The 288,358-nt window shown below is 35.0% G+C and overlaps 18 protein-coding genes and 3 long non-coding RNA genes across 40 annotated transcripts; 11 read left to right on the top strand and 10 right to left on the bottom strand.

The window, feature by feature from the left end:
- Positions 1 to 45,555: 45,555 nt before the first annotated feature.
- On the top strand, positions 45,556 to 51,716 carry LOC118265092 (uncharacterized). Its single transcript, XM_050705709.1, has 17 exons — positions 45,556 to 45,684; positions 46,269 to 46,286; positions 46,400 to 46,420; positions 46,567 to 46,614; positions 46,702 to 46,746; positions 47,277 to 47,312; positions 48,122 to 48,139; positions 48,505 to 48,522; positions 48,746 to 48,763; positions 48,954 to 48,977; positions 49,398 to 49,424; positions 49,800 to 49,826; positions 50,164 to 50,334; positions 50,622 to 50,666; positions 51,024 to 51,086; positions 51,319 to 51,363; positions 51,583 to 51,716. Exons 1-16 carry the CDS (start codon positions 45,573 to 45,575, stop codon positions 51,321 to 51,323), a joined length of 696 nt encoding a protein of 231 aa, XP_050561666.1. The 5' UTR covers positions 45,556 to 45,572; the 3' UTR covers positions 51,324 to 51,363; positions 51,583 to 51,716.
- Positions 51,717 to 52,470: 754 nt separating this feature from the next.
- Positions 52,471 to 54,391, top strand: LOC118265360 (odorant receptor 85f-like). Its single transcript, XM_035578193.2, has 5 exons — positions 52,471 to 53,291; positions 53,562 to 53,658; positions 53,774 to 53,878; positions 54,099 to 54,254; positions 54,335 to 54,391. The coding sequence occupies exons 1-5, from the start codon at positions 52,471 to 52,473 to the stop codon at positions 54,389 to 54,391; spliced, it is 1,236 nt and encodes a 411-aa protein (XP_035434086.2).
- A 2,200-nt stretch (positions 54,392 to 56,591) lies between these two features.
- LOC118265093 (ribosome-binding protein 1) lies at positions 56,592 to 87,374 on the top strand. 6 transcript variants are annotated; one of them, XM_050705983.1, is made up of 61 exons: positions 56,592 to 56,667; positions 56,934 to 56,972; positions 57,351 to 57,407; positions 57,625 to 57,687; positions 58,147 to 58,200; positions 58,609 to 58,662; positions 59,101 to 59,145; positions 64,528 to 64,584; positions 65,017 to 65,070; positions 65,612 to 65,671; positions 65,773 to 65,826; positions 65,990 to 66,043; positions 66,229 to 66,288; positions 66,445 to 66,501; positions 66,587 to 66,643; positions 66,944 to 67,000; positions 67,088 to 67,144; positions 67,229 to 67,285; positions 67,559 to 67,615; positions 67,847 to 67,903; positions 67,979 to 68,035; positions 68,115 to 68,171; positions 68,257 to 68,313; positions 68,568 to 68,624; positions 68,710 to 68,766; positions 68,848 to 68,904; positions 68,991 to 69,047; positions 69,134 to 69,190; positions 69,420 to 69,476; positions 69,562 to 69,618; positions 69,704 to 69,760; positions 69,846 to 69,902; positions 69,985 to 70,041; positions 70,125 to 70,181; positions 70,264 to 70,320; positions 70,403 to 70,459; positions 70,545 to 70,601; positions 70,835 to 70,891; positions 70,978 to 71,034; positions 71,144 to 71,446; positions 71,510 to 71,824; positions 71,903 to 72,079; positions 72,143 to 72,193; positions 72,257 to 72,484; positions 72,536 to 72,778; positions 74,454 to 74,813; positions 74,904 to 75,029; positions 75,300 to 75,389; positions 75,597 to 75,923; positions 76,329 to 76,385; positions 82,718 to 82,774; positions 82,963 to 83,019; positions 83,132 to 83,347; positions 83,438 to 84,193; positions 84,257 to 84,526; positions 84,590 to 84,715; positions 84,779 to 85,072; positions 85,229 to 85,384; positions 85,463 to 85,960; positions 86,230 to 86,340; positions 87,127 to 87,374. In XM_050705983.1, the coding sequence occupies exons 1-61, from the start codon at positions 56,598 to 56,600 to the stop codon at positions 87,288 to 87,290; spliced, it is 7,185 nt and encodes a 2,394-aa protein (XP_050561940.1). In that variant the 5' UTR covers positions 56,592 to 56,597; the 3' UTR covers positions 87,291 to 87,374. The 6 variants fall into 6 exon arrangements, with proteins under 6 accessions (XP_050561940.1, XP_050561941.1, XP_050561942.1 ...); XM_050705984.1 differs by lacking the exons at positions 67,088 to 67,144; positions 67,229 to 67,285; positions 67,559 to 67,615; positions 67,847 to 67,903; positions 75,300 to 75,389 and adding an exon at positions 75,183 to 75,299; XM_050705985.1 differs by lacking the exons at positions 66,445 to 66,501; positions 67,088 to 67,144; positions 67,229 to 67,285; ... (1 more) ...; positions 67,847 to 67,903; positions 75,300 to 75,389 and adding an exon at positions 75,183 to 75,299.
- A 2,088-nt stretch (positions 87,375 to 89,462) lies between these two features.
- On the bottom strand, positions 89,463 to 135,447 carry LOC118265094 (uncharacterized). Its single transcript, XM_050705990.1, has 5 exons — positions 135,286 to 135,447; positions 135,004 to 135,150; positions 113,001 to 113,145; positions 99,490 to 99,591; positions 89,463 to 91,385 (listed from the first exon to the last, which is right to left on the bottom strand). The coding sequence occupies exons 2-5, from the start codon at positions 135,022 to 135,024 to the stop codon at positions 91,333 to 91,335; spliced, it is 321 nt and encodes a 106-aa protein (XP_050561947.1). The 5' UTR covers positions 135,025 to 135,150; positions 135,286 to 135,447; the 3' UTR covers positions 89,463 to 91,332.
- A 14,235-nt stretch (positions 135,448 to 149,682) lies between these two features.
- Positions 149,683 to 173,056, bottom strand: LOC118265413 (protein argonaute-2). 4 transcript variants are annotated; one of them, XM_050706083.1, is made up of 22 exons: positions 172,953 to 173,056; positions 171,593 to 171,635; positions 168,846 to 169,765; positions 168,512 to 168,688; positions 167,770 to 167,858; positions 167,437 to 167,536; positions 167,102 to 167,222; positions 166,691 to 166,824; positions 166,121 to 166,290; positions 165,468 to 165,561; positions 162,287 to 162,391; positions 161,576 to 161,703; positions 161,026 to 161,137; positions 160,296 to 160,460; positions 156,275 to 156,379; positions 155,266 to 155,385; positions 154,867 to 154,956; positions 154,215 to 154,346; positions 153,724 to 153,833; positions 153,318 to 153,414; positions 152,819 to 153,021; positions 149,683 to 152,304 (listed from the first exon to the last, which is right to left on the bottom strand). In XM_050706083.1, the coding sequence occupies exons 2-22, from the start codon at positions 171,603 to 171,605 to the stop codon at positions 152,208 to 152,210; spliced, it is 3,282 nt and encodes a 1,093-aa protein (XP_050562040.1). In that variant the 5' UTR covers positions 171,606 to 171,635; positions 172,953 to 173,056; the 3' UTR covers positions 149,683 to 152,207. The 4 variants fall into 4 exon arrangements, with proteins under 4 accessions (XP_050562040.1, XP_050562039.1, XP_050562038.1 ...); XM_050706082.1 differs by having other exon boundaries at positions 171,593 to 171,633; positions 172,874 to 173,024; XM_050706081.1 differs by lacking the exon at positions 172,953 to 173,056 and having other exon boundaries at positions 171,593 to 171,761.
- On the top strand, positions 157,734 to 159,259 carry LOC118269283 (uncharacterized). Its single transcript, XR_004783093.2, has 3 exons — positions 157,734 to 158,129; positions 158,385 to 158,607; positions 158,747 to 159,259. It is a non-coding gene; the product is annotated as an uncharacterized LOC118269283 (long non-coding RNA).
- A 415-nt stretch (positions 173,057 to 173,471) lies between the features above and the next one.
- LOC118265414 (polycomb protein Sfmbt) lies at positions 173,472 to 180,749 on the top strand. Of its 3 annotated transcripts, none has more exons than XM_035578259.2 (10): positions 173,472 to 174,039; positions 174,106 to 174,323; positions 174,577 to 174,807; positions 175,148 to 175,320; positions 175,687 to 175,825; positions 176,213 to 176,688; positions 177,145 to 177,346; positions 177,618 to 177,798; positions 178,113 to 178,354; positions 178,628 to 180,749. In XM_035578259.2, the coding sequence occupies exons 1-10, from the start codon at positions 173,925 to 173,927 to the stop codon at positions 179,063 to 179,065; spliced, it is 2,415 nt and encodes an 804-aa protein (XP_035434152.1). In that variant the 5' UTR covers positions 173,472 to 173,924; the 3' UTR covers positions 179,066 to 180,749. The 3 variants fall into 3 exon arrangements, with proteins under 3 accessions (XP_035434152.1, XP_035434154.1, XP_035434155.1); XM_035578261.2 differs by having other exon boundaries at positions 173,503 to 173,745; XM_035578262.2 differs by having other exon boundaries at positions 173,503 to 174,039; positions 174,182 to 174,323.
- Positions 180,750 to 180,820: 71 nt separating this feature from the next.
- LOC118265418 (protein fuzzy homolog) lies at positions 180,821 to 184,024 on the bottom strand. 2 transcript variants are annotated; one of them, XM_035578271.2, is made up of 8 exons: positions 183,767 to 184,018; positions 183,354 to 183,475; positions 182,784 to 183,057; positions 182,422 to 182,619; positions 181,954 to 182,153; positions 181,483 to 181,661; positions 181,154 to 181,286; positions 180,821 to 181,030 (listed from the first exon to the last, which is right to left on the bottom strand). In XM_035578271.2, the coding sequence occupies exons 1-8, from the start codon at positions 183,842 to 183,844 to the stop codon at positions 180,973 to 180,975; spliced, it is 1,242 nt and encodes a 413-aa protein (XP_035434164.2). In that variant the 5' UTR covers positions 183,845 to 184,018; the 3' UTR covers positions 180,821 to 180,972. The 2 variants fall into 2 exon arrangements, with proteins under 2 accessions (XP_035434164.2, XP_050562034.1); XM_050706077.1 differs by having other exon boundaries at positions 180,884 to 181,030; positions 181,154 to 181,292; positions 183,767 to 184,024.
- Positions 184,025 to 184,284: 260 nt separating this feature from the next.
- On the bottom strand, positions 184,285 to 191,427 carry LOC118265415 (sodium/hydrogen exchanger 9B2). 6 transcript variants are annotated; one of them, XM_035578263.2, is made up of 13 exons: positions 191,124 to 191,427; positions 188,223 to 188,276; positions 188,060 to 188,122; positions 187,548 to 187,581; positions 187,324 to 187,466; positions 186,575 to 186,806; positions 186,321 to 186,490; positions 186,033 to 186,247; positions 185,525 to 185,696; positions 185,276 to 185,430; positions 185,014 to 185,178; positions 184,755 to 184,941; positions 184,285 to 184,678 (listed from the first exon to the last, which is right to left on the bottom strand). In XM_035578263.2, exons 2-13 carry the CDS (start codon positions 188,245 to 188,247, stop codon positions 184,626 to 184,628), a joined length of 1,614 nt encoding a protein of 537 aa, XP_035434156.2. In that variant the 5' UTR covers positions 188,248 to 188,276; positions 191,124 to 191,427; the 3' UTR covers positions 184,285 to 184,625. The 6 variants fall into 6 exon arrangements, with proteins under 6 accessions (XP_035434156.2, XP_035434158.2, XP_035434160.2 ...); XM_035578265.2 differs by having other exon boundaries at positions 188,099 to 188,122; positions 191,124 to 191,425; XM_035578267.2 differs by lacking the exon at positions 188,060 to 188,122 and having other exon boundaries at positions 191,124 to 191,423.
- On the top strand, positions 190,137 to 215,084 carry LOC118265419 (lipase member H-A). 2 transcript variants are annotated; one of them, XM_035578275.2, is made up of 8 exons: positions 190,137 to 190,470; positions 202,377 to 202,491; positions 203,306 to 203,451; positions 203,823 to 203,916; positions 204,326 to 204,477; positions 213,679 to 213,870; positions 214,491 to 214,662; positions 214,879 to 215,084. In XM_035578275.2, the coding sequence occupies exons 1-8, from the start codon at positions 190,437 to 190,439 to the stop codon at positions 214,934 to 214,936; spliced, it is 963 nt and encodes a 320-aa protein (XP_035434168.2). In that variant the 5' UTR covers positions 190,137 to 190,436; the 3' UTR covers positions 214,937 to 215,084. The 2 variants fall into 2 exon arrangements, with proteins under 2 accessions (XP_035434168.2, XP_035434166.2); XM_035578273.2 differs by lacking the exon at positions 190,137 to 190,470 and adding an exon at positions 194,007 to 194,247.
- On the bottom strand, positions 205,393 to 238,788 carry LOC118265417 (aldehyde dehydrogenase X, mitochondrial-like). Of its 2 annotated transcripts, none has more exons than XM_050706076.1 (11): positions 238,641 to 238,788; positions 210,101 to 210,205; positions 209,672 to 209,939; positions 208,715 to 208,831; positions 208,078 to 208,265; positions 207,528 to 207,630; positions 207,250 to 207,431; positions 206,748 to 206,912; positions 206,383 to 206,540; positions 206,036 to 206,110; positions 205,393 to 205,797 (listed from the first exon to the last, which is right to left on the bottom strand). In XM_050706076.1, exons 1-11 carry the CDS (start codon positions 238,668 to 238,670, stop codon positions 205,722 to 205,724), a joined length of 1,467 nt encoding a protein of 488 aa, XP_050562033.1. In that variant the 5' UTR covers positions 238,671 to 238,788; the 3' UTR covers positions 205,393 to 205,721. The 2 variants fall into 2 exon arrangements, with proteins under 2 accessions (XP_050562033.1, XP_035434163.2); XM_035578270.2 differs by lacking the exon at positions 238,641 to 238,788 and adding an exon at positions 212,497 to 212,635.
- Positions 215,241 to 217,100, bottom strand: LOC118265492 (uncharacterized). Its single transcript, XM_035578392.2, has 4 exons — positions 216,712 to 217,100; positions 216,329 to 216,475; positions 215,803 to 215,934; positions 215,241 to 215,450 (listed from the first exon to the last, which is right to left on the bottom strand). Exons 1-4 carry the CDS (start codon positions 216,781 to 216,783, stop codon positions 215,286 to 215,288), a joined length of 516 nt encoding a protein of 171 aa, XP_035434285.2. The 5' UTR covers positions 216,784 to 217,100; the 3' UTR covers positions 215,241 to 215,285.
- Positions 217,699 to 219,449, bottom strand: LOC126912700 (uncharacterized). Its single transcript, XM_050706078.1, has 4 exons — positions 219,187 to 219,449; positions 218,794 to 218,937; positions 218,280 to 218,414; positions 217,699 to 217,918 (listed from the first exon to the last, which is right to left on the bottom strand). The coding sequence occupies exons 1-4, from the start codon at positions 219,253 to 219,255 to the stop codon at positions 217,745 to 217,747; spliced, it is 522 nt and encodes a 173-aa protein (XP_050562035.1). The 5' UTR covers positions 219,256 to 219,449; the 3' UTR covers positions 217,699 to 217,744.
- LOC118265214 (uncharacterized) lies at positions 222,867 to 225,009 on the bottom strand. Its single transcript, XM_035578010.2, has 4 exons — positions 224,923 to 225,009; positions 224,354 to 224,497; positions 223,752 to 223,883; positions 222,867 to 223,124 (listed from the first exon to the last, which is right to left on the bottom strand). Exons 1-4 carry the CDS (start codon positions 224,992 to 224,994, stop codon positions 222,948 to 222,950), a joined length of 525 nt encoding a protein of 174 aa, XP_035433903.2. The 5' UTR covers positions 224,995 to 225,009; the 3' UTR covers positions 222,867 to 222,947.
- Positions 225,720 to 238,788, bottom strand: LOC118265216 (aldehyde dehydrogenase 1A1). 2 transcript variants are annotated; one of them, XM_035578011.2, is made up of 11 exons: positions 238,641 to 238,788; positions 237,524 to 237,628; positions 236,829 to 237,096; positions 234,266 to 234,382; positions 233,688 to 233,875; positions 231,526 to 231,628; positions 229,668 to 229,849; positions 229,178 to 229,342; positions 228,621 to 228,778; positions 226,382 to 226,456; positions 225,720 to 225,925 (listed from the first exon to the last, which is right to left on the bottom strand). In XM_035578011.2, the coding sequence occupies exons 1-11, from the start codon at positions 238,668 to 238,670 to the stop codon at positions 225,850 to 225,852; spliced, it is 1,467 nt and encodes a 488-aa protein (XP_035433904.1). In that variant the 5' UTR covers positions 238,671 to 238,788; the 3' UTR covers positions 225,720 to 225,849. The 2 variants fall into 2 exon arrangements, with proteins under 2 accessions (XP_035433904.1, XP_035433905.2); XM_035578012.2 differs by lacking the exons at positions 225,720 to 225,925; positions 226,382 to 226,456 and adding exons at positions 226,591 to 226,804; positions 227,203 to 227,277.
- A 12,513-nt stretch (positions 238,789 to 251,301) lies between these two features.
- LOC118265218 (uncharacterized) lies at positions 251,302 to 254,017 on the bottom strand. The gene is made up of 4 exons (XM_035578016.2): positions 253,621 to 254,017; positions 253,238 to 253,381; positions 252,476 to 252,607; positions 251,302 to 251,506 (listed from the first exon to the last, which is right to left on the bottom strand). Exons 1-4 carry the CDS (start codon positions 253,693 to 253,695, stop codon positions 251,357 to 251,359), a joined length of 501 nt encoding a protein of 166 aa, XP_035433909.2. The 5' UTR covers positions 253,696 to 254,017; the 3' UTR covers positions 251,302 to 251,356.
- Positions 254,018 to 256,244: 2,227 nt separating this feature from the next.
- Positions 256,245 to 257,511, top strand: LOC126912649 (uncharacterized). The gene is made up of 3 exons (XM_050705708.1): positions 256,245 to 256,253; positions 256,726 to 256,857; positions 257,356 to 257,511. Exons 1-3 carry the CDS (start codon positions 256,245 to 256,247, stop codon positions 257,509 to 257,511), a joined length of 297 nt encoding a protein of 98 aa, XP_050561665.1.
- A 6,705-nt stretch (positions 257,512 to 264,216) lies between these two features.
- Positions 264,217 to 274,789, top strand: LOC118265217 (uncharacterized). Its single transcript, XM_050705936.1, has 3 exons — positions 264,217 to 264,357; positions 270,794 to 270,925; positions 274,594 to 274,789. The coding sequence occupies exons 1-3, from the start codon at positions 264,343 to 264,345 to the stop codon at positions 274,747 to 274,749; spliced, it is 303 nt and encodes a 100-aa protein (XP_050561893.1). The 5' UTR covers positions 264,217 to 264,342; the 3' UTR covers positions 274,750 to 274,789.
- A 1,412-nt stretch (positions 274,790 to 276,201) lies between these two features.
- Positions 276,202 to 277,520, top strand: LOC118265423 (uncharacterized). The gene is made up of 2 exons (XM_035578279.2): positions 276,202 to 276,615; positions 277,075 to 277,520. The coding sequence occupies exons 1-2, from the start codon at positions 276,346 to 276,348 to the stop codon at positions 277,297 to 277,299; spliced, it is 495 nt and encodes a 164-aa protein (XP_035434172.2). The 5' UTR covers positions 276,202 to 276,345; the 3' UTR covers positions 277,300 to 277,520.
- Positions 277,521 to 279,602: 2,082 nt separating this feature from the next.
- Positions 279,603 to 280,897, top strand: LOC118265485 (uncharacterized). The gene is made up of 2 exons (XR_004782753.2): positions 279,603 to 279,818; positions 280,627 to 280,897. It is a non-coding gene; the product is annotated as an uncharacterized LOC118265485 (long non-coding RNA).
- Positions 280,898 to 281,396: 499 nt separating this feature from the next.
- Positions 281,397 to 282,778, top strand: LOC118265430 (uncharacterized). The gene is made up of 2 exons (XR_007707317.1): positions 281,397 to 282,164; positions 282,671 to 282,778. It is a non-coding gene; the product is annotated as an uncharacterized LOC118265430 (long non-coding RNA).
- The last annotated feature ends 5,580 nt before the right edge of the window (positions 282,779 to 288,358 follow it).

Raw genomic sequence — 288,358 nt, 5'->3', positions numbered from 1 at the left:
TTCCAATCCACCACTCAGCTAGATTAAATTTGAATGTAGTTATAAAAGAAAGATGGCCGACAGATGAAAGTGACCGTTGCAAATTCCATAAACCACTATGGAGTGTAAAAATAGGAGTGGGTGTTTTTACTTTTTTACTAACTACTCTCTAGTTGGGCTTTTATAGTCTAGCCCAAATGGTTTATTGTGAATGTATTTTAGAAATAAAACGTGGTTTTAACCACAACTTTGTTGAGGGTCGTAAAACGGGAAAATGTTATGCAAAGCGTTGTAAATTATGCTATAAAAATTGTATCGGTACCATCTCCAAAATGATTTGCAAACTGTATAATGTAACTTACAATGTATTTTCTTGTACTGCTTAGCTAATGGTAATTTAGCGTTAGTCCAATAATTCAATAGAAAAACCATTGCAAGAATTGACATAAGTTTTAAAATAATATGACTAATATATTTCCCAGATTTATTTTTTACAGGGAAACAGTTTTTATAGTACTTAATTTTCTCATCGTAGAGTTTATAATGAACCAATTCGAAATATACATATAAAACTGACGTGAAACAACGCTTGCGTTGTGTTTCGTTGTATGAGTGAGGTTACCGGAGTGAGATTCCCCAACAACCCTTAAATTCCTAAAGGCCGGCAACAAAATTGTAACGCCGCTAGTGTTTCGGGTGTCCATGGGAGGTTGCGATTGCTTACTATCAGGTGATCCGCTCGTTTATACGATAAAAAAATATATAAATGTACATTCAATAATCCAGTCAAATGATAAACAACTCTGTTGTCTTAATATACGCCTCGGCTTTCTGCCATTAGTGTCTGCAAGGGACTAAGTGAAACTTGAATTATACGCGTTTGTCTAGACGATCCATTGTAAGAAAAACAAATTAATTTCCCTTTCTACTGCACGACCGTCGAAAAGTGCCGTACGAAAAATTTATATCTCTTATTGAATTATTGCTCTACGAAAAATGAAAGTAAAAATTAACTAACGCGTTCTTTTTGTTAAAAAATAATGTGTAGCGTAAAAGTTATTGGATTTTTAGCTATTAACGATCCTAGCTTTGTTAGGGCGGGCTGTTAAGCACTAAGTCTGGGTTTAATAGTTTCGGCTTTAAAAAGTTGTGGGGAATTTACGATAAATAGTGTAAGGTGGAGTTTATAGTTTAATGTGTTTTGTGGGTGGTAAAAACGGGTTGATGTAAATTAACGCAACATACAGATTAAGCTATAAGTATAAGGGTGCTTTTTCACCAGAGATGTGCTATGTTATGTTGCTGTGGATGCGTTTGACTTCCACCAATATTCATTGGTACACATAGCTTACCACTGGTGGAAACGGGCTCAGCTAAGCTATGTTTTTTATACGGAAAGATGCGTGCAATGGATGGCTACTATCGAGGCATCGAATACTCGAGCTGCGTACCTTTGTCGCACTGCTACATATGTAGCTTAGTACAGTGGAGACAGTCACATAGTTTCACAGTTTAGCTAGTATATCTGGTATAAAAACACCCTTACAGAGTTTTATATTAATTCGTGAGATATACTAAATTAATTCTATGTTTCGGCTTCCTCACCCCTCCGTCCTCGATGAGAAACTCGACTAATTTCAAGTCAACTAGTAAGTAGTCGAGTTCCTCGTCAAATAATTTCTTGAGTAAGCCGAAAAACATAATAACGAACTTAAGATAGTCTCTTAAAATATAATTTAAAAAATGCTCATAATAAACGTTTTTAGGAATGGATCAAAGCAAAATGTGAGGTACATTAAAACGAATGGTTCCAAAACTGCGTTGAAAGTAACCGTGACAAATAGGGCATCATTAGTTTCGTTCTACGTTCACCAGATTGTTACTAATTTGTTTTACAAGATTTTCGAGCATTTCTGAAATAAATGAGGATTTTTTAAGGTGTAGTTTTTGAACCAAGTAGATGTGGCTTTGGTGTCAGCAAAGAGACATTTGTGAATACTTCTATTCTTCCCGAGGGTATCATGATGATTAAGGGACCATACATTTGAGAGAGACAGGACAATAGCGCTCTTTGATAAACCTTAAGTAAAAATACTGAATGATTCAGTATTTTTACTCTTTATGCTGAGATCTCCAACCCACTTGCCACGCGTGGGTATTATGGAAAACCATTTTATGTAGAGAAGGCATGTTGTCCAGTAGATAGTGGATTGGATAAGTCTTGATAAATATTTTTATTAAACATGTCCCCACACTTGGATTTTCTTCTGCGTCTTGGATGCATTTACAAACGTACATGTTCAGATACACATCACATTCAGACCCGAAACAACATATTGTGGGACACACAAAGAAATGCTCCGTGCGAAAACCGAACCCACTACACTACCACGCCAACAGTGCAATCAATTCATCATCATTGACGTTGACATTGATATTAATCTTAAAAAAGATAAAATTATCAGTCTAAATATTGTTTTTCTTTATTCAAAGTTAAATATAAATCAGTATACATATAAAATGTGTTCGCTGACTATTACAAAGTCTGCACGGAGTTCTAATGTTTATCTGTAACGGTTCGTTGATTTTACTGCCAAAGTTAGGGACCTTTGTAGAGAGGGCGACAGAAAAACTATGTATCTTCTTAGTTTAAGATATAAACACTCTTCTGTTTGATCTCTCAAGTAGTGTAGCTAAAGAATGTTGGGATAAAATTTGTGAAGATTAAGTTGGTTTATCGTGCGATCTTTTTAAATACAGATGGATGGATCAGTTGTTTATTGTTGTAAATTAATTCTTGCTTTAGTAATTTCTAAAAAATTATAACGCACCTTTTCAACAAAAACATGCCTAATGCCATGCCACACCAAATACATACATGTCTCTTACAATGATAGGTACTGATAAGTCATTGATAGTATAGCTTCAATGTAGGAAATTCTGATATAGTATGACTGCACGGTTGGTGCGGTGGCTGGGCAACGGGTAGCGGGTTCGATTCCCGCACGGAGCAACTCTTTGTGTGATCCACAAATTGTTGTTTCGGGTCTGGGTGTCATGTGCATGTGAACTTGTATGTTTGTAAACGCACCCACGACACAGGAGAAAATCCTAATGTGGGGCAACGTTTTTTAACGGGACAAAAAAAAATAATAACTCGTAGTTAATATAATATTCATTCTAGGTGGTTGCAAATACCATAGATCCTCATGTTATCAAAATCAGTTTTTGGTTTTTTGGTTGCTATTTGTTATTTTTATTGTATTATTCTTTTGTGTAAATAATAAATAAAGTAAAAAAAGTTGATGATTCAATGAGGCACTTTTGAAACGTCATATTGAATTGTCCGTCAATCTGTCCGTCAGTGAAGCTGGGTCCTCGTTCCAAAGTATAGCTTCGAATGGAGAAGAACGATCAAGAAACTCAGGCACTATCCTTCAAACCCCTCTCATTACATTCACCCAAAAATTTCCATAACAATAAACTCATTTAATAATACCGAAAATATCTTGCGGCGCCTATAATAATTAATATTCGTCGTTAAAACTATACTTAACACCGCTTTTATATCTTATTAAAGGGTTGTAAAATTTTATGTTGCGTTACAACTTCAGCCATCTTTTAATTAAATACGTTTTCTGAATAATTAAGATGGATTTAATATTTTAATATGCTTTCGTCGCGACATTACTTGGTATTAAATGTCTTATAGATCTTTATTACGGTTTTTGGTCAGTGAAGGGGTGGGTAGAGATGGTGTACCTATACATCGCTTGATTATAAGTGCTATTCCAATAGAGATGTGCTATGCTACGTTACTGTGGATACATTTGTCTTCTACCAATCATACACTTTGGTACATATAGCTTGGTACTATGTAGTGGAAATGCTAAGCTATATTTTTGTATGGACAGATGCGTGCTATGGATGGCTTCCTTATTATCAATACGTCGCATACTCGAACTACACATCTTACTCGCACGGTTACATAATATGTATGTAGCTTAATATCAGTGGAAATGGTCACATAGTTTCACTGATTAGCTATTACATCTTCATAGCTTAGCATGTCTCGCAATGTTATATAATTATAGAATTAATATCCACTGATATACATGATGAACACCTCTATACTCTGTTTTTTTACTTAGAAATTTTAGATAAAGTGAAAAATTACAATATCATTTACTCGACTCGGAGCGTGACAGTGACACTCATGACCAATCGACCATCGAGATATGTAGTCGTAAAAGAAACCCCTCAACAACTAACAACAATATTCCTACATTTTATCGCGTGATTTTTTACATAATAACACAAAACTGAACTTTACATAAAGGGTTTAAGTGTCAATTTGCATGTTAACTCGCTATTATGTATGTGGTGGTATGTTTAGTGGCATTATGTAAACACAACACAACCGTATGTCGATGTTTCAATTATTCATCAACTAGAGTTAGATAGTGCATTGCTATTTGCATTATTTTGTATGCATTTCATACATTTTTAGCTGAAAAAAGAAAAGGGAATATTTTAACGTATGTTGTATGTTTCTTGATATTTTAATATGGAACGTGGGTTGTAACAGTGTGATCATATTTTACCGACAGGAATGATGTTTTATGTTACTTTTCTTTATAATGTGAATTTTTTGAAAGACGGAAAAGCCCGTTGGAACAGTCTCTTTATTTATTAAAATGTGTAATAACTCCACAACTACACACGACAATAAACCTTATTAAATATACTAATAACTGTATTAATCGTTTACATGTCGTATGTGTAAATCTTGCAAATCTTGTTTGGATGTTTGTCCGAAACTACTCAACGGATTTTAATAAATTTATGTATACAGACAAGATATGAGCTGACTTGGGTGATAGAATATTTTTTATCCCATGGGAACGCGGACCAAACCACTTGCAAAAGCTAATAGAGAATAAAATCAAAAATTTAGAAACAGCAAAATTCTAAATTAATAAAATATGAGTGCTAAAATCAAAGTTTCATTCAGAAACACACACAAGCACTTACATACTCATAACAAAACAATCGCCACTAAGAGCAACATTTGCGAAAGAAAAACGATACAAAGCCAAGAGTGACAGTATGACAGTAAGATGGTAAAAGTCACAGATTGCCATCCCCCACCATTTGGCGAATATTTATGATGATCGTCATATGTCCTGGGAATCACTTACCGTTATTCAAGATTACTTTCGTTGATCTCGTCACAACGTTTATATATAAGTTATATAATTGGCTTAGAAGTTTGGAGATTGGGGGGGAATCGGGGTTTTTATTTGGTATTTCTTTTTTCTTTCGTATTTGGTTTTATTTGTTGCTGTTTTTTTGTGAGATGTATGGTATTTATCTGCATTGTATAATGTAGATAATGTTATACTATACATATTAATATCATACGTCTTAATCGGCATAGTAAAAAAAGTAGTAAGCTTGCATTTTTTTTCAATCTTGCATCCAGGTATATTTTTTTTATTATTTTTAGTAATTGGCCTCCGGTAACGTCACTCACACAAGAAAATATAACGCAAGCGTTGTTTCACGTCGGTTTTCTGTGAGGCCGTTGAGCCGGTCCATTCGTGCCGAAGCATGGCTCTCCCACTCTAAAAATAATTAAATATCTAATATTATAATTACGTTAACCGTTGATTATATAAAGAACGTCATGCCCAGCAGTCAAACTTGCAATCTTTTACACAATAATATGTTATGTCAAGTAAATAAAAACCACAAGAAAACTCTTGAAGCATCAGTTTTAATTAAACTGTACAATACATAAGTACTAAGTATTTAGTTAAAGCAAAAAAGGTTTTTTTGAATCGCTTCTTAAGGTTTAAAATGGTAACAGCAGATCAAGCTAGCCTGATCTATCAAATAGACCTCCAACCTTACACTATTGTGATAAAGTTGAGAGTAGATTGGAAGATTGGTGTCTGGTACTTGTTCATTAAGAGCAAACAACTCGCGGCCTGATCACGTACAAAACAGATCTGTGCAGCTGTCACCGTTCAGCAAATTCCTCTAAGTGAAAAGTCTTAGCGAGTTCCCTTTGAAATAATTTACATAACAAGTATAATAATCTTTCAAATTGTCTTGCAAAGTTATATAGGTACGTAATTCATTATATGAATGTGGTTAGAATTTATTGCTATGTTATCAAAAAGCAACGTCACGCCTTTTATCCCCGAATGGGTAGGCAGACTTGCATATTACGGCACGCAATGCAGCTATACAATGTATACCCACTCTTCACTATTAGTGTCATAAGTCCAATGTAATAGGGGATGAGCCTATTGCCATATATTGGCTCAATTCCAGACTCTTTGCTACTTACTGAGAAATATTCGAAAATCGAAAATAGCCCAGTAATAATATTTTGCGCCCGACCCGGGAATCAAACCCGAGACCCCTTGTCCGGCAGTTGCACTTGCGACCATTCGACCAACGAGGCAATCTGTTATCAAAATATAAGGTTTTTTAAAAGTATAAGCTCTCTCTTAAGGCAATATTAAAAAACTTAGCACGTACTAACACGAGTTAAACCATTTCACACACCTACAAACATTTTGAGAGAACCATAAAAACTGGACAACATTTAATTTACTAAATTGCTTCGAAGTGCTACTTCAAAAAACGGCGCCGATTAAGCAAAAACACTTTGCACACATAAAACAAGCACTTCAGTAAAAAAATACCTTTTAAATTAAACTAAAATCCATTTGAAAGAGTACGAAAATGTTCGCTTACGACTTACGGCTCAACTACCGGACGCCGTCTATCTGAGTATCATTTTGATAGTCGTAAAAACGTCCCTTAATGGCCGTCCGATCTCAGCCCTTAACCCCGCCCACGCGATGCGCCAGCGCTTTGCACACATCAAGCTACACAAAACCACTTTATCATGAACTCACTTTATATGACCTCTCCGTACACTCAAAGACCAGCTTATACTGGTTATTATATCTTGATGTGCAGTGTTCGTCTTAACTTAACCCCAATAATAAAATGCGGGTTGTAAATAGATAATAAGGGTTGAAATACGCGTAGAAACCATTAAGGGTGCCATCACTGTACTTTAACTGTCGCTGTGATAGTACACTAATCGTCGGTTGTACTATTTTAATAAAGGCTTTATTGCTTGACATGTATCATTCTGTTTTGGTTTAATGGTCTATGGATGGAAACCACTTGTAAGTTACAAGGGATTGAAGTGACTGACTTTTCTTGAGAGGTTTCAGTGAGCATTGAATCTTTGGCTTCCATCTTGAAATTTTTGACGCTTGACTATTGGTATTTTTTCTTTAGGAAAACATTGAACGAGTTGTTATTTCTTCCTATAACCATTTGACTATTTTTTATAGGTACGTTGTCCCACGCTAGTATTTTCTTCTGTGACGTGGATGCGTTTACAAACATACAAGTTCATATACACATGACACCCAAACCCGAAACAATAATTTGTAGATCATACAAAGAGTTGCTCCGTGCGGAAATCGAACCCGCTGTTCGTTCCCTAACAGCCGGTTGCCCAGCCTCCGCGCCAACCGTGCAGTCAAATTAAAATATACATATTACAATAAAACTAGATACAAAATTAACGGAATATTTTTGTTGGGAGAAAAATAAAAATCCATTGATGTTATTTTACTATTTAATTAAATCATAGGAAGCTTAAAATAAAATCACAAACAATATTATGCCTTATTCAGAAACGATAAAGCTCACAATTGTATAAAACACCCTATGTTTTTTTTGACAGACGAGCACCGAATGTTTTCAACAATTTTTTGATGACTGTATCAACAAAAAATGCAGTGAATGGGTTATCGATTCCGACTGTTATTTGCTTTCATTTTATGATAAAACAATCGAGTAATTTTCTGTTTTTCCGAGTTCCCATTCGATTTGGACGTTATCGAAAGTTTTTTATTTTTACCTTTCGCTGTTTTTGCATGGTTACGAGCAATCTAAAGTGTTATTTATTACAATAGATCGTGACGTGATCGGTAACATCAATTTATTCGACTTCCCTTCTGATTGGAGAACCCGATGTTTGCTTGAATTCAATATTCTTTTTCGAATTGCTTCGTTTTCGATTTTTTATGCAAACCTGTGGTGCAATTTGAATGACGAAGATTCCCCTTGCATTTGTTTTGTGGTCGTTTTATTATTTCACAGACAGACAGACAAATAATTGAAACATTAATACCTGTACCCTTAGTATGAGTTTACTTTACGTTTACAGTAATTGAAACGAGAGCGCGTTCAGCGCTCTGATTGGCCGGCTCGAATAAACCAACCAATTAGAGAGTCGAACGCTTCGTTTTCGTTCAACGTAAAACAAGTTCGTACTAAGGTTACAGGTATTAATGTTTCAATTATTTTTCTGTTGTCTATAACTTAAATAAATAATTTTACGTGTCCATAAAGACACACTGAAGCGAACGTGATAATAGTCAAAAGCTTTACCTTTAAACAGAAGAAAATCTTCGGAATATACATTCTTAATTCAGTTGAGTACCAGCCTAATATACAATAATGTGGAAAAAATAGTGTCTGCGTGATTACAATGCAAGACTCGTATGTAGTAATCTAGTTAGTGCGGTCGCCCGGCGTTGCTCATTATGAACCGCGCGACCACGTACGTGTGACGTCGATATACGAATTATAGATGTGCCTGTGATACGGGATTTACACAATAATGAGATTTGAACACTGTTATGCTGTGCGGGATGTGTTGTTAATAGTTTTGGTGGTAATTTGTGTTCTATTATGGGTTTGATTAGGGTTTAAAATGGTTTGGTGATGTGATATTGATATATTTTAATGTTAAGAGTAATTTGGTTATGTGTATGAATATATAATAATAAATATAACCAAAAAATATGGAATTGTTATGCATAGGGATCTGTTTACAGATTGTTTTATAGTACACCAACTTCTGTCACCTGTTTCGCCCGCGTTTCCGCAGGATAAAAAGTATTATATCACCCAAGTCAGCTCTTACCCTGTCTGTATACCAAATTAGTAATTAGTAATTTCAGCGTGATTGATGGACAAACATCTAAACAACTAAACTTTCACCTCTGTAAATAGCTGGACGACATTTAAGCATTCCTTCTTTTTATATTTAATATGAACAATAGAATATGCTATGTAAGGCTTTATCAAACTGAAACGAGCTGGTTTACTTACTACCAAATTTTTACTTAGTTTTCAATGAAAATTGGTATCATTCACTTTTCTTAAGGAAATCTTACAGAAAAATTACACAATCGTAATCACATCCAGTACTTTACACCCAGGTAGTAATGTCTTGGCACCACGTCAGCAGTTTTGTCGAATGCAGGATAATTCCAATCGCCTTCAGAACGGTTCGCCCGTGTAAACTTGTTACCCACCATGATACGGATTCTGTCATTTAATTTTTCCAATTGAGGAACATTGTACCGAATTACATGTTCATTTTCGTCGCAAATATATTTAATTTTGGTGACAAATAAGATGGTAGGGAGATATTTGCTTAGTTGTCGCATTTGGAGGTGATTTTCTGTGAATATGTGTTGGTTGTATAGATATTTGTGTCGTGAATAATTTGAGTTAGCTTCTTGCGAAGTGGTAAAGGTATTTTTATATAATTAGCTCACTAGATACACTCCTATTTGGAAGCAGGGTTGACTTCTAATCTAATAAGTTCTTAGTGATAGGAACGTAATTGCTACATAGTTACTTTTCATTCAAGTAAATGTGTTTCTTTAGAAATGGGTATGGTAAAACAACTACAAACATTTTTCTCTCTAAGATTTTCAAACACAATAAAATAAAAAAGAAATCTTAGAACAAATAAAACAAAACAAATGAACAATAATAATTAATCCCTCTTGTTTTATTTATCCAAAAGATATATCGAAGATGTCAACACGATAATGCACAGATAATACATCCCACTACCATAGACAACTGACAGCTCAAATGACAAATTAGCCGCGCTGTCAAAATGCGTATCCATTATAATGGCATTCTGTGACTGTCGGAAACAAATAAATCTGCACAATAGCATTTAGTTGTCTATGGAATAAATGTAACGTCAATCCTTGGCCATTTGTCGTCGGTAAATCTATGGGTGATACCCACGGGTCGAGCGGGCGGGGAGCTACCGAAATGAGGTTAAAAGAACCGTCTTCAGAATTTTTTAAAGGAAAATAAGATGCGACATGGGTTTGAAGTACTTGGTGAATTTGTTATTTTGTTGTTTATTTGTGCAACTTTATCGAGTGTTTTTAAAGTTTGTACAGACATAGAAAGTATCCTAAGATTTTGTCTAAGTAAGCTGTTTCGAAATATAAAAAATCGTTTTTGAATTTTAAATTTTTAAACTATATTTAAATGCAATGTAAAACAATCAAGTTTGCCAAGGTACTAAATCCTTTGCTTAATAGTTAAATTACGATTAAATACGCGTAATTTTATGTTATTTTCACACATATTCAATATTTTTCTTTTGACATATATTTTACAGAGATGATTGTCAATCTTCCAAGCAGTATTCTTCCTGACATAAGCCTAACATCGAAGTGTAAGAAGGGGAAACAAAAACTTAATGACAAGTGGACAATGAAAGGAGATTCGAGACGGTTGTCGCCGCGAGATTGTCAGGAAGCGTCGAGGAACAAGACGGCAGGAGGGGCTGCAACAACTCTATATAATCCTTAATAGAAAACTTAACAAAGGAAAAATAAAAGGGAATTATTTTTTTATTGTTGCCGTTTGTTGGTTTTTGTCGGTGATAGTTGCTTTTTGTAAGCTTGGATACTTTTTTTGTTATAAATTCTTGATCTTTTTGTTTGTTATTAGTTATGTGTATGAACTTTACGTTTGCAAGAACAATTTTGTGGGTTTAAGTTGAGGAATAAATGGAATCCATGGATAACACGTCTAAGTAACACTTTTAATAATATTTTTTTTTGCAACGTCACGCCTTTTATCCCTGAAGGGGTAGGCAGAGGTGCACATTTTGGCACGTAATACCGCTATACAATGTACACCCACTTTCCACCATTTGTGTTATAAGTCCCATGTAACAGGGAGTGAGCCTATTGCCAAATACTTACTCCTCTATTGGGAGATTTTTACGACAAAAACATACAAAATGTAAACAAACCACTTTAAGATGGAACAAATCGAAACCCCGGACTTGTCCAAAGAGGATTATTTTAGACAATCTATTTGCCGAACAACCTTAGCGACGGCCCTCAAGAAAATCAAATCAGACAATCAAGTGGAAAAATCTATGTCCGATGAACAAACAATCAGCTTTAGTTACTCCGACCAGAGTGACGTAGGGTCCTCACCTCCCACTTATTTGATCTCCTCTTCTGGGAATACTCTATTTGTTCTAAAGCTTTATTGCTAAGTAATATGTACATAGGTCAACCCTCTAAAAATTCTTCCATCCTGACCATACTTATGATGAGAGGGGTCTAATTTGTTTAGTTTTAAAATTCAGTTTGTTCTGCTGTTGATGGTGATGGACTTGGACGTGGTGGACGGTTCACTTGGTTTTTAATTAAAGTAATTGTGTTGTAATGGATATTTGATTTGATATCTTCTGTGTTGGTGAACAGGGTAAGTAATATATGAGAGCCGAGATAGTAAATCGACAGCAAGAAAACGCTGAGAATATGGTACTCAAGTTCTGTGTGTGTGGATTATTATAGCTATATATTGTTTGACAAGTGTAGGTGATAAATAATAAAATATTTCTTCAATATACACTTCATGTACACCTACACATAAGTAAATTTAACATCAATTGGAAAATATCTCTCATATTACAAACACAAATTAATACCAAACAAATCATTGATATTATAATGAAACCAATAAATAAAACCATTAATATATTTCATTACTTTAACCACAGTAAATTAAACGCGGTCGTAAACGAAAAACCCCATTGTGTCCGGTAATTTATTCACCGTTGGCAACACAGAAAACTTGTCCATCCCGAGGGTAACCCCGGGAAAAAGGTGTCAATTTTTGAAAGATTGTACCCTGTCATGAATATTATATGAACGAATCGAGTTAAGGGGCATTTTGCGATAATGTTCGACGTTCGTGGATACTGTCAGCCTATGTCATTTCATACGGCTTTGCCCTTTGTTAAAAGTAACACGTAGTATGTCAAGGGGAGGCCTATCGTGTGTGAAATTTGCTGTTGAAAGCTCAGTTATGTTTACGTGATGTTCGGAGATTGGTTGCGATTTATATTCAGATTTATGCCTGATAAAGGTATCGAGAGATTTCGTGGTTTAGATTGAAGATTTTGCTACTGTTTCGTTCTTAGCTTAAATAAACATTGGAGGGCGTTGAGGGCGAGTATTCTAGAGGTCGAGTTTTGATACGGTCTTTTTTAGTTAAATAGAAAACTTTTGACGACAAAACAAACTGAAAACGAAATGATTTGCAATGGCATGACAAAAATTTTGGTTTCGGAAATATAAAATACTAAAAATAAAGTAAGAGACAGTTCATACATCCAGTATCCAATACAACACAAAGACTAGTAGCTAATCCTATCTATCCCCACAAAAGAGCATATTATTATGTTTTCAACAATGTAACAACAAAATATTTTCAACGCCAAAAATCATTCAAACGAAGAGCGATTCTTCTTTTATTCCCATTATTTACCGAAAACACATAAAACATTATTATTACAGTTCTATTCAGCAGTTTTGTTGAAAGAAAATTCTAACAACAAATGTAATAAATAATAAATTTTACGCATTTACAGTTCAATAGTTGATATAGTCGTCCGGACGGAAATCATAAAGTATCGTAAAATAAGTTTTTCTGCGTCGACGCGCGTTCGGTAGAAGATCTGTGTCTGACGTATTACCATAGACGTTTTCTCTTTATTTTTCTACCTGAATGCATCGTCTCGAAATAGCTAGGAATTCTTTGAAGATTTCTACTTGAAAATATTGCGTTGGTTTTAAAATGTATGTAATATTTTTAATGGTATCTTCGGTCCGTATGCTGTGTGTATGATGTTTATCAGAAAAGCGTAGGGTTCTTAGGATTGAAAATAGAAAAGTGTATGTAAGTTTTCTGTTACAGATTTTGTTTTATTTACTTTTGTTGTGATGTTATCTATTTGTTAGGTATAGTATGAATATGAGGTTTTAGTTTGGGGTGAGAGAAAAACGTTGTCGGTACAAGTGATTGATGTGAGTAAGGCTTATAGGTGTATCCTCTATTAATAAAAGGACAGAAGGTCTTATACAGTAGTGAGTCTATAGGTAGTGCTTTTAAATCTATTAATTCTTCTCAAAAGTTTTTTTTTGTTTTAAACAACGTTGCTCCCACACTAGGATTTTCTCCTGTGTTGTGGATGCGTTTACAAACATACAATTTCATATACACATGAAACAACAATTTCTGGATCACACAAAGTGTTGCTCTGTGCGGTAATCGAACACACTACACCCGCCACACGTTTGCACGGTAGCCAGTTGCCCAGACATAAACAGAACAGTTACAGTTAAGTATGTAGTATAATGAAAATCTATCCTCAAAAAGTCATGCTTATCTATAAATAAGCTTATTTTAAAGAAACATAAGTTAATTTAATTCTATAACTTTTAAAGAAAACGTGTTTGAGACAAAATTACATAAACAAATATCTTTTAAATGTAGCTTCTAATGAAACTAATCCAATTATGTCTTTAACGAAGTCATTCTTCTACTTCGATATTTTAATCTGAATGTTGAAAAAACAAAAATCGTGTAATTTTCTATTATAAAAAAAAACAAATAGGTTCATTCGTTAAAAATTCGTTGTTATCTTTAATCAAAAAATAGTCTGTCATTATAAATTATTAGAACATTTTTTTAAACAAGTTTTTTTTTAATTCAATGTTAAAATAAAATTTTGTTTGTTGGCAATATTTTAACACTAGCTTCTACCAGCGGCTTCGTTTGGGTTTCCGTGGGATATACATAAGTATCCTATTACCTAAAGTCAGCTCATACCACGTTTGTATACGAAATTTCCTCAAAATCTGTTCAGTAGTTTCATCATGATTGTCGGACAAACATCCCAAAATCGAAAGCAAACAATCTTTCTCTATAATATTTAATATGATAATAAGGATGTCGACATAAAGATACAAAAAAGAAATAAACAGTAAACAAATTATGAATTATAATCAAACAGTTATAAGTTAAAGCTAAGCAAGTAAGTAAGCTAAGCAAGTCAGCTTAAAAACGTACAAAATATTTTACAATTTCCCGTCGTCGACACTCGCAAACCGTTTCGTTTTACCAATTTTTATTAGCCATCACTCACAAGCAAGTCAATTTTAAGTTGTTTTCGTGCTGTATCCGAACGAATAATGTTTATGTCAAACACAATGTTGGCGCCAACAAAGATGGCGGATCGAAATGTCAAACTGCAACGATTACGTTTCGATTTTTATATTTATAAATTGTAAATTGTAATCTGTATTTTATATTGTTAGTGAATTGAATTTTCACCTTGTATTGTTATGATTGTTTGGCACGTGATTTGAGATTTTGAAAAGCCCATAATTGCGTTACAGAAATAAGTTTATTTTTAAGTCACTTTTCACAAATAACATTTCAAAATTTTATTTCATTATTCGATTTAATTTCATGAAATCTTAACGTTGCGACAGAAGGGCAAAAACCGCTTTTCTCGTCTTTGTATGAATAAAATAACACACCTACCTATTTATTATTCAATTTCAAATATCGACACGTTGACAAACCCCAAATGAATTCCCTTTCATGTCGTTAAAGCAACAGGAGAGAAATGGGAAATCATATTAGTCTAGCGGTCCCACTTGAAATTCATTAAAACCTGTTCTTAGTCAAATGTAATAATTTATTTAGGCAACAAAAATCCCCAAAAGTAATATCCATTCAAGCGTATTTAACGTTGAAGCGGAGATGTTGAATAGTGATGGAAATTTACGATGAAATTCCACGATAATTATTGATGAATTGTTGTAGGTATTTAATAGAAACTTGGAAAACTTACCGTATTTACAAAACTTACATTATTTGTGAGACACCGTTCAAATGCAATTTCGTATTTATTGCATATAAAATCAGCATCAGATCAGGAATCAGAAGAATATTGTTATACATTTTAGCTAACTACAACTGTTCAACTTTGACTGTGGCTTTTGGACCACAACAATTATAATTATAAACTTGATACACAACTTTAGTTCAGTACGAATAATACATCTAATTATTATTTTATCGACATATTTAAAAACCGAAACGAAATTAAACACTCAACAATTAATCGGAAAACCGTTTCCCCTCACTAAAAAGCCAAGGCGCACAGCAACGTATTATCATATAAATAATTCAGCATATCTTTCTACGCATTATGTCATTTACGGCGTTACCTTTTAGACGAGTATTTGCACAAAAGAAGAGAGAATCAAAAATGATAATTACATGCAAATCTGGGATCGTTTGAGGGGGCACTTTTCCAAAATGTCTGTCTCTATTTGATGTAAGGAAGAATCTTTTTTTAGATCCTCAAAACGGCTGAGTGGTGTAATGACAAGCTTCAATGAGCCTGCTTTAGGCGTTTAATATTTATGCCTGTTAATGCAGTGCAAATAATCCCTTGTCTATTCTTCATTGTTTTTGTTTTGGAGTTTCTTTGGGTAAACAGTTAGTTTTCTTTGTGAATTTAAGATATTTTTCTGGTGCTTAAAAACTCTTTGTTTGCTTATTGCGAGAATCGAACCCGATACACATTACCCAGCAGCCAGTTGGCCAGCCACCGCATCAACCGTACAGTCAAATATGATTATGATTATTAGTTATTGCATTACACGTGGATTGCTTGTACTAATACATATTTCTTTAACAAATTTAACAAAACACAAATGCAGTATTGTCAATGCAATTGTCGCTACATAATATACACATTTCTCTACATATTTACCAACAAAAAAAGTAAATAAACATCCCAAAAAAACTAGCAACATTATACATTCAAACACTGTTGTTCCAAGATTCGTTGAAGCGCGTCTTTTGGTCGAGAGAAAAAAAAACAAACTAGAAATGTTCGGTGACATCAAGTATTCCTCAAACGAACGGTCTTCGTTAGACCCAACCCATACCTGCACTGCATATGTTACTATGCACAAAGTTTACGAACTAAAATCCCATTCACATTGTTTATTCGCTACAGGTTGAAAATACAGGGACGACAAATCAAATTTCTCTTTGAAAACAACTTTGGTAAAGACAAAAGGACATGTTTAAAGTTGAAGATTAAACACGTACCTAGTTGTTTTATAGAATTACGATATTTTTTTGTACCTTATTTTTTCCATATTATCAAAACTGTTAAAAAGTGATTTAAAAGTAAGGTGACTTGTAAAAGTAACTTGTAACTTGATAGTAAGGTAATAAAATCAATATTACGTTAAAGAATGTGATCCATACTAATATTATAAATGAGAAAAAATGTGTTTGTTATCACGTCGCTTTTTTTCTTTTTGCCTTTTTCTAATCCTTTGGAATATACCGCAATTTACAAAATAGAAAGCAAAAAGAAGGTACGTGGACTATTTGTAACTTATAAAATATGCATACAATCCCTTAAAAAGTCGCGGATGGAAAGCTATTGTAGAAATACGAATTCATACGTTTAACAAACGTAGGTATATTATTTATTATAACTTACCAATAATTTACCCAAATAAGAAATCGCACATTCATACCTACATTAGCCAAATCCATTACCATAAGTACCATACACTGTATCACAATCCTCCTTGCTCCCAGACTCCGAAATTCAAGCTAACCTATCTATCTCCCAATAATCACTCCGTAACGTATCTATTAATCACCGAAATTAACATCACCAATCTGTGTTCGCCGAATAATGTCGAAAAAGGTCATAAATTAGTCGGAATGTCCCCATAAATACATATTAAGGAGAGATCAAGACATCCATAGCCAACCCTTCTCCTTAACTAATGTATTTCATTATAATAATTGCTCCCACCACAAGTGACCTCTTGGAGACCGAACTTCGTAGAAATTATAATTAATATTTCTATTAAAACCTGTGTAGACGAGGTACTTACTATCTAAGGAGTATTTCTTTGACAATTTAAACCCTTATTCGCTATATATTAAACTAGTTTTTAAACAATATTGCATACGCGCAGAGAAAATATTGAAGTATTTTTTGCTGTCGTGAAAATCATGGAAACATATTTTATTGATGACCCTTTAACTGCCAGTAGTTTCAGCTTTAGAAAACATACATTATGTTCCTTATAGTTTCTACAAACAACACAAAGATTGGTTTTAAACTGTAATTTCTGAGCGTAAAGAAATGAAACGGAATTTGGGAATAAGATTCAGTTTGATTCAAGTATGAATAGGAATGAAGTATGTTTATTATACTGATTAATTTGACTGTACGAAGTATTGTATTCGTATTTTTGTAATCTTTTATTTTAGGCTTTTATTTTTAGAACATGTTAGCCCTAGAAAGTCATTCTACATTATAATGCAGTTAATAAAAATCCTCAATGGATCTTTTTTACACATTCGTGAATAATTGTTATGGTGGGCAATTCTAATCGTCTCTCGTCTGCACAAGCCTTTATTAATATTACGTCTTAATAATTAAATCGTATTTCATTATTATCATTGAAAAGTAAATTTGTTTTGTACCAATTGATTGTTTTATTTCATTTGCGTTAATTTTCGCTTTACAATCTATTGTTGAACGTTTTTGTTGACATTTTAAAGTAAATGGTATGATACTCTTTGATGGGTTATTTAATTATTAAATACTAGCTTCTGCCAGCGGCTTTGCCTGCGGTCCTGTGAGATAAAAAGTATACTATGTGTTATTCCAGACTATAATCTACCCCTGTTCTAAATTTCATCTCGATCTCTACAGCCATTTTGACGTGATTGAGTAACAAACACATAAACTTGCAAACTTTCGCATAGTTGTTTAATAAATATGGTGTCTGTCAGTGTAGTTGAATTAAAAAATGTGATTATGTATAAGTTATAAATTAATTTCAACTGTTAATACGCTCTATACATCTATTTAAATAATAAATAATACTACCCTAAAAACTTCTATTCTATTTGTTTCACAGAAAACTCGCATTTTCTTCAATAACGCCAATAACACCACACGTAACGCCATCTATCGCCGCAACCGTGAATCAAAGCAATTGCGTCTCAAATCATAAAAATGCGAGATGCTTTATGTTCCTAGACAAATACGTTACTTAGCTATTACAATTATATTATACTACATAAATTTAGATATACGACATAATAACATTCATGTTAGAAGTTGAATTAAGTTAAGAAAAGTACTAGAAACAAACTGTTTTGATACAACTACCAACTAAGAATTTTATAGCGTTTTTGCATCAGTATAAATTGATGATTTAATGGCTCGACAAATGCTAAATGTGATACATAAAGCTATAGAACTAGACAAAATATTTCATTCTAGTTACTCTTAAAACATTTATAGAGCTATTTGTTTTTATAAATTACTACTTTAGGTCGTATTTCATAGGGTTGTAGGAATACTTTTCTGTGAATTCAGGGTCACTGTGACTCAAGTCAAAGGACAAAGTATTCCCATGGTCAATTACTTTTTCGTAACTTAGTATCTGTGTTGCGTTGCTTTTAATCTTTCCAAATAGAAATCGTATAAAAGTATTTCCAACTTTCTGAGCTTTAGACCTAACTTTAAACAACCATTTAAATAAAAATTCGAAACATTCTCGAGTCTATAAATTTTTAACAACAAACTTTTTTAGTAGCTAATTTAAAAAAGATTTTATTCGAACGATTAAAGTTTATGAAACTCACTCAAACATTAAAAGTTTAAAAACAAAATTTACCGAAACCAAACCAAATAATTGGTAATAGAAATCAAACAAAATGTATTAATGCTATGCAAACACAAACAAGACGAATACATTTGCTTGAAATCTATGAAGAATAAATTTTTAATAACCTGTCTAGACCGACATTTACCGAGAGCGGTTTTAGCTTTGCCAATCTTAAGTTTTCCACTTTAGCGGCAAACAAGCAGCATTGATCGGAATCCTGTTTTATTTGCGGTCTGTTCGATTCCGTTCACTCAGCATTCATTCACTCATTCCTCTTGTTTAGACTCAATCACATTGAACATAATAAAAAGGAAAATAAAAACTATAACGAAGCAAGTTCTGCTTGCAAATAATTTTCTAGAAGATATACCTCATCATTGACTGGTATTGCAAACTTCGCGAAACTTTTTCTTAGTATTCGATTTCGCTGTTACGGCTAATTTTTATGTTGCGATTTTATTCTTATTATTTGCATTTTTATTTTTATCACAAACATCGAAGGTTTTATAACTCTATTGTTGTAATGAATAATTTGGTCGTATGTAATAAAAATGGAATCCAGACAAAGGTCATTTTCAAGTAAGTACCGTACCAATTTGTATCAGAATGTATTCATTTGTATGAAAAATAAAACAACATACAAACAGAATACGCTTAATAATATATTTAGAGCTGAATCATAGAAATAAAAATACGCAACTTTACACCGACCAAAATAAGCATCTTTTTATCAAGAAATCTCTATTACCGCCAGATTGATCATTAGTCCTAAAGTAGCACGTCTTGTTGTATTTTTATCTATATTATGTAAAAATCTGCTGTTTGTTAGTCTCGTTTAAACTCGAGAACGGCTGGACCGATTTGGCATGTGGAAGTGCAGGGAAGGTTTAAAAGGTGAGAGAAAATTGTTTGAGGCGGTACGAAGTTTGCCGGGTCAACTAGTAATATTTATATATTTTTTAATATTAGGTAAACACTGCAACAGATTCCCAACTTGTACTTAATCATACTAAGACGTTTACTATTACTTATCGTCCGTTTAAAACATCCTATCCCCTTACCACCGTGCACGGTTCAAGGCACATGAGCAAACTTCTCAAACAACGTAATATTGACTTAAGTTCGTTGTCTTGTTGCCATCAATCTGGCCAAATGGCCACCATATTACAAAGTTCCCTCCCAAAGCCCAAGAGGTCACTTCCTCTTATTGTTAATTATAATAATTGGTAAAAGGGTCGTCCACGTGCGTCGTATTGAATAGCCACTTTGGTTGCTGAATTTATGTTTAAATTTTGTGTCGAATTTTGAGATACTTTTGATGATGCTTTTTGAACAATCTCTTCATCTAGCTATTTGAAATATTGATGTGTAAAAGTGTTATTTTATAACCTACTTACAGAAATAAATATCAATTATGTATTAAAATAATTTTGCCATTAGAGGAGACCTTTGTTTAGCAGTGGACGTCTTGTGACTGTTATGATGATGATGGTTTGGATACCATTTGAATTAAATTTTAATTTGATTTATCAAGACTGCGACTGCCTTGACCGCAATCCTGAATTCCAAATTCATTTAATTATTATTCTCATTTAATTTACAAAATATGTTTACCATAGATATTTTGTATTTATAATTATTTAAAAATTAACACGAATAAAACAAAACACCATTACAGTAAATCTTATAACATTTCCATTTCCTTGTTACAAATTACAATGAGGGGCTCAATTGACGCGTAAACTAATTACCTGTTCTAGATAGCATGAGACCCTTCATTTATGCCTCGTAACTTAATTACTCACACTGGCAGACGAGCACCACACTACACCAGCATCCAGCATCACTTGATCCCCGCAAATATACCCATAGGACCCCATTCCAAGGGATTAACAAAACATCACGTTCGCACACAGGTCTTTAAAACTGGTCGGCTTATGGAACCGAGGTATATTTGAGAATGTAGATTAGCTATCGCCTCTTATAATACAACAGAGAGGCAAGTCAATTACTTTAGCATAGTTCAAATATATTGTGTGTAAGTTGAAGAGCAATTGTGACGTTATGGAAACTAATAAATTCGCGAAATTGCCAATATGATAGCGTCTTTGACGAGAAATCGAATTTTCAAGGGTTTTAGAACGCTCGGAATTCGATAAAACGATGTTGATATTCGGGTAATGACACTTAAATTTGATTAAATATATGTAAATAGATAGTTAGGTGAAGTTTTATGTGTATATTTAATGTTAAAGTACATACTTTCGTGATGTAAAGCTAAGATAGAGAATATTATGCATGAAGAAAAGCAAAAATAAGGTTTTTATGGCCGGTTAAAGAGCAGACGGACCACCTGATGGTAAGCAATCGCCTCCGGTCATGGACACCCGTCACACCAGAGGCGTTACAAATGCGTTGCCGGCCTTTTAAGGGTTGTTGACGTTAAGGGTGTTTCACGTCGGATTTCTCTGTGGCCGCGGTTTTAATCCGGTCAAGTGGCCAGCACATAATAAAAAAAAATTTGAAAACGATTACAAGTAGTCCAAAACCTGAACAATACACTAAGGTATTTGAGAACAGCCCACACATTTGTAACAAACGACCAGAGCAAGTTGGAAATATCAGAAGTTATATTACATTCCCAGCCAGTCATTACTTACTCTTAACTTGGCCACAATAACAGTTACAAAACAAAACTTATGATATACAGCCAACAGTTTCATTTTAAAGTAAAAAAATAACTTTAAAATATCCCTTTCCTTCACTATGTTTATATTTTGCCGGGAAACTTTTAATGTATGCCCGTTTCGCGAGTGGCGGTAGGGGGGTGAAACTTGCTCCGTCGATTCCAGAACCTTGAAGAACTAATTTAACTGCGTCCTCTAACTGCCACTTCAATAAATTCTAAACTACTTAGATATATTTTTAACTTTAACTAAAATCTTTTAAAGTGTTCGACGACCTACGAAGAGTTTCGAACATTGATGTGTAATGTGCATATTAGTTGTCACAGTACACTTAACAGATGATCACCCCAATATTATTATGGTCATTAATTGATGGGATGTGGTGCAGGTAACAATGAATAGGAATTAGTAACGAAATGTTTGATTAAAAATTATACAAAGAAGCATTTTCTGACTTTTAACTGAGACTATGCTAAGAGGTTATTGTGGTATTTACAGTTGAATTAATAATCTAATAAATGAAATATTTCATTTATAAAAAATAACTATATAAAATCTTTCTACCTAGCCTACCACTAAAACCTAGTACGCATGACAAAGCCGTTCTTAACCCTACAATTACAAAGCAGCACCACATAAAGGGTGTCTATAATCATACCAGAATATTTAACCCGCAATGTTACAAATGACTAGACATAAACAGTTAAACACTCACTCAGAAAGGTAATATCTAGAAATTTTCATAGCCATTTCACAAAATGATATCTACGGTCCTTGTCAAAGTAGTTTTCCTAATTAGACGGCCGACTTCACGCCATGCATGTTAACGACTGACATTTGCATTTGAATCCTGTTTCACGACAAAGGGGGTGGTCTCGCTGTGCGAACGAAAGAATTGTTCGAAGAAAGTTTTCTTTTTTTTTTTATTTCGTGTTCTGTTTCTCAGTAAATCATTTTGGTGGCTAAGTAAAAAATATGGTTTTGAAGTTAGGGTGATGTTTTTATTTGGAAAAATAAGAGTAGGTAAAGATTATTGTAGATGTTTTTTTTAGTAAGAGAGTACAAACTATGTAATATTAGGTACTCATAATACAAGTATGACGTTTAGTATTATTTTCTTCGAAACAAACGCAAACGATCTTACAAATTATTGGATACTAGCTGTGCCCGCGACTTCGTCCGCGTGGAATAGTTATTTTAGACATTATATTTATTTTTGCAAACAACTTTCTCAGCTTCATAAATTATAGCTGTTACCCACGGTTAATTTGTGCAATGAAAATTCGTGATAGCACTGGATTATGATTATAAGGAACAATCCACACTCATTTCTATACTATATGTGTTTCCATTGTTTTCCGGATACCTGCGCCTATAGGTTGGGTAACCGCCACCTCGGTTTGTGTTTCAGAAATAAAATTCCTAGGGTACTTTAAAGATGGGCTCGCTACATACGCGTTATAGCAGTGATAAGTCCCCTCTTTGAAGAGTGGCTTAAGAGGCGTCACGGCGTCCTCACCTACCGCCTGACGCAGGTACTTATCGTACACGGAAGTTTCGGTTGGTACCTGTTTCGAATTCGGCGGGAGGAAACACCCGGGCGTTTCGTCTGGGTGTCGTCATTGCGAGGACCGCCCGGAAGATATGGTGGAGCATACAGTGGCGGTGTGCATTGCATGTACTGAGCATCGCCTTGTCCTTAGGGATGTGAATGGCGACGGTAACCTCTCACGTCCGGCTCTAGTTCAGGCCAAGGTGCGGAGCGAGGGGGAAAGGGACGCCGTCTCCCCCTTCTGCGAAGCAGTCATGCTAGTTAAGGAGGAAGCGGAGCGCGTGAGGGAACGATCCTCATCACGCCCCAGCCGCCGCAGAAGACACTCCGGGCGTCGAGGATCGCGTGACGATCCCCGGCCACCGTAAGCGCGGGTCTGCGGACGGCGAGTAAGAGTAGCTCGTCGCCCGATCAAAACCAGACCCGTGCGTACCGTGCGTCGCGTTCTGTGCGCGTCTCAAAGAGCCAGACTACTACAGATGGGACCCAATAGGGTTGATGCCCGATCCGGTGCTGCAGACAACGTAAAAGATTACCGGGGCCCCGGCTCAAATCAGAACGGGGTGATTTTTACACTCCTTCTCGCTTCACTGACAGACAGACTGACGGACAATTCAATTTGACGTTTCAAAAGTGCCTTATTTAGGATTAATTGAAATAAATGCTTTGACTTTGACTTTGACTTTGACTTCACCCAAGGCAGGAGTAGCCAACGGATGATTTTCCCCCCTCAAAAAAAAAGAGTACTTTCTAGAACAAATGTTTTCTTTCATACATGGTGACGCAAGGTTATGAAATCCTTAAGGACCATATTTTTATACCCTATCATATTTTTATGACAATAAATTGAAAAATTGGATTTTTTTGTTTGTCAAATGTTTCAGCCGATATTATTGCACTATACGTAGAATCTGGTTGTACTTTATTAGACAGCCACAATAAAATGTGGGCGTGTGGTAAACCGCTTTTTTGCCATTCTACGCTGTAAACAAACGCTTTCGATGGTCAATGATCAAAAAATGTTTTACTTCCTTAGTAAGACTATAATTTTTTTGAGTATAGTTACACCAGGCTCCGCGTCGTTCGCAAACAATGCCTCTCCTCCTGGCAGCGTCGTGTTTCGCACATCATGCGGCGCGGGTGAATTTTATACCGGAGTTATTTTAAAATTGTAATATCTTCTAAGATGTTTATTGAAGTTTAGTGATGTCAAAGACAATTTTGTTCACAATTAAATACTCTTAATGAACAACACATTTATTTCGATAAAGATTAATATTTTTTGTTAATACAACTCTTAACAAATAATGCATTAATTTCGACCCAGTTTGATTACCATAAAAACGATTCTAGTAAGTTAATCCTAAAAGATAGACATATACTGTCGCGGACTTTTTTTTAGATCATTTTAAGAGGAATAATTCTTTCATACATATAATTTTCGTATCTTGAACCATTTTCGCAGCGCACGCAAAAGAAGCCCTCAAGAATTAATAATTTCCCCCGTTTTGTCCACATTTTCCTTTATTTCTTCGCTCCTAATAGTTATAGCGTGATGTTTTATAGCCTATAACCTTCCTCGATAAATGGACTATCCAACACAAAAAGAATTATTCAAATCGGACCAGTAGTTCCGGAGATTAGCGCGTTCAAACAAACAAACAAACAAACAAACAATCAAACAATCAAACAAACTCTTCAGCTTTATAATATTAGTATAGATTAAGAAATCATCATGGTTCATGGATACCTACAATTATAAACCAAAGGTCTAATAAGTTGCTGTTGGCCTTTAAGAGATAAAACTAGATGTCAGGATATAATATGTTATAAAGCTTAAGGCCTGATAAAAACCACATAAACTAATATCTACAACCATTTTTAGAAAAACATTAACAAGCCGAACGTTCCCTTGAAACGTCACCGTAAAATGACAGCGGGTGAAGCCGGGGCAACTGTCAAAATCACCACGTGATCATTACACCCGGGGAATGAGTCGGAAAATGAGCGCTCACGGATAATTGGCGTCCCGGAATGAATTTGTGATTCTGTAATGTGATATTTTGATGAGGTGCGGATGACGTCGGCTGTATGGCTGTATGTTGTACAAATGTTGTATTGTTTTGGCTGTATGGCTGTATGTTGTACAAATGTTGTATTGTTTTGGCTCAGTGGTCGTGATGTGATAGCGTACATATCAGGTTCAGATTTACATTTGTTTGTTTGTCATGTGGTACCGTTAGAAGTTAATACGTTGGGTTGAAATGGAAGCATTATTTGGTTGAAACTAAGTTGGTATGCTATGAACCAGTAAACTTTTACTGGTGTTGAGAAGATAGATTCATCATAGTAGCCAGCATTCCTTGTCAGAATAGTCCGATAGGAAATGCTTCATCCTAGTCGTTTTAGAAATTGACGTGTAAAAGTGTTATCTTGTAACCTAATTGCAAAAATAAATAGCATATATAGTTTAGTATTTTAAATTACTTATATTGAAACCTAAAGACTTCCAAGAAAACTTTAACATAACTATTTCTCCCTCGAAATCAAAAGAACATTTCGTCGAAACCAAAATGAATGATAAAATATCAAATATACTGTACTTATAAATCAGATAACTTGTATATAAGTATAAAGCTAAAAGACATTCATGTTTATCTACCGTTTACCGGCTTGTGAACTATCAGAGCTCTAGCTAAATATATCCGAGCCGTTTGCGTTAGGATCAAATTGTTATGGCGCTATTTTCCGTGCGAAAGTGGTACCTGGAGATTGTATACCATATTTACGACCTTGGGTATTGTAAGATCTGACTATCGTAGACTAGGCAGTAGTACTGTCTGATTTAAGACTGCGGTCTACAACCCGGATGGTGGCTCCTCTTGTATAGAGGAAGTTCACAGTCTTGCAGTGTACGGTCACGGGCTTATACCACTTACAACTTGCGATAAAAATTATGTAAAAATATACTATACCTGAAAGGGTTTGAAATATCACTTTTAAAAATAGTATCTTTACCTTATGGTAAGGATTATCCCTTCCCTAAAATGCGCGTTAGGAAAAAACTGAAGATCAGAAGATATGATAGGTAAGTTCGCACCAAATTGTTTTAGACCAGAGCTGCGGACTACCTAGCGGGTTTACCAGGACTCCGGCTCGAAAAGCAGGAGTAGGAACGGAGTGGTTTTTAGTCAGTAAGAGTCTGAAACTCCCTCTCGCCTCACCCAAGGCGGGAGAAGTCATTGGATAATATTCCCCCCTTAATAAAGTAAGTTTTAGAAAATTGCTTATGATATAAATAAACTTATCATGTTTCATTATTCAAGTTTAGTCTAAATATAAATTTATCAAGTCAGTGTATCTGACGTAATTCCTACAACTCATTCTAAGTGAACCAAACTATTTATTACGCTCGTAATCCCCCCTTATTAGAGTCGTCTCCAGTTTATACTGTAAGCATTAAAACCAAGGTGAATGCACCAGTTATTAGCCATTCATATATTTTAGACTTTTTCTTAATTAAAAACCACTCAGCAGTAAATCAGTGTTTAGTTTCTTTAATGGAACAATTTAATTACTCTTGAGATGAAAATTCAATTGCTTTAACTTGATTGAGACGGTTTTAAAACAATAACTTTTTATTTTATGTTATTTTTTGTAGAGCCCGAGAGAAATATAGAGTGTGTGTTTTTAAATTTTTAATTAGATTATTCCAGGAGATATACTGAAATTTAGTTGAAGTATAGTATTTTTTTATCAGCTCCTTGTAATGGATTTGATCTATCTCCGCCTCGATAAGGACCCATAACGTAGCTGGCAAAAAGTAGGTGTTACATTTTATACGTGATGCTGCGTGATCCTCTATGTATGCTAACAGGGATTGTAAAGTACGATATTAGATATAGTGATATACATTTAAAAATAAACTAAAACATTTCTTTACTTTTACCTTACAACAACAACAGCAAAACACAACTTTAGAACGAGTATTTTTTTTCTAAAACACGAGTCTTCAATTGGTTTCATCGCCCTATCTGCTTGTAATACATTCGTATATAGTTTCTAGATGGCAGGGAAATTGCAGTCAGTTCCCTTGGGACATTACCGAGCTCTTCCTAGCCATGTAAAGTACTTCCCTGTTTATCGAAATATTGTGCACTATGATACTAATACCGTGTATTTATGTTTTGTTTACATTAGCTTTGGCTGGCTCGAGAAGCTAAGGATATTGGGATTTGAATTTTCTAGTGTTTGTGGTTTGGAAATGTTGTGGGTTGTGTTGGATTTTTCGCTGCTGTTGAATTTTAAAAGTTAATATAGGTAAGTGTTATATTTTTTGAAGCTATATACTTAACTTTATATAATAACCGGGTTTACCGGGGCTTCGGCTTGAAAAGCAGGAGTAGGAACGGAGTGGTTTTTAGTCAGTAAGAGTTTGACACTCCCTCTAACCTCGCCCTAGCGAGAGAAGTCAATGGAAGATTATCCCCACTCAAAAAAAATGCAGTAGCTAAGATAATTAAGTGTACTTTTTAGTAAACTTTTTCGGATCTAGATAACTTATTTTCTCATCACAAGTCTGACTTTTCAGCCACAACCTGACAAAAACACTCCATAAAACACAAAGCACTACCATGAAAATCTCCAACCAACCGAAATAACATAGAACCATGCATTTAAACAACCTAATAAACAAAACCGGCCCAAAATAATTACTCAGCACAGGTACGTATACTTTATTAAGAACAGCGGGAGGGGCAACCATATGCCTGCCGAAAGTATTATAAAAAGGCTTTTGTACACCCTTTTCAGCCTTCCAAAGGTACTATGAAAATGTTCTTTTATTCGTCAAGGGACGCAGGAATAATAGCGTCGGGAACACGCGGCCTCCCTGATAATATAGGTAGTCTTTTAAACAATACGATGTTTTTGTTAATAGATACGTACGGTGGTAGCTACTCTTGTGAGTTTGTTGATGAGGGTTTTTTGGAAAATGTTTAAATATATTTAGACTGGTGAATAAAAGTGAAATGTCTGTTTATACATATATTGGAATAACTGCTTTTTACTATATGCATAATATATATCAAAATTGTATTGAGTTATTACAATTTTTGTCAGTTTGTCTGTCTGTTTGTTTGGTCCGGCTTATCTCTGAAATGGCTGGACAGGTAGCTGATGTACTTTTATTTTATGATTGCTTACCATCAGGTGAACAGTCTGCTCACCAAACAATAGGCATATGTACATTATGAAGGAAAGTTATTAGCGCGTCGAAGAAAAATACTCCTAAAGTAATTTTCTTGAAAATAAATTGAGTTCAAATTATCCTCACGCGATGTTTCGCTTAACCTGACATGTGGTATAAACAACTAACTTTATTCTTTATCTTGTTTTCCTCGGAAAAGCTTAACGTATAATGTACATGTTCTTCAAAAGTGGTCGTTAATTACTATCAAGTGAGCACAATTTTATTCTCATGAAAAATACTATTAATAAAAGATGTGCTATTTAATTAATTCAATAAATATAGCGTTTTCTTAATTCTAATAAAACAAAAATATTTAATTTTCCTTTGAAATATGATTCGGGTGTCTAAATGAACCCAATGATTACCAAGAACTTGCTATTTTTGTATGACCCCATACCCTAAAATATTAACTTATTTATCTCATGAATAACTTTTGGAAAATGGCGTTAGAATTGTAGGTTAAATTCTTGGAAAATATCAAAAATCAACGAAACATTCTTAGAATCCAAAACTTTACCATAAATTCTCAACCAGGGATACTAAACATTTTCCTTACATTACATAAACAGAGATAAGGTCCAATTTCGATAGTTCGTTCATTATATCCACACAAAGTTACATCACCATAATAATAATCTTCAGAATGCAAACTCTTCATCCCTTTCAAAGTTCCAAGGTACCAATCAAAGAGGTTTATGATATTACAGTCGAATTTACATCGTAAACACTAACTGCTATCAAAATTCCCCAATAGTTTCCTCTTAAAGGATTACCTTTTGTAAACTAAAATGGGACGCAATCATCATCTTTGGACCAGGATTACATGAGGGCATAGGATTATTGTACAGGGTTGGTAGTTGGCTGCGAGTTTTATTTTATTTACGTTTCGTGTGTGAGAGAAGTGAATTTTCGGATGGGACTGTGATTGTACTTTTTGTTTATTTGGTAATAAATATGATCTAGCTTCGTTGATGTTTTTTTGAAAGTGATAATAATAGGCAGAATAATATCTTTTTTTCTAAACCTATATTATTATTAAAAACCTAATAAAATAAAACATTACTTCTTAAAAATGTATTGTATTTTTTACACTTAACAGTTTTACCACGTTTTACGAGCAAAGTTGTACTGTAGAAACTCATTGCATTATCATTTACGCTTCTAACTTCCAAATATGTGTACTGTAATATTAACTCTTTAGAAGGTAACCGGTGAGACAACCCTAAACCGAACTATGTCTTACTTATGCAATAGCCGTCTCGCCTGCGGCCAAACATCCCTTTGGTCCTGTACAAATATTCCATATAATCATTCGCTTTTAATTATTATTGGTAGTGGCCAAGTTTTGTTTGATGTATTGATTAAAATCGTGTTTGTTGCCAAGTGCCATCATGGTGGGTCGTGTCAATAGAGCTCCCGGGGGACCTCATGTCGCTCACGACCGACTATTGTGTGGGGTGAAATCGAAATCCAGTGACAAAGTTTTGAGAAGTAATTATTTTGTGGTTTTCATTTGAAGCGGACAGAACAATGCGATACTTGATATATGTAGATGTAGATAAATGTATGAGCGAATCATTTTAATTTCAAATGAGCTTAGCGATGGCTCTTAACAATCTGCCGCAAATGTCCAAATGCTGGTCGAATATTATTGTATTCTATTTTTAAAATGAATTTCTATTCGAGTCTTGACAGTCTAATACATCACTGGCCGGTCAATTTATTTCTCTTCCATTCCATTTTCAAACACATTCGATATCCCCTCTAAGAAATATCTCGAAGAAACCACGAAATGGATACATTCACACTACATAAAATATGAAGAAGATATAAGGAATGGAGAAACACATCGTTAAAGGACGTTATCTACGTTGTATCATGCCTCAGTAATAAATACTCGCTGAACGCTCATAACACTGAAAATTTCATATACAGAACGTAAACACATTGACAACACTGTCACAAACTAAACGACTGGAAACTTTACGAGGGCATAAACATAAAAAACTCATCGGAAAAAATATGAAAAATATACCTAATGTTCTGTACATGTGTTGGGATAAAAGTTTTTCCCATCTAGTGGGTACTGGGTACATCGCTTTGTATTTCCCTATAGAAGTCATAAACATGATGGTTAGCGGGCATCGTCTATAGCCCTCCCGCCCGCCTCCCCAGTCGCGCTTTAACGTCTAAAGTTCAATTTTATTTCAGTCTTTAGCACCGGTCTACACGAGAGAAAATGTTGCGCTTCCCTGTCCATTAACCGGTTTAAATTAAAAATTTAATTTTAAAATGAATTTATATTCTGAAAGAATCGGGCTTTGAGAAAAAATTAGGATTTGCGTAAAAGGTATGGCGGTGCTATTATTAGTAGTGCGTTTTGTTTATTGAATGAATGAGTTATTTTGGAAGATGTTCAAGAGATATAAAGCACCTTCATTGGATTGTTTACTTACCTACCAAATAGGCATAATGACGGGGTATGAAAATTAAAATTCTATTTAGCCCGTTAGTTCGGTAATGAAAATTAGACACGTATTTCTTTTTATTTTGTTATATGATATTACAATACTTGGATAAAACGAATCAAGAGTAATGGGAGTACCTAAATACGTAATTTCTACGTGAAAAACATACCTAATAAAAATGACGTCACGCGATATTTCAAATATCTTCGAAAGTATTTGTTTCCGTAAGAAAATAAAAAATACGTGTCTAACGTTTTAAAATAATACACTAGACGGACATTAAAATAAAAATTAGTCATCTACCCTATTGTATTTAGTTTATGTTTAAGCTCCTTTAAGTCTCAAGTTAGCTACATAAGCACATCTTACGGTACAAACAAACCATCGAACTTTCACAAATTCGCCCTAAATTAGAGTAATAGCACTTTAATTTAAATTAAATCAAAACAAGCATTACACGTAACATCAAAAACAAAAAAAAAACACAATAAAAACAGAATGCACGCGAACAATTTTCCACAAAATTAACTCCGCTTTGAAAAATGTATTCTAATAAAACGAAATACGGGCAATTTTTAATAATTACGTTATTACCGTTTTAGCAACAAACGTCTATCAGTTCCGTGCCTTTAAGGGTATCAAGAGGCTTCAGTGGAAGCCGCGGGAACAAATAAACTTATGCCCAGAACGTTCCGTAATGAGAGTTCATTGGATTATAGGGCTTATGTGAGCCCCAATAATAATAATAATAACCCAAAAATGCACGTGGTCTGTGCGGTATTAAATAACTGACTCAATAATGTCTAATTTCGTATGAACGGACCCGCGTGAATTCTTACCCTTACCCGGCTCGGCTTGTGGTCCTATGTTTACGGTTATTTTCATTACGCTAAACGCTCAGTCTCTCTTGTTTATTTTTAGCGTAATTCGTTTCGGGTTTACGAGAACAAGTGGGTGTCTAAGTTATGTGATGTGGGGATGGGGAAGCTCGATTAAGGAGGACTGTGGTTTGTTCCCGAAAAAAGTACGTTTTAGGGCCATCTGTGACTTATGTTAATGCAGTGTTTTTAATTCATGTCGTAATTTTGAATAAAAATGTGTTATTTAATACTGAGGGGTTATTGTGTCCTTTATAAAACACACAATAAAGTGAAGGGGGCCAAGTTAGAAATACGAAATTACTTCAATTGCCGCATTCAGAAACATTTAATGATTACTTTTTTGAACGATTTTGTATCGAAAACAGTTGCTAAGGACTAGGTTAAGTAATCATTAAATGTCATTGTTAAGGACTGAGTTAAGTAATCACTAAATATCTCTGAGTATGATAGTAAGTTATTTTTGTTGTTAACACAACTCTCCGTACTTTCTTAACGAAGTATTAAAAAACAAAACACTAGAACACTTGAGCCGAGACAAAATTTAATTTCCTTTACATTCCGAGTACCTACCGAAGGTTCAGCTTTCCGATGCAATTTATAGGAACATAGACAATGCAAGGGACTGGGAGATAATTTATTTATAAACCTATCGCTCGAGTAGTCTGGGATGTCGCTTAGACGGACACAGAACTTTGGTATTTAATATATTAACTAATATAAGAGATTCATTCCACTGTGTTTTGTTATGTATGTGTCGCAGTATGATAGATAAATAAAGTATGTATATTACTAAACATCGACCGTTCTATAACTATATTCTTAGTGAAATAGTAATGAATCGCTTTTGTATAATTATGTTCCGGTATATAATAATATCAATAGAGATATAACTACGGATTTATCTATCTTACTGCGACATCAAAGTTTAGGAGTGGAAGGAAATACGTCATTTCTACGTAAAAAAGTTCCGTTACCTAGAAGTGACGCGTTACCCGATATTTCAAATACGGTACCGTACTTCGAAAGTATTTGTTTCCGTGAAATAATAAAAAATACGTGTCTAATATTTTTAAAGAATCTACAAAACAAATATTAAAATTTGTTATCTACCCTATTGGTACTCGCGGCTGCCGAAGTAATCTTAAAATATTTATTTAGATGGATATAAAATGTTTACTCCATATACAAAAGCATTGCACGTAAAAGTTACTCAGTTTTCGTCAGTTATGTTATCAGTTTATGAGTCACACTTATTAGGGGCCGTACACCTGTCACAATTCCAGACTGCATGCTATTACTGAGAAATGTGAAACGCAAATTGTTACAAAATTATGAAAATAATGTTACAGTTTAATAATATTTCAACATTCTATTAGTATTTCAGCAGTAAGTAATTCATTTTGTATCTAAAATAGTTCTACTTAAAATGACTTTTTAAATGTTCGCAGTCAAACTAATGTTTTACGTTTTAATTCTATATTTTCATTTTAAACACTTTTCACATTTTCTGCAATTTTGATTCCAGAACGATATTTCATAGAAACAAAAAATGTTTCAATTTCAACATGTTTTACATCTTCGTTGATACATTTAGTGAGCAATATTCAAAGCCATCTTCCGTAGCACACACATCGAGCTATCCAAAACCAATTTATCATGGTCTCGCTATGTATGATCTTTCCCTACATTCGTAGGTCAGTTTATACTGGTAGTGTATAGCTTTAAGTGTAGTCGTGTGTACACTGTACAACACTAGTTCGCGCAGGTGTCGTATCGGAACAATTTCGAGTTGTTCATCCCGTTCTGTCGACGCTATAATGCACCTCTCTCCATTTGCAGTTACAGCAATTTGTTTTAGATTACACGTGCATTTTTATCGCATAGGTATCTCTTTCCACGCTAGAGCACTTTAAAAACGATTTGGCTGACTGTATTCTTTTTTCGTCCGCGCAAAATGGCCGACGCAGTTTTATTTTCAAATTAAGAACGAAAAGAATTTTTACGAAAAATATTATAAATGAAAGTTGTCATAGACTGAGTAAGGTGCGAGACTATTATTTCTTTTTTTGTATAAGAAAAAAGGTTCGTAATACCTTTTTGTGTTTATTCAATTACGTTTTTTTATTGGAGTGAAAATATGAAATTGTATTTGAAAGACCAAGGCTATTTAAGTTAAAAAACTATTGTGCTAGACAAATAGACTATTACTGAGAGCACTTAAGAGGTTTTTAGACCATAATATGTATCGAATTCAGAACAAAACAAATCGAAAACAAACCTTACGATATAGATCAAAACAGAACATTAAATATAGAAAAAGATTCAGAGCCACGTCGTCGCTATATCTTTTGTTTCCGTTTGTAAAATTTCACCCCATAACATTATGTTGATGGGGGTAATAAAGTTTGAAATATTTACGAATATCCTAACAAACGAGGCGGGCTGTGAAAAATCGTCTGTGCCGGATTGACCGTGACAGAATAAGGATTAGCTGGGAACCGCGAACATTTTTCACGCGACAACAATTCGTTGGAAACTCGTCCTTTTGCGTGAATTTGTTTTATGCTTCACTATCTTGCTGAAATAAAATGGAAAGGAGTTTTGTTAGTTGTTCTTAGTGCTTTCTTTTCTTGGTTTAAAGAGAAAACTTAAGCGTAGTTGCACATGTACTTAAGTCTTTGACTGCCAATAGAAAGCTGTTGAAGGTAAATCCTCCGCTAACGTCGGTCACCGGTGACTACCACGGCGTTCAATGTGTTAAGCTACTATTTTACAAACAAATTGCTGCTACTTTTTCGTGATGTTAATGTGGCAATTCAAGTACTCATCATATCATCAATAATTTACTTTAGATCCCGTGTAAATAATATACAATTGAAATCTAATGGAAAAGTCCTATTATCAAGTTTTATTTTCTAAGCTGACCACCAATTTGTGAACTGAGTTTTAAATAAATAGGTATGGTAAGTAGCGAATACCTAATTAACAATCTATCTTTTAACTTTAAATCCTAAAAAAAATAAAACTTACACTACAAAAAAAAGAATCGCTCATTCGGTCACTATTTTAGTCATGTCGTAATACACCATTTGGGGCCCCCACTTCATTAACAATGGATTTGACGGGCGTGGCGTCAGTCCCTCTCATCTCAGATTATATCGGCTTCGAATCCCTGCAGGAATAGCGCGGAGACCACTTGGACCGGCTCGCTGATGCTCGTTTTGCAATTTGTCTATGTGACACACTGGTTTTACGGTTTGATAGCCTGAAAATAAAGTAATATGTTTATTTTTTTAAAGCAGTGTTTTCATGTCGTAAAATTAGAGTAGGTATGTTTTAATAATATCCTGTCTTTAATAATAAAATTCAGAGCGTGTTCTTTAATTTTTGTAACAAAAACAAAATGCTAACTGAAATGAATCTACAATAAGAAAAATAGGATTACACATACATGTAGTTAGTTAGATTACCTACACATACACAGATAAATATTACGTAAACACGGATACTTTGTTAATATTTTTACACATTCTTTATTTTTTTTTTCTGAATACCAAAACAAATTACATATAATTTACAATTATTTCATTGCATTATAAATCTTGCCATACTTAACTTTCCTACAATGTTTTCCCTTACCTAGAAACAAAGAAAATTTTATATAATTACCAATATCAGCACAACATTTTAATCAAAAGCTGACTAATCTTTCCCCCCGTATGTACCATACGGTCAGTCACAATAAAGACAAGTCGATACCTGTCTCTAATTAGGTCGGACCCTGCCAACATACCCAATTAATACACACATTTTGTAGTTACACTAATTGGCGAATTCCTCTTTTGAATGCTTTGTTAAAATTATGAAGAGCCATCATATACGGACCGATAGTAATTCTGGATTTAGAAGGGGTCTTTACACCTGATGTATTTAATTGGGCACTGCATTTTGTAGCAAAGGTAGTAAGTCATATTGTACCTATAATTTGCTTTTTTTATTCTCTAAATTGGAAGCAAAATGCCTGGTTCCTCTCTGGCACGGATGTAGTGAGTTGAGTTTTCTATAATCAGTTCCAATAAGCTATTAATAGTTTCTAGCTAAAATACAGGAATTACTCTTATAAAACACACTAATAGTAGGAGAAGTGACACGTGACAGTCAACCAATCAGTTCGCGCGTAGCGTTTGGATACTGCTTACTATTATTATTTTACGAGTGAGTTCAGTAAGTTTATCAATTTATTTTGTAATAACAAAAGAAATAAAGTTGAAATCCAAGTATGTAACATGCACATTGTTAGTATGTAGCTTGCACAAGCAGTCAATGCAAGCGGCAAACGTCTATACTTAACTTAGCTCGTACGAAGCGATCACGAATATTGAAAGCCACTTGTCTAGACCCGCTCACATAATATTCACAAGCTTTGTCAGTTAACAAGTAAATCAAGATACTGAAGCTTATCTTAGTTAATTCATGCAAAGACACCGACGTCATTCCAACCCAATACAATTTCCCAATGGACCAACTCAACTAGATGAAGATACCTAATTACAAATTCGATGTATCCAATAAATATTCCAATCGAGAATTTGCATAAACCACCGTCGAATATAATTTGAAATGGTTTCTCATAAAATAACAGTTGTGTTGTGATAAATATACCCTGTAAAGTACTGTAATATTGATTAAAGATGGCTAGGTTTTATGAGAGACTGCATTTATCTATCCATTTGTTAAATCTGTACGTTAAAAAGGTAGGTACTTACTATAGTATTTCTGTCAACCTGTTTGTGTTTAGAGTCTACTATAAATAATTTCGTGGTAGCCCGAAGTTTTAAGACGTCGCTTCTCATGCATGAGGGTGCAAGTTCGAAACCTTTCAACAGCAAGTGCAAATGTGACGTTCTCCGAGTTATATTTACTTTCTAAGATTATTTAGACACCACTGACAAACGACGAAGGAAAACATCGTGAGAAAACGTAGGCTTATAATTTCTAACTATAAGTTTGAAATCGCCAACCCGCATTAAGCAAGCTTAAACCATCTTCATGCGAGAAGATATCTTTGGTCAGCAGTGGCCACTTACATGCTGTTGTAGTGATGTGTAAACAAAATTATGTAGCAAGTATTCTCTAGCAATGTGCGAAATGCAATCCGTACAGCCAACATGTTTATTATAGAATCTAATGTCATCATCGTTACTTGACTGTTACAAATTCAATTCATATTCTCCGATCACCCAAAAACCAACTCCAAAAATACTATTTACATCATCTGCTCTACCGAAAGACAACAACAAAACGAACATCAAAATAAAAACAAACCTTCCTTGACCGAACATAATGAAATCTATTATTGTAAGCCAAACAAAGCAGAAACAAATTCAAGTGGGTTTTATGCAGACGACATCAAAGACTACAAAAACTATATACAATTACAATTTTCAATTGATAGTTGCAAAAAGCCCTTATTAGGTGCACCACGAAATAAGGCAATTTTGTGGACAAAGGGAAGCCCGGACGGTCGCTGTCGGCGATTCAAAAGTTTCCAGATGACGGTGGGGCCACCCTAACTGTCCAAATTTATTGAATTTCATCCAAAGAAGGATGACCACACGTTATTGTTCTCTCGGAACATTGATTAGGGTGTAGTAGGTATGATGTGTATATGATTTAATGATGTCGAGGGACGGTCTTCATATTTTATCTAATTGTAACTTTGACGGACGTCGAGTAGAGGATATATTTTGTTATGTAAATTGTAATTGGGATATATTTTTGACCTTTTGATGGTCAGAGACCTTTTGATATGCGATACTGAACCTTGGGGTCTTAGAATTAGGTATAAATCTAGTTCGTTCACAATGCTGCTTAATTAGCAGTATAGAATAGAGTGTTAAAGAGTTTATCCAATCTCTATTATTGATAATTTCTGGTCATACAATAGATTATCTTAAAGTACCTTAGTTAGAAAAAGAACTTTGGTTAAAAAAAACTACATTATGGAACAATTTCACATCAACAATTTATCAAAACACAACTTTAAAGAAAACAAAATAAGACACCTTATCAAATATTAACTTTAAACAAAAAGCACTCTTAAATATTATACAACATTACTTACAGCATATTCTTACTCTCGTCACGTCTGAGTAAAACATTGAATCATCGTATTTTGTGCAACGAGAATGTACAAACAAACTACAAAGCAAGCGGTTTGTTGTATATACATGACAGTATCTTATAAGCCCTTCAGGTCTGCTGTTATGCTTTGAAATCAAAATCTATTTTGTAGCTATATTAGATAGTTATGTGTTGGAGAGAGTAGCTAATGTTAGCAAATATTAACGTTAGCATTACGTCTGATTTTGTTGTGATAAATGTGTAAGCGGTTTCGGTTATAAACTGGGTTTTGAAGTAGAAATTACATCATAATTATTTATTGTTGATATGGATTGCTATCATCATTCGTCGTATACGGAAATACCACTTTTTGGACTGGATTGACATGTTCGCTTTCTTATTAGCTGCTTATCCAACCGGCTAATCTGGAAGTCATTGGGGGAGGACGTTTATCAGTGGACGTCTTATGGCTGATATGATGATGATTAGATGCTTTATTTGTTTTCTTTTTTGTGGGAAAGCAGATATGATGGTAAGTAATCGACACTGTCCATAGATGCCCGCAACAACAGAGGAGTCACAAGTGCGTCCCTGGTCTTTTAGATTGGTTTGATACCATTTCTTAAATTATTTTCCTATAAAATCGTATATCTGTATACCATATCTATGATTTCAAGACTAAATCAATAACATTTCCAACATAATATTGCCTACATATGTTTACACATTAACAATCCCAACTTAAATAGTAAACACTGCAACTACTCGCATGTCGGTCGCTTCGCAACGGTGGGCAATTTGTCCCACAAGCCGAGGGGTGGCTTTTCAATAATAATTCCTCTATAAATTCTGACCGTGGCCATCCAGTGGACGTTACGTATTAATTATTATGTTACCTTTTCCTGCAACATTCTCCGAATATTCTCTTTATTGAGTCGCTATTGTCATTTAGTTGGCATTCTGTATTGTTTTGTTTGGGTATTCAATTGAATTCTGTGGGGAATCTGGTTTTATAGGGAATGTTGTTGTTTTAATGTATTATTCATGTTTTATATATATTTATAAACGGATCACCTGATGGTAAGTGATCAGCGCCGCCCATGGACATTCGCAATAGCAACAAAGGTAATGTAGAAAATACTATCCCAAGTTTCATTTTGCAATCTAGATTAAAACTATCTTCACCTACTAAAACCAGTACCTTACATTACGAAATTGTAGGGTTCTTATTAAGATTTTTTTTATTGGATAGGGGGCAAACAAACAGACACGTCACCTGATGGTAAGCGATCAGCGTCGCCCATGGACACCTGTAACACCATACAGACAGTGAGACAGAGGTGTGTTACCGTCATTTTGGAAAGGAATACGCTCTTTTCTTGAAGGTCGTACAACATTTTCATCTCCAATTTACTACCTTGGAGGTCCATGGAATGAAAGACAAACTTATCAATTGGCGCGTTTTAATGTCGCCTCATAATTATAACTTTGCCAGTCTTCTTCCCTTAAATCGATGCAGCAGATAACAGACCATTACTACGTAACTATCAACCCTTTACTCACATTAAACAGTTACAAGTATAGCGAACAGATTACCGTGTATTACCATAGTTTGGCAATATTACAAGTCCATTCACCTCCGTCCAGTCTGAAGCAATTCGTTACTGTAATGTGAGCAATCTGTCGTTCAGGGTACACTGGACCGCATATCAAGTTACCCCAATCTGTCTATTCCATTTTCGACTTTATTTATCAAAGTAATAAAGTTGAAAATGTAATATAGGTATTCGATGAAAGGTGTAGGTTGATATGCTTGGCAAGGTACAATATAACTCAAGTCATGTTCCCCGATATATAATGGATATTTTGTTAGCTTTTTTTATTGTTATTGTTACAGAAATAGATAATTTTAACGGTCATCAAGTAAGAAATGGATTGGTGTAATCAATTTGACGGATTTATATCACAGTGGATTTGATGAGTGGGAAATTGGGAGCGGAAAAAACAAGTTAAGGAAAGTCCCTTAACTTGTTTTTCCCTTGTGTGATTAGGATTCAATGAAAAATGTTAAACGTAAACAAAAAAACACAAATTTGCTAGGTATTTTTTGTTTTTGTAAAATGAACAAAATTGAAGTTCAAAATTAACTCATTTCCAATTATAAAACTTTCACATCTGTCTCGTTTTTTTTTCCGAACCATGCTTTGTGCTTAAGAAGGGTGCAACTCCCTTCAAAAGTTAACCCCAAAATATGTTTTAACCTTGACTTAGTTACAACAAAAACTTAAAGACCCCTCATATTAATAAAAAGTTTTGGGTTACCAAGAGTAAGTTTCGGTAACGCTCCGTAATGCACTATTACTTTACTCACTAATATTATAAATGCAAAAGTATGTTTGTTTGTCTTCCTTTCACGACACAACGAAGCATAATTATATACCAAGGTACGTTTTGTTTATTTGTTTGTTGATTACGCTATGAAACATGTCTTTTTTATTCTATTTATATTAATTCTCTACGGATTCTGGGCCCGTGCCGTGGTCGGACATTTTGATTATGTTGTTATATTAAATACATATTATGTTGAATTGTTGATAATCTTTACAATATTCTGTAGTTATAAAACTGCATTAAATGAGTTATTGAAATTGGAAACTCAAAGTTTTACTTTTAAACATATTTTTAAAGAAAGTTTGTTTCCTATTATGTAGCAAATAATTCTAACAAACATAGTCTCACGCCTGTCTTCCATGGGGGTACGCAGAGACAATTGAACGCCAATTGCTACGAAACTTACATACCTCTTTCATCACATTCATCAGTCTTTTTATGCATGCTTGTCATCATTTCTAACAGTTTCATATTATTTACACACAAACAACAACCACAGACTTCCAGACGCGATCGTTAACACAAATACATTAACACCAAACCAAACTGCATACGAAAACCATCCACCCGTTCACATCTACATACGTACATAGAAGCGAAACTCCTAAGTTCAAAACTGCTTAATTCGCGGCTCGTACTCCCGATATATCTGCGAAGCAAACTAAGGGAAAATTGTAAAATTGCGCTCGTTACTCATATAGTAGTGCAAAAGGACCTTATTAAAGTTTAAAGGTCTTGGCCATTATTCATGAGCAGGATACGGTCGCAGTTGATTCCCCACACGTAATAGTGGCTATAAATTTCGTGAACTTTATTGGCTATTAAAATAAGTAATGAAATTGTTCGTGTTTCGTACTTACTGTGTTGGGATGGTGGTGCGATTAAATTGTTGTTTGATTAGATATTGGGATAAGGTTTATAGTGTCTTGTCTTTTCTACATGGTTTGGAATTTAGGATCTGATAGCTTCTGCCAGCGCTTCAGTCGAATAAAAAGTATCCTATCATTCAAGTCAGCTCATACCAAAGAATATGATTGATAGAAGCCAAACGCATCCACAGTAACGTAGCATAGCACGTCTCTGGTGAAAAAGCATCCTAATGCCTTAACATTCACCGTGTGAGAAGAGGCCTTTGGTCAGCAGTAGCCACTTATAGGCTGATGATGATGTTGTTGAACAGTCATTTTCATCATTGCCAAAAACCTTTTGCAAAGTAAACAAGCAATAAAACACACCATATTCTAAGACTTTACTCAACTCTCAGATACTCTGTTTCCATTACAGCGACAAGATGAGACGGGTACAAATAAAGAGCTCATTAAATATGAAGAAGAATTCTTAGTCGACAAAAATATTCAAGTAGAAAAGGTACTTGAAATGTTAAGGATACAACCAATTTGCAACTTTATTTACTGTACATAGTATGTACTATTATGTATTACCTCCCTGTTCGTCTGTAGAGACTATTTTAATTAGCACAATGCGCGTACTTATCGTTCGTTGAAGCTTAAAATAAGTGCCTTACAGTACGAGCCACTTTCAAAAGAGCTCTTTGTTTACATTTTGTTCAACTGTAATTTTGTGCTCGTGAAAAATGTAAAGAACTACTCTTAGTATGTTGTTTGTGAAAGAACTAATTGCCGACTGAAAGAATTAATGTTTGCTGTAAAATAAAATGCTTTTGATAGTGATGTTGATGTTTTCGTTGTATCGTTGTGAAAGTTTGTAAATATTTGCTTCATTTTAATTGAAATGTGAAAAAGTTCTATAATGATCTTAGTTTTTTGCAATTAATACTATACCGTTTATCTACATCTCCAAAGAGGTATTGATTAAAAAGTCAAAATAGTATCTAGTAGCATTATAACGGGTCTGCGGACGACGAGCAACAGCAGCTCGCCGCCTGACCAGAACCAGATCTGTGCGTTCCGCGCGCGGTTCAATAAGCCATTAGACCACCACAGAGGGGGCCCAATAGGGCTAATGCCTGATCTGGAGCTGCGGACTACCTAGCGAGTTTACCGGGGCTCCGACTCGAAAAGCAAGAGTAATATCGGGGCAGTTTTTAGCCAGTAAGAGTCTAACACTCCCTCTCGCCTCCCCAAGGCGAGAAAAATCATAGGACACCTTTCCCCGCTTAAAAAATGGCATTATAATAACTATCCATACCGTAACAAAGATCACTATTCTACTATTCCATACTTCCAACTATTTCCAAAGCACTGTCACAAACCTCATTTAAAACACACCAGGACAACACATCTCACACAATCAAACAGGATTTACGTCTTAACACCGAACCTTAATCAAATGCGTCGTAATTAAATCAAACATGAACTCCACAAGTTTGGCTCACAATCCTTTGACTTCAAGGCATTCGCCTGTAAATTTCGGATTTCCATCAAATTAAACACCGTCTTCACAAAACTATTTATAAAGATTCCGTGGTAAGGGGGTCCCATTCAGGATGTGCAATTTGACGTATGAGACCTCTACCGGTTCAAATAAAGCGATGAGCACCTATTGTGTAGGGTTGAAAGGTGGGACATATCTATCTCATAACCATCGCGACGCCTTATTATTCCTTGTGATTTCTTCATTTTGGTGTAAAAAAGGATGTGTATGGAGTTGTTAATACCTTTTATTAGTTTTATATTTGAAATTTTGTAGTGTTTTCATATGAAATATGTGGTTTTTGAATGCGTTAAAGTAAAGAAAGTCTCATATAATTATATCTATTTTCACATGTGCCTCATCTAGTTATTTAAGAGATTGACGTGTAAAAGATTTACATTGTAACCTATTTGAAAAAATAAATATCATATAAGACATTTATCACATGGTTTACACATTTACGTAGGTGACCAATGTTTAGTTGAGTTCAATTGCTCTATGTATTAATTTGATAAAGTTTTAAATTACCAATGATTATTTGTTTATTTATTTTTACACAGATTCTCAACAAGGAATAAACACATGTAAGTTATATTATGACAAAGCCTCAAGTCATATGGTTAAAAACTACAATATAGTATAAGTATTTTTGGGTATAGGATAAACAACTCTATACAAATATTCATCTTAGATATGAAAACGTAGCCCATTGCGTGTGAATAAGAATACACGTAAAGGGCTCTATAAGACCCACGTGTTATACGCAACCAAAATCAAATGGCCCCCGCGAATTCAATCCAGAACCTTTTTTCTTTCCATTCTTTTATCAACGTTATAACAAGGAGGGCTCAAGATACACTGGTTCTGTTTGAAGACGATCGCAAGCCGTGTAAGTTCACATTTATAAAGATTCTGAACGCATTCCACAAATGAACACAATTTAAAGATGAATGCTTCTTTGGATTCTCAATTTGAATGAACATTCAGTTTGATTTGACCGTAATGACGTCATATTTTGTCGGTCCAATGTTTTGGGAAAATAGGGGGACCTGGGAGACGCGAAAAGTAAATCGTTTATGTAGATCGTATGAGTTGTACTTATTTATTTCTCGGTCTTTGTGCCTTGTCGCTTATCTATGTAAAGCGTGACGATAATCTCACGACGTATCCGTTTTATTAACTAACTAACGTCACATCTTTTATCCCCGAAGGGGTAGGCAGAGGTGCACATTATACTCGTAATGCCGCTATACAATGTACACCCACTTTTCACCATTTGTGTTATAAGTCCCATGTAATAGGGACCCTATTGCCATATACCGGACACAATTCCAGATTCTGTGCTACTACTAAGAAATTTTCTAAAACCGAAAAAAGCCAAGCAATACTTTGCCCGACCCGGGAATTGAACTCGAGACCCCTTGTTGACCAACAAGACAGTCGTGTATCTGTATTATTCTTTCATATAAATTACCCTTGCTTAGTGACAAAACGATGTAACGTTTATAGGCTACTATAATGCAGTAGCCTCTTAATGATAACTTTAAAACAAACAAAATTGGCATTATTTTCTACCTACACACAAACAGGCAATATCTGAGTGCCATCTACATCATTATTGTTCTCTAATACTCACTTACTATCTAACTATTACTTTAATTATAGCTTCTATTAAATATTCAAGAGCACAACGCATCCCCATTACGCATACTCACTCGCATAAGACCTACATATCACTTAAATGCCACTCCAGTCTTATTACAATGCAAATGAGTTCCACTAACAACAAATACCACTTCAGATTCCCATCAAATTGTAATATTTTGTTCGTCAAATAACCTGAGGGAATTGTAAATCCGTGGAAAGCCATACTCGTTCAGCATTAGCATGAAGTACTTATTAAGTGTATGACATACAGACGGATTAATCCCATATTAGGCATGCATCAAAGACTTGGGAACAGTGTAGGGGTAACAGTGATTCGAACAATGGGGAATTATGAGAAATTTGCTACGTCAGAGAGCTACTTGACCTAATATAAAGTTACTATGAAGTGATAAAGGAAATTGAATTTTGGAGTGGTGGATTTACGATTGAAAATAAGAATTTTGGATATGAGTTATTGGATTTGGTTAGCTTTAAGTGTAGTAGTCATTGTAGCTGTAATTTGAATTTCGGTTCATTCATAAAATTAGACTCTGAAGAGTCTCCGAGGCTCCGATTGAGTAATAATCGGTTTATCTAAAATTCTCGGTCGTCTCTTGGCTGCGAAGATGATTACCATAACAAGGTATTGGTATACCGCTCTGTAGAATGATAGAATAAAAGATTATTAGGTGAATATTACTCCTAAACATTAATTTTAAAAGTATGGGAGAGCCATGCTTTTAAAATCAATGTTTTATTGTGTGTTAAATTCCTAACCCGAAAAGGCCGCCATCGCATTTGTAACGCCTCTGGTATTTCGGGTACCCATGGACAGCCATGATTGTTTACCATCAGGTGATACGTCTGGTCGTTTACCGGCTTATACCTTAAAAAAAACAAGCATCTAACTCTATTAGTTTTGTTTGTATAAAAATATTGACATGCCGCTCTGTAGAAAGATATAGGTATAGAAAAATAAAACATTATTAAGAATCCTTAAGTCTTTACGATTCTGTTTAATATAATTTCCTTTTTAACATCAAAACCTGACAATGCCTCGATAAGCGATTATACACGTGTCACTAGGTAAGGTATCACTACAGTAATAAACCATTTTTTATCAAATACACGATTTCTATATAAAAAAATATTAAAATCAATAAAATTTTCTATAGTTTCACGTCGTAAATAAAGTGTAATTATCACTAATTTCTTGTATATAAAGGCTTGTATGTTTGAGACTGAACAGTATCGTTCAACACTCGAAATGAGAGCAGCACATACTATAGCCACTTGTTTCCTTTTCCTGGTACTATTAGTACCACGGAATGGGGTCCAGTCTAGTGAGTACACAGTTTTTTATTCATAACCTTTTTTTATATTTAATTTACTAATTATAAGAAAATATTAATTGCAAAGTTTTTCATTTATAACAATTGAAGTAGTGTTTGGTTAAAAGCTTATGTGCGCCGTACTCAGAGTCATTTAATAGTTACTTAACCCAGTCTTTAGCAATTGTTTTCAGAACAAAATCTTTACTAAGCGTAAGCGACAGTTTAAGCAATTATTAAATGCATTCAAGTATTCAAGTATTTATTGCATCCATAATGTACGTAGGTGTTAAAAAATACAGTATTTAGTCACAATTATGGACCCTGTCTCATAGTACGGCAGTTACAGTAATTTTCTATTTTTCATCAATAGTTATGTTTCATTATTCATTAAAGAATTTTCTACTTGACTGGGACTTCAAGAAAGTATTTATTTTTAATTGACTTCCCAAAAAGTCCCGAATCCTTCCGAATCCAAAGAACCTTCTCCGGTCCGGTAAAGTCGGAGGGTATGTTTTTTTTTTTTATTTCGAGCCTCGGTCTTGAGGCACTTGAAGAAATGTGAATTTATAATAATTTATGAATTTTATTTACAGATAATATTGACCTCCTCGGTGAGTACATGTTTTCTTTTTCAATAATAAATGTCAAATGAAAATTTTTCACTATTTTTATCTTGAGTTTGATATAAATAAGGATAACCAAATTAGTTTTTATTTGTTTTCAGGTCTCGGAAAAGCACTGGACAGTACGTAAACCAATAAATTAAATACTTACAAAGTATTTATTACATATTTTACCTAATAAGAAGATAATTTTAAATATGGTAGTGGTTAATATTGCATATTTTCCTATATTAATTCACGATTGTAAAATGTTTTAAACTGATTTCAGATTTGACTAAAAAGCAATTACAAGTGGTAGCCGGAATCAAAACCAAAAGTAAGATAATATGGCTCAATGTTTAATTCATAAGTACCTACTTAATTATTTTGGACAATATTCATATTTATGATTATTTCTTTACAGATGATACTGAACCCTCATACCAGCTTACTGAGACCAAGCCAGGAGGTATTAATATAAAATGGATCTACTTAATTAAGCTAAAACCTAATTTCCTTCACTATTTTTTATTATTATTTATTTTATTAAAAGGTACATGTTATGAACTTATAAACTAGTATGCAGTCCGACAAAACTATATATGTAGTTTGTCTGTCGGATCCAAGAGGTATATATTAGATAAATATTATGTATTAGTAGTAAATGTTTACACAGTAGTATAATGTATAGTAAATATATATAATATGTGTAGTATAATAAGTTTTATATAATCATATACATATTTATTTATATATATATATATATATATACATATATGACATAAATATTGATTGATAGAGATAGATAGCCTTTCTCTACATCACCAACAGCTCATAAACTGATACGGGCTGTTGGTGATGTGGAGGATGGCGAATAGCCATTAATTTAACAATAAGAGCAAGTGTTACAGGCTATCCAGAAGTGCCAGTACACTCCTGAACTCTGGGTTTGTCCTAAAGAAAAAGAAAAGAGAAATGACTGAATATAATATTTTTCAGGATCTTCAGGAGGCGGTGGTGGCTCACCAGGACAAGGTATATAATATCTATAAATATACTTATAATGAACTATGAACTTACATACAAAGCACTTAGTATAACACCCGTAGTGGCAGCCTTTTGTTTTACAAACAAAAATATTCATATTTTACTAGCTGACCCGGCAAACACCGTACCGCCTCAATAATTTTGTTCTCACCTTTTAAACCTTCTCTTGACTTTTTAAAAGACAAATAATGCAAGGCCAAAATTTGCCAAATCGGTCCAGACATTCTTGAGTTTTGAATAGCGAAATTAACGAACAGCTATTCGTTTTTATACACGAATATAAGATCATGAGGAGTATGTATGACGTAGGTACTATTAGTTTACATCCGACCTCCATATGATATAGGTAGACTACACGTTAGAACTTGTCACTTATCTAAAAATCGTACACAGGCGGTTCAGGTGGTAGCGGTTCGCAAACACCTTGTGATCAATCAGGTAAAGCTTTCATTCAATAGTTACTCAATTTTTAAGAGAATAATAGTAAGAAATAGTTTCTCTCTCTGGAGCGATAACCACCGCGCCGGTAGCTTGGGCCATGCTCTCGCTACTGGTCGACTCCCATTTTTATATTTTTAAATGTTATTTTATTTTGTCTTTTATTACTAGTATTTAAAAATGTAATTTATGAGCATTTTAAATACCTAGATATAATAACGGGTGATTTCAATATTTTTGTGGTTCCTTATGAATTTCGAATGTAAAATAATGAAAGGCTTTGGAATATGTGTAAAACGTTTGGAAGTATTTATATTACTCTTTTCAATTTTTGTCTGACCACCATGTTTCTTTTTCAGGCGGTGGTAGCCAGCCAGGTAAAAAATGCAATACATATGTATTATAACCAAAATACGGCAGATGTCACCTTCATCACCACACAAATTGAATTTCGTTTCATCTACATTATTTCTGATGATTGTTTTATGAATCACATATTTTTTTTATGGTCATGTTTTTTTAGGTGGTGGCAGTCCCAGCGGTGGTAAGCAAGGTAGATAATGCATCTTAATTATTATTAATTTAAAATCAAATATATAGAATAAAAAATTGTATAATAACAGGTTGTTTAGATACTCTTGTGGTTATGGAAATCGCATTTAAAATAATAAGAGGTTTTAGAACATGTGTAAACCCTTTTAAATTTTTGTCTGAACCTAATGTTTTTTCTTATGTTTTTCAGGCGGTGGTAGTCAACCAGGTATAAAATGCAATATATTGTGATCGTATTATGGCTAATGTCATCTTCATCACCAAAAATGCATCCTTATTATTATTTATTTATATAAACAAATATTTATAATCTTTGCATAATTTTATGTTTGGTAAGCTTATGTTGATTCCTTGTAACATTTTTCTTTTATGTGTAAAAATCTTATTTACTCTTTTGATTTTTTGTGTAACCCTAATGTTTTTTTTTTCAGGTGGTGGTAATAAACCAGGTAATAAATGCAGTATATTATGATCAGAATACGACTGATGTCGCCATCATCATAATTATTGTAGACATTGTATTCTATCTAACAGTGGTTTCACCTTCATCTCACTACTTCTTCTACTACTCATTAGTTTAATCTCTAAAATGTAGTACTATTTTACTTTAAATACTAAATAAATGATTATGGTTTTTAGGTGGTGGCAGTGGTGGTCAGCAAGGTAGATATATTATTGATTTATAAACTATTTAAATTATTTTGTCTCTATCTTCTTATGACGACAATTAGTTTCCAAATTACTAAGAAGTTTCTTTTCAGTACACTTTAATAGTCAGTCGTGAACATTTTATAAGTGTTTCTCACGTTTAATTTTTTTAGGTGGCAACAGTCCCAGTGGTCAACAAGGTGTATATTCTCATATTTTGTTTTCTGTTTTTTAACCTAAAGACCAATATTCTGATGCATTTTAAAAATTGCTCATTTAGAATTTTTTCTAAGCAATCCCATATATTAATCGCTTGCAATACAGTAGCTGACTTGATAAAATCAGTTTAGTACACTTTCATTGTAACTTATAATTAATTTTATGTATCATATTATATGCTTTTAAGTCCTTCTAACAATCATGTTTTGTTTCCAGGCGGTGGCATGCCCGGAGGTCAACAAGGTACATAGGATAGCAGTATCCTTACATGATAGATGATAGACAATTATCATAATAACTTGGCAGCTTATCCTATTTTTTCAACCTTACTGATGCATCGATAATCGTTTTCTTTTGATTACTCCAACTGTAAATAAGATTTGGGAAAAATATTATTTAGCTATCATTTTCAAAGTCAAAAGAACGGTTCGGGACACCGGGGTGGGTTTTCTTTAATAAGAGTCTGACAGTCCCTTTCGTCCTTGGGCGAGGCGAGAGGAAGTGTTAGACTCTGACTAAAAACCATCCCGTTCCTACTCCTGTTTTTCGAGCCGGAGCCCTGGTAGCCCGCTAGCGGCATATTTTATGAGTTAAAATCTTAATTTACGTCTTTTTCAGGTGGTAACAATCCCGGTGGACAGCAAGGTAACTGCATCATTACTGTTTGAAGAGACCTAGCTAGGCGACCTAATAAAAAAATAAACTTATTAGCTCACAATGTCTCCCTATACCTTTTTTGAGAAGGAGTGTCAGACTCTTACTGTCTAATAACCTCCCCGTTCCTACTCCTGGTTTTCGAGCCGGAGCCCCAGTGACCCGCTAGGCTTATAGGTTAAAATTCATTTTTAAAAAAGCTCTGATTATGATGGTATTAAGCATATATCTCTAGACGTAGGGTTTGAATTTTGTAATAATAAAATTATCTCTTTAAAGTCATTTCATCTTCAGTAGTGATTATTTCATGATTATTCTTTGATTTCAGGCGGTGGCAATTCCGGTGGAAAGCCCGGTGGCAATTCTGGTAGCAAGCCCGGTGGTAATTCTGGTAGCAAGCCCGGTGGCGGTTCAGGTGGCAAGCCCGGTAGCAAGCCCGGTGGCAATTCCGGTAGCAAGCCCGGTAGCAAGCCCGGTAGCAAGCCCGGCAATAAACCAGGTACATGAGGAGTCATCATCTGATCGATGACCATTCATATTAATTCTTCTTTTATTAATATAATCATTTATTTATTTATTTATTTTAGGCTTTGCAACAATAAGTACGCTATTACATTATAATTTGTACATTAATAACTTATGTCAAAGCGCCTCATCACTTAAAGAAAAGCACAGCATGCACTATCTTATACGCATATAATAAATGAAATCATTTAGAAAAAAAAATCCTAAGCTACCATAAACTCATAGATTTTAGCAAATTTTCTGACAATTATACTTTTTTAGGTAAAAGCCGTGGTAGTCCCAAGAATCCCTCATCTAGAAACCCAGGTACTATTTTTATAATATGAATATATAATAATTTATTTTCTCATCATCAATTTTACAGAGTCACATAAATATTAAACACATAGATAAAACGAAATATAGGGCCCAGCACTTTTTATTTGAGAAATATTTCTCAAAATAAAAGTTGACACATTTACACCGAAACTATGTCTTTAAAGGGACGTTATGTTTAAATATTGTTAATTATGTATATTGAAACTTTTAATTTATACTCGATTGAATTCCATAAGCTATAATTATAAGATACCATTTTCGGACAAACTATTTTTTTTTTTCGTTGCTAGCATTTTATAAAATTAGTATAGTATTATAGAAATGTATATATGTTCTCTGTTGTAGACAATGGTTCTGACGAGCAGAATGAGCAGTCGCAGTCTGTATACGTCACCCAATACCAGAAAGGTAAGAAAGAAAATTCATGTTAAAAAACCTGTATTTTTACTATTCTCAAACAAATGTCCGGAAGATTATAACCAATTTATGACTATGAAATATTTTATATATTACTAATTTAATTAATTTTAGGTAAGCCTGTTAAGACAGGCCAGTAGTTTAGTTTAGACAGCACGGTTGGCGCAGTGGCTGGGCATGAGCCATAATTTTTTTAATGAAATTCTACTACCTTTTGTTACAGGCTAATGATTACCTAGCAAACAAGATGTTCCCGATTCTAGAAATGGTAAATATAACCTCTTATATACTTACTACAATCTCTCTTATACATATACTATACTACAATCTAATCTAAATAAGTTTTAATTTATGAAAAGCTAACCTCTTATATACTACAGATTATATTCTAATTACAATTATTTACCTTCAAATGTACAACATTTTTTTTTCTTCTTTTTTATTGGCATGTAGATTTTAAATTAACCTCTGAAATTATTTGTTACAGGCAGCGGTATTCCAATTGATCAGCTATTTTAATCATTATAATATTATATGTCATACAAAACTTATTAGGCAAGAAATGTTCAATTGTTTTTATTCGAAAATTTTTATCTGGTTCAAATAAATAGATTTTGGCAATTTTTGTTTTTCATTTTTCGTAATAGTGTGTAGTACCTTATCTTAACATTATGAAAAGTTTTAATTATGTTATTAAGGCAGGATTTGTATCAAATATAATTATTTAAAAAAAGTAATCAACCTTCTTAATATGTAGTTAACCAATTGCTTGTTTCATAGTACTAGGAAAAGACTATTCCATTGAAAAACTTTGTTATTTGATCAAAACGTACTACTTTTCATTATTACAGAGCGTATTGGTCACTTAAATATGATCCCTTTTGATCCGAGGAAAGAACTAGTGATTTTAAACGTGATTGACACGGGATCATTTACACCAAACGATTTTGTCGCTTTATGTGTGGGAAAGCCATCCTTCAGCACAAATGCGCCGGCCGGAGTGATACCACGGCCTCACAGAAAATCGCCGTGAAACAACGCTTGCATTGTAAGAGTGAGGTTACCAGATGGCCAATTACTCCCCTTACCAATCACCGATTCCCCAAAAATCCTTAAATTCTTAACCCCCATAAGGCCGGCAACGCACTTTTAACTCCTCTGGTGATTGTTTACCATTAGATGATCCGTCAGCTCGTTTACCGGCTTATACCATAAAAAATTGCAGTTTCAAATTATTATTAACGTGGTCGTACCGTAGTCGAAAGGTATAAATGTATTAGCAACTATGTAAGTATGAAAGCCTTAGCCATTACTAGTAATAAGCTATCTATCAAGTTTTAATTCGCATTTGCTTAGAAAGGTCGTTTCTTTAACAATGGAGTACGAATACAAATCTTATGACGATTTAAAGCAAGACTTCTTGGCTGAAATGGACTTCATCGGTAAAATTGGTATCAAAATGTTCATTTATCCTTTCATTGGTCGATCCAGAATGATTACATACTGTTTCTATATCACCTACGGTCTCTTGTTCCTCACATCAGCTCAACTAATCGTCAGTCTCTGCATTATTTGTGTAAAGAACTTTGATTGGTTTGAGATCATCAACGTCGCCCCTAACATCGGAGTTTGCCTTATGATCCTAATCAAGTACAAGAAAATCAATGACAACAAAGAGATTTACGATGAAATCTTTAAACATTTCCGATTCGACTTATGGGAAGCAGTTTTTGATACCGAAAAACACAAGAAGATTCTGAATCGGTACACGCAGACTACAAGGTTGATCGTGCGATTTGAATTCTATTACACTATTGGTCTTGCTATAATAGTCGTTTTATTTCCAAGGATCATTATGATATACCAGAATGATATTCTTGGGAAGGAGAAACAGTACTTATATCCATTCGAGGGCTGGTATCCTTTTGACAAGATCGAATGGTACAACGCTGCGTACATATGGGAGAGTTTTATGACCACAGTTGTTATCTTCATTTACTTCTTTGTCAATATGCTTCATGTTTCTTTTACTCGATACATTTGCCTGGAATTGAAAATCCTTGGCAGTACCATGGAAGACCTTATTAATCATGATGATGTTGTCAAAATTAAGAAAGGCCGAGAACTTGCTAGAGTTCATAAGAATATTAGCAACAAATTAAAATTTATCATCAGTAAGCATCAGTTTTTGGCTAGGTAACCTAACATTTCTTTTATACTTTAAGGTCCGTACTCAAATACGGTATTACTTGATAGTTTTATTTGAAGTTGAGAAAAAATCAACTCGATAGATCATTATGAATGTGTGTACGCAAGCCAAGCCACTGTTGATGTGACTGAGCAGCTCATGCCATGGATTTTACTTGACAGTTTAGCTCTATCGGGTAATACCGTAAGTGAGTACTGACCTTCAGAAATGTCTTCATACAAAAGAGTATTGAATTAATGATAATGTTTGCTTTACAGAATTACGTCTGATTTAGATAAAGTACTGGGTGATGGAATGTTTCTAACATATATGTTTGGATCTGTATTCATCTGTTTAACGGCATTTACGGCTACAGTAACAACTTCTTTTTTAATTATTATGTTATCGGCTTACTCAACTTCTTTTTTATCAAACATTTTATCTATATTACTTTTGAATGTGTTATATCTTCTGTTAATTTCTTTTCCAGGTTGTAGATGACCTGTACAAATCTATGCGATACTTTTCTTTCTTCTGTTCTCTGCTTTTGGAAGTATTCTTCCAATGTATTATAGGACAACTTCTTATTGATCATGTATGTATTTTTTTTAATCTGTTCTAATTATCATCTACTGAAACGACAACTGGAGATTTCATCAAGTATTTAATTTTGAAAGCACACACTTAATACGTTATTTTTAATCATTTTTGTTTTTTGACGAGGCTTATGAGTGAGTGGGTGAGAGAGAGAGATGCTGCTTTTTAAAAAAATGGCATGGAAAAAATATATTAGGACATATCTTTGTATCTTTCAGAGTGACAAACTGGAGAAAGCAATATATTTTGCTGACTGGGTGTATGCTGATAATGCGACGAAGAAAATGTTGTTAATTTTCTTGATACGTTCTCAAAAACCTTTTGAATTCAGCGCCAAAGGGTACTTGACTATGAATCTGGATACTTTCAGTGGGGTTCGTTATGCTACAATTGAACCATTTACTTCGATTTTTACAGTGATATATAGTTGTCTATATTTTATTTTTATTTTCAGATCTGCAGCCTGTCCTACCAGTTTTTCAATTTACTACGCACTGCATATTCAGAATAATTGGACAAATAAATAATATTAATAAATACTTAAGTATAGTTAAACTAACATTAATAGTTTATAAATCGTGTGTTAGGTATGTAGTTACTTTCTACTTACTGCTTATGTAAATTCAATAAATGTTTATGCACTGACTCATAGATTTATTTTTTATTCCTAAATACCCTGCTAATTAATATTCAAAAGAAAATACCTTTTAAACGATCTCGACTTCCCCAGAACCACATATCATCATGCTGCTTACGATCTATTAATGAGTATTCCAATAACAAAAAAAAAAATTCTTCAACCTGAGGATTAAACCGTTAGACCTCATTAATTATTATGAGTTTACACACGTAACTGTTTGACGAGGAACTCGACTAGTTTCAAGCCATGCTAGAAGCTCATATTACGACGTAGCAGCGCGACAATCGTTTCACGAAAGTTATAATAAAATTACATGAGACCTATTGCTCATAAAGGCAAGCCAATTACTCAACACTAACCCAATTTACCCAAAACATACAAGCGAACTAAGTATATAATAATATAGTTATTACACAAAATACAATCCCATAAACACCTACATTACAAGAACTATACACGTAAAGGGGCTCAATGTGAGACCCTGTTATGAATATTTGTGAAGTGATTCTCGCGAAATAACGAGACTGAGTGAGCGAGGCTTGCCGTGCGGAATACGGCGCATATTGAAATCGACCCCATAAAGACAAGATGTGTACATTCATATCGAGAGAGTACGTGAAAAATAGGCGTATCGAGACCGTATACTGACTGCATAATATCATTTTCACTTTATAGAGAGAGAAATATTCAATTCTATTTCTGTTTTGTTAAAGTCAATTTTGGAAAGATGGAGGAAGTGAGTTCCATAATACGAATAGTAGGGTAGGTGATAATTCTAATGCAGTATTTTAGTGGCTACTGTTTACTCATCGTTTGCAACCAAAGTTTAATCTTTTCGATGTCATTAGTAACACTTATAATAAGTAATGGGCATGAGATATGTACCATTTCTTGAGATGGTGCTCAGCTGTGAGTTACCTAAGAGAATCGTAGGATAGGAGGACTTAGACATATGACTGCACGGTTGACGCGGTGGATAGGCAACTGGGTACTGATTTTTGCACGGAGCAACTCTTTGTGTGATCCTCAAATTGTTACTTCTCGGTTACGGTTACGGTCTGGGTGTGATGTGTATGTAAACTTGTAAACGCACCCACGACACAAGAGTAATTCCTATTGTGGGGCAACATTTATAAAAACGAATGAGGTATAAATTATATTACACCAAAATATATATAGGGGACGTGAAGTTCTTATCAAATAGTATCTATCACGATCGCTATAAAAATTGTTTACACTAAAATAATAGTAAAAAGATACACATGTCAATATTACACTAATAAAATACCCCAGTTTTGTTTGATGCGTCTGAAATCCTAAAATTAGTATGTTTCACATGTGTTTAAAACTGATAAATCATCATTGTCTGAATTAGGGATTGCAATCCAGCAGCATTTTCAATCCATCTGAATTTTTGCAAGATTAGCCCGAATCCAACTGGATCCTGTGCGGATCTAACAAATGCAGAATTAAGTTTATAACTATATTTGTTTATTTAATATTTTTGTTGCTCCTGGATTGCTGGATGCTGGCAATTACAATCCCTAGTCTAAAAAATATTCTTAAACATTTGTTATAGATTTTTTTAAAGGGGTAGGCCATCTGTAGACTACTTCCTTTCCTACTACCTTGGGTGAGGAATGAGAGAGCCAGGTTCTTACTGACTAAAAACCACCCCGTTCCTACTCCTGCTCGTCGAACCGGAGTCTCGGCAACCCATTAGGTCTTCCGCGGCTCCGTATCGTGCATCAGCCCTACTAGACCCCATCTGTGGTGGTCTGATAGTTCTATGAGGACGCGCAGTACGAGAGGCGGTATCCGCTATTTGTTATGGTCTATGAAACATTTTTATATGAAGAAATTTCAAAACGCCATGTCATACAGAAAAATAAAAAATCAAACTACGAATAATCGTTGCAGCAGTCCGTAAATTGATAAAACTTTAATAAAAAATAGAAACACATGTCAGATTTAATGAAGAAGAAAGTCACGATTTTATTTTTATAGCATTTTTATGTTTATTTTTACCTATATTAAGTGACCATTGCAAATTAGAATCAGTTCAGTCGGTAGAGAAATGGGTACGAGACACTGGACTTTAGTTATAGCACTCCTTCTGCCTTCCGGCTTATTGGGGAGTCCTACAGGTAAGTTCTTTACTATATTATTAAGTGTTTACAAAACTGAACCTTGCTTGAAAGTAAAAGTTTATATTTTTGATTAAATGTCTCCTTGGTCTATGAGATTTCGAAACCTAAAATGACGAAGTTGGGGGATTGGGATTCATTTTTCACTTGTTTTTGATTGTTTATTTGATCTTGCTATAATAATATGATGGATACTAAAAGTGTACGTTAAAATGTTCCTAAATGCGACCACATCATCTAAGTAAATAATAATTATATTCTTTTAGGCGATGATGCCACTGGTTCCGCTGCTCTGTCCACAACTGGTAATCTACCTTATACATACATACCCACATACATAATGTCTCCCCAAGAAAGACAGGCAAAGAAAGACAGACCTTATATTCTCTATGAATAAACTATTTACTTTTTTGTACCTATATGTAAGCGAAGCATAGAAATTTTTGTACGCGCAAATCTTCAGAATAGCTGCACCAATTCACATACTTTATAATTTATTTTGTCCACATCAGTTTTAATGTATTAAGAAGATCTAAAAATATAACTCCAACAAAAACGGAGCGGGTAGTTTACCTATACATTTTTTTTTTGCAATAGGCTTTGAAAATATTGAAGCAAATTGAATTAAAACCTTTTGTGATCACAAAAAAATATAGGAGATTATAAATTGACTTATTTTACAGTGGGACTTCGTGGTTTGGCTGAGTCAAATGCATATTCGACGTCTTTAACACATGGAGGTGAATAATTTGTTTTAATATTCATGTAATTCATTTTCATGATTTTATTTTGTTTTTATTACGAAGTAACACAGTAAGTTAAGTTACGCTTTTCCTAAACAAATAAATTGAATCTACAAATAATAAATAAGTTAGTTTTGAAAATGTTCTCCTGAAAACGTACTTTTTTTAATATCTACTTGGTAAATACTTGAGAAAATATTTTTAAACTGTACAGGGCGTGGAGGTGGCGGAGGTCTTGCTGAATCGGGCGCCTTTTCAAACATTTTAACACATGGAAGTAAGTAATGTTTGGAATAATGAAGTTAATAATGGATTAGATTTGAACTGTAGTTTTCTTTCTACATTTTTAATGGCAGATAAGAATACGATCTCGTGGTTGAGATTTTCAATAATGTTTTTAGTCCACGTAAACATTCTTACTGCCTCGTTAGTCGAGTGGTCGTAATTGCGACTGCCAGCCAAGGGGTCTCGGGTTCGAAACCCTTTCTTGACCCGGTGTACAAAGTATTACTGGGCTCTTTTCAGTTTTTCGAAAATTTCTCAGTAATAGAACGTAGTCTGCAATTGTCTCCGGTATATGGCAATAGGTTCACCCCCTAATACATGGAACTTAAGAATAACATAAATGGTAAAAAGTGGGTGTACATTGTATAGCGGCATTACGATAAAAGTCGTGACGTTGTGTAAAGACTTTAGTTATGTGAAGTTATAATTAATTATGTTTTTTTTTTCACAGGAGGTGGAGGGTTATCCACATCAGGTTCACGTTCAAGTTCTTTAACTCGCAGAGGTAAGTAGATTTATCGTTCTAAACCAATTAACATCTGAATAAAACAAAGAGACAATTCACTATTGAAAACCTAAGTTCTGTAAAGCAACATTGATACTTTTTATATCGAGATGTGATACCACGGTCTCATAGAAAAGAAGTATTAAACAATACTTGCATTGCCTACCGCTATATGAGGGAGGTTTTTGGAGGCCCAAATCTCACCCCAAAGTTACCAGGGCTCCGACTCAAAGCAGGAGAAGGAACGGAGAGGTTTATTCAGTAAGACTCTGACACTCCTTCTTGCTTCGCCCAACGCTGAAAAATTCATTGGATGATTTTGCCTTTATTCCCAATTCCTATTAGCAATGCTTTAGTTAATCCCACTATTTAAATCTAAAAGAGTTTCAAACATTTTACACTTTGCAGGTAAGAGCAAATCGCAATCAGATAGCTTCGCACATTCGTTACTGGACCCTAGACGTAAGTTCATTTAGAAATAATAATTGAGAAAAAAAATTTTTCCCAGTAAATAGCCATTTTCTTTGAGTAAAAGCAATGAGTTATAGGGATGTGGTATTTGTGAATGGAGTTTTAATTCGCCCTTGTCACAATTATAAAAACTTAAAACAAACGAGTACCTATACGTATGTATTTCTTAGTTATTTTTATCTAAGGACTGCCTCGGTGGTCGTGTAGTTTCCAAATTAAACAAGACTGTCGGGTAAGGGTTCAATTCCCGGGTCAGGCAAAGCATTTCTGGGCCATATCGGTTTTTCGAAAATTTCTCAGTAGTAGCGGAGTCTCAGGGATAAAAATGGGTTATGATACATGATAGATTATTTTTATCCACCTATCACAAGAACGGAAAAACATATACATATAAACTAGCTTTTCATATATTTTCTTCTTTATTTTTAGGAGGTGGAAACAATGGTGCTGAAGCGTTTTCGAGTGCTAACAGTAGTAAGTTACTTTAATGTCCTTTTTAATGCATTTTAATGAATAATACATAAATCCTTACACACTTCCCTCCGCGCGCGCGCACGGTGCAGTGGTGTTCCTATTGCTGCTAATTATTATTTTTTGTTTGCTGTTATCTACGTGATCTATTCCGGTTTGTGTTGTTTTTGTTGTGCGCCCTGTGTCTGAGTGTGGTATAAGTAAGTAGTTAGGTGAATTAATCCACGTAATTACGTTATATTCAGCACACTTTCGGTAAGTCCATTTATTTCTTTTATTGCGGGTGACAGGATATAAATTTGTGTGTAATTTATTACAGTTTTTTTTTCTTTATAGTCGTACTAAGCTGTGTTGTTTTTAAATTGTTACCGGGAATAATCGTACTCTTAGTATAATAAACGATGTCGTCGTCGCACAATGACCCGCCCGATCGCGATGGCTTTCGAAAAAGTCGATTAACTCCGCGATCGCCGCCGTGTAGCTCGAAGCGGCTATTCAGTGAGATTGAGTCTCCGACGTACGCGACTCCCGAGGATAGGTCGTCCAAGCGTGTACAAACCTGCGTTTCACCGAATTTGTCATCCCCGGCGAGTGAGAGTAATAAGGGCTACACAGACCTTATGACTGAGGCAACCCAACTATTGTCGAAAATTAATGAAGTCGTGCTCGATTCGCGTCTAGCCACAGGCAGCAAAACTACGATTGTTGAGCTGACCCAGCGAGTCACGGGTATTGTCGCGATTTTGGCGGTGAAATCGTCCTGCGTCGAGACAAAGTTGTCAAATGCGGAACGTGAGTTGGACAGGTGTAGGTCGTCGTCTTGCGTGATAGCTGAAAAAAACGGTCGATAATAAAATGTCATATGCCGAATCGTTAAAACTGCGTTTGCCCAGCAAGATCGCGCCCGCGATGGAATCCCGCGCCCCGCTTCCGTGTGTTGTCGCCTACCCGACAACCGAGCGGTCGGCTGATTTTGCGTCGTCATCGGCGACTAAACAGGCGCTCATGAAGGCGATCAAACCCTGCGACGACGGTTTTCAAATTGTAGGCGTGAAAAAAACCGCGAAGTCGGGTGTCGTATTGCGTGTTGCTAACGAGCAGCAGATAAAGAAACTTGAGTCCGTAGCAGCGATTCGTACCGCCGGTTTGCGTTTAGAAAAGCCAAAAGGTCGTAGGCCGCGTATCCTTGTCAAGGACGTCCCTGGTTCTATGGAGGACGCCGCGTTTTTGACCTCACTATATCGTCAAAATATTAGTGGGGAAATCGAAGTAAAGGAGCAAGATTTTATTAAATCTTGTAAAATTACCCGCCGGCGTACTTTACAAAACGGTCGCAAGTGGGTTGGCATTGAATTAGACGCGAATATACGTAAACATCTGGCTACAACAAAGGACAAACTTTTTATAGATTGGGCTACTTGTCGTTTCATCGATGATGTTGAGATTGTAAAGTGTCATTTGTGTCAGCATTTCGGTCATGTAAGAAAGCATTGTACTGTAAAAACACCCACCTGCGCTAACTGTGCCGAGTCGCATGAGACCAACAACTGCCCTCATACAAATGATAAAAATTTTGTACCGACATGCGTGGCGTGTAAACGCTTTAAAAAACCTCACGACCACCGTTGTGGTTCGCCCGAGTGTGGCACCTACAAAGCGAAACTTGAACAACTCATCTTAAATACAACTTATTAAATAACAACATGGATAGGTTGACTATAGGACAGTTGAATCTCCACAATGATAGGGTTGCGACGTCCGAGTTAGATAAACTAATAGTCGACTATCAACTTGACATAGTACTTGTTCAAGAACAATATCAAAATGCCCACTTAAGGCACAGGGTAGTGCAGCTGAACAGTAGGTCACGAGCTGGAATTTACGTCACGAGATCACCTAATTTCACAGTAACATCTATAACTAATTTAATGACGTCACACTGTGCCGTGGCGGAGATTGCTTCGGGAAACTATAAACTTTACGCTGTGAGCTGTTACTTTCAATATTCTGACTCAGTTACTCCTCACATTCATCACCTCCGTAACGTCTTGCAGTCACTATCCGGCTCCAAAATTATCATTGGCGCCGACGTTAATGCGTCTTCATCTTTATGGTATGGCAAGGTTAGGGCTACTGACATGGAACGGCGTTGTGCCGTTGAAGAATTCATTGCCGAAATGAATCTCTCCATACATAACACCCCTGATGCACCACCTACTTTTTGCAGCCAAATGGGCGAATCTTGTATTGACGTCACACTTTCTAGTTCGGACGTTAGCTTGGATAGGTGGCGTGTCTTACCGGATGCGTCATGTAGTGACCATCGCCTGATCGTGTACGAATTTGTTTCGGGATTACCCCAGGGTCCAACACTTTGCAGTAGTGGCTTTAGATATAAAACTAAGGGCGCGGACTGGAACTTCTTTAGCTTATTATTTGCATCTCAGGCCACAGACTTCACTCGCGGAGATCTTTCGGCCGAAGAAGGTGCTGAAATCATGTCGGATACTTTTACTTACTGTGCCGACATTGCGTTTGGTCGGGGATCCTTGACCAGTACGCGCAGATGTGACTGGTGGAATAATTATCTGGTTGAACAGCGTAAATGCTTCCGTAGAGCGCGTAAACACTTAAATAGATTAAAGAAACGTAAAGTCACAGGTTTTGCATTTGATGAAGCATTGATTGCGTTTAGAGTTGCCAGGTCACGCTATAGAGCTTCAGTGGAGAAAGCCAAGGGTAACCTGTTGCGGAGAGTAGTGCAGAGACTGGATAGCGAGGGTCCGTGGTCGCCTCTGTACCATGAGTTCAAAGCCAACAGATCCGTCGATCTGGCATTCGTACAGAACATAAAAGTCAACAATGTTCACACCATTGGTATTGAGGAGACAACGGAAGTTCTACTCGATGAACTCATCCCTGACGATGTATCCGAGACAGATAGCGATTATCATCAACAGATTAGGTCGTGGGCAGCTATACCGCCCGATTCACCGGTGTCTGATCTTCCTTCCATCAACGAGCTCGTAACTGTTGTTAAAACCTTGCCTTTGAATAAATCGTCTGGTGAGGATAAGGTTTCAAATAAAATGATAATAGAAGCGTGTAAATCTGCGGCAGATGCGATCCTGACCGTGTTTAATCGTTGTATAGCGGAGGGCGTCTTTCCTCGTATATGGCGACGTGGATTCATTCGCATAATACCTAAGAATGGAAATAAGCCACCCGATGACCCTAAGTCATACCGGCCTATTACGCTTTTACCATCATTAGGAAAACTCCTTGAGCGGCTTATCGTTCCTCGTTTAATGCCCGGTGGACCGAAATTTCACAATAATCAATTTGGCTTCACTGTAGGTAAATCTACTGTTGACGCGGCTCTCTCTGTCCGAACCACGGTGAATTCATCTGAGCACAAATATGTAGTAGGTATTTTTCTAGACATTTCCGGTGCCTTTGATAACGCGTGGTGGCCAATGTTACTCCTAAAACTTAAAGGGCGTGGCTGTTTCAGTAACATATACAAACTAATATACACGTATTTTCTTCACGGTTCTGTAAAACTGAAACTTGGTCATTATTCGCGGTCGAAGTCATTGTCAATGGGATGTCCTCAGGGCTCGGTTATTGGCCCGTATCTATGGAATCTAGGGTTTGATGATTTGCTCGCGATCCCCCTTCCTTCTGGTTGTACATTGACTGGATATGCGGATGATGGCCTTTTGTTAATACAGTCAAATACCCGCGCCGGACTGGAGAATCTAGCTAAAGACTGCCTCGGTGAGATCTCGCGTTGGGGTGAACGTAATCGATTAACTTTTGCACCACATAAAACTTACCAGCTATTGCTTAAAGGAAACTTGAAATCATGGCCGTCCATTAAATTCAAAAACGTTCCCGTAAAACGAAAGGAGTCGGTTTGCTATCTCGGTCTAGTCTTAGAAAAAAACTTTTCTTTTATTGAACATATTAAGGCTATTAGTGAGAAAGCCAAAAATAATTTCTATGCACTCACGCGAATTTCGAAGGCTACCTGGGGTCTCTCTTTTCTTACGCTCAAAACCATATATGGAGCAACCTACCTAGGATGCGTGTGCTACGGGGCACCAGTATGGGCTGATAGGGCCACAATAGGCGCGGTACGGCGGAAGCTTCTTCAAGGTCAGCGTCTAGCCTTGATCTTTCTGTGTAAGGCTTATAGGACGGTTAGCACAGAGGCCCTACCTGTGCTCGCGGGACTACTTCCAGTCGATCTTGAGGTGCAGCGACGTGCTGCTATGTATTACAATGCGAGACCTAACTTTTCCGCAAACTTTCTAGCACAACGTGATCGAAACAAAATTACTAGACTGCTTAAGCCATTAACGGACGTCTGGGATGAGCTTCTAATTGAATGGCAGTGCAGATGGGAATCTTCCACCAAGGGCCGTCACCTTTACCAGTTCTTTCCATCCGTGCATGAGCGACTGGAGAGGACATGGTTGGAGGTGGATCACTGTGTTGCCCAGTTTCTTACTGGCCATGGCAACTTTAAAAGCAAATTGTTCTCATTTAAACTCGTTGATTCACCATGGTGCCAATGTTCGACAGCGGAGTTGCAACATGAGCAATCCGCCCATCACATACTCTGGGAGTGTGGTCTCTGGCAATCTGAGCGTAACACTATGTTAGATAATTTAATTGTTTCATCAGGTGTAGTCTATTATACGGACCTTGTGGAGTCTAGAACGAATTTCCGTGCGTTTAGGCGTTTTTGCCATACCTATTATTGGAAGCAAGTATAACAGCTCACACATAGGACCCACTTAGTTTTAAGTCAAATTTCCGTGGTGCTTGGCGACTGGGCTTCTCCCAGTTGTGGAGTCTCTTTGTGCCTTAAGGCTTAAGTCATTCTGTCTCCTGCATTAAATTCACCGAGGGAAGTGGAAACTATCGTTTTCTTTTCTTCTCCTCTAATAATATCTTCTGATTTATTTCGTTGCGGGATCCAAGACAGTCATTCATGTCCCTGGGACGCGCAGGACTTCAATGTTCCGGTGTTTTCATGGTTGTATCTACTGTAGATCCTGGCTTACAGGAGTTGCAGCGGTGTGGGAGGTTGTGGCGGGCTTGTCCCATTAAAAATAAAAAAAAAAAAAAAAAATACATAAATCCTTCACATTTTCCAACAACCCTTAAATTCTTACCCTCAAAAGGCCGGCAACGCACTTGTAATGCGTCTAGTATTTCGAGGGTCCATGGGCGGCGGTGATTGCTTACCATCAGGTGATTCGTCTGCTCGTTTACCGGCTTATACCATAAAAAATAACTTAGTACTAAAAAGAGGTCCAGAAAATATATTGCTCAGTTGGTTGATATATTAGTTAAAATATTTTTTTATTTCAGATGCCTTTGGCAGCAATGGAGAATCAAATGCTTTCACAGATGTTATGACAAGTCTAGGTAAGATCGCTTAGGTTTATTAGTTAAAATAATAAATGTAACAAAAAATCTAACTATTAACAATTGCATTTACTACCACAACATGACAGACTGTCAATCATAAATTCTATATTATAATAATAGTTATAACATTTGTTATGAAACTCATCAATTTCCTCGAATGAGATGTCCTTCTATTTAAAATACAAAACGACAGTCTTCAGAAAATTAAGTTTAACTGACGGTACCTGAACGAAAATGAAACGAGAGCGCGTTGGGTGATCTGATTGGTCGGCACGAGTAAACCAACCAATCAGAACACCAAACACGCTTACCTTTCGAACTCGTTACACGTCAAATAAACTCGTACTAAGATTATAGATCCTTATACAATTTGCATACCAAAACATGAAGAATCGTTTTTATTAGTTTTTTTTATGTTTTTTTTTTCAGGAGGCGAAGGCTCTTCACAGGCAGGTTCATATTCGAATGCTGAAAGCAGTGGAGGTAATATATTTAATTAATCTTACACATACGTGCAAGTTTAGGATAATTTTAAACTCTGTCCAGTGTAAACAAATACACGTTCTCACTCATAAAACGAATAACTAAGAAACAAAAGAAGATAAGCCGTGATATAGCGGATACCGTCTAATAAACTGCAATTGACTAATAGACAAAACATGTCTTAAAATGAAAAAAAATAAATTAAATAAATTAAAATCACTACATATCAGATATACCTACATACTATTATATATACATGCTCATTACATAATATACTACAATATATACACATAAGAAATTAACACTACTATTAAGTTACTAACACAACTATTAAGTTTGTATTAAGTCCTAGGTTAAGTAAATGTAATCTAGGATAAGTTAGCCCTCAAATTTGCAACGCCTGAAAAAGGCAGTTAAGGCAGTTAAATTAAGACCTGTATGTAATACCTACCTTAACGTGCAAATAAATATTTTGAGTTTGAGTTTGAGTTTGAAATGAATGTGTGGAAATTGATATTTTAAAGACGTCTTTTTTTGTCAGGAAGGAGAGGCAGTACAGTACAATCCGGGGCATATTCGAATGCTGCCACCAATAACAGAGGTAAGATTATAATCATATTGAACTATTTTGTATGGGCTAAATACCAGATCGTTAGAGATAGTAAAAAAAATTATTTGATTTTCTTTTTTATTATTTTATAGGACGCAGGGGTGGTTCCGCACAGTCCGGAGCATATTCCAGTGCTACCAACGAAGGTAAGAATAGAAGAAATATTAACATAAAATCCATACGATATTTCAACACTTTTATGTTAAGTTTTTCAAATTATTTGAAAAAAGAAAACAGAATGAGTAATACCTAATACTTTTTATATAAAAAATATGGTTTTATGGTAACCAATTAACAAATTTTTTGCAGGCAGAGGTGGCTCGGCACAATCTGGAGCATATTCAAATGCTGCAACCAATGAAGGTAATATTGTCTTGTAGTCTTGACCATATTCAAATGCCAACCAATGAAGGTAATATTGTGTTGTAGTGTGGAGCATATTCAAATGCTATGTGCAATGAAAGTAAAGACTTGGAGTTTGTAGCATAAAAAATAATCTGAAATTTAATTCAATATAAAAATATATAAATAACAAATTTATTTTACAGGAGGTAGAGGAGGAGGAAGGGCAGAGTCAGGAGCATATTCAAATGCTATGTCCAATGGAGGTAAACATTTTGTATTTTTATTTTACAAATACAATTTTAAATTGAAATAAAATTGAGCTAAAAGCAAAAATCTAAAACTTGATGCGGATGAAATCGCAGGCAGAGGCTAGTATAATAAGAAAACTGAATCTATCCAATATTTCTAAAACTTTACAGGAAGAGGAGGTGGTTCAGCACAATCGGGAGCATATTCTAATGCTATGTCCAATGGAGGTTAGACTTGGTCTTTCTAAAAGCAAAGATATAATTAGTAAATAATTCTAATACAAATGAAGTATAATTCCTTAAACCTTTACAGGAAGAGGAGGTGGTTCAGCCCAATCAGAAGCGTACTCGAGTGCAATGTCTGACGGAGGTAAATAATGAATGTTTCGAACGAAATAATACCTGAAATGAAATTCAAACGGTCGATTGGCGTGGTGGCTGGGTGACCGGCTGCGGCGTAATGTGTAGCGGAGACTATTCCCGCACGGAGCAACTCTTTGTGTGATCCACAAATAGTTACTACGGGTCTGGATGTACTCGTATATGTGAACTTGTATGCTTGTAAGCACACTCATGACACAGGAGAAAATCCTAATGCCCTACATTACAACGTTTATTTAAAAAAGAAAAAGAAACTTAAATTAAGTTAAAATAATTTAAAACTTTGCAGAAGGCAGCGGTGGTTCCGCGCAGTCAGGAGCATATTCAAATGCTGTGACTAAAGGAGGTAAAACATAAATTTTGTTTTACGATACAAATATAACCAATACTGTAAAACAAAATTTAAACAAAAAAAAAATCTGAAATTTTACAGGAAGAGGAGGTGGTTCAGCTCAGTCTGGAGCATACTCGAATGCTATGACCAATGGAGGTAAGAAAATAATGTTAATAAAATACAGGTATAATCTAAAGTTAAAATAAAATTGAACTGAAGTAAAAATCTAAAACTTTACAGGTAGAGGAGGTGGTTCAGCACAATCGGGAGCATACTCAAATGCAATGTCTGATGGAGGTAAATAATGAATGTTTCTAAAGTAAAAAATATCTGAAATAAAATTCAAACTTGAATTACATAAAAACAATTTGATATATTATGTTCCATTACAAATCTTATTAATTACAAATGTTACTGAATCACATCAGGGCGGCTGAAGGAATTGGATTGAAATTTGAAACAGGGCTAAATTAACACACAGGCTACTTTTATCCTCGCGCAGATGAAGCCATGGGCAGAAGCTAAATAAGAAAAAAACTTTATCTATCCAATATTTTTAAAACTTTACAGGAAGAGGGGGTGGTTCAGCACAATCAGAAGCATACTCGAGTGCAATGTCTGATGGAGGTAAAGAATTAATATTCTGAAATTACAACTGATACCAATACTGTCATTTATACCGAAAATTATTTAAAATATTTAAAAAAAATAATGGTTGGAACAGTTGGTTCAATGCAATCAGGAGCATATTCATCTGCAATGTCAGATAGAGGTTAAGAATAGATGTTTCCATAGAAAAAAATACATCTGAAATGAAATTCTAACTTAAATTAAGTAAAATAATTCGAAACCTTGCAGAAGGCAGAGGTGGTGCCGCGCAGTCAGGAGCATACTCAAATGCTATGACCAAAGGAGGTAATCAATTGGTTTGACAATACAAATATGTATAATAGAAAATATAAAACTGAATTTACACAAAAAATCTTACAGGAAGAGGAGGCGGTTCAGCTCAATCTGGGGCATACTCGAATGCTATGTCAAATGGAGGTAAAAAATTGTTCTTATTACTTAAACAAATATAGTTAACAATTTAGTTCAAAGTTAAATAATACCAATAAATTTACAGGAAGAGGTGGTGGTTCAGCACAATCGGGAGCATATTCAAATGCCATGTCCAATGGAGGTTAGAGTTTGTCTTTTAATAAGCAAAGATATAATTAGACAACAATTCAAATAGAAAAGAAGTAAAAATCCTTAAACCTTTACAGGAAGAGGAGGTGGTTCAGCCCAATCGGGAGCGTACTCAAATGCTGTGACCAATGGAGGTAAGAAAATAATATATTTTCGTTAATAGTATATAACCAAAATTAAAATTCAAAGTAACATAAAATATTGAATCTAAATCTTTACAGGCGGCAAAGGTGATTCAGCTCAGTCCGGTACGGAGAAATAGCCGCCTATTATAATAATTCTATTAACATGCGTTCATGTGTTATTATTATTTAGTCCCATATTATTTAAATTATTACTACTTTAACCCATTTTAGAGGAAAGTAAATTGGGAAATTTAACTTTACAGGAGGCAGGGGTGGCTCAGCGCAGTCCGGAGCGTACTCGAATGCTATGTCCGATGGAGGTAATAATTATTTTTAGAATAAAAAAAAAATATAATAAAATATATCTAAGGTAGACAAAGTAAAAATATGTAAACTTTATTACAGGAAGCAAAGGTGGTGCAGCGCAGTCAGGAGCATATTCGAGTGCTTTAACCAACGGAGGTAAGGATAACATTCATATAGAATACAGATTAATTGTTGTGTTACATTTAAGTAAGTAAATAAATTGTAATAAAATTACAGGAGGTAAAGGTGGTGCAGCGCAGTCGGGAGCATATTCGAGTGCTTTAACCAACGGAGGTAAGGATAACATTCATATAGACTAAAGTTTTATTGATGTGTCGTATTTAAGTAAGTAAGTAAATCTATTGTAATAAAAATTACAGGTGGTAAAGGTGGTGCAGCGCAGTCAGGAGCATATTCGAGTGCTTTAACCAACGGAGGTAAGGATAACATTCATATAGACTAAAGTTTTATTGATGTGTCGTATTTAAGTAAGTAAGTAAATCTATTGTAATAAAAATTACAGGTGGTAAAGGTGGTGCAGCGCAGTCAGGAGCATATTCGAGTGCTTTAACCAACGGAGGTAAGGATAACATTCATATAGACTAAAGTTTTATTGATGTGTCGTATTTGAGTAAGTAAGTAAATCTATTGTAATAAAAATTACAGGAGGTAAGGGTGGTGCAGCACAGTCAGGAGCATATTCCAGTGCTTTAACCAACGGAGGTAAGGATAACATTCACATATAATAGACTTTTATTGTTGTGTCACATTTAAGTAAGTAAGTAAATCTATTGTAATAAAAATTACAGGTGATAAAGGTGGTGCAGCGCAGTCAGGAGCATATTCGAGTGCCTTAACCAATGGAGGTAAGGATGACATTCATATAGACAAGAATATTTTAACTGTTGTGTTACATTTAAGTAACTAAATAAATTGTAATAAAACTTACAGGTGGTAAGGGTGGTGCAGCGCAGTCAGGAGCATATTCGAGTGCTTTAACCAACGGAGGTAAGGATAACATTCATATAGGCAAGAATATTATTACTGCTGTGTTATATTTAACTAATTAAATAAATTGTAATAAAAATTACAGGAGGTAAGGGTGGTGCAGCGCAGTCAGGAGCATATTCGAGTGCTTTAACCAACGGAGGTAAGGATAACATTCATGTAGACAAGGATATTTTAACTGTTGTGCTACATTAAAGTAACTAAATAAATTGTAATAAAAATTACAGGTGGTAAGGGTGGTGCAGCGCAGTCAGGAGCATATTCGAGTGCTTTAACCAACGGAGGTAAGGACAACATTCATATAGACTAAAGTTTTATTAATGTGTTACATTTAAGTAACTAAATAAATTGTAATAAAACTTACAGGTGGTAAGGGTGGTGCAGCGCAGTCAGGAGCATATTCGAGTGCTTTAACCAACGGAGGTAAGGATAACATTCATATAGAATAAACTTTTATTGTTGTGTTACATTTAAGTAACTAAATAAATTGTAATAAAAATTAACAGACGGTGAGGGTGGTGCAGCCCAATCAGGAGCATATTCGAGTGCTTTAACCGACGGAGGTAAGGATAACATTCATATAGAATACACTTTTATTATTGTGTTACATTACAGTAACTAAATCTATTGTAATAAAAATTACAGGTGGTAAGGGTGGCGCAGCGCAGTCAGGAGCATATTCGAGTGCTTTAACCAACGGAGGTAAGGATAACATTCATGTAGAATACAGATTAATTGTTGTGTTACATTTAAGTAAGTAAATCTATTGTAATAAAAATTACAGATGGTAAGGGTGGCGCAGCGCAGTCAGGAGCATATTCGAGTGCTTTAACCAACGGAGGTAAGAAAAACATTCGTATAGACAAAATATTTTGACCGTTACTGATTACATCAGTAATTAAACAAATTGTAATAAAAATTAACAGACGGTGAGGGTGGTGCAGCGCAGTCAGGAGCATATTCGAGTGCTTTAACCAACGGAGGTAAGGATAACATTCATATAGAATACACATTTATTGTCGTGTTACATTTAAGTAACTAAATAAATTGTAATAAAAATTACAGGAGGTAATTTTTATTACAAGGGCGGTGCAGCGCAATCAGGAGCATATTCGAGTGCTTTAACCAACGGAGGTAAGGATAACATTCATATAGAATACACATTTATTGTCGTGTTACATTTAAGTAACTAAATAAATTGTAATAAAAATTACAGGTGGAAAGGGTGGTGCAGCGCAGTCAGGAGCATATTCAAGTGCTTTAACCAACGGAGGTAAGGATAACATTCCTAAAGACTAGAATATTATTATTGTTGTGTTATATTAAAGTAACAAAATAAATTGTAATAAAAAATAACAGACGGTGAGGGTGGTGCAGCGCAATCAGGAGCATATTCGAGTGCTTTAACCAACGAAGGTAAGAAAATTCTTTAATAAAATTTTGCTCATTTTGAAACGTTTTTAAAGGAATTTCGCAATGTTTTTGATGATTTGCACAATAATATGTTTTGATTTTGACGAAGCAGAATCTGCAGAGGAATCCAAATCAGGTGAAGAGAATGAAGCAGAAAAGTCACAGGAAGGAGAGGAATCTGCAGAGGAATCCAAATCAGGTGAAGAGAATGAAGCAGAAAAGTCACAGGAAGAAGAGGAATCCAAATCAGGCGAAGAGAATGAAGCAGAAAAGTCACAGGAAGAAGAGGAATCTGCAGAGGAATCCAAATCAGGTGAAGAGAATGAAGCAGAAAAGTCACAGGAAGAAGAGGAATCCAAATCTGGTGAAGAGAATGAAGCAGAAAAATCACAGGAAGAAGAGGAATCCAAATCAGGTGAAGAGAATGAAGCAGAAAAGTCACAGGAAGGAGAGGAATCTGCAGAGGAAGGCAAATCAGGCGAAGAGAATGAAGCAGAAAAGTCACAGGAAGGAGAGGAATCTGCAGAGGAATCCAAATCAGGCGAAGAGAATGAAGCAGAAAAGTCACAGGAAGGAGAGGAATCTGCAGAGGAATCCAAATCAGGCGAAGAGAATGAAGCAGAAAAGTCACAGGAAGGAGAGGAATCTGCAGAGGAATCCAAATCAGGCGAAGAGAATGAAGCAGAAAAGTCACAGGAAGGAGAGGAATCTGCAGAGGAAGGCAAATCAGGCGAAGAGAATGAAGCAGAAAAGTCACAGGAAGGAGAGGAATCTGCAGAGGAATCCAAATCAGGTGAAGAGAATGAAGCAGAAAAGTCACAGGAAGGAGAGGAATCCAAATCAGGTGAAGAGAATGAGGAATCCAAATCAGGTGAAGAGAATGAAGCAGAAAAGTCACAGGAAGGAGAGAAATCTGCAGAGGAATCCAAATCAGGTGAAGAGAATGAAGCAGAAAAGTCACAGGAAGGAGAGGAATCTGCAGAGGAAGGCAAATCAGGCGAAGAGAATGAAGCAGAAAAGTCACAGGAAGGAGAGGAATCCAAATCAGGTGAAGAGAATGAAGCAGAAAAGTCACAGGAAGAAGAGGAATCTGCAGAGGAATCCAAATCAGGCGAAGAGAATGAAGCAGAAAAGTCACAGGAAGGAGAGGAATCCAAATCAGGTGAAGAGAATGAAGCAGAAAAGTCACAGGAAGAAGAGGAATCTGCAGAGGAATCCAAATCAGGCGAAGAGAATGAAGCAGAAAAGTCACAGGAAGGAGAGGAATCCAAATCAGGTGAAGAGAATGAAGCAGAAAAGTCACAGGAAGGAGAGGAATCTGCAGAGGAATCCAAATCAGGTGAAGAGAATGAAGCAGAAAAGTCACAGGAAGGAGAGGAATCTGCAGAGGAATCCAAATCAGGCGAAGAGAATGAAGCAGAAAAGTCACAGGAAGGAGAGGAATCCAAATCAGGTGAAGAGAATGAAGCAGAAAAGTCACAGGAAGGAGAGGAATCCAAATCAGGCGAAGAGAATGAAGCAGAAAAGTCACAGGAAGGAGAGGAATCCAAATCAGGCGAAGAGAATGAAGCAGAAAAGTCACAGGAAGGAGAGGAATCTGCAGAGGAATCCAAATCAGGTGAAGAGAATGAGGAATCCAAATCAGGTGAAGAGAATGAAGCAGAAAAGTCACAGGAAGGAGAGGAATCCAAATCAGGTGAAGAGAATGAAGCAGAAAAGTCACAGGAAGAAGAGGAATCCAAATCTGGTGAAGAGAATGAAGCAGAAAAATCACAGGAAGAAGAGGAATCCAAATCTGGTGAAGAGAATGAAGCAGAAAAATCACAGGAAGAAGAGGAATCCAAATCTGGTGAAGAGAATGAAGCAGAAAAGTCACAGGAAGGAGAGGAATCTGCAGAGGAATCCAAATCAGGTGAAGAGAATGAACATTTATGTAGACTAGAGTTTATTGTTGGGTAATTATATAATTAAATAATTTTACAGGAGGCAAAGGCAGTACAGCTCAGTCAGGCGCATATTCTAATGCTGCAACAAACGGAGGTAAGAAAATGTCGCCTATTATAATAATCCTCTATCATACGTTTATGTGTTATTTTTAGTTATGCTCATATAACTGTTTACCTACATTTTTAAATGTCATAATACAGTAGAACTCCAATTATCCGAATTAATGGGGACCGGGACCCATTCGGATAATCAAATATTCGGATAATCGGATTTATTTAAAAAAAATTGCCATTGAAGAGAATTAAAGCTACGTTTTGATATTGCACTATTTTTTTATTGATGTAAATTAGGGGGGGAAGTCAGTGTAGGCACAACGGCAAGTTAAGACAAGTCAAGACTTGACGCGCAAACACTGGCTTTGCGGGGGGGGGGGAGAATAATAGCGCACTTAGACTTCTTTTGGTCAAGTCGGAGTTCGGATAATTGAAGTTCTACTGTATAATAGTGTGTTCTCTCCTTATTTAGTGCTCGACACAAAGTGGACCCTCCACGTTGTGTCCTAGTCAAATTTACCACCTAAACTTACTTGTGGAAAGCAATAAAGAATTGAGTATGAGTAAACTAATATTATTTCTTTAACCAGTCTTGTAGCAAAGTAAATTAAGAATTTTAACTTTACAGGAGGCAAGGGTGGCTCAGCGCAGTCCGGAGCTTACTCGAATGCTAAGTCCAATGGAGGTAAAAATATTTTTAAAATAAAAAAGAAAAAAATAATATGTAATAAGACAAAGTAAAAATAAAATATCCAACCGGTTACAGGAGGCAAAGGTAGTGCGGCGCAGTCAGGAGCATATTCTAGTGCCGAAACCAATGGAGGTATATAATAAAAACAACTATACATGTCTTGTACGATATAATTAGATAGTATACAATAGTTTAAAAGTGGGGACCTATAATTGGCTGCATGTTACATAAGTCGTTTTATAATTATTTAATGTTAATGCTGTTGGTCCTCCAAATATTAAATAAATAAATAAATATACAAAAATGCTCAATAACTCAATTACTTGTATTGGAATGCGTTTCATAAATTAACCTAAGATAAATGTCATAAAACTACTCATTTTATTTTACTGAAATCGTAAATCCATGATTCTACTATAACTATTTAGAAAATGAAATAGAACAAAAGTAAGATATTGTAACCTCACAACAGGTCGGGGTGGCTCATCAGCGCAGTCAGGTGCATATTCCAGTGCTGTAACCAATGGAGGTAAGAAAATTCTATAACAAAATCATGTTCATTTTGAAACGTTTAATGAACTTCGCAATATAATTTGTAAATAATAGTATGTTTTAATTAAATAATAAAAATAATTTCATAGGAGGAAAAGATAATGAATCACAGTCACAGGAAGAAGAGGAATCTGCAGAGGAATCCAAATCAGGTGAAGAGAATGAGGAATCCAAATCAGGCGAAGAGAATGAAGCAGAAAAGTCACAGGAAGAAGAGGAATCTGCAGAGGAAGGCAAATCAGGTGAAGAGAATGAGGAATCCAAATCAGGCGAAGAGAATGAAGCAGAAAAGTCACAGGAAGAAGAGGAATCTGCAGAGGAAGGCAAATCAGGTGAAGAGAATGAGGAATCCAAATCAGGCGAAGAGAATGAAGCAGAAAAGTCACAGGAAGAAGAGGAATCTGCAGAGGAAGGCAAATCAGGTGAAGAGAATGAGGAATCCAAATCAGGCGAAGAGAATGAAGCAGAAAAGTCACAGGAAGAAGAGGAATCTGCAGAGGAAGGCAAATCAGGTGAAGACAATGAGGAATCCAAATCAGGTGAAGAGAATGAGGAATCCAAATCAGGCGAAGAGAATGAAGCAGAAAAGTCACAGGAAGAAGAGGAATCTGCAGAGGAAGGCAAATCAGGTGAAGAGAATGAAGCAGAAAAGTCACAGGAAGAAGAGGAATCTGCAGAGGAATCCAAATCAGGCGAAGAGAATGAAGCAGAAAAGTCACAGGAAGAAGAGGAATCCGCAGAGGAAGGCAAATCAGGTGAAGAGAATGAGGAATCCAAATCAGGCGAAGAGAATGAAGCAGAAAAGTCACAGGAAGAAGAGGAATCCGCAGAGGAATCCAAATCAGGCGAAGAGAATGAAGCAGAAAAGTCACAGGAAGAAGAGGAATCCGCAGAGGAAGGCAAATCAGGTGAAGAGAATGAGGAATCCAAATCAGGCGAAGAGAATGAAGCAGAAAAGTCACAGGAAGAAGAGGAATCTGCAGAGGAAGGCAAATCAGGTGAAGAGAATGAGGAATCCAAATCAGGTGAAGAGAATGAGGAATCCAAATCAGGCGAAGAGAATGAAGCAGAAAAGTCACAGGAAGAAGAGGAATCCGCAGAGGAAGGCAAATCAGGTGAAGAGAATGAGGAATCCAAATCTGGCGAAGAGAATGAAGCAGAAAAGTCACAGGAAGAAGAGGAATCTGCAGAGGAAGGCAAATCAGGTGAAGAGAATGAGGAGTCCAAATCAGGCGAAGAGAATGAAGCAGAAAAGTCACAGGAAGGAGAGGAATCTGCAGAGGAAGGCAAATCAGGCGAAGAGAATGAGGAATCCAAATCAGGTGAAGAGAATGAAGCAGAAAAGTCACAGGAAGGAGAGGAATCTGCAGAGGAAGGCAAATCAGGCGAAGAGAATGAAGCAGAAAAGTCACAGGAAGGAGAGGAATCTGCAGAGGAATCCAAATCAGGCGAAGAGAATGAAGCAGAAAAGTCACAGGAAGAAGAGGAATCTGCAGAGGAAGGCAAATCAGGCGAAGAGAATGAAGCAGAAAAGTCACAGGAAGGAGAGGAATCTGCAGAGGAAGGCAAATCAGGTGAAGAGAATGAAGCAGAAAAGTCACGCGGTGCAGCTCAGTCAGGCGCATATTCTAATGCTGCAACAAATGGAGGTAAGAAAAAGTCGCCTATTATAATAATCCTTTATCATGCGTTCATGTGTTATTTTCATTTAGTCCCATATAATTGATTAATTACCCGCATTTTTCAAAGTCATGTAAAAGTGTGTTCTCTCCTAAATTTATATTGTTGTGCTCGACACAACGTGGCCTCCACATTGTGTTCTAGTTAAATTTACCACCTAAGTCTTACATGTCGAAAGCAATATTAACGAAAAAGGGCGCATCTAACATTTTTTCCCAAATAAGTTTAAAAATACCAGTGACAAAAATTTCGACCTAAATGTTGGGTGCGCCCTTTTTCCTTATGACGGCAAAATAAAGAATTGAGTATTAAGTATGAGTAACTTACTTTAACCAGTCTTGTAGCAAAGTAAATTAAGAAATTTAACTTTACAGGGGGCAAGGGTGGCTCAGCGCAGTCCGGAGCTTACTCGAATGCTAAGTCAAATGGAGGTAAAATTATTATTAAAATAAAAAAGAAAAAAATCATATGTAATAAGACAAAGTAAAAATAAAATATCTGTTTGGGTTGGCGCCACTGTCGCCAAAGAGGTTGAAGTAAAACGTCACACACTCGAACGAAGACATTTATTAAGACATTTTCTGTTAACTTATAGTAATCCATGTAACGAAACCATAGCTCGAATTTTAATCGGCGAACGCCATCTATCGAGCTATGGTACAACTCGTAAAATTAAATTAAATAAATAAATTATACAAAACTGTGCTACGCCTTAACATACCGCCCACCAAGGACTTATAGTCCTTAAAACAACTAAACAAAGATACTTAATAAACATAAACAACTAATAACTTAAGAATTCATTACTAACTTTTAAAATTTACTATAATCCTCGGTGTTTGGTTCTTATATTAATAAAACATAAAGACGTAGAAAAAAAATATAAATGTAACAAATTAATTGTCACTAGTTAAAACACACAGTTTACAAGTTGGACGTTTAACTCGGGAGCCTTTATATTCAATTGTCACTACTCGTACTAAGTTATCTTTGCCAGGATGTAACTCAACTACCTTTCCATATAACCACTTTGCAGGAGGTAAATTGTCCTCTTTTACTAGAACTATATCACCAATCTTCATATCGCGATTTCGTTTAGCCCACTTATGTCTTTGAAAGAACATAGTTAAATACTCCTGAGACCAACGGTTCCAGAAGGTTTGTACCATTCTTTGTGTTAATTGCCAACGTCTCAGACTACTTACAGAAGTATGATTGTAATCATAATCAGGTGCTAATACTAATGGTTGACCTACTAAAAAATGTCCTGGAGTCAAGGGATTTTGATCAGAAGGGTCTAAACTAATTTCTGACATTGGTCTAGAGTTCAGACAAGCTTCAGTTTGAGTTAACACAGTATACAATTCCTCAAATGTTAGCGTTGAATCGCCTATGACTCGTTTGAGATGATGTTTTACACTTTTAATCCCAGCTTCCCATAAACCTCCAAAATTTGGAGAATGGGGAGGGATAAAATGCCATTCTGTCCCATTATTTGCTAACACAGACGCAATCTCTTGATTAAGAGAAGAATATTCATTGCGAAACATTGCTTTAAGTTCTTTTGCTGCGCCGACAAAGTTTGTACCATTGTCACTGTAAAGGTGACTACAGTGACCTCGTCTAGCCACAAAACGTTTAAATGCAGCTAGAAAACTTTGAGAAGTTAGATCAGAAACCGCTTCAATATGCACGGCACGGGTGACCATGCAAATAAACAAACATATATAACCCTTATAAGATTTATGACCCCGACCCCTTGCTGTTCTTATTTGAATCGGACCTGCGTAATCTAGACCTGTATGTAGAAAAGGCTTATTAGGCGTTACTCTGCATGATGTCAGCTGACCCATTAATTGATTTTTTATTCTACCTGCTTGACGAATACACGGTACGCAGTCGTGAATATGAGCTTTAATTAAATTCTTTGCTCTAACAATCCAATATTTAGAACGAAGAAAATTAAGCGTTAACTGAAGCCCTCCATGCAAAACACGTTCATGAGCATCTGCGATGAGTAACTTTGTCAAATAAGACTGATGAGGAACAATGATGGGGTGTTTCATATTATCACCTAGTTCAGAATTTTGAACTCTACCTCCTACTCTCATCAATTCTTTATCATCTAAGTAAGGGTTCAAAGAACTCAAAACACTGGATTTATTTACATCATTTCCTCTTTGTATCGCTTTTATTTCTGCTTCAAACCAAACTCTTTGACATTGTTTGATACAACAATGCATTGTATCTAATATTTCCGAAGCTGTAAGATATGAAGGAAATGTTGGTCGAGATTCTCTAGCTAAACTTAATTTTATAAATCTTTTACAGTAACTTAGAACCCTGATTAACTTCCGAAATGATGAAAATCTGGACCAAATTAGCTCCTCTGAATGAACATCTATTTGTGTTGCGTGAACCTTGATAGATTTTAGTTCTAGTGAAGTCATTATAGCCCTTGGTCTGGAATAACTTATATTATCTTCACACAACCAAAATGGTCCATGTTTCCAAATTGAATTTTCTAATAAGGATGTTGGAGTTATGCCTCTGGAAGCTATATCTGCTGGATTGTTTTTTGAGTCAACATAGTGGCATTGTGTTGAATCCAGTACCTCAAGTATTTCAGATGTTCGATTTGCGACGAATGTTTTCCATCTACTCGGGTGATCACTCAACCAAGCTAGAACAACTGTGGAGTCAGTCCAAACATGTAAGTGACTTTTTGAAATGTTCATAATACGAGCCACTTCTAATATTAATCTAGTAACTAAAACTGCACCACATAACTCTAATCGTGGTATGGAAATTTGTTTTATTGGAGCTACCTTCGTTTTGGCAGTTACCAGATTGCAGTGGACCCGACCTTCTGCATCAACTACCCTAAGATAAATAACTGCGGCATATGCTACATTTGATGCGTCTGAAAAACCATGAAGTTCTACTGTTCGAACATCATCTTTAATTTTTAGCCACCTAGGAATCTGAAATTTATCAAGTATTTTTAACCCGCTGCGATAAGACTGCCACTCCATCAATAGATCTTCAGACAATTCTTCGTCCCAATCTAAACCAGCGATCCACAGTTTTTGGATGAAAATTTTAGCGGTAATTATACAAGGTGAAATCCAGCCTAACGGATCATACAAACGTGATATTTCTGATATAACTTTCCTTTTAGTTTCAGGTGTTGGCGAAGAAGGCAGTGGAGGTAAGTTTGTTTTGTAATGAAATTCGTCGGATTTTTGATTCCAGGTAAGTCCAAGAATTCTAGTAGTTTCATCCTCTTTTATTTCCAGATCTCTTCCTTTATCAAGTCTTATCCGATTTAGCAACTCTTCGTTATTGCTTGTCCACTTCTGTAACGTGAATCCTGTTTTGTTTAGAAGTTCATTAAATTCATAATACATTTGTAAAGCTTCTTCTTCAGTTTGGCAACCTGTCAGTAAGTCATCCATATAAAAATCTGTCTTGATTTTGCTTGCAGTAATTGGGTATAATTGGCCTTCATCAATAGCGGTTTGCTGTAATGCCTTGACAGCAAGGTAAGGAGCACTAGATATGCCAAAGGTAACTGTTAAAAGCCTGTATTCTTTTACTTGTGAATTAACATCATCTCTCCATAAAATCCGTTGAAAATCCACGTGATCCTCAGCTACTTTCACCTGACGGTACATTTTTACGATATCTGCAGCCAAACATACCGGATGTTGCCGCCACCGCATAACTATATGCCGTAAATCACTTTGTAACCGTGGTCCAACCATTAAAGTTTCATTTAAAGAAACACCATTGGATCCTTTAGATGAAGCATCAAATACCACTCTCACCTTTGTAGTTAAGCGGTCTTCGCGAACTACAGCATGATGAGGTATGTAAATAGCATCAATCTTGTTTTTATCATTTTCATTGGAAATTTGTTCCATATGCCCTAATGATAAGTACTCCTCAATTACTGATTTGTATTGATCTTTAAGAATTTTATTTTTTGCTAGTTTCCGTTCTAGACTATTTAATCTTTTAAACGCAATTTCTTTTGTATTGGAAGGTGCTGTACTTGATTTAAAAGGTAGTTTTACTATGTAGCGACCACTTAAATCTCTGCATGTGGTAGCAGCAAAGTAATCTTCACATGCTTGCTCTTCAGGGTTAAGAAACGAATTTTCAGAACGTTTTGGCTCTGCCTCTAGTTCCCAAAACTTTTTTAGGATACTATTTTCTTCAACTTGAGCATGCATGTTAAGAACTACATTATGACAAGATGTCACATTATTATGATTGCTTACTTCTCCCGAAATGATCCAGCCGAGGTAAGTATTTTGAGCCATTATTTTACCCGTAGGGTCCTTAATTAAGCCTTCTTTTAAGATTTTGGCATAGGCTCCCGACCCTAACAAAATGTCAATTTTGTTAGGCCTATTAAAATTTGGATCAGCCAAAATCATATTTCTTAGTTCTGGCCAATCCAATAATGAAAATTTCCTTTCAGGTAAAATTGCATTTATCTTCTTAAGCACATAAGCTTTCGTTTCAAAGGTGAAGTTAGGATCCTGCATAGATTGAATATTTACCCTAACCATAAATTTGGATGTCAGATTGCCCTGACTTCCACCTACACCTGAAATAGTGGTTTTAACTGCAATTTTTTTTAATCTGAGTATCTGAACCGCAGCTTCCGTTATAAATGAAGCTTGAGAACCCTGATCTAACAAGGCTCTCAAAACTTGTGGATGCTCGTTGCTCGACCTAACCTTAATAAGGGCTGTAGCCAGCACAACCTGACTTTGAATATTCTGAGCAAAATGAGCTGTAAGATGAGGTTCAGCCGTGGTCTCGTCCGTTGATTTAATTTCAGTCGGAGATGTGGAGGTAATTTTCTCCGTATCTAACTCCGATTTTTGATGCAAGAGTGTGTGATGTTTCCTATTGCAAATTTTGCATTTCATATTTGCACGACAATTAATAATAAGATGATTTGAGCGAAGGCAATTAAAACATAAACCATGAGATTTAACAATATTACGACGCTGCTCGACTGTCTCCTGAGCAAACTTCTTGCAATAACATAAGAGATGTTCTTCGGAACAATGAGGGCAGGATATCTTTGAAATTACATGAAACGTTTTAGAGGTACCTTTAGACTTGCTACTTTGTGGCTCTACAAATTCCAAGGCTCGAAAACGTTTGTCTAAGAAGTCTTGGAAATCTTGGAAGGTAGGAAGATCCTCACAAGACTGACTTACCTGCAATTCCCATTGCTTCCGAGTCTCCGCGTCCAACTTGGAGCTAATTAAATAAATAATAATAATGTCCCAGGCGTCTACCTGAACCCCTAGAGTTGCCAATTCGTGTAAGCAATCGGTCGTTGTATCTAAGAGTTCTTTGAGCGCAACCGATGACTCACCCGCCATTTGTTTTTGGTTAAGTAAACGCCTGAGAACACTATTAGCTAAAAATCTCTTATTGTTATATCTGTTATCTAACATAGACCAACATTTCTTATAATTAGCATGTGTAATCGGAATGTGTTTAATGAGTTGTGCTGCTTCACCTGACAACTGTGACCTTAAGTAATGTAAACGTTGAACATCATCCAAAGCTTCGTTACCATCAATTAATGATAAAAACAAATCTCTGAACGATGACCATTGTGTATATTGACCACTAAAAGTTGGGATACATATTTTAGGTAATTTTGTGATTGACGACTTATTTGCTTGCATGTGATCAGGTGAAACATCACTCAGTACAGATGCCTTAGATTTAGGTAAGGCATTTTTTAAATCTACTTTGTACGTTATAAAAATGTCCATAACATTCTCAAAAACATCATTTTGAACGTAACTGGTAGAGCTCAATTCCTTTTCTGTATAATTTTCTAAAAGTTCGTCATGTTTTTGTACAAATTGTTGATATTGCTTTTCTAATATTTCCAACCTCGAGTCAATGTATGCCTGATTGATTCTGTCTTTCGGTGACTTTTTAAAATTGACGTATCCTTTGTCAATACGACTTTTGAGGTCGTCTAACAATCTCAACTTAGCCTCCATGGTTGTAGACAAAGTATCCGAACTTTTTCTTATAGGTAATGAAACCTTTTTTAAGTCTGGACTGATGGAAATTTTCTATGTCTTTTAGAAGCTGAATTTTTCTAAGTCTTTGACGTTTCTAGGCAAAATCGGGCATAGATTCGGGGTCTCTTCACTTTTTTGGAAATTATTCTAAGTCCCAAGTAATTTCTTCTAAATTATTCTAAGTCCTGAACTTTTTTCTGAATTTTCTAAGTCCTAACTTTTTCTAAGTCCATGAACTATCTAGCACTTGGGACGTTTAAATAAGGCAATGTACTCACAGTTTTTATGGCCACTTCACAAACACTATCTCACTTTACACAACTCCTTGCTCAGCTCTCCTTGGACTCCGCTCGGTTTTCTTCCTCTTCGACGACCGTTGGTTCTGATTTCCTCCACTAGAGGCACTTGTCACTGTACTATCACTATACTATCCGGCTCGAAGGACCTTATGTTTGGGTTGGCGCCACTGTCGCCAAAGAGGTTGAAGTAAAACGTCACACACTCGAACGAAGACATTTATTAAGACATTTTCTGTTAACTTATAGTAATCCATGTAACGAAACCATAGCTCGAATTTTAATCGGCGAACGCCATCTATCGAGCTATGGTACAACTCGTAAAATTAAATTAAATAAATAAATGATTATACAAAACTGTGCTACGCCTGAACAATATCCAACCGGTTACAGGAGGCAAAGGCGGTGCGGCAGAGTCAGGAGCATATTCTAGTGCCGAAACCAAAGGAGGTATATAATAAAACCAACTATATTTTAATATAAAAAAATATATATATAAAAATGCTCAATAACTTAGGTATTGGAATGCGTTTCATAAATTAACCTTAGAATAATGTCATGAAACTAGTCCATGATTCTACTATAATTATTTAGAAAATGAAATAGAACAAAAGTAAGAAAATACAACCTCACAACAGGTCGGGGTGGCTCATCAGCGCAGTCAGGTGCATATTCCAGTGCTGTAACCAATGGAGGTAAGAAAATTCTATAACAAAATCATGTTCATTTTGAAACGTTTAATGAACTTCGCAATATAATTTGTAAATAATAGTATGTTTTAATTAAATAATAAAAATAATTTCATAGGAGGAAAAGATAATGAATCACAGTCACAGGAAGAAGAGGAATCTGCAGAGGAATCCAAATCAGGCGAAGAGAATGAAGCAGAAAAGTCACAGGAAGAAGAGGAATCTGCAGAGGAAGGCAAATCAGGTGAAGAGAATGAGGAATCCAAATCAGGCGAAGAGAATGAAGCAGAAAAGTCACAGGAAGAAGAGGAATCTGCAGAGGAAGGCAAATCAGGTGAAGAGAATGAGGAATCCAAATCAGGCGAAGAGAATGAGGCAGAAAAGTCACAGGAAGAAGAGGAATCCGCAGAGGAAGGCAAATCAGGTGAAGAGAATGAGGAATCCAAATCAGGCGAAGAAAATGAAGCAGAAAAGTCACAGGAAGAAGAGGAATCTGCAGAGGAAGGCAAATCAGGTGAAGAGAATGAGGAATCCAAATCAGGCGAAGAGAATGAAGCAGAAAAGTCACAGGAAGAAGAGGAATCTGCAGAGGAAGGCAAATCAGGTGAAGAGAATGAGGAATCCAAATCAGGTGAAGAGAATGAAGCAGAAAAGTCACAGGAAGAAGAGGAATCTGCAGAGGAATCCAAATCAGGTGAAGAGAATGAAGCAGAAAAGTCACAGGAAGAAGAGGAATCTGCAGAGGAAGGCAAATCAGGTGAAGAGAATGAGGAATCCAAATCAGGCGAAGAGAATGAAGCAGAAAAGTCACAGGAAGAAGAGGAATCTGCAGAGGAAGGCAAATCAGGTGAAGAGAATGAGGAATCCAAATCAGGCGAAGAGAATGAAGCAGAAAAGTCACAGGAAGAAGATGAATCTGCAGAGGAAGGCAAATCAGGTGAAGAGAATGAGGAATCCAAATCAGGCGAAGAGAATGAAGCAGAAAAGTCACAGGAAGAAGAGGAATCTGCAGAGGAAGGCAAATCAGGTGAAGAGAATGAAGCAGAAAAGTCACAGGAAGAAGAGGAATCTGCAGAGGAAGGCAAATCAGGTGAAGAGAATGAGGAATCCAAATCAGGCGAAGAGAATGAAGCAGAAAAGTCACAGGAAGAAGAGGAATCTGCAGAGGAAGGCAAATCAGGTGAAGAGAATGAAGCAGAAAAGTCACAGGAAGAAGAGGAATCCGCAGAGGAAGGCAAATCAGGTGAAGAGAATGAGGAATCCAAATCAGGCGAAGAGAATGAAGCAGAAAAGTCACAGGAAGAAGAGGAATCTGCAGAGGAAGGCAAATCAGGTGAAGAGAATGAGGAGTCCAAATCAGGCGAAGAGAATGAAGCAGAAAAGTCACAGGAAGAAGAGGAATCTGCAGAGGAAGGCAAATCAGGCGAAGAGAGTGAGGAATCCAAATCAGGCGAAGAAAATGAAGCAGAAAAGTCACAGGAAGAAGCTGAATCTGCAGAAGAAGGCAAATCAGGTGAAGAGAATGAAACAGAAAAGTCACAGGAAGAAGAGGAATCTGCAGAGGAAGGCAAATCAGGTGAAGAGAATGAAGCAGAAAAGTCACAGGAAGGAGAGGAATCTGCAGAGGAATCCAAATCAGGTGAAGAGAATGAAGCAGAAAAGTCACAGGAAGGAGAGGAATCTGCAGAGGAATCCAAATCAGGTGAAGAGAATGAAGCAGAAAAGTCACAGGAAGAAGCTGAATCTGGAGAAGAATCCAAATCAGGCGAAGAGAATGAAGCAGAAAAGTCACAGGAAGGAGAGGAATCTGCAGAGGAATCCAAATCAGGTGAAGAGAATGAAGCAGAAAAGTCACAGGAAAAAGCTGAATCTGGAAATCAAACAAAGGAGGGATCCAAATCAGGTAAAAAGTCTGGTTCAGAAGATAAGTCGCAGGAAGAAGCTGAATCTGAGGATCAATCACTAGAGGGATCCGAATCAAGTGAAGAGTCTGGTTCAGAAGAACAATCACAGGAAGAAGCTGAATCTGGAGATCAAACAAAGGAGGGATCCAAATCAGGTAAAAAGTCTGGTTCAAAAGATAAGTCACAAGAAGAAGCTGAATCTGAGGATCAATCACTAGAGGGATCCGAATCAAGTGAAGAGTCTGGTTCAGAAGAACAATCACAGGAAGAAGCTGAATCTGGAGATCAAACAAAGGAGGGATCCAAATCAGGTAAAAAGTCTGGTTCAAAAGATAAGTCGCAGGAAGAAGCTGAATCTGAAGAACAATCACTAGAAGGATCCGAATCAAGTGAAAAGTCTGGTTCAAATGATAAGTCGCAGGAAGAAGCTGAATCTGGAGATCAAACAAAGGAGGGATCCGAATCAAGTGAAGAGTCTGGTTCAGAAGAACAATCACAGGAAGAAGCTGAATCTGGAGATCAAACAAAGGAGGGATCCAAATCAGGTAAAAAGTCTGGTTCAAAAGATAAGTCGCAGGAAGAAGCTGAATCTGAGGATCAATCACTAGAGGGATCCGAATCAAGTGAAGAGTCTGGTTCAGAAGAACAATCACAGGAAGAAGCTGAATCTGGAGATCAAACAAAGGAGGGATCCAAATCAGGTAAAAAGTCTGGTTCAAAAGATAAGTCGCAGGAAGAAGCTGAATCTGGAGATGAAACACAGGAGGGATCCGAATCAAGTAAAGAGTCTGGTTCAGAAGAACAATCACAGGAAGAAACTGAATCTGGAGAGAAATCAGAAGAATCCAAATCAGGAGAAGACTCACAGGAAAATGGATCAAAGTCTGGAGAAGTGACGCCGGGAAAAGAATCAGGGAAAAAATCAAAGGAAGAAGAATCAGGAAAGGACAAACACCCTATAAGGTGTGGCAAGTCTAACAGAAGGAAAAGAAAATCCGACTACATTGAAAAATGGAAGAAATACCTAACTCGAATATCAAAAGGTGAGTTATTTTTCTTTTTTTATGGAATAAGCCGGTAAACGAGTAGACGGATCGCCTGATGGTAAGCAATCAAATTTCTCTCCTGGTATATTTCAAATATCTGTAGGTACTCTTGGCAATGTTTAAAACAACTAAGGACTTGTTTCACAATGTCTAGATAGCCAATTTATATGATGTCAGCATAGTCACTTTGTATCAGATAACTTTGAAATTAAGTACGTAATTTGTATGCACTATCTGTCACGTAAAGCGCTTTTTGATATCTACAGCCCGTGATCATGCAAGAGGAAGGCATCTTAAGAAATTATCAAAACTACGCATACCGAGAACAAAACTCTGCCTTTGTGACGCCGATGAATCGAAATCAACCCCAAAAAGAGGTGAGAATACAATTTGACACCTAAAAATAAGTTTTGAAAATACAAGAGTACAGAAGAATAAGAACTCGCGGCCTCTTATTAAAATGTTCGGTAATCTAAGACGTGCCACAGTCATCATCATCATCATCATCATCAGCCGAGAGACGTCTACTGCTGAACAAAGGCCTCCCCTTGGTCCTCCACGTAGAACGACAAGCCGCCACCTGCATCCACTGGCTCCCCGCCACTCTGACGATGTCGTCGGTCCACCTAGTGGGAGGTCTGCCCACGCTGCGTCTTCCGGTCCGCGGTCGCCACTCAGTCACCTTCCTGGCCCAGCGGCCATCAGTCCTCCGAGCGACGTGGCCTGCCCATTGCCACTTCAGCCTGCATATTTTGAGAGCTATGTCTGTAACTCTTGTTCTTTGGCGAATTTCCATATTTCGGATTTTGTCGCGCAAAGATACTCCGAGCATAGCTCTCTCCATCGCGCGCTGGGCGACTCTGAGCCTTTCTAAAAGGCCAGCAGTTAGGGACCATGTCTCGGTACCGTACGTCATCACTGGCAACACACACTGGTTGTACATCCTGGTCTTCATTCGTGCCACAGTGTGTGTAGTTAATTCGTTTGTTGTTTTTATCTGCATAACCATTCCCTCATAATATTGCCAAAAAAGTAATCTCCTAATATTTTTTGTATTTACAATGAAAATCTAATATGCGTGAACTACATCTTTTTCTTTGTGTATCATTTATCGAAATAGAATGTTAACTGTGTTATAATTTGTCATTGTATCACTATTCCAGAACATAAACATAAACTTTTTAAGCACGAAAAACATGAAGGGCACATGAAACGCGGTGGACACAAGAGACACGAAGGGCACAAAAAGCATGATGGACATAAACGGCTCAAAGGACTAATAGAAAAGCTAAAACGCCACAAAAAACCCGGACAACAAGAAAATTGATTTAAATTATCTTAAACACGTATCTACTATCTATCTATGGTAACGGATTATTACATCATCATAATAAATTATTGAAGCAAGCAATTGTATTGTTTTATTTCATTTTAACAAATAATAGAAATTGGCATCAAACCTATACAATATGTACGTAGTAGAAGGAAACCGGTGACGATGTTAATGGTATTTATACATAACTAGCGACCCATCCCAACTTTGCATGGGTGCAATGGCAATATTATGCATGTATTATACATATAAACCACCCTCTTCAATCAGTCTATCTATTAAAAATCCGCATCAAAATCCGTTGTGTTGTTTTATAGATTTAAGCATACAAAGGGACATAGGGACAGAGAAAACGACTTTGTTTTCTACTGTGTAGTGATTATAAAACTAACACAACAATGTTGTTCTAAAGTAACCATTTTCTACACTAAAATTGAATAAATTCTTAGAATATGTTTAGTAGATTATACAGGCTTATGCCTGTAGACAAAATATCACACACACATCAAATATTGCTTATTCACCTTCGATAAACGAATTTTCTGTCCAAAATTTGAATTTCAAAGAAACTATAAGAAAAAAGAAATCACCAATGTCTTTGAGGCGTAGACGTGATAGGTTCTACATAATGGATTGAGTATAAAACAGAAGGTAGACAGGATCCGAAACGAAATCTAATTTAAAAATAAATAACCCTCTGTTGCAAATACGTCTTGTATCCATAGTCGGGAGAAGTGCAAGGGATATTGTGCACTATTGTGGCTTTTGTAGTTTAAATTGTTTTGGAAATCCTATGTACAAGTTATATATTCTGGACTACTACTATTGAATAGTGATAAAACGCTACGATAGTATTTAAGAAGCCTGCGAAAAAGTTAAAAGCAAATTGTTAGCTAGCAACAGGCAAGTCGTTGCAACAATTGCCATTCTATATTAACTAACTCAGTTTCTTCAAACAACAAATAGTTAAGTAATTAAAACTCCGTAAAATTATTTTAGATTTACCTAACAACATTTTAAAAATAGGTTCCTCAATAAATCTATGACAATTTACTTACATAATCTTCTTCCAAACAAATTATCGCCAAGTCTTACCATTCTATTCTCTATACAACGTGTAACAAAAAGGGGGTATATATATTAATTGCACGGTTTCTAGATAACATAACAAACGATACGGGAAGGGCTTTTTAAACTCATGTTTTCATGGAACGAAGTGAACGTGACCCCTGTGGTGGTGTGATACGTTTGTATGATGATTTAAAATCAGGAACCATGCGACACCAAGTATTTAGTACCATTTTTTTAAACGTATTTTAAGCTAAAACTTTGTGGAGAGATTCCATTCAACTTGATGTATATGGGTATTTTGTTACACGCTGTAAATATCAGAGAGTAAGTAGTAAGATAAGTTCTAAATATCTTAATGGAAAGTAAATATATAAAAATATTGGTAAAAATACCATTTCATAGGACACTGTATGCATGACAAAATACCATTATAACACATTTACGTACCCTTCAAAATAGGGAATTTCGTTTAGGGTATGACATGAGGCGAGAGAGCCACTTAAAGTGGTTTGAAACTACATCTGTGGACGCAAATCTCATTTACCTTTTACTATACATTTCCAATAAGACTTCGGGAAAATGTATCTAATAAATGCCTTCAAAACCTTGTACCAAATGTGGTTTTGAATAAGATGTTTTTATGTTAATAAAAGTAACTTCATACTTTTTATATCCTAAGATAATGAGCGGAAACTCAGAATTAACTTGACAAGAAATCCAATTATTGAAAATATTTTAGTTTAAAAAATAACATTGTCCCACACTAGATTTTAATCATCCATTTGTGGATCACACAAAGAGTTGCTAATTGCGGGGATCGAACCCGATACACGTTGCGTGGCCGTTTGCCCAGCCACTACGCCAGAGTCAAATATTAATAAATTAAGGGTGCATTTCCACCAGTGATATACTATGTGCTATGAAGATGCGCCGCCGCAAAGTAAGTAATGCAGGTTCACTGGTTGAAAAGCACTCTAAGACTGAGAAAAAAAAATTACGTCAATGATTGCTTACAGTCTCTCAACTCTCAATAACAATATGTAACCAATAAGGAAATAAAGCTTACAAAAAAAGTAAAAAAAAAAACATCACACGCAAAATATATTAAAGATTTATTTACATAATATAATTTTCATTATTTACATTATATTTCACATCAGCTCTCGTATTTCATACAAAATAATACATTCGGCACATTTTCTATTGTATAAAATACAATTGTCATTCTTTCATTGTAAATACATACTTATTTTATTGTATCACAGTTTTTTATCGTTAATGTGTTGTATTTACATTATAAAGAATATAATATATAAGGAACGAAACTTGTCTCACCACTATCTTATACTTATTTATGAACTTGAAAAGGTAATTTATACTAGATATTATATGTATAGTGTATTGATAATAATCATTACAATTTTCTACCTGTAACCATTATCTACATACAGAATTAAATACAATTGCTTCAAACCAGCTTAATTGGAAGTCATTGGGGGAAGCCTATATTCAATAGTGGATGTCCTGTGGCTAATACATATAATATGATGATGGTAATGAAGTACAATCAAATTGATTTTTATAATAACTATCGAGATACATACTTAATTAACTAAAAATCACGGTTTATATACGTACATTAATGTAGTAAAGCTTTACTAGGTTCGAGTCAACAGAAGAACTCTTCTTTATGAGGAGCGTGGGCAGACGCAGTGACGTCACGCAACCTACTGAAAACTCCATCTGTGACTGGGAACTAGTAAAACTTTCCTCCATTAATGTACGTGAGTAAACCGTGATTTTTTATTAAGTCACATTGACAATAAATAGATAGTCAAGTGTATTTACATAAAATTTTAACACATTGATCTATTTAACAAAATTATTCATTGTAAACATGATATAAGTATCACACGAGAATTCTTCAACCTTTGCTGTATCATGCATACGTAATTTCCTAATATGGAATTACCACGACTTTAATCCAATATACGCTTAGAATCGACACACACAAGGTAATAAATGAAGTGCTACTAATATGACAGTCTATACAAGCATTAAACACACAAAGCAACTTTATATCTGAAAATTATAAGTGCGGGAGAACCATGCTTCGGCACGAATGGGCCGGCTCGACCGGAGCGATACCACGGCCTCACAGAAAACTGACGTGAAACAACGCTGGCGTTATGTGAGTGAGGTTACCGGAGGCCCAATTCTCCCACTTTCCCAATTTTCCCAATAATTAAATATCCGAAAATATATAAATTTGTAACTGTTTAAAAATAAATACGCTATTTCTCTTTTATTAACGGGTTTGTTATTAATAAATTAATGTAAACAGTGATTGATTTTATACGTATACTGTATAAATAATAATTATTATATGATACTTTTAAAAGGTAGTCTGAAATAGCTTGCTTTTTAACGAACTTATGGCACAGACCTATGAAAAGTAAAACATAGGTACAGACGACTTTAAAAGATTTATAATAGAAAATTATTGTTGTATAAAGTCCATTTAAATCTATTACTTAGGTACATATTTTGAAATCATATAGACCTTTATATATTTGGTTAATTGATTATGTTATCGCCTGTACCGTTACCAACATTTTTTTACAAAACCAAGGCAAAATCTTAACCAGGGCATAATTATCAAATTATGATAAAGATTTGCCTTAATTTTGTGATGGTATAAATTATATTTCCAAGTCTAGGACTACGATCATCATTATGGCCTATCATAGTCAACATATAACATATATAATTACTAAATAATGGTGAAACAGTTTAACATCAATATGTTATATAGAACAGAACACACTGCATACATTGTCACGTTCATAAATCAAATAATTTTATTAATTTTAACACAAAAAGGTACTCGAACAATAATTAAATAATTCTTTTGTACAAACAAACATGCGTAGACACCATTTCGTGTATATTTAACTATATTGCTCTACCTTCTTAGGTATAGGCGTCTTCTGTAGAAGAATCTTGGTATCGCCGGTCCTGAAAGTAGAGAAGATACGAATTATAATTTTATTATAACTTTCATGAGACGTTCGAACGTGACGATTCGCGAGCGCGACAATCGACGCGTCGTGTGTCGCGAAATGCTGCTCATGAATAAGAGCCTCTAGCATGGCTTGAAACTAGTCGAGTTCCTCGTCAAACAGTTATGAGAGTAAGCCGATAACATATTATTTAAAATACGAATAAGACATTTTTGAAATATATTATTTGTTTGACTATTATTTTTAACAAAAATAATTATATTCGAAATATATTTAGTCTAATATTAATAATATTATGTACCCAATCCATTTTAAGCAATAGCAAAAATCAGTCACCACTTCGTTTTCATGCTAATAATTCTTATATTTTCTAATACTTTCAGTACTAAATCCAATACGAATCGACCGTAAAGCTTCGTGATCTAAAATCGTGAACATGTTCACAAGACTAAGAGAACAATCCCTTCAGATCCGCAAACAATGCCAGCACATTAAACTACCCTTTATATCAAAATACATAACACATTTTGAACTTTATTACAAAAGTTTAAGATTGAAAATGTATATAATTAATTTGGCTTAGTTATAAACTAATTGTCTAGACACGATCATAATTTACTCAATACAGTAGGTACTTAAATAATTTATTGCAAACTAGCACTACATATATCTATGGCTTTGCTGATGTAAAACTTAGAATTTTCTTGAGTTGTTTCAATTATTTTTTATTTAATTTACACTTTTTAAAGGTAAATACATAAAATAATATACATCTATTTCTAATAGTCAAACTTAGCTAAATTTTAATTCTGGAATAATATCGAGATAAATAGTAATCTATGCTACTGTAAATAAAGTTTTCAATGAAGAAAGAATTGTCCAAATCGCTTCAGTAGTTTCGCAGTATATTGAATGCAAACAAACAAACAATTAATTTATTCTTTCTTCTATAATAGTAGATAGTAGGTAGTATCTAGATACTTTCAAATATATAGACACTTATTAATTTGTATGACAAAACATATAAACGGATATTTAATTTTGATTGGCAACAATATTTACAAAATCAACCCCAAGGTTATCAGAACAAACTAAATTACTTCACTTATGTTTTTGTACACATTTCATATTCATTGTGTTACAGTAATAGTTTAGTAATGATAATAGATAATAATGTTAATTTTAAACGTTTAATTTAAATGTTTAAATTGTCATTAATTTTAATTTGAATGCCTATGTAAGTAAATACTCACTGCCGCATTCAAAGACATTTAATGATTACTTGAACGCTTCCTTAATAACGATTTTGTTCCGAAAACAATTACTATGGACTGGGTTAAAAACCATTACCAAAAAAAAAGCGGTGCCCCATTCTAGGATTTCCTCCTGTATCGAAGGTGCATTTACACACATACAAGTTCACATACACATGACACCCAGACTCGAAACAACAATTTGTGGATTACACAAAGAGTTGCACCGTGCGGGAATCGAAATCTCTACACGGTACGCGGCAGCCGGTTGCCCTGCCATCACGCCAACCGTGCAGTTAAATGACTTGAGTATGGCAGTTACATTACTCTTTAGAATTTTATATTTCATTGTAATGGGTTAGTAGACAGAGTAAAGAAAAACTACTAAGTCCATCAGTTAAGTATATGATTTAAACATATTAAACATATTTTTTAATAGGGGACAGTCCTATTACCTTTTATACACCGGGTAGAATTCCGGACTCCATTGCTATGAAAGCAACATTTTCGAAAACGTGTTATAACTACGTATCCGTCGACCACATCCATTACTTGCGTGATACAAACACAAACCAAATAAAACCAATCAAAGCTTTTAATTCATAAATACAACAGAACCATTCAGCTATTGTTCATCCACGCTAACAATTTAATACAAAACGTTATAAACACATTCAATACACCAAAAATAATCACTCAAGGAAAGTTATATCAGTATTGAAGAGTGCTCCCTAATACGACCAAGCAATTTTAGGGCTTAAGAAATTAAGTTTAAAGCTGAAAGTTGTGTGGGGGTCGTTTGTGTCGGATTTCACGCTTGTCGGCTCGGAAATGCACAAAGTTTCCTTTTGTGGCGTTTCTCATAACTTGATTTGTGACGGGGCAACCCTTCAGCCGGGTTCCGGCGTGGCGCCGCTACGGCGAGACACGTCACTTCCGTCACAGTATGGCTTGAGTCATAAGATGAAGCGATTTGTATAACGAGGCTAATTTAAATTAATGTGTCATTCGAGTGGTAATTACTTTTTGTCAATACTTTTTTATTACGTTGAATACCAGGAAAACTCTGCTATTTATTATTAATAGGTGACTAAATCATTCATTTGTAAATTGAATGAAACGTAAGGGACAATTTCCAGCGCTTTTATATCAGCTTCGAAGCTCTACTACGGACGGAGGACATAATTTGGTTTTATTGTCGGCAAAAGGAACAGCGACACGTAATGTCGTCTGTAGCTTTGAAAACATGTAGGTGCACTGTACCAGAGTGTAACAGGACATATGTCAGTATATAATACATTATGTCTTGCGTAGATCTGCACTCTCGGCTTACCATAGGTTAATACCTAAACATAACCTCATCCCCTTGCAAAAACATGCAAAAATATACAAAATTAAATATAACTTTATAACAATACCCGCTCATCGCTTACGCTTGCGCCCATCACCACAACCTCGTCCTAAGACAGAACAAGCGATGCACGTATCGGAGACGTGCAAAGTTTTAAGTCAGACAACCCGTGTTCATTAAGAACAAACCTACAATTCCATTCTTGTTACAATTTAAACTTACTATGCAGACTTAAGCTCACATTTAATGTTTAATTTTCAGTTTGGAAATTATTTTAGTCGTATTAATGTGTATCTACACCTCTTTTAACTTCTTCGGGGAATAAACTTAGCTCCTTAGCTTGTTATCGTCTCATCTCAACACGTTTGCTATTTCTTTGTAGGTACAAAAACTGAACTGTCAAGACAAAATAATTTTATTGGAATCATTTCTTTCAATCAACCAGGTAGTTTCTTAAATTCTAGAAAACTTCTCTGAATAATCTAACTTCACAATAAATTTAAAAACAACTAAATACAACAGAAAAGCCGAACAAAATATTATTTAAACGGAAAACTTTTTGAAAAATCTTACACGAAATGTTTTCTTAACGGAGTATAGCAAAACAAACTGTCTCATAAAACACAGAATATGTCTAAGTTGCCATAGCAAAAAAGCTTATGAAACTGTTTAAGTTGGCAACCCCTAGGGAAGTTTTCGAGACGTAGGTATCCGTTTTTCCTCCTACTCAAGTAGTAATAAACAATATCATATGACGTGTTATGAAACTATTTATTTTTCGTATCGAGAACAACTTTTCATATTGATCGATCAAAAAGAAAGAGACTTATGGCAATATAAATATGCTTTTTATTGTCCGAAGCTGTAAATGGGTTCAAGGGTAGGCAGAAATATACAACTTCAATTGAAGACGTGATCCCAAAATCCTAGTAATCCTGCGGACTACCTAGCGGGTTCACCGGGGTTCCAGCTCGAAAAGCAGGAGTAGGAACGGGGTAGTTTTTAGTCAGTAAAAGTCTGGTACTCCCTCTAGTCTCATCCAAGGCGGGAGAAGGCAATTAATGATTTTTCCCCCCTTAAAAAAACCTAATGGTATTAAACTACAAAAAAAAATTTTTTTCAGAACCAAATGGGGATGCTGTGATCAACAATCAGTCACAAGCCCTCATCAACAAAAGAGTATTTATTAAAAAACAAAACACTAAAAGGGTTCTAAATACGAATGAATACAACAAACACCCTACAGGGCAACACCCTATTTTTGTGTGTGCAAACATATAAATATGTATTAGATAAACATTACGAGGTCCGGCGAAAAATGGCGGCTGAAGGGTCCAATTAATATCATAAGTCCAAACTCTTTTATTAAATTACAAAATGTGCTACGAACGGACTTGTGATATGTCAATTTCATAATTAAAATGCATTTGACCGTGCACGGAGGGCCCAAGAGATTACGGGCCCAAATTGAATATTCCGTTTCGAAAGTGAACCCGAAAATATGAATGAAGTCATGAAGAAATTTCATCAAACACAATTAAAAAGGTCCGTTTATGAATTATTTAATCCCGTGCCGTTTTGTGTTATTAATTTTGATGTATGAAGCATTTGTTTTAGAATTTGATTGCTAAAACGGTTCTCTTGTTATATTTGTTTTATTTTAATTATTTTTCCTGTTTTTTATAACTATATAATTTCATGATGCTTAGAATGATAGTAATTTTGACATAAAGTTGGTAAACATATCACGATTGTGCCAGTGATTAAACAAGCAAACTTGATTGAATCGTTCATTAAGCATGTACAATTTACAACATGCAAACGGAAGCAAGTCGTATAACTCTCAAAGAATTTACTCAGAAGGCTACCTTAAAGGAACAATACCCGTAGAAACTACCAGACATTTCAACAGCTATGACTCAGTTTTATCTAACATTCCTCTACATTTCCTATACAAAGTTATTACAACTAACTTATTTAATTGTCAGATATTAACTTGAAGTGTCAAAATGCAATGCCCTCCGGTCAATTTCATAGTTCCTATAATATAAGGCTCCGTACATACCGAGTGAGTTAGTCAACTGAACATAATGATTTGAATCACCTGACACATTCACATTTAATCAGTTTTTGTATTCGTTTTACTCATTGGAGTTCCCATTTTGAAGTTATCAAGGGGTGATTCAGTGCAGGTGCATTTTTATAGGCCGTTAAATTGTTGTACCTTATTTGATAGTATAATTTTTAAATCGTGGTTGCATTTTTGATATATCAAGTACTACACTGTTTTATTGGTTTGATTATTAAGTATTAACAATAATACCCTAGTTACAAAATGTGGTTATAACCATTGATAAAAAAAAAACAAACACAAGGAAAAAAGTAGCATTTCCGCGCGACTGCGCACGCTGCTCATGATAAAGAGTCCCTTTGTGACTTGAAACTAGTTGCTCTGCTTTTCTCAATACATTTACTTGAATTATTTTAAGTTAATTTAGTATGTCTCTCGATAGTTATTATAAAAAAGTACCGACCTATAATGTGACTATGCAACAATAATTATATCTACATCCATTTTGCTTGGTAACCACCTCAACAGTTTTTTAGTCCTCTACAAAAAAATACTGCACAACAAAATGCACCAAGTCATAATACCCTTTTTTCAATTCCTAATTGAATCAAAGCCCCCCCGTGTGCAACCGGCCTAAAGCAAGTCAAATCACTCGACCCGCAAGTTCGCGTGCATGGACAACTGACCTTCATAATGCCGGATCAGAAAGCAAGCACTCGTTTCCCTATTACGTTTTATTTATAATTATTTTCTTTGTCCACAATTGTCAAATCAATCACGACTTTCGATATGGATCGATTGTCGCAGAGTATTTAATTTTAAACGATTCTTGACCTTGTTGACTTAGGTACACGGATTTTCTCCAATGTCGTTTGCATGTTATGATATAATTGAGAGGACGACAAAAAAAATTGGAGTGGTTAAAATTGTAATTGATTATTTTAATGTCTATGTACTATCTAATCAGAGTAAAAGTATAGTTAATATGTCTTAGTGTGAATATAATAGGCCAATTTAAACATCAAATTAAATTGCAAGACATTATTTAAAGGATCAAAGATACCCAAAGTGATAGTGTCAATGCCTAGATTTTTAGGGATTATAATTATGGATACTTTCAGTGCAGATCAAGGGACACAAGAGCAAAGATGAGTAAGCTTAGATACTTAATCACTTCAAAAATCACTAAGAGTACTACAAATTATTAGGCTAGGGCTTAAGATGAGGAATTAGGGAATCTGGGGATAAATATCAATTGAATCTCATTTGTACTAACAAGACCATATTCGAAAGTAGCGCCACCCAGTGACGCATAAGTAACATTTCGCTTACCTTTCAATTCTTGGCTACCTATTACCTAATTTATTTGTTTACTCAGAGAACAATAGACTGTTACTTATTTTAGATGGTAGTGTTAATAATAAATTACTAGTAGGAACCCGACTACTAACAAATTGAGGTAAATTCATTGACCTTTTTACTTTGTGTATTACGTAAACGATTCTAGTCTATAAAAGTAAACTTCTTACTAGGAATTATTGATACAGTAAGTAATATATGTAGAATATTATGACAAAGTAATGATGGAATAGGCTATTGTATATGATTGTTGTTGATTTATTTCTAAATGAAAAATGTTAAGTTTTCTGATTTTTTTATGACTGTAGTGTGTTACTCGCTCGACACCATAAGCGCATGTTCACATGGCAAGCGTTGAGCGCGCGTTTTGATAACGCTTATAACTACATGCTTTTTACATACATTTTCATCAGACTACATACGTGTATATGGTCATGTATATGGTGCTGTCCTCGTCGGCTGAATAAAATGTATGTAGCAGTAAAGTAGGTGTAAGTGCGCGATATAAAAGCGCGCGGTCAAAGCCAGCCATGTAAACAGGCACTAAGTGTCAAAAATTGACTACGATGGATAAGAACACCTTTTTAAACCACACCTCATTGTTTACCTCATTATTGAATAATCGTGATTATACATAATTATAATAGGTAACTATCAATCAGACCTTCCCCGTGACTTAATAAAACCTACTTATAAAAGAGCTTTTTAATGTAAAACCTATACCAATAGCAAACACAGTATCTAATATTGGTATTCTAAAACAAACAAGTTTAGAGATAAATATCAGAATCTGACAGATTAAATACATAATTCTAGTTTTATAGTCGGCCATCGTAACAAGCCTAACGTCAGTCAACTTCGATATTTTAATAATCTAACTTATCTATACTTAAATCTATTGACAAAATTAAATGTGAACTTTACTCCTTTAGATTATACAGCTCAAATTACAAAAACGTTTCCGACTACGGAAATCAAAAGTATCATAATAAATAAATAAAATACATGTTAATATATTTTTTTCGGTAGTCTTCTTATAGTTGTTTATATTTTTTTATTATTTACAATGTGTTTGTAAATAAAACATGATGTAACGTATCTTGCCTTGCTTTGTTCCGAAGTGACGGATCAACTCTGTCTTGTCGTGTGTAGATCGTGCAGGAGTCTAAATTCTGGATCACGACTATTTTGTCTACGTGTATTAATTTACAGTGTAATTAAAAGCAACTAAATACATTGCTCAATTACATTCTACCTTTATACTATATCTATTGTATAGATAGCGGTGCAAACATGCGGATTACAGTGCAATGCGAAGGTAAAAAATAAAACAGATCAAAATTCATTCGTTTATTTATAAATTATAAACATGGGCTCTAATTATAAGTTCATTCATAAACAAAATCACTGGTATATACATTACGGTTATCCATTTTCTATTTTGTTTAATTTACAATTCAAATTGATGTCCCATTTGCCCGTTTTCCAGCCAAATACAACCATTCTCCCTTGGGAAACAATCAGTGGGAATCATGCAACTAGATACCCATGCAATTAAATTAAACTACAGCATTATTTAACAAAAAGTAATAATTTACAATCAATATGCTATTCTCCAATTAATAGTGCTTGGTAGAATAACGTATTAAATAGGTACATTGGCACGCACACATTTGTAACACGAGATTAGAAAATTATTTAGTTTATGTTTCTATTGTGTTAGTAACCTTAAACGCCAGTCTTCGTCATCCGACATTCACTACTTACAAAATACTTGTAACTCATAAACATAAATCAACTATTTTACAAGATATCTCCATTATAATTACACTAGAATCAACCACCGTTTTGTTAGTATTAAAATTTTGAGTCATAAAGCCGAAATATAAGTGTTACAGAGAAATACAGTCCTGTTTAGCTATTCCTGGGTAGGAATTGTTAGACAGGGGAGTATTTCTTGTTTCCTTTTAAAAAAAAACTGAATCTCATGTTACAAATTGTACTTTCTATATTAGTTCTAACTACGTAGTGACTAGGAGGTCAATTCATCGGCCGTAGGGTTTACCTTGGGAGCCGGGAGGCACAAAGCCGTAGCCAGATGCTCCTACAACCACGCCACTGGTCTGGGAGGGGTCTCCGCTGGGGGAAGGAGGGAACAGCACTGGACCTGGAACATTGTGATATAACATGTTAATACTTTTTGAATTTTGTATAGATTCCTTATATCTAAATGTGGTAGAGTTCATAGAGGTGTGGAAATCATTAATTTGTTCAGTGATTTTTAAAATGTTACGTCCATATTGCTCATGAATATTTATAATTAATTTAAAACCAGTATGACAAATAACAAAAGCGTTTGCGTAAAACAGTAGCAAAGAAACAGCCATCTATCTTCACAAACAATAGCTACACGCGATGGGAACCAAAACAATCTAAGTGCAATACCATGTCAAACTTATCAATCTAACCTTAACATTAAAAATATTCACAGAATCAAAACGAAAAACGAACAAAGAACCGATTATTTTTGATCTCAACGATTAAAATCAATCTGACAGTTCAAAGATCAAATAACTGACTATTATAAAATTTGTCAGCAGTCTGCCAAAAGTGAATACGTTAATCGTTAATCGATTTGTCAAGATTTTTATCAATCGCAGTAAACGTTTGACAATGAAAAAAAGTTAAATAGGACTTTGACACTTTGTTTCGTGATGTGATAATTGAATGACAATGGCCTTTGGTCAAAATAGAATGGAGACACGAAAATGCGTACACGGTGATTTATTTTAAAATTGATTTCTTTATGAATCGCTTCATTGGTTCAGTTGTTTGGATAATTTTGGTTTAACAGAATTATATCATGGGCAAAAACTCTAATTGTGTTGGTAAAAAATGTAAGACGTGTTTTGTCGTTTGATATTCCATTTGTGGTTTCGAGTTTACCATGAAATGACCTATTGACCTTGATTATTATTGGTACACGGACAAAACTGATAAGTTATATTAAGGTTTTGCAATATACCTCATCAAGTTTTAAATCAGAATAATGGTACTATCTAAAATGGTAGGCAAAGCGATATACCCTACCTTCCCTGCAAATATTGAAAGTATCAGTATCAAGTAAGCCTACAAAACCAGGATCTTCTATAGTTCAGTAGTTAAAATGACTACTACATAATACCACAAGGTTCCTTATAGCATTACTGAAAGTACAGTGAATGAAAACAAAGAAACCACAGCTAAACTATCGAAGAAAATATTCTTTATAAGCCTAGCTTAGGGAATATGCCTTATTGAATAAGGTAATACCAATATTCACGAGCGATTTTAAGATAAATGGCCCCAATACCCGGACTAAGATTGCTTCAGTTTTTACTTCATAGATGTAGTTCCGATAAAGCAAGATAATCAAATTATATTGTTAGGAACAAAGCTTCAACAAAGGTTAGATTCTAGATAACCTACAGACTTTGTATAAAACACTAGATAAACACCCTTTCCCTTGGACAAATGCTTTGCTACATTTTCATGCCAATCGATTTTATCTGGTAAAGTACTCAATCAAACGTCTACATATACATAGGTACATAGATAGTAATTTATTTAAAGGCATATCCTATTATTGTAAATGTGAAAGTTTGGTTGGTTATCACGATTTCTAGAGAAAACATTTCAGTTTAAAATTATAAAAAAATCAACTACAAATCACGTAAATATTTGGAGAAAAAGCTCAACTAGTTTCGAGTCACAGAGGGACTCTTCGGACGGGACGACAAACTATGTAATAAATACTTTGTTTGTCCATCCGACACACAAAGGAGAATCGCCGCCAAAAATGTCATTCAATACTTGCGTAAAACGAGAGCCGGATTCTGATTGTGGTAATTTATTACGATGACATTTTCGCATTTCTGTAAATGGCTATTAAAATTATTGTGAGTCATTAAAAAGTTATACTTTTTTAATAATGTCCAGATATGCACATTATTTTCCTTGTATTTATGATCCTATTTAGGTATATTTATATATATTTAACGCTTCTCTTTTTTTTCTTGTTTGTGCGATACCGAAACCTGATTACCGCCGATAATTGTTACCGCTAATCACTGCCCCTATAGGGGTGGGAACATCCTAACTGGGCATCCCCACGCTTCTCTTTAATGATCATGTCCTTATAAAAGCACTGCTCTAATATCACTCTTTTTGGGAAGCTGCCTAAAACTGTCAAGCAGTATACAATTTTATGCTTACTTTGAAGCATACAAAATCTTGTAACAAAGTCTATCCTAAGTTGTGAGACCAACTATTACTATTAGCCATCCACCACACTTAATGTGACCAGTCATGCGATTATGCGCAAGGGCACAACGATTAATTCACGATATTGCAAGATTTTAGCACAACGCATTTATCTTAGTCACCTGACAAGCGTCATCTCTGTTTCCGTGTTTTCTTAATGATGTTGTTTTAATTTGTCGCATATATTATAAATTAATCACTTAGTTACAAATCTTAGTGCTATTGCACAACTACTGTGGAGCTAGGTTCACGGTTGACCTAACAAAGAAATTGTCTTTTTGATTATCTATAGTAATTGTCAGTACTTAATAGTACGAGATATGTATGATACGGGTTAGATATGTCAAATTAACAACAATAGCACCCTCCTTTTAAAAGCGAGAGACTTTTAATCAAAACAATCATGGTTTTCGAGCCGGCGCAAGAGAGAGTGTCAGATTCTTAATGACTAAAACCACCCCGACATTTTTCGAGCCGGAGCTGTGGACGCTAGCCAGTCGCAGCTTCGGAACATTTAGATACTTAAGACTCAATATAAACTGGCAAAAGCAGGTGTTACTTTTCAGTACCTATATCATTTGCCTAAAAATAAAAATAATAGAATTACACAATCATACATTATTTCGTCAATATTATAGTATATACATCCGTATATAATTTCCTACTTCCATACAGGTTGTTTCTTTATTTCCTCATCACAAATAGACACCTGTCTTCGTCTGATTAATATTAATGATTATGTAAAGTTATTTACATTAATTATGTTAAGGAGATTGATGGAATTAGATTTAATGAGATCGTTGGTCTAATCTATTATATTGTTGTATTTTTATTTGTTCTTCTATTTTGATATTGTTATGTATTCATTGATGTTATAATGGTAACGATTATATAACCTATTACTAGTTCTTTAGAACACTGACTGCCGTACTCAAAGTAATTTAATTGTTACTTGGCCCAATCATTAGCAATTGTTTACGAAATGTCTCTGAGTACGCGTTGATAAAACTATTAGTCAAGCCTATATTCGCACAATATTAGTGCAATAATAAAGACATAATTAAAACTGATCTACATTAAGCTAAATTAAACTGACAGTGTTGATGTTAAGGATGCTTTTACACTACACATTTTTAAAACTACACTTGGTGCACAATGGTGCAAGATTGAATTCTCAAAAGTTCAATCCAACGACCCCTAAAGACATAAGTAACACCTACTAGAAACCTTCGACAATTAGATCAGCTACAAGGCAACATAATTTTTATTTAACGACTTTGATTACCCAACTGCGTGCAAAAATACAAATATGAATACATAGACTCACCCACTATTGATATGATAATATATAATTGCGAGACCGCCCTCGTTAAATAAAGATTAACAGATAAAAAACTAAGGAATCCGAACTAAATATAATTACGATTAAACGCCCAGTTAATTATGCGTACCGTATAAAAAATGTAATCCTTTCAATTTGAAAAGTCCTTGATAGGTTGGTAATTAGTGAACAATAAATACTTCCAAATTTGTACGTATATGAGTAGGTATGTATAATTATTACTCAATGATTTGTAATGTTAATTAGTAGTATGATAAGCTTTCGTTAACCTTTAAGTGGGTCCTAATTAACATAAAATACTATTAATTATTTGAAATGATAGGTAACGGTGCACATGTTACGGATATAACATTTTAAAAGTATTAAATATAAAAATATTCCAAGCTTTAACTGAGAATTTTCTAAAAAAAAGTAAATAAAATCGTATAATCTTTGCCCCTATCCATCCAGGCGTAGAACCGAATAACTTATTGGTTGAGTACTACACTTATAGCAACTAGCCACAAAAAATTGACAATTTCACAACAGATTTATCATAAAATTATTTATTATTAAAATTACTCAACAATTTTAAATGTAAATCAGTAGCACACCAAACTTTCGTTAACCTCTAATAATTAGTTCTAATTTTATTATCTGTGCAATAAATTACAAAGCACCGAGGTTCTTTGACAAATAAGATGTTACTGGCATAATAGACTCGGGCGAACGTTCCGCCATTATTTAATTCAAGGATAATTCGAAATTCAAACTGTATTTACTGCTGTATTAGCACAGTAATTATGCAAATCGTTTGTTTGTTTTATGTAGGCGGGAATGCACGATAAAAATACGATGTAAATTATCTCGTATTTGTTACAATTGCATTGTTTTATAAAAAATAGTTAATTGTATGTAGCAACAGTAAGACATAGTTTTAAAAGGATGCAGACTGAAAATGTGAGGCATTTTTACATAAAAAAAAAATTAAGTACAGTCATTTAAAAATATACATAGTACCAATATTAATACCATTAAAGAATTTATGATTGTTTCATTAATCTCGTGCGATATTAAAATTGATTAAGAGTACAAAACTAGGATTACTATTGTGACGACGCTTGACATGACAAGTGACAGCTATGGCAGAAGTCGCACATAGACAATCAACAGATGACGTCATAAATCCTACATCGCACATATGTTTACATGCGAAAAAATATGGATAGAAAATCCCAACTAACAACAGTTGGGCAGAAAGCCCGTCAAGCCCGATCACCTCGCCTGGTGGCTCACTGTTACAATGTAACCATAAGACAATGTATATAGGTAGATATATAGTTAAGTATCTAAAGTAAGAGAACATTTAATACACCAGTGACATTATGTAACCAAAAAAATCTACACTAGTTAAAACAGAAGTACCTAATTATTTCTATGTAATTACATCCACACAATAAAACGTTTCATAAGTCATTATTAATAAATTAGGTCCCTTAAAAAACTAAATGATTTAAGGCCATATGATTGGCCCCGTTGGCTATTTCAGTGGCCCACATAGACTTAGCATTTACGTAATGATTATATACATTTGATACAATGACAGTGTAACAATATATTATTATTAATTGTGTCGATAGAACGCGGCTAATGTGGTGAAATGTACTTATCTAAATACGTAATCCATTTGAACTACAATGACAAGATATATGTTACATTAATCTCACTAAACAATGCGTAATGTCGTAAATTAATCTATAATATTCCTGGAGCTGCGGACTACCTAGCGGGTTTACCGGGGCTCTGGCTCGAAAAGCAGGAGTAGGAATGGGGTGGTTTTTAGTCAGTAAGAGTCTGACACTCCCTCTCGCCTCGTCCAAGGCGTAGGAAGTCATTAGAATATGTCGCCTTAAAAAAAACCTATGGTATTTTAGGCATCAATAATATTTACAAACTCCTTCTCGTCTATGAAGATGTAAAATATCAATTTTTCAAAAAGCCAACCGAATTGATTTCCATAGATACATGACTTTCGTCAATAACGGCAATATAAGACTAAAAGACAGACAACTAAAAGTACTGTTCTTTAAACCCCTTCTTTTTCTTCATTTAATTCAAATCACAAAAGGCTTGGCCATTCTAAATCAATTAATCCGTTTCTCTATCGCTAATCACCACACCTCCCCTTTCACATAAGACATGGGTAATTAATTGCTAATTATATTGAAAGTACGTATATACTGTATTCAATCTAAGGTCAATAAAGCTAATGCAATAGAAATCATACTTGGCCTCTTTTTAAAATCTGATACACATAATTATTAATTAAAAATTGCACACTAGTCTTTTCCTTAGCTCTCGTATCCTATTGCCTCACTTAGATAGCAATAGTTGTAGACACAATGTTGTATAATGGTTATTATAAACCGTATATAGATAATATTAAATGTATAGAATATCATATTATGGTATTTTGAAATGTTGATCAAAATTGGCTCATAAATTCAGAACATGCGACTGCATGCTTATTTCCCCTTCCGAATCTTCCTGATCCTCGATTCCCGAACAACTCTTTATGTCCTAAACTCCAAAAGGCCGGCAACGTACTTGTTACGCCTCTGATGTTTTGGGTGTCAATGAGCGACAATGATTGCTAACGATCAGGTGATTCCTCTGCTCGTTTACCGGTTTATACATTTAGTAAATTTTAGAATTGGGTCCCAAGTTAATTTTATCACATAGTAAACTTTCTTTGTAGTAATAAAAGTATGCCCGAGATTACCACATACACATTATCCATGACAAAGTGCAAAACAACCATAACCATTATCTTACATAGAAAAAAAAAAGTAGAACTTCGACCTTAGACTTAACACATAATTATTAATTATCTGCTATTTACACAACTTCCTGTATATGTATACTACTTCCGAGGTACATAAGCTAGCAGATCAATCAGATTTCTACTTTATTTGTTTAAAGACAAAGTCGTAAATCTATTGACATATTGTTGTAAGTTGATGTGCTTGTCTTATAAACATCATATAAATACCTATGTATTATTATCTTGCCATTGTGACTGGGGACACGCGACTCAGTGGTAGTTACGAAATATTTTGTCCTAGAGAGCTAAACTACCATTATAAAGTAGGATGTCAAATAGATATACTAAATGGCTGCGTATTATGTCCGTGAGTCATTCCTTTGTGTCGCTAAGAAGTTATCTTAAGTACGTATCTAATATATAAAAGAAAAAGATATTAAAATAACAAAAAAAAAACACTCTGATTTACCTACCAGAGATAAATAACATGTAGTTGTAGCCAGTTATGTTAAAAAGAGCCATAATACCGATACCAATCACAGTACATGACTCCGTGCTATTACTAGCAATTTTTATTTTATTTATTATACCATTTCATATGACCATTATCGAAGGTATGACATAGTATTAAACTACTCTAATTAAATTAAAAAGCTCAAACTTATGATTGCATTGTACAAGACCATTAAGTCCTACTTTTATGTACTTTTATGGGTTTTACATGGCGATGATATAAAAACATTATATTTTTGGCATAAAACTATTACGATGAATTACAATGAAACAAGTTTAATAACTGTATTACACCAAAATAATTAATTCACGCGTATCTCCAGCCATATTGGAAGGGATCACGAACATAGAGCACGCTACAGAATACTTCACAGAAGAAATTAAAATAACATTTATTTATGTCGATGCCGAACGAGTTAAACACAATATCTAAATCTCTAATTATATTCGCTTCTGTAATGGTTTTCATAAAAATCACAAAATTCTAATCCCGGTTTAGAAACTATAGCATGGATGTTTTAAACATTGGAACTCCTATTTAAGCCTAACCACAATTATTTTACAAATATTCCTTTCAATATAGGTAACTATAAAATATAACAATCCTGTACACCGTAAAATCTATCAAAGTAAGAGTTCAAATAAAGCGTATTCGCCGCGTTATCGCGACGTCTGCGCGGCGCATACGTTTACTAAACGCCTACGCTGGACAAACGCTGCTTTAAAGGCGCTCTAATAAAACAAAAAGTCAAATGTTCACAATCCCAGCAAACAACATTCACGCAACTACCTACTACTATCATGCTCTAATTGCAAAACGAGGCATCGCATCGGTCTCCCTGACATTGGAACAATGAAACAGAGCGCGTGAGCATTGGCAAATCCTTCACTAACTACTACACGAAACAATTAAATTAACTACACTTACAAGATATTATCTCAACGTCATTTTCAAAAGGAATTGTAATTAAAATTGTAGACTAAAGGTTGTAGACCTTTAGTGTTTTATGATCTAGGATTGGGTGTTAATATATCTCATATTATAATGGGCATTTTAGATAAAAGATAAACATAATTTTTAACATTATAAGTTCTCGTATAATTTCGTTTAGTTGTTCTATTAATTTAGGAAAAAGAAGAATACTAAATCGTTAATCATTAGATTATGTTCCCAATATTATGAAAGATTCATATCGCCACCCAAAAGTTCGCTGCTCTTGCAATTTGAACTCTAAAGTCACCCTTAAAACACTCACTAAAATAAATGTGATGTCCTACACCGATTTCTTTACGAGCTTCTAGTGTTATAGAGTTGAATTTCAATCACACTATAAATCCCAATAGCTATTACATTTATTTTACAAATCGACATATCGCAACTGTTTTAAAATACGATTTGACTAATAAACGGAGCTTATAAAATGCAAATTTTATGTTTTTACTGTGATAAGTTAATTAAATGTGTTGTTTTAGAATATGGATGTGGTTGAAAAACAATATAGTGGTGAAATAAAGGGATATTATAGAGTTTTTGTGGATATAAATGAACGCTATTGGATTTCCATTAACGATGTAAACACATACAGTTTGCATATGTTACGAGATAGTATCGTTTTTTGTTTAACGTTGTGGTTAACTATGCAAAATGTGGTGGCCCGAAGGTTTAAGACACCCGTTCTAAGATTATTTAGATACCACTGATAAACGGTTATAAGTTTGAAATTGTTAACACGCGATGAGCAAGCGTGGCGATTAGAGCTTAAACCTTATTCGCGTGAGAAGTGGCGTTGGTCAGCAGTGATCCTTAATGGGCTGTTGATGATGATAATGATGACACAAAATGTAACGTAATGGCATAATAAAGATCATATGATCTTCATAAGAAGTTATAGAAGAAATTAGAAGAAATTTTCAAGAAAGCTTATAAACATCTCAAAAAAAATAATGCCTTACGTATCTATTAACTTGACTCTATCAAACAAATCATAAATCCACTTTATTATTAAAATTGCAATACCAAAACAAAATGGCAGACGTACAAAAGTATTTAAACAAGCAAACAAACAAAAACCAACCAAAATGCGTCAACCACACAGACACACACGAAACATAACATTCAAACATTTGTTTAGGAACAAACTTGTGACCATAATTAATTCTGATTGAGGGATGCGTTTGTCAAACGGCACTGTTGCAAAATGTCCTCGGTTTTTGCTCAACGAAGCATGATTTAGTCATTAGGACCCTTCTAAGAGCATGTCATACTGTGGTTTACGCACGTTAATATCGAACGGAAAATATGCCATGGCTAGATGACCGACGTAATTTTATATGACTTAATTTTGTCTACGATAAACTGTTATTGTTAAATTGCTGGTTTATTAGAGTCATTGTTTAGATTTTGGTAATAATTGTATTATAAGTGGTTTTCTTCTTGTTTTAAATATGATTTAAGACAAAATATGATTGTGTTAAATTCAATGGATTGCTATTCACTTCTCAATGCTGTGGACTACCAACGGGTCTACTGGGGGGCTGGCAAAGTAGAAGAAGGAACAGGGTGGTTTTTAGTCAATAAGAGTCTGACACTCCCTTTCACCTCACACAAGGCGGGAGAAATCATTGGATGATTTTCCCCCCTTGAAAAAAAATCATTTGAAAAAGGTAGTATCTTTTTTTCTTTTGGGGGGATAGCCCTCCAAAAGAAAAAAAAGTAGGAATAGTTCTACGCTATATTGATAAGTATAAGTTCAAATTGATTACAATAGTTAGTCCGAAATATCATAAATATTAAAGTCGCATTCATTAATTCAAGAAATCTCAAATTTTACTTGAATCTAGGACACTCATTCTTCAATAGACAACATAACCTTGTCCAAAAATTACTACAAATTACGTGACACTAAAACTAAAACTAAAAGTACCTATATTTTCTAATTTTATATAACAACTTATGTCAACCAATTCAACACATTAATGCTACATTTACTCAAAAACTTTGACACAACTCAACAACAAACAAAATGTGTCAAATGTGTCTGCTTTTGTTTGAAACATAAACAATTTAAATCATGTTCCGCGGAGATCAACGGCCAAGTTTGTGTTACATTTTGTCATGTTTACGTGTCTATGTAACTTTTGCGAATTCTCGCACAAATTAAGAAGTTACGAAATTCTTTACTCGAAATAAAGTGATGTTAAAATTAAATATTGAATGTCAAATCTAGTATTGTAATGTTAAAACATAAATCAATATAAAGAAGTGAAGTAAAGTAGGTCAATATTTGCTAACATGCATTTACGCTGTTTCTTTTTTTTAAATTCGAATTTCGAATAATTGAATTCACAATTTAAATGGTACACGAATAACTAAAATAGCATTTTAAATATTGAAAAACGAAAAGAGAACGTTCGATTCCAAAATTAAATTACAATAATTCAAACCTTTCAAAATCAATAAAGCAATGACACTTGTCATAGCAAAACATTTATTTGAACCTTAAATAAATTGATATTGGAACGTTAATTAAGAGACTCAAACAGTATTTAAACATGGTTTCTATTTGTTTCAAATAAAGAAGACAACGAGAGAGTAGATACTAATATTATAAAATTTAAATTATACCTAAGGGCGAAGTTTATAAAGTTAAATATTGAATACAAACAAGTGTCTGCCAATACACTTGGTTCAATAAGGGCTTGCGTGCAAACTTTATTTATGTACGGTTCCAATCAAGACATTTGCTATTATTTGAAATAGGTACTTCGATAAATGAATAAGATATTTACTGTGTGAGATATTTTCAATTATAAATACGATTGTGAGCGATATTGATGTAGCACGTGATAGGATTGAATGATATCATTATTTTAAATAAAGTAAATGTTCAATGGCAAGATCAAGGATGGTTAAAGTTAAAGATACTGTTGCAAAAAATTAAAGGATGATCTAAAATAATAGTACCACTGATATCATATATCTAAGTAAACCAACCTTACATTAAAATAAAATGAAGTGTACAGAATTTAATTTAAAACATTTTTCAACCCACACAAGATAATCTTTATTCATAAAAATCAATATACAGTAAGTCTAATTATACATACCGCTCTCAATGTCTTACATTACAATGTATAAAACCAGCGCAAACTTACATAACAAAATGCAAATAGCCCACGGTTTGCGCAGCCGTAGAAAAGGTCCAAGAGTTAATTATGTTTAATTTCCATACAACAAGCCTTGTATCAAATCTACAAAGGTTCCGTAACAACGAAACTTTGCTCGTTCATTCAATTTGTTTTATTGCACATAGCTTATATATATCTGTTGCAAGATACGAGCAATAGATTTATACTAAACTTTCTGACGCGAGCGATTGAGAACGCCATTTTTTCACAGCCAAATTATGCGTTAATAATACTCCTTGTACTTAATGCTTCTACGTCCCGGAATTCAGGTGTGTCCATTAATCAAAGTGTACGAGTATTGGATTGAATGGATAATTAATTATAGGTATAAGCTTAAAATCCGAGCATTGGTTGCGTTTAACGCTTAATTCACTTCCTGGAATTGATTTTAGGGCGCTAAATGGTGCTCGTAATTTAAATCACGCAGTAAAAGGTTGTTAGTGATACAAACTGCTATCACTTATCTATTCTATCTACTACAAAAAGCAATTCAATTTTCGCAATGCGACTACATCGATTTGCTAATGGCGGACTGGAGACAAACGACATGAAAACAAAACACCAGGGGGTTTGTTTAGCGACGCAGGACATTAGGAATGGACTAAAAAGACCAGAGCTTGGAACTGGCCACAACAAAAGTGTTTCCTACCACCGTTGTATCAGTCACATGCAATTAATTATAGTACTTCCTTCATTTCAACGCTACGGACATTAGTAAGAGCCGCGCCTCAGGGAATTGCTACTTGTGTAACTAGAATAAGATCGCTATAGAATTATTTCATCAGTAAATTTTAGAATGTAAGTACAGGATTCAAGTAATAAGATCGTTTTGTCATCATAAACTCTATCTCTAACTAGTATTTTACGAGTATTTGCTCATAATTTTGTAGCTGATTTCCGTCACGCTAATGTTCATTTATTAAGATCGACGAAATCGGAAATCTAACCGGCCTTTCGAAGCTGCAATTTGGCTAGAAAACTCTAATTAATTTACAAAATTTGCTTAGATTTTAGACAACGACATGATTTACAAATAATGTATAATAAAACGTGCATTTAACTGCCAAATTTGTACGCAATATGGACTTTTCGTAACATTCAAATGCGATTATATCTACATGGGTGACTTACTTATCAAGTGTGTCCGTTTTTGACTAACATTGTGAAATATTTTGACCATGCCCAAGTTGATTGAATACAACAAGATGTTGATAACATTTCGATGACTGATTGAGATAGTGAAATTAATTTATTAGCGGTCTAGCTAAGAGATCTAGGATAGTTGTAAGAAAATATAGAAAGTTAATAAATAATACTGAACTGTTATTATGTAACAGACGTACTGTGATTACACACAGTAGCCAAGCATAAGGAATTCAGCCAGGATCGATTAATTGAGGTACTGGATAGCGGAAGTTCAACAAGTTAAAGGGTTTATCAGCCAATGCACATGATTAGGAGGAGCAAATATGTTTTTTTTTTTTTCTTTTAAAAAACGTTGCCCCACAAAGGGATTGTCTCCCGTGTCGTCGGTGCGTTTACAAACATACAAGCCAGATGCCCCAGCCACCGCGGCAACCGTACAGTCGAAGTCAGATTTCACATTCAATTCTATGTTTACTAACAAATTTATTATTCAAGTTCAAAAATGCGTGAGACAAACTAGCACAGACTGCCCATATTTTATACGTTAACGCAACTCCGTGATAACCATCGCACTACAATTGTTTTTCGCATGACCTTCAAACCAAATTATGTCTTAATGCAATTAAACATTAGGGCAAGTTCCATTTGACATTGTCTTAAGTAACCCAACCCAAAACAGTTGACATTTTTAATTGCTAAAGGTTATATTATATTATTTATACGGCTTGAGAATGAATTTATGTTCGTCTTATTATAAATAAATGTGTGACATTGAGAACTAGAGAATTATTCTTGACGAGTTTTTATTATGGTGTTCAGTTAGAGGCGTTGCATTTTATTTTTATTTTTTCCAGATACTCTGATGGTTTCTTCAGTACTGGAGTGATACCACGGCCTCACAGAAAACCGACGAACCCAATCCCCGATTCCCCAACAGCGAAATTCGTGACTCCCAAAAGGCCGGCAACGCTCTTGTAACGACTTGGTGTTTCAAGTGTCCATGGGTGATTGGATACCGATGAGGATTCGATCGATTGACGATTCGATCCGTCTGCTCGTAATCCCAGATTTTCTAAATTCCTAATCCCCATAAGGCCGGCAACGCACTTTTAACGCCATTGGTCTTGGCAATAAGTCTTACCATCAGGTGATACGTCTGCTCATTTACCGGCTTAATCCATAAAAAAACTCGCAAAATCTCAACCAATAAGACACGTACTTGCACCTAATCAAAACCTAAGGTGCACCTACAAAGAAAAAGTTTAACTTCAAATCTCCTTACCCGGGTTAGCCCTGGGATCTCTGGCTGCAGCAGCGAAGTTATTATATGTCGGACCTCCGAAACTCGTGCCGAAATCGGAGAAGTCGACATCGAAGTGGCTGAACTGAGCCGACGTCACTGCTATGCACGCGCACACGACTAGGGCCTGTGAACAAGGGAAAAGTATTTTTAAATAACAATGTCATAAGGTCTAAATTCGTTATTTATAGTTAAGTAAAATGTTACAATCTGAATTTAATTCACCCAAGGGATGCGTTTAAGCTTAAATGTTTTTGACAGATAGGTATGGTATGTATATTGTCAGTAACAGTAGAATAAGGTATGAGCCTATTGCCAATCATCAGTACCCTTAGTATGAATTTGCTTTACGTTTAAATTAATCGAAACAGGAGCGCGATCATCGATCTTATTGGCCGGCTCGAATAAACCAACCAATCAGAGCGCCGAACGCGCTCTCGTTTCGATAAATTTAAACGTAAACTATCACGGCAAAAAATTTAAAAATCCAACACTGACTAACTGACATTCTGGTAACCAACATTGACGTCAAACTTTTTTCTTTATTTCAATAAAACGAGACATACCACTTTACTAAATAGACCTAATGGATTTTTGTCTGTCTTATTAACTTCTTGAACATTGACAAAAGTAATAATTCAGACAAAAAAACATAACATAAGAACTTATGACATTCAACATCGTATGTCAAAAGTACATTTTAACGCTTACAATATACATTTTTTGTTGCAATTCAGCTAAGGATAATTCTGACAAGAATGAAATAGAAAAATGAATCATAAAGCATTTTGTAGAGGTCATTGAACTACGAACAAAAATGACAATTAGAGAAAAGATTCTAATGCCCTCTCGTCTTAATTACTTAGGTCATTGAACTACGTGAACTACCTCTTGTAACAATTGGAATATATTTTTAAGCGTTTTTACTGGTTGTGAACTCGAATTAGCAATAGATCTTAATGTTTTGAGCTTTACATGAAGTCATTAGGAGTTTTTATTGCAATAGTAACTGTATATCTATGTAACATTAGGAAAGATCATTATAACTATAGTGCAATGGCTTTGGTTTGAACTTTTGGATCTAAAAAAAAACTATTTACTGTAAGAATCAGTAATTCTCAGTAAAAACACATTTGGATAGCCATACTCAAACCTTTATACCAACCTATTCGAAGAATTTATTAAACACGTATGATGTAATGTTACATCTACTACACAAAAACAAAACAAAAAAGTAGGTACTGGGAACGAAGTGATATTTAAATCATATAAAAATCTCTACATAAAAAGGCTTACCTATATTTAAATATCAAAGTACATCTAAAGGGGAAGACATATTAAAATCGACCGAGCAAAAACATAAAACAAAAACGAATCGATATCTTTAAATCTGATTGTATCGATTAGAATATGTTTCGTACATATATGAAGTAACATATGCTCATTATCTGTAGAACAAAGAACCTTTTAATCGATGTGAGCATATCACTCGAATAAATTATATGTAACATATTATTTTATCGATTTGATCAACACTTTAGTGGTCTAAGTAGAGTCGGTATTCTAAAAGCCTGTATCGACCAGACGTAGTTCTTAAGGAACCTTTATTATATGACTATGTATGTATTATATGTTATTACTTTGTAAATCAAGTTACCACCAAACTGTCAAACATTAATTTATTATTAACTTTATTGACAAATAATAAGGTTGCAAATTGATTATACACAAGCAAGCTGGTGATTGTACATAAGGAACTAAAAAACTGAAAATAGACTATTCACGATCACTGAAATAATTTCCCGTCTACAGTTGACTTAGTATTGCTTTAAATAAAGTAGGTATCAATTTAAATATTGTGAATGTCTAACTCTTTCATACAAAAGCTACTACTGAATAAGTCTGAATAAAAGACCTATAAATAGATTCCTTTTTTCCCAATAAAGGGAACAAAATTGCAACTGCAATGAGAAGCCATACTTTTTTATTTTATTTTTATAAAAAATTGTTGCCCCACATTAGGATTTTCTCCTGTGTCGTGAGTGCGTTTACAAACATACAAGTTCACATACACATGACACCCAGACCCGAAACAGCAATTTGTGGTTCACACAAAGAGTTGTTCCGTGCGGGAATCGAACCCGCTACCCGTTGCGCGGCAGCCAGTTGCCCAGCCACCGCACCAACCGTGCAGTCGAACTACAAAGATTTCAAACTACAAAGCTCATCATTAATCAGCACTACTTTCTAAAACTGCATCCAAAAAAAAAAACAATGCTACACTTTCGGACTAAACAATAACTTGTGCAACTACCATTACTATAGCGGTTGTAGGAACTATACGGAAACGTAATGACGTAAGCAATGCATACATTCATATGTTGCTGAACTGGTTTAGAGCCGATTCGAAACAGGTATGTGATCTTGATATGTGACCTCAGTCGAGGACTGGGCGTGCGTGAACTCTGTCTCCGTCAGCTGATATGAACACGTGTGTGTTCGAATGTGCAGACCGGCGTCCACACAGCGATTCCAATTTTGATTCGATTTATTTTATATGTGAATTGAAGTAATCGATTCATTTGTAGCGATTGTTTAAAATTATACGATACATTTCTTCATTCGTTGACATGTAAATGATGTTCATATTTGTTATAGTTGTATAAAACTAGCTGAATATACCAAGCTTATTTTATTGGAAAATTAAACTTATACTTACAAAAGAATTTCAACATAATATTTGAAAAGAATTTTTAAGGATTTTTGCTAACATTTTAAAACGATAATCGTCTCAGTTGAAATACACACTTACAATTAAAATAATTTACAAATTGATTGCTTCCGCATACAAAATAGAATTTATCTGCAACTGCTACTAATACCTTTCGCAACTAGACCAGTGTGCTACCCGCCCGTCTGCGAGACCCTACGCAACATACCTGTTCCCATTTAAGGACAAGCAAGTGCTTTCCGAATCGAATATGGTAATAAGTTCGATACACTTTGCTTGCAAAACTGTGACAAATTTTATTGCCAAGATAATCATAGCCCTTTTAGTAGGTAATTAGCAATGGTCATTGTCCGCAGACATTCATTGATAAAGATGGGTGTCAAGGCAGATCTGTCACAGCATATCTCCTTCCTATACTAGACCTAGTTAGAAAAAGACCTACGTTACTATTTCCTAAGACATAAGTAGATTTCGAAAACAATGAGCACTATTTTAACACTGCGAAATACTGTTTTAGTATCCATTAAACGCTGTCCAAGAGATTAAATTGCACTTAGCAAAGACAGGTTTGTCCATCGTATATATCAAAAGTTGGGTCCCTATCTCCAATCGCTTTCCTAATATACTTATACAAACCGGACGATAATTATTCATTATGAAATGTTAGTTATAAATAAAATAAATGGAGTAAATATCAATAACATTGTTTAAATTATTCTAAGTTCTGAAGTAACAGAGCTGGTTTAAGTGGTATCTAGGAAGTTTAGTAACTAGTGTTCTATTGATGAAACTGTTCACGATAAACTATGGGTGCTAGTAATTGTGTTATACAACTGCCTTTTAGAAAGGCTAAGGTATTAGGGGACTTTTCCACCAGAGATGTGCTTTGCTACGTTGCTGTGGATGCGTTTGGCTTCTACCAATCATATTCATTGGTACCGTACCGGTAGTGATAGAAACGGACTTAGCTAAGCTAAGGAAACATGATTTTATATGGAAAGATGCGTGCTACGGATGTCTTTCTTACTATCTATACATCGTTTACTCGAGCTGTGCATCTTCCTCGCATAACTACATAGCTTAATATCGGTGGAAACGGTTACATAGTTTCACAGCTTAGCTATTACATCTTCGTAGCATAGCTACAGCACATCTCAGGTGGAAAAGCAACCTTAAGTTTGGGAGGCGTTGGCAGACGAGGTGTGATGAAAGAATTGCCATTATCAAGGGCCTCGACAATACAATACGTATGTAGAGAAACCTATTCTACCTATAACTTAACGCCTCTTTTAACCGACTTCAAAAAAAGGAGATTCTCAGATTGAGACAGAGAATATTTTTTAATTATATAAAATTTGTATATGTTCTCTAAACAAACTAAGGAGGTAGATTAATAACGAGCTTACATTCTCATTATATGTAATAAACTATCAATTTGCATCATTGATTTGATACGTATTTAATTTCATAAAATAATTTACCTAGCGTAAATTCTTGGTTGACAGCTACTTATAATGTGAGTTTCGGATTATCAGCAAATTGCTATGAGTGGGTGAGACGGGCCGTTACGAAACTGACGGGTGCAAGTTATCGATACCACTCGCTAATGTATCGATTAATAAGAGAATGTAAATACGAGTGATGTGAAAATAGGGGTCTCTTTGCACCTAGCTATGAATGTAATTATTGTTTAAATATTTAACTTGTACCTATAAAAGAGATGTTTTAAATTTATGGGACAAACAAACATACTCAAATGTACATGATTTTATGTGTACACTAATAAATAACGAAAAGAGAGTGTAAAGTAAAAATTATTAATAGTGTAGTATTAGTATACTTAGACCAAATGTAGAATTTGGTTATTATTTATAATGTTTCAAATACGTATTTAAAATAAACTAAATTTTAAATTCAATTACTTATTAATCATTCATTACGTATTAAATGTTCGCCCCATCAAATGTCCACTAAATAATCGTCCAGTTTGCTTAACAGTGAAACATAAATCCATACGCAGCCTAGTTACCGACTCTTCCTGACAAGTTTCTGCTTTCCTACCGCTGCTAATTGATTACCCAATCCAATAATATACCTGTCTATTCAAATAGCAACAAAAAGCCAAACCACAAGCAGCCTTTTCACTATTATATTGATGTCTGTCGTAATAATTTATTATATCAAGACAAGTGATATTACGCAAATATTACTAAAGTGTAGCAGTTTCTAAAAATAACCTTTTGTTTGACTAAGGTCGACATTAAAGAAATAACTACATAAGTAGTATATGCAGACAATGGGACACGTTTGTCAATTAGATTTTCTACCAAAAAGTTTTCATTTAAATTCTTCCCAGCCTTAACATAACTGGGCGAAAATAAGTTCTTTGATTTTGAATTTCGAACGGGTAATCAACAATACAAATTAAAAACTATTTTTCCAGTTCGCTTTTCAAATTTTTGTTTGAATAAAATGGCGTCAAATTAAAATACAAAACATTTAATTTACTTTAAACGTTTGATTCTTATATCAATGGGTCTTATTGCATCATTCTATATAACACTCTAATTAATTCTCATCGCTATAATTGCACCAGATTCAACAAGGTCCTTTAGTAATCTCCACGCGTAAACGAGCATCGACTAGCCAGTCGTGTGATTTGAATAACATTCTCTGACTGCCCACTCGGTAACAATCGGAAAATAATCGGATCGAGTACATTTGTCAGAGTTGAAAGCGTAATCGATTAGAGCTGGGCTTTTAATCTAGGGTTGTTCCGGTGTATGTAATAGTGCGTTTTTTCTAGTCACTTTTTATATGTAATCCGTAACTGTTATTTTTAGTCTCTTCTTAATAAAGTATGATTGAGTTTTTACAAATATCAAACTTTGTACTTACATTCATTTTACTTTTGTTGCTTTTTTTAAGCAACAACTTAAGTAAATCAGTTAAAGCTAAATTTACGACCCATTTGTTCTATTAAGTATACAATCAGTTTTTATTAATAATTAATTATACTAAACTACTTTATAACAAGATTAAAATAAACAATAAATTATACACTAATCTCTTCGCATAAATTATGTTTACACTAATTTCTCATGTCAGAAACTGTTGCAAGGTTAAATAGTACCTATTATTAATTGACTAACTAAATACCTTTATATAACATTCTTGAAATATATCAAATACCTTCCATTTAAAACACACTGCACATATGTATGAAGAACCAGGCAATCGAAACTAGACTTTATTATTCAAGTATAATGTTTAAAATCATTTTAACGTGTTGATATAATGGTCACAATGTATGCCTGAGGCGATATAATATTGATTACCTAAAAATAATTCTTCACTATTATTAAGTTGAAAAATGGTGTTGATCTTCAAATTAATTTAATATGGTGCAATGTTGCATGATATCTTCTAACTTTATGTTGTTTTAAATGGACACCTTGAACTGTTAATTATAATTGGTACAGTATTTTATTCATTCATTATTAACAGCCTATATACAGACACTGCTAATCAAAGCCTCTTCTCATATGGAAAAGGTTTGAGCATTAATCACCTCACTAGCTCAATACGGGTTGCCGATTTCAAACTTATAATTATTAGAAATTATAAGCCCAGGTTACCTCACGATTCCCTTACCATTTGACAGTGGTGTCTACTTCACTTACGTTAGTAGGTTTTTTGTCTACAGTGGTAGTTTAACTAAAACAAAATATTTTACGGCAAGTTTACGGCCTAGGTAATCTAAAATTTCTAGACTAGTATTAAGGCTAACCTATCAATTGGACGAACTTGGGAGACGCATTGAAATTAACCTCAGTCTACTTGGTTTACTATCAATGTCCTTCACTGAGATTCTCAAGTCTAAAGACTTTTACATACTGTAGTTTCTAAATTGTGTGTCTTATTTAATCTTTGAGCATAATGGTCAAAATGACAATGTACAGTAAAGTTCGCTTTGAATATTCTTATAAGTCATTTGAAAATGAAGATTGATATTTAGTAAACTTCCAAACGCATAATTTTTCGGAAATGTGTCAAAATCTTTGTCAGTTTAGTTATAAATATATGTTTTACCTATCTCCATAAATTTCTATATCTACCATAAAAATAAACGTAACATTACCAATTTCAATTATATTTTACCTATCTACAAATTTTTGTGATTTCTTTTTACTAAAAAAAACAATGTATCAGTACCACCAGTGTACTCAAACCCTATACGCTAAGTATGTACAATTCACAAATCACGCGCATGCGTGCGGGGAAACCGAATCAAGTGTGAACGCACAGAGCTGCGCTTGCGACACTGTGACGCAACTGACCGACGGCCATTGTGTCGAGACACTGTTGTAAGTCCATATTTAGCATTATACGTCTAATGGTTGAATCTTGGACTACTTTGATGGTGACCAGTATCATATCAAAAGTTTTTTTAAGATACAGTGAAACTTGGTTAAGTGGGACCTGGATAAGTGAGAAACCTCCACAAATGGAACTCATACTGAGGTCCCTACCCTTTGGCACTGAATTACCTCTATTAGTGGGAAAAACAATCCTCTTTATCTGGGATTCGTTCTTTCGATTTATCATCTTAGTTACCTCTATAACTGAGACAGTAAGTGAATTTTAATGCATAAACCTGTATTTGTAACAAAGTCTAAAACCATATTCTTCATAGATCTCTTTCATCAAAAACAAAGAATACTGTAATAAAAAAATTAGATCAATTCTGCAATTAATAAGAAAAAGAGATATTACTTAAACAGTCTTAAAGACTGACTGACTAAAGACTGACACAAATTAATTGACCGCCTTATTACAGAAAAAGGTAATTACGATTATTGTTACGACCAAACTTCGAGAAGCAATCGACAGTAAAATTACTATTTCAGGTCTATGAAATAATACGCAGAATAAAATAGTTCAGTACTGTACATAATGGAACTGTTACACTTATATTACACAATACAAACTGGATAACGTTTGTGTGTACGCAACATGTTTAAAATTCGTGGTGTATGCTCCCCTAAAGATAAATGGACGATGTATGGTAACCCACCTTAATGAGATATTTTGTTTGCCTAGGCCAGAATGACGCAAATTCGGTGGTAGTTTTTGTTTTGGTAGGACTTAGTGACAAAACATGGAAGCCAAAATGTCAGTGCCAATCATATATCTACATTGATTTTCTTATTAAATCAAGGATACTACGTTCAAAATTCCTTCCTGGTTCTAATAAAACATTAATCGGGCATTCTCAAAAAAGTGGCACCGATAGAAAAAAAAATGGCAATTAAAAAAAAACTAACAGTATTTATGCCTCCAAAAATAGATCGATCACTGTCTGATATCTGCAGCATAATCTGGTACATTTTCAATATAATTATTTCATTAAACTCGGTAGCTAATAGCTTTAAAACATCTACAAATGATTCCAAATATCGTTTAACAGATATGCCTTCAATTGTGCACTAAAATATTATTCACGATTCCAATTCATCTTGACTATTCAGTAGCCATTCACTTAAAGAGATGATCAGCTAGATCTTTTGTTATGATTGCAAGGATACAACCTAATTGAAAGATTGTTCTAATCGTATCCTGGATCCAATATTTTGATCTAACCTACAAAGAAGCTGTGAATAACCCCTAATTTAACAGGAGACACAATGTGTTTTCTATTGTTGTCTTATATACGAGAGGTTAAATACCAAACTAAACATAAACAGAATAATAAAATCTCCAGACAAAATGTTTCCAAAAACCGTGCATCAATGCACATAAAAAATAGAAACGACACTAAAATGGTGCAATTATAGATCAAATTGGTGATCACAAAACAAACCTTGACTAATTCAGTTGGCAGAGAAAACGACAGACGAATATAAAAAATCCCCAAGAAATTTAAAGTAGAATAATTGATTTATTTATTACCTAGTGGAAACTTTGTAGCCACTAACATCCTCATTTGTCATAAGTTCTAGACATAGTCACGATCGAATCCGCTGTAATTAACACACCTAGAACAATTAATAATCGTGTAATTCGGTAATTATATTTTATTTATGCGAAGATGTTTTAGCGGCGAGATAATTATCAGATGTTTTAGACTTAGTGCAGCAGATGATTTTTATCACGAATACCGGATATCGTTCAGGGTCGGGAGATATAAAATTGTACATCACGCGTCCAGTTTCACCTATTATATTTTATGATAATTTATTGATTCATATCATAGCATTGTTCTAAGGTCATCCACATTTTAAAGTACACACATTGCACAATCGTTGAGGCGGAACCCTTTAAAATTAATCATTTCCGATCTGTAATTTAAATGGGAACGCAATCGCCAGATGCCACAACCGTCTACAAGTTTGTCATAAATGAAGTCTGGTTGAAGAACAACTATCTAAATTAAACAGACCGCTAATCCCGGATTAAGAGATCTAAACAATTCGCTACGGTGAATAATAACTGGATTACCGTTATACTGCAGATAATAACTATCATTTTACTAGTACATATCAGTGGTTAGGCAACTGGCTGCCGTGCAACGTGTAGCGGGTTCGATTCCCGCACGGACCAACTCTTTGTGTGATCCACAAATGATTGTTTCGGTCTGATATTGTATATTTGTAAACGCACCCACGACACAGAAAAAACCCTGGCGTGAGACAGTGTTTTTAAAAAAAACGACTTTCTTTTCGTCAGATTACTTCTACACCTATTTTAGACATCGTGTTTTAAAACAGACTTTAAAAACTGCCTCTACAAAATATTGAAACACCCATAATATAGAAAACAAACAAGCAGTTAGAACTAAACTCAGATAAAACCCTAACAACCATTTCATCAATGCAATAGTTTCAAATCTCTGCGATCAGTTTCTCTAACGACTTATAAAGAAGGTCCAATATACAGCAATAAAGGCGCATTATCGTTTCTATCAAAGTATAAGTAAGGTCAGATCTATTATAAGGTCTATATAGGGCAAATCTGAATACCGCGTATCATGATTTACGGTTAGACGATATTATGTGGAGTACATTGTTTATTGTGGCTATAAAATATATTGGTTAGTTTATTGCAGAGCATTTCTCCAGTGCCTTGTTGAGTGCAATGGTAAAATAATGGGGGGTGTGTTTGGCATTTACTTTGGTATACTTATACATCTCCGTTCTCTGGTTCTGGTTCTGGACTCGACATATCAACAAAAGTTGGAGAGTTTTACGAAGACGCCAATGTTATCATCAAGTAAAAATATTTTAAAAAAGTCAATGCAGCCAAAAAGATGACCACGTCTTTAGAATTACGCTAGTTCATGATATAATGTTAATGTTGACTCCTCTTCACGTCGAGTCACCTGATGGTAAGCGATCAGCTGCGCGCATGGACACCCGCAACACCAGAGGAGTCATGATGTAATATCATATAATGTTAATGTTTTTTATAAAAGGAGTAAAATATATAAAGAGATTATTAACATTACAATGTACACAGTATCTGTAGCCTGTATCAAGATCTCGTAATACTTTTGCGTACGCTCGGATGTGTGCAAACTTTAACATCCTGATTGAGAAAAAACACTACAACATTATACTTAAAATATCAGATTAATATACGGTTTACAAGCCATGAAGTAATTTCCTTCATTTTTGGGCCATTTTTTCCAGAAAGGTAAGCAGTATATATGAAACGTAGCACTTACTTTTCACATGTTCTATCGAGTCATCTTGTAATAGGACTAATAAGAGCGGCCCTACTGTTACCGGGAATAATTCTATAAACTAAGTAATTTGCTAAAAAGAAAGACTTTATAACACCCAGTCCGAGAGTCAAGTTAGGAACTCATTCGGCATATGAATTTTTACGAATAAGATCAACAAAAGTACACAAGATTTTCAATACATCCAACAACTCTATCGCTATTCGATAAAATATATTACAGTGAATCTATTAAAGTATCGACTAAGCTAGTTATTTTAAACACTTATGCTAATTTAACAGCCGCACCGTGGCTCCCTGATCCATAACTATAGCAGTTTATTCACAGCATGATGCAAAAACAAAAATAAAGTCATTTTATGCTTATTTAAAATAGATCGGTAATTGAATCGTCAACTGTTCTCATGCTGATTAAAAAAATACTGTAATACATTTTTGAGACTACCAAATTTAGCATAGTAATTCTTCAATTCAACGAGCCCGTTTTTTTATAATCGATATGAATAAAAACATCGATAGGCAAATAAATCGATACTGGTCCGCCACCTCACTACGCTCGAATAAACAAACAACACTGCATCGTGTTGACATCTTCACTGACTATGATGCTAATCGTGGATAGCTAGTGTCACCTAGTTACCCAAGGCTGGTGGTCACTACGTCACAAGTGGCCAAGCCAACATCATTATTGCATTGCCACGCCTATTCTAAGTCACAAACGTATAACGACTTACATTCGATTATAAAACCGTCCACTGTTGAAAGTGCATTTGAGAAGGTCGCAAGTCACAAAGAACTGTTTAATGTATTATAATACTTTCAATGTTTATTTTTAAATTAAAGTCTCGATTGAAGGACGTCTCAAGCCTATTTTCCAGAAACCTGAAGTTTCACTTTTTTGTTCGCATTACATTTAAATTACACAATCTCGCTTAGTCTTCTAACCAGATCAATAAATGAATAAATAGGTTAATACTTATTATTAAATTTTCTACTTAATTTTTTTGTTGAGTTTCCAGCCTCTATTATGTTTAGTCTATTATAATTTTGTTAAAGTCTGTGTTGATTTTAATTTATAGTCTGTAATATCCTCTTATTGACTAACTAGAGTGGTAACAATGAGGTATATATCAACGTCGTTTGACATGTTCTAACGACCAACACTAGTGAGATAGAAGCTGAATTATGATACAAGGAATTAATGCATTCTCAGACATTAAGGCTGTAGGCTATACTGTTTAAATGGCATTAATAACCATCATACTAACTAACGATATCAATACATTGATATATATACATATATATTATATATCACGCACGTTTCCGAACGGACTCGGATACAAGTACCCAAGATATAAGTAAGATATATTACTTCCCGTGAATTTGCAGTTTTTTTTCTCACGACGTAACAGCTGTCTGTCAGTCAGTCTGTTTCCTTATCAACGATTAAGATATTAAGTAATGACGTTAAGCTATGTGCTGTATTGCTGCCAGACATAAAAAGAAATAAAGTTTTACGGTAAGGATACAGTTCAATGACACGTCAGTTTTATTCTTAAAGGACAACCATATCTACATACAAGTTCACTTTTTGTTACATTACCATTAATAAACTCAATCCACCTTATATTTATGCAATAAAAAACATTCTCAAGTCACCTAAACTGCAATTAACTAAAGTATTACTCCACATTTCTTTTCCCAATTAAAATTCAATTTACAAGGACTACTAAAAAGCGGTTACAACTCGTAACCATCACTTATCTATGGCAACACAGCCATAAAGCCTTGCAATGAATAAATCTCAAATTTATTCGAAGTTCGAACCATGAAAAGTTCCGCATTCCTACCGGCCAGTACCTACTAACCGAAGTGTGGTCTACCAAACGGATTTCTTACATTCTCATATTTCTCTTTAGTATAATATTATTATACGGATATGTATTTTTTTCTAACGTTGCGTATGTAGGTAATTGGGTATCATTGATCATATATGGAACATATGTGTTGTATGTCCGTATAAAAAACTACGGTAAGGGTTTTTTATATCCGTCTGTGATTCTCTTGAACTCTTTATTTGTATCGTCAAGGAAAGATAAAAGGATATATGTTGTCAGCAGTTTTTTATAATCACAATTGAAATTCGATATATTTACTAATAAGTAGTTGATAATTACGTAGTGTGTCGACATGTGTATGTCTCACGACAGTTATTATAAAAAAAAGTTGTGTGATTTATTTGTTAATCCTATAATTATTCTGAAATATCGGTCTAGTACAATTCCCTGAACCGAAATTTCATTTCCAAATGAATAAAGTTGTACCAGGCTGTGTCGATAATTACATTTATGCTAGAAAAAAAAAGTTGGTAGATTTGAATTCTTCGGTGCGTTCGAAAATGGCGTTTGAGTTTATGAGAGTCAGAAACCAAACTTCTTTTACATTGTTGTCATCGAAATTTCGTTTCAGTGAATTGTCATAGGCCTACCTGGTCAATGAAATACAATCTCATTGAGCAACGAATGTCTATATATCTAGCATTGTTTTATTGCTTGAATCTAAAGTTTATTGCTTTGCAACACTCTGTCGTAAAGTAATATATATGAATGACAATTTCTAGTACAATTGGTATGTAGGTGAAGCCTATTTGTCATATTTTTGTTTTGTTAAGCAATTTTGGTCTTTAATTACATTTCTCCGAGAACTAATGAAGAAATTATGCTGTATATGTATGGGATAATGAATAAATTGATCAAAAAACACAATCGACCTTGTTACTTCGCAAATAATAACTTAATTTAAGCGTTATTTGGTCATTAATAAAGTCGATAATTACCTACACAGATCAGACAGCTGTATGCAAAATTATTTTCATTATTATTGAGTTTTTGTAGCATTGCATATACCACTTTTCCGGTCAAACAAGCTATGATTATTTGCGTTAAGTAATCATAAAGTTAAACGTTCTTGTCATGCATTCCGAAACTAGGCCGGCACTAACAAATATCTACATTCAAACACATTTATATTTTAAAGTCGCCAATAAATATCATTTTAAAATACTTGTATATAATATAAATTACAAAATACGAATTTTATTTGGCAAATTGTCGACAATTCTAAGGCCTCAGCCTCGAATTTTGCGGGCAACGGGAGCGGGGCGGCGGCGGCGGACCCGTTCTCGAATACGAGATCGCGCGGCACTACAGCGGTGTAGTGTTGTGTTCGTGGTTGTGTTGTCGAGATATTTGTTTTTATTAGCGAACGAAATCTTTTTGATTCAAATTTATTCCTAACGCTCGATTTACTGTGGGCAAAAGAAGAAGACCTACTATAGGGCAAGGAAAATAAATGGCGAGTTTTATCGAAATTATGAAGAACAGAGACAAAATCCCGACAAATTCTACGACTACACTAGAATGAGTGTAGAAACTTGACTATATTCTTGAAACTATCAAGAGTGATTTCAGTTTTTGCTTTAGTCTTCAATATTCAGTTCGTTTTTTATTTCTTCCCATAATTGGTTAATTTTTCTTCTATTTTTATGGTTCACATCTTTGCTGTTCCGTATGGGTGTCCTCTCAAAGATTGCCGAAATCATTTGCTCTTGCACGTCCGAGGACATTTTGATACGTCACAAAAAAATATAGGTACACAACACTATACTACAATGCAGACGCGCAACGCGGGCGGTCACCGCTTGACTGGAGTGCACCGCTCGTTGCCCGCTCCCGCGCCGCTCCCGCGCCGCTGTTTTCGAAAACCGGTCCATTTGATTATACGCAAAAGATCCTGCCGCTGCCGCGCCGCCGCCGCCGCCGCCCCGCTGCCCGCAAAATTCGAGGCCGAGGCCTTACGCTTAACACATCAAACGCCGCCGTGGGGAGCAAAAGTGACCGGCGCTTTAAAATCTTAAAAGCCAATAAATAACTAAAGATGTTATTTAAAATATTATGTATTATAAATAATTTAAAAATATTAAAATTTAATGCGTGACGCAAGTTACAAACTCCTATATTTCATTCTCATATAATAATTTATTTATTTATTTAAATGCATGTTGATATATCTTTTTACTCGCGCTATATTATTCTTTAAACTAATAAGTTACATTGACCGCGACCTAGTACATAGTAGACCGATATATAGACACAGATTTAGCCGAACAAGGTTAAAAATACATTATCAATGCGACACTTAAATAAGGAAGTTAATTTGGTAGGTACACCTTCGATTTCCTACTATAAAACCTAGACATTAAATTATAAAATCAGTAGAGCAAAACTGGTAGCTTATATCATGTGTTAAAAAGCTTGTTCGAGCCATGAATGGGTGCGTACGTCACATAGCGGGAAGGCGACGTATGCGCATTAAAATGCTCATATTTGCGCGTGCGTCTAACCGGTCCTGCCACCGTCACAACTTCCGCCTTCCGACTACCGCAAAAACATTTATCGATAGGTATCATCGACATATCGATTCTATATTGTTTATTTATATCCAGTCAGAATATAAACATTGTACATAAACGACCTTTATATACCGGAAAATATAGTAAATATTAGATTATACCTACTGATTAACATAATGTTTATAGTACCAGTTAGTTACGCTGACGGAATGATTGACTCATCTTCTTTTGAAATCGAACTAATTAATTAATTAATTCGATATTTATGACGATGATTTGCATCTGTCAGATCTCATAGCGATAACATTCCAATGATTCCAATCATTATGGTCATAAGATAAAGATGTTATTTATTTAGTTCCACTAAATCGTTGGTCGTATAGCCATGAACGTAAAATATCTAGTAGTCCGATTACGTTTAATTTACGGATCGAGCAAAGATTGTTGATTTTTTCTTCCAATACCTAGTACGGAATCTCACAAAAGGCTCAAACACTCTTAACTCTCAAAAACAAAGATTGTATTATTTACAAGATACTAATTTGCATCTCTTACTCTCCTATAGACCCATTAGCTTTACTCCTTTGTAGGCTTAAACTAATACAACACACATTCGCATTATTAACCTTACTTTATATTTTATAATCTACACTTGCACAGCTAACGAGTTAAACTCTCACATATGTCACGTGGAACAACATCACAAAACTGCCAGCATTCAGACTTTAACGACACCGTGTACACTCTCTCCATTACATCAGAAAAGAAAAATATAAAATTTCTCATCAACCGCACAATGTTACGAAAAGCAACCGTAACATGGCTCGATTTATCGGCAAATTATATAACATACATACTCACATACATACATGCAAATTATAAAAACAAAAGTTGAATCTTAAATGATAATTATGTCATATTCATCCATTAGAGGGAATGAGAATGGATGATGAAATGAGTTACTCCATTTAACACATGTAATAACTCGTTTTAGGGTTAGATTTTGCAGAAGATACCGTGTTTAATAGCTTCGTTGTCTTTTAATAAATAAATACTTACAATAAAAGTAAGCATAAAATGCAAGAGACCATGGCAAATATACCACGTCAAAAGAGTATTAAATAATAATACTGACTATATTATACTAGTCCAAAAACTGTCTAAATATAAAAAAAAATACAGTCACTTATTCCTAGGTCACATTAAACATTGAACTACACCTTTTTGCAACATTTAACCCTTAACATCCAAACTCATAGATAAACATTTTTACAACTCCTCAACATCCACACTCACAATACTATTGAAAGATGTCAATTACATAGAAACTGCATCACGAGGCCAGCATTTATGTAAACTGTGACACAAGGCCTTTGGCTTAAACGACATATTTAAACTCGCCTTGGCAGTAAAGCGGCCATTATTCGGACTGGAAAAAGGAAGTGAACCTCTACAATGGAAAATTCGTCCATTGACCATTATAAAATGTCATTTGACGAAGGCTAAAGGCTATAATCCCTTTAGCATTGACACCATAAGACTACTTATTAAAGTGTCATTAGCCTCACCAGTCACACTTCCCATACGATTCATGGTAAACAATTGTTTTGAATAAATCACATGTGAGATAAATTGTAATGTTTAGGTATATTGTTTATCTTCTTGTTTTTAAACTCTTTTTATGGATGTATTAGCAGAAATGTTTGAATACATTTAATCCAATTTTGATCTCATATTAATAAAAAATCCAATCATTGGAATAGAATAACGTCTATATTTCAGGAAAGTAACCCTACGCTATCTTAAAATATTTGCTACAAACTGCAACCAATAACATATCACCCACATACATATATCATTAAAGTTCAAGCAATAAAAGTCATATTTCAACAACGTTAAGGTTTATAATTCCCATAGAAACTAAAACAAGCGTTGAATGCAATCGCAGATTTCCCTTTCTACGAACATTTTACGAATGCGCTTTCTGTGTTACACAACGTTACAACATAGCTCTTAAAACACCGACAACCCTATCATTAAAGTCCTATTATTTTGGTCACATACGAATTGTGACCAAATTACTGTCGCTGCAATCTCTTGTTAACTCGAAATAGGCTTTGTTTCAAATAGTACTAACGTAATCACACTTCAATAGATCGTTAAATACCATTATAATTGCTACTACAAACACATCATTAAGTTTAACACACAATTAACGCACTTAAACAAAAACTAAGTCAACATACAAAATGGGTCGTTCACCGACTTATCTTGTGGAGTCGTGAAGGTCGCTTTTTGCATATCTCGGTCACGAGCCAACAGATGATCATCTAGCGATCATGAGTTATAAAATTTATGCGAATAAACTACAGAAAAAAAATACAGCAATTACTATGAGAACCATTGTTTTCCAGAGACACCCTTGGCCGTAATTAATCAAATAATTTTGTTTGATTAATGCATACGTGTTGGAATAGCTGACCGACTTCTTAGCGGTTACATGGAAACTGTATTCATCTTGTTAGATATTAATTAATTGTCTGAATACGATGTTCTTTCGTTGCTTAACTAGGAAGCTTGGTCAGTAATGATGCAACAACACATGATACAATAAAATTGGTTAAATGATTTAACGTGCGTTGAAAAATGATACAAAGTCGAATTAGCGTGTATTCATATGATTAAAGCTATTTGTCTTCAGTGATTGGGAGATAAGATTTGGATTCATTAGTCAATAAGTTATGCAAAGAATAAAAGTGTTCCTTTTACTCAGTTGAATCAGTCTTAAGTCAGCTCTAAGATAAAGTACCTACACTTTATTTCATGTCATTATTTTCGTAGTTTTCCTTCCAAATCAACTGTTTACTAAGACAATTTCCACCAAGGTCTGATAAATGGAATGTAAATTAGATGGTTCAACTCAACACTGACTGTCGTTAACGCTGTTGGTCTAAAACAAATACCTAGCTTAAAACGTAACTGGTCAGTTTAACAAACGAAAAATTCATATAGTTCCATTAGGCTGCATAGATACCAGTAGAGCTCTTTAATGTGTAAATGTAAATGTGTTTGTTTCTGAGACAGCTAAGAAAGCAGTTAAAGTCAATAAGAACTTACTGAATCTCAAAAACCTTTTTATATGTGTCCAAAAAACGTAAAGTAAAAGATGTGCGACGACACGTACAAACGAATTCAACCAAAAAGCCTTTAATATTTACGTAAATATAATTTAATCTGTCTGTTCATGCTCTCAAAGCAAGCACAATAGTTTTCTATAACACAGTCATAGGTCATAATCACTGTCAAGTCGAGTCTAAACTTCAAATCGTGGGTGATTATATCATAATTTCGTTCTTTGAAAGATATATTGTAATATTGTAACAAAGAGTTGGACAGGTGTGGTAAGAAATAAATACGTTTAAAGCTTTACAAAAAGGTTTAACGTTTGCTTAAGGAAGTCCAGTCAAATGTCATTGCTTTATAAATTTTGTGGTTTTAAATTGGGTTAGTGTTGTAAACATGTAAACAGATTAAAAGATGTGTAAGTGAATTTTTGTGGTTAGAAGACATATATTTATTATTACATCGTCGTCTATTATAGTTCAAGGTTTATTATAAAACTTTAATTGATATTTTATAGTTTTAAACTTGACTTTAAACTTATGGAGACCTTTTGACCTCTGTTATATTTATGGTTAATAACTTTGAGAGCAAAAAATAATATTATAGACTGTACCCTTAGTACAAGTTTGCTTTGCATTTGATTGGTTGGTTCACTCGCGTCGGTAAATCAGAGTGCCGAACACACTCTCGTTTCGTTTTCGTTAAACGTAAAGCAAACTTATACTAAGATTTCTCGATGCAATCGTAATTAGCTTCTCTAATTCAATCCTTCTGTGCTATAACCCGAAATCTGAGAGTGTCAAGTAATGTCTCGTATTTATTAACACCATGACTTTAAAGTTAACCTCTACTCCATCCCTTTAGGAACTAAATCCAAAGTAACGACTTAGAAAACAAACAGCTCCATTTAAGTCAATAGCTATACAACCTCAAACTAAAGCTAACATAGATTTATCTCACGCGATATCTATCGTGTAATATCAAAATGGATAGGTCCATAATCTTAGTGTTTACTCAGATACTATTTCCTACAATTCATAAGCTTTGAAATGGTAATAGACTGTTATCAGCCGCGATCGACAGAAATAAGATCGGAGTACCAGCGCTAGCGTTGTATGAATTGTGAAACTATTACTGGATTACAGTTTAATATTTCAATTTAATTTTGATAGTGTGAATTGTATCTAGTATCGTTTTAATTAATCTTCGTATGTTTTCGCTTGCGTGCTTAGGTTTAAGTTTGATGAAGTCAAAGTGTAGCCTAAGTAGATTAGCATAAGATTCCATTTCCTAATTTAAATATCATAAGATACTCAGTAACAAGTGACATAATAATAATCTATTTAGGTGCTTAAATACTAACCTGCATATACAACATATCTCAGTCCGAAATCTAAATGAGGTAATATTATTCAAGCTTTTAACAATGAAAACGAAAGGATGACAAAGCAAAAAACTTCTGAAACTAATTAAATCTTAGGTATATATGATGTAATCTCTTTAATTTTTCAATGTACGTAATCTCTATTGAAGATTTAATTTAATAAATATTAGTCAACATCAAAAGCGGTTGACATTCATTATGATCGAATGTCAATAAGTTATGTATGTTTTTGGTATATTATTTACCTAATAGGTACCTCTAATACCTATCCTACTTATATAATAAATGCGAAAGTATGTGTGTTTGTTTATTACTCCTTCACATCAAAACCGCCGAAGGGATCAGGATGAAATTTTGAACAAAGGTAGATTATGGTCTGGAATAACACATAAGCTACTTTTATCCCACGGGTACACGGACGAATCCGCTGGTAGAAGCTATGTATTAACATGAAATTTAATAATTTTCAGAGTTGAACGTCTTTATAATAAATGAATGTCTACTAAATAATCTGGTTACTTACAAACAACGAAATCAGGAAACAAACAAATCAATTACTAACTGAGATGACAAAGAAAATAAACTATGATAGTTAATTAACAAGACTGAACTCTTACCTAAACTTACGAAACTTTAAACAATGCTAATTTGGCTTATATAAACTGAAACCATCGTAAACAAAGTAGGTTTTCGCAGACAGAGAAACTTTAGTCTGCTGAGGCCAATAATTAATTCAAGATTTAAAATAAACTCCACCGTAAACTATATTAAGAAGTGCCTTTGTCAATGTAGGTCCGTTATGCGTTTTGTATATATCAAATAATCCACGAAAAGCCAGAATTAAAAACCTATCCTAATAAATCAATTTAAAATATTTACGATTTCAAATTTATTTAAGACCAAACTTTGACATTCGTTTCATTGACTTTCTATCAAACTCCAAAAAGACAAATAAAGTCACAGATACTATTATAAATAATATAGCTAAATAATATAGCTAAACTATGAAGTAAACTGTTAATACTAACTAATAAATTAACCAGTAATTGGTAGTTAGTTAATTGCAGATATAAATTAATCTTGTTTATTACGGTTCTGTTTGATTAACACTTCATAAACCAAAAAACTATCAATACAAATCACAACTACGCTACATTCTTTAGAAGGTTAACACCAAAAACAATCCGGATTAAACAATTCACATTAATATATGTTAAAATATTCATAATTAAACAAATCAGCGACAAAATGATTTACGGAAATCCGTGTCCGAATCTGTACACTGATTTAATAGACCGATACTTAAATGACTCACCTACAATAAGTCTATGTTTCAATATCGTATTAAGAATTTAATTCAGTACTTTTACTAGACTAGACCGATCTTATCTAGTTTATTAAAACATTAATTTATTATTCTAATAATTATCTCTTACTTCTTTTGTTGTCATATTGCAATCAGATTCTATTATTAACAAAACAATAAAACTAATTATCACATACCTAGATGCAGTTTCTTTTTTTCAAATTAATAATAGATATATGTTATTATTTCATGCGTAATATTGCATAATTATTGTTGGTTAATGTTCCCAGAAAAAGTAAAATATTTTTTTTTATGTAAGTGTCGTAAACTTACATCTTCATTCGAATGAATCAGTACATAAATCGTTAAAATTATATAAAAGTTTGATTTTCAAGTAATTATTTGTCATTAAAAATGCGGTTACGGATATTGTTTATCAACGAAACTTGTTTCTTATGTAAGCCGAGAAACGCAACGCGTAACTTGCGTATGTGTAATTAGTGCGAAATATTTACTTACTTACTTATGACCATTTTTTTTTTTTAGTCATCTTAATTAACTAAATTCTTAGAAATTTTATCCTAACAATTCAGATATCAAAGATAGATAAAATAATTCATGATTATTTCTACAAGAGGACATGTTATTACTTATAAATTTTAATTAATTAACTAAATTTTTACCTGATATTTTCAGATATTAAATACTCTTTATTCATTATTATTACTACAAGACGCTGTGTTATTAATTTAAATTAAAAAAAAAAAATAATCGAATGCTGCACATAAAAAAGTAAATACAAAATTACTCACAATATATCACTTGCAATACTTAATAGTCCACTCATAAAAATTCTATTCATACAAACAATTTTATTTCTTTAACTATTATACTGGCACATAACACGCATAAACTACAAATGGCAATTTCATCATTGTTTTTCAAGTTCATCATTTAAATTTTTATTCGTGTGTTAAAGAACTTGACATTATTATTCAAAACTGGATCACTGACACTCACGGTTGCAACTATCGTGATCTACAAACATTTATTCACGAAAAAAAAAAATGAATTAATTGCATGATTCCGATTATTTTATAATCGTTAACACTATCCGTTAAAAATCAACCGACATATTATTGTTTGTTTATGACAAAGAAGTCAAGTTCTTAATTTAAATTTAATTGTATAAGTGGCCTGCAATTTTAATATAGAACCTTTAACGCCTATGGACCAAGAAGGTTACGCTGTATTATAACTAAAAAAAAATTAATAAATTTGACTTACGATTTTGACGTAGTGGTTCATGATGGCTAAGGTTTAACGGGTACTGTCACTGTCACAGTATCACTGTTGCGCACGGGCACTGTCCGAGTGGCGGATGCTTACGCGCAGACTGACTGGGGCTCGGAGCTGCAGGACTGACCGCTCCCGCTGCAACCAAACGATCGGTGGTGGGTCCACAGTTACTACGCGACACAACTGACTACTTGCAACGCTTAAAAAACGTTTAACCTTGGAAATTGGATCGATTTAATGTTAAGTTTTTAAATATCCTTTATTACGTACAGTATTTAGTGGGTGGATGTTGGCGGCGTGCGCGTGAGTGTGGTAGTGTGCGCTTGGGCAACTTGTTCACATTATATAGAACGCTGCGCGACCTCCGACACGCGGGAAGTGCGTCCGCGCACCACGTGCTCCCGCTGCCATGGTGACCGCTGCACGCAAACAGAACTGCTGAAAATTTTTTCAATTCAACTAGTTCCAGATTTACACATTTTTTTAAATCATATTTTGGACTGCTTTAGAAAACATGATGATTTATGTGATGGTGCGGTAAGTGAGTAGAGACATGATAGCTAAAGTGGGATTATCTGTGATTTAAGTTCAAACAAAATCATCATCATCATCACCATCAACAGCAATCAGTATTAATGGCCACTGCTGACTACAGTCTCTTCTCACACGGAGAAGGTTTGAGCATTAATCACCACGCTCACTCAATGCGGGTTGGCGATTTAGCGATTTCAAATTTAAAATCAGAAATTATAAGCCGAGGTTTCCTCACGATGTTTTCATTCACCGTGTGTCAGTACATACATATAACTCGGAAAAAAAATCACATTGTTATCTAGTTGCCGTTATTGTTAGGATTCGACAGTATGCATTGATTTATTTGTACAAATAACTCCAACGCATCTTATTTGAACCCCACTGACTGTCACATCACTTTAACAAACTGCCTTAGCATACAGCCTAGTAAGAGTTACCTTAGGAATCTGGATAAGCTATCAAGGCCTGATGTGCTAACAAACCGACATGGTTGTGTGACCAGTAAACTAATATGTGCCCACATTATTACACAACACATCGAATGAGACTTTATTTTGCGATATTACTAAGAAATTGAGAATCTAGAGGTTACCTTAACTTAGGACGTAAAAAAAAGAAATGATATGGTATTTAGGTGTATCTTAATATTAAGCATTTATGAAAAAACAAATCACGTGTGTAATTGCAGACGACTTTAAATTACCCGTAGCTGCGGACTGTCTAGCGGGCTACGGGGGCTCCGGTTCGAAAAGCAGGAGTCGGAACGGGGTGGTTTTTAGTCAGTAAGAGTCTGATACTCCCTCTCACCTCACCCAAGGCGGGAGGAGTCATTGGATGATTTTTCTCCTTTAAAAAAAAGTGAGTTTAAATTCTTACATCTTGAACAGATTCTTGGATTGTGTCATCTTACACTTACAAGATGACATCAATCAAATTGATATAATTTTATTTACATACTAGCTTTTGCCCGCGACTTCGTTCGCGTGGAATAGTGACTTCCGGCAAATTTTTGGTTTTAACCACATAGTTCCCGATCTCGCGGGATCTCTTCAAAAATGAGATGTGGAAAATATTCCAGGGAACTCTTCAAAAATCAACATAATGAGCTCTGCGTTTGAATTTAATAGATGTATACTCACTTAGGGCATTGAAAAAATAGTTTAAAAACGGACTTAAACTAACTTAAAACTAAAGAAAGCTACGAATTACGAATTTATAACAATTAAAAAAGAAACTATATTACAACCTATCCTCTATGCTATAATAACCAAGCTTAAACTAAATAATTTAAAAGAAACGACTTAAATCTAATCTAATTAAAAAAAAAATTAGACTTACAATTTTATTAAAAAAACTAACTACAGTAACTACTAATAATCGATATCAAACTAAACCTACGTTAAATAGTAAAACCAGGAAAACCCAACAAATAAACTTATTAATTGACAAATACAACGAAACCAATTTAGAATATACGAAACAGCAGGACCACTACAGACAAATAATCATACGACTGATAATACACTTTTTCTACGATAGTACCGAAGCGCTCGGCCGATACCCAACCAAATAAATGTAATGTATTTACTTTTTTTCGATGAATTAAAACAATAACATGAACCGAAGTCGTGTAACGATCGACATAGAATTATCTATACTCCGTTACAGCATTTTCTTTGTACTAAATGTTTTATTATATTGATATTATTTTTTTCATACCTTTTTACTATTTATTTACTTTTTTTTTGATAAATTAAAACAATAACATGAACCGAAGTCGTGTAACGATCGACATAGAATTATTTATAAATAATTTATTTCTTATTTTTATTTTTTGATTTTTGAAATAAATATATATATATATATATCCTTTCTAAGGTTCTAAACTATATCTGTACCAAATTTCAACCAAATCCGTCAAATAGTTGCGGAGATTAATGGTATAAGCATAGAATGTTCGACGTGATGCTTTAATTTGACATAACTTTTTTATTTATGAACCGATTGACATGAAACAAACACTAAATGTAAATTTAAGCATCCCACAATATATTCGTGAAAACCGCATCCAACTCGGATCAGCCGTTTCTGAGATTAGCGCGCACAGACGAACAGACAAACAGACAAACAGACAAACAGACAAACAGACAAAAAAAAAGTTAATTACATTTTTGGGTTCGACATCGACATAACAATAACCCCTGCTATTTTTTTTATTTTTATTTTCAATGTACAGACAGCACTTTTCTACGATTTTATTATATGTATAGATAAGTTAGTAAACGTCTGACAGGTCTTCGTTTAGCCTTTACCACATCTGACTAATCCCCGTTAAATTATTATCAGAATCAATATTACTACATCAGTCGCAGGACTTCTGTATACTAAACATTATGTAGTTTTAATGATTCTATAGCCCCTGGAGACTTTTTATCAGGTATCATAATTATCAACTCGTAAACAATTTTCAACGTCGTGATGGCCCGGAGGTTAGAGACGACTTCTCATAGTTCTCATGCGGAGGTTCGAAACCTACCCCTTTTGGTAGGTTGCGTCAAGTGACTTTTTCTGAGTTATATGTTCCTTTCTAAGATTATTTATACCACTGAAAACGGTGAAGGAAAACATCGTGAGGAACTCGGACTTATAATTTCTGATTATAAGTTTGTAATCGTCAACCCGCATTGAGCAAGCGTGGTGATTAATGCTCAAACCTTCTCCGTTGATGTTGGAACAAATTTCACTTTAAACTCACTTTAAATCAACAAAATAATAATTAAAGTATTTCAACTTACCTGAAGAACAGACGTAACTGTCATTACTCAATATATTCATAAAACAATAAAAAAAATCTGCTAATGATTTTGTATATCGAAGGACGAGCCCTATAGCAAAAAAATATGAAAACCAGCAAAAATATAGAGCATGACCTTAATTATAAATGGTAGTGCAATGTCAGGGCATATCACTATACATACATACATACATTTATACATGTCGTGGACCAATCGTTGGATTGGTCAGATCACAATTTGACTGGGTAAGAAAGTATCTAAGTAATAAAGTATGAAAATGTTTTGGAAATAAAAAAAATCTTAAAAATTAATTTAAAAAAATATGGGAAAATGTACTTAAGCTAACCTAAATACCTAGTAAGGGATTTCTTGTCGATATTTTTTCCTTTTTTAATGCCCACACTAGGATTTTGTCCTATATCGTGGTTGCGTTTACAAACATACAAGTTTACATGCACATGATACTTAGACCCGAAACAACAATTTGTGGATAACACAAAGAATTGTTCTGTGCGAGAAAAGAACCCGTTACACGTTGCACTGCTGTTAGTTGCTCAGCCACCACGCCAGCCTTGGGTTGAACAATCTGGATATTGTTAGAATAGGAATCCTTTAATACAATTTAATAGTGTCGATCTCAAGCCATTAGCCGAGCTGTGAAAGTGGAGATCACGACAAATAAAGTAAATCGGGATACAGCCACTGCTAAGCAAACAGCTTCAAGAGATCCAAACTAATAAATGTTTCCCGACTGACAATAATATCAATCATGATGAAGAGAGTCAGTCCACAAAATTAGGTACATACATACTTATCGTCACGCCTTTAATCCCCGAAGGGGTAGGCAGAGGTGCACATTATGGAACGTAATGTTGTACAATGTACAATTGTACACCCACTTTTTACAATGTATGTTGTAAGTCCCATGTGATAGGTGGTGAGCCTATTGAAAAGCAACAAATTAAGTTCCATATTATGATGTGCCCAGGCATAACAAGAAGTGGTCAATGCTACACCCGATCCACGACATACAAGTATCAATATAACTTACTTTCGTATAAATAAAACTGCAATATGAACTTGCCCTTGATGATATTGAGCTGGTAACTGTACTTCCGCATCTGACATGGAAGGTGAATGCCCGTGGGCTGATACAGGGCAATGTCAGTGAGTGGGACTTTTCAAAATCCTTCTCCTTAACGATTAAATTTCATAATTTTATATCGATTAACATTAACAATCGATTGTTTTTATCGATTATGTAATTCTGTGTGATATGTTAATTCGTAAAGTTAAGTTCATTATTTTTTTTGTTCGCACAAAACGGAAGGCGTTTATAATTTTTTCTCTTTATCTATTTAAGTTCCTATGAGGAAAATATCAAATTTTATTGCTTTATTTAAATTTTTATCATACACAGTTCCTAATTAGGAAGAGAATAGTTAAACAGGTTAGTCCCAAGTTCTATTTAAGTAAATAAACTAAACGTTTTCTTTGTTTGATTAATCTAAATTAAATAACCTCAAAAGGTAACCCTGAAACTAGTTCCTAGATTAGTGTAAGATTCTTGAAGTATCATTTAACAAATAAATAAATAAAAGGTGTCAACATTAGCTCTTGAAAGTAGAAACACCTGCTTTTTCGATTTTGAACTTTAATGTTGTTAGTATTAAGATTAAAAATCGCTTAACTTTTGATAGATTAGGATATTTATATTTAGTGGTGTACTTTTCTAGAACAACTAGTAAATAAATAGTTCAGTTTGATAACAGTATAATTGGACATACTAGTCATAGGACACACAATGTCATTGAGCACAGACAAGTAATTTATTTGATAATTTTAGTTTTTAATTGACATTCACAAGGATGTTAATTATTTGTTTTTCAATTTTTCATTTACTTTTGTCAAGTAGTTGTAAGAGCAACTGCAGCAAGTAGTTCTAGTTCGAATGTTGGGTCAGGCGATGGTATTTGTGTATATGTTAATTTTTTAGGACAAGCCACATCCTCCCATACCGCTGCAACTCCTGTAAGCCAGGATCTATAGTAGATAAAACCATGAAAACACCGGAACATTGAAGTCCGGCGCGTCGCAGGGACATGAATGACTGTCTTTGATACCGCAACAAAATATTTTTAGAGGAGAAGAAAAGAAATGTTCAACAATTTGCTTATCTTTTGTTATATGGGACTCATAACATAACTGGTAAATATGTGTTCTTCTGCTTTATAAGGCAAAAGATGCCTTTTGATCGCCAAACTAACTTCGGCATAAAAAGACGTGAAGTTATATATGTAAATGACTATATACGAAAGGAAATGACAGCAAGATATGAAAAAAAAACAAAATCCACTTAAAACAAAATTACTTTTGTGCTGAAACACAAAGTAAATAGGTAATAGAGAATTCTGAAAGCAGTTTCGTCATTAATAACGGAAAATCTGTCTTGTGTTGTCAGTAGTGTCATCGACCCGAGTTTCGGTCATGGTTAAATTGCAACACAAATAGGTAGTATTTTTTTTTGACGGGGGAAAGTCATCCAATGTCTTCTCCCGCCTTGGGTGAGGCGCCGTACCGCCACCGTATGCTCCACCGACTGCGTCCTCCGGGCGGTCCTCGCAGTAATGACACCCAGGAGTCTCCTCTCACCCTATCAGAATCAAGAACCTATCAAAGCTCCCATGTCCGGTAAGAATCTGCGTCAACAGTAGGTAAGGACGCCGTAGCACCACAATCTACTCCTCAAAGAGGGGACTTACCGCTGCAATGACAGCGAGCCCAATATATGTATGTATAGGGTTATTAAACAACGACTAAGAAATAGCAAAAAGTTTATGTGCGTTATTTTATACATGTATTTTATGAGAACGCATCACTTTGACATTGGCTATAGACAAAATAAAGAATCACACCAAAATCAGTACATCAATTCAAAAGAAAAAACTTATAGCAAAAACAAAAGAATAGTTATATACATTGACTACTGTATCTATTTATTCAGTCCCAGCGTTCACAACCACGAGTTACCGGGTTCGATGTCCGGATAGAGAATAGTTTTTATTGGGTTTTTCTATTTTAAAATTTATTGGTAACATCACAGTAACCGGAAGTTTCAGCTCTGAGATGAATGACGCTAATCAATTATTTTCTAAGAAATCATTACGATGATAAAAGTTACCTCTGCAACCATAAAATTCCAAATATACCATATTATTATATGTATAAATATACCTACATATACTTTTTTAGAGGATAAGTAGAAGGCATTGGTGAATACCAATGCCTTCTCCCGCCTTGGACGAGGCGAGAGGGAGTACCAAACTCTTACTGACTAAAAACCACCCCGTTCCTACTCCTGCTTTTCGAGCCGGAGTAACCCAGTAATCCCGCTAAGTATTCCGCAGCTGCAATACCTACACAACACATTACTTTCTTGAAATACATTACTAGTTCACTAAGAAACATAACACATATATAAAAAAAAACCATACAATGATGTAATAGACACATAATAATATAGCATTATAGTCATCACGTGTGAGACCTACATATTGGTGTAAGAATGTGATTGTCAGCATGACGAGCATAATTTCTAGTAAGTGTACTATCTTAGAATTTCTGACCACAAATTGAAGAGTATCGATGACTGAATTCAATGTTTATATGAGTTTTACATGAGTATAATGTACCTAATCATTATTTGCTTGCTTTTATTAGGTACTATTTGAAACGCGAAAGGTTTTTTTTTTTCTTTTTGTATTTCGTCGGCCTTCTAACTATCTAGTTAGTAGTAGTAACTATCTAGTTACAAGGCTGAAGAATGCAGGGCTATCCAAAATAGGTACTGAATTCCTCAATGAATTCTTTACCTTATTACAAAGTAATAAAATTTAAACTTTATTTAACAAAACTATCTATTCACGTAGTACACACTCTTAGTTAGACAGAAGGACCCACAACAATAAATCACATCAATACACAAACAAAATTACAAATAACTATACAAAAAGGCAGACCTTATCAACCGACTGAATGTTCCAGCCTTCAATTTGCGAAACAGTTATATAATAATAAGTATAAAATTGAACATTTTTTTACTATTGCGTCATAAAACATTGAACTTGGTGAGATACTCGGCATCGACCTAATTAATACTATCCATGGTTCAACGAGTCGGTAATTAAGAAGTATGTTTATAGCAGCTTATTTTTGCATTAATAACTTTTATTAAGGACATAGGTACCTAGGTAACTGTCTACCGGTTTCAAGTCTCGGTGCTTTTCCACCAGAAATGTACTGTAGCTAAGCTGTGAAACTATGTGACCGTTAGAATTAGCATTATGTAGCTGTGAGAGTAAGACGTGCTATGAAGATGAAAACCCTTCCCAGCAGTGACCTTTTAACTTTATTTTTCCTTGAAAGTCAAAATCCTCAACATCAATAAGGTCTGATAAGTAAAAATGCACCTTCATTAGTTCCTTCGATGGGCATACATGTAGATATTGTTACAAATAGTACTGAAGTGTTGTAAAGTAAGGGAAAGTCTAAAGATATATTCAATAAGGTTAATAGAAAACTAGGGAAAATTTTACATTGTAAGTAAATTAAGTGTTATTTCCACAATCAGGCAAGCTATCAATGAACTATGAATAAATAAATAACAAAACGTGGGTAACAAAGTATATATTTCATTGTTTCACACAAAATTATATGCCAATATTAATTTGTGGGACATCTCTTACACGCTATCTCCGACAATAGACGTATTTTCCATGGATTCATTGCATTTTAAGTAAAAAACTAAATAAGTTAAAATGATACGTAAGCAGTAACCCACATTGCCCCGTTGCAAATCACGCAAACCTAAATTACTTAGTCTGAAGCATTTTTTTTATTGTAATCGATTCCAACTAATGCTGGTTGTTACATCAATTTGCATGTATAAGTAAGTAGGTATTATATTAACATTGTTATCGATAAGTTATGTTAAAAATGCTACATAACTGTGCCGTGTGATGAGAGCAAAGTTTACCAACCAAACAATTACCGTGGGTGTAGTCTGTAGTAAGGGGTACGTTTTTAGTCAGTACCTGGAGCTCTGACTACCTAGCGGGTTTACCGGGGCTTCGCCTCGAAAACCAAGTAGGGACGGGAGGGTTTTAGCCAGTAAGAGTCTTGAGTCCCTTTCTTCCAAGGCGTGAGAACTTGAGAAGTATGGTATGGGTTTGGTATACCCTCTATGTAGAGGGCTGGACTGATTTTGCACTGGCTAGTGCTGTTGATTCTACATAACATATATGTTTTTACTTTTAAAAGAAACAAATTACGCCTTCAATATCTTTACCTAATAAAAGTACTTAAATATCAATCATGACGTCATCAGCACACTCTCGCGATGATTGCAATTCAATGATCAATGACATTAGTTCAATACAAATATTTACTAACAAACATTTCAAACGACACGGTACATCAAACAACACAGACAGACATACTCCACAATCCTTCACCTTGTCGATCCGGCAACCAAGCGTAACTCCGCAAAAAACCGTTATTACTTAATAAGCAGAATTATGCCAAGTTCATTGGGCACTATAGCTGTGTCGATTGTGTCGAATAAGTTCAACACAATACAATGCAATACAGTCGATTGTCAACACAATATAATGCAGAATCGTGCGACTTTTCCCTTCAATAAAAGTCGACACATTCGTTCATTGTTAATTGTTCGGTTTAAATTAAGAATGAAACATTCAAGTTTTCCAAAATTCGAATTGATGCCGTGTTTTTTTTATATTTAACTTCTACCTAAAGTTTTTAAATCCTACCGACCTTTATGTAGGACAGTCCAAAAATATATATTAATTTACCCACTAAAGGTGCTAATGTTATTATTTGACACTCAACTGATTTTACTAACAAACTTTGCCCAATCTAGGAACAAAACTCAGCTCAATACCTCTCACTCTATACTTAGTCACAGTTTTTTTACTGGGGAAAATCATCCAATGACTTCTCCCACCTTGGGTGAGGCAAAAGAGAGTAACAGACTCTTACTGACTAAAAACCACCCCGTTCCTACTCCTGCTCTTCTAGCCCGAGTCCCGGTAACCCGCTACGTAGTCCGCATTCATTTGAGAAAAATTAAATCAGTATACCTAAATACCTATAAAAGAGATATTTTATCTCATTCGTCAAATCTGACTCAACATACTCGGAATAACATGCATGTCACCATTTTATGCGGAAGACTCACCTTGGAACGTCACCCACGAGCTAATTGGCTGATGGTGACCAAAACAAGACTGATAACATGTAATTGCTAATCTATATACGCAAAGCGGAAGCACGCAGTAACAATTTAAGTATCGCGTAAAAAAGATCATTAAATAGATGATTTAGGGGCTTCTTAAAAGGTGCATATAATATATTATGCACCTAAACTAGTTTACAAAATCGACCTTGTTTTTTTTTCTTGACTATAATTGTTGCTATCATTTACTTATGTTTAGTGTATTGTAAATTTGTAATTCTGTCTTCAAATGTTTCTGTTTAGCTCAAGCTTCTCTTCTTTTAAAAATCGGTAAGTCGGTAAAGTGAAATACTATACTGTGTTTGAATAAATATCTAAAGTTTAAGCGGCTTGACCTTTATTATTTTTTTAAGGGTGCTACTCCACCAGAGATCTACTATGCTACGTTGTTGAGAGGTACACATAGCTAAGCACTAGAGGAAACGGGTTCAGCTAAGATATTGTGTTTTTTATGGAAATTGCGTGCTATGGATCGGTAATATGGATGCGTGTCATAGATATGTGCTATGTATTGTTTCCCTACTATCGATACATCGCATACTCGAGCTGCGTATCTTTCTCGTAAGGAGACACATCTTACTCGCACTGCTACGAATCATTGGAAATGGTCACATACTTTTCTAGCTTAGCTATTAATTACTTCATCGGAGCATAGCTACATAGCACATCTGTGTTGGGACAGCTCTTTTCTCAAGATATTATGAGTCTTGTGCAATGGAGGTTGTATCTATAATCCTATAATTAATAACCAAGCAATTTTTTATTAAGTTGGCATTGGGGTCTCAAGTTCTGCTAAAAATTAATGATTTGCACAAAATATTTAGAATTATTACCTAACAGAAACCACATATAATCATGCCTACGTCAGCAAGCATCTTCGATTTTAATCTAAACAATGAATTAATCAATATTGACATGTAGATAAATTTCAAATAGAACAGTACTTCAAGATCATTCAACGTCCTGTGACAATCCACTGGTGGACTATGGGCCTTCTATACATAAGAGGGAAGGAAGGGAGTTTACTTTAATCTTCATGATTAGCAGCTGTGTTGGAGTCCGTAGTATAAAAAGATCAGCTTTATCAGAGAGCGCTGTTACACAATCTCTGTCAAATGTCGGATCTATCGACTACACGGTTGGCGCAGTAGCTGGGCAACTGGCTGCAGCGTAACGTGTAGCGGGTACGATTCCCCATGTGTGATCCACAAATTGTTGTGTGTCATGTGTATGTGAAATTGTGTGTTTATAAACACAATTTCATTTGTACACATACAGGAGGCAGGAGACACAGGAACCTAATATGGAGCAACGTTTTTTTTAAATAAAAATCTATGTTTAGTTATTGTTAGTTACCTATGCCATGGGCCAACTTTCATTCAAGTACTCAGTTACATACTTATTGGGACAAAATATCCGCATCGTTCAGCCAGTAATCTGTCCTCGGCGCAACATTGAAATCGGACTGGTCAAATAAGTATCGACGTTTAAATATACTAAAACATTCAAATTGCATGCAACCATGCAATCATTATATCGACTCACAAATCAGACTTTGGTTAAAAAACGTATAATTAAACACGACTCATTTCGCTCGAACTATCGTATCGAAATAGGTGAATGTCACAGTTATATTGTGAATAATTTATTGTTGTTACGTCGGTATGTGTTATTAGAATACGATAATCTTAAAGCGGAAGGAAGGATGACGGTGGTACAGACCTTGGAACAAACTTCCTTTGTCGTAGTCGGAACTAGCACACTCACTAGTAGCAACCTCCCGCCAACCTCCAATGAAACATACACTGGTATCAACTCGTTAATTTCTTATTAAAAACAATGTCAACCGATTAATATCGTAGAAAAGAAAAGGTTTTATTTTAAACCCGTTTCGCTTGCAAACACGTTATTATGCAGTTAATAGCCCTACAATTTGCAATTGCTCCTAAATGCAAATGTTGTTTTTCACATTGATCATGACACAAACTTAATCTGTTATCCATTATTACTAAATGTTATGCAATTTAAATTTTATTATTATAATACACGTCAAGCTTTATAGTAGATTAGACTGGTTTGTGGACAAAGTTATTAAAACAAGCAATTATTGAAAAATCTAGATAAAATAAAGCCAATATCGTTCATTCAACCTTTAGGGTAGAGTTAGAGTTAGGCTTGTTCTGGAGTAGAAACTACTATTTGTAGCGCGAGTTTGCTTTACGTTGAACGAAAATGAATCGAGAGCGCATTCGGTGCTCTGATTGGCCGGTGCAAATGATGTTTCGATCTCGGTAAACGTAAAACAAATTCGTACTAAACCCTCTAAGTGGACTACCTCTTTAAAAGTGGCTGGCAATGGTTGATTACGTAGAGGTAAGATTGGGCTCAGTGGAGGTCTATGTCTAGAAGTGGGTTTAAATGAGCTGCTAATAACTATGACTACTATCTATTTACAGAATTAAGATGTAGAAATTAATCAGAATTCTATATCTACCTAAATATAAAAATAAACAGATTTTCTCTGACTAATTTACCCAGATATTGCAAATGTCAAGGGCGATTTTTATTCTTACATTGACTTCCATTTTCCTCCAAGAACGTGAAATATGTATTAACTGAAATTCCTTAAGTTAAAGGCAATAGGTATACCTAGTCTAGATTATATGCGTGCATGATAATTGTGTATACTAAAACGCGGTTTACATAGCTGTGGTTAAACCCTATCGATACAAAGACAGCACGTAAAGGTATCCTCCTCTTACCAATTTTCAACCTAGTTACGACTTCTTAAGGTTTAAATTCTGTTAATAATTTTGACAGGTTTGAAGTAACTTGATCTGCCGTTCGCACATCTCAAGCCTGGCTTACGTGACCACAAGCACGACTCAGAAATCGTGATAAATCACTGATAACAAACGTTAATTGTTGTTGTACAATGAACCTTGGTGCAACGAAATATGGGCTATTATCCAATAACGTAGAATTAAAAAAAAAGAAGAGTACATTTATGACCTACTAAAATAACAGCTTTCAGCGAATATTTTTCATTCTTGGATGCAGTTAGTAATTAGTAGAACTAATTAAGTAAACACTTCTTTGAATCAAGGTTTAGTGCATAATAAAAATTACGTTTAGTATCTATGTACTGCATGGTTTCTTTTGGAAACTTAAATATCAAGTTTAGGTAATTAGACTATTATGATTATTAAGATTATTGATGAATCTTAAGAACAGATATTATTAAGATTATGACGAGCGGTCAGTCAACGGCAACAGACGTCGCAACAGGCCCAGAAAGAAATGGTGGGACGAACTTGAAACCTATAATAAGGATTGGCCGCAGAAAGCTCTACATAGAGAGGAATGGAAAGAGGGTAGGGAGGGGGAAAATCATTCAATTACCTCTCCCGGCGAGGCGTGAGGGAGTGTCAGACTCTTACTGACTAAAAACCACCCCGTTCCTTCTCCTGCTTTTCGAGCCGGAGCCCCGGTAAACCCGCTAGGTAGTCCGCAGCTCTGGAGTGGAAAAATGGTAGGGAGGCCTTTGCTCTCCCGTAGTCAGCGACGTCCGCCGCCGTAGATAAGGCGTAGCTTGTAATCCGTGACTACGGCGTAGCAGGAATGTAACTTAAAGAGGAACAAAATCTTGTTTGCGTTGCGGACTGATCATGTTTGCCTCGATTTGTTCTTGCCCTTGTCAGTTTTGCACTTATTTTTAAACTGGTCTGTTAAAAAAATTATAATATTAATTTATGTAGGTACATATTTAGTTTTGTAACGATACGAGTATCACTACCGACTTCCGTATTCAGTGAGCGCAAGTGCGACTGCCGAGGATAGTGTCGCAGATTCAATTCTCAGGTCGGTCTATATACATTATAGGGATAATTGAAAAAACCCACCCTTATGCCACTAATGGTTGACCGCCTAGGAGCTGCGAACAACGTAAAAGGTTACCGGGGCTCCGGCTCAAAGCAGGAAAAGGAACGGGGTGGTTTTTAGTCAGTAAGAGTCTGATGCCCGAATACTCAAACGCTACTCAATTTTAAGACGCTCTCAAATGTAGTACTGTCGCTATCAATTGTTTATAAAATTACAGAGATAGCAAGATATTTAAGTACAACTTAAAATCGAGTCGCGTTTGAGTATTCGTGCGTCACACTCCCTCCCGCCTCACCCAAAGCGGGAGAATTAAATTTGGAAAAGCGGACAACCGCCCGGTGACCGTTAGTGCGTAAGGGGGTTAAGTAAATAAAGATTTTACCGTCTTATAATTACTTTATGTACTTAATTGTCGAAGTGGAACGTATTATTTGTATTCTCAGTTGTATGTAGCATGCAACGGCGGCCTCTAGCGGAGTATTAAGTAATTAACATGCACTCCGTCGAGGCGATGTTGAGGCCGCACTAAATAGGACAGAACCGCCGGAAATTGTTGTATGAATGTTTACCAATATTACGTAGTCTTGTTAATTGTGTCGTGTTCGTGATAATAGACGGTAATTATAATTATAAATATATGATTAAGGTTTTAAAGGTTTTTCTGTTTGCAAAAGGTTTGGTTGAGGCATGTATGGATATACCTACGATGATAGGACCATTGTTTAATTATACATGCCTGTATTTTACTGAAACTAATCAAAGTGGCCTAAGATACTTCTTAGTACATTAGCTACTTGCCAACAACATTTCATCAAAATCGATCCAGCTATTTCCGAGGTTTGTCAGAACAAACAGACAGACAGGCAGACATAAATTGTAAAAAATATTATTTTGGTGTATGTATCGTATGTATATTCATTCATTTATGCATGTAGTAAAAAGCTGTTATTTCAGTATTACAACATACACTCCAATTTCGTTTATAAGAGTAGATTAGTCTAGAAGACGAATTCTTCTAAGGTACAGTTTAAGTAATCATTAAGTGTCTCCTAGTGCAGCAGTTAGTGATAATAAAAATAAAATAATTACATACACTTTTAAAATAAAAGTTCGCAGTTTAATTTGAAATAAAACAAAACATTGGACCTTAAAGTAATTTATTTCACCATCTAATTAACATTTACATAGATAAAGATACACGGTAAATGCAATTAAACCAGCGAACGTGGAATTATATCAAATACATACCACAACACACCCTGTAAAAATAAATACAAAAGATCCATTTTTTTTGTCTTTTTTGTGTTCAAACACATTATTTAAGCGATGATTTACATGATTAGTACACTCTTATAATTATTCGGAGGTAATTTTCCGACTTACTTACTTTTCCTTTTATAAAAAACATTCTAAGACTAACAATCACAATAATAAAATCGAAACCGGTGCAGTCATTCCTGAGTTTTGAGCTTAGCAACATACTTACGTTTTCATTCTGATAAATTAAAACTTAAAATTTTGCACAGATCTAGCGAAAGGCGGATCTTGCTTTAATGAACTCTAATTACATATAAATAAGGATGAAAATGATTAAACCCGATTATTGCTCTCACACTGATTTGAAATACCATCGCAAAAATAATTTAATCTGTGAAAATCTACTCTATTGCTAATAAGCTAGTGTTGAATATTGAGCCTGACGCCTGTTTCACAACTTTCATATAAGTACCCAATAAACTTATGCGACAAATACATACATATCGTCACGCCTTTAATCCCCGAAGGGGTAGGCAGAGGTGCACATTATGGGCATGTAATGCCACTGTACAATGTACACCCACTTTTCACAATTTATGTTGTAAGTCCCATGTAATAGGTGGTGAGCCTATTGCCATAATGCGACAAATAGTTCATATAAAATATGTCCTACATATTTGGTACATCGTGGCTATCAGACCATGAAGCAAGTACAAAGAGGAGATGCCATATTGTGATTGTGTACTGTGACTCAAAAGATGTGCCATGCCCAATGATATTATAATAGGTTTTGTAACCTATATACAGCAGTGCTCTGAAAGTGTCACATTAAAATGTGGACAAATGGCAACATTTTTTGTAGTATTAGACCGCTAGATGGAAAATACGAGAAGTGCGTGGTTTGTAACGTCCCGCGCCCCCCGTAAAGTGTCACGCATTATGTCAAAGTCAAAGTCAAAGCATTTATTTCAATTAATCCTAAATTAGGCACTTTTGAAACGTCAAATTGAATTGTCCGTCAGTCTGTCTGTCAGTGAAGCTAGGCGCTCGTTCCAAAGTGTTGCTTCGAATGGAGAAGAACGAGCAAGAAACTCCATCGTTACTCTTTTCAAAAATGTTTTTTACAATATCTCTGATACATTATTTGATCATTTACCTATTGTATATATATGTAGGAACAATGTAACGACAATACGACGTCAAAACTATGGGACAATAAAACCAATTTGTAAAGAATATAAATTAAAAAAGCGGGTTGTTTCAAACATAGTGCCCACATATGTACACTTACAATTTTGAAATAATGCTTCTATACAAATAAAAAATAATCTTTAATTTAATTTTTCAAATAAGTAAAAGTTTCAAATAATAATATGTTAAAGAGAAATCCAATTACGACATCACGTTGTATTTGCTTCAAGATCAGGCACTTACTAGTCTTATGAAATTTAGGTCTAAGCATTATATTAAGACATTGACACATTGGTTTTATGTCCTAAAATTAGCAGTGAATTTAATATTTTAATCCAAAAACTTTTTTTTTAATACAAACGTTATTTCAATTTGACACAAACATTGAATCAAACTGAAAAAGTACATCACACTTATGAAAATTAAGTAAAGTAAATCAAAAGGCAAAAACATTAAAAATGATTAAAACTAAACTAAAACTACTTCTTATGATTTAAAGTCTAATATTCCCTGACACCTCACCCAGGGCGGGATATGGTATTTTATAATTTTTGCCCCCTTTAAAAACTGCTCGACCTCAATTTAGAGACAAGATCTGCGACCTCGAGCGACGAATCACATAAAGGGGGGACGGGGGAGGGTCATTCAATGACTCCTCCCGTCTGGGGTGAGGAGAAATGTAGATTATGGATGTAGCTGTCATTATGCAGACTGTTGTGTTGACCAATAATGGGTTAATCTTAAGACTCAGATTGCCATCTCAGAAATTAGCGGATGGATCAAGAGGCTGACACCGAAGGCAATTCTCCTTCTACCGGCACGCATCGTGAGGTCTTTGGAGCCCTGTCCAACGGTAGATGGAACTTAGTCGCCGATGCCAGATTTTTAATAAAAGAAATAGTGATTTTAATAAATATACGTAAACAAAACAATTAATTATCACATAAAACCAAACCTCTGGTTCGATTGGGCCTCAAAAAATCACGTTTATACATATTTTTTTTTATTTTTGTGTTACGATTCGAATACTGGACTAGTAAAATACATAGTTTCACTGCACAAGTGACTGATTTCTATTTCTTTTGTATTTTTTATTAGTTTTTTTTTTTTGTATTTTTTGTGTGCGTTACATTTATTTATAAAGGGTACATCTAGAGTATAAAAAACTGATAAATTCCGTCACTATTCTAAGATTGTGTAGCACTATTATAATATTATTAAACGAAGAACATGCGGCTGAATTGCAGCATCTTGTCGAGAACATGAAGCCGCTTTGGTTTACGTTCCAGTTCTCGATTATCGAATTTTTCGCCACTGAAACAAAGAAAAAGAATTATTCCGTATCAGCCTGTTCATAAAGTATTCAGCTATTTTTCCATACAGTATTTTTTTTTTTCGCAGTATATATCCCCAAACTTAGTAGTCACAGTTAAAAACTGAGTCTTATTACTAGTTTGTTTTACGTTAAACGATATCCAAACGAGACGGCGTCCGGTGCTTTGATTGGTTGGTTCATTTGAACTGGCCAATCAGAGTACGAACGCGGTCTCGTTTAACTTAAAACAAACTCGTACTAAGGGTACTGTTTATGCTTATTTTTTTTACAGAAAATGTATGTTTATTTTTTATGGAGAAACTCTCGACTCGCTTTTCCCTATTATAACATAACTGGCGTGCTGTAAGTAGTTAGACAACAACTCCTATGTAATTTAAACATGCAAAACACAAGCACGTACATTTTATTTTCACATCTGTATTCACTGTTTGAGATGGGATACGTGACACAGTAGTTGTATGTTTAATTTTATCGAAAAATAATTATACTTACTGAGTAAGCGATCGGGCTCTCAGGCAGGCAAGATGGGCGTAGTAGGTAGGCGTAGGGTAAGACACGGATCGCATACACCGTGAATATAAGTGGCAAAGGTAGTAAGTCAGCTGTTCCACTTCATCATCAGGGATCTTGCCGTCATTGCAGACTGTGTGGTAGCGGGTCGGACGAGCCGTGCCTTTTATTGCTTGGTGAGACACCTGGTTTAAAAAGATATATAAAATAAACTAGCAGTTACCCGCGATTTCGTCCGCGTATAATAATGACTTGCGGCAATGCAAAACCGTGGAAAACGGTTCGTGCGTTCTGGAGTTATAGCGTCAGGAAGGATAACCTGATTTATTTTTATATTATAGATAACAGTTAAATCATTTATTTCAAGAAGTCGCGTTCTTTGGGTGAGACAATTTAAAAATGTTTGTATTGCTGATTTGAATGAGTAGAATAGAAAGAAGAGAAATAGATATTTTTTCTTGATAAGATATTAATTACTTACGAGATAAAAGTCCAATTCAGACGAGTGCACAATATCCGTGTCGACGACTGTGCCTGGTTCCACGTTATATTGGACATTGGGGCCGTCATTGAACAATCTGAAATATAAAATATACTGTCAATAGTCAAATTCAATGTCAAATTAAAATTAATCCTTTAACAACCGCGTTATCGTCAATTTAATTATGTAATGAAACTAAATATTTTAATATTTTATTTTATTTAAAAGCTTCGAAACGATTTGGTTATTTTTTTAGCATTGATAAGTCTGCGTTTGGCAACCACTAACTGAGGATAATGCCCTATTACATAATATCAAAATTCGTGACTATAATCATTAACATTCTTAAAAAATGGTGAATGTTATAAAAAAGAAAAGTAAAATAATTTAAAAAATAAATCCGTACCTCGTATGATGTCGTTTCTGTACCAATAGGAACAACACTTCAGGCTTATTCTGCATACCTGCCATGCGCTGGTAAGCGCTATGGACTGCCGCCAATTCACTATTCATTACCTACAACACAACAATATTTTTTATAGAGTAGGTAACTTGTTGGTACAACATCAACAGCCTATAAATGACCACTGCTGACCAAAGGTCTCTTCCCACACGGAAAAGGTTTGAGCATTAATCACCATGCTTGCTCAATGCATGCTATGGATGGCTTCCTTTCTATCGATACATCATCTACTCGAGCTGCGCATCTTTCTCGCACAGCTACATAGCTTAGTATCAGTGGAAATGGTCACATAGTTACACAACTAGTTATTACATCTTCGTAGCATAGCTAATTAACTACATAGCACATTTCTGGTGAAAAAGCACCTTAATTCGTTTCGGTATATTTTTATTTAAAAACGCTTAACTAATAAACTGACTTTGAATAATAATTACCTGTGAAAACTGCCCTTCAGATACACCGTCACGGAACACAAATATCTTCTTCGGCAATCTGCCTTGGTTGCGGTCTTTGTACACCTTCAGGTGATCGAACATCATGTCTTCAAACTCCACGATCATCTCTTTCTGTTGATATCAATTATAATTAAAGATTGAGCAGTGTTATGGGAAATTGGATTTTAAATATAGCAAGTTAGGGCACACATTTACAAAACTTAATCCAAATAATACACTTTTGAGATAAGTTAACTGGTAGTGAATATGACATTTAGCTAGTCCGCCTAAAGGTACGCGTCCACAGGCCCGCATCGTACGCACCGCACGCAACGGATTTTAATTTGTCTTGTATAGAAACTCATACAACTGCGTCCACTGATCCGCATCGTACGGACCGCATCATCAGCAATACGTACATGCGATGCGTGCTAATGACGTCATACGGAATAAGTACGATGCGTGCGATGCGTACGATGCGGACCTGTTGACGCTTACCTTAAATGTAATTCAACCCACTCCTTTCTATCAAATTTAAAACGTATGGTTTTGATATAAAGTTGAAAATACAATGAAAAATAAATAAAGATTACAGTAGGTTGACCTGCTTAGATAAATTAAATAAATAAATAAGTTAGTATGGTACACTTACCTTTGGAGTTTGTATACTTAATTCGATGTTATACATATAGCATTTCGGATCTATAGAGGCTGTCACTGCAGCGATACTGGGAACATTCGACTGAAAACAAAAAAATATTAATTTTCATTTGTATTTCTTAAAATAATAAATTAAATATTTATTCATTTTTTTTCGCGACTTCTTGGCCTTAACATAATTTCAAATGATTGCCTCATAGGTTAAGGAATAGAGGTGCCTTTCATATGTACATATTTTAGTTAGAAGAAAAAGTTGATATGTAGTTTTATCTGTCAATCAGTCAGAACCTATTTCTAGAATGTCCCACGGCGAAGAATGAAGAAAATTAATCAAAAATATATATTTAATTTTATAAGTTAGCTGCTCATACATTTGAGGATAATTTCATACCTGATCCGGTGAGGGATGCGTGACGTCAGCCCCTACGATCATCACTGTCGTGTCCTTTATACATTTCGGCATGGCGATCATGTCGATGGCTTGGTTTATACCCATCAGTTTGGAGTTCACCTGTTATTAAACAACATATTAAGTTAATTATTACAACTACTTTACTTATTACGGGGCGATTGTCGCGCTACTACTGATTACCGCTGCATGCTACTCATAAATATGAGCCTCTAGATTGCCTGTGTATTGAAACTAGCCGAGTTCCTCGTCAAACAGTTAATACGTGAGTTAACCGATAACATAATAATTAATTTAGTATGTCTCATGTTATAGTAAAACATATTAAGTAATAATTATTATTACTAGTGGTCGCCTAGTGGTCGAAATTCGACCATATACGATTTAATTTACAATACCACTTAACATACGTTCAAGGATAATTTGTATTTAACGAATTGCTATTAGTTTTGTAAAATTCAAATTAATATATTCCGGCGCATCATGAATAACCAAACCTCCTTCAATTAGAAACTTCTTTTCATATGAGACGTGAGAATATCATCGCAATGTCTGTCAATTTTGACGTTTTGTCAAATACGATACTATGCATGGTATTGTGTGTGTAATGTTTTATTTATTGATTTATTAATGTATTTTATAAGCATTATTTTTGAAAAATATTAACGTTCTGCAATTCTCCTACACATAAACTATAAGTGTACCAAATTTTATGCTCCTACGTCCGCGCAATTTTCGTAAAAACAGTTACAAAGTTTTTGCTTCACGTATTAATATATAGATAGTCTGTGAACGATGATGTGTTCAAGTTCAAGTTAAACTTAAAGACATATTTTTCAATGTTCATAATATTATTATTCTCTCTAATAGTATCAAACTTAAGAATATTTTTAAACAAACAATGAATGAACTTGAAAGAAATGATAAGGAACTATGCTATTATATTCTTTAACATTTAAAGATGATATTATATAGATAAGAAATAATGTACCTTTAGAAGTATGTTTTTAGCTGTCATCTGGTTCATACGGCGCGCGGTCGCCTCCTTGATGCATTGCGTCAGAATGCCCACCTCACGTTCCGCCAATTGCTTCACCTGTTTAAATCAAAGTCGACTAAAGTTACACAAAAGAATAACATTACTGTTTTACTACAATATCAAACTGCTTGTCAAAGAATTATGAACTTTAATCGACTTTAAACACCTTTTATCTCGCGATGGACTGAACCAATTTTTATGTGGTAAGAAATGTATTTGCTACATTTAGGAACAGGTATTATTTGGTCTTAAGGTGAATGTTCCGATCGCCTTTTCATACATTTTTCGTTCACGGTATACTCTCCGTACATAGACACTTTTTGCACAAAACTAATCACTTTATCACTTTTGTACGGTCAAGAATCTGCATATAACTTTTTGGTAAATAATTCGCATTATATATGGAGAAAAACAGTCTTGAAAACCGTGAAAAATTTGACATTTCTTTTACTTGTGTTAGTGCAATTTGACAATCAAACTTATCGGAATGTCTAGATAGGTTATAATATTAAACGCTAGATGGCGTGCACCCGATAATGTAAATTTGAAGAATCATTACTAATTTTATAACAATGGTTTTCATTAAAAAACATTACAATAATTTAAAACTAACTATCGTAAACGAAAATATAAAACATTGTGGTCGTGTGTGAAAAAAATGTTAGCGTTAGTTATTATTATTGTCACTGGCAACAATAAAAAAATTTAAATTCGTTCGTAGACAAAATACGATGTTGCCGTTCCGTCGAACATGACCTTTGACACGTTGCCAAACTTATTTAGTACCATCAGATGGTTGACTTGAAATAAAATACATTTCGAAGAGTTTGCGTAGCATTACGCTAGGCTTTACGCGCGGAATTTCTTGTATGTTTTTGATCAATGAAAATTCATTGATTCGAAGTAATATTTCTTGTATGTATTTCTTTCCAATTTAATATGATTATTGCAAAGTATTGTAGTATATGTTGTTTATAAGTAAGTAATTTTATTTCAAAATAAAAATACCTACCAACTAATAAATATTAGCAAGTCAGCCCGTGAGTTTAGCTGGCTATTACAAACTAAAATCCTCATATTAGAAATCACCGATCGATATTATATTGTTTTCTCAGATTAGTAATACAAATAACTTTGGACGGACAAACATTAGTATTATTTGTCACATTATATTGCGTCTGCTACATGAATCCCGCGCGTTCCGATACACTCAAAATCAGTTGAACGGGCGGTAAAACAAGTATCTTTAAATTTCTAATGTTATAGTAAATAGAGTATAATTATGTAATATGATTTTATGATTTTATTATGGTTGTTCTGCAGCGATTTTTCAATTGATGTTATATCATAATTTGGGTAAGTAAAATTTTATTACTATATTTTTTCTGAATTTCGGAACGTATTTAATAAATTCTGTTTTATCTATGGTATGGATATTTACTTTGCAATAATTTTCATGACATGAGACTACATTTTGCTGCAATTACAAGCGATTTGATCTAGTTTTGTTATAATTTCGTTTCAATTTTATGCGAATAGGTACTGAGTTTATAAAAGTAACATAATATTGTCTTGTATATAATTAGTTTTTGTGTATTTCGGATTCCGTTTACATCTAGGTACCTACTATGTCGGGGTCCTACGAGAAAGCTGGCGTATCAACGCCACGAATATTCTGGCGCCCGTAAATCGTCAAAACGAGTGAAAAGCGCATTCAGTTGGATACATGTGGACGACAAGATAGTAAACCTGTAAATTATAACTCAAGTTGTGGCCAGCTTCATTGTAAACAAACTTTAGTTTTCAAGTACGTATAGAGTCATCAGTTGTTGAGCCATCTACATGTAAACTTAGAACTCTTTTAGTAATATGCGTTTCATCCCTCTTCTTCACATGACCATACCAAGAAAAACGATTTCCTTTCAATTTTGCTCTATCATTGGATAATAATGTTCTAGTTATGAATAAAAAGCGTGAATATTACTATCAAGTAAATTCTATTGCATGTCCACTTTATAATTTATTTTAGCATCTTCTTACTATAATATTAAATCTATTTCAGGTTCAAGGACAAATGCGTGTCAGTAACATGGATAAATGCTACTTCATATGTTTTATTTCAGTCAATGAACCTTTGACTGTTATAGAAGTTTGTCGAGATAATATAATGACTTTATCAGCAATATGATGCCAAAGTTAATACACTTTTTTAAAGAATGTATTCTGCCAGAAATAGTTTTGAGACATGTTCAAAAAAATGCGAAATGTATACCTAGGTATGAAAGGTACACAATTTTTTTTATTTTATTTTATGATTTCCATTGATTTCAATCTATATTATTTTTTTTTCTTTTGGGATATTGTTTTCATCCACATCAAAAGTTAAACACAAAATATACTAATTATAGTAATTTTCTTTCGCAGCAGCTGTGTAGCGGTAGTTTCCAGGCAATAATGAAGAAGGATGAGTGAAAACAACACGACAAATGTTTTTTTATTGTACTATTATAGTAGTGTGTTTAGAATCTACATTATCAATGTTTACAGTCATGTTTTTTTTGATGTCAGAAAACTGAAATGGTGTACTCGTCGTAATGAACATAATGTTCATAATGTGATATGAATACATTGACCTATTTTAAGGTTTCTGAAAAACAAAAAGGAAAGTTGTTGCTTTTTTATTTCCTTATGTAGTATAGTGATTATGGATGCTTAGATATTCTCAAACATTTTTCCGCTTTCATTGCAATCTATTATTCTGGTTGCCTTGTTTATGAATTATAGTTTTGAATTATTATTTTGAATGAGATTATTTTTTAATAATCAGTCACGTATCAAGCATTCATGTCACATAAATACTTGTAATAATTGCAGGTTAGTATATACATTCTATTAAATAATGTATAAGATAATAAAATAAAACTGTCTTACATTGCATTCTTGACATTCATTTTATTCCCAAACTAGTGACCCGCCCCGTTTTCGCATGGGTGCAAAATTATCAGTTTCCCTACTATAATATACATGTATTATACATATAAACCTTCCTCTTGAATCACTCTATCGATTAAAAGAAACAGCATCAAAATCCTTAGTGTAGAAAGCATACATATGGATATAGGGACAGAGAAAACGACTTTGTTTTATGCTATTTAGTACCTAAATATAACACTACTTATACCTTTTATTTTTAGAACATAATAGCATCAGATGGTGTTCTTTAGTTCCTAATCCCCAAGACATAATTTCTACAGGTACCAGCCTATTAACTTTTAAATGCACGCCATCTAGTGGTTAATTTTGAAGAAAGGTTGATTTTAAAGTAGGCGCTATGTCTATGTGTGTATAAATGACTGTAAACAAGAGTTGGATATTAATATTTCGCTTTTATGGCAAATCGGATGGGTTTTGAGGCGATAATTTGACTAATTCCGATAAAGTGGGATGCCTGACTTTCGCATTACTATTTCTGTTACTTAATATTGTTCCAATGACACTCAAAACAACATAAAACTGAAAATGTTCAATTCAGCGCCATCTATCGGGAAATGGGCCATGAAGAGCTCGGAACATTCACCTTAACTGACTTATCTATACTAATATTATAAAACTGAAGAGTTTGTTTGTTTGTTTGTTTGTTTGCTAATCTCCAGAACTACTGGTTTAAATGGAATAATTCTGTTTGTTTTGGATAGTCCATTTATTAAGGAAGGTTATAGGCTATAAAACATCACGCTATGATCAATATGAGCCGAGCAGAGCGGGTGAAACCGCGCGGAAGTAGCTAGTATACGATATAATAACAAAATGATAATTAATCATTCAATCATCAACTATGGACTTCCTTTACATAAAAAAATATAAGCTAAGAAACAACTGTACCGTTGGTTCACAAGTAGATTTTGACCGGTCTGCCATATACTGGATGGTTATAAATAAATATATTGTACAAATTCTACTTATTTTAGCTTACCTTATGATAGTCATCGCGGCCTCTAGCCGACACGATTATGAAGACGAAGCGGACGTCACGGTAAGCATTCATCAGAATGCTATGCAACATCTTCATCTTAGCGTTCACATTGACAAACTTAGGTTTGCTTACAGCCATTCCCAACTGTCCTCCGGTACTAACGATCTGTAAAACGTAAATTATATTAGTATACTATATACTTCTAGTTGTAAGTTCCATTTAATAGGTGGTGAGCCTATTACATGGGACTTAAACATAATGATGAAAAGTGGGTATACATTGTACAGTGGCAATCCGTGCCGCAATGTGCACTTCTGCCTACTCCTTCGGGGATAAAAGGCGTGACGGTATATACTATTGACTGCATGGTTGGCGCGGTGGCTGGGTGACCGATCCCGCATAACATGTAGTGGGTTCGATTCCCAGAGCAACTCTTTGTGTAATCCACAATTTGTTGTTTCGGGTCTGGGTCTGAACTTGTATGTTTGTAAACGCACACACTATACAGTAGATAATCCTAGTATGGGGCAACGAATAATTATTATATTACCGCCTCTCTGGTCGAGTATGCCGAGCATTATTTTGGCATATGAAATCATTGTTTACTTTTTGTTCTTCTAAAATTTCTCAATGACATCTTCATCTTAATCCAGAATCGCGACAGGTGTGTGGCAACAAGGTCTTGTTAATATTATGTTTTACGTAGAAATAGAAACAGTTCTTTAGTTACCAAATCGATCATGGGTCCATAATCATTCCTGGAATCCGTGTCGACGGCGATGAGAGCCCACGATGTAAGTGCTTCGGGCTTCAACAGCTTGTTAGCTTGCCATTGACCTTTCCTGGATAACCAAAAATTTAAGAAATAAATACATATGATTCATTTTTTATTTCGTATTATAAATTAAATTTTGAATTACACTTTAAATTAACTATGTGTCTTGCTTCCTACACACGTAACTTAAATCAATGACGTGACTATAAGTCCCTGTTGTGACTTGAAACTAATCGAACTACCTCAAACAGTTACGTTAAGCAGTACATGTTAGTTAATTATTAAAATTAGCTACCTCATTACGAGTAGTAAATTTATGTGTATTCAAGAATTTTTCAGAGCGGGAATCAAATCCGCAATACATTACGCAATAGCTGATCCCATAGCTACTCCCGCACTATTTCACCCGCTGCTAGGCAGCTATTGTTCGCAGCGTAATGTTTTCTAGCCTATAATAGTATTTCTGGATAAATGAACTAGTATAAGATAACAATAAGTTACATACCTAGGAGTGACTTTCCCGTTTCCAATCTCCAAGACAGGAGGCTCCAGTACTTTAGCTTTGACAGTGTAAAACTTCTCCGAGATCTCCAATCCAAACCGTTTGAAATCTCGGTTTTGCGAGTACTTCATCTATAAGAATAACACATAAATTAAAACGTTTTTTTACGAGTATTTATTTATTTTTATGTCTCGTGCACAAAACGTACATATATGGACTGGACACCTAAAGTATCTGTTCCTAATCTACCTTTTTTGATGATGGAAATCATTCAATAAGTTCTCCGGCCCTGGGTCAGGCAAGATAACCAAGGTCCCATTTTCAATGTTAGAATACTGTTACCATTTTCGTTTTCGAATTTCTCAATAATAAGATGATCTGGTAGTACATAATTATTAAAAAAAATTAAAAGACACGTTGTAGATACCAAGGCCAAATAGAAAACTGGCGTAAATGAATGCTTACGTTGGGTTTCATCGTTATATCACGCCCGCAACTCACTTGTAAGTTCTCTGGTTTTGCGACCGCGTTCGGCGCTCTTATTGGCCGGTACCAATGAACCAACCAATCAGAACGCCGAACGCGGTCTCGTTGCGATCTCGATAAACGTATAACAAACTCGTACTAAGCCCTGTGATAGCTTACCATCAGGTGATCTGTCTGCTTGCATGCCATACTATCTCATAAGAAAATAAGAATTCTTTTTCTACTTACATTAGAAATCACTTCTTTGATTTTCTTCAAGCGCTCATCGGGAGGTGTGGCTGCCTCCTTAACCATTTTCGATATTTGTTGTTCGTTCAACTGTCTTGTTAATGCCTGAAAATAATATTGTAGTTTTAAAATATACAAAAATATATTGCATGGGTATGTGATTTTATTCTATAGCAAGTTATAGCTTACTTTGTTTTAGCTTTATGTGACACAATACAAATTTCCTCGGTACTATTATTTATATTGCTATTTGAGGTACAGATAATACAATGATAAATCATAAATCTTGAAAGACAAACTATCTTATGTTGGAGCTTTTCATGGTGTTACTAAAATGACTTATGGCCGTTTTCACCAACCATCTTTTAACTAAGAGTTACTTAGCGGTAAGGAGCACTTAAAATTAACCCTTTACCTTTACTGTTAGGTATCACTTATAGGTTGGTCTAACTGAATTGTCGTTAAGGCGCTGTGTATAGTCAAAATAGGATTGATTTAACAGTGTTTTTGCCCAATGTTTACAAGTTAGAGCAACAAAAAAAATATATGTTAATCTTGATCATTTTTATAAATGGACCATCTTCTTCAAAACACGTTTTCTATACATTTTCTCGATAGAAAAAAATCATAAACTAACCATTTAAATTGAAATTCTAGCCATTGTAACTATATTATTTATGAACATATCTTAATAAAATTAATAACAGTGACGTAATTTAAAATAATAAAAGGATCTGCCGCATTTATTTATCGATTGAAATGAGATATTTGTAAGAATTAATATAATTCATGATAAATAACTCAGAACGAATCGAACAAAATGTCGTCCGATCATGACATCTATTCGTTTCTCTTTCATTCCTACGCGGACCGGCAGTGACCGCTGAGGCGCGCTGCTTGGTGGACCTATGTCAGTTTGTGTCAATCGCCGCTCAGAAAATAATCATTCACTAACATATCTTTTTGCTGTTTGTAATATTTTATTTTGTAATTAGCATTTTCTAAGTTGGGTTGTCAGTATATTTTTTTGTACGAAATCGATTTGAATTATAAGTTGTGTAAATACAATTAATTTTTTCTTATACTATTACCGCGTAGCATGGTGCAGATGACACATTCAGTAACGTTCCGTATCATTCTTAAAAGGAGAAGGGGACTTTTGGGCCCAGCAGTTAACTAGTTGATATGTATATTAAAAAAACCGTCATATTTTTCTAAGGGAAATCACAAAATATGGTACCTTGTTTCTATCTAGGAAGCGAGAAAACTTAAATTAAGTTGTGTAATAATGTATGTAAAATAATGTATGTATAACGTACTCTTTGATTTAAACTTCTTAAAACACTTCTGACTGACTTCAGTCAGTCACCGATTGACAGATGACACTTTCCCTATACTTATTATACTCTTTGGATGACACTCGTTCGTTGTGTTTCGTTCTAAGTGCGCACGTATTTTCCATGTTTTATTGTTTAACCCCACGACCTCGGCTTTATAAAGGACTTTTGACGGATCTTGAATCTATAAATTACCTGACTCTCTATTTTGGACAACTGCAACAAGCCTATCAATCGAATATTGACGACATAGATCGCTGTGTAAATTGTACGATTGCGACTGGTCGCTGTAACTCTATTGGCAGAAGAGTCTTGGAAGATGAGGCGACTTTATCAGTTATTCGTCAGTGGCGTGCATCTCAGCCTGTATAATATGGTATCTCAGTTGGGAAAGATACCAAGAAAATATACGTACCCCGAACCCCTTCACAATTCTAAGATGACATTCTCCTAATTATTCAAGATGATTAATACATATTTTATACTAATATTGGTGTTTTATTTATATATCCTCCTGTCCCTTTTTTAATTTTTAAAAGGTTAGTGCCTACCTACTGCTTCTAAGGGCCTATGCACACCACGTTTTTTAAACGCGCCGGGGCCGCGCATTTGTATCGATACAAACGACAACAAACTGCTCTGCAGGAAAAAAACGCCCCGTCGACGCGCATTATAGCGATACAGAGGTGATACAAACGCGCGTGTGTAGCGATACAGACACGCGTGTGTAGCAATGCAATCGAACCTGCGCTTGGTACAGGCTCAGCAGTTGTTTCTATCTATCTTTCTATCTATCATCACTGACAGGACTATTGTAGCCAATAAACCTGATATAGTGGTGATAGATCGGCAAGCGCGCCACACGATGATAATCGATATCACCATTCCTCATGACGAGAACCTCGTGAAAGCTGAAAAAGATAAACAAATAAAATATCTTGACTTGGCTCACGAGGTTGTCGACATGTGGAGTGTGGATTCGGCTATCATTGTGCCGATAGTCGTGTCGGCCAACGGATTAATACCCAACAGCCTCGACAATCACCTTAGGAGGCTGGGGTTGGGCGGATGGATCAAGCTGGGCCTGATGCAGAAGGCAGTACTTCTCGAAACGGCACGTATTGTGAGAAGGTTTCTGTCTCTGGAGCCCTAACCACCGGTAGCTTGGACCATGCTCCCGCTACTGGTCGGCTCCTATTTTTATATTTTTAAATATTATTTTATTTTGTATGTTGTAGTATTTAAAAATGTAAATTTAGATAATTTTAAATAAATGTAGATAAGAAATTAATGAGAATTCAATGTACGCTGCGAGTATCGATAGCGATAAAAAAGATCTTTCTAATGTCCATCCCTAATCATGTGGTACTGAGAGACGTCAACGTCATACAGGCAACTGTCACTGTTCGATTTCGGTTTTAGTCATAAAAAAACAAAATAAAAAAATAAATAAAAATAAAATAAAAATGTATACAACATAATATTGAAAAAATAAGAAAACAAAAACTGATACGAGTAATGAGATTCGATCTTAAGGATCACGGAACGCGATTCTAGACAGCAACGCATTGGGCAAATCGTCCATGAAACTATGGAAGCGAAATTACGCTCCTAAATAAAATAGAATACGTGTATCAATGACATTTGCGCGGTGCACCCCTCAGTACACGAGACCCACTTCACCTGCTTCACCCCCTCAAATACATAAAAGTCGTCTATTCACCGCGCCTTAACTGTCTGTCACCTATCTTAGTTTAAGGGTTCGTAATTTAAGAGTGATAAGTGAAAACGGGTATGAGTTGTACATTATGTATAGAAACTTACGGTCTCAATGAACCACTTACCTGACCCTCAGCGACATGTAAGAGTTCGATGGGGAAGTAAATGCATCGGTCCTTATTTCCGACCCACAAGCAATTAAGTCTTGGGTACCGCAGCCTAAAAGAAAAACGAAATATTATTTTTGGATACTCTATTTGCATATATTAGATAGCATAAAAAGCTATTCACAGGTTTCAGGTGTGTATTTGAGATGCGACTAAACATTAGTAGACTTTCAATACAATTTAATACACTTTTAAGTGCTAAAATTTCACATTTTATTTACAAAACATTCAACATGTAATATTTTTAAGAATTTTCTTGAACTAAATTAATTGATAACGGCGCGGCGAAGTCACTTAGTACGAGACGTTGTTCAGTGCGTAAACCGTTATTTTTAATTATTATTTTTTATAACTCACTATAGTTATTAAAAACTTTCTAAAACTGGGCTAGTTACAGGGAAGATACTACACAAACTAAGTTAAAATTACAAAGGGCTTAGTACAAGTTTTTTTTATGCTAAACGAGAGCGCGTTCAGCGCTCTGATTAGTTGGTTCACTTGAACCGGGCCAATCAGAGCGCCGAACGCGCTCTCATTTCATTTTCGTTCAACGTAAAGCAAACTCGTACTAAGGCTACCGATAATATAAAAAACGGATAATGTCTACTCACCTGTAATTTTTGTCTTTCGCGAAATATTCCGCGACAGATGTCTTTCTAGTACGTCCGTCTGATTCTGTGATGGTGAAGACCAGATCGTGGGGTGGGCCCACCAGGCCGTTACAGATGAACTCCCGACGATGACCAGCCGAGGGCGTGTTACCGACCAGAGTAGCAACCACCTTGTTATTAAAAACAATAATTAAGTCTTTATTGCTGTATTTAAGTCTAATTTATATTTATTTATATTTAAGTGTAAAACAATATAAGATTGCCTATAGAAAACTGTTACAAATTCTATGCTAGTGTCAGTCACTGTTGACTCCCAACTGTCTTTTTTTTAGGGAAAAAATGTCTAATTGTTTTTCCCGTCTTCGGTAAAGCGAGAGGGAGTGTCAGACTCTTAGTGACTAAAAACCAACCCGTGCCCACTTTTGCTTTTCGAGCCGAAGCCCCGATAACCCGCCAGGTAGTTGTCAAGACTTCCAACTATTAAACATGTTACCATTTATATTTGTGCTCAATTAATTATTAAATTCTTTTTCAATAGTAAACAATTGACTTAATATTTTAAACACTAACCTTCAATCCTTTAACGAATGCAGCGAAATAGTCACATCCACGTTGGTTATCAAGTGGCTTGGTAGGATCCAAGTTGAAATCTTTGATCATGGCATCAAGCAAACTCTGATGCCTTGGGAAGCCTTTGTGCGCCACTGCAGAGTTAAAATAAACATTAGATAGAAATAAAAGCATTCTGAAATGTAGAAGTAGCTACTTTACCATATTAAACATTTTTTAAATGACTTGAACAAAAATATATTCTATATTCGAACTACACGATTTGATATGTGTTCGTACTTCGTAGCAAAAGAAAAAAAAATAAAAGAGAAGAAGCAGTACACAAATCTGAACTGTCAATCAATAGTAACTAGGTTCATTTTAAATTAGCAACAAAGGTAATAACAAAATATATATATTTTTTTTACTTACCATCAATGTTGATAAAGGCTTTATTGGTAAATATAGCGGATTGGAACAACCCCGTCCACATTTCATAACCAAAGCCCAAATCTATGGGGCGGGATGGTCGTTTGAAAAATTGACGGCCAGCCTACAAAGAAAAAACAAAAAATATAATATGTAATAATCGTAGCATATAATAGTGTCTCTTTGGCCATGTAGCCATGCAAGATCAGAAAAACATCTCAAGTTCATTTCTTGGTTGGAGCAATTATTATGGTATTGGTGTTATTTACTATAACTGCGCTATACATTTTTGGATCACAGTTTGTATTATCGTAGTTTTGAAAACATTACATATTTACCTTAACGTACGACTCCAACGCCCCCTGGCGTAAAATAACGTCGATACATTGGATCTCCTCAGTAGGATGGCAAAGAGACGAAGCGCGCGTTCTCATGTAACTGTTAACAAAAAAACAATTATTTATTTGCTTAATAAGGATGGACACTGGACAGGTACTGTACGTAGATATTGTCGTTTTATAAGATACACATTAAAAAATAATATTTGCTTTTAACAAAAATTGCAACGTTGTTGATGATTAAGTAGTCCAACGTAGTGATGCACTATATTCGTATTCGCATTCGCGAAAATCTGCTTAGTAAAGAGATTAAATATAGACAGGGCTACTTACTTTTTAATATTTTCCAAATCGACGACTCCTGTGGCTTTCAGTGAAACGTCAAAATTTATCGATCTTTGATTCTGATCTAGAAGCTCGACCTAAAATAAAACAAATAAAAAAAACATATTCATCTGTTCTTATGTACCACATTACTATGCAATAATACAAAACTATTTTCATTAGACGCTGTGAAAGTTTCGAAATCTATGCTAAGGTAAGCGATACCTTATCAATATTATATTTTAATATGATGTTTTTTTTAAATTTATACAGGGTGTCTTGGAACCTTGCCGATCATCTGGTGCCATTTGGACGTCGACTTACGGGACACCCTGAATAACTTGGAATCTAATGGAGTATTCAAGAATTATAGTATAGGGTTGTTAATTACATCAAAACCCCATGGACCAGGCTGTACCTAATTTTCATAAAAGAGGTTTGCTAAAATCTTCAAAGGCATACAAGTTGGAGATCATTGGAGTAAGTTGTTTATTTATGTTATTTTTTATACAACGACGGTGGCGAAAACGCACACGGCCCACCTGATAGTAAGTGGTTACCGTGGCCTTTGAACGCTTACAACACTTGGGACATTACATGCGACTTGCCGACACTTAAGGAACCTATTTACTCCCTTCTTGAAGATCCCCATATTGTAGCCTACTGGGAAAACCTTTGTGATGTAAGTAAAACAGTCTTACAAGGTTATCAACTACTAGTTTCTTAACATTGTATATAATATAATACTTACAGTAGCATGGAACCGCTCCGTCGTCGTAATGTTCTTAAGAGCATTCAACGAATAACAGTTCTTCATCTGATCAAACGCTATTAATTCATTAGCGAAAAACTTATTTTTCACTTTTAAAAATACATCTGGCAACATCTTCTTGGGTTTGTCAGGGGTAATGCTAACGTCATAGCGATACTGTAAAAAAAAAGTAATATTTAATAAAATTAGAATACAATGTCAATGTTGAAATAGTGAAACACTTAAACTACACTAAAATACAAGGGAAATTACGGGAAAAAAATGTATATATCAGTTAATTTTTAATTTAGATGAACCTTTCAAACATACTTACAATTTTAAGGGATTTAAATTCCATTTCCAAATAGTTGACCATAACTCTTATGTGGGCAGCTCGAACACGGTTACCGGGAATTTTGTTTGGTATCTGATACCGACACATGGTAGGTTCCATGGATTTAGGAGCACGTGCAGTAGGAACCACAGCTGTTGGCGTCGCTTGCGGTATCGGCGTCGCTTGCGGTACCGGCGTCGGTTGCGGAACCAGTCTCGCGGGTGGCTCTGGCATAGTGCCTAGAGGGACGGGAGTCCATCCACGGCTTTTTCCAGATCCACTCTTGCTCCATGGTCCAGGAGCAGCGTGCGCAGGTTCAGGCATCTGCACCAAGACTGGAGCTCCTGCTGGAGATGTGGGTGTAGCTTTAAGGGGATCTGCTGTCTGTGGAGCTGATGCTTGCTGGGCCTCAACTGTTGGAGCTGGTTCAGCCTTTTTCTTCTTAGGCTTCTTCTTCCTAGTACCTGATAAGCCCAGACCTAGCCCAAATTCTTCTTCTTCAGCCGGCTTTGGTGGTTCTTTGGCTGCCTCTGGTGGAGGTTTCTCCTGTGATGGCATAGCCGCAGCCTCCAATTGAATTTGTGACGGTGCCTCTGTAGGAGTTTCGGGCTCGGGTTTACTAGCCTCCTCCTTAGAAGTTGGTTCCTCTTTACAAGTAGACTCATCTTTAGCACCTGGTTCATCTTTTGAAGATTCTGATATTGATAGTTTTTTCATTCCCTGCAGAGCTTGCAAAGCTTGCAATGATCTTTCCTTCTTCTCTTTTTTCTCCTTTCTTTTGCGAGCTGCTGCCGAAAGATTAGAATCATCTTCTGCTTCTGCTTCTGGGACATCCGGAGAAGTTGGCTCCTCAACAGACACAGAGCTCTGTGACGGCTCTTCTTCTTTCTGTACATTCTTTTTTCCTCCTTTCTTTTTTGCTATGAAAAATGAAAAAAATTGCTTAAATGTTTTCTAATTATTTAAAATAAATAAAATTTTGGGACAAGTGATAGTTATATCCGTTCTACATTTACATAATATTTTAGTTATGTTTAGTGTTATGAAAATTTATTGTTATTAATCGATATAATCGATAATACCAATATTTAAGTGTAAATAATATAATCCGAGTAACAAACTCATGGTGTTAAATTATTAACTCAATATCGATATTAATTTACTAAAAGGTACCTTTGAATACTCAAAACAAAAAAAAAACGCAGCACGCGAGTCCAACTTGCAGTTCAATATCTAGGTACGATTAATTTTGTTAATGACATAAATAGCTATTTAACTTAAAGAGGGAGTTCCACGCTCATCTACGCAAAAGTAGCAACCAAGTTAATTATTCTGTGATACAAACATAACTAAAATATGAAGAAGAACGATTGAGTTAAAACATATAGCTAATTAGCTTTTCTGTGACATTAACACAAAACCGTTTTGTACTATGTACATTACAAAAAGAGTAGGTAATTAGTAGACCAAAGAAATGAAGATTAAACAAAGTCAAACATGTTTCAACATGAATCCATATCTATGAATCATCACATAGGTACTAGTAGGGATCACATGTAACACTCTGGTACTAGTAGGTACAAATAGGAATCACGTGTAACACTCTGATACTAGTAGGTACAAGTAGGGATCACATGTAACACTCTGATACTAGGAGGAACTAATAGGGGTCACATGTAACACTCTGATTATAAAATTAATTTCTTGCCACATTTTCCCCCACGAGTTACAGCTTGGGTATCTTCAAAAAAGGTGTGATTATATGCCTCCATGGTAAACAATGCACTTGTGTTACGTCTTGTATTGCAACTTTATAAACACCACCAATAATGGATTAATTTGTTGCTACTGCAAGTAGTAGAAAAAAATGAAAAACTGACTGCCCCATTTCATACTGTATATTATCAAAACCAACATATTATGTATGTGAACTTGTATGTATGTAAACGCACCCATGACACAGGAGAAAATACTAGTGTGTACCCATGTTTTGTAAAAAAAATATCGCCTTTTATTCTCAAAATAGGTCAGCGCACACATTAAAAATGTAACACAATACCTTTTGCACCTTTTATGTTTTCTGTTATATGTTACAGATGACAAACCTAATACCATAAGTATATTGGTTATTATTCCTGCTTCTACTACAAGAGAAAATTCTAGAAAACTAAATACTCCTTTGTCCTTTGTAAGTGAAACTGAATCTGATATCTTGGTGTCAAGATTAAATTGAAATAAATTTGATTTAAAAATTCCAGACATACTCAGATATTTGAATAGTTAAAGCATATAAGTATGATATTACAATGTAAAATAGTAATTTCCAGACTAATTTCAACTATAAACAATTGTAAGAAGACGATTGGTCATAGATAAAGAGAATGCATATCTACAACTGCGTGCAACATGGATTGCACAACAATTAAAGATTTTACAATCATATTTGTTAGACTGCAGCTTCTTTAAAACCTTTATAATACTATTTATGTCGAAATCATTTCAATTTGTATTTCTATAACTACAATATTACAAGAAGAAACATCATAAAATAGTACACCAATAACCCTGAACAAGAAATTGCTATAACATTTATGACTATTACATTTTCCACTATGATTATTTTGACCAATAAGAGGAATGGCCTTGAATTACACACCTAGAACTCATGCACCTCATAAAATAAATAAATTGATTTCTACGCAACATTTTATCAATACATAAAAAAAATATTATGTAGAGTTACTTACGTGGCTTCCCCATTTTGACAGCGTCTTACTTCACGTGGTAGCTGTAATATAAAACACACTGTAAACACTATACAGCAAACTGAATAATAATTATTAAATATTTTTGTTCAATTTGTTAATTAACAAGTACAGGTGTGATATTCTTGGTAGCAGATTGCTAAATGAATACTAATAATGATGTCAAATAGAAAGTATGTACTAAATGGCGAAGAGAATAATCTAGAATTCCCCTACACCAGTGTTGCCAGTCTACAAATTGCTAAAATTATTTTTTAAACTTAATTAGGTAACTAAACACAAATGTTTGCTATTGGACTGAAAATGTACCCAATATGTATATCAATTATATTTTTAAATTAAGATTGTTAAAGACAATTTTGAAGTTTTTAATTAAACTGGAATGAGCCTAATCTAGACTTGTCTATGTCTTTCCATTATGGCAATATGGATGTCACATTTCTCATTGACGATGCTGTTTATGTTATAGTACTATTAGTAGGTATATTTCGAACATGTAACACAATAATAAACGAGTATGAAGGTATTGCATCATGCTTGTTTAGTTATTAGAACAACATAATGTCAAGTAAACCAAAATGTCTTTGTTTGGGTAGTAGTTTTACTCACACATTGATCTTATTTATAAAATAAAATATTCTGAATCGAGTTCATTAAGCTCCTTGATTTATTTTTATTGTACACCATATTGTGAACATGAATCTTGACATATATTTTGAACAATAACATCAATGCTAGGGGCCAATAAAATAATCCTATCTATCAGAAACTTTCAAGGTTATTAAAAATTTTAGTATTTATTAGAAATCCTATTGTTACCTGATGTATGATGAAATTTTAACCAATAAATAAGAATCACACAATTACAACCACTTCTTAACACGTAACTTTCGATGCTTATATTTCGCGTGAAAGATGTACATGCAAGTCTATAGGCGCATTATTGCAGTATTTATCAAAAATTCATGATGGTAGCCCACCTTAAATTACTTAGTAGAGGGCTAGGCGTCTAAAAAATCGATAGTTTTCCACCTAATATCCTAAACGCTACCTTTTTTAACAAAATAATCTTATTGATTTCTTACTAGAATAATCACTTCTCGGTGAAAAAGAGATCTCAAAGTATATGTGTTCTCATAAAACCTGAGATTTAAGCTTAAATTCAGAAAATACTTAGTGTCTAACTGTCTATTATGTTGGAAACAACACAGTAGTTTGAATCGGGATCTTACATTTAATAAAACAAATTCTATCATCACATACCGTTATCACTGGCTTTACTTTTAATTTTCACTGATTTGCAATAATATTACAGTCAATTTACGTTAGAAGACCTTGTGGTATGATATTTTAATTCATCAATGGCTGGCAAAGTGCACTATTCCCAACAGGTAAAACGTAAAACTGTCATGTATGTGTTTATGTTTATATTCAAAGTGCAATCAATCAATAAGTTCTGTAGAGATGTACTTCCATCTTCTATTCGATTGTACAAAATGGAAATAGATTTTATTCGATTAGGTTTTTGACAAACAGTTTACATACAACAATTTTATTTCTTTACTTTTATTTTTTTTATAAGTAATAGAAAATAACTAATAATACAAACATTGAATATATATTTTTATATTATGGACAAACTTAGGGATTGGCGATTTTTCGTAAAAAAAACTCTAAATAAAAAAAAAAATACTGAGTAAATAGTGCCTATTTAACTTCTTTTGGATAAATACTCGAGTAGAAACAGATAAATACTCAGTCTTAATTCATTTTTAGTATTTATCCGAAAAATAATCGAATAAGTAGAATGATCGAATAAGTTTACCGAAAGAAACATTTTTAGTAATTTGTCTGTGGTTTTACTAGTACCATAAACAGTAGAAGTAAACAGATAAAAAAAATAAGCTGGCAAGCGGAATATCACATAGAATTTTACACGAATGAAAGGGAATACTAAACGATAATGATTGGCTAATATTTATGTCTAGCCAATCAAATCAAAAAGAAATAATTAAGCTGATAAGAGACAGACTGCTCAACAATCATAATCAAGAATCAAGCACAACTGCTCAACAGCAAGAAAAAGCTTATGATTTCAATGTTGTGAATGTGAAACGAATTTTATGTTGTATAAAGTACGTGAAAAATACATGAAAAGTAACAACAAAGTCTAGTTTATTCAAGTAATCTGTTCAAATTGTGTTAGGAGTATTTTTTACTAAGAAATCCCAACTGCTTGTGTCATTTTAGTCATGTGTATTGAAGTGTTTACGGCTTCTACACTCGAGAGTTCTAACGTGTCTTTATTTGAAATATGGCTTATTACAATGCCGGCAATGTTGTAGCTGTAACTAACCTACCTGAACAAATTGAAGATACAAATAGTACAGACGATCTTACTATAATACCTTTAGAAAAAGATAGTTTCGGTGAGTATTTGTGCTGATAATGAAAGCATAGAATATAAAGATTATTATTTAGCGTTATTATTACAGCAATATGCGAATTGTGCGGTCGCGTTGGCCGTCGGGGACAATTCTACCCAAGAAACAATAAGTTTTGTTCGCTTAGATGTCACGCGAGTAATTCGAGGAGACGACATTGTAATTGGAGGTTCAGATTGATGGAAGGAGCCGAACACATGGCGGGTATGATCCCATTGGAGCCACTGCCACAGCTGCAGCACTGGCAGTCCACAATAAACGAATTGCAGGTACCTTAATATTGATGTTATCCATCAGTAATAACCTCTAACAGCTGTTTACTAATAGTTAAAATTAAAGTACATTTACGCTGTAAACACATTATGTTTAAATGTAGTCAGATGATTTATGTTTATATTTACCAAATTGTTTATGCTACCTATGAAAATATTGTTATACAAACTGTAATTTTGGCATTTACTGTCTATGTTTTTATGTATAAGTAAAGTTATATCTTGGTACATAACTTTGGATTCGTTTCAGGCTGGACCAATAAAACAATCAGCTGCTTTAGTAGCAAACAGTTATGAATGGAAGGATGAATTATTTGGTTGTGATTTCCTTGCTGCCCCAGTGAGTTTATTCAAGCATGCTCCGTTACATGAAATGTGGGACAGCACCTTTGAGGGTATGAAAGTAGAAGTAAAAAATACAGACTGTGAAAACTATTCAGACAAACTTAGTGACTATTTCTGGGTGGCTACAGTATTAAAAGTAAGTATTATTGAAGAATTATATTTAACCAATGAAAATAGAATGGTATCAAGTTTTCCCCTATAATTATAATATTAGGCATGAGTCATCAGCTTCTAAACATAGGCCTCAATAAGCACAGCTAGGTTATACTGTTATTGTCAATTCGAAGTGAGCTTGATCTTGGTCTGCCATATCATTAGTTGTGATAATAATCTCAACCAATGATGAATGATTATGTGAGTAAGCTCACTTTGAATCTGTTCTGCATTAACAATTATAGAATAACACACAACACAAACCATTCAATAAAGCTTAAAATGGAGTGAAAATATATGTCTCATTTAAATTCTGTTTGCAGGTAAAAGGATACATGGGTCTTCTACGCTATGAAGGATTTGGCAGTGATGATTCTAAAGACTTTTGGGTGAACCTTTGTTGCTCTGAAGTCCACCCTGTTGGGTGGTGTGCGACAAGAGGGAAACCTCTAATACCTCCTCGTAGTATTGAGGATAAATATACTGATTGGAAAAAGTAAGTACCTCTATTTTGTTAAAATAAAAGACAAAAGCAAACAATTTATTCATCGCCTGACATGAAATGCAACAATACCTTGGTTCAATACCTGGATCGAGTAAAGTATTACATAACTAGCTTCTGCCAGCAGCTTCACCTGCATTCCTGTGGATAAAAGTATCCTATCACTCAATACTGTATACATTTCATTTCACATCTGTTTCAGCATAATTAAATGACAAACAAACAAACTTTTACCTTTATAATATTAATGTGATTTGATATTTTAGGTTTTAAAAATTTCACATTAGTTGTAGTTATCCTGAATTTGAGTCAAAGAGTGTAATACAATCTTATTACATAAAATACTTTTTCTATTTTCAGATTTCTTGTAAAGCAACTAACTGGCGCGCGAACTCTGCCCGCGAACTTCTACACAAAATTAAATGATAGTCTTGCATCTAGGTTTTCTATTGGTGTCCTTATGGAAGTCGTTGATAAGAATAGAATTTCACAAGTCAAGGTAAGATTTATGAAACCTTCCCTGTTAATCCAATAACAAACATAGTCAAGAATTATAACTCTAAGTTCTTATTTGACTGCCTCGTAAAATAAAGGGCAAAGTATTATTGGGTTTTTTTCGGAGTTTCAAAAATTTCTCAGTAGTAGCACGGAGTCTGGAATTGTGCGCCGTAGGTATATGGCAATAGACTCGCCCCCTATTACATGGGATTTAGAACACAAATGGTTAAAAGTGGGTGTTCATTGTATAGCGACATTACGTGCTGTAATGCGCACTTTGGCCTACCCCTTTTGGGATAAAAGGCGTGACGTTGCAATTCTTATTTGATGTTTGGACAAGAATAAATTTGAATTCAGTTGTATTTAATATGCCAATTTCTATTTACAGGTAGCTACAGTATGTGAAATAGTAGGCAAACGATTACACGTAAAATATTACGATAGTACACCAGAGGACAACGGCTTTTGGTGTCACGAGGACTCCCCACTAATACACCCTGTAGGCTGGGCCTTCAGAATTGGGCATCCTTTGGACGCACCTCCTAGTTATTTGCAAAGAGTAGCTGCTGGTCGGCTTATACCCAATGATAGTACGCCAGACATGTTTTACAAGTACCCAAGTAATGAGCCACCATTGTTTGCACAAGGAATGAAGTTGGAAGCCATTGATCCTCTCAATCTATCAGCAGTTTGTGCTGCGACTGTGATGCAGATACTGAATGAAGGGTATATGATGATCAGGATAGACTGTTACCCAGCCGATGCGTCTGGTGCGGATTGGTTCTGCTATCATCAAAGATCGCCGTGTATATTCCCTGTTGGTTTTGCACAGGCTAATAATATACCTCTTGTACCTCCTGCTGGGTGAGTAATGTTTATTACCTACATGTTAGTTTAACACAGATGAGTTTAAAACAACACAAAATTTCTCACATCTGAATTGGACAAGTTAGTAGTTCAATAGATGACAGGTGTAATCGAGCAATGATCTTGGATTACTTTTCCAAAAACTAGATTCTTTTGGAAAAAGAATCCATTAGGTATTAATTATTATTTTATCAGCTTACTCACGTAACTGTTTAGAATTACGTATGAGTAGAGGCTCATATTCATGAGCAGCATTCCGCGACACACGACGCGGTGATTGTCGCGCTGCTACTGGCGACTCGAGTTTCGCGCCCATCGCGCCCTCTGCCTAGTATTTTCCTAAGTACTTAATAGCACTGGGCATGGAATTGTGCTCAGTGATAGTGTATAGCAATTCATTATCGCTATATAGTGTAAAAGAGGTGTTAAATAACTACATATTTCTATTACCAGGATTACAGTAGAGGAGTTTAGTTGGGAGTCATACTTGGCGGTGTCTGGTGGACAGCCGGCCGACCGCTCGTTGTTCGCAGCGCGAGGTCACGTGGTGTCGCACGGGTTCGTGGCCGGCATGAGGTTGGAGTGCGCCGATCTCATGGATCCACGACTAGTCTGCGTTGCTACCGTTGCCAGAGTTGTTGCTGATTTACTCAAGGTACTTTTAACCTTTTTACTGAGATTGTATTACGAAAACACAATTTAATGTACTTTATACTAGGTTTGTTAAAAAAATTACCAGTTAAAATTAGTTTGCCCTGTTTCTTAGAACCATTGAGCCGACTTTGAGCGAAAAGATCGATGATGCTCTTCAAGCGCACTTACGAAGCTGTTTAATCATAAAAAGCATGATCTACTTTCTTTAACTTAACATCATACATATCTGTCTAATTTAATTACTATAACACCAATTTACACCTACATTCCAGGTTCACTTCGATGGATGGGGCATGGAGTACGACCAATGGTTGTGGGCGCACAGTACGGACGTGTACCCCGTGGGCTGGTGTCGCGCGGTGGGCCACAGACTGGAAGGGCCGCTACAACCACCGCCCCGCCCGCCGCGCAAACATCCGCCAAAACAACCGAGACGAAGGCGTAAGCAACAAGGTATGTATTATGGTCTAGTAAATATTTAACACTAGCTTTTGCCAGTAGCTTCGCCTACGTTCCCCAGATAAAAATTACCGCATGTGTTATTCCAGACTATAATTAACCCCTGTTCCAAATTTTATCCTGATCCCTTCAGCCGTTTTGACGTAGTTGAGTACACAAACTCACAAACATTGGCATTTATAATATTAGTAGGAATGTCAAAACAAATATGTACATACAAAATCTTGGCCCTTTGTCCCAGAGGGCTAGACAGAAACTACATAGCGCCACTCTAATAATTATTAATTTGCTATGCATTATACTTTCAGGTTTAAAATCAGCAGCTCAACCTCCAAACACAACGGAGGAAAGCTCACAGAATTCCGACATGGGTGATACCAAGAGCCTTTCTCCTCCTACTAGCGTATCTGAAGTATCGCCAGATGCGGAACCTCGGATTGAAACCGACTCCACGCTAACGAAAATGGATGTGGATTTGGATATGGAATCTAAGGATAGTATTATTGAACAGCCTGAAGAAACCATTGCCGATATGAAAGTAGATAGTCCGGTAAGTAATCAGCACTAATCTTTGTGGGAACGTAATCATAGTGGTCCAATTAGGTAGGAAGATTTACAACATATTCAGACGAATTTATATTTAAATAGTTATGCACATATTGAGGTTTTACTGCCATTGACGTGTTCTAGTTTCGAGGCCTTGATGTGACACTGTCACTCTTTATACTTAGTAAAACATGCTCAATATATACACATAGTACAATAAAGTTGTTGTAGTCCAATTCTTGTTGATGTATTTAATAATTGTACTCTTAAATTTCAGAATACACCTACAGACAAATCCCCAACCACACCTACGGATATATCACAACACACACCAACAGACATATCACAAGATTCAAATTCAATTCCAAACATAGCACAACTATCCCCAGCTGTTTCCATGGAAGATACGGACAGTGACAAGGTGATACCTAGACTAGTCAATACCTCAGTGCCCTTAGATGTCCTAACCTCCGTCGACCCAGAACATTGGAGCACAGCTGATGTTGCCAAATTCCTCACAGTCAATGACTGCCAACCTTACTGTATCAACTTTACCAATATAACTGGTCCAATGATGCTACAGCTAACAAAAGACGAAATCATCGAACTGTTAGAAATGAAAGTAGGTCCTTCATTAAAAATATTTGACTTGATACAACAATTAAAATGCAAAATAAAACAGCCTCAGAGTAGATTGCTAAATAGTTTTAAATAGTGTTTATTTGAATAAGCTGCCTCACTACATGTTTGTAAAGTTCTGTTGCACTGGCTATCAGTTACATGCCATAATATTTTCCTCAAGGGTAATCTTTTAATGTCCTGGACTTGACCTCTCAGTGTTGTATTGAGTGTTCTACATATCTCAGGACAGGACTCCTTGTACCTTTGTTAAACACTATAAAGGAATATAGTTCCTTATACAGGATAGCATGTAAACTTGGAAATAAAAGTCCAATCATGAACTTGATAATACAAACATGCAGTGATGCAACTTATACACATTAGTAATTCAAATTTGAAATATTATTCCCGCCTATATTTTGGTGTCGCATAATAGCCCGGTGTTGTTTGCAAATCGGACAGTCACCAGAATTTGATATCACAATTTGTGTGAAAGACATTTTTCGTCTTTTATATTCGCCAATTATTTTTATTTATTAATTTTCTTTGAAGTATGAATGGCTTTGAGAGTTTTACGAAGCAATGTAGGTAAATTATTATGGCTCTTTTCAAAGCATGTGTGGCATTTTGAGTCACTTGGCAAATCCATTGAACAATTTTAAAATGCCTAGGCAATACCACATCTATCCCTTTTGGATGAAAGAATCGACTAATATTGCCATAGAAAAGCATGTTTGCATGTTTTAAGAAGATATTTTCTTACAATTTAATATTGTTATGGCTCATTAACGTTTATGGTTGTTATGTTTACTCATACTGTGATCGTAGTTGAGTAATAGTCAAATGTCAGTTTTACCATCTTACACATTTATATTATCACACCATACTTGGCTTGGCTTTTAATACATAAGGTCCATTCCATGTGTTGTATAATGAATGTTCTAATTAAGCTAACATGAATATGTTATGCAATTGGTTTCATGTCAGTCTTATTTTGTAACTTTTAGATTATTATAGAAACTTGCATATGCAAACAATGAGTTATTTTACTATTTTTTCTGTGTAATTTTAATTGATCTCGATTTTAAATAAAGCTAAATTGCATGTTGCCTTTACAATTTTTAGCTTGAGCCAAATTAATTATAGTGTTAACCAGTCAATTTTATTTAATTTAAAGGTGAAACTGGACAAAATCAATGTGGCATAGTAAAGAAACTCGCATGAACTTATAAAGTAATAATTATACAATGTTACTGAGTATTTTTATATAAGAGTTGTTAACAGATATGTGTTGTCTACATTATATATTTGTGAATATGGTATTCATAGAACCTGCCCCAATTCCCTCACAATACCACTAAAGCAATAAGTAATAATATAGCATAGTCAAATCATCTGTATTTTAGTCAATATGTATTGATAAATCTGTATTTTGTAATAGTCAATTTTAAAATCATGAATTTGGTATGTGTGTGGTTGAAATGTTAAACTAAGATTCCGTTTCTGAGCACCGAATTTTACCTAGGTAGTGACGAAATGAGTTGTAAATATAGTTTTTATAGCATTCCTCATTTTGTTGCAACAAATTGGTATTATTTAGAAGACAAAGGTGACAAATGGGATTTTAAATTGAAACAGTTTTATGCTTAGACAAAGAGTTATATTCAGTGATAAATACATTGCCTTTTTAGAGACTTGAATAAGAATTTATATCATTTAGTACCATCAACATTGTACTGTAATAGTTTTAATGTCCTGGTATTAAATTGAAAGTATAATATTTTTGTTTTAATTCTTTCTTTTATCCCAACATCTTGTGTATCTTATATCCAGCTTGATAATCTTCACATATACATTTGTATTTTACTTCTTAATAAATAAGAAGCTATTCTTCTTCAACTTAAACATTAAAGATTCCACTATATGGCATCACTAATAAATGTGATCTTACATCATGTACATGGGTTCAGTCTTATCATTCATAGAATACATAACATCTCTTCACCAGTAAACATCTTTATTGGTACTCAAATCTTGCAGTATTTGGCTTGTTATTAATCTAAAACAGAAAAAGTAACAAATCTATGAATGAATATCCAATTATCTACAATGTGTTTCAATATAGAATATGTGTAATCATACTAGTAATCACAATGGTAATAAAGTATAATAATTATATCACCTGATAGTGTGCAATTGCACTGTCGATGCATAAAGTGCGCAGCACAGAATATTACCAGATCTTTGTGCATGACATTTGTGATATTCTGAACACCAATAAGTTTCGCACATATTGCCAATCTCGTCATTTAATTCTGAAACTGATATTATTTTGTCTTGATAAATAAACCCTTATTGTTTGCATAGTTAACGCAAAAGCTGAGTGACGGGCTGTAGCGCAATTCTAGCGTGAGACACGAATTTCTGTACCGAGTTTGGATGTGTAATATATGTAAATAAACCCACAACAAGAGACCTTATACAAAAAATATATAGGTATAAGAATACTACCTTTGTGATTCCCATCTTTAAGTTTTAATTCTGGTGCTAAATCTCTTGCAGATGTCACGTAAAAAGTCCGTAGGATGTCCATTCTATGTGCCCCTGACATTCCTCTACCTTTTTGGCTTGATAGGTGTAAGTGCCGTGAAAATACACAACGACGCTTATTTATGTTTATTACAAGTAATCTGTAAATGAAGTAAAAACATTGTGTATAAGTGGTTAAGGTGAGAACTACAGGTTATATTCTCAGATTAAATGAATTATTAGGCATTATATTATGACAGGTAGATATATAGATTTTGCAGTCAGTATCTACCAACAGAGAATAAGAATTATGCTTGGTACAGCAGTAAGTAGGTAGATACTTATTAAGACTAGAGATTCACCTTAGATCCTTAAGTAGTAAATTTATGTTACATTCTCTAGAACACAATTTCAATGATCTAAGAAATCTAATGAATTTGAAATCCAACTCACCCTAAAACACATGGTTCAAATGTCAAGCTCATAGGGAAATTCCGAGGGTGAACGAGCTTTGCTTCTTTTATAATTGATGCATAACTTTCCCAGCATTGCAGAACTATTTCGTCAATCTGTGACAACGCCGGGGTTGCTCCGCACACAACAAGAATGTAAACATCAGCAAGAAGTTTACATGTCACCGCTCTGAATGCTACCTGGAATTTAAGTCATTGATTACATCTATTTTACTCAATGCTAGCTTATACCCGCATCTTCGCTTGCATTTATACATATACAACTTCCTCTTAATTCACTTTTATCTATTAAAAACGCATCAAAATCCGTTGTGTAGTTTTATAGACCTAAGTATACATAGGAACAGACATTAGACAGTGACTTATATACCATATAGTTGATTAGAAACAAAAAACCTAATGATGAATGACTTTCTAATATTTTTGTTTATAACTGCAAAATACCTACATTGGGACTCATTTGCGGTAAATACACAGGAGTGTCCCGTAACGGTGCACCATCCTGTGCGGCTGCCAGCAACAACATGAGTCTCGCTTCTCTTGGATCAAGTTCATAGAAATCCGAACTGGTGGCAACTAGGTGACCATGGATTATAAGACAAGCCCATCTGCCTGTCACACTTTCTGCGTAATTGTCCAGTGCTTGCTGAAATCAAGGTTTAAAATATTTTTTTACTTATCTTCATGATATAACATTTATCTAGAATTGGGTCCAGAAATTATAATGACATTTATGTTTTAGTTGTAAGAGCATACAATAATAAATATAGAGAGCCTTCTCGTTTTTGTAAGTAGATTAAAAAAGCCAACCTGTAGCTGCTGCGCTTGTGGGCATAAAATGCTTTGTATCAAATCCAGAACTAATGTTGGAAGTGGACTTGACAATGTATTGGGATCTAAAGACTCCAGTAGATAGTCCAAGATAGGGTAACACTGTCTCAAGTCCCTTTTTATTTGGTCAATGTTCTTTAAATTTTCCAGCTCTTTCTTTCCTATGCAGAAGACCATAGTATCGTGAACGCAGGACAGTAGAAGTTCTAGGTCACATTCCAATCCACCTGTTGTGACACCTATTAATGTGACACTGAAAAAACAAACAACAACATACATTAACTGAATACAATGGTTTACTCATGTAAATAGATGGAGAAAAACTACTAGTATCGAGTCACAGACAGAGTGATTGACTCAGTAAATAATAGTAAAATTTTGTCAAAAATATTGTGTATTATCTTTGATGTTCAAACATGTCTTCTATTGATCTAGAGTCTAGTTTAAATGCTAAAATGATCTAACTTTGACTTTGCACTACTACCAGCCGCTATTATATTACAAGTAAGTAATACAATATTGAGTAAAAATAATATAAGTGGCACATACCTTTTACAATATTCTTTCCAGAGAATAGTTCCATTATCAACTTGTGTGTTGAGCATGGATAAATTGTGACATTTACTAAACATGTTGATGCCATGGAGTGACGCTATGGTGGAAAACTGTACCTGAATATTTACAAAAATCATATATTATTAAACTTTATTATATAGCTTTCATAATGAATATTATAAGCAGTAAAAAAGATTTGAAAAGTATAAGGTTGAGAAAAGAACGAATAAATTATAAAAACATATAAACATAACATAACATATTTATAGAAACATTAAAAGATATAAAATAAAAAAATACTTTGTCACATATTGAAGTTATATTAACTTCTTAAATCTTCTTAAATGTTACATATTTAAAAAAAATATTCTGATGAAATTAAACTTAACTACGTAAATAATACTCACGTTCTCATTATTACCGCGTTTCCTTGAAAATATTGGCACACCACTTTCAGTGGCTACAGCAATTACAACAACTGACATATTATTTATTATTTTTTTATACAGTTTTAAAACTTTTTCCAAAGATTAAGTCGCAAAGTTCAACAACTTTTTAAACTTTTTTGACAACACAATGACATTGACCTTGACAGAAAAATGTTGCCATGTTAACAATTAAAAGTTCCTCGTTAATTAGCTGAATACTAGTAGAAAATAAGGATAGATGATAAATAATTAGTCAAATTAAATGCTATTAAAATTAAAATTTAGTTTGAGATTTTATTAACAAGTATATTTGTTATTCATACGTAGAAAATACAAAAAATATGCATTTCAATGTTTAGATTTAAAATATTGTAGTTGAATACTTCCTCGAATGACATATTAATGCGGGTTTATTAGTACAGAAGCCATTAATGGCTTGATTAATTTCATCTACAAAAACTATAAAATTACTTTTTAAATAGGATTAAAACTACAACTCAACATTATAATATAACTGTTTAATGCTAAAAGGCACATTGAATACAACATTTATGAAGATATAAAAATATTTACATTACTAACAATATTTAAAAAAATATTCGTTTAAGTACTTAGTTTGTTAAGTACTATAACTGGTATAGATTCAATATAATTTATAAATTACAATATAAGTACTATGAGGTAAACTCTCAATGGCGGTTTTCTATATATAAAAAAATGTACGTACAAAAGTACAGTAACACGATTAAGAGCGCTGACTAACAGCTAGAATTGTGTATAAAATATTGCGATAGGCACTGTAGGACTTAACTAGATTCTGATACGTAGTAGCTAACTTTTATATTTGAGTGGTTTGTTGATTTTCTGTGTTTTGATCTGGAGTCTCGTCAGCTGTAAGTTGAAACGTTAATGTCATTATTTTTGGCTTTACTCTGTAATAATTTTTGAAATATGAAGTTCTACTTACGGTCGTCTTTGGAAAGCAGTTTGGGCCCAGCTACAGCAATAAGTAAAGCACCTAGAGGGGCCGATATCATTACACTCAGGACACTGACAGCTAAAATCGCCTTCGCATAGTATTCTTCGTCGGCTTTAGCAGCACCTGATGTTTGGCCACTATTCACCAAGTCTAAGGCGGCCGGTCCTAACGCTGCCTGTAAGTATTAGTTTTAGTCAATTTCGTAATTATATACACAAGTGAAGATCATATGAATACTTCTACATACCTGTACAGTAGCTTTGGCTGTCCATGTGAGACCGATGAATATTTTCTCCTTGCTATTAAGGCCGCATCCAAAGCTTACGAAAAATGTTGCAATAGCACGTATTACTAAGCAGCCAACAAGGCATATAGTGGCCATTTTTATAACTTGTGGATCTAAAGCGCTAATCTGTGAATAAAAAGAAATTTCGAATCTGATGAGTTGTGTTTTGTGTCATTTTGTGAGTGAGATATTTATAAATGTTTGTGATGCTTGTATAGATTACCGTAACTTGTGCTCCTGTAAAAGCAAATAATATAGGCTCAAAGAATATCCATAGGATTCTAAATACATTGCTGACTGGGTTCTTGTTTACGACCCACCCTTGTTTTTCCCAGAAATATGCGGCTACAAATCCTGAAGATACTATAGCAAGGGGACCTAAAATTTTAATATATTTTTAGTATCCAGGCAGGCTTTCTGAAGACTAAAAGTAATAGCAATCAAAATCTTATCAGCTGAAATGAACTAATACCTGCACCACTCCATCCAATCATACTCGATATGAATAGAGAGAATAGGCCTCCGAGAAACAGGCCCAAAAATCTTAAAGGGACTACATAGGTGTCGCCTCTTTCAGGCATCACTGACAGCAGAGCTCCCCATAGTGATCCAAGAACTACGCCGGCAACAATGGACAGTGGACCCTGAAAGTAAAAGACTTTTAGGGAACAGAGAGTAAAGTTCCCTAAGAAAAGGAGGATCCTCCGACCAGGCGAGGTGATCGTGCCTGGCCGGCTTTCTGCCCAACTGATGTTCTTTGGTATTTTCTATCCGTGTTATTTCGCATGTAAACTTCATATGTGCGATGCAGGATATTTGTGACGTCATCCGTTGATTTGCTCGTCGATAGTCTATGTGCAACTTCTGTCATCTGTCACTTGTTACTTGTCAATGTGACGCCACAGACTATTTATACAATTCTACAAGAGAATAATAGATAGTAGCAGTAGCATTGTGGGTTCACTTCATAACTTACCTACCTTAATAATATTAAAAGTAGCAGATCCAGTAGAGAACATTGCATTTAGAATGATGGCGAAGATCGCAACGCTAATGGAGTCATCAACTGCAGCTGCGGCCACTACGATTGTTGGAATACCTTTAGCGACTCCATATCCAACATCACGCAACCTAAATAGACAGGGAACTACTACTGCTGGTGATACTGAAGCTATCATTGAACCTAGAAGAAAACCTAAAAGAAAGAATTTGTTTAGTATATGGGCTATTAAACGTAGGATCTTAAATGCGTTTCTCTAACTACTCACCCCATATCCAAGGTAAAGACAATAGATAGTGTGAGCTAATAGCAATAGCCACACATTCAACTAACCACGGTAAAAGGCCCAATTGTAGAACAGCAGCGTAATGTTTCCTTAAAACACCTGCGTTCAAACCTAGACCAGCTCGGGTTAGGATAATCACCAGTGCTATTTTTCTGTGAAAGTTGAATACGAATGAAAGTAGAGATGAATTTCGTTATTTTAATGCAGCAAAGTACAATATCATATGTTCGATTTACCTCAGATCTTGATTTAGTTTTCTATAAGAGTCCGTCATGTGGACCAATTGAAGGTTTTGGAATGCTATGCCAGTTAGAAGCATGCCTATGAGTGCTGGCAATGTAGTGACTTTAAGCCATATCCAGCCTATTAAGTACGCAGAAATGACTAGTACTGACATGCTAAATAATTCGCCTTGTAAACCTACTGACTCTCCTATCTCTGAATATAGGACACCCCACGTGAGTAAAACTGAAAAAAAAAAAACACAAAATTAGTTTTGATTTTACAATTATTTTTTCTTCTTTTACTTCTTTATTGGCGAAGAAGATTTGTCTAGACAAATTCACGAAGTCTTCTTTACATACCAAAACATACATAAATTGCATATAGCAGGTAGCAGGTGAGTAGGTACTATATTATAATAGTTGTACGGACACTAACTCCAAAACCAAACAGATGTCACTGTTGAATTAGAGCTAAAGTGTTTATTTAAAGTTACAATAGCGTAGATATTCACCATAATCGAGTGTAACTACATCTACAACTATAATATAAATATGTATTTTCTTTTGTGAACATGAAGTTCTTTAGTTTGACTGTAGGATTTAGGCTGGCATTGAAAGTAAGTAGCTATGTATGTAGTTACATTAAGATAAATAAACCCATGTAGATAGTAGACCAGTAGATATCTAATCTCTTGTTTCGTTACATAATCTCCGTTTAATAAGTTAAACAAACAAAGAATACTACTAAAACCAATACTTACAGAACATTATGATGCATATTTGCTGCGCGGTTTGTCTGTAAGTAGAAAATAAAGGGAATGGGAAGAATTTGGACCACCATGATGGCTGCCAAGACGGTGTGGAGTCTTCCTGATGACATCGTAAACACAGTTTTTCCCACCAACTGAAAGTTTATAATAATTAAATGGTTTAATGTATTATGCCATGTAAAAAAGTAATACCTACATATCCATAATGTATGTACCTGTCATACACTCTTTTCTTTTTGGCGTCGTCATCTGTGGAGTATAGTTATATGAATTAAAATATGATTCAAAAGGCAATAAAAATAACAAATAATATAATATAAAAAAATGGCAAATATAATGCGGAAATACGAAAAATAACTAATCACATAAGTATTGACTGACAGTAAACATACAACGTAAGGAAGGAGATTATAGAAGTAAATAAATAGAGACATTCTTGATAAAATTTGATTTTTAAGGTACAATGAGATATACTAATTTAACTAAAAAATACGGTTTACTCTCCTAAATGAATAGAGAAAAGCTCTACTCATTTCGAGTCACAGAGGGACTCTTCATCATGAGCAATGTGCGCGGACCCGGCGACGACGTGCAGCCTATCTACTCTTTTTGGAGCTTTTCTCCATTAATTTGCGCGAGTAAACCGTAATTTTTATGTTAATTGAGTTATATGAATGCTCTATTTATTAACTTCCTGCACAAAAGCAAGATGAAAGAAGTAAGATACCCAAATTCGAATTAGAGTTCACAATAAAGTTTCCTTTACCTACGAACGTATATACCCGAACACCTATAAACACAAATGAGATTAAGACACAGGTAAATCACAACACAAATAGTTAGTTCATAAAACACAATAAATAATGAAAAATGAGGAAAATTGGCCTGACCTGGAGGTTCGTGATTTTGTTCCATATTTAGATCTATGTAACCAAGCCGCTTAGCTGAAAACATTATGATAGTATTAAGAATCACTATAAAATACGCACCTTTCTAACTCGTAACTATTACAGCTACTTATACGTAATTATGAAATCACTCCTAGGTGTGATAAGACTAGATATCTAAAGTAACTTGATTGGTGCATGAAATGCATACAGAAAAGCGTAAAATATTTACGAGTATGACTGAAAGACAAGATTAAAAATATTTATGTGACCGATTAGATTAGTATGTCATGAATATGTATATCTATAATAATTTGGTCTCCTCAGGTCCTGGCATCTCAGGTTAAGATAGCTGCATAATGTGCCTAAAAACGGCTCGATGCGACCATTTTTTGTTATGTATATTTAAAAAAACCGAAGAAAAGACTCATACATGCACTTGTCTTAATTACATATTTCGTAATACGTGGTAAGATCTCGCAATATGAGTAATTCTGGTCTGAAAAATACGTCAACGTAACTGTACTATTTATCAATTGTTTAGCACTGCTGCTATGAATGAGTCACCGACTTATTTTTATTGATGCGGTTTATTTTTATTTTTACTCTTAACAAGATAAAGAAGAAGATTACAGATTTTGATAGCGTGTGTCTGTTACAGTTTCAGATCAGGTGTATCATTTCTTAAAATAGTTATATTGTGTATTTTAAGATATATGAAATATATGCTATCAGTACCTGTTTAAGTGCAAACTAAGCCTACCTAATATACCTAGTTAATTCTTTTTTTAAATAAAAACGTACATTAGGATTATCTCCTGTATCGTGTGTGCGTTGACAAACATACAATTTCACCCGCACAACATGACACCCAGACCCGAAACGACAATTTGAGGACGAAACAAAGAGTTATTTCGTACAGGACTCGGAGCCGCTATACGTTGCATGGCATAATCTTATGATATTGTAATAATTTATGGTCTGTTGAATCATGAACCCATCTTGATGGATTCAATTTTAACGAAAGATTAAGCGAAATCTGTTTTCTTGGAAAAACGACATAGTTAATTAAATATTTTTGTAAGATAGAGTAGTTAGTCTAGATAGAATAAGATCCTCTGATACACATTGGCCTAAGACCTCACTGACTGAAACTCATTGGTCTATTAATTTCTAAATAGATAACTTAAGTTTATAGAATGTCAAGCAGTCATCAGCATTTAGGTAGCCACTGCTGAACAAAGGTGTCACATGAAGATGGTATGAGTATCAATCACTATGCGTTGGGGATTAGCAATTTCAAACTTTTATTAAGAAATTATAAGTATAGGTTTCTTCACCACACATATAATTTGGAAAATTCTCATTGGTAGGTACTTGCCAGGTTTCCAGCCTGCATCCTTTTATTTGGGAACCGGGCGATTTAATCTCAACGTCAACACGACTGTACCATCTAGTTAATATGGGTTATTTTAGTCAGTCTCTTGTTGTCATAATCCATATAATTTTATATAAAAAAAATGACTGAACGACTAACTACTTAGTTATGTTTTCAGTGTGATTGACACCACAATACAACAGTTTGGCTAAACGTAATTAGTATTACTAGTGGTCGCCTAGTGGTCGAATAATATTCCTTATGTATTAAGGATTCATAACATTTCGACCTTTTTTAAATAATTTATTACAAAAAAATGCATTCAAATACGTTCAGACATGATCAATATTTTTTTAAAAAAATATTCAAAAAATCAATACTAACAACTATAATACTTACTCTTTAGGTCTAAACTGTTATTTGCAAATATCTCTTCTTATTTCTTTGAGATTTAATGACGTTTTGTTAATATACGATCAAAATATTGAAATTGGGCTATATTATTTTGTTTTATAGGTATTTCACGATTTAATTACTTTATAAAATTTATTTTCAATAACAAGTACTCTATTTTTTTTATACGCAAAGCCTCAACAGTGTGACCGGTTTCAGTTTCGTTTTCATACTAACGTCCAGTAGTAACTTGTTTTATATTTACGTTACGAGAGAAGGCCGCGCAAAGTCAAAAGTCAACAAGATAAAACAAGCAGTTCCATCGCATGTGATAAGTTTTTTGTTCTGGCAATACTAAATTCTGTGTACCACTGAAGCAAACACAAGACTTGTTCAGCCTATGTACTTTTTTTCATTACACAAACATAGAGAGATGGAGAAAGTTTATGAGTGAAATAAAGACAGATAGAGAGAAGAGAGGTAAAATAAATGAATGACCCTGTTGGATTAATTTAATAAAAATGTATTAATAGTCCTTTTACTCTCCACATAAGTAATTATTTTCATCACGTTTCGAATAATCTACTTACATAGGTGTGTAATGTGTGTATTTATAGAATATATGGTGTCTATTTGCTAATATTTGCATATGAGTAAAGTCCATTTGGGCATGTATTGTTGATTCAATAAAACGATATCACATGATATCAATAGATACCTTCCAGTATACTAACCTACTGTTTGTTAACAACAAAAAGATAAATATTTTGAAGTAGAAAGCTTTTAAACAGATGAAGTGTTTACTTAATAAAACCTACTTCCATAGGCAGGTACTAAGGTTTTTTTTATCTAAACAACTGTTTTGACGAGTAGTTTATTTTTAATCAACAGCTGATACCTAACTGATAAGATACTCAATGAAACTTTCGTCCAGTAAGGTACATAGCTTTCTTTTCATCATCTTTATACGATTATTGTATTAAGTTAACTTATATTCATTGATTAGATATTGTTCCTAACTCAAAAGCTGGAATTAAATGGTATTGTTTTCCTAAATAAATAACAACATAACCTCAAAATGTATTTTGTTTACGACTTACACATTAGCACTGAAATAAAAAATGCATACATACCTATAAAATGTTTATGAATCACTTAAATCTTAATTGATTTCATTAGGTATTAAAAAAGAACAATCTAGATACTATTTGTCAAAACAATAACACAACAGACAAGTACCTAGTAACTTTTTCACAAACAATTAGTTTTTTAGTGTACATGGAATATAGTACGGCTGTACTACTAGGTAGTAGAACAAATATATACTTTAAATAAATATATTAGCATTAATTTCAATTGGTAAATATTGTAAACAATAAGTACGAGAGCACTAAATAAATACGTCACGACAGTGACCTTCGATGCGAATGATTTGTCCAATAGTTTGTCAGAATATCGTTAGATGTCACTATTACAAACAAATGTCTTAGATTTTTTCGTTTCACTATTTTGCATATTGCGAGGATAAATAATAAAATCTATTTATTCACAAAGAAAAGAGGCCTATTAGCGCCGATGCTAATGTAAATACTAATGTTGTGATATTTACCAATTATCTTATCAATTAGCAGCTATTAGTTTAGCACTTCAGTTCGTTTGCATGTATGATTAAGTACCTGTTGAGTTTATACTTTTATAGATAGAAATAAGTCGTTAAGATCTGTCCATTAATGTTGTGAAGAGGCGTCTAAGTGTCTAGGTATGTCTGTACTTAGCCACCTAGATGTTACATGCTCTACCTACTACTTATAATTTTTCATTTTTGCGAGTGTGTCGGGAGTCAAAAAACTAATCTCCGAGATTCCAAAATTTGGAGAGTTACCAGTTTTAAAACTATTTTTCCTCGGTAGATATTTTTTTTTTTACCTTTTTAATATTCTAAAGGCAGTTAAGGCAAAGAAGGTCTATAATAACTTGGTTTGATTTTATGTAGGTGACTGGGCAGTGGGCAGATATACTAATCCCATCAAAAACATCCTGTAAAAAACCCAAGTCTCGCAGCTCAGTCTTTCTACCGTCAAAAGTTGTGAGATCCATGTAATACCAAGTCGGTTAATCTATTTAGTGTCTACTTGAAGGACCTTCTGTCTTAAGTTATTACATAAGTTATTATCATGCCAATATTAAAAATATTTAACGTTTTAAACAAATAGATCGACTTGGACATCGCTTGATTTGATTATTAGTATGTATCACACTACACAGCACGACGGGCCAGCGACCAACAGGAACGAGAGTTTCAATCGCGTGAGGCGCGAGAGACTAAAGAATCTAATATAATATTGTAATATTCATTTTGTTTTCATGCGATGTCCAAGTCGATCTATTTGTTTAAAACGTTAAATATTTTTAATATTGGCATGATAATAACTTATGTAATAACTTAAGACAGAAGGTCCTTCAAGTAGACACTAAATAGATTAACCGACTTGGTATTACATGGATCTCACAACTTTTGACGGTAGAAAGACTGAGCTGCGAGACTTGGGTTTTTTACAGGATGTTTTTGATGGGATCTCACTTCTTTTTGTAGAGCCTTTCTTTTTGATACCATCTACTTCTAACGAATTTTGTTACTTAAGGTCTTATGATATTTTCTTATTTTTATATGTAGTCTTCCTCTTTTTCTTTTCCGGTACTACTTCTTGAGCTTCAGCCACAGTTTTTCTCAAAGCCCACTCCCTGTCTCTATGGGCTTTTCTCGGAGGCTTTGATGTCTCAATTTTTGACAAGTCTGGACGGTAAATACTTCTTAATCTGTTGTATTCACAAATTGATGATTCCTGCGCTTTAATACTTCCAAAGTCGACATTAATGAGATGTAAACCGCCCAGACTTGTAACTCTCGAAAGTGCCACGTAAGCTTGACCGGATGTGAACACTGCAGAACCTATATCCATCAGCGCATTACTTAGGCTTAGGCCCTGACTTTTATGTATAGTTATAGCATAGGCTATACATATGGGAAATTGTTCGCGATGAACATAAGCTCTAGGTTAGGTTTCGAGGCACATCCGAACAGCATGAGGGCGCTCGCACGTATGCGTGCGGCTGCCGCTCGCTCGAAGGCATTCACATTTCATTGTTCTGTCATTTTGGCGTATATTTTGCTTGTCAGTCATAGAGTAAAATAGAGGCCAGTCTGTCTGTAAGGAGGCTAGTCGCGCTAACAATTTATATATAACAGATTTAAATTATAATATATTGTTTTATTAGATTTTCGTACTTCAAGACATGTCCAATCATGTGTTTTTCATTACGTCGACCATTTTACAAGTAATAATGTTGTTCAGTTTCATGGGCTAAACACACCCTTACCCACCCTATACCCCCTCCCATGCCTCATATGGTAGGTACCTATCTACACCTATTAAATTTATAACCACCACCAACCACCAACTGCATAAATAACTTTGTAATCCCATATATTTATATGGGATTACAAAGTTATTGATGCAGTTGGTGCATTTGGAAAACTGGACCGAAATTACAAAATATTTAAGTTTTCCCATGATTAAGACACTAAACTCTATATGTATTCCAAATATGAAGCTTCTAAGTCTGCTAGAAGTGCCTTGGACTTTTGATGATCGGTGAGTCAGTGAGTGACAAAATTTAGAAACTTTAACAAGTTGTCATTCTTAAACTACTGGTTCAAATTGACTGAAATTTTAAATATTCCGTGTTTATACAATGCCGGATTAGTTACTGAAGATTCAGGTTTCTTGCTTTATCCACAACCGAATTATAGGGGGTCGAAAAAGGCCCGAATTGCTTCGAGAAAAGGATGGTACGGCCGTGCCGCTTTTTTTGCTCGACTTAGCGGGGGCACTGCCGTGCCCCCAGATTCTATGTAGTCAATACAGTTAACTGTGTATTGACAAGCAGTTTTGTAGAGGGATCAACAGCAGCGTCTATTCATCGCAAATTGCAATCAAGACTCAAGAGGTGGGACTCATTTTACTTTTCACCGCGTGTAGATTTCGCGTCGCCCGCCGTTCGCTGTTACCATAGCGCTGTACTGCAGCGCGCGCATAGCGTTCCATTTTTAAATTCTCTTTTTTTTATTTACGAAAAAGGAATCTTTTCTACATTGTGACACTTTTTTTTTTATTTTAATTTGTGTTGTGCCTGTGATAATGTGTGTTATGAAGTGCGGAATATTATTGTTTTTAATTTTACTTTCTACGGAATTTGGTAAGTATTTATTATTAATTTTCTTTAAAAACTTACATGCACAGATTTTAAAAATGAAAAATACGTTGCACTTTCAGTTTCCTTCGTAATTGTCACTAATCAGAATTAAGAGAGAAAGTTTTAATTTTCGGTCTTCAATATTTATCAAATTAGCAATACCAAACACAGGATTTTTTAATAAAAAAAATCTAAATATTCATCTAGGCAATACTCCTGTGACTGGCATTAGAAACTTTTTTTATTCTCACTAACTAATTTGATTTGAATTAAACTTGCAACACCCGCTCCACAGTCCATAAAAGAAATGAAGAAATGTCCCAAAATGCCTTAAATGTCTTCTAATGTATAGATATTGTAAAACGTTTACGAGTACAGGGTTAAAAGTTTACCAACAAACCGTGACTTTGGTTATTCGTTCGATAATCTCTAATTAGAACGACGTCGTCGATTGTATGGCAGTTTCTGTTTAATAATACATAAATGCTGCTCGAGCAGTCATGACACATTTTTTCCACTAAGATGATATCGCTGTAAAATAGGAGAAATTTTCTTAATTAGTTTACATAGTAAAGTTGATATGTCTTTAGGTATTAGTTCGCATTGACAATTAATATAAGTAGGTACCTACTAAACTTATTTCAAATTCAAATTCTTAATTTAAATTCGAATCTTCTACATTTCAAATGAGTTAGTTATATAAGGCTCATCCTATCCCGGAATTAAAATCACTTAAGTATTATAGGTATAATATTTATCTCTTTGCGAAAGTGTATCATCACCGAAGTATACTATGGTAATACTAAGTATATGTATAGAGTGATGCACGTTATATTCAAACCTAGACATGCATACAAATTGGTAGGTTATTTATTTTGTATAAGATATGAGATAACATTCACAAATCGAACACAATGTATCTAGGTGGCGCTACATTTGAATAGGAGGACATCTGACAAATAATTTTAATAACAGTATTCTTGAATCATTACTATAATACAAATATGTATGTGAGCAGTAGAATAGTAGTCGTTAAGTAAACCGTTACTATAACGTAACCTAACTACAAGTAATTTAGGTTTTGTAGTACGAATCCGACCGGGGGACAACCGCTAGGTTTATCCGGGCTCCGGCCCGAAATAAGAGTTGGAACGGGGTGATCGAACGCCTCGAATCCTTTGTTTGATAAACGTGGGATCTTTTATTATTTCAGTAATTGTCTAAATGAAAAGATATTTCTAGTTCCTGAAATGAAAAAAATTACAATGTTCATATGCTCGCAAGCAGGGTTTGCACCACAAGATCGTTTAATTGGAAGCTGCACTTACGATTACTGGATTAGGGTGCTTTTCCACTAGATATGTGCTATGTAACTATGCTACAAAGATGTACTAGCTAATATGAAACTATATAACCGTTTCTATTGATAGTAAGTTAGGAAGATGCACATCTCGAGTGTGTGCTAAACTATGTGTACTATTAAATATGATTGGTGGAAGCCAAACGCATCCATAGCAACGTAACATAACACATCACTCTCTCATCACTGGTGAAAAATCATTCTTAACGAGATATTACATACAATTATTTAAGTGCAGTCAGTATAGCTAAACAAATGACGGTGTGAGAAAAAGAACAAAACAGCATAGATATTACGTTCCTTTCTAAAATTCAAAAGTTAGTAACATGACTTGCCTGTTATAATAATTTCAAGTCTAGTTGCAGATTGAAGCAGTTCTTTTTGGTAATCAACAAATTGTTATTAGACATCACAGATCACTTTCACTAGATATTCAATTCGAAAGGAATTAGTAACAGACTATAAAATACGGATGCATACATATTCATTTATTATGATGCGATTTTTTATTATTTTTAGGTATATCTTTAACATTACTCTCCTTTTCATAGATTTTTCTTTGGCTTGTTAAGTATTGTTTTATTTTTATCCCGACGCACCTTAAAGTGCCTTCAGACCACCCAGTAGGGCTGATGCCCGACCCGGAGCTTCGGAGCACTTAGAGGGTTACCGGGGCTACGGCTCGAAAAGCAGGAGTAGGAACAAGGAGGTTTTTTAGTCATTACGACTCTGACACTCCCTTTCGCTGCCTTACCTAGGATGGGAGGATTCATTTGCTCTCCCTCAAAATAAGTCTGTGTATTTATGCTTTATATCGGAAAATTGTCTAGTCTAAAGAACATATGAAAATACGATCCGTTTTAATCGGTTCCTGTCAGTTGTAACGTTAGTAAAAGTGTGGAATTTTGCCAGTATCGCGTGTATCTGGTCAGTTAAGTTACCCAGACACCACATCGTGATGGTAAACTGAACATCTCGTAGGTAAATGTGTCTTAAAAAATCTGGCATTTATTTATAACATGACGATATAAAAATTCAAATTAAACCTATTAAAAATCATTAAAATAAAATTTTGTTATGTGATATAATAATTGTACAGTTGATCTTTAAGTACTTTCGTTTTCTTTTAATGCCAGCATATTGAAACCATCACTGAAACTTCTTACAACAACAGGCAACTTGAAACTTAACGGCATTGTTATTAAGTATTATTTTTGAACGCGTTATGCAATATTTTCATTTCAAGTTCCATATAAAAAACTGGTTTGATGATCCCGCAGCCTTAAGATCCAGTTCGCACTGCGAAATCTGAATGCCGGTATTTTATTATTACATGTACCTTACATATAATACGCTGCGAATAAAAACCCGCGTTTTTAATGCAAGTGCATACAAGTGGTTACACACTAGCCTCTGCCGCGCTTTGCTCGCGGTCCCGTGGGATAAAAAGTAGCTTATGCGTGATTCCCAGACCATAATCTACCGGAGCTGCGGACTACCTAGCGGGTTACAGGGGCTCCAGCTCGAAGAGCAGGAGTAGGAACGGGGTGGTTTCCAATTAGTAAGAGTCTGACACTCCCTCTCGCCTCGCTCAAGGCGAGAGAAGTCATTGGATGATTTTCCCTCAAAAACAAAAAGACCATAATCTACTTTATCCTGATCTCTGCAGCCGTTTTGACGCGATTAAGTAAGACACATACACACAAACTCACAAACTTTCGCTTTTATAATATTAGTATGATACATAGGAGTGGTTTCAAATGTTACAGGATTGGACAAAATCGCATTGCTAATATTCCTAGTGCGTTCTAAGACTGCCTCGTTGGTCGAGTGGTCGCAAGTGCGACTGCCGAACAAGAGGTCTCGGGTTCGATTCCCGGGTCGGGCAAAGTATTACTGGGCTTTTTCGGATTTTCGAAAAATTTCTCAGTGGTAGCACGGAGTCTGGAATATGGCAATAGGCTCACCCCCTATTACATGGGACTTTAACACAAAATGGTGAAAAGTGGGTGTACATTGTATAGCGGCATTACGTGCCGTAATGTGGACCTCTGCCTACCCCTTCGGGGATATAAAGGCGTGACGTTGTGTGTGTGTGTGTGTGCGTTCTAAGAATGATTTTGAATTAAGAACATTTAAAATACCATTGAGAAAAATTACGCATCGTTTAATATTGTATTTTACATACGGTTATTGCACTATACCTATCAACAAGTAATAATTCTTATATACTAAAACGGGTGTTAAAATAATTCACAGCTACGGGCAATAAACTTTATGAATTAAAACTATCTACTAGAACAGTTTCAATTTCATTTACTTACATAGTTTATGCATCGCTGCAGTTCACATACTCTGTACAAAGTAAGATACTTAGATCTTTTTTAGAGTTTGTTTGTTTGTTTAAACTCGTTAATCTCTGGAAGTGCTAGTCCGATTTGAAAAAATCTTTTTGTGTCGGATAGTGCATTTATCGAGGAAGGTTATAAGCTATAAAACATTACGCTACGATTAATAGGTGCCGAGCAGAGCGGGTGAAACCGCACCCAAGTCGCTAATACGTATACAAAGATGTGCCTTAAAAACTAGACTTGCAAAAACTTGTTTGAATGGTGTAATAATGATACCATTGTGTTGTAAACAATAACTGATGTTAACATGGCCTTGAGAAAGCAAGATTTTAGCCATACAATAAAATGAGAAGTCTCTTACACCTATGGGGCAATCACCCCTTATTTCTTTTCAATTAGGTGTCTTGAGCTTAGTTGTGACTGTAACAAAGGCGATAGAAAACAAGCTAATGTTGATGACATTGAACAAACAAAGAGTTCTCTCATTATAATTTTATATTGTTGCAATTTGTACTTGTCATGGAGACTACTTTTTAATGTAGAGCGTAATACATAAGTGGCTATAATTTTGTTATAAGATGGAGATTTGTCATGCATAATTATAATCAACGAAGATGTGCATGACAGGGTCCACAATGATCTGTATTTTACTAACCTGTGTTACCACAAAAACAATATATGACAAGGGAACGGACCAAGAGTCCATTGAGAACTAACATAAATAGAAATAAAAAAGCCTATGTTACCACCGAAGTCAAACATTATGGAATGCAATAAATTATTTGAATTAGAAACTGATGCTAATTACAAGAATCAACGATTGATCGCACAAATGGCTCATTAGAAGTCGATAGACAAGACATAGTTCTGTTAAACTGCATAGATCTTTACCACTCTTATACTACTATTACTCTGATTGGTCGATAAAAATTTAGCCAATATTTAATTTTGTGTATGAATGGTTAAAAAAATTATATCTAAACGAAACAGCTCTATACAAGACAGACATGGTCCAAGGGACATCGAAATAGTACAGTCGAAAGGGACAGTCGAAGTTATTATCGTATGCAGCTGTTGTTTCTTCCATTAATTTTAAACAAAGTTCAGTGGAGTGGATATCTGATGATGCATAAAAAGTATGTCAACTTTCAGAGAAAACACTATAAATTGCCACTACGCAGGCTGTGTACGAAATTTAAAACGAGATCGAAAGTAATTGCGTAATACGTATGCGCGCAATGGGCACGGAAATGTTTTGTTGTGGTTGGTCTGGTTGGTACGAGGACTTTTTTTTGAGGGGGAAATAATCATCCAATGATTTCACCCGCCCTGGGTGAGGCGAGAGGGAGTGTTAGATTATTACTGACTAAAAACAACTGCGTTCGTACTCTCGCTTCGAGCCGGAGCCCCAATAACCCGCAAGGTTGACCGCAGCCCCAGCGTCGAAGGTTCTTGTAGCTCTGCATAGTTTTATATCTAGATTTCTTTGTATAAGACAAGATGTTAATTTCCCCTTATTTAAACTTTACCTCATGGGGACTCCTGTCTCTCATTTTTAAATGACTTAAAAAGGAGGTTCTCAGTTTCTTCAGTTTGACCTGCATGTATGTATGTATGGGCGCAATTGTCTCGCGTTTGGCTGAACCGATTTTGATGCGGTTTTTAACATAGCTTTTTCACAGACTGAGGAGAATATTTTAGGTATATTACCTGACTTAAAAAACAGGTTCGCATTTTAAATGTTGGAGGTGGTTCCCTACTTTTTAAACGTGTATATTTTATTCAACTCATAAAAGTACTGAATTTGGAAGGATATGAGGATATTAATCGTCACCTGGATGTCTTGAATGCCATTAGTGCAGAAGGAAACAATTTATATTTTGGTCTACTAATGCACAAAGCGAAATTTTGTGAACGTGATATCTAAATAGGTAGGCCTTACTTATGCCTCAAGCAATTACGAAATACTTGATTTAAATGTATTATAATAATTATATTAAAAGTAATTACTTTTGTATGTAAATTTTAGTACTTAACTATAAATGAAGATAAATATTATTTACCTGCTTTCTATGTTTATCTTCTGACCAAGTTATATAATCTAATTTACTTTAACTAAAATTGTTGTTAGCTCTATGATGATGATGGTTTGAATCAGTTTGAGCCTTTAGTCAAAATGAAATAGTAGGAACTAGGTACCCGAAGCTGCGGACTGCCTAGCGGGTTATCGGGGCTCCGACTCGAAAAACAGGAGTAGAAACAGGGTGGCTTTTAATCAGTAAGAGTCTGACATTCTCTCTCGCCTCGCCTTGCGGAAGAAGTCATTTAATGATTTTCCTCCTTCAAAAAAAGCTCACAGCTTAAGTATACCCATTTGTTACTCGCACAAATCTATAATAGTATTAAACATTGCAGAATACCTGTATGATAAGGTAAAATAGGTAATGAGTTCATTTAACTTCTACGTGGGTATAAGTGCTGTAAATATATGCTGAATGAACGTTGTATATTCAGCACGTAGCTACACCGCTGTGGTCCTCAAATTGATATTCAAACCATTGACCAAATCCCTGCTGCATTCCAATCACGACTTTAATGGGAAAATTACGTTTTAAGACAAAGTATTGCCAATTTAACTAAGACTTCTCTAGACTTAGATATTTTCAAATAGATCCAAGTCAGATCAGGGCGTTCTAGACTCTTAAGATTTGTCACGTGGTAAAGCCACCGCCTGAAAGGGCCAGCTCGATAGGAACGATATCAGGGCCTCACAGAAAACTGACGTGAAACCACGTGTCTTGTGTTTCGCCATAATTATGAGTGAGATTAGGAGAGGCTCAATCATTTCCACTCATCCGCGATCCCAAAATTCAATCTATCATTTATCCAATTTCTCTAGTAATAGGGGTGGCGTTGATTGCTTAGATTGCCGATTAGGTGCACCGTCAGGGCAAAAACCGTCGGGCTATTCACTCGTGATGTTATAAATATTTGGAGAATCTTGTGATCTTGAAACTCACCAGATAGATGGTGTTACCAAATCTTCTTCTAAAAGTGAGGCTTGACATAGTCATATAAAAATCTTCCCGTATTTAAACATTGTCCATTTAAGTGTAAATAATGAACATTTATCGGCTACAAACTGGCCGGTCCGGTACACGAGTTGTTGGTGAAAGTACTTAGTACCATGACAGAGAGCTCCCATTCACTCTCCCTGTACAGGTTTATAAGCAAATATAGTATTAGGTAAACTTTGGTATAAATATTACTAAAGAGCTACTTATACATTTTTAATAAGTTCACCCCCTAAGCCCCCTAAAAGATGGAAAGACTCGCAATTTTCTCTCTACGGGAAACGGGACATATGTTATGTTCACCTAAGTCATTGTTAAGTTATTTTTTAATTATGTAATTTTATTTACGTTATAACGAGTCTGGAACTTTTTCTATATTTATATCAATGTTGCATATCACAAAATTTATGAGAAATCTTGCACTTAGTTGAGAGACACAAAAATGCATATTGGATGTAAATACTATAACATATTTTACATTTTATTAGTGGTCAAGTCATCGTTACCCTTAGTGCGAGTTTGCTTTACGTTCAACGACAGCGCCGACCGCACATTCACGTATTAAGACCCCGTATAATACGTTATCGTTTTGCGTGTCCGATTCAAATAGACGTCTATGATTTACTATCTCATGGTTCGTGATTTCATGCGTAAAAAACTGTACCCACTAATATGTTGTTCTTATTTAATTAACACTATCTTAACATAACATTAAATCATCGTTATTTGTCCATTAATCAATCAAATAATTTTTGCATCTATAATGTACACAGGTTGTAGAAATACAATATTAAGTCACAATTACTATATAATATTGTCGTTAATATTAATGTGAAATAGATTTATTAGACACGCATTAGTTTTTAGATACAAATACATGTAGGTCTAAAAATGAACGACCAAAATATAGATACCTACGTAACTTTGTGCGTCCATAACTACTGAACGGCTGGACTAAATTGAATTACTGCTTTTAGTAATTCAAATTCATTTCTTTGACTTTTGGTCGTGTAATCGCAAGTCGTTATGGGGATTTTGATACGACAACAATACGATACTCAATGTGTTTAAAGAAAAGGCACCAAGATTTAGAATCTCCTAGATACTTACCTACATTTTAAGATTGAATTAAGTTTGCAACAATTTTTTAAATACTTATAATTAGTGGATGCCTAATGAGCAGCTTTTTGCGTTCCTATAATAATAACTATAAGACCTATTATATCACAAAAACACACTAACAAATACTTCGACTTTGTCTTTAAAAGACGTAATGCTAACAATGTAGCTTAGTATTGAATACCACAAACACGGCACATGAATTAATTATCACATTTTTTGTTCCAGTATCGCGGGCGGACGGCGATCTAGCGTCCATGATGGATTTCCGATACTTTCGATGCGTTATGAAGAGAGAGTGGAAGTGTCCAGACAGTGAGATTAATTTCTTCATGTACACGCCGTAAGTAACTTGTATTAGAGGTATATATCGGATAGAGGAAGTATTTACATAATGATTAAAGATTTTGTGTAAAGTATATTTTCCTAGTAATTATGTTGTGTGCATGTGTGCGGTGGCTGGGCAACTGGCTGCCGCACATGGGTAGCGGGTTCGATTCCCGCACAGAGCAACTCTTTGTCTGATCCACAAATTGTTGTTTCAGGTCTGGGTGTCATGTGCATGTGAACTTTGTATGATTGTAAACGAACCCACGACACAGGGGTAAAACATAATGTGGGGCAACGTTTTTAAAAATAATGATAAGTTGCTCATGGTACAACCGCTCTGCTGGTATACCCTGGATTAAATTTTTTTCCTGTGCTACGACCAAGTAGTCTAGGTGTACCTAGCACGAGGAAAACATCTACCCGTCCGTCCTGCAAATCGAATGATAAAATAAAATTGACACATTTTTGCTTTTCTGAATTTATATCGATGATTCTATCCAATAACTTAGGTAAATGGCGTTACAAGTGCGTTGCCGGCTTTTTGGGGGTTAGGAATTTAAGGGTTGTTGGGGAATCGAGGATTGGGAAGGGGGAATTGGGCCTCCGGTAACCTCACTCACACAACGAAACATAACGCAAGCGTTGTTTCACGTTGGTTTTCTGTGAGGCCGTGGTATCACTCCAGTCGAGCTGGCCCGTTCGCGCCCAAGCATGGCTCTCCCACACACTATAAGGACACATAGTCTCTTTTTTACTTCAAAAATAAAATATTGCCCCACTATAGGATTTTCTCATCTTATCCTTATTATTTCTATCAAATATTTCAGGGAACATCCTCACAAACATTTCATAGACCCGCGATATCCGAAACTGCTTCGCGATTTCGGATGGAAGAAGACGAGAAAGAATGTCCTGATTATCCACGGCTTCAACGGCACGTATTCTAAATCGCCAATGACTTTTATCAGAGATGGTAAGTTCATAATAATTGCTGTTGACTACTTGATGAGTTTGATTTAAACACAATACTTAGTATGTCAATTAGTTAAAATTTTAATAGTATTTTTTTTAAATTCGTTTCGGAACACTAGGATTTTCTCCTGGGTCGTGGGTACGTTTACAACCATACTAATTCATAATAATATACACTTGTCAAGTGTCCAATCCAGAAAAGCCAGTCCCGAAAAACAATTTGTGGATCACACAAAGATTTGCTTCGTGCGGCAATCGAACTCGCTATGCGTTGCACGGCAGCAGGTTGCCCAGTCACCACGCCAACGGTGCATTCGATTATGATCATGATCACCATGTTAATTTAATTTATATTAATTAATATGTTTCCAGCTTACCTGTCTCGCAAGGACTACAACGTATTCATGGTGGACTGGTCGGTGCTCACACGGTTTCCTTGTTACCTCTCTGCATTGTCTAATATGAAGTAAGTAACTATAATGTACCTTTTAGATTTATACTATAAGAATTTCTTGCTTTCTCTATGTTACTAAACTATTTATAGTTTATTTGTCCCAAAGATTGATCTGAGACACGTGCTCTTAGGTCGTTCTTCCAGTCTCTCAACAGATAACAAGACCATAATAAGATTAAATAAAATTGATTAATAGCATTTATAAATTAAGAAGTTATTCTTTAGGAGAAAACAGTATGTTGCAGCTGGATACCAAAAAGTTTGATTAAGCTATTGAAACATTCGTTTGTTTCATTGTCCTCTTGGCACTCCATACTTCTTTTTCACCAGACACAACTGCTTCAATGAATCATTTGTACCTTTATTTTTTTCACTAGACAAGTCTTTGAGAAGTTAACATAAAATAATGCTAAAATTCCAGGAAGACAGCTCAGTGTACAGCTCAGCTATACTCAGCAATCACGCAAGCTGGTGGACTAGCGAAGATGACCACCTGTGTGGGCCACTCATTGGGCGCTCACATCTGCGGCATGATCTCCAACCATCTCACTGAGAAACAGTACAAAATTGTTGGTGAGTTCTTTCATTATAAGTATGTGTTTATTTATGTTTGTAATAAGCTGTGTTTGAATATCGGTTTCTTATCCATCATCCTACTCTTGCCATGGGTGTTGTAAGAGTCGATTAGAGAACAACGCATCAAATAGAGACCGGAACGACGGACGGGGAAAATCATTCAATGACTTCTCCCACCTTGGGTGAGGTGAGAGGGAGTGTCAGACTCTTACTGACTAAAAACACTACGTTCCTAGCAGCAGGAGCTTTTAGAGCTGGAGCCCCGGTAACCCGCTAAGTAGTCCACAGCTTCGGGTCGGCATTAGCTCTACTGGGCCACAACTGTGGTGTTCTGATAGCTCTTTAAGGCGCGCGAGGAAAGTGCCCCGCCATACGCACGTTTCTGGTTTTGGTCGGTCGGCGAACAACCCTTGCCATTATACCTACAGAGGGGGGGGTTTATAATCCAGCAGGGATATTAATGACGATCAGTAAATATCATAAAAGAGGTAGAATGTCGTATAGAAAATGTCTACTTTGATCTGAAAGTCACGACATTTGTTTGTACTTAACATGGTTTGTATGCATAGCTTTAATCATATGACAGATTGCATTTTCCTGTTATTTAGATTTTTAAAAGAAATGCTTAAATGTTCTGCTTGTATATTGATATGACAAATACTTTATTTGTCCTGATAAAAGTATTGCAAATGAAAGATGTGTTTGTTTACTTTTAAATGTAAAAATGTTGAGGCATTTAACTTTGTTTGTCAGCGACATTTTTGTGACTAGACGGTATTTGGAGGTAGATAGATATGTTTTTGTTGGAAGTAGGTATTTATTATATTGTTTTGTAAGTAAATGGGGTTCTTTCTACGGGTTACATTATCTTATCATAATGTATCTTGAATGACGTAAACAATAAAAATCCAGTTTGTTATTTTTTAACGTTATATTTTAAAATGCTTTACATACAAAACATATTTATGTGCTTACTTTTCAATAAAAAAACCACTTATTTCCAAGTTTTTGTCCCTGTATGGTTGTATTTCAAGGCCAATCAGTTTAATAATACCTGTGCAATGTGCATTACCTACATGTGCAAATACCGTACACAGCGCTGCTGCAAACATTTACGTTACCAACAGTAACAATATCAAGTCAACCAGTAAACCTGCATAGATTACATAGTATAGTTTATACATATACTTATAAATTAATATGTAATTATAATTTAGTCAATTATAGCAGAAGAAATACGTTTACAGCTGCGGCTGTTTTGGCAACGCTAGCGTTACTGTTTTAGTTTCCAAATACTGGTTGATACCGTCTTCACCCCTGAAATAAGAAAAATCTTATTAAATATTTCGCAGACATAAACATTCTTGAGCTTCTTAAAAATGTGTTAAATATAAAATAGTTGGGACATTAGCACTATATTTGTCTTTCATCTGAAATATTGTCCAGTGCCAATTCTATTTGCTCAATAGAAATTTATTGAAGACACTATTGCTATACTAAACAACAGGTTTTACTAAAAATCTTAGAGCAAAAAACCAGTAAAACATGCACTTACAGCTCTCTACCAAGACCGGAATCCTTAAAGCCTCCGAATGGTGTTTGACTAGGCGTGTGGTCGTACGTGTTAACCCTGAAACGTAGAAAAGACAATTTATGTCTATTCCTAACTTTAAGTTAACTTGAAAGCATTACCCTAAGTTTGGAATACAAGTCAAGCATTACACATCTCGAAAAAAAAACATCGGTACCATTATAGGATACATTTCTAGTCCGTTTGTGTGTCAAGATACCTCTTTTCTAAAATATCTTGAGTAGAGAGTATCATTTGACTCTTTTTTTGATACATTTCGATCAAAATCATCTATTACATCCATTACGAAGTTGTTCACAATATTTACTTACCAGATGGACCCAGCACGAACTTGTTTTGCGAAGCTAAGTGCGGTTGTGATATCATTGGTGATGACTCCAGCACCAAGCCCATAGTTAGTATCGTTTGCCCTGTCTATCACTTCTTCAAACGTATCGAACTTCAAGATACTTTGCACTGGACCAAATATCTGAAAGAAAAAACTTCATTCATCATTTTATTCTTATAGAAAAACTTGTTAATTGATTTTCTCAAAGCCACTTCTCCCCCAATCTTTAAACGCTCTTACTTTTCTCAAATCCTCCTCTTTCCAATCTTTAAATCCCCTAACCTTATTCTCCATAGCCCCAAAAGCAGGTACGGCCTTTGTTACTCCTCCGAGTTTCATTTGACTTACCTCTTCTCTAGCAATCTTCATGTTATCAGTGACGTCAGCAAACACAGTTGGCTTGATGTAGAAACCCTTGTCTCCCACCTTGTCACCTCCAGCTACGCACTTCGCTCCCCCTTCTTTGCCAGCTGTTATGTAACTCAGAACTTTGGTGTACATGTCTTGGTCTATCTGGAAATAGTTAATGTGTGTTTTGTTTACCAATTGTCAAAGGTAATCGTTTCTCTAACACATGTAAAGAAAAGGAAGATGTCAGAGCGAGTGATGAATTTAAAAGTATTTAAATGGAAGAACTCTCTAATAAGGGAAAAGACTTCACAGTGGACGTCTTCCGGATCATGATGATTGTGACAAATGGAAGAGAACTTGATGTGTAATCAAAGAGATTAATTATGCCAATCTTAAAAATTTCGGATAATGGCAAGACTGGGATTTTTCAATCTTATTAAACATATTAACGTTACTTAATGGCAGTTCATAATCAGTAGGAAATATATAATTTTCAAACCTGAGGTCCTTGTTGGACGTTCTCAAAGGGATTTCCAACGGATCTCTTGGAGGCAATCTCTGCAGCTTTCTTCACAAACTGGTCGTAGATACCAGATTGTACGTAAGTCCTAGTGCCAGCACAACAGCACTGTCCAGCGTTCGCGAATGCTGCTGCATGAGCAATCTGCGCTGCTTTTTCCACTGAAGTGTTCAATAATAAGTTAATTAGCTTAGAAGATATTTTCAAAACTGAAGTTCAGCTTATAACTTATTGAAATTATATAGAATTTAAATTACCATCAGCATCATTAAACACCACAAGAGGACTCTTGCCACCTAATTCCAATGTGATTCGCTTTAGATTTACTGCTGAAGCTGCTCCTAGAATTATGCGGCCAACCTGAAAGTATTTAACGTGGTAAAACGAGGTGAATAGAATTCAAAGTGTGAATAGATACAGGTGAACAAAACATTTTCCCCTCGAATTCTCTTAACCTCTCCTCCCCTTAGTTTTTTTCATAATTATAATATCGAATTTTATCAATTGCTCGATTTATAAGTTACGAATTATAAGAACATTTCTAGATATCTTCAAGAAAACATATTATTTTTTACAATTCCTTATAAGATAAACGAATTTAGAACCAATTGAGATTTAGAACCAACGATTTATTGAAATATTCAGCAATCGCCCAAAATACGGAATTGATTTCATAAATTCGTCGCCACCTTAACAGGAAAAGTAACACAACCACATTACTGAAATATATCCAAGCACATTTCTATCTCTTTCTGCTTCTAGTGGAAACTCAAAATCCTATTCATCATCATCATTTACACGATCTACCTCAGTGGATCCTGTGAAAGCAATCTTGTCGACATCAGGGTGGTGTGTGAGAGCTGCTCCAGCTGTAGGTCCGTACCCTGGGAGTACATTGACTACTCCTGGAGGGAAACCAGCTTCTTTGATCAGGGCTGCTACTGCTAACGCTGTTAGGGGTGTTTGTTCCGCTGGTTTTAGAACTATTGTGCAGCCTGGAATGTAATGAACACATTTTGAGGAATGCTTGACATAAGGTTTCTTTTTCTATTCATAACGTTCCTTGGAACTGATATACTACTCGTCGCATAGCGAAAAAAGACTCTGCATACGAGTATCAAAATTTTTACTTTTAACACCAAAACCATCATATGAAACAATAAATGCAATCGTTTCTGAAACTACAGGTATATTTACTGTTAGTCTATGTGTGTTGAATAAAAGTCTCATCAGTCATGCTTTAGTCCAATGATTTGCTAATATATTTAACGTAATTATAGCTCTCAATAAACTAGGAAGTAAACTGCTATTCAATTAACAATAGAAAGGTAAACACGTAAAGAAACATAAGATAAAATAATATTATATGATGTACTGTTGACAGGTGCTAATTAAACACCATTTATCACAATAATGATAATAGAAGAAAATAAATCAGACATACCGGCAGCTAAGGCTGGTGCAATTTTCCATGATATCATTGGTATAGGATAATTCCATGGTATAATCTGACCACAGACACCGACAGGTTCCTTCAAAGTAAAAGACATTACTTCACCATCTGAAAATTTAAAAAATATACTTAAAGCAATTTTGTCTTCTGGGTCTGCGGACAACCTTGCGGGTTACCGAGGCTCTGGGTCGAAGCAGGAGTCGGAATATGTTGTTTTATAGTCAGTAAGAGTCTGGCACTCTCTCTCCCTCCCACAGGGTCAGAGACATTTGATTATTTTCTCTTTCAAAAAAAGCAGTCACGATGTGTTCAAAACTCAAGAAGAATTTGAAAGATTGTCAATTGCGATATGAGTTATGGTGAAAAGGTTATTTTAGGGACGAAGTATTTCAGCGTATCTCATACATACTATAATGCATAACACGATACAATACTCGTACCTATAATATTTTCATTGGATAATCCTATTTCCATACTTTAAGCACTTTGTTGTGATACTGATGATACAGATGTTTCGTTGATTACAAAATTATGTGGCAAGATAACCTTGCATCTCTGGCATTATCTACGAGACACAAGTAAGGTTTTTGTCTAACATTGAACACACGACATTATAATAATCACGCTCTAAAGAGTTTATAAAATCGTGACAATAGACGTCAATAAAGTTATCTCACTGTCTAGCAGAGATAACATAGAAACAATGATAGTAAATATTAACATAGTACTATAATAGATGGAAGATATGTGTAAAGAAAGTTATTATCACGAGTGTGCACATGTCTGTTCTAAAGTTAAAGCAAATGAAATACTTAGACAGAATTAGACGAAATGATCTATTACGGTAGAATGATATCCTAAAAGATTTTTAAGGATTAACAAAAGCCTTTGACTAGTGCGACCACCTACAATAGGATTCCTTAGTGATACAATATTGACGCCACTTACCTGCAGGTATGGTGTTCCCCAAAATCTTGTCAGCTTTGCCGGCATAATATCTTAAAACAGTCGCTGCGTAGTAAACTTCTTCTTCAGCATCCTTCACTGGCTTTCCACAGTCCAAAGTTTCTAGTTCAGCTAAATATCTGGCTTGGGATTCAATTAGTTCTGCTAACTTGAGCATGAGGAGACCTCGTCGGGAAGCATCCATTAGACGCCATGGTGAGTAGCGAGCGAAGGCTTTCTTCGCTGCTGCTACCGCCAAATCTACGTCAGCCTGTACAAGGAGGAGATATCTGCTTGTTATATCTGCTTCGTGAGTTTAATTTTGGTATAAATGTCCCGAATATTAGTATTGACTTTTAATTCTGCCTTGTACTAGTTGTGATTTTTATTAAGACAGGAATAGGATTATCGGTCGTAATTCTTTATACTCACTTTGTCTGCCTCAGCCACTTGTGCGATGACGGTCTCATCCTGAGGGTTGATGGTGGGGAAGGTCTTCTTGCTGACAGCGTCCACCCACTCATTGTTGATGAACAACTTAACACACAAGAAAATGAATAAATTAAAACACTGTAAAACTAAAAAATCTGAACAAACTGTTTTTTTTATCTGGTCTTTAGCCAGTTGATGTCCTAAACAATAATTTAAAGTAAGTTCATATTATGCATTTATGCATGAGTCCATATTTTGACGAGAGGAATCATCTTCAGCAGTATAATGTCGATTCAATTACATAAAATTGTTCGCATCCTGCCGACAAGCAAGGAGTTCAACGGTATCATCGAAGGAATTATATTTAGCTTAGCTAGTTTCAAAACAGGTTTGTTTGTCCTTGTTTTTTTGCGGCAGGAATTTGTATTGAGGATGGTGATGTAGGTATAGGAGACTCAAGTCCTACATTTTTGTATTAGTAGTTTGTATTAGACTCTATATAACTTATTGCCGAGAACCGAAATATTAAACTCATGATGAAGTTCATCTGGTTATAAATGTTTTAGTAGGAACTGAATTGACCCATTTCTCATTTTGTGAGCAGAGGTTTTAGATTCAGTATGAGGAATAATAACTTACTTTTATAAATTTAACTTCAGCTGCTTTCATGTTGTTTGGGTTTCTCGTTTTATTTAAGTAGTTTTCGATCTATCGACTTTTAACTGACATTGATGGGTAGAGTCAGGAATTGACTTTTTAGTTACAAATGTTGCAATTATTATTTGTTTTTATGTACATTAACCATAAAAAAGTTTTAGCTATAAATGAGTTTAGGTACAAAAAATCACACTAATATTATAATGTGGAAGTTTGTTAGTTTGGATGGTTGTCAGTCAATCACTGATTTTGATGAAATTTAGTATACAGACAACGTAGAAGCTGACTTATGGGATATGATACTTTTAATCCTACGGGAACGCGAGCGAAGTCACTCGCAGTACCTAATAATTTATAATTTCACCAAGGAGATATTCTTCGGCGATTTTCATTAGTATCTTGTTTAGCTTTTCTACTATATTTTGAGTTAAATTTTGTACAAAGAAAATATTCTTAGATTTCGTAAATCATAATAGTATCGACATACAGTCCAGGAATAACAATAAATTAAAAACAAAACCGGCGGAAAGTGGATTTCAATCAATGAGTCATATCCCTGCTTATTCTTTTGGACAATAACAGACAATTTTGTTTATAAATATTTGTAGGTACATTGCATGACTGAATTCATTTAATCATCAAGTACAAAAGCACCTATAAAATGTTCTATTAAATTTTTTTCTTAATATTTTCTATAATTATGTTTGTATTTTATGAAGGCCGATTAGTTTTCTTATATAGATAGTATCTCCGTAATGTTACTAACCGATAGTCAGCTATCTTTCTTATATTCTAGATTAAAAAACTTAAGTACACGTTGTCGACATCGATAAACAAGAACTATGTGTCTATAGATATTTTTATAAAACCTACTAAAGTAATATCACCGTCGATTATTGAATTATTAGGATGGCGATCGCTAACTCTAACCCTCTGTTAAGTATAGTTCCTAAGTCATGGCTTCTAATAGAATTAAGAATTTTGTGTTTTTTCTAAAATCATTTCATACTTCAAGTACCTTCCAATAAAAGTCCCGTCAAAATCGGTCCAGTCATTTCAGAGATTAGCCAGAACAAACAGATAGATTGACAAAAAATATTATTTTGGTGTATGTATCGTATGTATATTCATATGCATGTAGTAAAAAGCGGTTAATTCAATATTACAAACAGACACTCCAATTTTTATTTTTATTTATTTTATATTTTAGTCTAGAAGTCTAGATAACAGTTTTTGATACAATCTGGTTGTTGTCAAGACAACTTTATTTTTATAGTGATAGTAACAGCTGGTACAGAGTGATAACCCAATTATGTTTATATACTAGCTCCTGCCAGCGGCTTCGCCCGCAGTCTCGTGGGCTAAGTGTCCTATGTGTTATACCCCTTAAAAAAAAAAAAGTGTTATTCCAGACCATAATCTACCTTTGTTCTAAATTTCATCCCGATCGCTTCAGTTGTTTTTGACGTGATTGAGTAACAAACGTACACACAAAATCAACAAACATTATTAAGATTTACTTTGTTTCACCTTAATTTAAAAACAAAATAAATGTAGTAGTGTAATTTAAAAGAGATGGATAAAAAATAACATACTTTAAAACAAACATGTTTGTGTATAGAGCACACAACAAAAATAAAATGAAAGCATCCATATTTTTTTATGAAATTAACCGAATATTACATTAATATATTAATAATTACACATAAAACTATCATTTAAATAAATTTGCGACTTACCTTAGTATATTTAACGTCCACTTTCACCATTATTTATGTTTAAAATAGGAGCAGAATAAAATATACGGATCGTACGTGTGAGCCCAAAGCCGGCTTCGGGCAAACTGATGTGGTTGCCAGGATTTTATTAGAAAACGACATGTATCAAGTTTTTACAAAAACAAACCTTTTCTTGGCATGTACAAGATATTTTTTTTATATGAAATATTCTGTTTTATGTTATATTTATATGTTCACTGCTTATGTTACAAGTATATTATTATTTACTTTGTAATGAAAGAGATTCGTTTTTGAAATAAAAAAATGTAGTAGTTATGCTACAAAAAGTTATTAATAGTTCTTGTCTTTATTAAAATTTACATATATACGAGTAGCATGCCATTAATTTTGAGGCAGTAGCCATCGTCCAGATTTTCTGTTATTGATGATGAGTATTCAAGGTTTTCGTATTGTCTACAAACATTTTTACGATATACAATGTTGTATTTAAAGATACTTATTTAGTCCTACATAGTATACCTACGTAGATCATCGACTGAAAAAATTATACTACTCGTAAACAAAAATTTGCACGATAAAGTGGAATTGTTTCTCATATGGCAACTCCGAACTGGAATCCAAAACAGTTATAACGGCTTCAAAGTGAAATAAACCATAAAGTCATTGTCTTTAGACACCAATTTGAACAATAATTATATTTTGTTTTTTGATCAATATAGATACTCGTATTCTACGATTATCGGGTTGGTTTCGGCTGTTTTAAATGATCTTAGGTTTGATTTTCAGGCAATATATTTATTGGGTTTTTAGTTACTAAATATTTTTGGCTTAGTGTGATGGAATAAACTCGCTTCCATTTTAGCTTCTCGCTTCCCATTATAGCAAATTGTTCATGTAATTTTATTATAACTTTCGTGAGACATACTAAATTAATTATTATGTTATCGGTTTACTCACGTAACTGTGTGACGAGGAACTCGACTAGTTTCAAGCCACGCTAAAGGATGATATTCATGAGCAGCATTCCGCGACATATGACGCGGATATTGTCGCGCTGCTACAGTAGCGGAATGCTGCTCATGACTTCCTCAAGTTCCTCATCAAACTATTACGTGAGTAAGCCGATAGCATAATAATAAAAATTTTCATACACTCAAAACAATATATTTTCTTTGTTCCCAGGACTAGATCCAGGTAGACCATTAGTATCAGCATATGGATCTCGTCAATTCAGGTTAGGCAGAGATGATGCCTACGTGGTCCATGTGATGCATACTAACGCCGGTTTCTTAGGAGAAGACGGTCTAGTCGGCCATGCTGATTTCTGTGTCAATGGTGGACGGTTACAACCTGGTTGCAAGGGACATGCTATGCGTAAGTATGGTTTTCAAATTTTTTATGGTTTTAGCCGGTAAACGAGGCCGACCGAAAGCCCAGAGGCATTACAAGTCCGTTGCCGGCCTTATAGAGTTTAGGAATTTAAGGGTTGTTGGGGAATCGAGGATTGGGAAGGGGGGTAAATGGGACTCCGGTAACCTCACTCACACAACGATTTTCAACACAAAGCAAGAGTTGTTTCACGTCGGTTTTCTGGGAGGCCGTGGCATCACTCAGGTGGAGCCGGCCCTTTCGTGCAGAAGCATGGCTCTTCCACAATTAATGCTAAATATCTAATACGATTTTCCTAGGTTGTTCCTGTAACCAACCACGTAATAATATCCAGGAACTTATTTATAATTAAAAAAATATAAACAAATATAACTTGGCAATAACAAGTAGATTGGGTGACCATAGAATATTATGGGACCTGATCTGAAGATGGTCTAATGAAATCTTGAACTACCTTGTGTGCGCTTGTAATATACATATCGAGTTTGGGCTCATTAGTTAATAGTTAGATTCGTTTCTTTTGGGAGAATGGTCTTAGTTTTTTTAATAAATAAAATTACTGATTTACCCATATATGACTGATTTATTCTCCTGTACATCCTCAGGTATAGCCCGTTGCAGTCACTTCATGGCGTCATGTTACTTTGCGGCGAGCGTGAGGAAAAGAAGACGCCTGGTCGGTATACCATGCGACAGTACATGCCCTAAGGAACGAGGACATTGGGGCATCAGGTTCGATAGGAAAGCTGTGGTGCTTGGCGAAGAAGTTCCTGATATGTAAGTTGAGGACTTTTTAAGAGTTTAACTATAGTATTGTAATGCCAGTTTTTTATGGAATAAGCAGGTAAACTAGCAGACGGATCACCCTATGGTAAAAAAATTCCGTCGTCCATGGACACCCAAAACACCAGAGAGACATGTTATGCGGCAACCGGTTGCCCAGCCACTGCGCCAATCGTGCAGTTAATGATTGAAAGTTGCTTTTATTTTCAGGGCCCGAGGAATGTACTGCGTCAGTTTTGAACACAACGAAGATTGTCCTTTCGACTGAACTCAATACAGAATGAGGATAACATATCTGCCTACAAGCTGGTGCAAAGTAAAGGGTATTTGAAATAGCTACATAAATCCAAAGTCGTTTGTTATTATTTAAGTAATTTATTGTTAATTAGGAAAATAAAATAAGATGTTTTTATTAAGTTGTTAGCGTTTTATTTCAATATAAAGAAACCATATCTACAAACAAAATTTTACCTCTCCAATTTGGTCCTTTGAGTCGAATTTCGGTCAAATAAGAAGACCCTAAGGAACGTAGTACCTATATATTACGTTGCTGTTTACATAATATACGGCTAAATGTGTATAATAACCAATAGACTACTCATTCTTGTCCTTAACTTTTAGTGTTCTTTCTTCGGAGACATGACAACTTGTATATTGGCGCAAGAGAAATTACAAGCATCATTGTAGAATAACGACTTGAAAGTCCAGTTGCCAAACACAAATGTGCCACCGAAATATGACTGAGCAATCGCCAGGATGTCGACTTGGAACTTGTAGTGTCCCTGTAAAAAGGCATACGTTAATATTAATGTACGTGCTAGTAAGGGCAAATAAAAATGTCGCAAGGGTTACTGGGCCTCAAAGAAGTTAGATCAGGATAGTGTTTGACACTCCTGATCGCTTCATCGAAGGCAGGTGAAGTCAAAAAAGTTAATATTAAAATAATCAAATACTCATAATAAATATTGTGAGACATACAAAATTAACTAAAAAAAACACGGTTTACTCAAGTACATTAATAGAGAAAACCTCTACTAGTTTCGAGTCACAGAGGGACTCTTCATCATGAGCAGCGTGCGCAGACGTGGCGACATTACACAGCCTACTCTTTTTTTAGTTAATCAAAATACTTACTTTCACGACATAGCAATCCTTAGTAACATTCATGAGGGAACTGAAGAGAGGCCTCAAAAAAAGATGCTCGCATGGTTTCTTCACTTGTAATCTAAGGAACTCTTTACTATTGGTTACTGCTACAATTTTTCCCTAGAAGTAAAAATACAAATAGGATTAGTGTAAATTAGCTTTTCCAGTTTGTTCAAATCAATTAAGGTAACCTTATTAGTAACTTATTTGTTTGTGATGTTCTGTTTATCTGTCATCGTATGTGGTCCTTTGGATCATAGGTGATGCATTTTATATGTCTTTACACCTATACAACACCAACGTCACGCCGTTTATCCCCGAAAGAGTAGGCAGAGGTGCTCATTACAACACGTAATTCCAAATTGCCATTACGACAAGTAAAAAATACAATGTACAACCACTTTTCGCCATTTGTGTAATAAATTCATTCATTTTTATTAAGCCGTTGCATTGACTGCCCTTAAAAAACTGTGAAAGGCAAATCCTCCGCTTACTCCTGTCACCGGTTACCTACCTTTGTTGGCGACACATTTTGTAGAACATCAATTTCGTATATCAAAGAAGTAGAAGTATTGCTGATTGAAGCCGTCGAATGCGCACAATCCTTTTGCTTTGGTCCTTTGCAAATGTCGAACTGTGTTATTGTCAAATTGAATGTACCCTGGAAGAAAATAATATAGATAATATTGGCGAATTAGGTACCAAGAAATATATTTCAAAGCTTTCCATCTACTGCTGGTCATTTCAAAATTGTATGCCTGGCCTTTTTAGTATCACGCCAGTGAACTGTAACATTAACATGAGTCCATGGTCCTTAAGTACATACTTGTTCATGAAGATAATAAATACCATAGTAAAAGATTTTCAAACAATCCATGAATTTACACATTGACTTACATACTCTTTTTGTGCACTTGACGACACTTGGACAGTATATGCTGTGATCAGGATAAGCCAATGTATAAACATCTTGCACACAAAGGGACTTCAAGCAAGTTTAGTGTGGAACAACTAAGTGAAATTTTACAAGGATACTTAGGTGTAGTACGTCATTACGGTTCATTTTTGCTTAACCGTTTAATGCCCTATTAAATGGTTCGTTGGAGAGTAAAATTTTTATATGATTGCTTTAAATTATTGGAAACCGAGCATTTGGTTTATTTTTACAATGCTTGTTAGTTGAGCTAAATTATGGAGATGATCTAGTAAATTAAAGAGATAATGGTTTTGTTCTACGAGTATTTCCTGGGTGGTATAAAGTTTCCAGAAGATTTTAAGTGGGCGATGTAACTCATATAATACTATGCTATAAATGTTATATTTACGTAGAAATGTATGTTTTGATTTTCAGGATTTAAAGGTTTTTGCATACAACGTCCCTAACCCAGTGGACTGGATTATGGGATTCCACCAAATAAGAGTTTGCAAAAGCCTCGCCACTAAGCAAGAGGGTTGAGAATTGCGGTTTGAAGGTCAGGTTTATTAAAGAGCGACGCTGACCAAGGGGTCGGATAAAGCAATTTTTCGACAATGCTACGGTACTTAATAGTTGTGGTCCCAATTCCATTCTTGGTGCTAATAGTGGTTACTTTATTAGCCTGCTATGACAGGCTCACTTCAGTACCCTTAGTTTGCTTTACGTTTGAAGTAATGGAAAAGAGAGCGCTCTGATTGGCCGGTTCAAATAAACCAACTAATCAGAGCGCCTAACGCGCTCTCGTTTCGATTACTTTAAACTTTATAATTAAGGGTACTTAAGGGTACTGGTATCATGGCACTCATTTCCCGGACATAAGGACAAACACAACTGGTAATAATATGTGGGTCTTACGTTGCCTATTTCTTCGGGGATCAAAAACGCGTGAAGTTTGTTGCATCAACAAGTTGAACAAAAAAAAAACAATTAAATTAACAAAGTAAACTTAATTTATTAATCATGAACACGGGTTTTTGTTGGAGTCATCGAGAGGTTAAGCAAACCGCAGTGCAGATTGCAGACGTCATTGTAGAAAATCCATTGAAACGTCCAATTCCCGTACATGTACTTGCTCCCATAGAAACTGCGCGACACCTTCTGGATGTCTACCGTAAATTGATAGCGTCCCTGTTAAAGAAGGACCATAATTGTTTTATTTAAATTATTTATGTAGGTACACAATCGTATATTGTGTACATACATACATACAGGAAAAATATATAGCAAAACAAAGGTACATATTAGCACTGCATATCCATTTTGGGATTTCTTATATAGAATAAATAGAGATAAATATGTGTTATTTAATGTAATGGTCCTTAAGGTCTTTGCATTCGATTGGAGTCCTAAATGGTGCCTAGTAGCAATAAAAAGGGTTATGGTACTTGGTTTGACAAAATTTGCCACGTGTATTGAAATGTGGTCCTTTTACCTAAGATAGGACCAACTTTCAACTTTCTTTCAAGTCTATAAAGTCCATAATTTTTACCTTATTAAATGCACATTGATCGGAGTTATTCAAAATATTTGCAAGCAAGGCTCTAAAAAAAATGTGTTCACATAGGTCTCTAATCGAAACTCGTAGTAAGGGATTATTCTTGTTCATCCATCCTATGATCTTTCCCTGAAAAAAGAAAGATTAAGTTATTTTAAACCTTTTGATGTAAATCTTAAGATGCATTTTCAATGTGCAGCTGCGGAAAGTGACATGTTGAGGATGTTGATGAAATAATTCAATCTCCATCGTCTCTTTGTAAGTATGTAGTTGTATTGATTATGGGTTCTATTTTATGTTTAACTAGCAATCCCGGCAAACTCGGTTTAGCCATCAAGGATTTTCCCTTGCTTCCTAATATTTTCTTGATCTTTTCCTAAATTTATATATAAGGGCCTTTCCAACGAATGCAAAACCGTGGAAATCGGTTCTTGCGTTCTGGAGTTATAGCGTCAGGAAGGAAAACCGGACTTATTTTTATATTTATAGATTGAGTTATAAAAAATACCTTAACCGCCTTCATATTTTCTTTAATGTTAAAATCTAAGGCCAATGTGACATCGTTGTGAATTTTCACTGTTGATGCAACGCAGGCCTTCCGTTTAGGCCCACTGCAGTCTTCGTATTTTGTCAGTTTCAGGTCAAATTCGCCCTATAAACATATAAACTGTTACTGGTTAACGCTTAGCTGTGGTTTCTGAGTGCCTATTTATTATTTATTGGTTTAAATATTATGTTCCAATAAAGTATTATGAGTAATCACATTTTGAAATTTTCAGTTAATTTTTGGGACATATCTAAAAAAGGACTCAATCTCGCAACTCCTTAAAGTTAATTAGAATACTTCTTCAAGTAATGGGAAACCGAATCATTGTAGAATAATTGCTATTATATTACTTACGACTTCCAAAGAAGATTTAGAATCAATACAAGAAAAACAAAATGTCATAAGCACTAAATACTTTAACATAGCGTCGGCGTACTTTTTAAATTAAATGGAGGTTTATTCCACGAAACGATTTTAGCTCGAGCTGTCATTTGAAATAGTAAATTGTTCAACGTATAGCACGGTCGGTTGGTTCCTAATGATTAAGCGCCAATGAGCTAGATCTACTCTCGTATGAGAGTAGCTCTTTTTTACTAAATGACCTACTATCAAGCTTATTATTCATCGAAGGTTTAATGACATGTTTTATTAGCTTCGTTCAACCACAACAGCCCTTTCTATGTCCACATTTTGACGTAGACTTCTTCTATTCTTCCTCATTCTTGGCGGTCCTGAGCAAGACAACCAATCCTGTCTTGTATGTCCAATAAAGTTGCTTAGGAACAGTCTTCGTGTTCAAAGGTTATCGTTTCATCAGATGGTAGGGATAATCATGAAATAAGTACAAAGAGGAGATGCCATAGTGTAAATGTGCCAGTGTACGCATACGGGGATATAAAAAACGGCTCTTCTCTGCCTTATAAATAAACGGCCCTGCCTCATAAGTAAAAAGGTGTGGAATTGTGGATATATTATAAGTGGCGCATTAAAATGTGGACCGTTTTTGTAGTATGGGTCACTAGATGGAAAATAGAGAGGGCCGTGGCTCGTAACGTCTCATGCTCCCCGTAGAGTGTCACGCATCATTTTAAAGGGAAATCTGGTTACGACATTTTTTCTTTGTATTTGCTTCATGGTGATAAAAAGGTAAAAATAGGACAAAGGTATGTATAAAGAAGATTAGTGTAACATGGTACGGTAGTGTGAGTCTAAGCCTATGTTCAGATGGCGAGCGTTAAGCGCGCGTTTACAACTACATACATTTTATTCAGGCGTTATTGAAACGCGCGTTTACCGCTTGCCATCAGAACCTATGGCCGTTTTATAATAACGGTCGTGAGACGTACAAAATTAACTAAAAATCACGGTTTACTCACGTAAATTAATGGAGAAAAGCTAGTTTCTTTATTGAACAACTTTTCTACATCATCCTGACTGAAGTTACTATGTCTTTAACTCACTAGTGCCTATATACTTAGGTACCTACTTGGTGAAATAAAATACATTTTATAAGACAAGAATTAAAATTTATTTAAATCTAACGTTGGGGCAAAAAGGTTTAAAGTCATATACAGGGTTAAAGGGTAAGTCGACCTAAATCCTTTAAGACGTGATAGTTTACATCATTCCTGACTGATTTGACCATGGGACCCCATATCCCAAACTTAACCGTTTTCAAATTATCGGCATTTTAACTTTTTTGATAAAATTTCCCATTTTTTTGGCTATTTCTCCCTTGTTTTGTCTTTGGTGGCTAAATTTTGTTTTGTTTTTGCTTTTTTGTGTAGTAGATTAGTTGCTTTATTATTTAGAAAACTAAAACTGTAAATAACTGTACCAACTGAGTCGTAGCAGACGATCGAATGTTAACAAAAGTAAATAAAATTGTGATAAGTTGTTTTTCTTTGTAAGATATTTAAAAAAAAGTCTATGACAACTGTTCTGCAAATGTGCGTTAAAATATCTACAATTCTTCAGCTTTCTGATAAGGTATAACATGATAGGGAATAATTTGAATTCTTTGCCAAAACATCGATGAAGTACTACAAGGTAGTAATAAGAATATCGATATTTAAGCTTCAAATTTAACTTGAGTCAGATAACAAAATAAAACAAACTGGTTCACTTCACTTCAGAAGGAGTGTCAGGGAGTGGCTTTTTTTTTGAGTGGAGAAAATCATCCAATGATTTCTCCCACCTTGGGCGAGGCGAGAGGGAGTGTCAGACTCTTACTGACTAAAAACCACCCTGTTCCTTCTCCTGCTTTTCGAGCCGGAGCCCCGGTAAACCCGCTAGGTAGTCCGCAGCTCCGGATCAGGCATCAGCCCAACTGGGCTCCATCTGTGGTGGTCTGATGGCTCTTTGAGGCGCGCGCGGAACGCTACGCGTCGCACGCACGGGTCTGGTTCTGTTCGGGCGGTGAGCTACCCTTGCTCGCCGTCCGCAGGCCCGCACTGGACACTAATTATCCCAATAAGTGGATCGGGAGAGGCGGACCTGTACCGTGGCCAGCTAGAAGTTCAGACCTGACCCCTATGGATTTTTATGTGTGCGCCTCAAAGAGCCATCAGACCACCACAGATGGGGCCCAGTAGGGCTGATGCCTGATCCGGAGCTGCGGACTACCTAGCGGGTTTACCGGGGCTCCGGCTCGAAAAGCAGGAGAAGGAACAGGGTGGTTTTTAGTCAGTAAGAGTCTGACACTCCCTCTCGCCTCGCCCAAGGTGGGAGAAGACATTGGATGATTTTCTCCACTCAAAAAAAGCCACTCCCTGACACTCCTTCTGAAGTGAAGTGAACCAGTTTGTTTTATTTTGTAATCTGACTCAAGTTAAATTTGAAGCTTAAATATCGATATTCTTATTACTACCTTGTAGTACTTCATCGACGTTTTGGCAAAGAATTCAAATTATTCCCTATCATGTTATACCTTATCAGAAAGCTGAAGAATTGTAGATATTTTAACGCACATTTGCAGAACAGTTGTCATAGACTTTTCTTTAAATATCTTACAAAGAAAAACAACTTATCACAAATTTATTTACTTTTTTAACATTCGATCGTCTGCTACGACTCAGTTGGTACAGTTATTTACAGTTTTAGTTTTCTAAATAATAAAGCAACTAATCTACTACACAAAAAAGCAAAAACAAAACAAAAGAACATCGGGCATTTTTGTATGGGACACTTACCTACGGCGAACAAAAATAAAATTAGGTACGGTGGATAGGCAATTAAATCTAGTTCACAATGGTATAGTTCCCATTTCTGTGGGTCGTGGCAATAAGGAGAAAATGGACATTTAAAAAATATTTATAAATGTTTTTGGGCAATAATTGAAGAGGAAAAAGGGAATCAAAAATAATTAAAACAACATATTTTTCTCTTAACTTTTGGCGAAGGACTGCGATGATGATGACGAAGGACTGCGATGTAGTAAGATAAGCTAGCTACCTGCGCGAGCGCAACATAATACCAGTTTTAAGACTATGGGCGAGAGTGAGAACGAAACATGCACATCAACTTGCCGGATTTAGCCTGATTGGATTTACAAAAATACCACGGAGTGATATTTTAACTTACTGAGCGGTCGTTTAGTAATTAGGAAAAATAGTCAACTTAAAATATCATTTTCATTTTACTAATTATTTCCATTTTCCCATTATTGTGAATCAAAATAACTACACAATATTAAATATGATTGCAAACACTATCATTTAAAAATGTTTTGGTTTATGTTCGCGACTTTTAAAAAATCGGGTAAAAAACGCCCGATGTCCTTTAGCCACCAAAGACAAAACAAGGGAGAAATAGCCAAAAAAATGGGAAATTTTATCAAAAAAGTTAAAATGCCGATAATTTGAAAACGGTTAAGTTTGGGATATGGGGTCCCATGGTCAAATCAGTCAGGAATGATGTAAACTATCACGTCTTAAAGGATTTAGGTCGACTTACCCTTTAACCCTGTATATACGGTAAAGACACCGTAGGACGTCCACCCATCCACGTGTGAACGTCGTAAAGAGCCATTGGATGCATGTCTTGAGGGAATCCTATGCTTAAGTTCTTAGTAGTCGTGTGGCTTTCTATAGCTGACATGTAAATATTATGATAATTTAAAACAACGCTTCAATCTTGTTCCTAGGAGTAACAGCTAGCCGCATCAAGCCACAATGTAAGTTGCATTTGTCGTTGAAGAATGAGACTTTGTAACTCCAATTTCCATACATGAACTTGCCACCATAGAGATTTCGGGTTGTCGCTCGCACGTCTACGCGGAAAGCGTGGTGTCCCTGAAAGAAGAATTAGATATTTTCAATTTTATAAATGGTTTTGAGATGTGCGTTTTTAAGACTGCATTGAGGACGCAGTGGCCGGGACATCGCCTATATTATGTGTAGTGTGTTCCCGAGGCAACTCTTTGTGTGATCCATAAATTGCTGTTCCGGGTCTGCATGTAATGTGATTGTGAAATTGTATGTTTGTAAACGTTACCACGACACAGAAGAAAATCCTAGTGTGGGGAAAGTTTATATTATACATTATGGGACTTCAGTATACTTATATGTAACTAGCTACTTCCGCGCGGTTTCACCCGCACTGCTCGGTTCCTATTGATCGTGGCGTAATGATTTATAGCCTATAACCTTCCTTGATAAATGCGCTATCCAACACAAAAACAATTATTCAAATTAGACCAGTAGTTCCTGAGATTAGCGCGTTCAAACAAACAAACTCTTCAGCTTTATAATATTAGTATAGATATGTATGTTATGTAATTAACTAGGTCTCCTTCGAGCTAAGTCTGGGTCAAGTTTAAGGCATTAATATCAACAGCCTGTGACAATTCACTATTGAACTAATAGGTCTACATGCTCCACCCGCCTTCTGCTTTTTAGATTTACCTATATTTCACTTACTTTAAATATACCGCAGCTGTCAGTCAAATTGAAGGCAGCCAATATCAAAGGTTTGAAGAAGATGTGTGTACACATGTCGTTCACACGGAATCTGATCAACTCCTTGTTGTTTAAAGAACCGACAAATAGAGCCTGAAAATGGAAAATGCATACAGTAACGCGGATCCAATGTGTCTTTGTTGTCTTACACGAGACGTTAATTTCCAAAACTCTGATTAGATACGTTTTGCGATCATGTTCCAAAAAGACCTGAAGCCCACTATTAAATCGAATTGTCAGTTAGGTTGATTGAGTTTTCTTATTCATAATTCTGTTACGCTATTACAATAATTGAATCTGGCAATAAAATATATTTGTATTTCATACTTTTTTAATATATTTGATTGACTTATTTCGGTGTGTAGTTCAGTACACTTAGTACGAGTTTGTTAAAAAAACTTAAACGAGAGCGCTTTCGGTGCCCTGATTGGCCGGCCTCGAATAAACTAACCAATCAGATCGCCGAACGTGCGCTCTCGTTTCGATACAGGTTTAATTTTCCGTCTTCATCGTAATTCTTATTCTGATGAATACTCTTCTAAAAATCAGAACGCCATACTTACTTTGATTGCAGTCATATTCTCTTTAGTGGTGACGTCATATTTAATCCAGATGTTGTCATACGTATACGCTGTGACGTCACAGCAGTTAATTTTTTTTGGGGCCTTGCATACTTCGTAGCTTACCACTCTTAAATCAAAATCTCCCTGGAATTATTAAAAAAAAAACATATTCCGAATTTGACTGGACCTTTACTGACAGGTAAGCTGACTGTATCCTTAGTATTAGTTTGCTTTACGTTGAACGCAAATGAAATGAGAACGCGTTCGGCTCTGTTTGGCCGGCTCGAATAAACCAACCAATCAGAGTGCCGAACGCGCTCCCGTTTCGATTACTTTAAACGTAAAGCAAACTCGAGGGTACGGAGGAGTAACTTAGGCTATTAGAAAAATATTTTATTTCGTAGGTTAGTTACAAAGTCAATCTACTTAATTATGAATAATATGTATGGATATGCAGTAAGTGATAAAGCTGTCTATTTAAATAATTTTAAGAACTCTTTCTATGCTTTTGGTGTAACTACAATAAATAATGAGAGGTAATAATAAAAGAAAATAAAGATATAACTTACATATTCTACCACAGAAGTTGTAACGAGTAAAACAATTGAAATCAAAACAATAGAAGTACCATATTTTGCCATCGTGTACTATTTAATACTAATACGTAACACACGACAAAATAGTAAAAGGTTTAATATTCATCTATTGAATTGAATATGAATTTGTTTTTATTTCATGGTTGGTTGCTTTGAAATGGTTTATAAATGGTTATTAAAAGATAAAAGATAGGCACACAGGGATAATTGTTTGTCGCTATTGTTTGTTATTGAAAGAGTTAAGTACTTTTGCGGATGAAGGGCATTGAATGGACTAAAAATCATTTTGTTTTTGTAAAAATCGACAAACATGAATGTTGACCTGCCTATGACTGTCGGTGACAAAATTTTAGGTGTTATTATGATAGTCCTAAGTAAGATTCTAGGGTTTTCTGCGTACCTAATAACCTAATAATAAATCTAATAGTACCTAATAGCTGCGGACTACCTAGCGGCTCGAGTAGGAACTCCCTCTCGCCTCCCTCAAGGCTGTAGAAATGACTGAATGATTTTCCTCCTTAAAAAAAAAAGAAGTGCCTAATACAGAATTTGGAATTGTACGTTATGCATTTTAGCAAAATTATTTAAAAAATAACTATTTTAATAAAAGTTGGCAAATTGAACTTTTAATTAAAATTTAATAACAAATTTAAACTGCCTAGATATGTGATTTAAATTTAAAATGTAATAAGTAGATTAATAGGATTGAAGTGATGTTAAGTCTTCTTTTAGTTCAGATAAAAATAGCCAAGAAAAAATAAAACAAATGCTTTAAAAAATAAATTGATTGTTTTGTATTTGCACAAATTAATCAATAACAGGTATATAGTTTTTGGTACATAAAATTATAGTAGTTTAATTTAATGTACCCACATTGGTGGGATATTTGGTTCCTTTGGTTTAAAGCTGAGGTTTCTTGGGCAGGCTGAAGGAGACGGTCTTGTTTTCCAAGTACTGCAGGATACCGTCCTCACCCCTGCAAACAAATAAAAATGTACTTTAATATTGAATGAAATAAAAGTGATTATGACTTTTCACGAGATCAATAATAATTAATGCAAAATCAACTCTTTGAATGCTCTCCCTCTTGTGGTAAATCTTTTTGAAAAAGAGATTTGAATAATTATATTTTTCTGTTTGTCTGTTTAAATGACTGTATAATATAGCTTGTTTTATTACCCCAAGAGTACTTTAAAGCATTTATATAGAAAAACATTGACTTTCATTCTGGCATTAAAAGTCTTTGAAGCATCACCACAGTTGACTCGTAATCTTTTGAACAAAAAATATCGAAAAGCGCGGTAGCGCGTCCGGCCAAGGTCCAAAAGGTCCAAACAGAGCTAGTGCGCACCATGTGTCATCATTTACATGAACCATTTTAGTTCTGAGTCTGAGTCTCTTTTTAACTAAATTAGGTAAATATGTTACTTACAATTCACGACCAATTCCAGATTCCTTGAATCCACCGAAGGGAGTCTGAGGCGTCACGTGTTCATAGGTGTTAACCCTGGAAAAGATAGGCAAATATTATTTTAAGACATATATAAAATATATACTTGTAGATAAAATATCATTATTATGAAGCAATGATAAATAAATTACATTCATATATACTTTAGAAAATAAAACTAAACAACAGTAAAAAAATACATGTTTATATAATTCGTTACAAAAAATATACAAGTTTAGTATAAAATATATCACATTATATTTGGCATATACTTGAATATATAATATTTCAGAGTAAACGATAATATTTTATTCAGTTTTTTCTTCAGTTCACAGTTGAGGCTTCTTAGGTAGGCTGAAGGAAACGGTCTTGGTTTCCAGGTACTGTAAGATACCGTCTTCACCCCTGAAAAGTCATAAAAAAAATTATTTGATAATATTTTTAAAAAGGTTTGATGAGATCGAGAATGCTTTTCTAATTGTAAAGAGTAGTAAGTATGCACGTTTACATTGGATTACAAGATTAATCTATGAAATATATTTTTAAATGTTTAATAAGATATCTATAAAGATATTTTAGGGCATTAATACTAAGATCTGAACATTGGAAAAGTAATATAAAATTAAAATATAAAGCCAGAAATACATTCTTGTGGTGTATCGTTGTGACTGCAAGCATTTGGCAACCTATGCTATTACATACAAGATAAGTGTGTCTCTTATCATAGTAAGTATAAGAAACAGATATACAATACGCTAATGTATTTCTACCTTAAGATTAGAAAAATAGGTTTGAGTACTTACATCTCCCTTCCAATACCAGAGTCCTTGAATCCTCCGAATGGAGTCTGTGGGGAGACCTGGTCGTAGGTGTTGACCCTAAAATTTTATACGGTATTAAGTTTTCATAAAAAAAAAACAAATATTATGAAGAGGAATCAAAAAGAAGACCAACACCAAATGTAAGATGAAAAGAACAAGAAAGAAGTTAAAAGAAATGAAATTTGTAAGTTAAGCAAAGATTTTTTAAAAGCAAAAACACAAAGTTGGGGTGATCTTAAATGTTTTTTTTATGGTATAAGCACCGGCTCATTTACCGAAATAAGCCGGCAGATCATCTGATGGTAAGCAATTGCCGCCGCCCATGGATACCCGAAACACTAGAGGCGTTACAAGTGCGTTGCCGGCCTTTTGGGGGTTACGAATTTAAGGGTTGTTGAAGAATTGGTGATTGGGAAGACCTCGATATGTGTATGTTGCGTATGAATAGCAAGTTTCATTAAAATCCGTCAGTTTAGACTGTAAAGTTTGTGTGAACCCCGTGCCTAAACGCTCTTAAATGAAAATGGATGGACATGTAATTATTCTTCGAAAATGTAGCGTGTAAGTAAGTCGAAAATAGCGGGTAAAGTAGAAGAAATAAAATTATGTAATTTATGAAACTAAGCATTGTTTGTGACACGTTATAAATGAGCACATTATTTTATTTAATGGATCGATTTAGTAAACAGTTTAAGTACAGTGACACATAAATTATGATAATTAGTACTTACTTACTTTAAATAAATGTATTTAAAGTCTTGAATCTTTGGACAACACGATAAATGTTCACGTAGACTGTTATTGAGACGCAATTCACAATAATTTTTCCTCACCGTGTTTTTATTAAATACTTCGACATCGCTCAATTTTTAAGACTATTAGCCAATACTATTTCTAGTCTTATAAAACTTGAATTACAGTCTAAGCAAGGGATAAGAGTCAATATAGAAGACGGATTATCTGATGACATCCACAATAATAGAGGTGTTTCAAATGCGTTGGTGGATAGACAGATGTTTTTAAGAACATCTTTAGCTGTATACTATGTACAGCTTGTAAACGACGCATTTTAAATAAGTACCTTAGCGGTGATTTAAGATTGAGCGACATTTCAGTATTCGAGGGTTAGTTTTAAATGAAATTTTGAAGACAAACAAAATCCGACACATTGGTTAATATACAACATTTGACCTGGTACACAAGAAGAAAAGCAATCGCTTTTCTCTAAAAAAGAAATACATAAACATCACATATAAAATACAGAAACAAATACTGTATGGGTACGTCAACGTTATTCAATCGGTCATAAACATAAAATAGATTTTCAATTTCAATGCTTCGTAATAGGGTTGAAAATCTAGATTCACATATTGATCTCATTGCTATAATTCGAGTCTTACCACATGGATCCGGCGCGGACATGTTTGATGAAGGCCAGGGCTGTGGTGATGTCGTTGGTGATCACACCAGCACCCAAACCGTAGTTGGAGTCGTTGGCACGGTCCACAACCTCTTCGAAGGTCTCGAATTTGAGGATGCTCTGGACGGGTCCAAAGATCTGGTGAAGAGAAAAATATTTGATGTCTTTACTAAGGAAACGGAAACAAAAGATTTTGTTTGATTTAGACCCTATATAATGTATTGAATGCTTCAATAATCATACTGGTTTCTACACTTGCTGATGAAGCTCTTTGTTATTTGATACTTGATATAAATACGTTTAATACCAAATGAGACAAAAAAAAACATTGAGAAATGAAATACGGTTTCTACACTTGCTGGAAGCTCTTTGTTAGTCACAATGAACTTCTATTAAGTTGCTATCAAAATCCTTCGTTGAAAGATTTGTTATTCTTCTTTTGAGGTTCTAAGTTCAAGTCTTTAATGATCTGATGACCCACGTTTCTCAATAGACAATTGTAAATTCCTGAGTATTTCGAATAATATTCTGACTTACTTCTTCCCTGGCGATTTTCATGTCATCCTTGACGTCAGCGAAGACGGTGGGCTGAACGAAGTAACCAACGTTGCCTTGGCGCGCTCCACCAGCTACGCAACGGGCACCACCCTTCTTTCCAGCATCAATGTAGCCCATGACTTTAGTGAACATGTCATTATCGATCTGCAAAAAAAGTATTTAATTTCCATTAAAGATTGGCTGGATTCGCCTCTCCCAAATCTCACCATTCCCAAATCCCCAACCCTCAAATCCACTTTATAACTCCTTTAGTGTTGTGGGTGTCTATTTTCGATGCTGATTGCTTACCATCAGGTGATCCGTCAGCTCGTACTATTTGTCTCACGTGGACAAAATCCTTATAGTTTTCCACCTACTATGATCCATAAATACATATTATTATTTAGCTTTCATCACATTCATGTCTTGTATGCTTGGTGATTTTAGGATTACTTGGCACCTTTTCCAAAATTTTTTTGCAATAACAAACCTGAGGTCCTTGCTGGACATCTGTGTAAGGGTTTCCGACGGTTCTGTTCTTGGCGATCTCGGCGGCTTTGGCAACAAACTTGTCGTAGATGCCAGACTGCACGTAGGTCCTGGTACCAGCTACGCAGCACTGACCAGCATTGGCGAACGCGGCTCTGTGTGCGATTTCTGCGGCCTTTTCAACTGTAAATAGAAGTTTTTATTTTAATTTATTTAGTTGTTATTAAGGAATGCGTTAGTGCCGTAATGTGCACCTTTGTCTACCCCTTCTGAAAGGCGTAACGATACATTATTAAGAAGGTCCATTGACAAGAGTTTGTAGTTTAGATCCTTGTAGTTTTTTGCGTGACAGTAAACGTACCTCTTTTATCTTGTCTGTCAATGAAACCTCTATTTGGATTTATTTATCAATATAAAAACAAGGGCATTTATATATGGGATATAATTTTTTTTGTTTAGTAATAAGTAAAAACTTTTTTTAAGGGGAAAATCATCCAATGACTTCTCCCAGCTCGGGTGATGCGAAAGGGATTGTCATAATACTCTTACTGACTAAAACTACCCTTTTCCTACTCCTGCTTTTCGAGCCGGAGTCCAAGTAACCTGTTAAGTAGTCCGCAGCTCCGGAATTAGTAAAGACTAATTGGCATCACGATACATTATAATGAGTACTAAGAAGATTAACAGTGATATTTTTAGTTCAAGATAATTATTTCAAGTTTCGTGAAAATTACTTCATTAAAAGTACCTTCGTGTTAAAATTATAAATGTAAATCCATTTTTCATTGAATTGAGATAAACTTTCATAACGAAAGGTATTTAAGTGAATCACGCTATCTATTTTGACAGGAAGATTGGTTAATCTGTATACCTAGGTAGATAAATACTTCGTAACACGAAACCTTAAATTACAGATAGTTAATGTCATCATGCTTTTATCGTGAGAAAGGACCTTATTATGTGTACTTTCTGCATCGTTGATCGAGTGGTCGCAAGTGTGACTGTCGAGAAAGGGGTTTCGGCTTCGATTCCCGGGTTGAGCTAATTATTACTGGGATTTTTTGGGTTTTTCGAAAATTTCTCAGTAGTCTGGAATTGTGCCCCAGTAGTATATGGCAATAGGCTCACCCCCTGTTACATGGGATTTATAACACAAATTGTTAATATTATTTTGACAGCATGGCATTACTTGATAGGTATTACTTAATGTAAATTTCTGAAAGTTGGTTGGAATCTGTCTCATAATTACGCGAAACAACTATATCTTGTGTACGAATTAGTATTTTCTTTTGCTTACTGATTTTGATTCCTAGTCCTCTATTTTATCTTTATTGTTACAAGCAATTGTTACCAATTAGTGACCCCAGTGTGCTCAGAATCAATTGAAAGAATTGAAGTAACTATCTAAATGATCCCCACCATAACATAGATAGAGTTGACCTTGAATTTTTTCCTGACAACGTTCAAGAAGATTGATAATGAAACATAGATTAATAGTAAAATTTTATAACCGCATAGTGAAATTTTTAACAGACACTGGGCTGTTACAAATCATATCATTGATTTTTACTACGTAGGGCGGCAAACTTCCAGATGGTTCATGGTAAGCGATCAGTGTAGCCCGTGGACACCCGCAACGCCAGAGGAGACAAAGGTCCTTTGCCGGCCTTTCAAAAAGGAATTCGCCTTTCATGATTGGTAGGTATTTTAGATGGAGACTTTGGCTTCCAGTTACCATACTTACACGGCGAAACACAACGCAAGGGTTATTTAACACCATTTTCCTGTGAGATTGAGCCTAGTAGTAACGAAGCATGGCTCTCCCACAATTAAATGAAAATAAAATCACATAATCTTACCATCGGCATCATTGAAGACGACCAGAGCACTCTTGCCTCCCAACTCAAGAGTGACTCTCTTGAGGTTGACAGCAGACGCAGCGCCCATAATGAGTCTGCCCACCTGTGCATATAAAAACATAGTATTCTTATAATATATTCCGTGATGATTCACCCTATGTACAATGTTAATGCACAGTTGCTTTATGTTAACAGAATAAATATTGAGTTTAAATTCCTGACTAGCGTCACTAAGTTATGTAGTGGCCAATTATCATTCTTGTTAAGTATGGAAAATAATCTATTAACGTACAACGTCTTGTTGACTTGTTCATTAGGCGTATGTGGCGTTGTTTTACCTGTATAACTAATGTGAATGTTGGAGAGATTGTTTATTTGATTTAATATATTAACTTCTTTAACTTCCATAAGTACGTACACTTACATGGCCAACATTAAACTAATTTTGTAATTAATTACTTTGATGAGAAACTCGACTAGTTTCAAGCCATACTAGAGCCTGTACAGTACAGTAGCAGCGCGACAATCGCCGCGTCGTGTGTCGCGAAATGCTGCTCATGAATATGAGCCTCTAGCATGGCTTGAAACCAATCGAGTTCCTCGTCAAACAGTAACGTGGTTAAGCCGATAACATAATTATTAATTTAGTACGTCTCACGAAAGTTATAATAAAATTGTAATAGTAGTTATTGAATCTAAATCAGATTCAGGTTATCTGTATTAATGTAACAATTATATTTTAACAGACTAGTATTATCATCGTAGGTATTACGATTCTAAAGAAATCACGATTAAGTAAACGTTTAGTAAAAACTACTGAATTTATTTTGCAGTCCATTGTAACAATACCGAGTAATGGACAAAACAAAAAAGTGATAATTGATAAATATTTATTCTATCGAACCACGAATGTTTACATTTTACATAATATTGTGTAACATCGTATTATAAGCTTTATCTTATCGCAGTAAAGTATATTAATGAATGGCATATGTCTTAGGCCTTTATTACCTTTTGATTTTGCTATGTCATTATTTTCGATTTGTTATCTAGTAATTATACATAATATATTTTCTTGATACCGGTGATTATTTCATACAAATATTGGGGGATTATTTAAAAATTCTAGAAGAAAGTTCTCGATTGGTATTTAGATTGAAATGTTTATATTTTGTTTTCCATATTAACCTAATACTTGGTTGTGTGAGAATCCTACTAGTGTTAGTTACTAATCGAATTAATTAGCAACACCTTATCGTTGGTTATAAAATTATGATTACACATAGTAAGTGCTAAATTCTGCAGCTGCAATATATTATAAGAGTATATTTTTCGACAATTTTTTCCTAACCTTATGTCATATGACTGCCCGGTTGAAGCAGTTGCATCAATTGTCATGAAATATTATCAAAATAGCTTCATGAAATTGACATCTTTTTATACGTTTCGGAGCGTGAGTTGTCTACATTACGATAGGTATTCAGTAGTCATATAACCAAAAGACTACCTCATTGTTTTATCGTTTTCAAGCACGACCTACAAGTAATACGTCATTTCGAGAAATTGCCAGTAGAGGGGCTGACATTGAATCCTATATATGGCGGTAGACTTATTTCCTATTACATGTGATTTATAGTTAGGACATAAATAGAATAAACTGGTTGTTGCATAATTTTAATACATGCACCTATGTCTACATCAATTGCAAATAGAATTGATGATAATGTTATGTATGTTGTATCATAGCGTAATTTATAACCTTATTGGGTAAGGTAGTCTATTCGAAACTAAAAGGATTATTCAATTCGAACCAATAGTTCTGGAGATTAGCACGTTCGAATAGATAAACAAACTATTAACATTAATAATTATAATGTTAATTATTATGTCGACACGCGACGCGGCGATTGTCGCAAAATGCTGCTCATGAATATGAGCCTCTAGCATGGCTTGAAACTAGTCGAGTTCCTCGTCAAAACAGTGCGTGAGTAAGCCGATAACATAATAATTAATTTAGTATGTCAGCATGGCGTGAAACTAGTCGAGTTCCTCGTCAAAACAGTGCGTGAGTAAGCCGATAACATAATAATTAATTTAGTATGTCTCACGAAAGTTACAATAAAATCAATTATTATGTTATTAAGTATGGATAAAAAGCTCACCTCAGTGGATCCGGTGAAGGCAACCTTATCGATGCCAGGGTGGTGGCTGATGGCTGCTCCAGCGGTGGGTCCGTAGCCAGGGATGACATTGAGGACTCCAGGAGGGAAACCAGCTTCCTTGACAAGGGCTGCCATGGCCAGGGCAGTTAGAGGAGTCTGTTCAGCGGGCTTGAGGACCACGGTGCAACCTTAACAGTAAGAGAATAAGAGTTTATTATTAGAGAATATCTTTTAGTTGGTAGTATGGCTAGTTATTATTTGTTATTAGTTCTAGTTAATTGGACTTTATTAGAACTACCAAACAAAATATTCATAAGTTTTATATAATTGCAGCGATGACATTGATTCTGATCTTCCAATATTTGTCATTTAACTGAAGAACTATTTCCAAAAAAATGTGTTACCTTTTAAACCACTCATGGACTTCCACAAATAATTCAAGAGCAAAATTAGCCAAATCAGTCTAACCGTTTTCGAGTTTTAGCGAGACTAACAAACAGCAATTAATTTTTATGTATATAGAGACTATAATACCGTGTTCTTATAAATTTACATGGGTTAATATAAAATAATCTTACCAGCAGCAAAAGCAGGGGCGATTTTCCATACGAACATGGGGATTGGGTAGTTCCATGGCAGGATTTGTCCACAAACACCCACGGGCTCCTTCAAGGTGAAGGTCATGACGTCACCGTCTGAAACAAAATGGCGATGATATAACACGCGACACGGTACAAGGTCGCATTTGAAATAGATCTCTGTTGTGTAGACATAAGGTTGGATTTTTAATGTTTATGCATTGATCTTTTGTTAGTGACAGCTGTGGTGACAGTGTATGCCCTATATCCATAGGATTTAGGTTTAATATATTTTTATACATTATTATATTGTTTACTAAGTCCCACAAGAATATACTGTAGTATAGTGTAATCTAGACTTCATATAGTAAAAACACGAGTTTCCTAATTAATAATTGTTTCTTTTACACCCGTAATCTTTGAACCTGCAATAAATCTATAATCGTGCTAAATTTCATGCAGATCCGTTCACCCATTTTGGATTAATTGAGTGAAAAATATACACTATTATCAACATTTTAAATATTTTTTTTTCGGTAATAATATTTAAATCACAACAACAAATTATATCAAGATCAACAATTTTTATCTATAATTGGTGTTCTAACACTTGATGTTATCGTGGGTGGTGCTGTTTCCAACAGATGATAATAATATGGTAGGTGCTTATCACATTATTATAATGTACCTACGTGAGTTGATTATCAAGGTTTGTTTGTTATTATGTATCACTATATATAAACATAACTGGAAAAGAATTAAACATGATTAAACTAGATGAAGCATAAAAATGAATAATGTATCTATTACTTGAGTAAAAAACCGCCCATATAATATTATTATGGTCACATAGATGATGTTTGCACATATTGCACATATTGTCATTGTATGTGTATATTACATATTTCTTAAGTAAATAGTTAATATACTAGTAGGTACTTAGTTCTTTCCTCTTGTAAATGATATAACTCCAATATATTGTCTTGACATAATTCATATAAATTATGACTCTGTTATTGTAATAAAAGTATAATGACCAATATAATTATGGTAATGCATTTTTCCATAACAATAAAGTAAGGAATATAAACCGCTTTTTAAGTAAGAAATTTAGTTGTTGTCTTATTTTTGTAATAAATTAAAAATTGAAAAAACCCCGACACAAAAACTTAATTTCCCTTTAAAAAGTAAAAAATAATAAAAAAAAAACCTAATCTTAAAGTACCTAAGAATGCACTAATAATTCTAAAAAAAAAAATACGTCGCGTTGGGGGACCGCTCCTAATTATTTCTTACTTCTCTACGATTTGTTCATAAGTATCACATACTTGGTGTTAACATCAAAGTAAATTGATGTTTAGGTACTTAACTATAACGCAGAAAATAGAAATATAGAGGCGCGGGCGGCGGTGTGCAGTCCGTATTCATGCGGTCCCCCAACGAGACGTATTTTTTTTTTAGAATTATTAGTACATTCTTAGGTACTTTAAGATTAGGTTTCTTTTATTATTTTTTACTTTTTAAAGGGAAATTAAGTTTTTGTGTCGGGGGTTTTTTAAATTTTTAATTTAATTTTTTATTTTATACTTTTTATAGGTAGGTTAGGTTAAGTTAGGCTTAGTAGATTACACATACTTACTATAATTTCAACTCATGTTAAGGTAAAGATAATTTTTTTTTTACTTATTATTAATTACTAGTTTTTGTTTCTATAAGTAGGCTAAAGATTACATTGGTTCAGGTGTTATATTTTTGTATTTTATAAAATACTTAATTTCATTTTTAATTTTTTTAAATTTTATATTATTTTTTAAATTTTTTTATAAAAAAATATTATTTTTGTTAATACGAAAAAATGATATCTTTCAATATTTTCTTTCAGTGCGGTTTAATTTGAGACACCATCCCAGTATATTTGCAGGCCTTCGGTTAATCTCCCGCTTACGTTACTTTCACCGCCCATAACTTTAAAACGGCTCAACCGATTTTCATCAAACATGTCTAAGAACACTCGCATATAAGTCCCCTTTAATACGAAAAAAACTAAATTGAAATCACTGCATCCGTTCGGGAGTTATGATGCCACAGACAGACAGACAGACAGACAGACACGTCAAACTTATAACACCCCTCTTTTTGCGTCGGGGGTTAATAAGAGCTCATATACACGAGCGGCATCATGCTAAAGGCAAGTGCAACCGTCGATATTTCAAATGCAGCGATGTTATAGCTGCAAGCTGTCGATGCTACAACTGCAGTTGTCGTTGTAGTACGACGCGTATAGACAGCTACTGTTACCTCTGCCTATAGCAACATGCTCGTGTGTAAGAGTTTCAAATAAGCATTCTTTAGAACATTTTACGACGATTCCCCAAAATTAGCATTAAAGGTACATATTTCAATCCTAAATCTAGGCAGTTATTTGATATTCCAAAGGTGTCAATGTTTACTCGACTTAGCCTTGAGACCAGACAGAAATCGCAAAAACAATGATCGAAATGGTATTTGTCTTGAATACGAATAAGTAATAAGGTAAGGTGTAAGTGTAAGGTAATATATGTACCTGCGGGAATGGTGTTTCCAAGGATTTTGTCAGCTTTGCCAGCGTAGTATCTGATGATACCAGCAGACCACAAAACCTCTCCCTCAGCCTGTTTGACGGGCTTGCCACAGTCGAGGGTTTCCAGTTCACCCAAGTACTTGGCATCCCTTTCCATGAGGTCAGCCAGTTTGAGGAGGAGCAGACCTCTTTGGGAGGCATCGAGGGTACGCCATTCGGAGTAGCGGTGGAACGCCTTCTTGGCTGCAGCCACGGCCAAGTCTACGTCAGCCTGAGATCAACATAACCGTTTTATTTATTTATTTTATTGAGCACGGTACAAAAAACCAATTAAGCTACTCAATACATGACATAAATTAAAAACGATAATAAACAACTGGTATACCCTCCACTTGATGAACTGTTTTTATTCGATAAGAGTTAATTTGCAGTTGTAAGGGAACAATGCGATATGTCATGTAGGTATGTACGTTTAAAGATTCGTACCAATTCAAGTATTTTTGTTTATAATCACCATTTTTGGTAATTTTGTTTCTGTATGATAAAAATATGTATTTTCTTTGGTCTTGGACATTTTCGTTTCGATAAATTGCTAATTAATACCTGTTGGGTTTATCTAAAGATATGGATGCTAATACTATGGATAGTGCAATTTTTTTAATAAGTATAATGTCTAAAATAAAATAATTAAATTGTACCTTGTCGCCTTCAGCCACTTGTGCGATGACGGTCTCATCCTGAGGGTTGATGGTGGGGAAGGTCTTCTTGCTGACAGCGTCCACCCACTCATTGTTGATGAACAACTTAACAAATTAAAAATATTTTGTAGTTAGTTACAAGACAATACGCCCACATTTAATACAACGGACATATTATAAAAAGGTAAATACTTAAATAATAATTGAGACAAAATGGGCCCAAACTTGTTCCATTTGGGGCCATTTTTTCACAAAAACTGTCAGACGTCAATTCTATTCTATGAGTTATCAGTTAATTGAAAAAATTACCCTTAAAAAGACAAACGCTCATTCCTTAAAAATTTCTTATGACCGAAATGAAACAGTCGTCGCTTATCAACAACGTAATCACCAATAATATTGTGTAACTTTTCCTGAACGATTAGGATATCATAATACAAGGCAAACATAATGCACCGGTACCTACAAAATTATAAAAATAATGTCAATTCTAACTATTTAACGCGAGAGAAGTACATGATAAATACCTAAATTAACTACAGGATTACATAGAATTGTATGTGAATAAAAAATGTATCTACTTCATTGATTTTGTATACTGGTCGATCACCTATTGTGGTTTTGTTAATCCAGTGCCAAGTTACAAGTACCGCCTATTGTATTGTGTGGTATTGTCAACCGTACACGGAAGTCTGAAATTACAGCTCGTTGCTAACACGAGATTTATTCGTTTTCAGTACTTGTTATACAAATGTAGACTAAATTAACCGCTGTATTGACTATTACCAAGGGCTTATAACAGTTACCGGCTTATTTCAGAACTGGAGTGTGTCTTGTAGCCAAATGTTTACTCGTAAACTAACAGAATGCCAAATAATTACATAATCACAGTTACAAAATACATAACAATCGTATGTGAAGTGTTAAACTAAAACACAGTAACGAGTCTGTCAAAAAATAATTACATGTGACACGCATTAGCATTTAGCCGGTCACTGTAAAATTCCGGCGACTATATTTATTTACATGTAAAAATATCACAGTTTTTGTTCTACTGTTTCTATTAATGAATTTTGTATCGTATGAGGTATAAAATAAAGTAGTAAATAGAACTAACCTTTGTGTATTTGATTTCTACTTTTGCCATTTCGATGCCGGTTTGTACACACGTGCGTTCGCTCCCCGTGGTCTCCTAATAATGGCGAGTTCTCGAGAACACGACTGTAATAAACATGGCCGCACATATATACAGAGTTGTAGGTAGATAGATAAGTAAACCGTCAATACAGATTAGTTTGAGACGGTGTTCCGTACGTTTTAATTATTGAAAATTGGATTTATAAATGTTTGCGCAAAACTGTTTAGATATATCGTTATTGTTAATGCAAAACGGTCAATGAAAATTGTAAGCTAATTATGTGTTAAATTGTTTTTTGGTTCATTTGGATTATTTCAGTCCTTGAATATTTTTAACCCTAGAAAGATAGTCTGCGTAAAAATTACGCATGCGTTTGCGAAATATAGCTCTATCTTTCTTAATAGTGGGAATCCATAGATGTGCGTTTAGGACATCTCATTCGTCGCTGGGAGCTTCCATATGGCGCACTTGTCAGTAAGGTAAGTATAACCGATTTTAAAATATAACGATCGCATGCGTCAAAATTACGCATGATTATCTTTTACGTGACTTTTATGATTTTGATTAGTATAATATTTTTTTTTATTTTTTTGATGTTATTGTAATTGTATATCATTACTAACATTAATAGTTTATTTTATAGATATTGGTGCAACAATGGGTAGTAGTAATTTGGACGAAGACCGTATCCTGGCCAGTCTCATGCAAAGTGACGACGAGCTTCCCTGTGAGGATATCGATAGTGAAGTAGGTGACCATGAGAGTGAAGATGACGTGCTGAGCGACACAAAAGCAGCTTTTATAGATGACTTAGAAGTAGACAGAAGAAAATACTGAAGAACCTGTAGTAAAAAAAGGAATTTACTGTACTTTTTGCCCTTCTAAAATAAGGCGAAGGGCAAATGCGTCTTGTAATGTGCCAAAACTGTTTGTAACTGATTTTTATAGAATTCTATGTTCCTATAATATGTATAGGATATTGTTATTGTTGATTATGTGAAAAAAAAGGCTGATTATAATGGTTAAAAATAATTTATAGTAGTAAAAGTAAATGTTAAAAAGTTTATTTGATTTATGACTGAAGTCTATAAGTTTGGTTATTATTTATTAAAAATATATTTAAAAATATATTATCTGCAGTTTAAATTATTCTTATATATGTGTCAATATATATAACATACAATTTTATTGAAATAAATTAATAAACACCAACCTACAGCTAAATAAAACACATGCGTAAATTTTACGCATGAGTATCTTTTCCGTACTACACAATATGATTATCTTTCTAGGGTTAATGGGTGCCACGTTTTAAGTACATACAGTCTGTTATACAGTGGACATATTTAACATCTAACGCCTATTAATCTAGATTCTAAACATTACTTACTCGAAAAATCTGTAGCTAGCTAGCTCAGTAGTCGCACTTGATTATTCGAACAACGACGTGCCTAAATTAAGTTAGTTTCAAAATAAATGAATATTGTAGTTTTTACATACCAAGTCAAAGTTAAATAATTTATTCCAATTAAACCATATATTCAGCTACTTTTGAAACGTCAACAAAAAAAGAAATAAACAATAGTCTGTCAGACTGTGCGTCAGTGAAGTGCACGTTCCAAAGGCTTCGAATGGAGAAGAACGGGCAAGAAACTCTATTCGTTACCGTACGTTAAAAAAATACATAATAAATAATACTTACGATTATTTGGGTTCAGCAGGATCCTATGAAGTTTCAGTAAGTTTCAGGTTCTTATCATAATTTTATTCATGACACCTGATTTATCAGTCATATTTTTATCTTTTATAATCGATGTCCCGATGGACATCATGTCGATTAAAATTATTGAAATTTCATCACTTTTGAATGTGGTCAGCCAGATAAGACATTTTAGACAGAAATCCAAAAAAGTTTTTTTAAACTTTGCATGCATTTTTTTATTAATATTTTTTATTTTTTTACCATAAATCTTATCTTTCGTGGGTGCGTTTACAAAGATAGAATTTCACATGCACATGATACTCTGGGAATCGAACCCGCTACACGTTGCACGACAGCCAGGTGCCCAGCCACAGCGCCAACCTCGACAGGTGCAACTGTGTCTGCAAGGGTTACTGCAGCAGTTTCGGCTCGTAGCAGGAGTAGGAACAGGGTGGTTTTTAGTCAGTAAGAGTCTGACACTCCCTCTTGCGTCACCCAGGGCAGAGAGAGGCTTTTGATGATTTTCACCTCTCAAAAAATGTGTATCTGTGATTACTTAATCATCAAAGTAGCTACCATTTTACTATGGAGTTTCTTGCTCGTTCTTCTCCATTCGAAGCTACACTTTGGAACGAGCACCTAGCTTCACTGATAGACAGACTGACGGACAATTCAATTTGACGTTTCAAAAGTGCCTAATTTAGGATTAATTGAAATAAATGCTTTGACTTTGACTTTGAACTGTAAATAAATCTTGGCATTGACCTTGTGTAGGAGATTGACATTGGTTGAATTTTATCAGTTAGGTATAAACGTGTATCTAATATACAACGTGTAACAAAATACCCATATACATCAAGAAGGGCTGATGAATACAGGTTGAATAGAGTCTCTACACGAAGTTTCAGCTTAAAATACGATTAAAAAAAATTTGTACCAAATACTTGGTATCGCATGGTTCTTGATTTTAAATCATACAAACATGTCACAACACTACAGGGGTCACTCGCTAATATTACGAAACATTTCTTCTGTCAATCTGATCGCCTAGTACCTGTCTACCTAATTTTGAATCACGCGGCGGCGCGATTTGAAAAATTCATAACTTGGTAGGTACCATGAAAACATGAGTTTAAAAAACCCTTCCCGTATCGTTTGTTATGTTATCTAGAAGCCGTGCAATTGATATGTATTGTATACCCCCTTTTTGTTACACGTTGTATATTATCCATGTAGTTTACAGGCAATGTAATTATTACAATACTTTAGTTAGTTACTTGAAAACAAAGCGATTTATTGATATTTTATTGACTTTTTTATTCAATTAAGAGAAAGATAGTTTAAAAGTGGGCGTTGTTATTTATCGTAGGATTTATTCCTCCTTTCATTAAGAATATGTTTCTGACCATGACATAAACTCAAATATTGTGATTATGTAATTTATAATGGTAACATTAATTTGGAATGTTAATACTTTGCACGCTTGCTTGCAGGCAGAATACAATGACTTTAACTGCCGTACTCAGAGTCATTTAATGGTTACTTAACCCATTCCTTAGCAATCGTTTTCGATACAAAATCGTAATTAAGGAATAGTTTAAGTAATCGGCAGTTAGAATGTCTGATCTTCCTTTGTAAATTCTTGCAAAAAAATATTTTGAAGCGCTTTATTGCTGTTCCGAAAAGTGACATCATGGCAGAAACTTTATATAAACAGAATAATTTGTCAATTATTTTATCCGATTTCCTTTAATCTTGTATAATCTTAAACGTTATCACAATGATTGGAGTTTTCAAGTAGGTGCTTAGCAGACTTCAAATGAATGTTATTATTGATACGTACAATATCTACTGATTAATCAGTTACTCTTAATCTTATATTAGTTAGAAGTGACTTTGCATTATTTTGAGATGTTTTTTTTGTCTTATTTTTTAATACATATAAGCTTCAGATGACTTCAAGCGATTCGTATATACAGAATCTCTTATTGCATTATTAAGGCAAGTTCGCCGCATACGTTATTATTTTTTGTTTTTATGTTATAAGCCGGTAAATGAGCACACGGATCACCTGATGGTAAGCAATCGCCGCCGCCCATGGACACCCGAAACACTAGAGATGTTACAACTTACAAGTGCGTTGCCGGCCTTTAGGGGTTAGGAATTTAAGGGCTTTTGGGGAATCGGGGATTGCGAAAATTAGGGAAGAGGGTAATTGGGCCTCCGGTAACCTCACTCATATAACGAAACACAAGCGTTGTTTCACGTCGGTTTTCTGTAAGGCCGTGGTATCACTCCGGTCGAGCCAGCCCATTCTTGCCGAAGCATGGCTCTCCCACAATTAAAAGGTACCTAATTAAATACAAGTCCATAATATTATATATTTTTATGTACATAGATGTCTGCAAAATGCCAAGTAATGGAAGTGAGGAAAAACATCTAGATATAAAATTAAATGTAATATTGTAATCATGAGCAGTCATTTCATCGTGTCAATAATCTTGTGATTTGGTATCGGATTTCCGTTTAGACTTTGATCTACTACCTATAGCTACTTCTAATAGGTACGTGCTATCATAATCGAAAAATACAATTAATTACTAGATAATTTAGATAATTTTACAGTTTTAGAGATAGGTACTATCTAGCCCTATGTGTTGTTAGAGACTTAAGTCTCTCCCTTTTTTTACTCTTTATTTATTTTTGGGGACTTTTACATAATACCTTATACTAATATATAATCTAATTACTCTCCCTGTTTCAATATATTTTCTTATATATTATTTTTATTCCAAGCCCTTCAGCCGTTTTGACGTGATTGAATAACTAACATACACCGAACCTTTCGCCTTATAAATATTTTTATAAATACACTGATGTTAAGTTGAAAGAAGACAATTAAATACATTTGTGTAAATCGCATTCGACTCGGATTGGTCTATCCACAGGACCACAGATGAAGCCACTGGCAGAAGCTAGTTGATATTATATAGTGTTCCCCTATTATTACAGCGCGCAACTTATATACTAAGCTTGTATTTACACCAAAATGGATGATAATAACTGAATACCCGGAAAGGCACAAAAATAGGAATTTCGATGTGTTCTATAAATAATATCAAGTGCTGTTTGAATATCATAAGCAACGGAATATGGTTAGTGTAGACTCAAGGTTATTGATATATGGGTGAGTACCCAAGTAGGTACTTGGGTATGTTTTGCGCATAACAGTCCATAGCTGTTAAAATGATAAGATAGTTTTGTTGTTAAACGCATAATTTTTTGAGTACTTATCTATCTATATGTATAGACAAAAGCAATAAAATAAATCAAGTAACAATTTCAGTATTTTTTAAAGATTTAAGGTTATTTTTTTCAGTTTTCAATAAATTCTTTCATAACTTTAGGTGGACAAACATAATAATATCTTCTGATTAATTTCGTTGCGGGATCTAAGGCAGTCATTCATGTCCCTGAGACGCACCGGACTTCAATGTTCCGGTGAAGTGACGGCTTACAGGTGTTGCAGCGGTATGGGAGGTTGTGGTGTGCTTATCCCATTATCCGATATAAAAATAATACATATATTTCACTAACAATCTTATTTACTTACATTTTATACCTCATTAATTTTTATAAATAAAATATGTAAGGTAGATATAAAGTTTATCACTATGCGTCCTGTTTATATGCCAGGGGTCCAACTTATCGTACTGTTGACAACAAATAAATTAACAACAAAGTGAAATGAAAAACATTATTGATAAGGGATACAGTAAATCATTTATTGTATGCTTGATTCCACAGTGGCGTGATGATTAAGTCTTTTATGTTGGTATTATTCCATCTGATCGTGTAATTGCATACTCTTGAGATAAGCGTGAATGAATCTCACGGTATATTATGAGCGTTTAGTCTAATAACTAATTTGATGTTCAATCTATCCTCGTATATAATACATATATAAATATGTAAAGAGATTGTTTGTTTGAACGCCTTAATAATCTCTGGAACTGCTGGTCCGATTTGAAAAAATCTTTCTGTGTTGGATAGTTCATTTATCGAGAAAGGTTGTAGGCTGTGCAACAAAACGTTCAATTGGAGCCGAGCAGAATGATGTGTTTGCTTGTTTGCTTTCTATTCCATAAAAACATACATAGTTTGATGAAAGACAGTCAAGATTATTTTTTTCTAACCGTCTTTGAAACCATTTGCACCCAAATCTTCGATACAATTTTAAGCTGTTATTATAGGTAGTAAGAGCAAAAATAATATATCTTAGTGCTGGTCCATAGATAACAAGATAACTGCTTAAAAATACAAAATAATTAACAAGTTAATCTTGAACGACATTATTTAACTTAACGAGTGTACCTAAACATAATAAAGACAACAGCTGATCTTAGCTTATCTGTAGTAGGTAACACAATCATATTATGAGTAGCTGGTATAAATTGACCGTCGAATGTGTGAAAAGATTATATAAATCGAGACCATGATAAACTGGTTGTTTACAGCTCTCTGTGTAGTATTATTACGATAAGTAGTGTCATAGTGCTGAAATGATTTGCAGAAATCATTTATACCACTCATAAGTACCTATTACATATCATTTTGTAAATAGGTGTGGGAGAATTCAAGGTTTTGTTTGGGTATACATGGTTTTTTTTTGAGGCGGGAAAAATCATCCAATGACTTCTCCCGCTTTGGACGAGGCGAGAGGGAGTGTCAGACTCTTTTTGACTAACAATTACCCCGTTCCTATTCCTGCTTCTCGAGCCGGAGCCCCGACAAACCCGCTAGGTAGTCCGCAGCTCCAGATCAGACATCTGCCCTCCTGGGCCCCATATGTGGTGGGGGTATGTACATTAGGGTGGAGCGTTAAAATTTTTTTTTGATTTTCTCATTTGAATAGCAGTAGTTTGTTGTATTGTACTCCCAAATGTACGAGAAAAATAATTAAAAAAATATTGGAACCCACTTTTAGCCCTCTACTGCCGCTTGAAGTTTATAAAAAATCATGAAATCGACCCATAATAAAGAACTTCATATACAAAGAAATAAACAATTATTTTATTATTATTGTGAATTATAATATCCTGTATATCATAAATTTCATAATAAGTAATCCATATAATGGTAATAAATTGCTAACGTATGATAATACTACGCCAAATTTATTAAAATATAAACAAAAATAGTGGGTACTTTGTAAGTTGAGTTGTTTAGTTTGAATGTTTTGATGATGATGTTATTTACATTTCTACCGCCACGTTAACATTAGTCCAGTGCTATTAATTGTGTGATTCAGTTCGTTTTAAATTGTGAGTTTAAAATTAATAAAATACCTACGTTATAATGTCGAAGAGAATTTCGTGAACCGAAGCAGATTGCCCCATTTTTGGACCACCTTGTTTGATTAATAAATCTGTGCTTCCAACTGTAGCAGATACTTTAAAGCATATTATTTTTGTTAGAAACAAAGAAAAAGAGAAAAATAACGGAACAGCCTCCTATTTCTAGTGTTTACAAAAATCCGGGTAAAATGGCTCATGCGCGATGGTTGACAACAGCTAACTGAATCTTGAGATTATGTGTTTCCACACTCAATCCTTCAACACAGTTAATAAAGCTCACAGAATATATTGTTAAAGTTTATGTTCCCGTTTGGTTTTCTATAAAGAAAGAAAGTTCATTTAAACAAGGCCCAACCCACGTATATAATAGAATTAATAGAATTTTCCCGAAACCTTAGCTCTGACTTTAAGCAGATTATTGATCCAGTTATACAAAGAAATTCATTTTTTGCACATCCTGAAAATCTTTTATTAGCTATGTTATACGAGAATCGGCCACATATAAAAGAATTGGCAATAAGATGAATAATCACAGCCAGAAAAAATCAACAATCTGGAATATTAAAAGTTCTTAAACTACGACGCATAAGACTATACTGATATGATTGTATGGAGTGAATCACAGGTAACGTCTCCTCCCATATTAAGGGATATCAGTGACATAGAATTGGAAAATCTTCTTGCGTCTGACTTGCCAATTATGGTTGAATTGCCGGATTAACTTTGTTAGGTCGGTAGAACGATGTGTAAAAGTGGTCACTGAATCATCAACTACAATGTTTGGGGAAAAGCCAGAGATGGGTTAATTCGTTCTATAATAAAATTACGATCAATAATGCCATATTTTGAGACGAAAAGAAATTTTGTAGTACCCAAAAAAAAAAAATATTATTTCGGATTCTTTCTCGATTTTACCACTTCTTGCATTTAAATTTATTATTTTTCTTTTATTTTATTTTTCTCAAAAAAGATGTTTATATAAAATTGGTTTGTTTTTTTATAATAGGTATAATAGAATTTTATGTTTATAATATGAGCGTCAATGTATGGAGAACGCTCCACGCTCAAATAATTGGATACCATATTGTATTCTGTCCCTCGACATTTTGTACATAGAACAATCAAACCTATGTGGGGCTAAATTTTTCGGACAGTGGTAGATGCAACAAATGTTTGACAAATGCGACAATTTGACTGCACGTTTTGCGCGGTGGTTGGGCAACTGGCTGCCGCGTCACGTGTAGCTCGATTATGGTTCTACTCCCTCACGGAGCAATTCTTTTTGTGATCTTCAAATTATTTTTTCTGGTCTGGGTGTCATATGTATGTGAACTTGTATGTTTGTAAACGCACCCACGACACAGGAGAAAATTCTAGTGTGGGACGACGTTAAAAAAAAGAAAAAAATCACAAGAAAAAACGGAGTAAAAGCAGAGCTTTTGCTGTAAAAGTTTAAAACAAGAAACTGGTTTTGTGTTGTATTATAAACCCTTGCTCCTTTTGTTATTTTTCAAACAGCTGTCGACTCTCAATTCATTCCAGTTTCAAGCCCTATCTTTTATATGACAGACACCAACCTATCAAGCGACATTTTAAACTTTATCGCAGTATATTAAAGTTGAAAATCCATTAAGTAGGTATAGAATTATTATGAAACACGTGGATCTGAAGAGACGTGGATTAGCAAAAGTTCAAGGATAATGTAATCTGACCCTTTATTTGTAATGTAGGTCACGGTTGTCTGGGCACACGGGACTTTAGTTTTGTTCGTAAATTCTCATGGATTTGGACAAAATACGCTTCGGGTGTCCATGGGTGGTGGTGATTGCTTACCATCAGGTGATCCGTCTGCTCGTTTACCGGTTTATACCATAAAAAGAGTTTTACAAAATTGTATTTGTGATGTTGTTTTCAAAATAAGACTGATTTTGGCACGGAGCAACATCTAATGAGATACCTACTGTTTACCTATGTACTAAATGTCACTGAAATTATTTGTTCGATACGAATGAAATAAATTATTGTATTCACTCTTAGATGACCATTTATTTATTTTATTTATTTACACTTTATGCACATGTGTACAAAGGTGGGCTTAATGCCGTAGGCATTTTCTACCAGCCAAACCTTTAGGTGATGCAGTGAAAAACCAGTGGTAGGTGCATGGAGCAAGTAAATACAAAAAGCTCAGGTGGAAAAATAGAATATAACTACTTACACAAATATATACCAATATATATTTAAATAACATGGAAAAATAATAAACCTACATAATAACATTACATATACTATTTACATATACTATTTACATATAATATATACATATAATACATACTAATTATAGTGATGATCATAATGAAGACTCTGACAACCTCCTCAAAAGAAGCTCCCGAACTCTCCGCTTGAACGTCAAGCGAGTAGACAGCATCCTGACATCGGTGGGGAGCGCGTTCCACAGCAAGATAGATTGTATAAAAAAAGATGAATGAAGGAATTTAGTGTGGTGTGTAGGACATTGAAGGAGCCGGTTATTGGAAGAGCGTAGATATTTGCTGTGGTTGGCGCAAGTGTACTGAAAAAGAGAGGAAAGATAGCTAGGCGAAGAAGGTGAGTTGAGGAAGGAGAAGAGTGTGGTAAGCGCCCTTTGCTCCCTGCGCTGGCGTATGGGCAGCCACTTTAATTGCAGCCGATGTGCAGAAACGTGATCATATTTACGCAGGTTGAAAACGAATCGAATGCAGTTATTCAGAAGTCGGTCGAGTTTATTGAGGAGATCTGCATTCAGGTCGTAATAACAAACATCCGCATAATCAATAATAGGGAACAATAAGGCCTGCACTAGCATTGACTTGGTGGTAGACGGAAGCAAATTCTTAACACGATAAAGAGACCGCAGTGATCCGGTCACTTTTTTGCACACACTGGTGACTTGTGCCTGCCAGTTTAAATTGCTGTCAATGAGTAAGCCGAGATCCTTAACATTACTACTAAACGGCACGATCGCACCGTCAAAGACAACAGGCGGTAGCGATGCACTGTCAACTTTACTCAGAGAGCGAGAGCTTCCGATGATGATCGCCTGGCATTTGTTGGGGTTCACCGCGATCCCAAACCGTGACGACCAGTTGTTGATGGCAGACAAGTCATCGTTAATTTTTGAGATGGCATTCGGTATATCGTTAAAGTCAGCCTGACAGTAAAGCTGCAAGTCGTCGGCATACAGATGGTACGAACACTGAAGATCTGAAGTGATTAGATTAATAAAGATAGAAAATAAGAGAGGTGAAAGTATACCGCCCTGAGGAACGCCAGCTTTTAGTTCGCGCCAATTTGATGTTGAGTCACCATGTTTGACCGACTGCTGACGTTCCTGAAGATAAGAAGAAAACCATTCCAGTGACTCGCCAGAGACCGTAAGGTGGGATAGGATAGCTAAAAGGATGTCGTGACTGACCATATTGAAGGCATTCGAGAAATCCACCAAAACCAGGACTGTGGCTCTAGTGTCCTCAAAGCCGTTTCTAATATCGCCAGTCACTTTAAGGAGGGCGGAAGTAGTGCTGTGGCCTGGTCTGAAGCCAGATTGTAATGGACTAATTAGTCCATTTCTGTATATGAAACTCGAAAGTTGTTTATGTACGCAGGCCTCGAGCACCTTGGACAGGAAAGGAAGTATGGATATTGGTCGGAATTGGGAAGGAAGAGTGGGAGTAGAGACCTTTGGTAGCGGACGGACAAAGGCTCTACGCCAAAGGGACGGGAAAGTTCCGGAATAAAGGGAGAAGTTAATAACATGGGTTATAGCAGGTAGGAGGTGATCTAGGACAGTAACGATCATGTGGCGAGAAATGTTGTCACAACCTACCGCTTTGGATTTGATTGACAGGATAATCCTTCCAACCTCCGACAAATCAACTGGAACGAAGCAGAAATTATTTAGCGCATAGCATTTAGTGATCTATAAAGGTATTTAATACCTATACCAATGTAAATTCTAAATGGAAAAGATCAAATATCGTACAATTATAAAACTTAGTAGGTACTGCTTTTCAGTCATAAAGATAAACAGAGATGACTGTTAATTTATTTTAATGCACATGTGTCTGCATTATGACATAATATTGTACGTGTAATTGAGTTGTTTTTGCTATACACATTCGATATTAGGTATATTCTTGTATCACATTTTATCATAAGAGCGTTACTTGTATTATGTGTCGATACTTATCGAATATGAAGAGGAATGTTAAGATACAACATTTATTTTGTGTGCAGTTAATTAATAAGTAGGTACTTGATGTATTTGATACGAAAACAACAGTGTGTAATTTATTTGAGTAACACACACACAAACTCACAAGCATTCGCATTTATAATATTAGTAAGATGCATGTAGTAAAAAGCCGTTATTTCAATATTATAAACAGAGATTCCAATTCTATTTACTAATCTAAACTAGATATGTATATCCGAGCTGCGGACTACCTAGCGGGTTTACCGGGGCTCCGGCTCGAAAAGCAGGAGAAGGAACGGGGTGGTTTTTAGTCAGTAAGAGTCTGACACTCCCTCTCGCCTCGCCCAAGGCGAGAAAAGTCATTGGATGATTTTCCCCCCTCAAAAAAAAAAAAAAAAAAAAAAAAAGGCCCGTGCGTACGACGCGTCGCGTCGCGTTCTGCGCGCGCCTCAAAGAGCCAGACCACCACAGATGGGGCCTAGTAGGGCTGATGCCCGATCCGGAGTTGCGGACAACGTAACAGGTTACTGGGGCTCCGGCTCAAAGCAGGAGAAGGAAGGGGGTGGTTTTTAGTCAATAAGAGTCTGACACTCCCCCCACCTCACCCAAGGCGGGAGAAGTCATTGGATGATTTTCCCCCTCAAAAAAAAAAGACTAGATATATATGCTTCAGAGAGAACAAAATATTTTTTATCAGCACCACACCTGCAACGAACACTCAGAGTAGGGAAATCCAAAACCGATTAAAAACAAAAACATAGGCTTTAGATAAGTTTAGACTATCTTTCAGCCTGATTTGATCTGCTACAAGTCTGGTACGGAGTCCAAATTTTAAGTAGAAAAACAACAATACGGTTTTTCCGTGACATAATAATATTATGTAATTTATCAAAAATATGTTAGCAATAAATTGGGGGTATTATATTATCAACGAAAATAGTGATTAATTAAGTAATTTAAACTTAAGATAAGTACAGGTGTAAAAATGCGTACCTTAGGATTTTCTACACACAAAATTGTAGGTAGCTTATATTCTAGGTCTTTGGCAGATAAGACAAGATTTTAATCTTGAAGAAAATAATTAAATATGTTATAGCTACCAAAATCAGACGCAGAACAGCTTAAAGGTACCATAAAATGCCGGTACCATATCGGCATAAGTCCGCCATTGTATGTTATATAAAAAGCTTTAAGATGTCCACTGCTGAACATAAGCTTCCCTCAATAACTTCCAGATAGGCTTGTTGGAAACATCCTCCATACAGCGATTGCCAAGTTTGATGATTAACTATGCAACAACTAAAATGTGTGGAATTCTGATTCTTAGATTTTATTACATTTTCCTTAGTAACCTTAGTTCCTCGATCCAATAAAAGCGTACGGTATTGAAAAGGAAATAAATTCAAAACAATTGAACTTTAATATCAAGACAATAGAAGTTACATTCATCGCTGTAGAAAAGTGATCGAAATGTCCAGTTTCCCAATAAAAAGTTTCCTCCGTAGTAGGATTGGGTTATTTTTTGTACATCCACATTGTATTGGTAACGACCCTAAAAACAAAAAAAAATAACATTAAAAATAATGACTTACTCATGTAAAGTAATTGAGAAAAGCTCTACTAGTTTCGAGTCACAACGGGACTCTTATTCATGAGCAGCGTGTACAGACGCGGTGAAGTTTTCACGCAGCCATCTTGAAACTAATAACTATCGAATGCTTTTCTAAATTAGCTCACGTGAATAACCTGTAATCTATATATTAATACGTGATGCAAAAACTTTGGACCGCTTTTTACGAAAATTGCGCGGACGTAGGAGCATAAAATTTGGTACACTTATAGTTTATGTGTAGGAGAAGTGCAGGACGCTAATATTTTTCAAAAATAATGCTTGTAAAGTACATTAAATCAATAAATAAAACATTACACACACATGCATAGTATCTGATCGTATTTGACAAAACGTCAAAATCTATAGACATTGCGATGATATTCTCAAGTCTCATATGAAAAGAGTTTGTTTGAGTTTGAGTTAAATAAAAATTATCCTTGAACGTATGTTAAGTGGTATTGTAAATTAAATCGTATATGGTTGAATTTCGACCACTAGGCGACCACTAGTTTTCAATTAATTTACTATGTCTCATGATAGTCTATAACAAAAAAAGAGAATAGAATAGCTTTTTCACGTTGCACTGAAAAGGGCTGAAAAGGTCTGAATTTACATCAATCAATTAATTTTATCACAACTGATAGGTAATGGTATGAATAACATTCCATGTCATAGTAGAAAATATCATTGATTTTATATTTTGTATGATCATCGCCATGCTGTACGATCATGATAATGATCAAACAAATCATATATATCAGTATGATCAATAAAGTTAATCATTGCGCAATCCTTGGTGAAAAATAACCACAAAAATTACATCTTTCTTATTCATTCATACATTCATAGATACATTGTTTTGAGAGCGGACAGTTAGGTACATTGATAAGTATATAAGTACATACGCACTTTAGAAATTGCACAATCTTTTGTAATATTGTAGATGGCATATAATATCGGCTTCAAAAATAAATGTTCGCATGGTTTCTTCAGTTGAAATCTTATGTATTCTTTCCCTTTTGTCATGGCTATTATTTTACCCTGAAATATGTAAAGGAAAATATTTTAATTAATTGGTAGGTAACGGTTCGATCAGTTTTTTGATAAAGAAAAAATATTCATGTTTTATTTGTGGAAGTCCAGGAAAGGTTTAAAAGGTGAGAAAAAAAAATGGTTTTAAGGCGGTACGAAGTTTGTCGATCCAGCTTGAATTACTAAAAAGTAGATTAGAAAGGCTACAAAATAATTTGAAATAAAGAAACTCGGTGCAGTATTTCAATTATTTATGTCTCTTATTTTTATCTTAGTGCAGATTATATTGAGTAAGTGTCTTCTTTATCTTATCTTAACACAGAGCCGTATTAGAAAACTAGGCAAATATCTAGGGCGTCAGGTAATAGACAAGAAGCGGCGGCATTACGAAAAAAAAAATATAATTGAAATATAACAAATTCCAACTGCTGTTTTAGTTAAATTATTATTTCTAGATGTAAAATTATAAAATGTGACGTCACATTAGAGAGGGGGAGGTCTCACAAATGTGACCAATTGTAACAAGGACGGGGGAGGGGTCAAAATCATGAAATTTATGTGACGTAATTTATGGATGGCCCCCTAGATCACTCTCTAACTTTAATGCGCCTCTGTCTTAAAATAAAAAAATATACTTACTTTGGTTAAGATTACATTTTGGGTTACATTTACGTCATAGTACAAAATATTATGGTCACTAATCTCAACTTGCATTGTTGCACAGTCTTTATGTTTGGGACCTCTGCATTTGTCAGCGCCTGTCAGAGTTAGATTGAACGTCCCCTGAAAACATATTGCTCTTTGTAATTTGTGAGGCGCTATATTGTTTATAAGTATTAAAATCATCTTGCAACTTTTTTAATATAATAATATCACATTTAAATTGAAATTTATTGTTGAATTCAATAGATAAAGTTAATTCAATTAATTTTGTAAACCCGATACCTGCCATACCTCATATTTACGAATATATTCAAGCTTCGAACTATGTTTACCCATGTAAAATATCACACAATACTTACATATTTATTCTTATCACCGAATACATCACTGAAATTTAAAATCACAAACAATAAAACTGATATATATTTTAACATTCTTAAATTCAATAAAACCACTTGCTTTATTAAATAATGCCCAGGGGTGTATTTAAAAAATACATTTTTTTTTTAATTAGAAAGGTTACTTCCTTTTACTACGAAGTTTTTTATTGTTATGGGCAACAACTGTAGCCCTTTACAAATATAAAAAAATAAATGAACATATACCTATTTGTTTACACACACATGCGAAGAGTGGTCATTTTATTACCTACTTAGGCCGGAGTTATTTAATTTACTGATACAAATAATTTGAACAAAACCAAATGCTGTTGCTACGGTCTGATGGGCTAGAAAATGTTGGACGTTGATCGTTAAAAAAATTTAGTTTTTTTATGGTTAAGCGACAAACACGACTCAAGATGGAGATTATTTTTGTTAGGTATTTTGATTAGTAACAGTACGGAGTCTGGAATTGAGTCCAGCAGTCCTTACCTCCTAACTAAATGGTGCTATACTGATGGAGTTGAGGAATGGAGGAGAGGACGTATGTGTGTGGACGTGAGGAGAGGTGACCTAGTATATATAAAAGACCCTTCTGTCTATTTATTTAGGGAATTATAAGCTAGTTTTTATGTATAACTTAACATAAGTAAATTCGCATAAAATTAATAATCTAACTTCCAACACGTTGATGTGAATTCTGTTATGAAAGTTGACTTGCATACATACTTAATACATATTTATTAGCTGTCAAATACATTTTGCACGATCGAAGTAACATTCTGAACTAGCGTTTCGCCTGTGACTTTTCTTGTTGTTGTCTGTTATTATTCTTTTACCATGAAACTTATAAGAAAATAGCCAAGAGTTTATTGTAATATATATCTACACTAATTTATATGTAAAGCTGAAGAGTTTGTTTGTTTATTTGATCGTGGAAGCCGAAGCCGAGCAGCAGGTGCAGCCGCATGGTAGTACATAGCTAGTTTTTGCCCGTTTAGGTACCAACTATGAAAATTGTAACCTATTATTATGAGATAAGAGTTGTTTCAGTGTAAAGTACATACGCTATTTATTTTTGAAATGTACCAACGATTATATCGATCGATTTATTATAATGAGAGGACGTTTAAGTAAAACTGATACAATTTATTTTCATTCACGTGAAGCGGAACTAACCGGATGAAAGTATTTACTTTTAAACAAACGTGGGTCTAAAAATATGCCTAAATTTATTTTTATCATTTTAATTACGTGTTGTGTGTTAATTGTGCTTTCTGAAAAAAATAAAAACTATGTAAGTCATTTTACATGTATGTATGTGTATGTATTTTATATTGTATTTTACTAAGTAGGTAATATGGCTATAAGTATAGAAATTTGGGAGTAGTTATTCGTAAACTAAGATAAAAAAATATTGTAATTTTTATGCTTCGAACTTATTTAATTTCCATTTCTCTTTGTTTATTATGTTGTGAATGTTTATCAATCATCTAGCTTAACTGACACATTGGCGGACAATTGAATGTAACGTTTCAAAATTGTCTAGTTTAGGATTCATTAAAATAAATGCTTTGACTTTGTCTTTGACAATGGCGAGAATAGGTTACCTTCTATTTATAGAAATTAAAAATAGTGGTTGAATCCGTAGCCTTGTCATACAATTATGTACGTTTTTTACTCGAAATATGATCAGTCTATGTTGTACACCAGATTGTTTTACGTTATTAGCTGACCTGGCAAACCTCGTGCCGCCTAAATCATTTTGTTCTCACCTTTTAAACCTCCCCTTAAACATTAGCTAAACAAATTGATCTTTGTAAAATAGAAATATCTTTTAGTTAATAAATGTACTTTAATCCTTGTCTCCATTATTTTTGAGGGTTCATTCAACGTCGTTGTAACCAGATTAGATATCTGCCACGGGCCCAAACGAAACGACTGTACTGAAATACATGCGACGATCAAAAACAATGTCTCGCTTGATTTCGACGTGGTTGTCACTGAAAACATATCACCAAATAAGGTAAACGAATTGCTTATTATTTTTTTATTACCAACTAGCAAACCCGGCGAACTCCGTCTCGCCACCAGGTGGCTTCGCGTATTTTCGTATCAAGAGATGGCTCTGTATGTGAAAAAATATTTTCCGTTTTCCTGCTTCTCTTTGAATTTTTTCCTGAATTTTCTTTGCTATAAACCTTACGAAGCCCGAAACCTTTCCAACGAATGCAAAAGCTTGGAAATCGGTAAGTGCGTTCTGAAGTTATAGCGTCAGGAAGGAAATCCCGACTTATTTTTATATAATAGACTAGCAAAACCCGGCGAACTCCGTTTCGCCACCAGACGGGCTTTCCTATTGATTTTCTTCAGATTTTTTTTTTGCTATAAACCTCACGGAGCCGGAGACCTTTCCAACGAATGCAAAACCGTGGAAATCGGTTCGTGCGTTCTGGAGTTATAGCGTCAGGAAGGAAAACCCGACTTATTTTTATATAATAGATAACCCTGCGAGAATATTATTTGACATATATTCTGTATAAGGGTCAATCTCCAAAGCGGGTGTTCGTGTGATTGCTCTGGCGCTTAATAATTAGATTTGGATGGTTAAGGTAAGCGTCCACAGGCCCGCATCGTGCGCATCGCACGCAACGGATTTTAGTTTATATTGAATAGAAACTCATACAACTGCGTCCACTGAGCCACATAATACGGATCACATCATTGGCAATACAATGCATGCGATGCGTACCGATGACGTCATACGGAATGCGTGCGATGTGTACGATGCGGGTCTGTGGACGCTTACCTCTAATTGTATTCAAATACTATATTTTTGTTATTTTCAATGAGATACATAATTACCATTAAATATCTGTATCTGAGGGGCGTCAGTGGGACCACACGAATGCGTTCGTTTTAGAGATTGACCCATAAGCACCCATGTATTGTAACTTACCTAAGACATACTTATTAAATTAATTACTGCATTACGCCTGCAAGATATGCTTGAGATTATGTATGTATGTGTTATTATAAATAATACACAATTTAAATTTACACTATTTTCATCTCTGCTTTCAGGCCAAAGTATTTGCAATATCCAATGGTAACGAAATGATGAGGTTACAACTAAGCAAACCTTGCGATAACTTATTCATGAATCCTATTTTGACCAATCTGGTCAACCTTACAAGGAACTGTGTCGTTAAGAAGGTAAGTCAATGTCAACCACGCTACGGAAACAAATATATCCTATTTCTTATGGAATAGATCACAGATGGTAAACGAGCAGACGAGTCATCTGATGGTAAGCGATCAGTGCCGCCCATGGACGCTCGCAACCCCAGTGGAGTCACAGGTGCGTTGCTGGCCTTTTAAAAAGGAGTATGCTCTTTTCTTGAAGGTTGTATCGGTTTGGAAATACCGCCGACGACAGCTCATTCCATAGTTTTGCTGTGCGAGGCAGAAAGTTTTGTGAGAAGCGCACAGTTGTGGCCTGTTAACCATCTATATGATGGGGATGGCCGTGCTGTCGTGTAGGTCTTACAAAGGTGGTGTATCGCGCGTTATACTTAAAATATGTGTTATATATCGTCAAGCCTTTTATCGACGAAGGGGTAGGCAGAGGTAGAGACCTAACAGGGTCGGGGCTAATTAAATATTTTTCTGCAGTTTTTTTAGGTATCTAACGATCTCTTATTTTTGTTACAGGGACACTACAAGTTTTCATTAAATTACGAAGAGATTCTTCGAGCATATTATGGCGGATTGCATTTGTATGGTTTATATACATTTAAATCTATTCTTTATGGAGACCAATGTAATTTTTCTTGCACTATTATTGAAGTTCAGATTTCACGCACATAAATGTTAAAGTGATATTTTTGACCGTAATTTTCCATACTGTACAATTTTTTTTTTTAATCATACGTGTTAAATCTACCTCTGATGATTCAATTTTATTTTATTTATATTGTTAATGATTGTTTTTAAATAAAAATGTACACCAATCTCATTTCTCACCAGTGATTTGAACACCTTTGAACACCACAAGAACACCACAAGAAGCTTTGAACACCTTTGAAGCAAAAAAAGCTTTGAACACCTTTGCAAGCTTTGAACACCACAAGAAGCTTGTGTAATTATTCAAGTTATTTAGTACCGTAAAACGGGGTTAATAAAATTCAAAGGGTGAATAGATACAGGAATGGGGTGAAGAGATGTTAGAACATTTTCCCAACATTTATTCAGCTATTTTCTGTATCTATTTACCCTCGAATTCTAATCACTTCGTTTTAGCGTATGCAGTTGAGAAAATAGCCTTATACCTTTTGTAACCGTATCGATTTCCGGAGATGCGAACTACCTAGCGGGTTTAACGGGGATTCGGCCCAAAAGGCAGAAGTAGAAACAGGGTGGTTTTTAGTCAGTAAGGCTACTTACTCACCCATAAGTTAATTCACATTTACTTATCCAATCTCGTTGGAGATATACATTGTTGATGTGAATTCTGTAATGAAAGTTGACTTGCATACAATGACATAATACATATTTACTAGTTGTCAAATCCATTTCGCACGATCGAAGTAACATTCTGAACAAGCGTTTTATCTGTGACTGCCTCGTTGGTCGAGTGGTCGCAAGTGTGACTGCCGGACAAGGGGTGTCGGGTTCGATTCCCGGGTCGGGCAAAGTATTACTGGGTTTTTTCGGTTCTTCGAAAATTTCTCAGTAGTAGCACGGAGTCTGGAATTGTGTCCAGTATATGGCAATAGGCTCACCACCTATTACATGGGACTTATAAAACAAATGGTAAAAAGTGGGTGTACATTGTATAGCGGTATTACGTGTTGTAATGTGCTCATTTAGCTCATTAGAGGCAGAGGTGCTCCTCTGCCTCTGCCTACCCCTTCGGGGATAAAAGGTGTGAAGTTGGATATTGTGTTTTATCTGTGACTTTTCGTGATGTTGTCTGGTATTTTTCTTTTACCATGAAACTTATAACAAAATAGGCAAGAGTTGATCGTAATATACCTGTTTAGTACAGGTATATCATAGGTGAACAGGTGAACTGTGATGCAGAACTTCGGAACTTCTTGTCCGATTTGAATAATTTTTTGTGTGTTGGATAGTGCATTTATCGAGGTAGGTTATAGGCTTAAAAACAATACGCTACGACTAATACGAGCCGAGCAGCGGGTGAAACCGCGTGGTACTAGCTAGTTTTTGCCCTTTTATGTACCAACTATATAAATTGTAATATAATTATGAGATAAGTGTTGTTTCAGTGTAAAATATGTACGTATAAAAATAACCCTCAGTAATATTTATTTTTGTAATGTAACAACGATTATATCGATCGATTTATTATAATGAGAGGACGTTTAAGTAAAACTGATACAATTTATTTTCATTCACGTGAAGCGGAACTAACCGGATGAAAGTACCTATTATTAAACAAACGTGGGTCTAAAAATATGCCTAAATTTATTTTTATCATTTTAATTACGTGTTGTGTGTTAATTGTGCTTTCTGAAAAAAATAAAAACTATGTAAGTCATTTTACATGTATGTATGTGTATGTATTTTATATTGTATTTTACTAAGTAGGTAATATGGCTATAAGTATAGAAATTTGGGAGTAGTTATTCGTAAACTAAGATAAAAAAATATTGTAATTTTTATGCTTCGAACTTATTTAATTTCCATTTCTCTTTGTTTATTATGTTGTGAATGTTTATCAATCATCTAGCTTAACTGACACATTGGCGGACAATTGAATGTAACGTTTCAAAATTGTCTAGTTTAGGATTCATTAAAATAAATGCTTTGACTTTGTCTTTGACAATGGCGAGAATAGGTTACCTTCTATTTATAGAAATTAAAAATAGTGGTTGAATCCGTAGCCTTGTCATACAATTATGTACGTTTTTTACTCGAAATATGATCAGTCTATGTTGTACACCAGATTGTTTTACGTTATTAGCTGACCTGGCAAACCTCGTGCCGCCTAAATCATTTTGTTCTCACCTTTTAAACCTCCCCTTAAACATTAGCTAAACAAATTGATCTTTGTAAAATAGAAATATCTTTTAGTTAATAAATGTACTTTAATCCTTGTCTCCATTATTTTTGAGGGTTCATTCAACGTCGTTGTAACCAGATTAGATATCTGCCACGGGCCCAAACGAAACGACTGTACTGAAATACATGCGACGATCAAAAACAATGTCTCGCTTGATTTCGACGTGGTTGTCACTGAAAACATATCACCAAATAAGGTAAACGAATTGCTTATTATTTTTTTATTACCAACTAGCAAACCCGGCGAACTCCGTCTCGCCACCAGGTGGCTTCGCGTATTTTCGTATCAAGAGATGGCTCTGTATGTGAAAAAATATTTTCCGTTTTCCTGCTTCTCTTTGAATTTTTTCCTGAATTTTCTTTGCTATAAACCTTACGAAGCCCGAAACCTTTCCAACGAATGCAAAAGCTTGGAAATCGGTAAGTGCGTTCTGAAGTTATAGCGTCAGGAAGGAAATCCCGACTTATTTTTATATAATAGACTAGCAAAACCCGGCGAACTCCGTTTCGCCACCAGACGGGCTTTCCTATTGATTTTCTTCAGATTTTTTTTTGCTATAAACCTCACGGAGCCGGAGACCTTTCCAACGAATGCAAAACCGTGGAAATCGGTTCGTGCGTTCTGGAGTTATAGCGTCAGGAAGGAAAACCCGACTTATTTTTATATAATAGATAACCCTGCGAGAATATTATTTGACATATATTCTGTATAAGGGTCAATCTCCAAAGCGGGTGTTCGTGTGATTGCTCTGGCGCTTAATAATTAGATGTGGATGGTTAAGGTAAGCGTCCACAGGCCCGCATCGTGCGCATCGCACGCAACGGATTTTAGTTTATATTGTATAGAAACTCATATAACTGCGTCCACTGAGCCACATCATACGGAAAGAGATGACGTCATACGGAATGCGTGCGATGCGTACGATGCGGGTCTGTGGACGCTTACCTCTAATGGTATTCAAATAGTATATTTTTGTTATTTTCAATGAGATACATAATTACCATTAAATATCTGTATCTGAGGGGCGTCAGAGCGACCACACGAATGCGTTCGTTTTATAGATTGACCCATAAGCACCCATGTATTGTAACTTACTTGAGACATACTTATTACATTAATTACTGCTGTATTACGCCTGCAAGATATGCTTGAGATTATGTATGTATGTGTTATTATAAATAATACACAATTTAAATTCCCATAATTTTCATCTCTGCTTTCAGGCCAAAGTATTTGCGATATCAAATGGTAACGAGATGATGAGGTTACAACTAAGCAAACCTTGCGAGAACTTATTCGTGAATCCTATTTTGACCAATCTGGTCAACCTTACAAGGAACTGTGTCGTTAAGAAGGTATGTTACGGAAACAAATATATCCTTTTTGTTATGGAATAGATGGTAAACGAGCAGACGAGTCACCTGATGGTAAGCGATCAGCGCCGCCCATGGACGCTCGCAACACCAGAGGAGTCACAGGTGCGTTGCTGGCCTTTTAAAAAGGAGTATGCTCTTTTCTTGAAGGTTGTATCGGTTTGGAAATACCGCCGACGACAGCTCATTCCATAGTTTTGCTGTGCGAGGCAGAAAGTTTTGTGAGAAGCGCACAGTTGTGGCCTGTTAACCATCTATATGATGGGGATGGCCGTGCTGTCGTGTAGGTCTTACAAAGGTGGTGTATCGCGCGTTATACTTAAAATATGTGTTATATATCGTCAAGCCTTTTATCGACGAAGGGGTAGGCAGAGGTAGAGACCTAACAGGGTCGGGGCTAATTAAATATTTTTCTGCAGTTTTTTTAGGTATCTAACGATCTCTTATTTTTGTTACAGGGACACTACAAGTTTTCATTAAATTACGAAGAGATTCTTCGAGCATATTATGGCGGATTGCATTTGTATGGTTTATATACATTTAAATCTATTCTTTATGGAGACCAATGTAATTTTTCTTGCACTATTATTGAAGTTCAGATTTCACGCACATAAATGTTAAAATAATATTTTTGACCGTCATAAACCCACACCGTACAAATTTTTTTTTAATTATATGTGTTCAATCTAACTCTGATGATTAAATTTTATTTTATTTATATTGTGATTGTTTATAAATAAAAATGTATACCAGTCTCATTTCTCACCAATGATTTGTACACCTTTGAACACCACAAGAACACCACAAGAAGCTTTGAACACCTTTGAAGCAAAAAAAGCTTTGAACACCTTTGCAAGCTTTGAACACCACAAGAAGCTTGTGTAATTATTCAAGTTATTTAGTACCGTAAAACGGGGTTAATAAAATTCAAAGGGTGAATAGATACAGGAATGGGGTGAAGAGATGTTAGAACATTTTCCCAACATTTATTCAGCTATTTTCTGTATCTATTTACCCCTCGAATTCTAATCACTTCGTTTTAGCGTATGCAGTTGAGAAAATAGCCTTATACCTTTTGTAACCGTATCGATTTCCGGAGATGCGAACTACCTAGCGGGTTTAACGGGGATTCGGCCCAAAAGGCAGAAGTAGAAACAGGGTGGTTTTTAGTCAGTAAGGCTACTTACTCACCCATAAGTTAATTCACATTTACTTATCCAATCTCGTTGGAGATATACATTGTTGATGTGAATTCTGTAATGAAAGTTGACTTGCATACAATGACATAATACATATTTACTAGTTGTCAAATCCATTTCGCACGATCGAAGTAACATTCTGAACAAGCGTTTTATCTGTGACTGCCTCGTTGGTCGAGTGGTCGCAAGTGTGACTGCCGGACAAGGGGTGTCGGGTTCGATTCCCGGGTCGGGCAAAGTATTACTGGGTTTTTTCGGTTCTTCGAAAATTTCTCAGTAGTAGCACGGAGTCTGGAATTGTGTCCAGTATATGGCAATAGGCTCACCCCCTATTACATGGGACTTATAAAACAAATGGTAAAAAGTAGGTGTACATTGTATAGCGGTAATGCGTGTCGTAATGTGCTCATTTAGCTCATTAGAGGCAGAGGTGCTCCTCTGCCTCTGCCTACCCCTTCGGGGATAAAAGGTGTGAAGTTGGATATTGTGTTTTATCTGTGACTTTTCGTGATGTTGTCTGGTATTTTTCTTTTACCATGAAACTTATAACAAAATAGGCAAGAGTTGATCGTAATATACCTGTTTAGTACAGGTATATCATAGGTGAACAGGTGAACTGTGATGCAGAACTTCGGAACTACTAGTCCAATTTGAATAATTCTTTGTGTGTTGGATAGTGCATTTATCGAGGTAGGTTATAGGCTTAAAAACAATACGCTACGACTAATACGAGCCGAGCAGCGGGTGAAACCGCGTGGTACTAGCTAGTTTTTGCCCTTTTGTATCAGCTATATAAATTGTAACATATTATTATGAGATAAGAGTTGTTTCAGTGTAAAATATGTACGTATAAAAATAACCCTCCGTAATACATATTTATTTTTGAAATTTACCAACGATTATATCGATCAATTTATTATAATGAGAGGCCATTTATGAAAACCTGATACAATTTATTTTCATTTACGTGAAGCGGAACTAACCGGATGAAAGTATTTACTTTTAAACAAACGTGGGTCTAAAATATGCCTAAATTTATTTTTATCATTTTAATTACATGTTGTTTGTTAATTGTGCTTTCTGAAAAAAATAAGAACTATGTAAGTCATTTTATATAATAAGTAGGTATTATGGCTATAGGTATAGAAAAGCGGGATTAGGTAGCCATAAAGTATGCTTTTAGAAAACGTGTTTTGAATTTTTTATAGTTTGATCTTATTTTGTTCCAATTTATCAGCTCTTTTTTATTATGTTATGAATGTATCACTTAGCTTCACTGACACAGACTGCCGAACAAATCTAAATAACGTTTAATTTAGGATTAATTAAAATAAACGCTTTGACTTTGACTTTGACAATGTCGGGAATTGGTTGTTTTTTTGTTTTTGAAATTAAAAATTGTGGTAACTGTATGTATTCATCCATTCCCTTGTCATACATGCATGGATTCATCCATGCCTTTGTCATACATGCATGGATTCATCCATTCCCTTGTCATACATGCATGGATTCATCCATGCCTTTGTCATACAGTTAGGTACGGTACATTTTTTTTTTAGTGGAAATAAGTTTATTTTAATATATGCTCAGCTTGTATTGTAATTCTACTTTATTTGAATATTTTATTACAATCAAAGTGCAATTTTCCATAGAACGGGTGAATGAATTACTTCATTAAAACAGATTTTTATACGATATTAGCTGACCAACTTCATACCGCCTCAAACATTTTGTTCTCACCTTTTAAAGGCTGGGCTTCCCTTCCTTCCCTGGGCCACAAATAATTCAAGACCAAAATTAGCCAAACAATTGATTTTTGTATAATAGAATAATTATAATTTGTTTAATAGTATAATAATCTTTTGGTTAATTAATATACTTACTTTAATCCTTGTCTCGATTATTTTTTGAGGGTTCATTCAACGTCGTTGTAACCAGATTAGATATCTGCCACGGGCCCAAACGAAACGACTGTACTGAAATACATGCGACGATCAAAAACAATGTCTCGCTTGATTTCGACGTGGTTGTCACTGAAAACATGTCACCAAATAAGGTAAATAAACGAATTGCTTATTATTTTTTTATTACCAACTAGCAAACCCGGCGAACTCCGTCTCGCCACCAGGTGGCTTCGCGTATTTTCGTATCAAGAGATGGCTCTGTATGTGAAAAAATATTTTCCGTTTTCCTGCTTCTCTTTGAATTTTTTCCTGAATTTTCTTTGCTATAAACCTTACGAAGCCCGAAACCTTTCCAACGAATGCAAAAGCTTGGAAATCGGTAAGTGCGTTCTGAAGTTATAGCGTCAGGAAGGAAATCCCGACTTATTTTTATATAATAGACTAGCAAAACCCGGCGAACTCCGTTTCGCCACCAGACGGGCTTTCCTATTGATTTTCTTCAGATTTTTTTTTGCTATAAACCTCACGGAGCCGGAGACCTTTCCAACGAATGCAAAACCGTGGAAATCGGTTCGTGCGTTCTGGAGTTATAGCGTCAGGAAGGAAAACCCGACTTATTTTTATATAATAGATAACCCTGCGAGAATATTATTTGACATATATTCTGTAAGAGCCTATTCACTCTAGACTTGAAGACACCCACATTGTAGTCCGATGGAAAAACAGCAGTAGGCAGCTTGTTCCAGTCCCTCGATGTACGCGGAATAAACGACGAAGCAAAACGCTTAGTCCGAACCGTAGAAGTTTCGACAACGTAGGGATGGATACCCGCCGTACGACGGCTTGTCCGATGAAAGAAATGGGATGGTGGAATTAGGTCGTGTAATTCCTGCGCACACTCTCCGAAAAGCAACCTGTAAAACACCGAAAGGCTGGACACTCTACGCCGGTGCTCAAGGCTTTGAAGGTTGGACTTAACCAAATCTGGATCACCAATTAGCCTTTTCGCACGCCTTTCCACCGAGTCCAAAGTTGCCAGGTGACACTTTGCAGCACCTGCCCATATGTGGCCGCAGTACTCCATACAGGATCGGACCTGTGCTTTGTATAGCATTAAAAGCTGTCCCGGTGTGAAGTACCGCCGGACCTTAGCAAGGATGCCGAGTTTCTTAGCAGCCACCCTGGCCCTGGACTCGATGAACCGCCCGAAGTTAAGATCTGAGGATATTTCAACTCCCAAGAGCTGAAGGCGGTCGGTGCACCCCATGGATACATCTCGAAAAGTGGGAGCCAAGGTGAATGGGCTCCTTTTAGCAGTGAATAGACACGCTTGTGTTTTGGCGGCGTTGAATCCCACCAGATTGGCTAATATAAATACTGTTTGTGTGTTGTTCTGAATTTTGTGTGGATGTAGATTGAGTGCCAGTTGTGGATTGTGAGCTTTGTGTGATGGTTGATTGAGTGGTGTGTGGTGTCTGTGTTTGGGATGGCTGTAGTTCATCGGATTCTGGAATGTTTGTGACGAAGACTGTGTCTCCTAGTACTTTGCTAAGAATGATTGTTGTGTGAATGGCGGCTTGTTTTTGTAGTATTGTAGTATCTATTGATGATTCTAGTTTGTCTGTGTATCTGCTGAGACTTTTGGCTACTACCCCTGTGGCTCCAATAACTATGGGAATAACGTGCGTTTCCGTATTCCAAAGGCGTCTAATCTCTGTCTTTAAAAGGTGGTATTTACTCAATTTCTCTATTTCTTTTGCTCCTATGTTGTTATTTTTATTTTATTTTTATTTTATTTTTATTTTATTTTTATTTTATTTTTATTTTATTTTTATTTTATTTTTATTTTATTTTTATTTTATTTTTATTTTATTTTTATTTTATTTTTATTTTATTTTTATTTTATTTTTATTTTATTTTTATTTTATTTTTATTTTATTTTTATTTTATTTTTATTTTATTTTTATTTTATTTTTATTTTATTTTTATTTTATTTTTATTTTATTTTAATTTTATTTTATTTTTATTTTATTTTTATTTTATTTTTATTTTATTTTATTTTTATTTTATTTTTATTTTATTATTATTTTATTTTTATTTTATTTTTATTTTATTTTTATTTTATTTTTATTTTATTTTTATTTTATTTTTATTTTATTTTTATTTTTATTTTATTTTTATTTTATTTTTATTTTATTTTATTTTATTTTTATTTTATTTTTATTTTTATTTTTATTTTTATTTTTATTTTTATTTTTATTTTTATTTTTATTTTTATTTTTATTTTTATTTTTATTTTTATTTTTATTTTATTTTTATTTTATTTTTATTTTTATTTTTATTTTTATTTTTATTTTTATTTTTATTTTTATTTTTATTTTATTTTATTTTATTTTATTTTTATTTTATTTTTTGATTTTTGAAATAAAAATATATCTATAATAATAATAATAATAAATAATAAATAAATGCATTTATTTCAGGTTTCAGCACCCATAAAAGTTTGACAAAATTCTTGCATGCTTTATAAAATACATACGTTAATAAAAATACAATGTTCAATGTTTATAAATTATGTCAAAAGAAAAATAAAAATAAAAATAAATAAAATAAAATAATCAAGATATATGTCCAGAAATTTAAATCCATCCATAATTAAAGTCAAAAATTTTGATACAATAAATCAATTTACAATAAAAGTCAAAAAATACACAGTACACAGACACAAGACTACCGTTGTACCTTTTGAATTAAATAAATAAAATAAATAAAGACTAATAACGCCTGCAAAATGGCTCTGGCTGAACATGTCTGCTGCAGCAATGCAGCATGTAGGCGCAGTCCAGTCTGTCAGCAATCATCGCCAGGACTGTGTTGGAGCTGGCCCGCACTCTGCGCACCAGAGACATACTTCGCCTGCGCATAGATGTATAAAAACAGGCGGTGCGCTCCTGCGCGAACATGCCCGAGGCGCTGCAGAAACGAGGCAGCCCCACCACAATCCTAAACGCATTATTGTAGAGAACGCGGAGGTCACTATAGCACTTTTTTGTATAACGAGCCCACAGACTGCAAGTGTATAGGGATGTACAGTACGCTCTAAATAGCGTGACTTTTACCTCCCCTGAGCACCTAGCAAACCTGCGGGCTATCATGTTTGCTCGTATTGAGAGCGACCTCCGCTCTCTCTCGATATCCTCATTATCACTGAGGTCATGTGTTAGTATATGTCCCAAATATTTAAATTTATAGACTCTCTCTAGAGGTGTCCCGTACAGTCTAACAGTCGGAACATTTTGGGGACTTACTGCACCTACTCCAAACACCATGAACTGGCTTTTTGCCACGTTATATCGCAGACCATGATCACGTGCGTAGTCCTCACACACACTTAACAACCTCCGCAGACCACAAACCGACGCACTAAGCAACACCATGTCGTCTGCGTAACTGAGATTATTAACAGACACTCCATCAATATGGCAGCCGACATGGCAGCTGCTGAGCGCGACGATCAGGTCATTTACATATATGTTGAAAAGCGTAGGAGATGTCAACCCACCCTGCCTGACACCACACTCAAGTTCATATTGCTCCGACATCGCCCCCTCCCATCTCACACAATTCTTCTGATGTCCATACCAGAAGCGAAATATGCTGGTAATTTCATTTGGCAAGTTAATCTGGTCTAACTTGCTCCATAGGGTATCGTATTGGACTAAATCGAAAGCCTTTGAGAGATCCAGGAAGCACGCGTATACCGGCGTATTTCTCTTTGTATAATAGTTGACGGTGTGCTTAAGGCACAGTATCGCACTCTCCGTTGATAGTTGCGGACGAAACCCAAACTGGTTGTCGTGGATAGTTACGTAGTTGTTCAACCGTACATTAAGCAGACCATCAAAAATTTTAGCTGCTGTGGTAGCAAGAGAGATAGGCCTGTAGTTATTGGTATCAGCTAAGTCACCTGACTTATTTTTAACTACCGGCACTACCACCGTCTTCATAAAATCATCCGGCAAATAACTATGGCTCACACATAAGGAGTAGAACATTGCTAATACTCGCGAGATGTGAGGTCCAGCATGCAGGAAGTGCTCAATACTGAGTCCATCGTGACCTGGAGATTTTCCTCGTGTCATGTGCTTTATAATACTAGCTACCTCCCTCGCACTAAATCTCATTCCGATTTTATGACCGCTCTTGTCAGTATTGAGCACCTCACTGCCTGGGCCATGAGGCGATTTAACAGTAAAATGTTCTTTAAAGAGGTTAGCAATGCCCCTAGGATCACTCACCCCCCCGACGCTCGCAGGAAGGCCAGGTTGGACGTTGATTTTGGCGGTGCTCTGCCAGAAGCCACGGAAATCGCCTTCACGGTGCTTATCTACGAGGGCATCCATTTTAATCTGATCTTGATGACCTTGGCACCACTTCAGTTTTGATTTAAACACCCTTCTGCTTTCACACATATCACTATAGACAGGACCACACCTAGGCCTACCGCATAAGTTCCAGTCCAAAAATTTTGACCTGGCGTCCCTATGAGCCCCGGAGACGTGCTTGTTCCATCCAATTACACGTGAACCCCCCACACACCGCCTGGACCTCCTTCGGCCTTCCTCCGTTGATACGGTTGCCGCAGTGCGAAGGGCAGTGACGATGTCAGAGTACAATTTATCTAGAATACGCCCGTGACCAGGATCATTACAACAACAGTCGGCACAACAAGTAAATTCGACTGGGAAATCGACTAAAGCTAACAATTTATTACATGCATTCATATATTTCGCAATTTGCTCGTCACTCCGTTGACCCCAGTTCACGCTTTTGTCTGATTCTATAGTTTGTGAAATCTTAGGTGTCAATACATTTAGATTACACTCAATAATGAGCGGTAAATGATCAGAAACCATAGAATCATATTGTATTCGCACATCAGTCACACACTGCCTGGCAGCTTGCGTCACTACGCAGTGGTCCAGCCAACTACATGTACCATATGCTTGACTGACGTACGAATAATTATCCGAGTCTACGCCTAACATATCTACATCAATACATGTCAAAAACTGCTCACCACAATAGTTTAACAGTTCCTTAAAAAATAATTCACGCGGGTCCGCATTAAAGTCACCCAAAATAAATACTGACTCAATGCCGTGAGTAAGCACTAAAGCACATAGTTCACTTAAACAGTCTTTGAATAAGTCAAGATTCTCAGTGGAATTAGTCGGCATATAAATACTCACCACTAGGAGTACCCGGTCACACGTCATAATTTTAACGGCACAAATACGCGGATTATCACACGTCAACACGGACACATTTGGGAAAACACTATGCCGCCACAATATTGCCACTCCCCCGTAAGGGCGCCCGCGCAATATCCCCGTCGACGTATTTACAGCTGACTTCCCAGTATATCCAAAACCGCTGTCTATAGTGCTGATAAATGGTATGTCGTCTGGTAACAACCAGGTTTCTTGAAGACATACTATATATGTCCTTTCTATGTCCTTTCTAAGGTTCTAAACTATATCTGTACCAAATTTCAACCAAATCCGTCAAATAGTTGCGGAGATTAATGGTATAAGCATAGAATGTTCGACGTGATTCTTTAATTTGACATAACTTTTTTATTTATGAACCGATTGACATGAAACAAACACTAAATTAAAATTTAAGCATCCCACAATATATTCGTGAAAACCGCATCCAACTCGGATCAGCCGTTTCTGAGATTAGCGCGCACAGACGAACAGACAAACAGACAAACAGACAAACAGACAAACAGACAAACAGACAAACAGACAAAAAAAAAGTTAATTACATTTTTGGGTTCGACATCGACATAACAATAACCCCTGCTATTTTTTTTATTTTTATTTTCAATGTACAGACAGCACCTTTCTACGATTTTATTATATGTATAGATTAATTACATTTTTGGGTTCGACATCGACATAACAATAACCCCTGCTATTTTTTTTATTTTTATTTTCAATGTACAGACAGCACCTTTCTACGATTTTATTATATGTATAGATAAGGGTCAATCTCCAAAGCGGGTGTTCGTGTGATTGCTCTGGCGCTTAATAATTAGATGTGGATGGTTAAGGTACGCACAGGCCCGCATCGTGCGCATCGCTCGCAACGGATTTTAGTTTATATTGTATAGAAACTCATATAACTGCGTCCACTGAGCCACATCATACGGATCACATCATCGGCAATACGATGCATGCGATGCGTACCGATGACGTCATACGGATTGCGTGCGATGCGTACGATGCGGGTCTATGGACGCTTACCTCTAATGGTATTCAAATAGTATATTTTTGTTATTTTCAATGAGATACATAATTACCATTAAATATCTGTATCTGAGGGGCGTCAGTGGGACCACACGAATGCGTTCGTTTTAGAGATTGACCCTTAAGCGCCCATGTATTGTAACTTACCTGAGACATACTTATTAAATTAATTACTGTATTATGCCTGGAAGATATGCGTGAGGTTATGTATGTATAATAATTATAAATAATACACAATTTAAATTTACACTATTTTCATCTCTGCTTTCAGGCCAAAGTATTTGCGATATCCAATGGTAACGAGATGATGAGGTTACAACTAAGCAAACCTTGCGAGAACTTATTCGTGAATCCTATTTTGACCAATCTGGTCAACCTTACAAAAAACTGTATCGTTAAGAAGGTAAACCAATGTCAACCACGCTACGGAAACAAATATATCCTATTTTTATGGAATAGATGGTAAACGGGCAGACGAGTCACCTGATGGTAAGCGATCAGCGCCGCCCATGGACGCTCGCAACCCCAGTGGAGTCACAGGTGCGTTGCTGGCCTTTTAAAAATGAGTATGCTCTTTTCTTGAAGGTTTCAAGGTTGTATTGGTTCGGAAATACCGCCGACGACAGCTCATTCCACAGTTTTGCTGTGCGAGGCAGAAAGTTTTGCGAGAAGCGCACAGTTGTGGCCTGTTAACCATCTATATGATGGGGATGGCCGTGCTGTCGTGTAGGTCTTACAAAGGTGGTGTATCGCGCGTTATACTTAAAATATGTGTTATATATCGTCAAGCCTTTTATCGACGAAGGGGTAGGCAGAGGTAGAGACCTAACAGGGTCGGGGCTAATTAAATATTTTTCTGCAGTTTTTTTAGGTATCTGACGATCTCTAATTTCTATTACAGGGACACTACAAGTTTTCAATAAATTACGAAGAGATTCTTCGATCCTATTACGGTGGACTGCATTTGTATGGTTTATATACATTTAAATCTATTCTTTATGGAGACCAATGTAATTTTTGTTGCACTATTATTGAAGTTCAGATTTCACGCACATAAATGTTAAAATAATATTTTTGACCGTGATGAATCCACACTGTACAATTTTTTTTTAAATTATATGTGTTCAATCTAACTCTGATGATTCAATTTTTACTTTGTTTATATTATTAATTATTGTGTTTAAATAAAAATGTACACCAATCTCATTTCTCAGCAGTGATTTGAACACCTTTGAACACCACAAGAACACCACAAGAAGCTTTGAACACCTTTGAAGCAAAAAAGCTTTGAACACCTTTGCAAGCTTTGAACACCACAAGAAGCTTGTGTAATTATTCAAGTTATTTAGTACCGTAAAACGGGGTTAATAAAATTCAAAGGGTGAATAGATACAGGAATGGGGTGAAGAGATGTTAGAACATTTTCCCAACATTTATTCAGCTATTTTCTGTATCTATTTACCTCTCAAATTTTATTCACCCCGTTTTAACGTATGCAGTTGAGAAAATAACCTTAGGAATACCTTTTGTAACCGTAGCGATTTCCGGAGCTGCGGATTACCTAGCGGGTTTACCGGGGATCCAGCTCGAAAGGCAGAAGTAGGAACGGGGTGGTTTTTAGTCAGTAAGGCTACTTACTTACCCATAAGTAAATTCGCATTTACTTATCCAATCTCGTTGGAGATATATGTTGATGTGAATTCTGTAATGAAAGTTGACTTGCATACAATGACATAATACATATTTATTAGTTGTCAAATCCATTTCGCACGATCGAAGTAACATTCTGAACTACCGTTTCATCTGTGACTGCCTCGTTGGTCGAGTGGTCGTAAGTGTGACTGCCGGACAAGGGGTCTCGGGTTCGATTCCCGGGTCGGGCAAAGTATTACTGGGTTTTTTTCGGTTCTTCGAAAATTTCTCAGTAGTTGCACGGAGTCTGGAATTGTGTCCAGTATATGCCAATAGGCTCACCACCTATTACATGGGACTTACTTCTAAAACAAATGGTGAAAAGTGGGTGTACATTGTATAGCGGCATTACGTGTCGTAATGAGCACCTCTGCCTACTCCTTCGGGGATAAAAGGCGTGACGTTGCATATTGCGTTTTATCTGTGACTTTTCTTGTTGTTGTCTGGTATTTTCTTTTACCATGAAACTTGTAACAAAATAGGCAAGAGTTGGTCATATAGCTATACTATAATTCATAGGTAAAGCTGAAAAGTTTGTTTGTTTGATTGGACACGGAACTTGGGAACTACTTGTCCAATTTGAATAATTCTTTGTGTGTTGGATAGTGCATTTATTGAGGTAGGCTATATGCTATAAAACATCACGGTATGACCAATAGTAGCCGAGTAGTGGGCGATAAATTACATAAAGAAGACTCGACAAGTAACTCGCGTCTCTGCCTCTTCTTTACTCCTAAACCACTGCACCGATTTGTAAAATTATTTTTTTTTGTTGGATAGTCCATTTATCGAGGTAGGCTATAGGCTAAAAAACAATGCGCTACGACTAATATGAGCCGAGCAGCGGGTGAAACCGCATGGTAGTAGCTAGTTTTTACCCTTTTATGTACCAACTATGTAAATTGTAACCTATTATTATGAAATAAGAGTTGTTTCAGTGTAAAATATGTATGTATAAAAATAACCCTCCGTTATATTTATTTTTGTAATGTAACAACGATTATTACGATCGATTTATTATAATGAGAGGACGTTTAAGTAAAACTGATACAATTTATCTTTATTCGCGTGAAGCGGAACTAACCGGATGAAAGTATTTACTTTTAAACAAACGTGGGTCTAAAAATATGCCTAAACTTATATTTATCATTTTAATTACGTGTTGTGTGTTAATTGTGCTTTCTGAAAAAAATAAGAACTATGTAAGTAATTTTACATAATAGATAAGTATTATGCCTATAGGTATAGAAATGCGGGTTTAGGTCATGTGTCATAAACTATGCTTTTAGAAAACGTGTTTTTATTTTTGTTATACAGGATAAAAAATTTTAATTATGAAATCAGGATGTATTTTAATTAGATATCTTTTAATTAATTAATATATTTTAATCCTTGTCTCCATTATTTTTTGAGGGTTCATTCAGCGTCGTTGTAACCAGAGCAGAAATATGCCACGGGCCCAAACGAAATGACTGTACTGATATACATGTGACGATCAAAAGCAATGTCTCGCTTGATTTCGACGTGGTGGTCAATGAAAACATGTCACCAAATAAGGTAAATAAACGAAGTAACGAATGCTTATTATTTCTTTCTCTCAATTAGTCTGAGGACTGAGATTTGCGTGAGGTTATGTATGTACATATGTATGAATGATTATATATTTTTTTTTTACTTTTAATGGGTCGACGTTTGGCGGCTATCTCACCTGATGGTAAGTGATGATGCGGCCTACGGTGGAGCACGTCAGCCCATAAGCAACCTATTCACTCGGGCCTTGAAGACACCCAGGTTATACCCATCAGGAAACACAGACTCCGGCAAGGAGTTCCACTCCCTAGCAGTTCGCACAAGGAAGCTTGAAGCGAAGCGCTTCGTGCGAGTGGATACTACACAATTTAAATACACAATGTAAATTCCCATTATTTTCATCCCTGTTTTCAGGCCAAAGTTTTTGCGATATCCAATGGTAACGAAATGATGAGGTTACAACTAAGCAAACCTTGCGAGAACTTATTCGTAAATCCTATTATGACCAATCTATTCAACCTGACAAGGAACTGTATTGTTAAGAAGGTATGTCACACACGCTACGGAAACAAATATATACTTTTTTATGGAATATATGGAAAACGAGTAGACAATAGTCACATAGAGAAGGGCACAGTTGTGAGATGGTTGACATGCCACAACTGTGATGGGGATAGAAGTGCTGTCGTGTAGGTCTTATAAATATATCGGATCACTTAAAATATGTGTGTTATATATCGTCAGGCCTTTTATCCACGAAGGGGTAGGCAGAGATTGAGACATAACAGGGTCTTTATTAATTAAATATTTTTCTGCAGTTTTTTTGACGATCTCTTATTTCTGTTACAGGGACACTACAAGTTTTCATTAAATTACGAAGAGATTCTTCGAGCATATTATGGCGGATTGCATTTGTATGGTTTATATACATTTAAATCTATTCTCTATGGAGACCAATGTAATTTTTCTTGTACTATTATTGAAGTTCAGATTTCACGCACATAAATGTTAAAATAATATTTTTGACCGTAATGAACCCACACTGTGCAATTTTTTTTAATTATATGTGTTCAGTCTAACCGTCTGATCATTCAAATTTTACTTTATTTATATTATTAATGATTGTGTTTAAATAAATATATACACCAGCCTCATCTCTCTCACCAGTGATTCTTAAAAAGTTTGTATAATTATTCAAGTTATTTAGTACCGTAAAACAAGGTGAATAGAATTCAAAGAGTGAATAGATGCAGATGGGGTGAATAGATGTTAGAATATTTTCCTAACATTGATTCAGCTCTCTTTTGCATCTATTTACCCCTCGAATTTTATTCACCCCGTTTTACCGTATGCAGTTGAAAAAATGACGAATGTAGTGATTTCCGGAGTTTACTGGGGATCCGGCTCGAAGGGCAGAAGTAGGGGTGCTTTTTAGTCAGTAAGAGTCTAACACTCACTCTCGCCTTGCCCAAGGCGGGAGAAATCATTGGACGATTTTGCCCCCATAAAAAAAGCGATTCAGTAACTAGCCAATAGCTACAGTCTCTGTAATAAATAAATCTTTCTTTTATTATATTAATTTGATTGATAATTTGGTGGTAGGTATGTATATGCATCAATAAGTTGCATATATTTCATTATGCCTTTGACAAAACAACTAATTCTATTGACGGAAATAATATTACAACATTAATAATAGAAATTATATTGTTATAATATTAGATATAATCTATGTTTTGACAATGGCATGTTATGAGAGGTTAATTTTTATCTTTTTAAAACAATAATGTTTTAAGTAGACGAGGAAGTTTCTATTACTCACTTCCGTGTGTGTAAAATATTGTTTTATAATAATAAAAAGTAAAGGGTTCTACTTTCTTTATGAGCCAGGTTCGCGAACGATCTGATGGATCACCTGATGGTAAGCAATTGGCGTCGTCAGAGGAGCCACAAGTGCGTTGAAGGCCTTTTAGGGGTTTGCGGATTGGGGATTAGTGGGTTACAGATGAGGACAATATGTACTTACTTCCTTTATTTACATACATACACACGCCTTAATCGGATGGCTGTAGAAAAAGAAATTGGAGAGTTTGCTATAAACATTTGTTTGGATGCCCTATTTTTTCTGTCTCTCAAGTGGTAAAAGGGGGGACTTACAAATGCTATTATAGCGAACTCATGTTTGGGGGCCCTTATGATGACGTTAATTTTCCCAAAGTTGTCAAGTGAAAAAAAAAGAATTGATTATTTGGACTTTTGTGATTTCTGAAATGAAATGTATAATTGTTACGGCGCTAGCTACGCCCCTGCAAACCATCATAACTTACTTTTTGCCGAACGATTTTTTTTACAAATAAATAGATCATCAGATCACAAAAAAAATCAGAGAACAAAGAACTCATTTCAAATTTTCCTCTTCCATTATATAAACAAAAATACCAAAATATTATCTATGTTAGAAATCACTCCAAACAATATCTGTCAATGAACGTCACGTTTTCAATAGGTTTACATTGTTTGTTTACAATAGTACAAGACACATATAAACAAACAATTCTTTCACAATTTAAAATGTTTAGGTAGTTTGAAGATGAAGAGAAAATGGTCAAGCGAATTGTTGAAATAGTGCTGCAACTGACCAGTATAGGGTTAGTCATAGCTGCAGCCGGCCTTTGGGCTGGGGCAGGAGTAGATGCAAGACCAAGACATCGAGATGAACAGACTTTGGTTGGGGGAGCGATATGGAGCCAAATCATAATACCTATCGGTCTAATGATATCGAAGATAGTAGAGGAGCCAATTGATATTTTTGTTCAAGGATATTATGTGGTAACTGGGATATGCCTTTTGTGGTTAACCAGTGCGTTTTTGGTTAGTAGTAGAATTCATTTTTTTTACCAACGTCTTGCCTTTTTATCCTTGAAGGGTTAGGGAGAGGTGCACATTACCTACGGCACGTAATGCCGCTATACAATCTACACCCACTTTTCACCATTTGTGTTATAAGTCCCATGTAATCGGGGTGAGTTTATTGCCATATACTGGGCATAATACCGGGCTCCATGCTACCACAGATAAATTTTCCATAAACCGAAAACCCAGTAATACTAGTAGAATTCGTGTAATATCATATTAACCTGTAACGGTTATTCCACCAAAGTAACTATATACATAGATGGATTAGCTTGAGATAGTAGGAAACTGATCTGGCAGATGTTTGGAGGGACCTATGTTCAGCAATACCTTGCGACTAAAAATAATAAAGCAAAAGTGCACGTTTCAATGATAAATTGATGGACACAGTATAACCGAATATTGTACTTATTCTAGATTGCACATGAAATGCAATGGTTAAGCCGGCAACATGCGAATTCTACGGCACCAATGATAAGAAGCTTGCGCAGTTCAAGACAGTTAGCCCGTAACCCACGTGTAGTGTCCAGCCACACTATGGTATCACAATTCGATCGAGCTTACTATGCCATCGGCATTATTTGTTTCGTAGCTGGAGCCGTCAAGTTATCTGAGCTCATCTTCGCCATTGTTAAATCCTAACATTTATTCTAATAGTTGGAAAATTATATTCATGAGTCCGTCTATGATAAATGTGGATTTCTTTTTACAAAAGTATTTGAGACGTATGGTTGTTCTAATTAAAGTTCTTTATACAATATATAGGGAACTAGTATTTATTTTTATGCACAGGACAGATATTGCCATACGTTTTACCGATGTTAATTGAAATTGTGTTGAAATAAAAGATTATTTTTTTAACATTTAACAGCTTTTTTTAAGGTGGAAAATCATCCAATGACTCCTCTCGCCTTGAGCAAGGCGGGAGGGAGTGTCAGACTCTTACTGACTAAAAACCACCCCGTTCCTACTCCTGCTTGTCGAGTTGGAGCGGAGCCCCGGTGAACCCGCTAGGTAGTCCGCAGCCCCGGATAAACGAACATCTAAATATAGATCATGTGTAGGTTTTCTTTTGTTGTCAATTTGTAATATATATTTACTATGACTATTTTCATACGTAATATGCCAGAACAACGGAAATTATTACACAATTTTATTAAACAATTCTATTATGTGCATTTTTCCCTATAGAATATATAACTTTTCAAGAATGTAATACACATACTAAAGAAGAAATTACAATATTAGTAAAGAAAGTGTGGGAATAAAATAGACATAATAATACTTACACAATAATGAGAAAGAAATAGATGAAATTCTCCACACAAATGTTATTGAATTACAATATAGGTAGGTTTGGGAGTGATACACTGTTTTATGAATGTAATGAATGAACATTATTTATAGTTCACATCACTATTCTTTACTATACAAAAGTGTTTGGACAACATTAGACGTTGATTATTTGGGAGAAAGTTTAGGATTGGGTAGTGTGATTGCTATTGAAAGCGATAACAATATATCATCTAATAATTTATGCCTATGCTATGTTTTCCACAGGCGTGTTTGTTTTTTTATGATTTTGCACCGTGTTTCATTTGCACCGTCATTACTGTGTTGTTTTTGATGAATCTTGGTCCAAAGACAAGATTTGAGGAATCTTGGTAAAAAAATGCATTGTATGAAAGAATTATACTATAGTATCTATATGCGGCAGACTTTAAGAGATCAACTTTGTCGTTTGCCAGTCTATTTTTGTAGACTTAGTAGAATGACGATTGGCCACTATCTCGCCTGGTGGTAAGCGCCTGTACCGCTATAACTTACACACGCTTTCATAAAGGATATAATTGATAAGCATTACATGTATCTTTATATCATAGAAATGCATTTAAATAGACGAATTACTCAAACAATAATATACTAAAAGACCGCCATTATAATTTCAAACCTAAAACAAGGTAATGGTCGGGACCCATTCTAAATATAAAGACTTTGTGAGGGCACATACGGCTTGCTTTCTAGAATGGGTCCCGACTGCTTAAAAATCAATTATTTTAGATTTTAATTTAGAAACGGTCGGGTTTTTTAAAATTACATTTATTTATTTTTAGTTTTATTATTTTTTCATTTTGATATATCTAATGTCACTCTCACAGTAAATACGAATCAAACGACCCCTATAAAGAGGAAATCCATCGAGTCGTTTAGGCGAGAGAGTGAGCAATATTCGAATTTGGCGCCAAAAATCTGCCATTTTGTTTTTTGGGATTTTTATATATCCAGTGTCACTCTCACAGTAAATACGAATCTAACGACACCTCTCAAGTCAAAATCCATCAAGCCGTTTAGGCTGCAGAGCGTGCCAAACAATTATACATACATACATACATACATACATACATACATACATACATACATACATACACTCGAAAAACATAACCCTCCTTCTGGCGCAGTCGGGTAATAACCCTCCTTCTGGCGCAGTCGGGTAATAATATACTAAAAGACCGCCATTATAATTTCAAACCTTCTGGTTGGTTACACGAGTGAAGCTACGTGTCAGTTGTCCGCCCGTTAAAAATCAATTATTTTAAATGTACCTCAAGTAACCGATTACATAATGAGGTAGGATAAAAGAGTAACAAGAAGCAAGGAAGATGTGTGTAAGTACTTGTATAATGAAATATTGAAAGATAGAATATTACAATCGAATCACATATTTTTTGGTTTCATTTAATATACGATCGATCTTTGATATTGGGTATAATGGTGTGAACCTTTCAAAAACCTTTTTGTCTTGATGTCATTGATTCATCGGTACTCTACGCAGTCTCATGCGTATATATGTATTATAGTAGGTAAGTAGGTAGGGATAGTATATATGATGAATGGTACATATAGCTTAACAATAATTTTACCTAACTTGGATACAACATCTTTAAATATAATATGAAGCGATAACTCTTCGAATTGTTCGCTTCTCGAATTGTTATACATTGCAGCTTTGTATAGCCAAAACATAGCACTGTTAGTGTAGTCGTGCCTTGCGAAGCCTATATAAAGTATTGTTATTATAAAATTACTTTAGTCAAAGACTGACATGTGTGGAGTCGATTCAGAGCGAAGACTAATTATTAAGCTAAAATGCCATTTGGATTGTAAGTCTACATTGTTCAAGTCTGAAGTGATTTTGTTAAAAATTGTTTTTTTTTTCTATTAAATCGAGGTGGTATTTCCAGTGGTGATGATAATTGCCGATAAAAATGATATTTGGATAAGTGACTGTAAAGCAGGTGATTAAAGAGGTCTGGGTTCGATACCCGGATCGTGATCGTGTTTGATAATCTGCCTGCGATATCTAATTTATCCACAGGTGAAAAGGTTCCATGAAACTTTCCTATTGTTGGGTATTTCATTTCATGGTGATCCAATTTAGTGTGGTCATTGATTTGGGGACGAAATATAATATATTGGCTGTTATTTTTACTACAGAGCCATGTGGTGGAGGAAATAGTAAAATAATAATATTATAAGTGTATTATGATCGATTCTTCTTACAAGTGTGTGTGTGATGTTGTCGTGTTTTTTTTTTTCAGTGTGTGACGAAACCTTTGTGATTCAGCGGGACAGATTTTTTTATGGTATAAGCCGGTAAACGAGCAGACGGATCACCTGATGGTAAGCAATCGCCGCCGCTCATGGACACTTGAAACACCAGGGGTGTTAGCGTGCCGGCCTTGGTTAGGAATTTAAGGGTTGTTGGGGAATCGGGGATTGGGAAGATAGGCAATCGGTCTGGTAACGTCACTCACACGACGAAACACAACGCAACGCAAGTTGTTTCACGTCAGTTTTCTGTGAGGCCGAGGTATCACTCCGGTCAAGCCGGCCCATTCGTGGCAAAGCATGACTCTCCCACAGATGTGTTAGTGATATATTTACATATAATATATTGGTGTATTTCAGCATAATTATCACGGGACTACTGGCTTTTGGAGCGTACTGGACGACGAAATACTTGATGACCATGCCTGATGCAGCACATTCTATGCAACAGACAACGACGACCATGACAATACCGACAGCTCTACCGCTGTAGCGGTTACCAAAGCAACGGTATCAACAAGACATAAACGCCATAAATTAGCATTTAAATCAATAGCTATAGAGAATTATTTGCAATGTCATAGGATACAAGTTTAATTATTATATTTTTTTAATAAATTTTTGTGATGTATTTGTAGTTTTTTGTGGTTTAATTTTAGTGTATTTGTATTTTATTTTTTTGTGATATAACTTTAAGTATTACGTGTTTTTTTCCTGTAGCAGCAACTTAATATTGTTCTATTACCATCAAACTGATGGAAAGCTATACAGGATGTTAACGGAACGCTCCTAAAAACCGCAAACAGGCGATGGTAAAAAGGGTCTTATTTAAAAAAAAAAACGGGAATTCAATGTATAATAAATTTAATGTAATAATATTATTGTAATCAACTGCTTAAGGTTGATGTTGCATGAATAACACGAAAATGAACACGATTAAAAGATAAACAAAAAAAAATTGTAGCGATTTTCGGGGGCGTTCCGTTTACACCTTGTGTGCATTTATAATATTGATTAGATAGGATATACCATACAATATTATGAAACAGTCGAGCTGATCTAGTGATAGAATTGGAGGGTGGCTGATGAAATCTTGGAGAGAATCTCTACCTACTAGTAAACGTATCGAGTTTGGGCTCATTAGATAGATCCTTTTCTCTAGGTGACAAAGACGTCTGACTAAAAGCGTGTTTTTAGGCTTTTACTATGATTTTATTGTCCCGATATTCTCTTTGCTTAGGTCAGAATACTACCATCTTAGAGCGTGAGAATCAAACTCCTTTGTCCATTGTATCTAACGATAAGTTTCCGTGTCAAAACAATCATTGTTGATTTCAAAAATCCTAAGGCGATTTCATTATGTTGAAGAAATTAAGTGTTCCCCAAGGTGACGTACTTTCCCCTGTTTTTTTCTGCATCTTCATTAATACCGTTGCCAAGGTCATTTCTTCTAATTTCCATCTCTATGCGGACGATTTGCAGCTGTATCGTTACATCAGCATGTCTGAGGCTCGTTCTGCTATCGATGCCATGAATCGTGACTTGGATGGATTTGCCGACTGGGCCAAGTGTTTTGGGCTGCAAATCAAACCTTTTAAGTCTCAAGCCATGATCATCGGTAGCAGATTTTGTTTCCTCGTGCTGTTCCTTAAATATTAATAAGATAATGATTATAAACTAGGCAGTAATGAGAATGAACAATAGTATTGCAAATGGTTTTTTCGTATTAAGAGTTGTCATTGAAAACTCAGCCTTAGTTCACGATACGCGCTCTGTCAATTTTCCAACTTACTCAGATTGAATTGAATAATTCATCGTAGTTGATTGTAGTGTGAATATCCTACCACACAAACGTTTCTTCTAAGAATTTCGCCAAAAGAAAAAATGGTATTTGCTTGGTGAGTCTTCTTTATAATGTGATATATTGTGACCGTGGGTTGACAGCAGTGTAGACTACATTTATCATTTATCACCACCCCCACTCTTACTATGGGTTTCGCAAGATCCATCTTATGGACTGTCTAAACAGACTGCGATTATAAACTGCGATCTCAGATAGTTCAGTGCAACTAGGCAGTGGACAATACAGGTGGTTGTTTTTATTTTCAAAAAAAAAAACATTTCACGACCTTACACGATTTAAGTACGACATATAGGCAATAACATACGAAGAATTGCCGCATTGCCCACACTTGGGTTGAGCTTAGCAGTTAGGGCTTTAAAAATAAAATTTAGAGGATACTGCTAATAGTTCCTCAGTACTTTTACGAAATACCGGGTTTATTAATTAGGATACCTTGGGTTCCTTATCAAATAGGGAATTGGGTATTGTTAAACATTACTTAATATTAACCTCTTACTTTTCAAAATGTGAAATTTTAAGCGGAATTTTCTACTGTTGCAGGATATTGCTAGCAAGTATGTTGCTTTACGCAATTTTTTGGGGAGCAATGTACTCAAAAAGACATGAAACCAACACCACCGAAGCTAACAGTACCAACAGTACCAATGTCACTACCACTACTACCAGACGTCCACAACTTAGAGTTCATTATGTGGAACCTAGGGCGGAGTCGACGGAGTATCCAGAATTAATTAATATTACGAGTACTACAAACCACTCAAAAAGGCATTTAACAGATTGGCTTCGGCTACCCGATGAAACACAAAGAAGCGGTCTACCTGATTACCTACAACAGTGGCTTTTAGTATAAGTTTTTCCTTAGTTATCCTACACGTAAGATTTTATCCTGTATCTTGGGTGTACATCAAAGAATCTGTAATATAGACAATATGAATAATTGGATCGCTATTGGACTTGTATTATATTATGTAGAATAGATGGCATTACATTGACCATCGAGTCGAGGTCGAGTGGTCGCAAGTGCGACTGCCGGACAAGGGGTCTCGGTTTCGATTCCCGGTCTGGTATTTTGGTATACCTATATATGTCATAGGTCTATTTATATACATGTTGTAAAAAGCGGTTATATCAATATTACAAACAGACACTCCAATGTTATTTATTACTATAGATACTTGTACTATAAAATAAAACAGTAGTAATATATATATATTTTTTAATTTTGGTATTTTCTCCTGTAACCCGGAACAATGGAGCTCTATAAGAGAGATCTATAAGCGGAATGTAAACAATGGATCACACAGAGTTCGTGAAATATAGGAACACGTGACATGTCGCTCGGCAGCCAGTTGCCCAGCCACTGCGCCACCGGCTTAGTCAATTATAATATTAATAAAAATTAAACCCAACATCTTGCACAGCATGAGGGGCAAACGGATCATATGATGGCAAGTTTACACCCACAACACGAGAGGACATACAAACTTGTGTCGATAGCCTGGTAACCTCAGTCGTACGATGAAACATCACATCATCAGCCTATAAGTGACCACTGCTGAGCAAAGCCCTCTTCTTACGTGGAGAAGGTTTGGGCATCAATCACCACGTTTGCTGAATGCGGGTTGGTCATTTCAAACTTATAATTAGAAATTATAAGCCCAGGTTTCCTCACCATGTTTTTCTTCTCCGTTTATCAGTGGTGTCTAAATAACCTTAGAAAGTACATATAACTTGGAAAAAGTCATATTTCTACTTGTCGTTGGTGTTTTTCGAACGCACTCTCATGCATGAGAGGTGGGCGTCTTAATTAAGCCACCGGGCCACCACGATATTATGAAATGCAATAGTTGAGATTTTATTTGTTTTTTAATTTGTTTGTAAATGTAATTAAATACACATCCTTGACTGAAACTGATGTAAACATAAATAAATTTGCTGTTCATAAATACAGACATCTCAGATGAATTTGGCGCTTGTGAATTTTCTCCGTCAACGAAGAATGACGTACTTATACTTCATTTTATAATTTAAGTCTTTGACTGCCAATAGAAAACTGTTGAAATCAAATCCTCCGCTAACGTTAGTCACCGGTGACCACCACGGCGTTCAATGTGTTAAGGGTTATTCAAATATATCTGAAAGAAGACAAAATGGCTGTTGGTTTGTAAGTACATAAGTACCTATGTTCTATTACAATTTGGTGTTATAAGCCGGTAAACGATTGATAAGACGGTCTCATAGAAAACTGACGTGAAACAACGCTTGCGTTGTGTGAGTGAAGTTACCGGAGGCCCTTCCCAATCTTTCCAATCCCCGATTCCCCAACCACCCTTAAATTCCTAACTCTCAAAAGTCGAGTCGTAGCAATTGGCAGTCCATTGTCCCTGCCTACCCCCATGGAAGACAGGGGTGAAGTTGTGTATGTGTTAAGTGTATAACATAATTGTTTTTTTTTTTCAGAACTTTGATGATCGCTGCTCTATTTATGACATTGTTTCTTGGAAGCCGATATCTTTTGGAAGCAGATCGACAAAATAATGATGTTCCCATAACAAACCTCACTTACGGTTTATCGGAATGGATGACTAGTAAATAAACTCCACAAACAATCTGGAAATGATATCAGCAGGATTCAAACCGATGTCCTCCTTTTTATTAGATGTTGTAGAAATTAGGACATTTTGACAGTTTTCTTTTGATTGAAAATAAATTAATTTTAGTTCATAATATAATGATTATTATAAATTATATGAACTATGAAATGTGATAATATGGTATTAAGGTAAATATAAAAATTATGTAAAACACAAAAATTGTGTTCATAATTTCTCAATTAACTTATTTATAACTTATATATATTTTGGTCATTTTGCTACAATATTCCTATAACCTCTATCAATACATATCTCTATATATAAAAATCAATTGCTGTTCGTTAGTCTCGCCAAAACTCGAAAACGGCTGGACCGATTTGGCAAATTTTGGTCTTGAATTATTTGTGGAAGTCTAGGGAAGGTTTAAAAGGTGAGATTTTTTTTTTTTGAGGCGTTATGAAGTTTGCCGGGCCAGTTAGTAATACATATAAAATAAGTGTGTTTAATACGTAGGTATGTGGGTACCTACCTATTACTTTTGCCAGTACCTTGTTCCTTCCAAAACCGCTATAACTTCTGTAGGTCAGGATTACATACAAAATTTAAAAAATATCATAAGAGGAGAAGAGAAGGAACGATTTCCACCTTTCTTAGTATTTTTTTTTCTTTAGATATACAGTGTGTCCCCAGAAGTTGACGTTCAAATGGCACCGGGTGATTTGCAAGGTTACAACTGTAATCAGAAAAAATATGTAAAAAATTCTTAGTCCTACAGTTTTTAAACTTATGTGTTATCCACGAAATGCCAGTCTTTTGACTCTTGTTGCTACAAATGAATAGTGCTTGGAAGAATGAATCCTGAATAGTGCTTCAGTAATATGGAATGATTAATTATGAGCCAACTGCTTCAGTTCGGAAAAGGATGTAATTTTTAGACGAACCAAGTAATCTGAATTTCACCTTACTTTAAGTGACTATAATGAAAAAAAAAAATTGCGCTAGTAGTGGCAAATTTCACCAAAGTTGGCACATTTAATAAGGATTCCAAAATAGCGACTCGGACTCGGCGGTAGATCTATAAGTAGAATGAAGACTAAAAATCTAATGTATTGTTAGTGTAGCACGAATTTCCGCAAAGTAACACCTGATTCTATTCTATTAGGTATACCCTTTTTTTTTTTCAGGGGGAAAATCATCCAATGACTTCTCTCGCCAGGGCAAGGCGAGAGGGAGTGTCAGACTCTTACTGACTAAAAACGATTCGTTCCTCTCCTGCTTGTCGAGCCGGAGCCCCGGTAAACCCGCTAGGTTGTCCGCAGCTCCGGATTAGGTATACCCTTACGAGTTTACTTTACGTTAAACGAAAGCGTGTTCGGCGCCCTAATTGGTTGGTTTATTCGAGCCGTCTAATCAAAGTGCCGAACGCGCTCTCGTTTCGATTACTTTAAAGGTAAAGCAAACTTATACTGAGAGTACAGTTTTAATGACATCCCGGGCTTCTTCCAAATAGAGGCGGGGTTAGAAGTATTCTACGCTGTTGTCACGACACGACTGTTTGGTAAAAATACATACATACATATCGTCACGCCTTAATAACCGAAGGGGTAGGCAGAGGTGCACATTATGGCACGTAATGCCACTGTGTACACCCACTTCGGTGGTGAGCCTATTGCCATATACCGGGCACATTTCCAGACTCCGTGCTACCACTGAGAAATTTTCGAAAAACCGAAAAAAGCCCAGTAATACTTCGCCCGACCCGGGAATCGAACCCGAGACCCCTTGCTCGGCAGTCGCAGTTGCAACCACTCGGCCAACGAGGCAGTTGGGTAAAAATCAGTTTATTTATTATCATTCCGGTGAAACAGTATTTGTAAACGTTATGTGATCCATATCCTTCTAAGTAGCTGATGTAGACAAATTCCTCAGGTTGCTACAGCATAAAAAGAAGCACTGAAAACGAAACTCGTTTAAGTGAATTTTATACGCGACCGGAGTACGACTTGTAGCTAATGTTGTGAAACAACACTTAATTAGTATAATATAACCATATTTTTTTATAATTGGACGAAATGGCAATTTTTGCAGCAACGTAAGTATTTTGTTTATCAAATTATTGTCTAATTTAGTAATAAACATTAGTGAGTATTTAATAACGGTGCATCAAGAGTTGTATATTTTAAACGCACCCACGACACATTTTTTTTACATGTTGCTCCACACTAGGATTTTCTCCTGTGTCGTGGGTGCGTTTAAAACATACAAGTTCACATACACATGACACCCAGACCCGAAACTACAATTTGTGGATCAACCAAAGAGTTGTTCCGTGCGGAAATCGAACCCGCAGCTAGTTGCCCAGCCACCACAACAATCGTACTGTCACTGTCAGCTATAGAGAAGGATCAAAATTACATTAAAAGTTAAAATAATTCAATTTTGTTTTGCTGCTTGAGTAATAGGTAACCTAATTTTGACATAGGTCAATGCATATTTTTCGCTGCTTGAGTAATAGGTAACCTAATTTTGACATAGGTCAATGCATATTTATATATTTTTTTAAATAACGTTTGTTAATGCATGTTTTCTTTTTCAGAGGTGTAATGTGGACTACGTTATTGGTGGCTTTATATGTCGCTAACCAATACTTCCGTGTTTTCCCTGAGATCGACACCAAAAATACTACGTCTAATGGACAATTAACAAAATATTTGAAACTTCACTAAAATGTATGCAACCTATAAATAAGTGTACTGTATTTTATGTATATTAAATACATATTTCTGCCGTATTGAGAGACATTTAATGTTTACTTAAACTATTTCTTAGTAACGATTTTGTATCGAAAATAATTGCTAAGGAGTTAAGTAACCATTAAATCTCTTATGCCTTGTTCGCATTACGCTAGCATTTTAGTCGAGTAGCTAGCAGTAGGTAGCTATTAAATAGCACTCTCTCGCTTCGTTTTTGGGACAGAAGCGAGATAGAGCTACTATATACTCGCTATTGGACTAAAATACCAGCGTACTGCGAACAAGGCATTAGTACAGCGGATATTACCTAAGTATTTTTTTAATGGGCATGAAAATCAGAGCTATGAGAGTGTAAATAAATAAGTAAAACGAAGTAAGTAGTGATCAGTCAGTAATTTGGTAATTAAATTGTTAATTATGTATTAAGTATAAACAATAAAAAAGATTTCACTAATAAGTGTATGTTATTTCATGCAATTTTTCTTCCCTGAAATTAAAAGTAAAAAATATATCATTAATAGAATGTGTCGTATCGGACAAATTATGCCAATTGTCTGAAACTTCGCGTCATTAAGTCATATTTATTTTCTAAGCTTATCTCCTATTTTTATTGTTATTAAAGAATGGAAAGAAAATATCGATGTTAAAAAATATTTTATCACGCAGCATGATCAAGCAACTTTTTACTTCACATTTCCTTTATTTTATTTCTTTTTCTTTATTATATAAATTTCATAACGTTCATCTTTATGTCTTTTTCAAACACACTTTTTTTACATCAATCTGTAACAAACTATGTAATACTAGTTTCCGCCAGCGACTTCGTACGCACAAATAAGTGATTTCCATTTTATTTCCCCGCTGTGAACGTTCGGAATCAG

The sequence above is a fragment of the Spodoptera frugiperda genome, chromosome 28, assembly GCF_023101765.2.
Source record: "Spodoptera frugiperda isolate SF20-4 chromosome 28, AGI-APGP_CSIRO_Sfru_2.0, whole genome shotgun sequence".
Classification (NCBI taxonomy): domain Eukaryota; kingdom Metazoa; phylum Arthropoda; class Insecta; order Lepidoptera; family Noctuidae; genus Spodoptera; species Spodoptera frugiperda.
This window is presented reverse-complemented; position numbering and strand designations above follow the sequence as displayed.

Coding starts and splice junctions, on each gene's coding strand:
- LOC118265218 (XM_035578016.2), bottom strand. CDS start 253,695: ATGTTAAAATATATATCAGTTTTATTGTTTGTGATTTTAAATTTCAGT. Junction 253,382..253,620: donor TCGGTGATAAGAATAAATAT/GTAAGTATTGTG, acceptor ATATGTTTTCAG/GGGACGTTCAATCTAACTCT. Junction 252,608..253,237: donor AAAATGTAATCTTAACCAAA/GTAAGTATATTT, acceptor TACATATTTCAG/GGTAAAATAATAGCCATGAC.
- LOC118265092 (XM_050705709.1), top strand. CDS start 45,573: ATGTTTGAGACTGAACAGTATCGTTCAACACTCGAAATGAGAGCAGCA. Junction 46,747..47,276: donor TACTGAGACCAAGCCAGGAG/GTATTAATATAA, acceptor AATATTTTTCAG/GATCTTCAGGAGGCGGTGGT. Junction 48,978..49,397: donor TGGCAGTGGTGGTCAGCAAG/GTAGATATATTA, acceptor TTTTGTTTCCAG/GCGGTGGCATGCCCGGAGGT.
- LOC118265360 (XM_035578193.2), top strand. CDS start 52,471: ATGGAGTACGAATACAAATCTTATGACGATTTAAAGCAAGACTTCTTG. Junction 53,659..53,773: donor TAACGGCATTTACGGCTACA/GTAACAACTTCT, acceptor TTTCTTTTCCAG/GTTGTAGATGACCTGTACAA. Junction 54,255..54,334: donor ATCTGGATACTTTCAGTGGG/GTTCGTTATGCT, acceptor TTTTATTTTCAG/ATCTGCAGCCTGTCCTACCA.
- LOC118265094 (XM_050705990.1), bottom strand. CDS start 135,024: ATGAACCACTACGTCAAAATC. Junction 99,592..113,000: donor AGATCCCAGGGCTAACCCGG/GTAAGGAGATTT, acceptor ACAATGTTCCAG/GTCCAGTGCTGTTCCCTCCT. Junction 91,386..99,489: donor TGTGCCTCCCGGCTCCCAAG/GTAAACCCTACG, acceptor CTCTACTTTCAG/GACCGGCGATACCAAGATTC.
- LOC118265217 (XM_050705936.1), top strand. Junction 270,926..274,593: donor AAAACTGTATCGTTAAGAAG/GTAAACCAATGT, acceptor TTTCTGTTACAG/GGACACTACAAGTTTTCATT.
- LOC118265216 (XM_035578011.2), bottom strand. CDS start 238,670: ATGGCAAAAGTAGAAATCAAATACACAAAG. Junction 237,629..238,640: donor TAGAAATCAAATACACAAAG/GTTAGTTCTATT, acceptor TAATTTGTTAAG/TTGTTCATCAACAATGAGTG. Junction 234,383..236,828: donor TGGAAACACCATTCCCGCAG/GTACATATATTA, acceptor ATTTTGTTTCAG/ACGGTGACGTCATGACCTTC.
- LOC118265214 (XM_035578010.2), bottom strand. CDS start 224,994: ATGGCAAAATATGGTACTTCTATTGTTTTGATTTCAATTGTTTTACTC. Junction 224,498..224,922: donor CAACTTCTGTGGTAGAATAT/GTAAGTTATATC, acceptor TAATAATTCCAG/GGAGATTTTGATTTAAGAGT. Junction 223,884..224,353: donor AGAATATGACTGCAATCAAA/GTAAGTATGGCG, acceptor TTCCATTTTCAG/GCTCTATTTGTCGGTTCTTT.
- LOC118265413 (XM_050706080.1), bottom strand. CDS start 170,617: ATGGAGGCATATAATCACACCTTTTTTGAAGATACCCAAGCTGTAACT. Junction 166,825..167,101: donor AGCCTTTATCAACATTGATG/GTAAGTAAAAAA, acceptor TTAACTCTGCAG/TGGCGCACAAAGGCTTCCCA. Junction 155,386..156,274: donor CTAAAAACATACTTCTAAAG/GTACATTATTTC, acceptor GTTTAATAACAG/GTGAACTCCAAACTGATGGG.
- LOC118265492 (XM_035578392.2), bottom strand. CDS start 216,783: ATGTTTATACATTGGCTTATCCTGATCACAGCATATACTGTCCAAGTG. Junction 215,935..216,328: donor AAAATGTGTCGCCAACAAAG/GTAGGTAACCGG, acceptor TTTTACTTCTAG/GGAAAAATTGTAGCAGTAAC. Junction 215,451..215,802: donor AGGATTGCTATGTCGTGAAA/GTAAGTATTTTG, acceptor GCCTTTTTACAG/GGACACTACAAGTTCCAAGT.
- LOC126912649 (XM_050705708.1), top strand. Junction 256,858..257,355: donor GGAACTGTGTCGTTAAGAAG/GTAAGTCAATGT, acceptor TTTTTGTTACAG/GGACACTACAAGTTTTCATT.
- LOC118265418 (XM_050706077.1), bottom strand. CDS start 183,844: ATGTCAGTTGTTGTAATTGCTGTAGCCACTGAAAGTGGTGTGCCAATA. Junction 183,476..183,766: donor AACGCGGTAATAATGAGAAC/GTGAGTATTATT, acceptor GTAAATATTCAG/GTACAGTTTTCCACCATAGC. Junction 181,662..181,953: donor TTTGAACCATGTGTTTTAGG/GTGAGTTGGATT, acceptor CTTCATTTACAG/ATTACTTGTAATAAACATAA.
- LOC126912700 (XM_050706078.1), bottom strand. CDS start 219,255: ATGTTAAAGTATTTAGTGCTTATGACATTTTGTTTTTCTTGTATTGAT. Junction 218,938..219,186: donor CTAAATCTTCTTTGGAAGTC/GTAAGTAATATA, acceptor ATATGTTTATAG/GGCGAATTTGACCTGAAACT. Junction 217,919..218,279: donor ATCAATGTGCATTTAATAAG/GTAAAAATTATG, acceptor CTTCTTTAACAG/GGACGCTATCAATTTACGGT.
- LOC118265417 (XM_050706076.1), bottom strand. CDS start 238,670: ATGGCAAAAGTAGAAATCAAATACACAAAG. Junction 208,266..208,714: donor TGCACCAGCCTTAGCTGCCG/GTATGTCTGATT, acceptor ATTACATTCCAG/GCTGCACAATAGTTCTAAAA. Junction 205,798..206,035: donor TCCGGTCTTGGTAGAGAGCT/GTAAGTGCATGT, acceptor TTCTTATTTCAG/GGGTGAAGACGGTATCAACC.
- LOC118265414 (XM_035578259.2), top strand. CDS start 173,925: ATGGCTTATTACAATGCCGGCAATGTTGTAGCTGTAACTAACCTACCT. Junction 177,347..177,617: donor TTGTTGCTGATTTACTCAAG/GTACTTTTAACC, acceptor CCTACATTCCAG/GTTCACTTCGATGGATGGGG. Junction 178,355..178,627: donor ATATGAAAGTAGATAGTCCG/GTAAGTAATCAG, acceptor CTTAAATTTCAG/AATACACCTACAGACAAATC.
- LOC118265093 (XM_050705983.1), top strand. CDS start 56,598: ATGGGTACGAGACACTGGACTTTAGTTATAGCACTCCTTCTGCCTTCC. Junction 67,145..67,228: donor GAATGCTATGACCAATGGAG/GTAAGAAAATAA, acceptor AAAACTTTACAG/GTAGAGGAGGTGGTTCAGCA. Junction 72,485..72,535: donor AGGAGAGGAATCCAAATCAG/GTGAAGAGAATG, acceptor AATCCAAATCAG/GCGAAGAGAATGAAGCAGAA.
- LOC118265419 (XM_035578273.2), top strand. CDS start 194,190: ATGTGTGTTATGAAGTGCGGAATATTATTGTTTTTAATTTTACTTTCT. Junction 204,478..213,678: donor GAAACAGTACAAAATTGTTG/GTGAGTTCTTTC, acceptor CTTTGTTCCCAG/GACTAGATCCAGGTAGACCA. Junction 213,871..214,490: donor TTGCAAGGGACATGCTATGC/GTAAGTATGGTT, acceptor GTACATCCTCAG/GTATAGCCCGTTGCAGTCAC.
- LOC118265423 (XM_035578279.2), top strand. CDS start 276,346: ATGGTCAAGCGAATTGTTGAAATAGTGCTGCAACTGACCAGTATAGGG. Junction 276,616..277,074: donor GGTTAACCAGTGCGTTTTTG/GTTAGTAGTAGA, acceptor TACTTATTCTAG/ATTGCACATGAAATGCAATG.
- LOC118265415 (XM_050706073.1), bottom strand. CDS start 188,286: ATGTTTTCAGCTAAGCGGCTTGGTTACATAGATCTAAATATGGAACAA. Junction 187,467..187,547: donor AAGAAAAGAGTGTATGACAG/GTACATACATTA, acceptor ATAAACTTTCAG/TTGGTGGGAAAAACTGTGTT. Junction 184,942..185,013: donor CAGCCAAAGCTACTGTACAG/GTATGTAGAAGT, acceptor TAATACTTACAG/GCAGCGTTAGGACCGGCCGC.